A 243,793-nucleotide genomic window follows, 5' to 3' on the forward strand; every position below is an offset into this window, starting at 1 on the left:
AAATAAAATACTCAAAAGTTAATTAATAAGCAAACCTGGACTCCTGCAATTAAATGTAGGTTGCTGTTTACTTTCACTGTTGTTGTATGTGTTGGTTTTTGGCCAATGTTAGCGCAACCGTAATGAATACGAAGCGTGCAATTGGATTTGAGGAGACATACCTCAAAAAAAAGGGCATTTTTATATTAAATTGCTTATAAACACAGACTTAGACTATCAACTACTGAAGAAGTCATGCTGGATACAAATGTTAATTTGTTTATAGCATGGTAGTCTTGTAAATAGACTAAATAAACCCTTAAGCCTCTGCCTTAAAATATTTCATAAGAATGTTTAAAACAAACACCATAAATGTATTTTTCTTTGGTACTTTGGGCAGTTGAGCTATTAAACACATTGATGAAACAGCTGGGTTTTAGCAAGTTGTCACTGATCAAACCTTTTAAATATTGTGCAGTGAATTCTGAGTTCTGTTTGCCATTTTTCCGCACTGGACTGGTAGAAGTGCTTGATCAAATGTTGTATATTGATAGTTCTTAGCTTTGGGTCATAGGGATCAAATACTATTAGCACTGGTAATTGTAGGTAAAAATCTGAGGGGCCACCAAACCATTTGATAAATTCCATTTAACTCCAAGTAAATAGTAAAAAATTTAATTTTTGTCTCAAATTGCATTTAATCTGTTTAACAAAAAAAAGTGATATAGTTCACTTCAGTGCACTGTCCTATTCCAGAAAGATTATTACTTCATTATAGTTAGCGGTTGTGAAAATGGGCTGAAAGATAGTGAATAAACTTCCAAAGCTTTGTTTCCCTATTTGTTGGCAAACTATTACCTAAACCAGGTATGTAATCTATGGGAAATACACTATCCTGCCAGAGACATGCAAGCGACAAGTGATAGATTGGACATGGCTTTACTCGAGTGGCTGATTTTGTGTTAATACCACCTATTACTACTATTTTTACTCTGTGAAACTGTGCCATTGCTGCCCCTTGACTCTTTTGCATATAAATGCTGAATCATATAATAGTTTATGCTAGAAGTGGCCTTAGTGAAGCCATCTGATTCAACCTCTCACTTGAAACACAGCTAACTTAGAAGTTAGTTTGCTCAGAATTGTATCTAGTGGCATGATGCGATAGGTTGTCCGGTAGCTTCCTCTGCAGAAATATTGTAAGACATTGATGAGTCAATTAAGTAATATTCCAGGAGCCATATATATAGACCATGAGTTTGTGTTAGTACAGAAAATGGGCCTTCTAGAAGCCTCCTCTGTATTACTTTACACATTCTGTGTTTTCACATTCTTCTATTCCAGTGACCAAAATTCAAGTTAGGGAAGAGTCTAGTGTTCTGGGCCTCTGGCCAGTATCAGCCTTCTAATACTTTTGACATTGTGATGATGATCAGTTGCTATGTAGTACCTAATAACACAGGACGACATCGATGCGAAAATAAAGTGCAACACACATTCTATATAGCAAGTTTAATATTTGTTCAAAGAAACATGAAAATTGCTTTTATTTCTGAATCTATGGACTCTAATTCTGTAGAGCTCCCAAGCTGAAACTAGGAGCTCACTATTTTCACTGTCCTTGAAAGGAACTCTTGGTTGGGAGGGTGGGGGGACAATGACTGACAGACTCGGGGAAAAAAGGGTGGGGCTTTCTGTTTTACACAGGAAGACTTGGTATGTCCTGTCTTTCCCATGAAAATAGTGAAAGCTGGGTTCTCTGGGCTGTTCCTGTGTTTGAGCAAGGAGAACAAGGATGTCTTCTGCGTGAAGAATTGCCTTGCTTCCAGAATATCTGGTTTGTTAAATGAGTGAAGGGTCCAATTTGTATCTTTTAACTTGATCTAAGGAACTTACATGCCACTGCTCCCAAATTCTGAGGGGAGTCTTGTACTTTAATCTCTTTCTTTTTTTTTTTTTTTTTTTCCTTTTGCCCCTATCTCTTCCCAATTACAGAATCTGATGTGAGTAATACCTTCTTTGTAAGGCAGAGATACAGCTGTGGAGTAGAAGGAGCTCATAATGTTTGTAAGTATGAAAAAAAAACCTAAATTATATAATTTGTCTTGGTGTACTTTATAATTTACATAGGTATGCCAGCACCAATTCAAGACTGGGGTAATTGGTAAGAAGTAAACCTAGAAGTATACTGAGAAGGAATATGCTGCTGAATACAGAGTTCCGTATGATCTTTACAATTTTTTTTGGAACTGAAAGGTGTCTGGCCACAGTTAGTTTTTAGATGACAAGCACAAATAGAAAATTTTCAGATTAAAAGTAAGGATATAATGATGTGCCTGAAATATACATACTCAATATTAGTATACACAGTGATACTCAGAATATTCAGTATGTACAGGCTATTGCCTGGTTTTATGTTCTGAGAATATATTCATTAGATGAAGACTCAGTTTTAATAAAAAGCCATTTTAAACCTTTATTTTCTTCCTCTCACTTTGTTTCAGGCAACTGTGATGTTCATTACATACTAATATCTTTATCCATCTTTACATGAGCAATCTATTTCTTGCTCAGCTTCACTAAAGAAAAAAAAAAAAAGAACACTCTAGGAAAATCCCTACAGCACAGTTTATAATACAAAAGGGTGAAATATGACTGGAATAGCTTTAACGTACATCTTAAATCATAAGTAGTAATGATCTTGCAAAAGGGAAAATGCCTTGAACTTCTGTACCGTGGTTTGAAAAGAGAGTATTCCTGTTTCAAATACTACCAGCCAGTGTTAAATTCTGAAAAAAACAGGTTTAGATTCAAGAACAATGATTTTTTTGCAGTGTCATAAGTTCTTTAACAGGAATATTGTATGAGCTGTCATTGCCAATGAGTTGAATCTATTTTAAAACATTAAGCTGAAATGAATACTGTACCGTAATAGCAAGGTTCCTTTGCAGGTAGAGGAAGTACAGTACTGGGACTTCATAAGTCAGAATTACCTTAAGGTAATCAGATGTTGAAGGACTGCTTCGAAACATACAGAGTAGACTGATTCTTGTAATTTCTGCAGCTGTTTTTTCAGCAGATTTTTCTATATGAAGAATGTTGAAGTCCCTGAGATATACTAAATATATATTTTCCCAGTGGGGAGGATGGGAGAACTTTTTCTACAGACCTTTGTTCTTAGTATTGAGGAACATTAAAGGCTCTAAGGTGATTAAAACTAAATTAAATCTATTTATAGTACAGGTCTCCTGACCTAATGGGAATTTTGTTAAATTGAATGCTTTGTACGTGTGTGTGCTGGATTTGAAGCCAAACAAAACTCATCAAGCCTGATGTGTTCTTCTGACCTCCACAGGTCATAGAAAATTATGATGAAGTGCTTCTCAGTGACAATGTAATAACACTGAGATGTATACAGTAGAAAGAAATCTTACTATTTGCAAAATTATACAGTTACACAGCATTTAGCATCTCTGTCCTGTAGAGGGTTTCTCTGAACATGTGTTTCCTGCTCCAGGAAACTTTGTGAAGTTAAATAATTTTCATAGTGTCAGGCAAATTAATTTTTAATTGGGCAACAACTCAAATTGTGTTGCACCATTTTCTTTGTGTTTTTTTTTTTTGTTTGTTTGTTTGTTTGTTTGTTTGTTTTGTTTTGTTTAACAGCTAGAATGTGGGATAATGCTGGCCTTTTTTTCCAGCTGTCAAGAGGCACTGGAGGCTTGTACGTTAAGTCAGGTCTGATTGGTATTCTCGGAAAGGGGGTGGCTTTTTGATTGACAGTTTTCATATTTAATTCTGTAGTTGTTTACTAGTCTTTTTTTTTCTATCCTGTATCCACTCCAGTGGCCGTTTCAGCCTATAATTTTGTGTGTGTCACTGACATAACTGCTTTGCACTTAGTTCTTCCTCTCCAACTAACAGCATTTACTTTCTTTACGCATAACTTAGTGAATTGCCCTCTATTGGGAAATGCTTGACTATATGACTTCAAAAATAAGACTAACCTTTTATTTTGAAAGATTATTATTAATGCTTTTCACCCTCTGTGTTGTAGGTTAACCTCTGTTTTGTAGAAAAAATGAAATGCAGGTTACCGTAGATACTAAAGTGTTCTTGGAAAGTGGTTAGCAGTTCAGTGTATAGTGAAGCAATATTTCTTATAAAAGTTAAATGTAGTAGATGAAGATGCCTACATAAAGTTGTACACACTATTTAAATACACAGAGATTGAATATGTAGAGTAGGGGACCAAGAGTTAAGAGCAGCATTATCTGGATGGTTAACTGGAGGACGTGCTGGCTTTTCAGAACGGATTACTGCTCAGTTTCATCTGTGAGACTGAATCTGAAACCATTAGTCCATTTTTCTATCCTTAATTGGCTTGCTTGACCTTGATTCATTTGGTCAGATGATGAAAATGTAGCATCAGAAAGAGACAGCATGAATGCTCACAGCAAAAGATACACATTATAGTTACTACATTAACTGTAGTGCTGAGCTATTCAGTAACTATGTCCCAAAGAACTGAATTTATTATTGTCAGTGTTGCAGGCCTACAGAGTTGAGTAATTACCTTCTGCAACTGGAATTGGCTCACTTGGGCTAGAACTCACAGATTTTCAGCTTGTAAAGGCCCCTCCTTTTACAGATTAAAACCTGTAGTAGAAATTTTGATAGTATGATCATTAGCATGGAGGAAAACTGGAGGTAAAACCCCAACAAATCAAACAGTGCAAGTTTGCTACATGGAATGGTTAGAATCAGGAATAATGTGCTCTTTCCGTTGCCTTTGGTATGGCTGAAAATGGTTGGTAAAGCTGTCTTGCTATTCACAGAAGTATTCCATGTTTTGGAAAGCAAGTAATCTTTACTACTGGGCTGTTATGTTATAAGAACTAATAATTTATGTTCATCCCATTCTTATGGACAAAAGATTAGATGAATGAGTTGCATATGTCTGTTCATCCTCATTAAAAGGAAGCCTAGAAAACTAGCTCGAAACTAACTGGACTGGCTATTTTCTCATTTGTGAGATGTCTGATCTAAATTTCCTTATGGTTGTTATAAGGAAACATCTCTGTTCTGTATTTAAGTAACTATTGCATTTGGATATTGGAAAAAGAAACAAAGGGGAAGATAATTTACTATAAACTCTGAATTTCACATAAGTTTATGTGAAGACAGACAGGAGCCTGAATCAGTACTGAATAGCAGAACTATTGGTTGAGTCCCAGCTGCTAATCCTAGTTATATGTAGTTATATGTGCATGTGTATGTATAAATAAAGAAAATTTTGTCTCATATGATATGTGCTCTCTGCTCAGAGTATTGCACTTTATTCATTTTAGTCATCTCAAACAGCTGACTGAATAATATTGTGATCAGTATGGCAGTTGATTAGCTTAAAAAGCTCTAAGAATTAAAGAGTTCTTGGAGAAAGCTGGAAGATATTTTGATTAAAGTAGACTGTGGAATGCAAGGGTACAGCTCTGGTTGATTGCTCTGATTGATGGCAAATTTTGGAATTTTTGCTTTAGCTATGTCTTCAGAATATAAACAGAGTAGTGAGAATGTATGGAACAGCAACAGTTTTTTCCCTTCTTAATGGGGCACAGTTTGGAGTTATTGGTCTCAGGATTTTAAAAACAAAATAATTTTTGTCAGAGCTAAAATGTGTCAGTCATTTGCATGTAAATTAGACTCAGGAGTGTCTGCTATTTAATGGTGGCAGATGGCTCCTCTGCTTTCCTACCAATTTAAGACCAATAAATGCATCAAATTTTGCATCGTATATCTATGTACTCCCCAAGTTGTTTCCCCCTCAGTAATTGTTAAGAAGTAGTACAAGTCTCAGTGAACTGGGTGATACATGGAACTTCCAAAGGATAATCATTTAGTTTCATCTATAGTTCCTGGCAATTAAATGGAATGGGTTTTGTTTGCTTAGAAATGTATTATTCTAAATCTCATGTGTAGTTTAAACTAGTATGATAGGGACCTGTTCAAGATCTACTCTTTGTCTGGTTTTAGTTGTGTTTTTTTTTTTTGTTTGTTTGTTTGTTTTTTGCAGTACGTGTTCCTGCCCCACTCCTCCTCCTCCCTCCCCTTCCCCGCCGCCCTGATTTATAATTTCAGCATAGCTATTTCTTGAACAGTCTCACAACCGTGTCTAAGCTGTGGAGAAAAAAAAATTCTAGTCAGATTTCATGGGAAATCTTTCTAAATTTATCAACTCATCTCTCGTACTGTATCTTGAAAATTTATTTTGGGAAAATTATCAAAAATTGTCCCAAAAGTGTCCAAATTGAAGCAAACAAAGTCTAAGTTTAGAGGTTTTGGGGTACTTTTAAAAATATTAGGAGGTTCTTTCTCTTAAATGACCTCAGAAATACTACCATGCAATTATGAAACCAAGCATGTTTATGTTGTTAATGACCTGAGGGAGAAGCAAATGTGGCCTCCAATGCAATACTTCTTTAAGCAGTTGCTCGTATGCTTCCAGTGTAAAACCACCATGCAGTGTGATAGATTACAGTACTTTTCCTACAACTTTCAGAATTTTATAACATTTTCTTGTCCCTTTGCTATGGGTGTAAAGTTGTATTTTTAACCACACTTAGACTCATTCCTGCCTTTCTTTACTGTAGTTTCTCTAGCTGCCCTGATCATCAAGAAAACCATTAGAAATGCTAGAAAGAAGCCAAGAGAAAGAGCTCACCCTCTAGCCCATGTGTTCAGACAGAACACAGTGGTATTTGAGACTGGCATGGCATAGAGTTATGTTACTGGTGTAGCTGTCTATTCAGTTATTAATCAGGAAGAAATTGGAGACTGCTAGATGTCATTGCAGAGCACACTTGCTGAAAACTAATCAGTGATGGTACAGGATCATTTGTGGTATGCTTTCTTGGATGAAATTTGAAAGATGATCACTTATGTTTATTATCAGCAACGTGATAAGGTCAGTGAAGGCAATTGCAAGATCTAAAAATGATTGTAGAACTGCTAGAATCCCTTCTCTAAATAATACTCAAGACAACATTATCATGGATACATTTAAAGAGCTGAAGCTGGTTTATAATAGTTTTAAAATGGCTCAAAAATGGAAGAATTGATCTAGTCTGGCTTGCAGGGAGGTTTTGTAAGGGCAACATTACAATATTTTCAGTGCTGTCTAGGACAGTTTCTACATTTGGCACTCCATTTTGAGGAAGAGCCAGCAGCAGTGATTCAACTAATGGAAATCTTTGAGAAGTTGATCATGATTTTACTTTTTCTGTCATCTTGCTTCATTGAGTGAAGTAACACAGAAACTGTGCAAATGCAGCTGTTGCTACACTTAAGATGATGTAACATGTTTTCTTCAAGAGTATGGCACAGTGGCAGACCACAATGAGATCCCTTTGACGGCCTTGAATAGATTTTCAATGCCTGCAACATTCTTCCAGGATCTTTAAATGATAAGTAGTGCCTGCAAGAAGCACATCAACAGAAATGCAACATAGTGGCATACCTATGACATGATGAATTTTTTTATGTGAAGAGGTGCTGTTGTGTGATGATGGGAGGATCAGTTTCTGTTGTTCTAGTGACTGTTTAGAGTTTTGACTTATATTTTGCTTTGTAACCTCTTTAGAGAAAATAAATCTTTCTCAGCTTTTTTTTAGCATATTTGATTAAAAAAAAAAAAAGTTGTAAGGATTAATAACAGGAGAGGTGAGGAACACCTAAGGGCACTGCTTGCTTCTATGTTCTAACAACTCTTTCAGCTTATCTGTTGACACACAACATGGCCAATTCAGACAAGAAAGTTTGCGCCAAATACAGAGAACATCTGTTCTCTGGGAAGTAATTTTTGTACAAATATAGTACAGATGATTAATCTAATGTCTTTGGTGTGTCCTAGTTGTTGATAGGGAAGATAGTTAAAGAGCCAAGTCATCTTAAGATTCTTCTTAATGCTTTTGCTGAGCTTTGTCTTGCTTCTGAGAATATCCTGCACATCAGTACCCTCATGGTTTTAATACACTTGAGCTGAATTTACCAGCTGTCTTTTGTAAGAAGGCATTTGGACATCAAAAACTTAACAGCACTGATACCTCTCACCTAAAGATAGTGTATGATGTTTGGGGCAAAATACAAACTGCTGTGAGAAAGGACTCAGTTTTCTCCCTTCTTTCCTTTATTTAATAATCAGTCATTAAATTTACTCCAAATGTAAGCTATGCCTACATTTGGATTCTCTTTTAAACAAACACAACAGCCTGTAAAGCAGTATATTACTGTTGTCTGAGCAAGATGCTGACAAAGCTGAAAGTAAAGAAAGTTCATTTTGTTAATGACTTCTGTCCAGGGTTTAGTACAAAAAGAATGAAGCAAAGGTAGAAGGTTTTTTTGCCTCTTTCTTTAAGAGTTGGTGCCTTTGGCTGGATTTAAATTGTGAAGTCAAACTTATAGAAAAATTATTCTTTTATTGAGTCTGCGTGTTAGTTTAGTTTGTACTTCTGAGGGTGAATTTTGGAACACTTCACTCCACCTCAAGAAGCCCTAACCATTGAACCATGGCTTTCCTGTAATATTTTTGGCTGTAATATATGAATAGTAGAATTGGGGCCATACTGTGGCAGAGAAAATGATGGATGTTAACACTAAAAAACCCAAACCCACATGGGAATGGTAACATTTGCCATGCTTTGTAGATTGGAGTTTTTAATGTGCCGCTCCAAATGGAGTAAGAGGTGACATCTCTTTCTGTTTTCCAACTTACTTTCAAATAGCTTCAAAACCTTTATAGTCAATTTTAGGTAATACTCAATTTTCAGTGAAATTATTGTGTGGTGAAGTACTACGTTTGGAAATACTGTGATATTATGGGTAGGAGAAAGAATTGGTGGAAGAGGGTTTTATGTATATATGATACCTTTTTTGATTTTTGGACACTGCCCTTGTCACCATACCCACTTCTTTTGAGAATTGTCTGAACTAATGAAGAAGTAATTCCATTTGTGTTTGCGTTTGCTTTCTTAATTTTAAATTCTGTCTTTGAGTTTTGTTTTAAAGCTGCATATTCATTTGATTATAAAAGCAGTACTAAAATAACATAGAGGTCTTGTTTCTTTTGGGAAGGACTCAAGGTTCCAAGTCTCGATGGTCGTTTCTTTCTTTGTTCTCTTGACATGCTGAATTGATAGAAAAAAGTCCTGAAGAAATAAATTGCAGCCTTAAGAAAGACGAGAGATTAGCCCAAAGTGGAATGTCTGACTGCTGAGAGTTTTTGGCTCACTACCTAATGGCAAGCTTCCTTTCCCTCTGCTTCTCTCATGACTTGTTCCTTTCTAAGCTGACTTTGTAGCAGCTAGTTTACTCCCCAGATAGAGCTGTTCTGCTTAACTCCTCTGATACAATATAATATGGCGCCAGCAATGGTCAAAACTTCTTGAGTCTTTGAAGACCTCGATGACTTTAATCTTTGAGAGACTTGAAGTTTTCTACAGGCTAACCTGGGCAGTAATCCCTCTTTTCTCCCTTTGTCGTGTAAAAGTTGGGTTATGTATTGTGTTTGTGCGCAAGTGCTTGTGCAGTGCATGTTAAAGTACCTTAATCAACAGTTAATTCATACAGTGTTAACTGCATGTATTTTAATGACAGCAAATAAGATACGATCAATAGATATTGAGAGCACGTTAATTGGAGAATACGGAAATGCACATACAATTAATGGCTGTAAATTAAAAATTTGACTTATGCAATCTCCTTGGTTACTGGTTTATATCTGGTGAACTTCCATAAGTTATCAATGTTTGCTTTACTGTGCCTTGAAGTGTTGAAATCCCATTCATAGTACTTAACATATGTGTAACTCCATGCAAATACTGATTCATATCTAAAACTGCCTACTGATGGTTGTTTCATAGTCTGCGTAATGTCTGTTTGCATCAGTTCCGCCTCCAGTGGGCAGCTTTAAAAACTGCACAAATAACTACTGGTAAAGGTGCAATATCTTCGTTAGCAGCCTTTGCTAAGTAATCAAGAGCTGAATTGGTTTGGGCATCAAACTTGGCTCCCCTGTGAAACATGTAGTGCTGTGATGAGACATTCCGGAAGAATCTGTACTGACACTGTGTTTGTTCTTTATGTATCAGCTTCTCTGCTATATCTCCTTACATGTCCTGTATCTTCATGCACATGTATCTTCTCGCAAATGTCATATTCAGCAAAACATATTAATGGAAAAAGAAGCTAATCCATGTACTCTGATGGATTCCACCAGTCATCTGACAGTCCTGTGTAATGTAAATTCAACAGACCTTTCAAATGAAGGATAAAAACATGGTTGTGCTTGATCTGTCTGTAGTTTATTTATTAAAGTATATTGTTTATTATTTATATTTGCTATCAAGTGGATCAAACCACATATTTACTGTATTCTGAGAATTTTTTTATTCCCGAATCGGGACACTTGTAAGAATTGTGATTCTTTTTGTGGTAAATTGTGCAAAAAGATGGTTTTGGAAAGTCTAGAAGCTCTGTTTTGGCACAGTGGGGTTTTTTGGTTTGGATTTTTTTTTTGTTTGTTTATTAACTGTGTCTGGACTGCTGTCCAAAAGATAATATTTAAATGCTTTACTTTTGTTTATTTTTCTGCAGGGTGATGTGAGTCAAGTAAGATATTTCACCTCTCTGATTCGATAAGTGAAATCTGTTATATAAAAGTATAAATTGTATTGAATTTGTCTACAGGCTTAGCTAATTACATATAATTAAAAATATTTAGCTAATGTGTATGTTCCTGTGTAGGAAGTGAAGTAATCAGCTGTGTAAAAAATAAGTTTAAATTTAGAAGTGAACTGAGTTATCAACATTGTTACCTGTCATTACAGTCTGCCAGGCACCATCCTTTTTTCTCTTTCTTGATAGTTATTTTGTTTATTTTTGTACCGATCAGAATATTTTATGCAGTTACAGCGCTGCTGAACAGATGAACCTCAGTCATAAGTTGAGAAGGCTATTTATTGTTCTCCCCTTGCACTGCCCCAGATTTTGAGGAGGGGGCCAGCAGGCTGTTAACAGATTTTGATATGCAATCCAATTTTTTTTTTTCTTTAGACTAAAGCAACAAGTAATTTTGGTATATGCTTCTAATGTCCGTTAATAAACATGACCTATAAAGATGAAAATTTGTAAAATATTATGGAAAATAATATATTTAGGTGGTTGTTCTAGTTTTCCTTTTTCTGCAATCCCTCCTTAAAAAGCTATTGAAGACTATATATATCATTCTGTACTTTTGAGTTACTAACAGCAACACATTAGATAAAACCAAACTACCAGGAAGTTGAAAAGAAGCAATGTAGTCTGTGTAAATGCTTGGATCAGTGAATTAAACAATATGTTTGGGGATGGGAGAACTTTGAGAGTTGAAAGCCCTATTTTTCTTGTGAATAGACAGGTTTTCTGAGCAGCCTTATTTCTTCTTAAAGATTGTGTCATGCAAAACCCACCTAATAGTGAGAACAATAATATGCTTGTAATTCCAGATTAGGTTAAAATCGTTGGTATCCAGTTTTACCAGTCATTGTGAGTGTTAATGCATAATAGACTCTGATGCATAAGAAAGGTCTGGTTAAATTCTTCCCAGGGAATTTCTGCTGAGTTGATTTGCTGTTTGACTAAGTAAAGTTTTTATCTTAATTTCAAAAAGATGGATGGATGGATGTGTTCTCCTTATTTGATTCAAAAAATAGATGATAATTATTATGGTGTGCTGTTGAGTTTCACATTTTTATTGCTTATCAGTCTGAAACATTTGTGATCCTCATTTTATCAGCATCTGGTTTTGTTGAGATTAATCTGGGTTTTCTTTATACTTAATTTTTCTTTGGGGTGAGGCTTCCTCCATCTTCTGTTTCTCTGTTACTACGTGTGTCAGTTCTAACTTTTCCTTTTCTGGACAGTGCTGTCCACTTTAGTAAGGCCATATGTTATGTTTATAAACACTATTTGTAAAGAAGAAACCTATTTTGGGGCTTAGGTGTTCTGAAATAAAAGCTGGTCTTGATTCATCTACTTAGATTGAATGTATGTTGGAACATCTAGTGAGGAAAAAAATGCAATGGTTATTTGTAGCACTTGTAGATATTCTTTGCAATTAGACTATTATATATATATTTTTTTTTCTTTAAATAATTCATTTCCTTTTAAAATGTGAATGTAAACCACAGCTAGTTTCGCTCTGTCTGACGTAGCTTACTCTATTTTACAACTTTGGCATCCTCCAAGAACTTGTCTTTCGGGTCTTTGCTCCTGGTGTCAGATTGAAAAGGTCTCCAGACTCCTCAGTAATGGATGTTTTACTAAAATAGATCTGTCTCACAGTGTGAAATGACTTGCGCTGGTTTCTTGTCTGCATTCATTTCTAAGCTTAACATCTGGTTTCCAGATGCTAGGAAAGAGTCAGGAGCCACAGGTTACATTGTGGTGTGGGTATCAACTACCTTTTACATTAAAAGCAATATGGCCTTTAGGTTATTAAGATTATTTATTTGGAAGATTGAGTGTATAAAAATATCACTTGTAGGTACAAAAATAATCCACAAAGTAATGTATTCACTTAATCTCTACGGATGCGTACAGGCTGTATTATAAGAATCCTAACATGCAACTTGACTTTTGTGTCTGAGGGTTCTGGACATACTGCAAAAAATATGGCAGTTTTTGCCAGGTGCAAAACTGGTTTAGTGTTTGGTTCCTAAAAATAATGTTGACAATATTATTTTGCTGGATATTGCAGATGGGGAGCAGTGAAGTATGTTTTTCCTTTTTCCTTGTTTTTAAAAGAGTACTGTTTAAATAAAAGTGAGCAGAGATAATTTTCCACATGAAATCTGTTTACAATCACACACTGTTGTCATTTCCTGTTCTCTCTATTTTTATTGGATTGCTGTGAGGTCTGCCTCCTCCCTAGTTTGTGAATGGCTCCTAGGTCCTATAATATGTTTACTTTTTTTTTTTTTTTTTTTTTTTTGAGGGGAGGGAGGATTTTTTCTTCCTTTGACTCTCATATCTGTCTTTTTCTAAAAATGGCTTTCTAATCCATTGTTCTATCCAGATTGTTTTGTAGAATAATCTGGATTGGTTACCAGAATCTGAACAACCATGCATTCCATAGAGGTTTAAAAAAAAAAAAAAAAAAAAAAGATCACTAGTGTGACATTTCCTTAGTTTGATACTGCATGTAGTTAAATGTTCTTCTCATAAGGCTAACTTGATCTTAAGTCTGAATGGAAGAAGAGTTAACTTCAATTTTGATTTACAAATCCTGCTTGTAATGCCTTAAGTATAATGTTATTTGTCACACCTGAATTCCAACCTGAAAGCATGCTTAGGAAGTGGGTAAGGCATTGAACTTGTATGAAAGATGATAAAACACCATTTCACCATTTCTGGTTTTCCTTGTTTATATATGTTATTGCTGCTTACATTTTTAACTTGTCATTTTAGAAACTTAGTTTATTCAACCAGAAGAGTTTCATCATCTTTTGGAAAGAGGAAGTGATTAAGAGGTTCTCTGTCGTCTTGCTTCACCCTGTTCTCTGTCCATGAGCCCTGTTTCCTCCTCACTTCCCATTCAATTGTAACTGTTTAAGAATAATCCATTGTCTTGGTTTGAGCCTTGTTGGCAACCTAACACAACGCAGCCGCTCTCTTCCCCTTCTCTTCCAGCAATAAGAAGGGACAGAGAGACAGGCTTGGGGTTTGAGATAGGACTGGGATGGGGAAAAAAAATCCCCCTTTATGGTCACGAGCAAAAGGCAGACTCGTTAGGGGAAGAGAAAAAAGAACATAGATTTATTACAGACACTAATAACACGTAACAGAGTAGGACAGTGAGAAGCATTGCCACATCTTGAGAACACCTTCCCCCCACCCCTCCCTTCTTCCCTGGTTCACCTCTGCTCCCTATCTCTACCTTCTCCCCCAGCAGCGCAGGGTCAGGCAATGGGGGTGCAGTCAGTGCTGCCACTTTCTTCATCTTCAGTGGGGGGAGCTTCTGGACCTTCTCCCCCTGCTCCAGTGTGGTCCCCCTCTCACAGGAGACAGTCCTCCACAAACTTTCTCCGATGTAAGTCCCTCCCATGGGCTGCAGCATTCCCCACACAGCTCTGTCATGGGACACCAAATTTTTCTGACTGGATTCCCTCCCATGGCTCCAGCCCTTCCCGAGCTGCTCCGGCGTGGGACTCCCCCGCACGCTGCAATCCTCCCAGCACTGAATTACAGCAGCGGGGCTGCCTTTTCCCACAAGACCCTGGCCTTCTTCAGGCACAGCACCTTCATCAACCACGAGAAAAACAGGCCATAAATCAATGTCTGCTCCACCGTAGATCTCCATGGGTGGCAGGGGGGGCCACCCTGCCGTCTCACCACAGGATACAGGGGGGTCTCTGCTCCGGCACACCTCCCCCCTCCTTTCTTCCTCAGTTCCTCCACTGACCTTGGTGTTCACGCAGCTGCAGCAACTCCTCCTCACAAGTCCCACTGCCCATCACCACGTCCCTTCTTAAATACGTTATCGCAGAGGCACAGCCGATTGGCTCAGTTTTGGTGCGGAGGTGGAGCTGACTTGGAGCTGGGGGAGCTTCGAGAAGCTTCTCACAGGGGGCCATCCCTATAGCCCCCTCCCCTGCTACCAAAAAACTCCACCACTCATTCAAACCCAGGACATCCATAAATCCCTTTATTCAGTTTAGCTGTTTCCCAAAACTGGAACCATTTTGATACACAACCATTTTCCTCATCAGGCTGCAATTTCTAGGGTAGAAAAAATTTATGATGTTAAGTTTTGAACTCAAATGTATTTGTACAAATAAGTATTGATCATTGATTAACCCATATATTCTACTTAAATGCATAGATTACTGAGTTCTTGAGGCAAAATAACTTTGGTGCTTCAACTGAGAGTAGGTCATTATTATTCAGGAGGAATATCTGCTTCCCTTTGTCAAAGTGTAAGATGTTGCTTTTTAGAAATTTATAGCTAGAACTCCTTCAGCATAGGGTGGAGAACTTTGCTAGTAATGTGAAAAATATCATCTTAGCAAGCTCTGGTATAACTGTGCTGCTTCTAAAACAGATATGTGAGTGGGAGTAATGCCAGTTAGAAAGAAGTGAAGGAAACGCTTGTTACTGTTGAGCATTGACAAAATTATATTATTACAGGAGGTCTCCACTCTCATGGAGAGATTGCTCTGTTAAGTATGCTGCTGGAGAATGTCCTCTGGAATTAAATTTGTCTTTTAGTCTTTGAATGGGAAGCAGAAAGGAGTGAAGCATTGTTGAATGGTTAAAGTGTGTTAATTAGCACTGATTGTGTGCATGTATTTTGGGGAAATTTTGGAGGTTGATAGGTGGCAAAGGAAAGGCAAATGAGTAGTTGTTCTGAGGTCCTTCTTTCTCTTTCGTTAGCATCTATTGTTTGAGGTTTACCTGCTTGCTTTACTGACTGGCTTGGATTTGCAGCTGACATTTTTGGAAGTGCAGTTGTCTGTTCAACTTCAGTGTTTTCCACTCTAGCATTTACTGCTTTAGTTGTCTTGTTGTTGCTCTTGTACGTGTACATGCAGAAGTGCATGTGGAGTCATCTTCTAGTCAATATGTGTCAGGTGGAAAGGATGCTCCGTCCTTCCACAATCCTCTAGTTAAAGGATGTTCATTCTGCTTTGGAATCATATGCCATTTCCATAGTCAAAATTCCTCTGCTGTGGCCCATCTCTCTTCACCAGCACTCTTCTGTCTTACTTTTACAATCCCATTCTGTTCCCTTTTCTGATTTTCACTTTTGCCTCATTAGAGATTAACTTGATTTGAGTAGTTTTCCAGATTAGGCAGAATGATTAGCATGATTTTTCAGAGATGAAGTGCACTTGTAAAATTGACAGTGTTTCTTGTTGTGTAGGTTCTTCCAGATACATAATAAAGCCCGGGTCCACAGTAATTAATATCAAATAGCACTGCCACAGTCCTCTGTTGTACTAATTCGGCCTAGAAAGTGTGTCAAAATAAAAATGTTGCAGCTGAATATATGTGTCAGTTATGAAATTAGAGATGTGGTAATCTTGCCATTTATGGCGCTCAATCAGAGAGAAGGTTCGTAAGATTGAAGAGAATTCAAGATTTGAGGATGACATTTACATGATTTGTGTAACTTTTTTTTTTTTTTTTTTCCAACTGTCTAGGGAACCTGTGGGTGGGGTGGAAGAAATGCAGTTAAAAACAGTTTTGGAGGAAACAGGGCAACTGTGATTATTTCCTTCAAGAATGATTAGCTGTCAGGAAATAGATTGTCTATAAAAATGTAAGTTATAAATAGTAAACAATATTTAGCAGTAATTGACATACAGAATTGACTTGTACTCAGTAGTTTGATCCATCTAAGGTTGTGCATGTGAAATCTGTTAGTTAACAACTTTGTAGTGGTTGACTATGTATTCTTCTCTAGAATCAAATTCCCTTTATGCAATTAAGAGGACTTTTATGTAAAATTTGGGACAGGAGGTACTGTGTAAGATGGTGGTGGGCATCTCTGAGTTTTTATCCTACTCTTACTTAAGTATCTGCTGCATAGATGCACAGCCTTCAAATGCTAACTTCATGATTCATGAATGAAATAAAGTACAATTATAAAGTGAGATATTTTTGATGAGCTCATAATCTCAGTTTGATTCAAAATTACTTCCATTTGTGATCCACTTTTGGCAAGTGCTTTTGTCACTAGCTTCCAGTAAGTTTTTTCTATGCTTTTAAGTAAAATTGTGATGTCTTCTGAAAATTCTCTGCCATTTATAACAAGCATGTTGTATTCATAAGCAACAACTGGGTATAATGTGTTCTTTTGTTATTGGTGCAAGTTGTTATCCTGGTTATGTAACAGTTTGCTTTTTCATTTTGGGATCAAAGAATTTTCTGTACTTTGGTTTCCCTTCTCTAAAGACCTAAAGTTGCGGGTAAGAGTAGGCTCTGCATTCTATATAAGCTTCCATCACTGCTTTTCTGTGAATCTCCCATAGAAACTACTGCTTTTATTAAAGCTGCTTTCTACCATGCCTTCTTTGATATGTAATGCTCTCATCTTTTACCCAGATTTTCTCAGGAATATTTTAAAATTTCCTTTTCTGTTAAGAATGTGCGTTTGTTAAAACTGAAAATGCTTTTAGGAAAAGATGACATAGATTAATTTATTACCTTAAAAAAAGCAAGGAGCAATTAAAATTATTACAGAAATAATTATTAATGTTTTTCAGTTTTCTAATGAAAATTATACTGAAATCATCAGTATTATTGTTGTTTGATATGGTCACTTTTGTTGTGTTCCAGTTCAGGTGAATGATATACTCTCAGACTTTATTTCCAACTTTCTTTGGATTGGATCCCACTTCCCATCCCCAAAAAGCAAAAGTAAAAACCGACCTTGTATAGTTTTACAGGGCATGATAGCAATCCCCCTCTTTGTTTATACCCTCTAACTCACACCTTTGTGTCTCTCAATCATATTTTCCTTCTCTTGGCTGTATTTTTTTCCGAGTCTTTCTAATTGCAGTCATTTGTTTAGGAGCCATTAAAAGTGTGAACACAGGACAGCTATGTGTGCAAATGGATTCACCCCTATCTACTCTTGTTTCCCTCCCCCCTGGGGATTTTTGATTTAGAACATGACTATTTAATGAGAATTTAATTAGTTCATTTAAGACTATCACTGTCCACAGTGCGCTTGAATTCAAAACAGATGGAGAATGGAGGAAAAGCAGATGATGGAAAGCTGATTTGAAGCTCTCAAGATACCAGAACTGTTTGAGTACCAATGTACCACTTTGATTCTTGAAGGAAATGAAGCTGTTATGATGATATATTTTGCTTACCTGTTGTCCATCAATGGTTTTCTTATGCTTCAGCAATACTAAGTTTGGAATAAATGTGTGGAAAGACTGTAGCGTTACATAAGAAATCCATCATTTGAGGCCCCAAACTTCAGGAAACTCCACAATTGAAGTCCTCATTTCATTAGAGAGCAGGAGATCCTCCTGCCAGGCACATGCCTATGTTTCCTGGTGCATGGTGTATCTGGTGCAGGTGCCCAGGTGCTGGTGGGGGGCTCCAGGGCAGCCCCTGTGAGGAGAGGCCGGGGCTGCCCCATGCTGGACACAGCCGCTTCCAGCTGGCCCTGATGGACCCACCACCAGTCATGGCTGAACCCTGCAGCCATAGGTGGAGTGCTTCTTCGAAAACGTATTGAAAGAAGGACAGAACATGCCAGAAATGTAAAGGAGAGGGAAAAAAACCCAAACCAATAAACCACGAGGGAGCCCTGTGGTCAGACAGTGAGGGGGAGGCATGCTCTGTTGTGGAGGGCTCAGGCAGCAGTGGATGGGTGCTCCTGAAGGAACTGTGGCCCTTGGAGAGCCACGTGCTGCAGCAGTGTTGGTTTGTTTTTTTTTTTTTCCCAAGGAACTGCAGACTTGGAGGAACTCATGCTGGAGCAGAGGAAAAGAGTGAGAAGGAGGGAGTGACAGAGAGAAACTGCTATATATAGGCTATGTCTTTGAATCCCACACATTTTTTTAAAAGAAGTATTTTAGGAGAAAAAAGAAACAAGTGATATGTTCCATTTCTGTCTTTCTTAGTTTAGTACTTTCTGGCCTCACATTTGGGGAAACAGGAAACAATTACTTCCCATTCACCTTTTCTATTCCACTAGTAATTTATATATCTCTAGTGTAAGAATCTTCAGTGGCTGTTTCCCTTGCTGAAAAGTTTTGAGTGTTTTGTGGGGTTTTTTTGTTGTGTTTTTTTTTTTTTTTTTTAACAGTTCATGTAGAATCTACTTCTTAACTTTGTTCACCGTTGCTTTTTTCTTTACCATCTCAGTTCTCCATCTCCTTTTTATTGAGCTTGGGTTGAGGGTAGGGATCTGAACTGTGCACAGTTGTGTCAGTTATATTCTGACTTTATACAGTAACACAATGATATTCTTTGTTTTGTTCACTGTTTCTTTCCTGATGATTTTTACTCATTCAACCCTCTTTTTTGCTGATTTGTGTAACTAGGTCATCAGCACACTTTATTGCATTGCTGTTTGTCTCTTTTTTTCCCAAACTCATGTGTGTTTTGAGCAGGACAAGCTGAAGGACAGGTAGATGCATATGGTAAATTAATTACTTTCTTCCCTTGTGAAAAAACAAACCAACCAACACACATTGTTCCCATTTGTTGCCTTTTTTTAGCAGAATGGTTCTTCTAGTTTCTTTAGACTACTTTGAAGAGACATGCATCTGGATGTTTAACTTGGAAAAAAGATGGGCAGACCTTTTACAAGTAACATTCTCTAAATAGGTGAAAGTAGGTGTTGAGGTATTAAATATTTCTATTTGATATCAGTGGTGTTCAGCTTTATGTATTTAAATTTGTAATCAAGTTAATGTAATTCAAGTTTCTCATACTTCTTGCATTCTGGTTTAATTCAGTATTTTTTCACTCATTAGAAATAGGCAAGACAAAAAGCTTAGTAGTAAATGTGGTTTTTTTGAAAGACAGTTTAAAAGTTCATGTGGGTGTTGGCTTTTTTGGGACTAGCATTTTGGCATGCTCTGAGGGGAAATGGTGTTTGAGGAAGTTGTGAGCCTTTGAACGCAGTGTACTGTGTCAGTAAGGGTGTGGTTTCTGAGACACACATTGCACGTGCCTTTGGGAATTTGTGATTTTTCCATTTGTAGTAATAGTTCTTTGTGAAATTGCACATTGTACTGACTGTGAACCAAGGTGGTGCTGGCTGAAGAGTAATGACTGCAGAGTTATCCCTCGGCTTGGCCAGGGCAGATGATTGGGATATTGTTCCTGGTTGAGTTTGTATGATATGATTTAGGGAAAAACCATGAATGACTTCTTTCAAAATATGTTCAAATTCATTTTAGAAGGGCTGGCACACACTGTGTTGTGGTTTAGAGATGCAATGAAGCCCAAGAAGTTAGTACAAGAGTTTGATTACTGTGTGTCCAACTCAGTGTTGTGTTAGGTGATGTGCCCTCTCCTTGTTCTCCTAGGCAGACACCATGTAGGGCATGCTTCTGATTTCTTTATGAAATAACCTTTTCAGTGCCTGTTTGCAGTTTGGTCAAAAGCTTACTATTTCAAGTTGTCAGTGGATGATAGTAAGGAAATGATGTTATGGCTTGAATAAAGAAATTGTTTGGGATTTGTAGTTTCTCCATCACCACTACCCTGCTTTTCACAACAGAAGGACAGGAAGAAGGTATTCAAAAGCACTCTTGATCAAGACAGTGTGTTTAAGAATGTAAGTTCTGTCATTAACAGGACTTTTACTATACTTTGTCACCAGCAATTTCTGCCATTGATTAGGTTAACACTTTGTCTGATTTGGTAACTTGGAGGTTGCTCCCCTCAAGGCAGTTTCAGCTGCTTTGTGAATAGCAGAGATTTTAGTTCCCAACCTTCTTATGCTATTTCCAGTAAATTGCATTACAATTTCAGTTTAGTCCTTTGCTTCCTAGAATTGTGGTTTATTCTTGTAATAGCCTGCATGTACTAGATGCTGAAAGATGGCTATTTCATATTTGGCCTGCATAGTCCTAGTATCCTAATAGATGAATTAATTCATATGAATGCTCACAATTGACATGTAATATTGTTTATTATTTTTTTCATTCTCTTAAGACTGTGCTAATTCTACTTCACTGCTCTGTGGCTAGAAGATTTCACTCTAGTTGATAGAACAGTTAAAGAGGCTTTGTCTACCAATAATTAACCATTTGCACATATGTCAATTGCTTTTCTTGTGTAAACCACTTAAATATGTTATCTGCTTTTAAACAAAAGTGCATAAATGTACTGAATACTCAAAAGCTCTAAGTGGAAGGCTATGGTGGCTTAAAGAGTCCTCTACATCAGAGAGCAAAGAGCAACACAAGTCCCGATTATCCTCATATCTTTGCTCCCCACTCCAGAAAGAGATGGCCTTAAATGAAACTCCTTATGTTTCTTTTTTTCCATGTTTATTCTTGTAATGTATCTGTCCAAGTCCTAGACAGTGCCGAGTCAGACAAAAATGCAAGTTATTTGTATGAATTTTGGATGCTTTCAGCACTGACTAGCATTTTACCTAAAGACAAAAACTTATCAACAGCCTTGCACCTGTGTTTTACCTTGAAAATATAATGGGAGAATCTGGGGGGAGCAACTTGTTCCTTTTGGAATTTGTCAACACTCATCCACTTAAGGTATTTAGGAATGAAATGAAAAGGTTTCAGGAGTGAAATGTAAACTGTTTCTAATGTAGAAATATGAACTTTATAAGAGGAAATTGATACTGTGTGCCCTAAAATAAAACAATTCTGACACAAAGCTTGAAAGCAGAAATGGAGGCAGACACATTCTGTTAAATAAGGACTCACTCTGTCCTGACATCTCTTTAAGGAAGTGACTTTAAATGGTGTAAATTTAACCTTGGATCTGGGCCTGACTTCAGACTTATTTTCTGTTGCTGAGGGGCATACTTAAAGGACAGCTGGGTTAGGAAAATTGTTGGACTGCTGAAACCTTGTAGCAATGGAAAAAGTATAAATCATTGACAAACTGCTCAGCCTAATTCAGCAAAATGTGACACTAACTGGTATTCTTCTGCCAGTAAAAGCTATGTCCACATTAGGACATTTTGGAACTATAGCTATGCCAAATATTGTGTATCTGAGTCTCTGCCACAGCAGAAAAAGATGTTTATATTTTCTCTTCTAGCCATGCTTCTGGTGGAAGACAGAGAAAAATATTCAATAAGTATAAAGACCTCAAAGAATCAACTGAAGAAACAGGCAATTGTGCTTTATGTAGAAAATAAACTATCACTGTGGTATCACAAGTGGATCTGGATGAGCTTTGAAGCAACCCCTGCTTGCTTCAGGCTGAGTAAACCACCAGGCAATTGTCCAAGCATAGCAGGCTTGGTAACTCTGCCTAGAGTTGAAAAGGGAGAAGTAAATGATGAAACTTTTACTCTGGAAAGTGCTTGGTCTCTGCCAAAAGGTTCTTTCCTTCCCCATGTGGAAGTTGTATAGCAATGGAATTATGCTGTCAGTGTTTTAATCTCTGAATTGTGGGTTTCTTCTAGCAATTGTCCCTTTTTAGCTCAGGACTGAAGCTGTGGGTACTGTCAAGAAATACTAATGGAGATTTGTAGCTTTCTGCTAACAGCGCTGGTGTGAAAAACTTTTGGGTATACTCTGCTGTGATTTGTAGGCCCTGCCAGTGGATGCAGAGGCGATGAGGAAAAAGAACTGGAATCCTGCTACCTGCATTTAAAGAGAGAATAGCCATGTGCAACTAGATACAATTAGCATTAATAATTCAAAGTAAATAAACAAAAGAATTCAAATAATACTCTTATCAGATTGTTGTAATATATATGTGTGGTTTATTACACACAGTTACTGCAGACAAAACTGTTGGAAGTTGAGACAAACTAAAAGGAGGGAACCCCTATTGATGCAGGCCTGGAGTTGGAGACAAATCAGTTTTTCCTAGGAAAGTGGTTATTGTTGGACTTATATTTTTATATGTATATTTATGCTTGGATGAATTTTTGTATTTGGAATTTTTAAACTTGAATCATCAGTCTTGCACAGTGAATCTTTCCAGACTAATGTAATTTTCTGAATAAGCATGTGAAATACACATATTAAAGTAGTGGCCAATTTTTTTGGCAGATGTGATTCCCCCATGGTTTAATTTCTGCCTGAATATTTTCACTTTAACAGAGTACTGGGACCCAGGAGCTTCCCACTTCATTTTAGTTATGCAGTGTGTGCCTACAGATATCTTTATTTGTGAAAACTTTTTCACTAGGTCAGTTTGTTTAAGTAGCTTCCTCCCCTGCCTCCCCCAAACTAGTTGAATCCAGCACTACCTAGGATACAAATGTTACAGCATGGAAATGGCACTCATTTACAGAACTGCTGCTACCTCTGCAAAGGGCAGAACAAAAGTTGTGGTGTTTTGAATTAATGATGCATATAGCTCCACTGCTGTGAACTTCCAATGCAATTTTTCTATTACAGTGCCCTCACTGTTTAGATGAGCCACGCTAGCAAGTTTCCCAAAGCAAAATACATTCCCCCCCCTACAAAAATGATGTAAGTAGATGGTAATAATTGTGAATTTATTATAAGTTGTTTCACGGATGTATTACTTGACCACAGTGAAGGCTGTGGAACTTTGTGACTTAACAATCATTGTAAAAGACAACAGATTCCTAAACTGAGTGGACAAAAGGAGACAAAATGTCTTCTGTGAATCTGCTTGACTCAGAGATCACACAAATTTACTAATTTTACTTTAAAATTATTCTATCAAAACACACGCTTCCCAAATTTGTCATGCAAGGTTATTAAACACAAAATGAATAAACATATTTTTCATACTAACTGAAGATTTTGGCTCTGTATCTTACTGGTTTTGTAAGTACTTGTTTCTAAAATGTTTGTAGTTAGCAGCCCTGAAAGTAAATTTTGAAAGAAGCAACACTGTTATATCTGTGCTTACCAAAAAGGAGCCCAAGCTTCTAAGGCAGAAACACTATCCTCAGTGATCACTTCTATTTAAGGTCATTTTCTTCATCTTCCTTATTTTGCAAGTCTGTCATTCTCTGTGCAAATCTTTGCATGAGTTAAGGTCTTGTAGCACATCAGAATTGCAGTCCACAAAATGCAGTCAAAATATGGGTCCTTGTCAATGACTGGTTCGTTTTCAGCATTTTCTTTAAGGAGTGAAGCTTTTTGTAGGCTTGACCAAGAACAAAATTCCCTTTAATATGTGGGAAGCTACTTGAAGGATATTCAGATGTGAATTTGTGAGATGTTAATTTCTTCTCCATTTCAAGATACCTTTTCTCTCAGAGTTTTGTGTCAGATAGTGGATGCTATTTTTAGGTTGCATTGGGGTCAGCTGCTTGAGGTTGAGGTCTTATTCACTGGCAAGAAGATGAGTTTGGTGCTAGACTAAACAAGACTTTGAATAACCTGGTCTAGTGGAAGGTGTCCCTGCCCATGGCAGGGAGGTTGGAACTAGATGATTTTTAAGGTCCCTTCTAACCCAAACCATTCAATGGTTCTATGATTTGCTGACAGACCAGTCAGATAAGCAAGCAGCGATATCAGCAAAACAAAGTGAATTTTCTTTTTCTTTTCTCATCCTCTGCTTTCCTATCAAGCTTCAGCAGTATTTTAGTCTGTGTAATGAAGATCATTTTGGTGTTTGAACTTTAAAAGTGTATCAGTGAAATGCCTGCACCTTTCATGCAAGTCAGCATGTCCAGTCTTTCCAGCTACACAATTACTTTTGTTTCTTTTTTCAGGATTCATTAAGGTTAACATTACCCAGTGTTCTTCCCCTGGTTTTCATCTGGTGTGGTTTACTTGCAGAAGTGGAAGTAGTGTCAGAGGTATGTGCTTGGAAAAAAAATAAATCCATCTCAGCCCAAGATAGAGGTGTCTTGCCTTTTTTTTTTTTTTTTTTTAACTCTCAACTTTTAGGCAGTGGAGTTGTTATTCATTGGCTTTAAAATGAGTTTCCTTGCTTTTGACAACTCTTCTCTTGCCACTTGATGATGATGGTAATTCTAAATTTCTTGCATTATATGGCGCTGTGCATGAGTAAGCCATAGGTTAAAGGATTGTGCAAGCAGATAAAAGCCTGATGTTTAGCCCTAAGTATGTTCATAAAAAAATAGAATTGCTAGAATAATTTTCAGTAAGCGAAAGTCCCCTGAGTTTTACTGTTGCAATGCCAAATGACTTTAGCTTTAGATAAGAAAAAAGAGCACGTGTAATGAAATGACCATCTAAAAAAAATTCTTGTGGCTTTATACTCTATGATCACAACCAAGGCAATGGTGTTTATTAGCAGGCTGACTAATTCTCTTGTGGTAATACAGCATTCACTGGAAATTTAGGAAAAAGTAAAATTTATTTAAGTAGAATTTATATAACATAATAATGAAAAAAATGTTCATGAGCTTGGACAGGCATCACTTTACTTTCTGACTGCATAACAATAAGGTTTTGATGGTGGTGCTACTTTTTTTTATTGAGCCCATTTTTATCTGGGGAGGACTGACTGCTCTTCTTATATTCTGTGAGAAGAGGAGAAAATCTTTTTGTGATTCCAGCCTAGGAAAACACTGCTTCCTTTCTGTCTATATATGTGGAATATTTAAAGCTGGTTAGAAAATGGATATCTCATTGGAAATATATTTATTTAATGTATTTGAGGGGAGAAGGAAGCGGTGAAGCTGGAACAGACAGTTAAAACCACAGCATTTCTGTGTAGTTTTCTGAAAAAATCTGTAAATATTTGAAATTGAGTTTTTTCGATTGCTTGGCAGCCTGTGGGGGAAGGCCTAATATAATAAGAACCATCTAGTCTTGTTTTTTTGGGTTTGTGTTTTTTTTTTTTTTTTTTTTTTTTTCCCCTGTTTGGCATTCTGCCCAATAGAGAGATGGAGGAGTGGGTGTGTTATGGGACTGGTAAAATTTTCTGATGTAAATTGTATCAGAAAATCAATTAGAGAATTCTTAAACAGCTGTTAATACCATGCCTCAAAGAAATGCCATCTTGCTCATGTGTCTAGCACAGCATTTTAACAGGGCAGGTTCTCCCTTTGACAGCTGGGAGAACCAACTTCTGATGGCTCTCCAGAGGTTTTGTTAACAAGAGTTGGGAAACTCCTATACAGTCTAGGGAGTTATGAGCAGACAGTATCATTTTCTTCCTGAGACTGATTTTAAAACATACAGGTTGTTTTCTTTTATTAAGGGAGGATAGTGTCAAGAAGTTTATTTTGACAAACCTCTAGTTCTTTAGTCAAAAACTCAGTAAGAATTATTTAGTCTCAAAATCATATCAACTGCATTTCATATCAATAGCATAATGTTTTTAAGATGATGAATGAGCTTGTTCTAACAACCTCACTATAAGTATTTTCTTAAACTAAGCGGGAAAAGGATATGTAGCCGAGAGATGTCTTTCTCTCTATCCATGGATTGTTTCTGTCTGCAAGTGAAGGCAACTGTTTCAGGGACCAGATTGTAAGGTTACAGCATATGAACACGTCAAAGCTTTCCTGTGTTTTTCAAATCCACCATATTATTCAAATATTATTTCAAAATTAACATTAAAATCAGATGGTGCTTATACCACTACATAAAAAATAGTTATTTTCCAAGTTCTTTTCCTAGTTCTCTTATTGTTTTTAGCTTACTGTGTCTTGGGTTTTTCAGGGTTCATTGACATATATTCTATTTTCCTGACATTGAGTTTTCATTCAACTGCTATCTTCAGAGAGTGTGAACTATTCTGTACAGTGAATGAGGCAGGACTGTTGCGAGAATAGTAGTATCTGGTCATGAATATCATACAGGTTATATAGATTAAGGGTGCAGACGACTCTTGCTGTTACTACTGATTTCTTGACTTTTCAAGCTAATACTAATTAATTTAGCTTTTTGTGTAATAAGATCCCTGTCTAATTACCTGTCTGTTTATCAGAGATGTGTGTATTCTCTTATTATCTCTGTGTACACAAGAAATTATACTGTACATACATGTATTCTTTCGTTACATGCAAAATTTTTTTCATTTATATCCTGTATTGTCAATCAGTTTCCAAACTGAAATTTTATTTGCTCAAAACGTAGTGCTGGGATCTTACTATACTTCAGAATATATTATGGAGAAGCATGTGTTTCATCTAAGGCAATAGATCAGATGTGATTTCCTGTATTTTATTATTACCATATTTTGTCATGATTGCTTGGCTTCAGGGTGAATAACAGTTTTGATCAAAAATCCCATACTGGCATGTATTTATTGGAGTATACTGAATAAATGATCTCTTCTGTGAAGGGCAAGTTAGTAACTTTTTGCAAACATTTGGTAACTTGCTATAAAATATGAAAATATGGCAATAGTATTGGCAAACGGGAATTTGAAATTCAGTATTTGCCACTGATTGGGCTATCTTGTATGTTATATAAATGATATTACATGATGTAACTACTTTGGGAGTCTTGTAAAATATACTATGTCAACCTAAACATGAGTCAAATGCTCACTTTTTGGGGCTGATTTTGCCCAAGAGGATTTTTTTTTATTTTGACCCTCCCTCCCCTGATAATTAGTTCAAGAAATTATTGGGTGTGGGGTTTTGTCACAGAAGCTCGCTGGACAAGGTTAGGAAGGCTTGAAAAGCTGAGTTCAGCCTGTCTCTGGGGATGTATAAGCCTTTTTTCCCTCCTTTTTTTTGCTTCTGCTAGTCACAGACATAGCTTCTTCAAAAGAAAAGATTCACAGATGATGAATATGGGGATGTTTTGCCTGAAGAAGTAACCGTAGCGCAGGAACTGATGTTTCACAATGTACTAGGAAAGATTGAAGGGGGAAGCACAGACTGCTTGGAGCTGCATGCATCAGATTAATCGGTATTTATGAAATGTTTGTCAAAAATTGTGGATTTTTCCGCCTAAGTCTGTATCCACTTTCTACATATTTGTTGTCTTATATGAAGTGTAATTAAGACATCATGTCTGCTAGCGCTCCTCCCCGCCACGCACACCCCCAAATGGAATTCCCGGCTCTTTTTCTGTATTAGGTTTTTAAACCTCTGTTACCAAGCATTTAGGAAGGATAAAATATTCATATTCCCAGTGAGATTTTTTTTCTGGTTTAGAAGTGATTCATTTACTTAAAAGGCAAGCTGATGTTGAATGGCAAGTTTAGTTAGTTTATTTGACATTCATTCAAGAGGGAATTTGACCATTTACATTTCATACATATGATTTTCCATTTGTAATTATTGTTTGCTAATAAAAATATTTATTACTCTCTGAATAAGTGGTTTATGTGAAAGTAAGCAGTGACTGAGGCAAGAGAAGACTGGTTTAATGCGTTTGCAAAAAGTAGGCACCGGCATGAACTGAGCAATTTACCTGTACTATTTCGCCTGATGCGTAGATACCCAGCACATGTAGTTTGGCAACAGCAACAGAACTGTGCTGCCTTTCACATAGCTGGTTGTAGGGGGGACAAATGAGAGAACTCCAACTTGTTTGAGAAGTTAAGGAGGATGAAGGGATGAATTTGATACTTTTTGGTAGAGGAAGACTTCAGGAAACGAGTGGGTTACAGCAGTGGCAGTGGTGTGGAATGTAGGGTGCAGATTATGCTGAGTTAGTTTTACTGTCATTAGAACAACTTGTTCTGCCCAACCTTGCATTTTATTTTGGGATTTTTCATCTGTTAAAGTCAAAGATCAGTTGTTCTTGCTGGTGTTTTGAAACAAGCAATTATCATAATACTTTATTTTCAAATAACTTGGTTATCACAGAATTATAGAATGGTTTGGGTTGGAAGGGACCTTAAAGACCATCTAGTTCCAACCCCCCCTTGCCCCGGGCAGGGACCCCTTCCACTAGACCAGGTTGCTCCAAGCCCCGTCCAACCTGGCCTTGAACCCTCCCAGGGAGGGGGCAGCCACAGCTGCTCTGGGCACCCTGGGACAGTGCCTCACCACCCTCACAGGAGAGAATTTCTTATATCTAATTTAAATCTGGAGGGGTGAGATGGAGGTTCTGCCTCCATTTGGTAGCTGATCTTCAAACTCTTTTTTGGCCTGACCCACTGTGGTTTTTTACAGCTAAATCTGTTAGATTTTTGTGTTTTCAGAGGGGTTTTCTGTTGTGTATGTTTTTTGTTTGTTTGGGTTTTTCTTTCTCATTTGGACATGATCTCAATATTTTGCAGCATGTTGCTTTGTTTCTAATACTTTTATTTACTGTATAGTTTATGAATGCAGCTTTCTTTTGCTAGGCAGTATATATGGATCCTGTGCTTTTCAGTATACTGTAGCATGCTTAAGTAATTTGCACTCTGCATCTACTTCTCTCAGCCTGCGTCAATGTTTTGAGAGTGTTGAATAAAGTATGTTATTGTTGCTGCTACATGGAAGCTGCTCAGCTGTGAAAATCAGAACGTGTGTGCAACCCAAGTCCAAGAGTCACATCATCTTCTCTTGTGGCTTCCTAAATGATTGTTCCATGAAACAGTCATTGATGTTGTCTAAAAATGTAGTTGCTGTGTTAAATACATGTAGGACATTTGTCCAGTGTAAACAGAAGTAACTAAAACCTGATTGCTATTATATTATTTTCTTAGATTGAGACCATTTTTGTACAGGTATCTGTGCCAGTGTTTTGCCTTGATTCTGTGCTTAAATGACTGTTAGTCAAAGGATACAAATTGATTTTTTATTTCCCATTTTCCATTTTCTTAAAGACATAGAACTTCTGGATCTTAATCTGCAGTTGCATGACACTCTGAACTATGCCATCTTCTGCACCTGATGGTTTTCTCACATTCTTTGATTTAAAGTCTTGTTTGTGACCTTTTTTATTTTTATATGCCACCAGCCTGTTTCTCTTAAAGCTCTAATGAAACCTGTCTCTTACTAGAGGATCTTTGCATTCCAGAAGCATTCTTGGTTTCTGGAATGGATCTCAAACCTTATTCATCAGGTTTCTGGAATGAATCTCAAACCTTGTTCCTGACGTCATCATTTCGGCTAGATGTCAAAATTCTGTGTTCTGTTCATTTGCCAGTCTTGCATTGTATAAGCTATGTAAGATCTCTCAAATCAATTGTTTTACATCTGTGTTGTGATACTCTGGTGGAGGCATTATAAAGGATTTTGTTGCACCAAGATAAGTGAACTGCAATAAAAGATGATGCACACATACTTAGTTTACCCCTACAGAGAACTGTAGAGCACAGTCAAGACCCTCAAACTTTAAAGTATTTCCGTAAGAACATTTTCTTCTACTTGCTTTTTGGCTTAGTACATTCATTGCAAATTAAAATTTTCAGTGTTAATTCTTATGATACAGTTAATACTCACTGAGAATGAAAGGAATTCTGAATGGCATTGGTAGTGGAATTAGAATACATATATAAATATTTACTAAGTAGGTCTTTGAACCAGACTTTTTTCCAACAATTTGATGTTGACAATTACCTGGCCTGTAGCATCCAAAAGAGAAAGTGGAATCTCTGCATCCTGTAGAACTCATTATTTTTGCTGATGATAAAAATTAAATACTCTGAGATCTTGAAATTGATGTTTTACATTTTGGTTGTAAGTGTTCCTTGTTTTAGTAACGTGTTACTAGGTTGCGGCATGAGTTTGTGCCAGTCTTAGTATTTCTGGAATAGTTCAACATGGAGACAGAGGCTTCTTTCTGGTTTCAGGACTTCCAGAATTTTTTAGAGTCCTTCAAGTCCCAATCTGAATTTGCCGAGAAGTTTGCTGCTCATATATTTTTTTCCTTTCTTAGAACAGCTGCTAGTCTTTCTCTGCAGTACCAAGTTTCTGACTACAAAAGCAGGTGTTGATATTTAAAATGTTGGCCTTATAAAATGATGGATTGTTGAATTGCTCTGTGAACTTCCTAAGGTTCCATATTAGTTTTATTACCTCTTGTGACTTAGTATTGATGGTTTTCTTATGTGAGGATTTTTAGAGCTACTGAGTACCAGTTTTAAAATTGAGAAGGCCTTATAAATCTTGGAATCATCTCAGTCAATGACAAAACCACTGTTCTTGAAACTTGTTAATAGTGACTTGCAGCACAACAGCTGATCTAATAATGGGTGGGTATAAATAAATGGCTCATTTCCTGGCAAATATTCTGATACCCCTGTCTTGTCATCTTTGCTGTCAGATTTCCTCAAGATGGTTAAAACCTTTTATTTTTTGTGTTTAAAATTCTCCTTCCATTCTGATTTCTGTATGGAGCCTGCATAAGTCATGTGTCCATGTAATCTCAGAAGTATTTCTGGCAATTGCCTAGCCTAATCACAATATATACTGCATTTCAGAAAATTTATAAACAATATCACAGTTGTTATGGGTAGTCATATGGTCTCTAAGACAACAAGAGACTATTACATCATGTAGTCTCACCTCCTGGGTATTGTAAGCCATTTTCAATTTTCAGTAAAAGCCAGAAAAAGGCCACAGTACAGCTTGTGTGTGACCTTTCCTGTCTGGATTCCAACACCGCAGTAATTATACCATAGTTTACATTTTTTGAAATTGCCTTTAATGAAAGCTTTTTGAGTGGCAGGGTCCTGTCCAGGTACTGCTTGAATCCCAAATGGTGGTGTTTTTTCTTCTTTCATATTTTTTTTTTCCTTACGTTGAAGAGCAGAGTATAGCTATAGGTTTATCTGGGAGCCAAGGAGAACTCTACTGCTTCCACTTTCCCCCCATATTGTGCTTGTTCAGGGTATTTGATCCACAAGTGCGCAGTTGTTCTAGTGTTTCCCTGACATACTGGATTTTGTACTTGTGCTCAATAAGACTGCATAGAAGCCCTGCACCATTGAAAACAGGATCTGGAAATAAGCTGTGGCCAGCAGATGTATTCACACAATCCTCTTTGGTAATTTGAACCTCTGTGTGGGGACAGTCTGTAGATTAGATTGAGACCAGTCTTGCTCTTGGCCACTATTGTCTCCTTAGTATCTCTGTTTGGTAGGAGTATCGTTATCGGTCACCTGTAAAACTTGTCCATCTATTGGGAGCTGTGGCTGCTGCTCAGCTAGTTCATTAGCTTTGACTCTTGCATGCACAGGGGATCATGGGCTGGCAAATTGTCCTGACAGGTAGCCAGCAGCCTGTGATTGATCATGTGTCCCTGAAATTCAATGTGTGGTTAGGCAGCACTTGAGGCAAACTGTTTCAGCTTCCTACTGGAATCCAGATCATCCCATGTTTTAGTGGCTGAAGCCTCCTTTGAATGCCGAAAAGGAGGGATGTAACTCAGAAAAATGTTAGAAGTTAACATCTCCATTAATAAAGGAAGACTATATTGATTTCTGGTGTGAGTCTTATTCGCTCTTTCTTGATCCTGGTGACTACAGTTTGATGTTCCTCCTAAATAGATTTTTGTGAGACTTCTGCTAATTTTTTAAATTGCAAACATATATTCTCTTTTTAGTAGAATTGTAATGGCTAAGCAAATGTCAAGGTCAATTCATTTTCTGTTACTGTCTCAGTATGCTTCTATTGTAATTTTTTTTTTTTTAAAGTCTAAGATCAAGCTAATAAGGATTTGACCAAAACATTGTCATAATAGTCTTTATTACAGTAGTGCCTTTATATCTCGAGATTTTCTGTATAATTAATTACAATAACGTTTTAATAACACAAATCCTATAAAATGCTTCTGAAAATTATGTTTAAATTACCTCTTCAGTAAGTCTTTGCTAAGAAAGCACAAGAGGCTAGAAGAGGTTGCTGAATGCCCATGAACTTTCATATATTTGTATTTTTACATATAAAGAGGAGAGTGGTAATGCTGGTAACATATTTACCAGAAGCACAATGGAACTGATGATAAAATCATGCCTAGATACAAAGAAGAGAGAGACCAAGGAAGACTTGACTTCAATAGAAGAGAATTGGGTTAGGGAACACTTTAAACTGAATGTATGTAAGTCTTTGGAGCCTGACAGAATGAATCCATGAATGCTGAGGAAACTGGCTGAGGAAACTGCAAGACCAGTCCTGAGTATTTTTGAAAGGTCATGGTGATCAGAAGTTCCTGATGATCAGAAGAAAGCAGTTGTCACTCCTGTCTTCCAGAAGGGCAGGAAGGAGGATTTGGGGAAGAGGACACCAGTCAGCCTCCTCTCAGTCCATGAGAAGGTGATGGAGGAACTAATCTTGGAAACCATTTTCAGACACACGTAGGTCAGGAATGTTATTAGTAGTCAACGTGGATTTACAAAGGGGAAGTCATGCTTAACCAGCATAATAGCCTTCTCCGATGAGATGATCAGTTTGGTAGATGAGGGAAGAGCAGTGGATATTTACCTCAACTTTAGTAAGGCTTTTGACACTGTGTCCTGTGAAATCCTCATAGACAACCTGACAAATGATGGGTTAAATATGTGGATAGTGAGGTGGGTTGATAACTAGCTGAACTCCTGTGAATTTTTGTCATCTGGCCTTGAGTGTTTTAAATAATGAATATCCTTGCAGTGTGTGTTTACCCTATATTTTATGAGAGACACGATGAAGCTGAGTGTGGTTGGAGAAGAGTTCTTTTGCAAAAGCCTTAGTTGTTTCAAAGCCAGAACTGCATGTATTTTGATAGTTGTTTGTTGGATGAAGACAGAGGGAATTAAATGTTATATTCTAAACCAGGGACATCTTTTTTGCACTTTGTATCATTTTAACCTTTGGCAACCTGCAAGGTCAATACTCCAAAATGTTTAGTTTGATGACTTTAAGTATTACTTATACAGAAATCCTTTACTTTATTTAAGTATTACTTTACAGAAATTTCTTCATCACAGTGTTAAGAGGAAGATAACAAAAGTTTCACAACTGGACAGACCTGCTGTTGCCATGATGTCAATGAAGAAGAGCAAGCATAAGATGAATCCTGTGAATAAAATACATAGGGCACATGCTGGTGACTACATAGAGTTTTTCTTGTGTTTTTAGATAAGGAAAAGAGAAGGTGAATGTAAAAGAAAGATGAACTTGGTGCTCACCTAACCAGGTGGATAAGAAAGTTCCTTTTGCATTTCTTGTTTATAAACTACTCATTACTGCTGGTTTTCTTGTTGTTGTTGAAAACAAACTTGTTTGTTTGTTTGTTTGTTTTCAGTAGAAAAGGTAGCAGAATAAGTTCCTCATTCAAAAGCTGCAAGCCACTACAGAAATATATCCTTAGCTATGGAAGATTTTTGCTTCCTTTTTACTGGTCCTCCAGCAGAACTGGAGGGGACTACCTCTTGAGGCTGTCAGCCTGTAAACTTTGCAGGAGTGTCTGTTAATTACTGTGTGTGTGTGCAGCCTGTAGTATAATGGGACTCAGACTAATTCAAAAACTTAATTCCTATGTGTCTTTACAAGGATATTTTTCAAAGGTAACCGGGGTTGTGGCTTTTCTGATCTGTGATATACTGTGAATGCTGAACTGTGACAACCAATCTCACGTACAAACTCAGTCCAGGTGATGGCAAATAACACTGGTGCTAAATGTCACTAAGTGATAGAGCTCTTCACTCTCGGCTCTCTACAAGCTGATCATGATAGAAAATTAAAAAAGAAAAAAAAAATCTCATAATCATGAGATTTGCTGAGGAGCATGTGAAGATTTATCTTGGCCTCCTTTTGACTTTGTAGAGTTTAAGTGGAATTTTTGGTGTAGGATGTTATAATCAGCTAGGAGCTGCAAGAAACAATATTCTTCATGCAGGGTCTGCGGTGCTTGCTTCCTATTCATGGTCTTAATTCTCTGGATTCTTTTGGTCTTGCATAGTACCAGGCCTTTCTGTGGAAAGAGATAAAGGGTATCAGTTAACCTTTGGCAGAAAAAATTTTCTTTTTCTTTTTTTTCTTTCTTTTTATTTTTTTTCTCCATTTAAAGTTAATGGGCCATCTGATCATTCATTCTTTTGATGGGAATACATTTTGAAGAAAGCTACCTTAAGCCTTTAATGGCATACATCTGTTTTCATATGTATAAAGGTGTATTCCCATACATGAAAACTTCAGAGAGTAAATGGTATAAATATTTAGAGTGTTCAAGATTATCTGAGAGATATTTTTCAATTAGATTTTTCTTCAGATTAATTTAGAAATTACAGCAAACAGTAATTTGACCAAAACCAGACATCTTGTGTTAATAGCAAAGTGCACATCTCCATTAAATGTATTTCTTGAGGTACTTCTTCCACCATTGGTTGTTTTTAAGGCAGTATATAAATATGCTGATATGAATGGTAGATTACATTGTTCAGCCAGGTATTGTGTTTATTTTGTCTGATTACTAGAAAGTTAAAATACAAACACTCCCTATCTCTCCCCTCATTTATAAACTTTGCAAGATTATGCTAATAAGATCTCAAGGCATTTGTTTCATGCACATTTTTGTGTATTGATTTCAATATTCATCCAGCTGTGCACTGCCCTGCAGGAGAGAGTGCTGGCCTATGCATGATATCTTTACTTTTAACTTCACCATTTTGGTCAGTGGTGTAAAAGATAAAAGCACTCTCTGTCTCTCTCCTCCCCCACACCCCCCTTAGCTTGATGATGCATTGAGTAACAGTTGGCAGCTTTGTTAGTTGTTTTGAAAGCTAGAAAAACCCTTTTTGTACCTTAGAGACTAAATGCTGTTTGGGAAATAAATGATGTTGTATGCTTTGTCAGTTTATTGGCGTCTTTCTCACATGCTCTTTTGGAAAATTGCTGTCGTCCTCTTGCATTTATTCCCACCATTCCCTTCCCCTACTTTCATACTACAGAAGATACCTCCAGTTTTTCTATTGTCATGTTGCTTGAAGAGCTTTTGTCTTTTCACATCCAAATGCCATTCCCAGAGGGCCATCTAGAAATTGTTCACCCTGACTCATGTGAAACTGAGCTAAATCTCATCTGATCAAAAGAGTTTAAAACTGTTTTTCTGAGAAAATAATGTCTGACACTGTAATTTCCATTTGAAAACAGCTAACATCTGTGGAAAGTGCATAACCGATGCCCAAGGAATTTCTGCAAACTAAAGTCCATGTCATGTTTGACTTTAAGTTCTCCTATAGAAGAAAATGAGGGGGGAAAGTGAAGCCTCTGACCCAACATTGGGCTAATTTCATTTTTTGCATACACTGATAGTATCTTTCTCTCTTTCTGCTGTTTTTCCCTTTTTTGGGGACCACTCTACACTTGCAGCACATGTTCCCTTGTCACTGATTCACTGTGAGTGAGCCAACATCTTGAATTGAGTGATTGAGTTATGAATTAGTTGATTCAGTAGATTAACTCCATGCTTGTACTACTCACACATCATTTAATACCACTGGCGCTGTGGAGTTTTCTCCTTAACTATAACTCATTTTTCAAAGTGAAGGCAAATTTTTAGGGGAGGTGACAGATGACAGAACAGTTTGCTGTTACAGGAAAGGCATGTTACAAGACATATGTTTGTGTACATGTGTAGTAGAACACAAGGTTTATTTCCATCTACTAAATTATTTGGTACAGTAGCAAAACTGTTGTGCATAATGTTAGTCTGTAACATGTATATACCATTCCATGAGTTCTGTTTGCTGATATTGGGGTGCTTTTGATGCCATTTTATGTTCCAAATTTTCCAAACCCAATCTCCTGGTATTATCAGAGTTGTTATAAATTGTACAGGGGAATGAAAGCTATTTAGATGTTCTTCTTCTGTTACTATCCAAGGGCCAGACACGTCCCACTAGGAGTTTGAAGTTTTGAGTACTTTCCTGAGTTGGCTCGGGAAACTTGCATCCCCAGGGAAACATGTACACTGCTTTATTGATAAGTGATTTCAGTATGTAGTGAGAACGGGATCCATTCTGCCTGGACAAACCATGATTTCTGTGAATACCAATTGTTTTGCACATCTTTTTCTCTTTTTCATCAAATTAAGCTAAGAAAAATTATAGTACCTCTTTTCTGCCTTTACAGTCTTAGTTTTCTTACCAAACAATATTCTTTTCTTCATAAGTTTTGATGGTTCATCTTATGTCATACTCAAAGTAGGAAATGTCCACTGTTCCTCAATTTATTTTTTTTCTAAAGCTTCTTTTTGCAAAAGCATGTTTAACATCTGCTTATAAAGATAAGAATGGGCTATGAGATACCTGAATAGGTTTCCAATTTCATACAAGTGAAAGGAGGTTTAGCTCTGTTTGAGGACTATTAATGCTCCTGATCTGCAAGTGTGAAACAAAAAAGGCCCAAACAATAGGCCTCAAGACAAAGTTGACTTCTGAGTGAATCCCCTGACCAGCAACCAGCATTGATCAGCAGCATAAAGCAACCAGCATCTCATCAGCATGAAGCAACCAACATCTCATCAGCATGAAATGCAACCCTGGGAACAATCCCTGAAAACTACAAGTAAACAACAGGAAGTAACTATAAATCCCAAATGTAAAGAAAAACAGAAACTCCTCAGATGTGCCTGGATCCTGGCCAGATCCGGACACACCTGAGTGAGGCATGTCAATCCATCAGATATCTACCATGCATTTTGTATAGACTTGTTTGTTAAACTGTATAGAAGCCAGACCCTCTCCCAGCACAGACGCAGACCCCACCTACGAGCGGACGCCCTGCGTGGGACTTCCCAGCTGCCGGGACAGGCTCTGCGACCCTCCGCTGTGACGGGGCTGCCCAGCTGATGCACGGGTCGGGGTGATGGTAAAGTATGAGGGCAATTGGTGATGTATCTTTCTTAATCACTATAGCTAGCTTCACGTAGTAATGACTAGGTGCATTACCTTTCTTATTCTTTCTGCTGCTTTAAACTAAAGTAAAATAAGCCTATTTCTTTAGCTTGGTGTCTGTGTCCTTTTTGTTAACCCCATCAATTGGCAAAACAAAGTGGAATGAACAGCTTTGTAGCTAAGATTCAGAGATTCATTTTCTCACAGTACACCAGTAAGTATGTTCCAACTGAATTAAAAAGGGAGAATTTTATTCCAGGTCTCTGGAGAGGGTATAGCAATCTCTTTGTAAAGTGGAAAGGAAGGAAAAGAGAATGCTTGAATGAATCAAACACCAAAATTGGCTTCATATTCTTTCTTAATTGTGAGAAAAAAATTGAAAATCAGTATAGTGGCAAGTAGGCATATGTTAGTGTTTCGTCCATATGTCTTCAACTAGTATTTCTCATCATTGAATACTTTTTGTGCTCTTTTGTTGGCGTAGCAGATACAGACCTTGTTTAAAAGCAACCGAACAATACCCAGCCTGTATGTTGTTTTTTTTTTTAAATATTAATTGATGCAAATTTATTAATATTACATTTTTTATTTAGAACAAATTTAATTGGGCGTCTATGAATTGTTCCAAATTTCTCTTTTTCTTGTTAGGGGATAATCATATATGCAATTATTATGTGGCTTCTTGTACCTTGGCAATGAGGATTTTATGGTTTTGTGTGGTAGTCATCCAGACGACTTGCTTTTACAGTGTTTTGTATTTTTTTTTTTTAATTGGGAGCAGGTCAGGGTCCTCTGCACACATCTCTGGTGAACTGATAGCAACCGCAGACAGGTGTCAACACAGTAAAATGTACATGATACTCATAGTTCTCATTAACCTCGTCTGCAGTGGTACCAAGGATTAATGGTTTGGAAGAGGAAGTCTTTTATCTTGGAGAATATCCTTGCATTTTATGACTGATGCAAACTGGCAGAATACTGTTATTGAACTAGTAAAGTATTTGTCTTGTGACTAAACAATTTTATAGTTGAGGGTCATCTGGCACTTTGTGCTTAACTCAGGAATGCTCCAAAACTCCAAAACAACTCTGTCCTGTTGACTTCTCTTACCTGAAAATACAGAAATAGTAATTTTGAGGGAAGAGGTTTTGAAATGAGCTCTGAGTTTGGATACATGTTTCTGGATGTTTACTTGTGTTTAGCATAACAGAAACACAGATACTGATATTATTTGATAAATAGTAGTATCAACTCTTAAAAAAACCCAACCTGTACACAACAAAAAGACTTCCAAAATGTACTATTACACCTGGCTGTACTCCACATTGTGTCCATTTCTCTGTAGCAGTTCCCAGCTTTTACAGACTCTGAGTTCTTGAAAACTTGCACTTTGGATGCCACATCTATGTTCCTTGATAGTTTTTCAAGATGCTGAGGCACAAGCAGGTTCAAGATGTTCTACATATCTTACTTCATGAAACAGAATCCAGTGTCATATGAAAAAAAGTTCTTACAAGCCTTTAAAGAAGTAAACAGTTCAGAATTCAGTTTCCATGCACTCCAAATTATGAGACAGTGTTTGAGAGACCTACAGTTTGGGAACTAAAGATTTTTTTGGGGAAAACTGTGGTAAATTCAGTGCATTGGTATTCAAAGTTGACCAATGCTTTGAGATGAATTAGGTACCGTACTTCCTAACATACGGCTTTTCACATCACATCTGGTAATAACAACATTTTTTGGTGAAATCATTGCATAATAAAGGAATAAATAGTGTTACACAGTGAGCAAATCAGAGTTTCTTCTTGAGCAGGTGATCAATCTTGCATTGTGCAATCTATGTGTTACTGTTACATTTAGAGGAAGGGAGGCTTCTGAATTTCCTTACCTGTTAATAGTATTTTAAATTTAGGAATTACAGAAAAGAATGTGTTTTCCAGAATGATATTTACTTTTCACATTGGGTAATACAGTGGTTTCTTTTTTACATGTATACATTTATATCTTATTTGAGATCAGGAGAACGCCTTGAAAGAGAATATCCTTATCGTCCCCACTTATATTTTGTTGATGTCATGGAGGTGTCTTGGATAGCACAAACTGGACTATTTTCAGATGGAACTGAACTGGAAGGTAAGGTCCACATGTGCCACTGGTGGCCATTTGGTCCATGGGACCAGATTAAGACTAGTATTAAGTAAGTCCCCTTCTGTCTTGAAAGACATAAAGCGAGGATGTTGGGCCTGATGCACTGTTTGGCTGTACAAAGCTGTTTCTTTTAGGCTGTACTGTTTTCTAAAGCTAAGCATAGTTCTTGACAATAAAAAAATCTTCCAATAGATATTTGAGGCCTACCTACCGTAAATATGCATTTGATGTTCATTCTTGAAGTGAAATGTCACCCCTTTCCTCTGCAGATAATGTGCCTTGTCATTATATAGTCTATAACATTTTAGAGTTGTTCTGATTAGACTTAGAGTTGTAAAATACTGGCTCTAAGATCGGCATGCTGATAACTTTTAAGGACAGAATATCTGCACTTAAGGTTTTGTATTTAATCTTGGGTTTAGTTTGCTTCAAATAAATTTCATGTGCAGTTATTTTAATCTTCATATAATATACCTTCATTTTTTCTGTCCTTGGGTAGAGAGGCTAATTATGACAACTAAAAGTATGAATATGTACATTCCAAATTATTTTTAATAGTTTTGCTGTGTACTTTAGAATAATGTAGTTCTGTTAATCATTAGCTGCCTTTTTCAGCTTAAAATTAAGTGTACAATTTATAGCATTTTTTGCACGTTCAAATTCTGTGCACAGTAGTGACAAGCAACCACACAAAAGTTATTCACAGTATTCTGAACTAGATTAGCCTGCTGATGTTGATTGTAAAGTAATGCAGCCAAATTCAGCCAAAAAATTTCTGGAAGATGTGTTTTAGGCCAAAATGACTCATAAGGAGAGAGGAACAAACATGAATTATTTCCCTCCTGTCTTTGGATGCATTCATCAAATCTCTGCATCCTAGCCAAAGAAATAATTTTCTTACACCAAGAAAAGAAGCATCATGTATTAAAATGAAGAATCTGGTTGTCTTCCTCCATCTGACTTTGAGACGACTTCACAACTTTTCATAAAAGTTAACAGTGCTTTGCTTTTACTATTTGCTCTAGTTACTTCCAGGGCTTCCCTGGCTTTCTCTCAGAATGTTTGAATGATTGATGTAGGGAAAGGGAGGGGAGAGAGAAATGGGCACAGCTTAAGCCTGCACCTGCTGTCCCTGGAGTGAGCCAGAGTCTGTACTGAGTTGCATTTAATTCGGTGCTACAACTGTAGTAAGGCAAAATTTAAACCTCGATGTATACTCTGATTTTTTTTTTTTATTATTATTATTCTTTTTAATATTTTTTTATTTTGCTGTGATGAATTGAGCTGACAACCATGGAGAGAATAAATTTTTCTATTATAAGTGAAAGAACACAGTCAATAGCCTAGTATACTTTTTTTTTTTTTTTTTTTTTTTTGCATTGCACTGATACAATTGTAACATAGTTACACATTGTAATATACGTACACTTTGTAACATATTTATCCAAAGAGCAGTTTAGTCTTCATCTCTATTGTATCCTAGGAGTTCATGCTGGGAGAACATCGTGAAACAGAGACAAAAAAAAATCCCAACAGAATTTGCAGGTTTTGGTAGTAGCTGCTTGCAGTCTGTGGGTGTACTGGCTGTAGTGCACTGCATGGAGGAGTAATTTGATTAGTAACACCATGTCCAAGCTAGTTAGCCTTTCTGAGAGGCATGGATTATTTTGTGTAGGGCAGCACCTTACAGATACAACCGTACCCCTCTCGAAATCTTGTTCTCTTCCTGGTGCTTCAGTGTACTTACCAGCCTCCTTGGGAGCTCTCCTGCAGCTCTGCAGTGTGCTCTGTGGAGATTTGCTGGCTGGAAACTTGGTGTGAAAAGCTGGAAGATAGTTATCAGTGATTCCTAATTTTGAAGCACGGTCATGTTTGTTGACGTTGAAATAGAATGCCGTATCCCAGTCCCAGCTACTTCACTCACCTGCTCCCTTGCTCTCTCCAAAGACTGTCTGTATAATTAGTTACTCTGTTGGTTAGAGGGGTTGCTGCGGCTCAACAAAGGTTGGAAGGAGCTCGGGTGGTTAAAAGTTGTCTCGAGGGTGCACCCTAGCGTCGAAAAGCGGCATCGCTGATGTGGATTTGTTGGGGTCCATGGGGTAGGAATTGGAAAATTCTGTTAAGAGCAGCTAAGGAATAAGCCAGAGTTACAGGCCTAGGGCACAGAAAAGTTGTGGATGAGTTGAGAAATAAGGAAGCATGTTACACCTCTTTGAGGTGATTTCGAGGAGGAAGTCAGAAGTGCTTGACTAGGATGTGACTGAGCAGTGAGGAAGGGATACCATTCTTCGTGGCATAGTAGTTCGTCCTGTGGTAATAATCTAAAATAAACTAAATCTGTATGAGAGATATGACATGTGGTATTCATTCCTGTACAAACCCACTGTAGTACAACTTGACAAATATCAGAGTAGTCAATCATTAGCACTTCACTCTTACCTTCAGAGGTGAGTGCTCCTGCTGACCTGTGCTAAAGAGAAATATCTCCACAATAAAATTGCCATTGGCATCAACATCTATGTTCTAAATGTAAAAAGAGACATTTGTTATCCTATCCTAGTGTGTAGTAATAGGCTCCAGGCTTCACATCTGAGTTCACTAATCCAGACTGTGATCCTTCATTATCTTCACAAATCAGAGCATACTGTGGAGAGACACTGAAAGAGACCAGGAGACGCTGACTTCTGCAGTGAAAGATTGTAAAGGAATATCGAAAGACTACTTCTCAGTACATCATGGATTATCAAGCCCATCTTCCAAAGCATTCTATCTAAGATCGAACTGGTGCTTAAATTCTTTGCTCACATTTTAAGCATATTTAGAGTAATTAAGTTATAATCCAGAATAATTTAGGCTATCCTAAATTCATTCTAATCACAGGAAAATCGATATATACAAAGCTATTTTTGATACATGCAATTACTGCGTTAGAAACTCATTACTGTCACATGCTTTTCTGTGTTTTGCTCTTTGCTTCTGCCTGCATTTCAACTTAATCAGATTCTGCTTAAGCAGACAGTTATAAGTATTTAGAGATATGATGGCAGAAGAGGCACAGACAGAGCAAATTTGGAAGGAATGTTGCAGAGTAGTCCATAAACAGAAAGGTTGTATTTGTGTTAATCATCTCAAGTGGGACAAATGTGTTGATAGTAGAAAAGGTGAAGATAGTTTTCTTCACGGACAGCAGTGTCTTCAGTACTAAGTACTTACATAGTACTTCAAAGGAAAAGCTAGGTTTTTTCTTATAGGAGCTCTATGAAGTTAGGCAGATTTATTTCTGTTAAGAGGTAACAATGAAGGGGAAGCCTTCAGATAAGGAATCATTCAAAGAAATATTAAAAGTTTTGAGTACTTGCTCAAAGAAGCTGGTTTCTTGATAGTGTTTTAAAATATATATTGTAACATATGCTGTATTTTATGGAGTATAAATCCTATTTCAGTGGTTCATACAGAGTGTGGGCAACTAGCTGGGTAAGTGATTGGATGCTTGGGCTCAGAGGGCAATAGTTAATGCATCATATGCTACCTAGATGATGGTAACAAGTACCACAGATGCTTATTTTAGGACCTATCCTTTTAACATCTTTGTCAGTAACCTGGAATAGGTGACAGAGTGGACTCTTGTCATGTTTCCAGGTGACACAAAGTTGGGATGACACGGTATTCTTGAGGGCAGGGCTGCCGTTCAAAGGGCCCTAAGCAGGCTGGAAGAATGGGCTGAGAGGAGCCTCATGAAATTCAACAAGGACAACTGTGAAGTCCTATATCTGGGTGGGAATAACCCCTGCAGTGATATAGGCTGGAGACTGACTGGTTAGGGAGCAGCTCTGCTGAAAAGGGCTTGGAGATCTTGAGGACAGAAGGCTGTACAGGAGCCAGCAGTGGGCCCTGGCAGTAAGGCAGGCCAACAGTGTCCTGGGCTGTATGAGCAGAGCATGGCCGGTAGATCAAGAGAATCAATTATCCCCCACTACTCACTACTTGTTGGACCACATGTCTACATAGTATCCAAGTGTTGGTCTCTGACCCTGTCCCCAAATACAGGACAAACATCAATAAACTGGAGCAAATTCAGTGAAGGGCAGCCAAGATGGTCAGGGTCTGGAGCACTTGCCCTGTGAAGACAGGCTGAGGGAATGGGACTTGTTCAGTCAGGAGAAGAGGCAGCTTCAGGGGACATAACCAGTGCTTCCAAGGAGGTTTCCAAGAGGACAGAGCTAGGCTCCTCACAGTGTTGCATAGAGGGAGCATGAGAGAAAGTGGGTGCACGTTGGAATAAGGGAGGTTTGAACTGGTTATAAGGGAAAAATATTTTCCCCGTGAGGATGGACAGGCAGTGTGGAGCAGGAGCCTAGTGAGACAACTGAGCAGGCTCCTTCCTTGGAGTCTTTCAAGACCTGACTGTTAAGAAATAATTTAAAAAGGAAAAATAAACCCCAAATAAAGTAATACAAAATACTGAGACTGAGGAGGAGTGGCAGAGTTGAAAACCTGGAATGACACTGCTTCTTCATAGGGTAGGTCATGATAATATTGTTGAAACTGCAGAAGTGAGTGTACTAGGTTGTTTGAGTTACAGAGGTAACAATAAGATAAGTTAATAATTCATGGAGAAGCTAAATAAATGCTTTTGTTACCTCACTCCATGTCATGTAGAACTTTGGTGAAATGCACAGCCTGTTAGTAAAGATGAGTCATTGTCTGAAATTACAAGTGTCAAATGAGTGTGTGCTGGAACAGTTTGATGAACTATGTAACAAAATGTCACAAGAAACAGCTGTTCTGTCCATCTCTTGACTGATTTTCTTCCTTTCACTTTGTCTCCAATCCCATTAATTTGGAGATCTGGAACTCAGTTTGTGATCAGGATACTAGAATGCAGTGACACTGTCTGTTATTTTTATGCTATCAAATGAGATATGTCTTAACTTGACTAATAGATTAGCATGTATTTTTGATAGCATGAGAGTTCAAATGTTTGCTCATCAAAGTAAGAATGGGGGACTAGGAAAGAAGTATTTGCAGGCTCTCAGAAAGTAGAGTTAACATTTCCGTTTTGTTTTTTGTTTTTTTTTCCTTTTTTCTTTTTTAAGCAACACATCTGAAAAAATGTTCTTTGGCATCAATCTTTTCCTGAAGGCCTTCAGAGGAGATCCCGTGACATTTACAAGGAAAAGAGTCCAATAATTGAGTCACACAAAAGAGAATTATAATTATAATTAACATTTATATAGCATATTTTATGGCAAAGGTGCTTCTCAAATAATTGGAAGCACTGGTGAAAGGTACAGTACCAACCAGCAGTGCTGTGAAAAAAGAGACTAAGTGTACTGCAACTAAGTCCTTACTCTTAGAGAGCTCAGTATGGCATTATTGTGCTTTTCAGAGTGAAGATAGGATTTTGTTTTTTTTTCAGGTTATGCTTTATACACTCTTCCTGCTTTAAATTAGAACAGTAAGGAGTTGAGTCACCTTGGCTTTTGCTTGTCAAAATAATCAGGAATGATAGGTGAATTGGAACTGAGCCCAAATCTCAACAAAAGCGTATTCGTATTTGGAAACAAAATATAAAATCCTGTCTCCTGCTCTCCCCCCCTTCTTCCCCCCACCTTTTTCTTTTCCTTCCTCTATTCTTGTTTTCACTGTACTTGCTGGTCTGGGAACTATTAAAACAGAACCAGAAAAGCTCTGTTCTGCTCCCAGACTAGCTGTGATACCATCTTGTTGGAATCTCTGTTTTTGAGATCTACCCCAGAGAGACTCAGTTAAAGTTGAGGTAAGCAAGTAAACTTCTGAGTACTTGACTTTGCTACTTAAGTATTAATTTGGTGCTGAAGAGGAGGAGTCATTAGGGGATCCGAGCTTTTGAATTTTCCTGAACAAATTTGATCTGTTTGAGACTTTTCATAACTGCACTTACCTTGTTTTTCTTGCCTTTTATGCTAAAGGTATAATAAAACAAAACTTGTTAGCTGAATCTTCTTTGTTTAATCTTTTCTTTCTGAGGGGTCAAGGGATGGATAATATAATTTCAGGTTTGTGTGGATGAGAGAAACCTGAAGAACTTCTGGGTTAGATAATTTTTAGTGTGAAGTGTGACATACAGTTTTTATTTCTGTGAACTGAAACCAGATGCTGTCTCTGTTTAAATGGAGATTGTGGAGCAGCCCTCCAACAAGAGGAGAAATCTGATACCTGAACAGCATTACGGAAGCATCCAGTAGTGCAGGATAGTGCTTGAGGTCCCAGGAACTTGTTTCTGTGCCCATGTTTGGTGTTTCACTGCAGTAGTTGGCATCCAGTGAACAGTGGAAGGATTTAGCAAAAAGGAAAGCAGAAGCTGCTATGGATTTAATTTTTTGTATAACAGAGGTTTCCTAGGAAATGTCAGTCCTGTAAGAAAATAAGTGGACAAAATCACTGATCACATAGATGATGCAGATGTGGGGATCACATTGGAAAAGTGTAAGAGAATATGACATTACTTTTTTTTACGTGATTTTTGAACTCCTGGCATATAATTGGCAGAAATTTACTCTTGCACCTGATTATTGAATCATAATTGCCCCTGATGAAGCATATGCTTGGTAGGACAGAAGGAAATGCATCGTGACATTCATTTTTGAACTCTGGGTTGAGAAGAGCTGTTTTCTGCTGGAATGATCAGAGGGAAAGGGACCTGGAGAGTTTGCCAGGGTTTCAAGGGGAAGATGAAATGTCTCTATGGCATACCAAACAGAGAACTGTTTGGACAATGCACAGAAGAAAGAGGAAAGATGTAACTGGCAGCAGAGAAGCCAGTGGTTGTGAGAGCAGGAATGGGAGTATATTTGTCTCAGAGAGAGGATAAAATTCATTTGCTTAGGTAGCCAAATAACTAATACATTTCACTGAGATTTTTCTGATTAGAAGTTGGCCTTTGTATCTTTTGTAGAAAGGTGTTGTGTGGTCTTCAAAAGGAGAGTGAATGTCCTGTAAGATAGAACCAGTAGAATCCACTTTACAGTAATACAAAGGCAGCTGTGTGTGATCAAGAATTAATTTTTCCCATTAATTCTCCTAAGAGACTATTCCATCAAATGACTGATTTCTTATTTTTAATTTTAAAGAGGGAAAAATAGAACGTGCTTTCTGGAGCATTTTTGAAAGTAGAACTTCAACCAGAAAAAAAAAAAAAAAAGACACGTCTGCTCTGTGTGTCTAGCTTCCTGTCATTTGAAACTCTTTTGACATCAGGTATGTTGAGTGTTTTGGGAGACTTCTTTCCAACTGTATGGCCTTTTAAACTTCTTTTCATCTCATCCAAATTATACCTGTTGCATTTAGCTGTTCATAGTGTTCATATTCAGGATCTGAATCCTCACAAAGATCCTTGTGGTAATACTGCTTGGGGCTTTTTTGGGGTCTGTCTATAATATTAAATTCCAACTTGCTATTCCCAGATTTGAGTTAGTGAATCAGAAAAAGGTTTCCTTATGTCAGAATTAAGAGGGTGTGATCAGACTGGAAAACACTACCATTGTCAAACTGGTTTTGTTAAAGCTGTGTGCTGTCCATACTTATTAGAAGAGTTTGAAATTCCTTGGTTTTGCCTCTAGGACCATTACTGTTAGCTTCTACTTTGAAGTTCTTCCTGAAGTATGGAGTACATGGGGACTTTCAAATACAATACTAATCTGTTTTTTATGAAATGCTTCTGTATGCTTTAACATATTACCCTTTTATCTTAAACTACTTTATTTCTACTCAGGCCAGACACCAATGCTGTGATTTTTCTCTGATTGTAGAACATTGTATGAAAGTAGGATGATGTCAGGTCCAAGCAAGTGGGGAGTGGGAACGGACTGAACATACTGAAGAGCTTTACATATTGGAAGTAGTGGATATGTTTGGTTTTGATTGTTGATGGGTGGTTTTTTTTTTTCTTTTTGGGGACCTGTTTGGGGGTTTTGTTTGTTTTTTTTTGTTGTTATTTTGGTTTTTTATTTTTTGGCTTGGGGTTTATTTTGGGGAGATAGAGATGTCACTACTTAGTTGAATAGGTATAATCTCTTTGGGGATGTTTTCCAGATACTGAGGCTAAATTCTTCCTTATTCAGTTGTAACCTTTTCCTTCTGCTTCATACTTTCCTTCCCACCTCAAATGTGAGTAGGACCAAATTCTGTGCCTAGTCAACTTGTAAACATTAAGTGAAACAGCTTTTAATGGAATAATGGAATTTCTTTTTCATTTACAGTTATGTAACTGGTGAGAGGATCTGGCCCCTGAAAGGAGGTACATTGGCTTTTTGCTTTCAATGTGCACTGTGCCCATTGACTCATTGTATGAAAGGGGAAAATATAAAATATTTTTAAATTTCCAAAATCAGATGCAAGTGGGAAAATGACATTTAGTTTTTTCAAAAACAGATCTCTTGCTGAATAAATACTTATCACACCTGTTTATTACGAGCTACCTGGATGAAAGCCATAACTAGTTCAAATTAATCTTAAGCAAAATCTTGAGATTGAACTCGGCATTTTTGCAATAGAGCACACATTTTTCTGAGTACTGTAAATGTTATTTTTGCATTTTAAGTCCAGCTTTATTGGATAAAACAGTGAAAATGTCTCTCAGATCAGTTTTCAGTTAACAGGAGTTTTGATATTCCTGGTTTTATTTGCATGAAATTTAAGCGACCAGAGAGTAATCTCTTATCCTGAGTGGTGGGAAGACCTTGTAATAAACCTCAGAAAAAAAATATCGTGGAGGGAGCCTGATAATTTTATTATTTTTTTTTAATGCTAATTCTCCTTTTCCAGTGGGAGTGAATGATGTCATCCTGTCTCCTCCCACTGTGTAAACTAAGCTTGTGTCAAAGTGTTGCTGCCTCTTGTCACAGAGAGAACAGTTCACTTAAATGCAGCTGCAGTTCTTTTGTGTGATACCTGTCAGAATCATTCTCAGTACGAGGTTGGGTTTGTGACCATGATGTCAAGATTGGTCTTTCTGCTTTTCTGTGGATTTATTGCACTAAACCTGGGAAATGCTCAGAAATTGCCAAGAGGCAAGTAGCTATGACAACTTTCTGGGTTTTTGTTTGTTTTTCTGTTGCGGGGCTTTTTTGTTTTCTAATGCTTGTGTTTTGCCATGGAAATTTGCTTTCAACATGTTAGGAATGATTATAGGTAATAGAAAAGATGAAAGATCAGTTAACAGAGCAAGGTCCAGGTACAAGAGAGTAACTTTAAAGATCTTGAGTAAAACAAGCTCAGATATTTTCATGGTATCTTGTGACTAGTGAGAAGTACCATGAAACAAAGTAACTGTATTTAGTGATTTTATAATGATTTAGACAGCACTGTGAAGGTTTGTGATTTATGATCTTAAAGAAAATGTGCCTTAGAAGCACCCTGTGTTGTTAGTGGAAGATTTCAGTTCTGTCTTGAAAGAACTTTTATGCTTTCCCTTTATATCCATCCTTAACAATTCAAAAGGAATTTACTTTTGTAGGTCAGGTTGTATGCATTTTGAGGGGGAGAAATATGATTTATTAAAATTTCCACAAGAAGGAAAAAAACCCTTCAGACCTGTGTGACTATTTTTTAACTATTCCTTTCTCCTGGAGTCTGGAAGTATAGTAGATTTGCAAAGCTGGCAGGGATCTCCTCCTTGCTATTATGACCCATGTAACATTGGCATTTTACTAGTATTTTATTACTGCAGGAAGAACAGTCATAGCATAAAATGAAAATAATATTTCTATATCTAGATCATAAAACACTTTGTAGCACTTTGGCATTAAAAGAGCATTTTCACAACTGTTTCTGTACTGCACATATTGCTCTGACTTTGTAGAAGTGCTTGCCTGAGTCCACTGCACTTTGTAATGCATTTTACATCTGCAGACTCCTGCAACCAGTAACATTTAGAAAGGAAGCTGTGATTTAGCTCCTTATGAAAACATTTATTATGAATTCAACACTTTGAGGGTTTCCTAGGATACTGTTTCACAGATGGGGAACCTAAAAGTTCTGGGGAGAAGAGGTGATTTTTCACCCCCCACCCCTCCCCAAGAGACTTCTTTTAAAGATTCCTCCCCGCCCCCTGTGATAATATTTTGGAAGTGGCTTTCTTTTAAGCTCATCTTCTGAAGACAATGTGGAGTTTTCTGCATACTGCTGATAGCGGAGCAATGTGTAGTCTGTAAGTAACAGATGCAGTTGTTGTTCAAGTCAAACAGACTATAAAACCTTAGTTTTATCAAAAAAGCAATCTATAAGTAAACTGTTGTAGCAGTTTTCACAGGGGAGGATTATGTTGAACAGAGAAGAACCTTGTATGTATTACCTACTTTGAGGGAAGGAACTTTTCTAGTGCTTGTCTTTTCAAATGGTTTCACTGGACTTTCTGCTCATTACCATAAAATAGTGGCTGTAAATTTATGTTAACTGTGACTTTCAAACAAAGCTACTGATGCACTGCAGTCAGTGGGAGATTAACTCTGGGATGCATTTTTTCCTGTCCTAAAATAACATTGCAGAAGTGAAGTTCTGTTTGCCAAATGCATAAAGCTGCAGGTGGAAACTTTATTTCTTTTCATTAAAATGACTCTTTAAAGATTCCCCCATTGCAGTGTTGAAACATCAGTCTAATTCTTCTGTTTGCAGCTGCCTCTCAAGTTATTATTTACATTAACTGTATTTAAGAAACAAGTGTATTAACACCTAGCTGTTACTTGGAAATGTTCAAAGGTTTGTCTTTTTCCTAAAACACTCTTGTTTGACAGGGAGTACAGATTTTTTTCATAAGCAAAGAATATATTTTGATCTTAAAGTATTTTTAAAATGAGGCTACGTAGTGGTAGCATTCTATTAAGAGGGCTACTCTGCCCTGCTAAGCAAGCTTAAATTCCAGTGAATTCCTGAACTCTTCAAGTCACAAACTACATAACTGAGGCCCCAGAGTCACTCCTGCTCTATGGGGAGCAGTGGAATCAACTTCATAACTCGAGGGAGAACAGTCTAGCCAAACCCTTTTTACTCAGTGGCACAGGTACTCCTATGAACAGGTTCTTAATGTAAATCTTGCCATTCTTGCTACCACTTTGGAATTTTAGTGCTCAAGTCTTCTCTCTAGGAGGTGAAACACAGTGATGCTCACTCTTGTGGACTTGGATTTTCTTTTAGTGATACAAGGTGAAAAGATCATCTTGCCTCCTGCAGCTGCAAACGAACAGCGCCAGTGTACCCTTTGGATGTCAGTGACTTCCAGAGCTATTTGAGAGATTTTGTGCAAATATGCTGTTCAGGAGCTTGCAACACACATGACTCCCTTTTCCTGTATACTTTTATACTTTTACCTCCACAACTGTGTGCTTGATTAGAATGACAAAGAAAATGTCATTGCTGTTCTCAAAAGAGTGTTCTTTATTATCAGATTCTTTCTTTAATTATTTTTAGTTCAAAAATTAAGGCATTGTTGGAGGAATAATTTGGATACACTACCAATATGACTCAATTAGTCCAAATCAGCAAAATACCAGTTAAAATTTCCAGTGGAAGCTTTGTGCTACTTCTTTGTATCCTGCATTATAATAGTCTTGCCTGTATAGAAAATAGGCTTCTACTTATATCTGGTCCTAGTGTAGTGCCCTCAGTACAGGTGAACATCCTTTCTCTTGCAGTTCTTTGTCACATTTGCTGTCGGAAATGACAAGCGAAAAGGCAGTTATAAGCTGTGTCATAATTCAGACTCTTTCTACATTAAGGTGATGCGATTGGAAAGGGAAGGTTGGTGGGTAATGTGTTTTACTGTGGAGGCAATGCCTTTTGTACAATTATGTTTGTGTTGCATGAGTTTCTGTTTGAGGGATCAGCTACTAAGAAAATTCTGTAGCTAGTGCCCACAGAAACTATGTGAGGGGTCACAGAACAGCAGGGCAGGTGATGGTGGTATGATCAGGAGTCATCTGTTATCGAGTATTTGGGCTACTGTCCCTTCAACTATGTTCAGTTTCTAAAGCTTTCTTTTTCATCATAAAGAAGAGAGACTTGGACATTTTCCGCTTATTTTTGTCTATTCCCTTATGCCACTATGCCAGTGCCATCCACCACATAATTCTCCAGCTCAGCACTGTTGTACTTGAAATATTTTAATCATGGGTGGAAACAGTTGCAATGTATAGGTGTCAGAATTATAACTTGTCATACTTTCTCTAATTTTTATGGTATTGCATTGCTGAAACATTCCATCCCTGAAGAATGCAGCATCATCTCTCTAGGCAGGGATTGAGTACAGACAAAAAGTCTTGTCTTTAGAGAAAGAATGGGTAAGTAGAGCATCCTAAATATGAGAGGGAGGTGAAAAAGCAGAGCCACATAACCAAGAATAAACAAGTTACAGGACATAATCCACAAGATTTTACTGCCTTGTAAACCATGTTTCACTGGCATCTTTCCAGCTGGACTTGATACAAATGTTGTTGAAGGCAACAGTTGTGGAACAAGTTCTTAGTGTTTGGTAAAACAGTATTTCATGGTTTTGATTTTGCGAGTTGACTTTCCAATTACAACACAGATGTGCATAGAAATCCACTTTTTCACTATAATCTCTGTTTCTGGTAGTTTTTGTGTATCTTCATGTTCTATTTTTCTTTGGGGTTGATCCCTTCTTATAAACTTACAGTTGTATGAAGGTTTTAAAAAGAAAAGTCTCAATGTTTTTTTCTGTTTTGTTTCTGTGCACATCTCCCCCCCGCCTTTTTTCCAACCTCGGTGGTTTTCCTACTATTTGAATTAGTCATCAGGTAGATTGGAATTCAGTCCCATCCTTGTTCTGCTTTCCAGGATTCAGGCCTCTCCTGTTCTGCTTTCCAGGAAGGGCTCAGGAAACTTTAATTCACCTTCCTCTTGGTTGCTGCTTTCTTAGAGAAAAAAGACTACAGAGTTGACATTTCTCGTGGGACCATATGAAAGAGCCTTCTACAGACTCATGCAGGGAAAACCAGATCCAAAACTTCCTTGTTTCCACAGTTGTCAACTGTGGGGATAAGTTGGAAAAATAATAGTTTTACTCTAAGTTGTGGCCTTTTTTGTTTGGTAAGTATACACGAATGTTAGAAAATATTGTAGATAAGTATTAGATAAGATTTGTATTTATGGTAATTATAACTGACATCTCTTTGAGTGTGAACACTGTATCTACAGTGTATTTCCAAATTTACCATTGACATTTGTGAAAGGAATAGGCTAATTTTATTCATAGCTAAATTTGCTGGCTATGCTGTTATGTAATACTTCTTCCTAACCAGAGGTTAAACTCTGCATGTGTTTTCACTTACTGGTGTCAAGCAGTTAAAACAATGTTGAGTTATTTCAGTGTATTACAGTCACTATACTGCAACAGCCAAACAATTTTAAATTTTTGTGCCACCCTCCCTGCTGCCAACAGTACCCCTTTGGTACTTGTAGGATAGCACATTGTAAGACAGAGAAAAGTCTACTGAAATTTGGTTTTTTTGAACATATAGTAAAGATGACATATCAAAATATCACAAAAGGAGTGAAATGACATGTGGTTTATATGTTACTTCTCCATGGCTTACAAAATATCTTTCTGGGAACTATTTTTCAAAATACACAGTGCATTAACCATAAAAGACATGTCCTAATGAAGAAGGGCCAGTTTGGACTAAACTATTGAATTTTTTAATGTCTGCAAAGAGAATTGCAAAATTAATTTGGTTTATGTGAAATACTTCTATTATGCTTAATGGCACACAAATGACAATGAAGTCCTCTGAGAAATTTCAAAGGAATCCTTTATCTGGTTTAATTGAGTGGCTAGAGTTTTCAGTAAGTAGATATGTCATGGCAAATTTGGCTTATTCTTTGCTGAAAATTAAAACAACTCATAAGAATGTTGCCGTTATAGCAGCTTATTTAATCAAAGTTATTTTATCATGCAGACAGTTGTGTCCTAGGATCGCACAAAAACATATCAAAACTCGGTATTGAGCATCAGGCTTCTGAGCTCAAAGATAAGCTGTAATACCAGAATTCCATTCTTACACGGGCACGGGCAGTGTTGCAACAGTGTGATGATACATATGGGTGGATTCTGCCAGGATTACATTCCATAGCATATGAACGCCTTTAAAATGATCTCACTGCTGGGTAATCTGTATAACCTTCCACCTCTTCATTTTAACATTCCCAAGTATCTCTTTCTGAATATTATTTTCCAGTCCTTCTCCATATAATCTTTTGTATCTAGCCATTCTAGCAGGACAAGCTACATGACTCACCTGATGGGAATGCTATAGGCTAAGTCCTGCTGCTGGTCTTTGGCCAGATCTACTGTATATGGATAGTATAGTCTGTATACCTACTGAGTGGTGGTACTGTGAATCATCAGTGGGTCTGAGGCTTCTTTGCAGTGTTTGGACTTACCAGGTGTGTACTACACATTGCATGTGCAAACAGAAAGCTCTCTCTGCTCCAGGGGGAAAAAGTGGCTAGCAGTGACCTGCCATAGTCAGAACTGTTCATACAGCTTCTAGTGGATTTCTTTTCCTTGGGGAAATTCAAGTGCAGACTTGAAATTGTTGGTAAGCAGGATAAATTTGTTTCTGTGGAGTGTTCTTAACCACTGCCTTTTGCAGGAGATGGTCGGAGACTTACTCACTGGCATGGTTTATGCAGCAATGTCACATTAAATCTTGGTGTGTGAAGAGAGGCACGTATTTGTGTTCTGGAAGGCCAGTGGCCTAACATAGGTGTCATTAGCAAAACAACTCAGTTTTCTCTCAAGTGGAAGATGGCATCCGGAAGCAAGCCAGATGCCACCCAAGCTTGCCTGACAGTCCTTAATTCAAATGCCCTTAGTTAGAAATTGGGTTTTCTACAGTACAGGCCAACATGTATGTAATACAAAAATTGCTTTATGAAATATATATTTGTCTTATTTTGCTGTGAGGACAGTGCTCATGAAAATTACTACTGGCAGCATCATGAATCAAACCTTTGTGTGGTCAAGGCCTAAGCCAAAGTTCCCATCACAGCTGTCCCTCAAAACATACTGATCATATGCCGTTATACTCTGGCTAAATCAACCCTAAGCCTCCCCAGTTGGGCAAACCCGTGTGTGTTATTTTAAGGTAAAGGAAAAAGAGGTCAAGTTTTGAACAACCAAGTGAATTTCTACTGTTGATGAAGTTGTGATTGTAATTATGGTCACCGGAATTTAATGTTTTTGCACTCATTGCTTAACCAAAGGGATGTCATCGGAACATGGAGATATCCAGGTGAGTTTAAATAAGGATGGTCACATTAAGAATATCAACCCAGAGTCTTCACCACTTCAGAGCTGGTGAAGAAAATGCTGTTAAAAAGTTGAGGCACTGGCTACTGCCGATACTGGATCTAAAGGCAGCGAGGTAGGGAATGCTTTTTTATTAGAAGGAAACTAATCTTCTCCCAGTCTGGAGGGGACCATTTGCTGCACTTGTTCAGAGGTTGGTAGACGAAATCTAACCTCTGTTTTACACAATACTTTAGAATTGTTGCTGAGATCCATCAGTCTATAATGATTTAATAATATTTAGAGTGTTTTCTGGAAGAAAAAGAAATGAGGCAAGTGAATCCACAATTTTTTCTTAGGCTAGTTGTAACCACGTTTTTTCCGCAAATCCAGTTTACCTTGAACAAATACATGACAGCAGCAGGGGTCCATGTGAATAACTCCTCTTCAGTAAAACCTAACATAATTAAGTACCTAAACCTCTGTGTGTGATTTGATTTTTATTTCTTTTTTGCGTGTGTGTGTGTGGTGTGCTAACACTAGAGTGTTACTGTCCATAATTAATAAAGGATTGTAATTCAGTGCTGTCATTCAAGCTGCAGAGTCAGTGGCAAAATGGATTCTCAAAGTATGAGGGAATTTCTTTTGTGGGGTTATTTCTGCATTTTTATATAGTTATGTTTTTGCGTTATTCTTGAAATCTCAGGGAAAGCACAATTCAATACAGCAGTAAGAGATTATAATATTTTTTCCTATCACCAGCAGTTGTGTCATTAGTTTATGAATCTATAAATGGCCACAGAGTGCTTGATATGAGTTTACATAATTAATACTTTGGGAAGCTGGCCAATTTTAGAGGACTGGCAGTGTATGTGGGATAACATTATTTTTGAACTTGCGTAGGGAAAAGTCTTTTCTCCTTCTGTCAGCTGCTTGCCTCTGCTTTATATTAATTATTCACTTTAATTTTTCTTTCTATGATGTGAAAGTCTGGAATCATTTTAGAACACATAAAATTGTGGTTGGTTCAAAAATACAAATATGTAAACTTGAAATGTCCCAGAAGGTTGTTTCCTGACTTTGAAGTGAAAACATTTTTTGGCAGTCTCGATTCCCTCATTACCACAGTTCAAGCCTATACATGAACAAGAAAAATGCACAGTGAGAAAAATGCAAGACTTCAGACCTTATCACTTAACACTTTTTAAATCTCAATGTGTCTGTACAACATGCATAAGCATAGGCTGAAAATGAAGGAATGAGTGCAATAGTCTTAAAGTTGGCAAGAAATTGAGCTTTGGGATACAAATAGTAGGAAGAAAGCTTTATTGTCTGACCTGGAAATTTTGTCAGAGTTCCATTATCTCTGGCTCACGCATACACTGAAGTGGTTGGATTAAATGGCAGGGCACAGTTTTTATTTATAGCACAGCATATGCTGAAGCATAGCTTTTTACACAGTTAGGGAAATGGCTGCGGTCAGGTTTGAGAACCATGAATTCTCTTTAGTTTGATGAAGAGATATCTCAGGTAAAAGTGAAGGGGTTGCACATTCAGCTTGAATCAGTAAGTCCCTTTCCTTTGTCATGAAGCTTATTAACAGCTATTTACTGTTGTGAACACAACTATGAAAGTGGCCCTTGTTAGTATCCCGTTACTTGCTTCCTTGCTGATGAGAACCAGCTTTTAGCTGTTCTATGACAACCATAAATACTGCATCTCTTCATCTTCTCTGCCTGCTTTTTGTTTTAATTATGAGGAAGGCAAAATCTGGCAATTCTAATAAAAATGTCTCTCTGCCCCTGTCGATCATTCAGTGCTCCTTAATAGGTAATAAATCTGCTGTGACTCAATTGGTGATGGTATAGCAGTTAATTTATATTGTCTGTTTATTAAGTCTTTGTATAAATAACATAAATGAGGTTTCTGAAAGGATTGAAACACTAATCATGCAAACTTTTTGATCTAAAGAACCTGTTTTGAATTTTGGACAGATTTTGTGATTTTTGCTCCAATGGAAGATTTATACTTAGACTAAACTTGCATGCAAGTAAGCAAGTTGTGAGGGTGATTTCACATGGTCTCTTTAGCAAACAGAGGCATGCACGTGCACAGAGAGACAAAATCATTGTGGGATCTAGATCACTTTTGGTAAACGCTGCACAACAAAAATTACTGGTTTTAATCTTCCAGGTTTTTATCGATCCCCCTGTACTCTTCCAGTTTTAGTAACGTGGTCAAATAGCAGTTGATAAAAACATTAGCATGTTAATAATGTGCAGTAATGAATTCTTAGAAAGTGAAGTTTCGCAATAATGTAACATTTTTATTGTGTTCCCTTTCCAGTTGGAAATACTTACAGAAGTTAGCAGTGGACATCATATGCTATTAGTATATTTATTTGAAGGGAATGTAAGGTTGTTCATAGTATTAAGGCTGAAGAAAAATTACAGATGCTCCACCACACAAAAGAAATGGATGTTATTGTTTATGCCCTATTTCAGTGTAGAAATTTTGGGCATTGTGAATATTTTTTCCAAGACCTGGCTTTTCTAGTTTTTTTTACTTTTTATTTTTTACCATTAATTTGCATTTGTAGTGTTAAAACATTTGTCAGTTGTGAAACAAAACTGGCATAGGAAAGACCATCTCATTTTAGAGCTCAGTGAAGTCATGAAGCAGTATTTATGTACTTAATATACTCATAAATCACACAACATTCCTTGGAAATTAATATAGTCTACTGCACACTGGGTTACAAGATCAGTGATGAGAGAGACATAACTTTCTACATACCATAAATTCTCCGTGAACAATTGGATACATGCCTGAGTAAAGTACAAGTAAAAGTGCAAAGTCAGTCATACACAGATTGCCTACCTGATGGGTCTGTGCATAGCTGTATATGCCCCTATCCTGCCCCAAAATTAGCATAAGACTTCCTTTTGTGTAGCTGATGTTTTCTTTATTGGCATTTTTCTTTTTCTTTCAATAAAACAATAGATGGGGAATTAAAAAAAAAAAAAAAAAAAGTAAATATGGACATAAAAAGATGGGTTAGAAATAGAGATTATTCCCTGCTGCTTTCTTTTGTTTCTGTAAATAAAAGGCAATGTGGTGAAAATGGAGCAGATGATGTAATGGATATACAATTTGGAAATATAGTCAGAGAATGTAAACTGTACTGTCTGCCATATCCTGGGTAGGAAGGGAAATAGGTGGGTGAACAGGTGAAACACTGTGTTAGTAGCAAAAATAAGTATTTGTGAACTTATCTTAGTACTTCCTTAATCATATGCATAGCTTTTATTTAACATGTTGTATACTTACTATGAATATATTTATTTTCCATTTTTTTTTGCTAATACCTTGATTTTATAACAATTTCCTTCAGATTTTTGTTTTCTTAAGATGAGTTAACAATGCCTCTGCTTCACTAGGTGTTCATAGTGCTGAAAAAAAGAATTTCTGCCAAATTTTGGAATTTGGTACTGCTTCCTAAAATCATCAAGTATTTATCTTATTAGTGATTTCCATTTTCACACTCTTTAATTAAAGACTTACTGGAAGTCTGTTGATTCTTTCTGCAGACATTTGCTTGAATTGTAACAGCTTTGCTTTGATTTTGGCAAACTCAGAATGTGGAAAAATATAGAAGATAAAAAGGGTCACCTGTGATTTTTCTTAATCTGTTACTTTTTTTTTATAAGAAGCCAAGTCATCAGTCTTGAGATCTATCTCATCTATTGGTGCAAGATGAGATACATTTTCCAGCTGGAAAAACTATATGCAGTTGGAATCAACACTTACAGGACTCGGCTGTATCCAGCTAGTATCATAGACGTGTGTGAGAATGTTCAGCTTGGAGACCAAGAACATAAGTGAAACCACTTTATTTTGACTGCTCTGTTGGAAACACTGAGCATTTTTTTTTTTGGTTTGTGTCTATAGCTTTCTAAAATGAAGGGGAATAACTGGTTAAAAGTTGCTCATAGACTTGAATGCATTGGCAAGACCAAATGGCAGTTCTCAAAGTGCAACAGCATTTTATATTTGATTACTGGTTTTGTTAACTGATGAAGTTTGTTTATTCTTCCTGATCTTAGCATGTGATACACAGCAACACTTAAGAATTCTTATGTATGCTTCAGATATTTAATTGCTTTATCAGCTGTCTGCCTCAGAAAGGTGGGGAATGTATTCCAAAGTTAAAACACAGAATATTGCAAGCACCATTGCCAAGGGCCCATCCAAATCTATTAATCGTTGCAGTATTTGAAGACCTGTATGTCTTGGATGTTAAAAGAAGGTTTTTGAGCAGAGAATTCAGATACCTTGTGTGATCATATGACGGTTGCAATGTTGGAAGTGAAAAACCATTGTGATTTCAGAGAAGGGGTGATCCCATTTCATTTTCATCTTTTGATGCATATTATTTTAGAGGCCTGTTTCAACTATACCCAGAATAATGGGGGATTTATAAATAGAAATTAAATCCCATTAGACAGTAGTGAGTTACTAAGTACATTTTTACAAGCTTGGATACATTTAAGAATGGTTAAATGTCTTGTGCTGTCATGGGCATGGTCCCCACATATGCAATCTCAATGTGATGGGCAGATTGTACTTTTCTGTTTCTGGAAGTTTCTCCTAGAAATAGATTATTATATTACCTTCTGATTAAATTCTTGTTTCTGTTCAGGGATATCTTACTTTGGATACCTTTTATTTGATCTTTTGAGAACATGTGAACTAAACCACAGACTGGACTGTCGTTCACATGAGATGGACATGGATGTGTTTACTTAAATATGAAATCTTGAGAGAGGAACAAACCATTCAAACTCACTGATGCATCACGTGTGCAGCAGTGCGTCTCACTAATTGCACTGCCATTCTGTAAAGGTGATTTAGGAAGGTAGCTTGATGGGTGCCTATTTCTGAGTGGGTGTCTCAATCTATTTTGTCTCCCTTCAGTCTGAAAGCAGATCATTATGTATAAGTCATCTTTTTTTATTTGCCCAACTCAAGTTCTTTCCCAAGTGTACACAAATCACAAAACATTCTCCCTCATTGAAATGAGTTTAGGAATTAGTGTGGATATTGCTCGAGAACCAGAGAGACTATCAGAGGCGACTCTTGACTTTTAACCACTGACCGCTATTCTTTGAGCCCAGCTTTCCATCTACCTTGTAATCTACCCATCAAGTCTGCATTTCTCTAGTTTGGCTGGAAGGCTACCTGTGGAGATTGTGTCAAAGTTGAAGTAAATGGCATTCACCACTTTCCCCTTGTATACAAAGCCAGTAATAGCATTACAGAAGGCAGCAGGGTTGGTCAGATGCAGTATGGCCATGGTAAATTTGTGCTGGCTGTTCCGAATGACCTTCTTGTTCATCATCTGCATAGATGTAACCATCTGTTCCTGGTGACCAAGGCTAAACAGCTTACAGTTTCCTGGATGCTCTTTCTTGCTCTTAAGAAATTGCACTAAGATATTTTTCTGTTCTCACATGACAAATTAATCTTGCCTCTTTCTGGCAGTTCTCTTATGCTTATCTATATACTGCAGAGGTTATGCTTTATTGGATTTTCAGTATTTACATGGTAGAGAAAGGAAGCAGAATATAGAAATTCAAACATAGCATTGAGGAGGGCAGCCCTTCTCGAGGCTTTATGGTGCTGGAGGAAAACTGGTAGCCTTCAAGTGGAAAAGTATTCATTTCTACAAAAAAATACAGGACTGAAATGGACTTCCTGAAATAATTTTGACCCCTTGTGCTTATTCCTGAGGCAGTTTGTTCCAGAGCTTCACTTCCTTTATCAGTTTTATAGCTATCTTCCTTGCTACAGTTTATGTCACTTCTGTTCTTCGCAGATATGGAGCAGAGCTTATTCATACTGCTTTCCCTCAGGGCTTTGTATATTTTATTTATTTGGGTATTATCTTGATATCTACCTATGTACTTTTCCTCTAAGCTGTATGACTCGTATTTATTCAGGCTTTTTTCCTGGGTAGCATATTCTGTACCTCTAGTCATTGGCTTTGATTTTTTTCCCTGGGTTTTATCAAACTGATCTACTTCATAGTGCTCCACACACTGGCTTCTTAGTGATAAGAGATCTTTTTAGAAGTGAGGACTAGTGCATAGGAGGACTGGATGCCAACTCTTCCAATTTACAGTAGAGAAGGCAACCATCTTGAGAGATACACCTTGGTGATTCTGAGACTCATAGATTAGTTTACAATTTAAAGAATTGGAAGTACCTGCTGGTTTCAAATTTACTGTTAGTATAGCTTGCGAACCCTGCTAGCTGTTTAAATACTACAGTCTTGAAGCAGTTTTATCCTTAAAAAATAACCATGTGCCAAATCAGAGGAGATAAAACAAACTTAGCTATTAAAACAGCTAAAGCAATGTTACAGAATACTGAGCTAAAGGCTTGCTACTTTAACTGATTGGAATATGGCAAGTAAGATAATACTTATCATAGAAGGAGAATTTTAGTATATGACTAGCTATTATGTTCTACAGATATAGAAAAACATGCAAATATCAAATTAATACTGCCTGGGGTTTTTTTAACATTAATTCAAAGCTGCCTTATTCTAACAGAGTAGAAATCATACTCTCTTACTATCAGTTATTTCATACTCTTCTTTTAAATCTAACTCCATTCTTCCAAAGTATTTCAAAAGTTCCCCAGATGAACAGTCACACAGCAAATCAATCCAAAAGGTAGGTACTGAAAAAACCAGAATTATGTATTCTGGTGTAATACATAGTGATCACATGTAAGGAACAGACTTCAAAATGACTGCTACAATGTGAGAACCTCACTGCAATCTGAATGCACATCAATCCATATAGCAGATTATCTGTGCATTCAGTAATGAATGATAACATCATGGATTGTAAATTATAGTATCTTCACTCTTCCTTGGAAGCAAATGCAGTTGTAGTTCCAGATACTGTTTTTCATTATGCCTTTTATTTTTTGATTCTTCAAAAATGCATTGATATTTGTAGATGAGAAGCAGATTAAGGGAATGGTGATGCTAAACACTGCCTGCCGTTGAATAGGTGATGGTAGTGGTAATGCTAAGCACTGCCCACCAATAAACATGTTTTTAAGAAACTTGTTGCATTAAGGTCCACAGTCTCTAACACTGATCACTTCAACCTATAATCTGTGGGCAGAGCCAGACCAACAGCACCTGAATTTCTCACCTGCCTAAGTTCTTAGTATCATGTTGAGCTTTCCTTATTGTGGAGCTGTTGTTAAAGGAAGTCCATGAATTTTACTCAGCCAATCAGCTCTAAAATATGACTAAATTATATCCAGCCATGTCCAAAGACCATATCTCTCTTTTGGTATTTGCATTAGCTGGTACTCTTCAAAGGCTTAAAGGGAGTTAGATCTAGAAAACTTGGGAGACTTTTGTTGTTCCCCAGAGTATTCTACATGCCTTTATTGAATATCTTTATGCAGCCTCTGTCAGGTTCTTTGGCCAAGATACAGTTTTCTTCATAGCCCAGCCTGGGTGGAGTTGCCTTGGACCTGTTTCCCTGGACAGGAGAAGGAGCCAGAATTGGAAAGACCAGCTCTTCTGGGCAAGATGCAGTCACTGTCTCATCAGCTCTGTCCAGGTGGAGTTGCATCAGCTCAGAAAAAGACATGGCAGGCCATTCTGGAAAAAACAACAAACAACTAGCTCTGAGAGTAAAGCTAAGGGAACAGTGCCCTAGAGTTCATGATTACATCAGGTCCAAATCAAGCTTTATCCTAGTGCAAATAAGTGATCCTTAATCTAAATTGAAATAAGGTTTTGAGGTTGTTTTACTAACAAGGAGTTTTTTCATGGACAAATAATGTCCTTTAAAGTTTTGTGGTTTATGTGCTGTTGTTTTGAAAAGTAATATTTATCAGAAATGGTTCAACTTGAAGGAGTTTCAGGAGGCATTATGCATTGAAAATGACAGATAAGTTTTTTTTCTGTCCCTATTCTTCAAAAATCTTGAATTGGTCAATGTTGAATTTTATTTAAATTAAATTTTTAGCACATGTATTTGACCTTTAAACACAACTGATTCTACTAACTGGGCAAAGAAAGGAGTGGAATTTTCTAAGATTTAAAAGAAAAAATAAAGAATATCTTATGACAGGAGCCAGGTACAGGTGTTTCAAACTCTGTCCAAAGAAGTTTTCAGAATTTTAACTTCTGTTCCCTTTTCCATCAGAGCTGCAGACTTGCTTAATCTCAAACACTTTTCTTGCTTGTTTTCAATTTTGTTTGCCATTTTAACAAATAATGGGAAATAAGCTGCAGAATGAAAGCTAGAAATGGGGGTTGAACGACTGAAGTGGCATCCTGAGTTTAAATTCAGGCTCTTTTCAGCTTTATACCCTGAAAATAAGGATAGTTACTGTACTTAGTCCAATATAAATAATTTTAAACCGACTTGTATAAGGCGCCTTGTGAAGGTATAGTAAAAAGGATGAAAGTGAAACTTAAAGAAGGTGCTTGAATGACCTGAAAACAGGTGCGAGAGATATCAGCATATGAATAATAAATTCCTTTTTTTACATTGCTTTATGTAGATACATTGGAATTGCTGATAACTACATCCTTACCTTTGCATTGTCCTTCCTGGTCCTAAAGTAATAGCGAGCTACAGCTCATTAACACAGTTCTGAACTGTAGTGATCACTAGAGATGATTTGGCAAAGGAAATTTAAAAAACTGTATAGTTTTATAATATAAATGCTCTAACAAGTTTCTCTGAGAAGTATGTATTTAGTTTATATCTGTTAAAAACAGAGAGCATATCAGATTAGCATTAGTAAAACTAAATACACATTGCAACTGAAGGAAGATGTCTCAGGAATCCCGAAAGACTGCTGTGGGCAAAGGCACTGGAAGGGTTGGGGCTGACCTTGGGCCCTCACAGTACATTTCTTCCTATGGAGGTCTTAGTGAGTTACTGCCTTCAGCCGAACACCAGGATTGAGGGGTTTTCCTACTAGGTATTTCAGATATTTGTACTCCTTATGTGGTGAATTTCCATTGCAAATGAAATTTCCAAAGTCACCTCATGATACAAAAGAAGTATGGAGGGGAATTATAATTTATGCTATTTCATTTGCTGTGCACAGTCTATTAAGAATGTTGATATGCCTAAAAAAAGTTTCCATCCTTCAAACAAAAATATTTGAAAGGCATAGACAAGAAGGAATTTATTTCAAAATGTCTTGAAAGCATCTTTATTCTGAGTTGAGCAAGTAGTGAAGTTGGAATTCCAACAGATTATTCATGTAGCACAAGACAACTGATGTCAGAATGTCCACCTGACAACTCCAGGTCATTAAATGTAATTTCTGAACACAAGTAAATGGACCTAGTGTTTGTGTTGTGGTTGTACTGGATGAAAAGATTTCTTTCAGGATCAAGAGAAAGTAGAAAATACAGTCTGGAGGGTTACATGAAAATAAGATGTTGGTTGGTTGGTTGGTTGGTTGGTTGTTTTTTTTTTTTTTTCACTTGGCCTTGAATTTAGCTTGCTACAGCTTGTTCTAGTTTATTTCCCAGAGAGACTTGAATGAAATTCTGTATTTCCTGTTGCCTGACGTAAGGTGGCTTCCTCTAACACATAGATCCTCCTCAGAGGCATCCAACTCTCTTACTAGACATCAGAAGTTAGTTGGAATTTAGGTTGTGTGGGTCTTTCTTAGGTGATGTTTTCTCTTTTAAGTCACTGCAAGTCACGGGACAGGTTGTGCTTACCATGCTATCACATCCATTCTTTCAGTTACAGTGAGAGTCAAAAAGAGGTGCTAACTTCAAAACTTAATAAGGTGGAGTCAATTACTAGTTTCTGGTTATTGATAAAGTAATAAGCCTTAATAATAAGGCTTAAAATAATGAGCTTTATTCATTCCATCTATCAAGTGCTACAGTCAACATAAGAGAAATCTATCATTTCTGTATTAAACAGTGTCATTGTAAGTGAAAAAAGGTAGCATTTCAAAACGAAATGATTGCTTCCATGAACCAACAGAGTGGCTTTGAAATGAACAGAATCGATAGCCTGGGGACGGAGAAACTCAGGTTAGGGAGAATGTTAGGACTGGAACAGGAATTGTACGGCTGAAACTTTTCTGATTTCTCACCCCAAAAAATGTCCTAGTGGATCTCAGTGTAATAAATGATGGTCCATAGGTAGGAATAACACTACTTTTGTTCATCTTTTTTGGAAGCTGCCTGAGCAAAGAAGTCCTGTGAGCGTAAGTTGAAAGCTTACAAGTTAGGCTACTTTTATACATAGACGTGCATGTATGTGTTTTGCAAAGTCAACTGCATGTTGACAGCCTATTTTTTCTGAAGTAGTGTTAGACTTGTGTACTTAGTGTAGGCACACTAATATTTTGGAAAAAATACTTCATTAAGGAAATTAAGTTGTAAATGACAAAATTATGTGCAATGCTTTTAGCTTGCCATCTCTTAATAAGGTACTCTTTGTTGCACTTTTTAAGGGTATGGTCTATATGACACCTATTTTCATCAGTCACAGTATTTTTTATTATGGACTTCATAGCTAGGAGTGTTGGTGTTTTATGTAGTCTGTGATGAGAAAGATGATGTAACACTGTCCACAGCTAACTGACCAGAGGATACAAAGAAGACAGACAGATTTTCTGCAGAAGTGCACAGCAATATGACAAGAGGCACTGAGCACAAGTTGGAACATAGAAAATTCCAGTCAGATATTAGGACTTTTTTTTTTTTTTTAAACCACAAGGATGATAAATACTGGAACATGTTACCCAGAGATGTTATGGAATCTATGTGCTTAGAGGTGTTCCAGACTCAACTGGACATGGCCCTGGGCAACATGAACTGATTAGATCTGCTTGGAGCAGGGGCTTGGACTAGATGACTTACAGAAGTTCCTTCCACCCTAAATTATTCCATGATTCTATGGTTGTGGCTGTCTGAGAAGTGTGTCTTATTTATTCTCCTGCATAGAAACAAAACGATTTTTAAATGTTTCCCATTTAAGCTATATTTGGTTTTGAGCCAAACAACCAATAATTCTCCATGTTTGGGAGCCAAAGTAAATACAAAAATATAAAATAGTAAAAATAAAAGTTGCACCATGCTTGATTATCATTGAAATCTTGGCTGGTGCTACTATGGCACCTGATTTGGAAAATGAAAGCACTGCTGTGAACGATTTGAATGTTAAAAGTGAGGTGGTGCTCACAAATAGATGGTGCTAATATATTTTCTTAAAGCACGCTTCATTTGTCTAGCACTCTGGGAGGCAGTGCTAGGTTTTGCCTTAATGCCCTCTAAAATCTTTGGAATGGTGAAAAACAAACAGTTTCAATGTAAGTCAAAAGGAATTCTGATGACAAAGCCAAATTTGCTGTAATACAGTACAGCTGTATTCACCCTCTAGTTTTGTAGGGCAGAGTTCAAGGCTTTTCATTCTATGGATAAAAACATATTTGTATGTTTTTGTATCATCAGAGACCATACACACTTAAAGCACAGCAGTAGAATCATAGAATAAGTGAAAGCAACATCTTGTCCCAGTATTGCTTTTGCTGAGCCTTCAGTGAAGCGGGCAAACAGCTCAAAAGGTAAATTGCCAAGATGAATTTATCTCAAAACAAAAAATTGTTACTTTATTTCATTTGTGCTTCATTCTTGAAGTTTGTTGCTATATCAGCACCTCAGTGTTACTTCTTAATGTGTTAATTGCTAGTTAATAAATTATCAGCCAGCTGTTGACATATCTTAAGTTAAAGACAGAAATAAGAGTGCTCTTCAGCTGAAGCTGCTTTATTTGACAGGGCCAAGATGTATTTTGGGGTTTGGGTAGAAACAGAAAAGAGCCAGTTAATTCACATTCCAGTCACCTCATCACCCAAGTTCTCTCACATTCCTTGAAACAGGGGAAAATCAAACCAGCTGGCAATTTTAACTAACACCACATCTATTGTTACCAGCAGTATTGTAATGATATAGTGGGGCATAGGACACAGAATTCCAAAGGCTTTGGTTCTCTGTTACTGAAACGAAATTACTTCGTTTGTTCTTTTGGGAAGTGAACTCTCAGGTGATCTTATTTGCTTTTATAGATTGGAAACACCACTGTCCCCAACACTGAAATACTGAACAAATACTGCTTTAATTCAAGTAGCCCAGTGAACCAATTCTGTTTATCTCCTTATTTCTCTCCAGTTATTAAAGAGCAAACAAATTATATAAATCTGTTCTTAGTAGTTACTGTTTTACCTTTGCAGACTGCTGAGACCCTGAGGAGCATGTTAGACCTAAACCAAAGGGCTTTGACTGAACTTTTTCTGTGAAAGTAGAAATTGAAAGTTGGATTTCTCTGTTTGTCCTGTAGCTAAATATGAACCATCATTTAGAACTCACTGGTGTGAATAAGAGATGGTAACAGTTCTAATGAATTCTCCTTTCTCTTCCCCTGTTACTCCATGATTAAAGTAATAAGAAAAAGAAGATACTTTGCATAACCCCTGGTGGATCTAAAGATTGAACAAGTGTCAAGCTGAATATTGTGTATATTATTTTCCGTAGCTGCTTTCACATTTAAAGATGTGAATTTCAGTTAGGTAATTTAAATTTTTCTAGATTTTCAGTGTTTATTTGCTCTTGGCTCCTGTTGCCTATATGTGACCACTTATTTTTTACAGCTAGCCAAACTATGGTACTCCCAGCTAGATTCTTCAGACCACTTGTAACTATTTTCTTCTTCCTGAAGAGTTATCAGTGCCTGATTCCCTTGTGATGCAGCTGATTCATTCAGCTGTCTTTAAAAGTCTTTCCTCCTATATGCAAAGAGTCCTTTCCCTATAGTGATTCTAACACTGCAAGTGGTCTGATACACTTAATGCAGTGTGTTTAGTTCAGATATGCTGTGCACGGTTTGTCCTGCTGGTTTTGGCCATTGACTGACTTTTGTTGAAGAGAATACAGTGTGGAATTTCTTTTGGCAAGCATGAAGGGAAAGATTGTTTTTCAGAGGTAGCTATGGGTCCCAGAATCTTCCATTTGGAGATGGCTTCAATGTAAAAGAATTACTCTACAAATGCGAATAGTTAAGACCAGAGTTTCAATAACACATGCCAAAAGCTGATACAAATGAATGTGAGTTAGGAAAATTCAGCATTGTCTTGCTCTGTGCCTGCAAGTGTTCTTTTCTGTTTGTAAGGTCTTTTCAGAAACTCTTTGTATTGGAATTAGAGTGTGGCTAGGTTATCATGTGACTCTTTCATCAAGGAGACGGGGGTAAAAAGATATTCTAAAATCATAATATGATAAAGTTATTTTCTCAAAATCAAGTACATTCTTATCATAGTATCATAGCAGTCAAGTTCCTGTGATGTCCCTTGTCTGTTCAATCACGTTTAATATATGTTTATCTGAGTGGTGGCCAAGATAGAGATGTTACTCAGAATGGGGATGCCGACTTTCCCTGTTGAAAATAGTGTGAGATCAACACAAGTGAAATCTATTTTGCTAATCTGCTCCTGAGAGCAGTCCCCATTTACCAACCTAATTGACATGGAGTCCTTTATACCTGTACTGCTCCAGGCTGGCTCTGTCTTGGCTGGCCTGGCAGTGTCTACGCAGTGTTGAGTTCTCCCCAGCTGGCTGCAGAGGCCCCTCTGTGCTGCTGTGCCCCCCTGTATAGCTCTTGTCCGCTCCAAGGATTCCAAGTGACCACGTGGCCCTTCCTCATAGGAGTTGCATTCTGTTATGCTTCCATGGGAGGCTTTTTTGTTTGTTTATAATTCCGACCAGTGTAGTGGAATTGGGTTTATGGTCTCCTGCACAAAGCTGCCTTTTCCTTTTAGATTCAGGAAGTACTTGAATTTGCTCATAAGGGTCCAGGTCTCCTTTGAACTCATGTGACCTCCTTGAGTCTGGAACATTTTAATTTTTTTTTTTTCTTTTTAATTCTTTAAGAGCTATTTCTTTATAATGTAATATATATATATATATATAAAAAAAAGAGGGTTGATCACAGACTTTTGTGTTTGTATTTTTATAGCGTGATGCTGAGAAGTATACTGTTTGTAAGTGGACACAAAAGTGGGATGTTGGAAGAAGGCAAGGGCTTCTGGAAAGATGTTGGAATACTAATCTGTTGGCAGGCAGGCAGAAAAGCACACTGACCCAGTTTGGGGCAGGATGTCATTTCCTACAAAGAGTCCATACCAATAGTGATCTACCGTGCACTGATAGTTCTAACATGACAGAGAGCACTTTCTGTGCTTGTTGGCTCCCTTCTGTCATCATCATTCTTTTGTTTTGTCTCCTGTGTAGCCTTTCACTGTCTAGGGAGCACTGAAATGCTCTAACTCAACGGTGGTGGTTCCCAGCAAACCCAGACTAACTTCAATTGGGAACCTTTGTTGCTAAGGTAGCACTAGTGGTAGAAAAAAGTACATGGTTCAGTGTAGTGATCTATCCTACCCTGGGGAACATGAGAGCACATCATGATTCTGTTGAGTGCACCTCACTTGAGAGAACATGAATACTGCCAATCAACACATTTAACATGAGCTGAGTGATCTTCAGACAGGAAGTAATTAGATGTTAAAACAAGATTCAAGATCAATAAGATGTAGTAATAGAAATAATAACAAACTAACAAGGAGTCCATTGCTTTTTATTCTCTTTTTTTTGTTTTGATCTGTGAAATAACTGTACACCAAACTTCATCAGTAGGGAGAAGGAGGAAGAAGATGAAACCCCCATGTGTAAACTGATTTTTCTGTAGCATACCAACTTCTACAGATTTCTTGTGAAACTTTCAATTTGTTTTTCAGGTCTGTTTTGACATCTGATAGAAAAACTGGTCAGTGTTGGCCCTGGTTGGTCCACTTCTGTCAGTAGTACACTTCCAGAAACTGGTCAGCCTCTGATGGTTACTGTTTTACCAGTTAAAATTCATCCCTCAATTTCAGTGATTCTGGAATGCACGCAGCCCATGGAAGGGGATGTGGTTTAGTCATATGAAGTGTGGCATCTGTGGTGTTAATTTTAGCAGTTATTTTCCTTTAAAAATGTGCAGCTAAATAGTAGTGAAGAATGCTATTTTTCTGCCTTGCCTTGTGCTGCTTTTTGGGTCAGGCTGCACCTTCAAGAAGAAGGGGAGAAGAGCGCTCTTGTGGAGATGGACTGGGTCCTCTCAGCTAGGGAAACTAATGCTGTGTGGAGGGAAGTAAATAGTAAGCAAGGAGCTTACAGAAGGGGTAGAAGATAGTTACGTTAAGAAGAGCATTGAACAGACCCTGTAGCTAGAGATCCGAGGAAAGGAAGAGAAAGATTATCTTAATCCTTTATTGAATGTGAGGGGAAACACAGTGGAAAAGGCTGAGGTACTTAATGCCTTCTTTGCCTCTGTCTTTAATAGTAAGACCAGTTGTTCTTGGGGTACCTAGCTCCCTGAGCTGTACATCAGGAACAGCAAGCAGAGTGAAGCCCTCATAATCCAAGGGGAAAAGGGTAGCAACTGGGGTATATACCTAAGAGTATACACCACTCAGGCATACACAGGTCTGTAGGGCTGGATGGGATCCACCCAAGGGTACTGAGGGAGCTGGTGGAACTGCTCACCAAGCCACTTTCAATCATTTATCAGCAGTCCTGGCTAAGTGAGGGTGTCCCAGTTGACTGGAGGTTACAAAAGGTGACACCCATCTACAAGAAGGGCCGGAAGGAGGATCTGGAGAACTACAGGCCTGTCAGTCTGACCTCAGTGCCAGGAAAGGTTGTGGAGCAGCTCATCTGGAGTGCCATGACATGGCTTGTACAGGACAACCAGGTGATCAGGCCCACTCAGCATGGGTTTCTGAAAGGCAGGTCCTGCTTGACTGACCTGATCTCCTTCTATGTCAAGGTGACACACTTAATAGATGAGAGAAAGGCTGTGGATGTTGTCTACCTAGACTTTAGTAAAGCCTTTGACACTGTTTCCCTCAGCGTTCTCCTGTAGAAACTGGCTGCTCATGGCTTGGGGAGGTGTACTCTTTGCTGGGAAACAAACTGGCTGATTGACTGGGCCCAAAAAGTGGTGGTGACTAGAGTTAAATCCAGTTGGCAGCTGGTCACAAGTGGTGTTCTTCAGGACTCAGTATTGGGCCCAGTTCTGTTTAATATCTTTACCAATTCTGTGGTTGAGGGGGTTGAGTACACCCTCAATAAGTCTGCTGACGACACCAATTTGGGCAAAAATGTTGATGTGCTGGAGGGTAGGAAGGGTCCACAGAAGGATCTGGACAGGCTGGATCGGTGGACTGAGTCCAACTGTGTGAGATTCAGCAAGGCCAAGTGCCAGGTCTTATACTTGGGTCACAACAATCCAAAACAGCCTGGCGGAAAAGGACCTGGGGCTGTTGATTGACAGCTGGCTGAACATGAGCCAGCAGTGTGCCCAGGTGGACAAGAAAGCCAACAGCATCCTGGCTTGTGTCAGAAATAGTGTGGCCAGCGGGACTAGGGAAGCGATTGTCCCCATGTACTCCATACTGGTGAGGCTGCACCTCAAATACTCTGTTCAGTTTTGGGCCCCTCACTACAAGACAGACACTGAGGTGCTGGAGCATATTGAAAGAAGGGCAACAAAGCTGGTGAAGGGTCTAGAGCACAGGTCTTCTGAGGAGCAGCTGAGGGAACTGGGGTTGTTTAGCCTGGAGGAAAGGAGGCTGAGGGGAGACCTTATTGCTCTCTGCAACTACCTGAGAGGAGGTTGTAGTGAGGTGGGTGTTGGTCTCTTCTCCCAAGTAACAAGCGAGAGGACAAGAGTAAATGGCCTCAAGTTGCACCAAGGGAGGTTTAAATTGGATATCAGGAAAAATTTCTTCGCTGAAAGGGTTGTCAAGCCCTGGAACAGGCTGCTTGGGGAAGTCATTGAGTCACCATCTCTGGAGGTATTTAAAATAAGTGTAGATGTGGCAGTTAGAATACATGGTTTAGTTGTGGACTTGGCAGTATTAGGTTTACAGTTGGACTTGATGATCTTAAAGGTCTTTTCCAACCCCAATGATTCTATGATTATATGATTTTTTTCCTAAACACTGCAGGGACTCTGCAGTATTTGTTGCCATCCAGGCCATCACTGAAAGGATCCTGTACTTAAAAGTGAACTAGAGGAAAAAGGCCTGCCCTATCAAGACAGGGTTGGGAGGGCAAGGATTGAATTTTTTAAATTTTAAATTAATCTCCTTTTTGTTTTCTTCTGTTCTGCCTTATTCTCTATTTTTAAAAATACATGATTCCTGTTTATGTTCTGCTAGAACTGGCTTTGAGTTTAAAAGCTCTCTTGGTGGTCTTGATATGCTTGCTGTGAAGAAAAGCTGTAAGGGTCCTGCCTCAAAGCTGTTGCTGTCTTGGTATCCCATTTAGACTTTCTGTTTTTAGAAGCTTCACTGAGAGTTTTTAAGCTTAAATAAAATTAAGACCCATTGTCACTATAATTGACTACTTATGAATAAAACACTGTATCTATCTAATTGGAATGAAATCAGTTGAATTCAGTCTTGAATTAGAGTCTTCAAATTAATGTGAAATATAACTGAGAGATATATAGAAACAATTGTGTGTAAAAAGAAAAAAAAGTGAAATTATTATAAATTTAAAATCCAGTTTTGTGTTTGAATAAGAATTTTAATACAGAAATCCAATTATCATATTTGAATCAAGTGCTGTAAGTCTTGCTTTCTTCTTAGACTTGAATATTCAGTGGAGATGAGGAAAGCATCCTTTTATTTATGCTCAGCTCTCCAAAGTTAGGTTAGAGTTTTGCATACTACATAGTTTTAACAGGTCTAGTTCACTGCCAGTCAGAGGTAATAATCCTAAACTTTGTTGGCATGGAATGCTTCTTACGAAGCATCTTTATGTGGCACGTTAGTGGGGTTTCAAGTCTGGATGTTCTTCCTGATTTCTGCTACTTGGAGCCTTGTCAATATTCTGAGTTACACACCTGCAGCAGTTTCATATACTGAAAATAAAAGAAGTTAGGATATCTCCCAGGTAAGGAAGCAACCACCACCGCTTCCCCTGTGATGGTAATGTACTGCTGAAAATGTCAGAGTTGAGTTTTCTAGAAGGCTTGCAGTCTTCTGGAACCTGGCAGAGTTGCCTTTGGAAAACTGACTGTTTCCTGGCTGAGTGCTTTTACTTGATCAGTCTTTAGATAAAGGAAGGGTCTCATCGGGGGCACGTGTTTTCCATCAGTTTTACTGGTATGCCTCTTTCTATAAAGAGAAGAGATGTAAAGTGTTTGGCTTAGGTCTTTACGTTCAGTATGCACAAATTGGAGATTGTGGCCTCTCGGCAACTCTAGTCATTAGAATTACTCTCTCTCTCAGGAAAAAAAAAAAAAAAAAAAAGAGACAAGACTGGGGTCATACTAGAGAGATCAGTATGTACTTGTCTAAAGAAACTTCGAATATCAGTCTTCAATTACTGAGAGAGACAGAAAGGAAGAAAGGAAGGGAGTTAGAGTGAGAGAGAGAAAGAAAGAAAAAGAAGTTCAGTATCGCTCTACCTTGTTATTTAATGACAGGTCGTACATCTCTCATTGGTTTTCTCAGGGTTTAGCTCCTGAAGTAAGATGATTTTCTGCAAATCTCTGGTTTCTCTTTCTGTAAAGTTAATTTCAGCCCTCACGATTGGAGAGATACTGAAAATCTCTTGGGAATAAAAATTTGTATTTTGAGAATGAGAAACAGTAACCCAAAATGTACTCTTCTAGTACTAGTGTCATAAGTTTGGGGAAAAGTTTGGGTTGTTTTTTGTTTTTTTTTTTTTTTTTCAAGCATTGACATTCACCAGTTCTGAAAATATGATAAACCTAATAGTGACAAGGGAATATTAAAAATGTAAGTAACAAGGAAGGAAAAGCCAATCCTCCCTCACCCACCAAGAGAAGACAAAACACCTTCTTGTAGCCTAAAAATTGATTATTCTGTTATGAAGTCATTCTCTGTTGTTGTAAGTTGAATTTTTGTAGATAGATACACAAGATGTGTCTTGCTTTATATGCTATTCCCCTAGAAAATGTAAAAATAAACATTTTTAAAAAGTTTGGTAATTTTGAGTAAAGTATATATGCTAGTTAACTGTCTTGGTGTAATTCCAACTAGAAAATTATATTTCCAGCCTAAAATAGGAAGAAAAAAAAAAAAGAGTTGTAGAATTTTGATTTTGATCTAGTTACTATTTATCCTCTACCCTAATTTTGCATCATGATTAACTTAATGCTAAAAATTAGTATTTTTTACTAACAAGCAAAAAAAAAAAAAATCAAACTTGAAAGTTTTTCATCTATGGGTACTATAGATGGCTAATTCTATTGTAACTCTTGCATTTAAGGGAAAAAATACTTGCATTTTTTCCAGCTACTTCATGCACTTTTCTACTACTGCAATTGTAGAAGATGTTGCAGCTAATGATATTACTAAACTAATGGGAAAACAGACATATTGGAAACTACCATTTTACATCAGTTTTAGTTTACTTTTTAAAATACACTTAATTTACAGGAGACTCCACCTTTAAACAACTGTCCAGTTGCTTGCAACTGGCAAATTAAACAGCCTTATATTGGTATATTGTCACATTCTGTAACTGAATATATGATTACAAGATAATACTTTCTCATCTTCTCTTTTTTCACTCTTTCCTCAGTGAAAAGGCAGAATCTGAAAGTTCAGATCAATGCAACAGATGACACCGTTTGCATGAGGTATCTTCGACCAAGTCAAAACACCAAACTGGAAGGTTTTGTCCTGGGTTATGGAAGCAACTTCCTTTCTAATCAGTACATTCCTTTACCTTCGGAAGGAAAAACCTACATAACAGAACTTGGTAAGGCATATTTGCTTTGCATGCTACTGTTGTCATGAATTGTGGGAAGATAATGAGAATATGAACCTTTGTGTTTCTTAACTTTTGTTTTTATTGGGTGGCTGCTCAGGGTTTCTTTGAGTTTGTTTAAGGTTGTCTTGAAGAATTTCAGATGAAAGTGTAATTAGGAGATCCTTCAAGGAGAAGAAATAGTTTTTGCTTGGAAAATTTGCTGCTGGTATTTGTTTTGAGGATTTTCATTGTGCTAATTGTACTGTATGAATCACATCACAGATCCAAATGGGATGATTTGCCTAAAGTTGTTTTTATAAAGTAGAATTCAAGGAAGATGTACATGTTTTTAATGAATAGTATAAGAAACAGTGAAACAATTTTGAGAACTGTGTGGTGGATTCCCTTTGCTAGAAGTGTTCATATAAAAATGATGCCTTTTCTGGCAGGGGCCTATTCCAGTTCTACATGTTATAGAATAACCTATAACTTCTATGTCAGAAGTTACAGATGGAATTCCATGAGCTGTTTTATGGAAGAGATTAAGCTGCATCAAGAATGTTATATCCTGTTGCCTGGGATAGAGAAAGAAAGGAATTTGGTTGTCCCTTTGATTTAGGCTTATGTCAGTGTAGGCATGATAGCAAAATAGTAGAACTGGATTAGTTAGAATTGTCTGCTAAATGATTAAAACATTCACTTATCAGAATTTGACCTTTTAAGAAATCTGTTCAGTTGCTGAAGATTTTCCTGTTGCTTTCTTGAATCTTTTCTATTCTGAAATGAATCTTTTACCCTCATTACTGTAGTGCCAGAGATCTTGGTGTAAAACAAGGAGGAAGAAAGGATGCATAAGTATGGAAGTGGCAATTGCCATCTTTTTGATGTGGTCAGTTAAGATAATTCTGGGAGTCTGGTCCAGTCTGAAAACTGCAGAATAAAAAAGAAAAATTAAGATATTAGACATGGAATAATTAAGATATTAGAGGCTTGCATTAGATCACTGTGGCAAAGGTTGACTTTTTCCTTCTTGTGAGTTGGTACGCCCGGGATCTCTATTACTGATCCAGTGTTTGAGTTCATAACTATCACTTCAGCTCTGTCTGATTTATCTGATTTAACTCCTGTGTAACTTTTTGAATCAGTTCACTAAGAATGGTGTACAAGATTTTCTGTAGAATACTGTGAATTGGGCATAATTAATATCTGCATAGCTGTATCACAGGAGGAATGAGGATTAATATTTTCTGATTACTCTGAGATCCTTGGAAAGAGGAGAAAACACTGTATATAACATCATGTGTAGATCATTTACACTTCCTATATAATAGCAGCTTTAATACCTAGTGCTTTGTGAAACTGTATGAAAACAGAAAGCTGAACATCACCTGGAACATTTGGGATTTTGGTACTCTGTAACTTCAACATTAATAGGTGGAAACTGTAGACACCTTTCTTTAGTTCTGCAGTGCATCAGAGTGCTAGCCACATGCATATTCATCAAAGCTTACTGTTAAGCAACCAAAATCTTGCAGCAGTGAACACAGATGAGAAACCCCACAACACATACAGCCTGTAATGAAATGAACGCTTTTTCTCTGGTGTATATGGAGAGAGAAAAGTGCAAGTGTTGGAGAATACTTTCCTTTTCCTTCTTAATTATCTTAAAGGAGAATAACTTCAAAATCTTAACTCACTCATGCTAATATAAGTTGTCAATCAGTTTCCTAGTGACAATGAATTTATGATTGTGACTTCTGAGTGTCCAGTAACTAAAAATACAATGTGCAACATAATACAGATACAAAGACTAGCATTTTCAACTTCAAGAAAATGTCATCTTTGAAAGGACATCAATAAAGGAAGGTAACAGCAATGTGTACTTAAAGTCGCAAGCATTTATTTAAGGCAATTAACAGTACATTTATTGGAGCTATTTCTTTTAGTTAAGAGACTTAGGGTTAGATTATATGCTTTGTGGACTTTATTGGGAATTTGGAAGCAGAGAGTATATCATCCTTCCCTTTTCATCAATATTAAACACCATATCAGACTGCAGTTTTGACTGCACTTTCCAAGTGTGTACAGAACACAAACTAAAGCAAGAAACACCAGTTGTGCTTTTGTCTCTATTTTAGAGTGCCTTGTGTGGCAGAGGTGAAGAGAAGACAGTGGTGATTGCTATCACCCCCCACAGTTTCAGGTACCTGCTGCTGTCACAAACTGGAGGAAGTGCAGGATGGTTCTTAGTTTTAGGAACAGTGGTTAGGTTTTATTCTAGCAGTCAGAGAACTCAGCTCAACACACACTTTATGTGGATGTTAGAAAAAATAAGGTGTGGTAGAGGGACAATAAAAATACTCTCAAGATACTTTCCAAAGATACAAAACGCCTAGACCCTATTGCTAAAAAATCTTGAATTATGTTTGTACTCCTAGTACATCTCATATGTGATGCAGCTGGCCTAGTCAGCTGTCTTCATATTAAAACAATATAATTTTAAAATTTCACACTAAAAGTTTCCTATTCCATGTTCTAGCTATTCTAGTGATTCAAGCGTCACTGAACACTTTGCAGAAGGTCTTCAGTGGGTTCCACACGTATTTCCATAATCAGAACAACTAGGTTTACACAAAAATAATCAGAACAACTAGGTTTATACAAAAATACTCACATTCACCCTGAGAACTCCTCCATGGTTCTCTCATGCTTTGGCTTATCTGACTTTTACAGAAGGCAGGTGAACTTTACAGGCTGCCTTGAACAGTTGTTGGTTATGGCTTTTACTGAACAGGATGTGGAGGGAGTGATTCCCAAATCTGAAAAAAAATTATAGCCTATTTAGACCGAGACTATTACAATTTAGTGCTTCCTCCTCTCCTGTCAGTTTTAGTGGTTCACTAAAACTTTAGAAAGAGAATACCTTTCCCAATCAGTTTAGGGACTTTGATCACAACGTTAAATTGGTTTAGTAGCTGAAATGCAAAGATTAAAAATGGAGATTTAAGGGCATTTGTTAGTTACTAAAGGGTATGCTTTCTGAATGGATTAAGGAACATTGCTTTAGAATAGAATCTCCTGAGAGAGTGACTAGATCGAAGAGAATGAAATCACTGTATCTAGACAAAAGTGGATCTTGTCCTAGTAGTATTAAAATGTTAATTAAATTGATTATTTAATTAGAATTGTCTATTCTGTGAAGATTTGTAAGTGAAAATGGTACAGATGTGCAATCAACTGTAGACTGTACTCAAAGAAAAAAGTTATTTCATTAATTCAGTAGATAGGCCAATGTAAGAAAACATGCAGACTTTGCATATAAGTCATGATTCCCTCCGTATAAAGCATCAATCCTTTAAAATGTTCTTTGTCCTTTCTAACAAACAGTATAGGTCTACACAGCAGAATTAAATACCTTGCAGACATTTCCTTGATTTAGCTCTCCATGTCTGATTTTGTTAATGGAGCAGCATAATTGCTATTCTGTTGGGAATAATTGTCCTCAGTTGGAAGTGGAGTATGGGGAATGAAGCAATGGCTAACTTATTTTTTTAACAGATCCCACAATATACAAAATAATATATATAAGACCCATGACTTCCATATTTCTAACCCTGTCACTGTTGATTAGGATGAAATTTATTGTCAAGTTTTCTGCTGGATCACACACCTCTTAGGTACCTGTTAACAATAAATCTGAACTCAGCAGATTTATTAATTTATGAATTTATATGTGTATAGGTGCTTATATTTTAAAAGAAATTTATAAGGACATGTTCTTCCCTAGGGTTTCCAGGAGATTCGTATGGCTTAGTAGAAAGTGTGACATCCACCTACATTTCATCTGTTAAAATATTAAGTACCTCACTGCACTGTAGTGATTCTTATCTTAAAATATTTGGTTTTCCTTTCTTTTGCAACTAAAATAATAATCAAGCCAGCAATTTCATAACATTATACATGAATTATTCATGAACTATCTGCAGAAGGCATGTGCAAAGAGAAGAGGGTTCTGCTGGATTTCCTGATGAGCTCATGCTGTCAACAAATGCTTGAGCAGCTACGTACATTGCTGGATAGATGAATTTGAATCACAGTGAAGGGCGAATGACAGTGATGAGGCATCATCAAAGTTTGCTTCAAAGAAGCATGGCGCTCTATCAGAATACAAGATGTGTTCTGTGCTGTGTACTTTGTGAGTTTACATGACGGTAAGCAATGTTGTTATTGGTCATGGAAGCTATTCAGACTGTGTCAAAATATAGCAAAATGTAAATTCAGCTAGACTATTAGATAAGGAGAATAGGTCCATCCAAAAGTTCTGAGCTTGACTTAAACCTTGATCTAAATCTGTTGAGTCTGCATGACTTGAAAAGAAAGATTATTTGGAAAATTTGTGCTAGTTTTTTCTAAAAAAACAAGTTTTTCTTGACATTTAAAAGCTAAAACAAGGTGACTGAATGCTTCTGTCTAATATTTTTGAGAAGTGGGAGGAAAGAGTGTAAGAATATGTATTGAACACATATGCCTGTGTCTACTGTATGTATTGAATGCTATATATACAAATACTATTGCTTTACAAACACTAGTGCCTCAGGTGTGTGACTAGTTTTCCCTTCTGCTTCAAAAATTATTTGGTTAGGTGTACGTGCCCCTGCAGGAGTGTTGTGCTTTGGTTCAGAGAGGCATTACTTTATTCAGCTGTGGATATTTAAACTTGAAAGAGCAATTCCAAAATTGTAGTGATGCCTCTCAACTGAATTGCCAAAACAACCCATGTTTGAGGAATTATAACACCAAGAATTAGTCATGGATTTCTTGCCTAGCACTTTACCAGTACATCTGGGCATTTTCCTGTAGAACTTTGTGGCTAAAGCATTGAAGGCAGTCACTATTTGGACTTTATTTCTGATCTGTATTTTCAAGGGGTTTATAAAGAAATGGTCATGTGCCAGCTGAAAGGAGCTCTTAGCCATGACATTTGTCATTTCAGCCATAATAAAGGGGGCCAGGCAGTAACAGATTCAAACAAGTGGATTTATTATGTTGGTCTTATAGTAACATCCCTTCAAGTATGTGTTAAGCAACAAGGAACAGCTAAGATTTTCATAGAAAATTTGCAAATGCATTTAAAATTGAACTTGTTAAAGTTTTCATGTTTCTGTAGGGATCCTTCCATTTTTAAGATTCTGGATTCTTACAAGATGAGAGACAGCCAGATCTGTATCTTGCATCTGTACCATATATATCTCTGTTATATACTGATGTATGATGAATTGATTTCTGGGGGCAGGTGCCGGATTTGTGGATCTGTGTCCAGATATTTAAACATTGACTTTAATTATATAAATATCATTTTCTTACTAAATGCAATTCATACAAAATAAGAAATACTTGGCTGTAAACAAGATTGTCTATACTCTGTGATTTGATTTGCTTTTACTTGAGGTGATTGTCCTGGGATTGAGTGAGTGGTAGGGCTTTTTGGTAGCAGGGGAGGGGGCTATAGGGATGGCCCCCTGTGAGAAGCTTCTCGAAGCTCCCCCAGCTCCAAGTCAGCTCCACCTCTGCACCAAAACTGAGCCAATCGGCTGCACCTCTGTGATAACGTATTTTAAAAGGGACGTGGTGAGGAGGAGACAGACTTGCAAGGAGGAGTTACTGCAGCTGGGTGAACACCAAGGTCAGTGGAGGAATGGAGGAAGAAAGGAGGGCGGGGGCGGTATGCCGGAGCAGAGAGACCACCCTGTATCCTGTGGTGAGATGGCAGAGCACCCCCCCACCCCGCCACCCATGGGGGCTTACGGTGGAGCAGACACTGATTTATGGCCTGTGTTTTTCACATGGATGATCAAGGTGTCTGTGCCCAAAGAAGGCCGGGGTCTTGTGGGAAAAGGTAAACCCACTGCTGTAATTCAGCACTGGGAGGATTGCAGCATGTGGGGGTGTCCCACACCAGAGCAGCTCGGGAAGGGTCGCAGCTTGTGGGAGGGACTCCAGTTGGAGAAAGTTGGTGTCCCACACTGGAGCAGTGTAAGGGAACGCTGCGGCCCGTGGGAGGGACTCATGTCAGAGAGGGTTTGTGGAGGACTGTCTCCTGTGAGAGGGGGACCACGTTGGGCAGGGGGAACAAGTTCCAGAGGGTCCCCCCACTGAAGATGGAAGAAGCAGCAGCACTGACTGCACCCGCCATTCCCTGCCCCTGCGCTGCTGTGGGGAGGAGGTAGAGATATCGGGAGCAGAGCTGAGCCCGGGAAGAAGGGAGGGGTGGGGGGAAGGTGTTCTCAAGATGTGGTAATGCTTCTCTCTGTCCTACTCTGTTAAGTGTTATTAGTGTCTGTAATAAATGTATGTTGTTTTTTTCTTCCCATAACGAGTCTGCCTTTTGCCTGTGACCATAATGGATGATTTGCCCCTCCCGGTTCTGTCTCAAATCCCAAGCCTGGCTCATTTGTCCCTTCTCATCACTGGAAGAGAAGGGAGGAATGAGCAGCTGTGTGGTGTTTGGCTGCCAACCAGGGTCAAACCACAACCGTCATAATTTTATTTCAGAAATGTACTTCTCTTTAAATGTATTCCAGTGTAAATAGTTGATATATTCTGTGAATCATAATGACGCGCAATCAGAACTCTATATTTTTATGGGTCTGATGGTCACCTTTCTGCTGACTACCTCATGTTTCAGCAGTCAATTTAATTTATTCCTTAAGCATTAAGATGCAGTAGCACAGGCTAAATTAGAGTTTTATTTAGGTTTCAGTATTTCACAGCATTTTATTTTCCTCCTCCTATATTACTTACCTCTCCTCAAGATTCCTGTTTCTTACAGACATACATCTATAGAGTGGATTGTGCATATGTAGCCATCATAGAGGAACACAAATGATCATAAAGAGTTCTTACAACTTCACAGAGTTTAATACATGGGTGAGGCAATATTTTAAGCCCCTGAAAATGAATTGAGGTGAGATGATTTCTGTGTTGTGATGATGTCTGATACATATATTTCTCAGCAAGAGGACTGAATCAGTGTGAAAACTCAGTGGTCTTCTGAGCTTAATAAAAGAAATGCTAAATTGCAGCAGAAGAAAGAACTCCCTTTACTAAAACTGAATCAGGGCTCATTTTACGAGATTAAGCAAGCTGTCTACCTTTCTTAGTTTCAGTTTCCTTGGATATAGAATGTCTCTCTGTAAAGAATAGAAGCATTTCAAGGCCTGTGTTCTTTAGTCCATGCATAATGCTATGATACTGAGCATCAAACAGATGAATTTAAGTTATACTATGGTTGCTGTACTCTTAACACCTGTATTGGAGCGTGGGTGGTTCTCCTCAGGACTAGCAAATCATATTTCTAAATTAAGATATATTTTATTTAAGTTCAGAACAGAATTTTAGTGTTATATCCCAGGTATTATATGTACTCCTCTGATAATTTCAAATTCTGATTTTAGTTGTAATGATCATAATAGTCTTAAATTCAGTGGTTCTGTACCACCAGACAAGGGATACCTTTTAAACCTGCCTGTTCTATAGCAGAGCTCTCTCAACATCTAGTCTTAGCATGTTTTCCTGAATACTTCCTTATATAGGTTGAATTATAATCAGAAGAGCCGTGAGTTCTCTGGGAATTGGGGATGTGTTGTATCCTTTATTAAGGCAACATTTCTAAATCCACAAAAAAGCTTAATGAACAGCATGTAACACAAAATATTCCTTGTTACAGAGCAAAACCACCTGGTAAAACTAATGATTCCTGATAAATACCAGGTTTTGTAGCTTTGAGATGTGCAGGGAGACATTTACAGTCTTTGTTTAATACCACATTTTGTCTAACAGATAATCTATTTCTGTACAGCTACACATGCCATTTCAGACTTCAGACAGAACGCATTTTTCCAGTGATGGAGCAGGGCAAAACTAGCTGTTTCAAACTTTTTGGATAACTTTCTCTCACAAGCTTTGGACATTTTGTTGATGAAAACATAAATTTTTGCAGTTTTGAAGACTGACTTTGTAGTTCCTGGGCTTTTGAGGTGATGCTTGAAACTAATTTTGTTGATGTTAATGTTGCATAATACTTTGTGAGGGTTACAACAATCTCACAAGTGGGCATGAATGCATAGCAGAAAACTGGGATTAAAGTACGGGAAAAACAAATTATTTTAAAGTATCACTTATTTCTGATTTTAGGTCTCAATACAAAAAAATGTCCAGATGATTGCACAGATCCCAAAGGAACTGTGTGCTGTCCTAAATATTAAAAAACATCTTTTGTAAATGAAGAGATAGTTGCACTTTGGGGTTGCTCTTTCTTTTTAACTAATTATTCTTTCCACACTGCCTTGAGCAGCTGTTTGTAATGCTTATCTTAGTTATGTTTATATTGGGTGAGGTTAAAAACCATTTAAAAACAATAATTAAACAATTATAGTACACCTATTGTATGGGTTTCCAGTGTCTTAGATGTATAGAATTAGTGAAGTTCAGTTAGATTTGTTTTCTCTGCACTGGCACAGCCTTTTAAGTAGTGCAGCAAGCTTTTGATTTATTCAGTACTGGTTTTTCTTTCTCCCTCCTTACAGAAATCTGGTTGTGAGAGAAAACGGAATGATTTCTTGGTGGTTCTGTTTAATTGGTAGACTTCAAGGTATCTGTTACACTGAGATATGCAGGAAATTCAGCCTCTCACCTGTAGATACAGATTTAAATAAATATATCTAAACTAGAATAAGAATTGTACATAGACTAATCCTTTTTTTAAAAAAATTGCTAAAATAGTTTCAATCAGTATATGGTGAGCCAAATTCTATCCATGGGTATCTCTTTGGGAGCTCCTATGACTTCTTTTCTAGTGTTGCGTTCAGTGAGGATAGAGCTTGGTTTTAAATAATTAAGGGCAAAAATCTCTTGACATCTTTGTCAAGAAAAAGGAAATATCTTTCTGAAGATGAATTCCCCAAACTAAAATCACTATCTCAACATTATTGTAATCAAAGCATGCACTATTTTAAGCCACGGGGTGAAGTTACCTGCCTTTCACTGCCAGAAACATGAATATAACTGAATGAGTGGCCTTTTACTATGTGTGCTTGTGTCATCCAAACTGCATCAGGTGTCTCTGAAAAGTGTTAGAGTTTGTGTAAAACTTGGTCTGTTGCATTTCATTATTTCCTATGAAGACTAGTATTTCCAGAAGTTTTCCAAGCCAGTTCACAACTGACACCCAGCTAGCAATGACTCTACATCCTTTAGAATGGCTGCAGTTCTTGTGTACTTTAAAAGAAACTTAGGCTGTTCAGGTAGGATTGAATTGAAAGACAAAAATTCTTGCCTTTGGAAAGGATTTTAATTTTTTTTTTTTTGCTATGCAAAATGATCTGCTATGTTAGTTGTTTAAAATGGAGCAGTTGAGCATTTTATGGGAAGTGGTGCAAAAAAGTTTGAACTGGAGTTAAGATGGAAAGAAATTATTTCCTGTAAAGATTTAAAAAAAAAATATTTTGCAAAGGTTTATTTTACCTGTGAGAAAATACATAGGGGTTAAAATTAAAAGAAATACAAATGTCAGCAGGTGTGGAAAAGAGAATTTGTCTCTGAGATTAATTTATTGAATAAAATCACTTAAACTGTTTTCTTTTCTTGCATGCAACATTATTTCTAGTGTAACAGTACCCAGTCAGTCACAGCCCTTTGTGGGTTTTACACTAATATTAGTCACTTGCTGTTAAATGCTAGTAATAACTTTACTTTCATAAAGAGTATTCAAAACTGTTGAAGCTCTTAATAGTTAAATCCCATCAGTCTCTGGAAGAAGTTTGTAAACTTCATTATAAAACAAGCCAGTAACCCACGTGGAGACTGTCCTACGCATGTCTGACACTGTGTTGTTTCCTACAACCAGACAATTATGCAAATCTTGAATAATTTAGTATTAGTCCATTGGGGTATGTACTCCTAAATGACCAATGCATTTGTTTATTCCTTTTAGAGTAGGTCAGCTCTTTATTGAGAAAATGCTTACGACAGGAACACTAAGGTGTATAGCCTGAAACAGAATACAGAAAATATTGTATGAAAAGTTTCTCCAGCTCCTGGCGGGAGTAGATATCTCTGGTTGTACTCTTCAGGCTTTGCCCTCACTACTTTACATGTTTTGCTTTTCTGTTTTGCCATTGCCTCTTCCTCTTCATCTAGATTTTGATTACCCTTCACTTTCCAAGCAGTGTTTGTGTTGAAATGTTACATGTATGCCCTGCCATGTTCACCTATTTGTTGTGTCCCAGGCAAAAAGAATTGCCACATTTTTTGTGTATGACTATATTATTTTTCATAATCGCTAGAATATTTCTGAATGATTGGTGAATAAACCTTAAATCAAACATGCCTAAAGATCACAAAGACTGGATAACATGTCAAGCATTCACTGAATATTGGTCTTTTTCTAATTAATAATAGGTTAATCCCTTTCTCAAATAAATAGCACGTCTGTACTAATTGCTGCTTTCTTCATTTACAGATGCAGAGCCGCGGTATTTGGTTTCAGTAAGACCAGCACGCATTTCAAATAACAAGAAATCTTGTTCAGGTATTTTACCATTACTGCATCTCTTTCTTAAAGTGGTTAATGGAAGACAGAATATTTTACTCGGTTCCTTCATTCATGGACATGTTCATACTCTTTGTTTCTCACATGAAAATGGTAACTTGTGTGTACGTGTGTGTCTGTGACTATATGTAAATCACTACTATACAAAGTTTGCTGGTGCAAGGAGTTAAGGAAAGTGGGATGTTTCTAGCTTAAACTATATATAGCAGAGAGGAAATCTGAATTTGATTCTCATTTGTTCCAAGGACTCTCCATATGACCTTAATCATGTCAGTAATACTGTTAGTTTTTAATCCCTTAGTTTAATGTGGAGATGACTGTCAGGATCACTAGACTTTTGCAAAGAATGAACTGATAGTATAGATGTATATGTTTATAGTTTGAGACAAACTTTTTATTAGGGCCTTTTTAGTAGGATGGTTTTAAACTAAAAGAGGGTAGATTGAGACTAGATATAAGGAAGAATTTTTTTACAGTGAGGGTGGTGGAACACTGTCACAGGTTGCCTGAGAGGTGGTAGATGCACCCTCCCTGGAAGCATTCAACGCCAGGTTGGACGGGGCTCTGAGCAACCTGATCTAGTAGAAGATGTCTTTTTAGTTCTTCAGGCAGAGGTGTAAGAACAGCTGTTGGTTTAATGCTAGTGAGATATATGGCAAGTCTTTTTAGTAGTGAGAATAGTTAAACTGGACAAATTACCAAGAATTGTTGTGGAGTCTGAGTTGCTGCAATTTTAAATTTACAAATGAGGACTGGTTATGTTTCTAGAAGAGTCACTGTAATTCCAACTGCAGTTAATACAGAGGAGTTGTGTGGTTTGTGTTCATACAGTTCAACGCAAATGATCACCAAGGTAATTCCTGGTTTTACAGTGTATAAATCTTTTCAGACTCTAGCTGGGAACTAATGGCATAATAAGTCATAATCAAAATCATATGTAGGTCCTCCTGAAAACCAGTATGATTTCAAGTTATACGAGAGCTTGTTTTTTCTTTTCATTTAAACTCACATGTTTTCCATGTTTCCTCAAAAAGTAGTTAAGAAGGGGATTTTGCATAGCAAAAATAGCAGATTTGCCAGATAGTTTGGTGAATGACGAAGCTGTTTGTTTTAAGTTTTTTTGTTGAATTGGAGAAAGAGTATAGGAAGAGGTCCAGAAAACAAGAAAATTATTCGGATGTTTGCCCTTCTGAAAGTATCATATGTTCCACAGTATTTCAAAGCATCTCATACTTCCTCTTAAGGGTAGAGAGTGGTTTTCTTTATGGGGTGTTTGTGGCAACATATTCATCATCAATATAAAGTAAAAACTCACATGGGTAATGTTTCAAAATGCACACACATGCGTTGGTTGAAAGTACAAATCAGACTTTCACTGGCGCTTGTTAAGTGAAGGGATATTAGGGTTCAAAGGGCATGAAAAGAAAGTTAATCAGATCGGTTTCACAACAGCAGAAAATATAACCCTTAGATCAATGGCTTATGAACTTTTACGGAATTTGTGGTCATCTGTACATTTTGAGGAGATCCTTTAGATTTTTGAAATCCATAATGTGATGTAAAGAATATATGCATTTCCTTTAATTAATCATCTTTCAAACACCAAAGGTTCTCCTTGGGCCTGTAGCAGTCCACAAACTACAGGTTCAAAATAGTTGCTTTAGATCATTTCTTTTTTTTGCAACTATTAGCTTTTAAACTTTATTTAAAGGAAGTTCTTTCTCCACATGAGAGTCGTGTTACTTCATTCAGAGCAAAGCTAAAGTTAAGTATCATGCAAAAGATGAACATTTTCAATGTAGTAGGTGGTTAAAAGAGAAAAATGCCCCCAGATACAGACACCAACTCAGATCTGCCTACAGTTAAAAGCAAAGTAATTTTTGTAGGTTTTATTTCACTCTTGACAAAGAATGCTGTAGAAAGTGTGCCTTATCTATGGACATAATTGCAGTGATACAAAGAATCCTGCCAAGAAGTTACTATTTCTGTCACATGCAAAGAGAGACTTCCTAATGGCCTGAGCTCTGTGTAACACCTTCCGTGGTGCAGTTCAAGACAGCCAGAACTTTGAAGTTAATCTGTGTATAGCTTATTCTTAAAAGAACACCCAAACCACCTACTGTTCATTTTCAAAAGCTAGGTTTAACTGGAACATAGGGTTAAAAAAGAGAAATAGTAAAAACTTGTAATAATACAAAATTGAAACAAAGTTTAGTAAGCAAATCTGCCTCCTACCTACCAAATAATAGCATGAACTCCTTTAGGTTTACCCTGGATCTGCAAGTCTGGAAGTGAAGTCTTCCAGTTTCTTCCGAGGTTGAAATACACACTGTGGAAGTCCAGTGGAGACCTAAAAACCAGTCTTTTTGAAACTTGTGTGTCTGATACCTGTTTTCTAAAGTAGTGTCCTAATCTCTGCTCCTACTGCCTGCCAGCTGCATCCTCCCTTTCTTTATGTCAACTTTGTTCTACACTTCTTTCCTGTGTTCATGCTCAGTTGGCTTCAGAGAAGGAGCAGTCTCCTTTCATTGCAGGTGTTTAACTTGCCTCAGTGAGAAGCCAACAAACATCACAGACACTGTTTCTGCCCCCCTTTTAAAAAAATACATTTGAAATGGTGACTGTGAAAAAGAGAAAGAACCATTGTACCTTTCCCTTCAAGTTTGGAAGAGATGTAGGTCTTCATTTGCTTTCTTATCCAACTGCAGAAACTTTCCCAACATAATGCAGGAGCAAGAAACTAACTTGTAATTATATGTTTCCTATGTAGGTCGGACCAAGACTCAAAAGCCTCTGCAGCTGGTAGTTGGCACTCTCACCCCAACCTCTGTGTTCCTCTCCTGGGGCATCCTAGTCAACCCTCAACATGACTGGACAGCAACAAGTAACTGTGCTAGCGACAGGTAATGTAACAGAAAACCATTTTTTATGATGATCATGATTTAATTCAGTGTAGTTATTTGCTGTGGCTGAAATAAGTTTGACAGTGGAATTAAAAAGTTGGAAGTAATAGTTCTGAATGTGAAGTAAATTTTCTCATTTACTTAATTTAGGAATTCACAAGTTTTAACTTGTGTTGAGTACAAATTATTCAGATGTCTACATGCTGAATTACAAGTCTTGCTATTTCACACTAGGTCCTTTGTTCTTCTTAAACTAATGACCTTGGCTTTACCTCCATTCGTATCTGAATAAATTGAAAGAAACTTTGTAGAAACATAGAAAATATATTGGTTTACTGTTGGCCAAGTAGAAGTAAAGTAAGTCTTTTGCCATGCTGTGGTAGGGGAATGATGCCTTGTTTTAATGCAATTTTATTTTTTTTTCCTGTATTTGATCTTATCACTTCACTTCCTGATATTGATAAGAGTACAGCTTTCATTAATTTTCTGTTGTAAATAAAAGATCTCTTCTACTATAACTTTTTTTTTTTTGCTGTAATTATTTAATGACTGGTACATTAGGTGGGGAGCTCAGGAAGACTCACCAAATAGCAGTTTCAAGAGAAGTCATAGTGATGGGTAGCTTCTCAGTTAAGTGCAGCATTACATTTTAGGCAACTCATGACAGATAAGTAAAATTAATCTGCTGTGATTATTGAAATTGTTAATACAGGTATTTTCCCTGCTCTATCATTTCGATATTCTCTTTGTATTCTTCCTTTTATGACAAGAATTTGTTTATCTTCATTTACATTGCGTGAAACTCCATTCAACTCAGCAGTGTTTTGTAAAACCAAGAAGCTTTGTGCATCCGAGTTTGGGATGCATCTACATCTGGTTTGGAGCTATCATCTTTTGGTTTTCTTAAATGCATCTTTGCATTATTGAGAAGGCTTTTTTTTTTTTCTTTCTCCTATCTGTCTAATTTGTAGCCGTCTAATTTAGACTTGAATCTGCTTACTTTGCTGTTGATAATAAAACTCTCATTGATACCATTAAACTGGATGTCAAACATAGATTATGGTAAAAAACCCCATCCCATGTAGCCAATATGACTTTTTTTTTAACTTCCCAAAGTTTTGGACTAACCCTTTTCAAGCTTCAAAACTTTTTCAAGAACAGATTTGGATCTTCATCACCAACCAGAATTTCAAACACTATTGAAAAAATGTTAATGTTTACTAGGAAATTGTTATGGACTGTTAGATGTCCAAGCATGTAATTTCATTATTTTTTTTTCAGTAGAAGTAAAAGTTGTTTTAGGCTTAAATTTTGCTCTCTCAATCAAGAAAGAAGCAAATAGTTTCCTACAGCTAGAAATCTAAGGAACAAGCTGATCATGGAGGAGCCTGCAAAGTGTTCTGCCCATATAAGAATTTTAGCACCATGTTTACCATGGAACTTATCTTCTCTGCTGTGTCAGCACCAAAGTTACAGCATCTATTGTGCAGTGTGAAGGAAGAACACTTTAGAAGCCTATATCCTATACTAATCCATGTGGACATTCAAGGCATATGGTACCCACCACAGTGCCTTCATCACTCTGGGGTTTCTCCTCAGTATCTGAATATTCTTGTGGGACATTCACTGTCTCAAAGTTTGAACAAATTCTTTAACATAGTATGTAATGTTTTCCACTTAGCTAGACACCAGTAGCACTGCACTATCTTTAGAATATATTTTTGCTATTTTAGGGTGAGAGACTTGTTTTTACCATGTCTTTGTGTCAAGTAATGGTATACATCTTCCAAAATTCTTGTTCTTTCATTAAGTGTTGCGTAGTCCAGTTAGTGTACTCCTCTCAGGTGTTTAATTTTCATGTGCCCTCCATTTTAGTGAAAAGTTTCAGGCTATACTAAAGTACTGCCTAGGTATTTCCCTTTTGTCCCCCCCCCCCCTCCATTTTGTTTGAATATCTCCAAATACTCCAATTCTTAAGATACACTGATACTCATGAATAGCTAGTTAAAAAACACTTAAGGCAAATTAGAAATGGTCACATCAAAGTACGGGTGTATAGCTATTAGCAGATTTCTGTTTTGCAATCAAGCATAGCAATAAAGTTAATGAAGCAAAAAAAAAAAATCACTTAAGTGATGATCTTACTTTGTTTACCTTTAATGGACCAAAATGCTTGCAATCTGTATAAATGATATAAACAGTTCTCCATGAGCCCATGCTGTGTGTTTCTGTCATTCCAAGCAGAGACTGGATTCAAATATATTTCTAGTCAATGCATAAAAGAAAAATTATTAGTTTATGGTAAGAATTTTAATGATAACTGATAATGTGTGACAAGAAAAAATTAGGAACTAGCTCATTCTTAGCAAGTTAGGCTTGCTAAGGTATCTGGTTGATAAGCAAGCCTGATTGATAGTTACCCGACGAATCAGATGATGAGTTCATCAACATTTGTATCTATTCCTGGGACAGTCTGTTTCACACTTGATCCCTTTTCATCTGCCATTTTCTACATACTGTGACATGTTAAAATGTACTGTTAATCATCCTCAAGATTGTTGTATAGTGACTAACATCTGATCTTTAACATTGGCAGTATGTGGCAATTATGACCTCTTAACTCAGTTCTGTCAGTTAATATCCCACCAAGTTTTAGATCTGTAACTCTATATGACCTGAAATGGAGTCACTGTTCTCAGCCTCAGATTTTACCATCTCTGGATGGACATTAGGTTTTTGTACAAATGTTGCATAACATAAGTTAGTTGAATATGTTACTGACTCAGCAGATGAAAACCATATGGAACAGCACAGATCTGCTGGCTAAGGTTTTCTCTAGTGCGAGTCTGACCTCAGTGGGATATTCCTTAGAAGATCTGGTTTTGTGAGCAGATGAGTTTTGAATAAGAGGTGCCATGTTCTCAAAGAGCTCTGGTATCTTTTATTGTTTCAGTGAAATTACTGCTTGCTTACTGAGGGCACATAGTGTTCTTCTATACCTACAAAGTGCTTTTTAAGAAACTCCAATGAAGAAGAGGTTCCCATGCCGTTTTTTGACACACCGTTTTTTGGTTGCTTAGCTCTCTAGAGATTAAGGGCATAAGCTAATAGAGTGCTACATGTTTCCTGCAATATAACCCCGAACCCCGATTCCTTGTGAAAGCAAAGATAATCACTGCCATTTTTGTGGACCAAAGTTCTTTGCAAGGTCAAATTTTAAAGGCTCCTTGAAGTGGCTGTCATCTCTGGTCAGAGCCTTAGCGCTAGAATGCAGAACAGAACAAAACAAAAAGACCCAAACAAAAAAACTCAAGTGATTACTTTTATGTAACTGATGAAAACTGCGAAACACCAGAAAAGTTCCACCGACAATGTGGAGTTAGCTTTCTCAGCATCTTCTATTTTCTGACACCAGTCTGAGGTAGTTGATGAGGGAGGATGACAAAGTCATAATAATCTGCTGCACAGTCATGTTCAGTTCCTCTTTTTATATTTTCAGGAGAGTAGAGAGACTTGTTTCCTCTCTGCCTTTCAATGTTCAAACAACGACTAGTGGACAGAGCTGTCACAATAAACATATTGGAGCTATGTTTACTGTCCATTTAGGTTTGAAAAAGGTAGTACAGGCTATTGTGTAGGCTTCTTGTTGGCCTTTCCTTTGGTTAGAACAACTCCACAGGTTCCAAAACGGAACAGAAGGTCAAAAAAGGTGGAGTTTGACCCTTAGTTCTTTAGGAGGGTGAGTCGGGGGAAGGACCAGAAAATGTTTTTTCTGTGCAAAATAAAAACAGGGTTTGTAGATGGAATACTATATTTTACTGTATCAAGTGGATTGTATAGAAAAACAAACATGCTTTCAGATACATGTGAAATAGAAATTTAAAACCTGAAGGTATGATTTTTTTCATTACATATATCTAAGTTAAGAACTTTGACAAATTCACATTTATATTGTTTACATTTGTTTGCCTGTGATTTAAAAATGTTTTAATGTTGTATTTGCAAACCATACAGATTTTGTGTCTTAATTTGTATCTGATCTGTTTAATTTAAAAAAAAAAATAGAGGAGAAAAAACTGAGACAAATCCATACTTACTCTTCATATTGCACAGCACATAGAAGTAGGGTTTTTAAAACCCTAAATTCAGGAAGATATGTGCATGCTTCTCTGTTTGTGCCTATCTACAAACCTGTGCCACTGCAGCTGCCAACTTAATCATTTGTCAACTTCATGACTTTACATTGCAAATGACATAGAAGATATATTTTAAACTTAGTAGAATTCTTTAAGGACAACATACTGCAGGAAATAAACTTTTTGAGTGTCAGATGCGTTTGAGTTACTGCTGTGGGAGTGTATGCTAAAAGCTTGTTTAAACACAGACGGATTTGTTGGTGGTCAGCCTCTCATTCTTCAGGACCTCTAAGTCTTCAATTCATTTTAGTTGTTTTACTAAAAAATATAAGTGAAAAAAGTGAATTGTTAGTGATCATGTAAAAGTAAAAACTAAATTAGACAGTGCTTTGCAAACTTAACTGGTAGCTATCAGCGATATAATTCTTTCTATCTTTTAATATATGTCAGTGTCTGTTACTTTAAAGCAAACTTGGCAATAAAAAGGAAACAAGATAATCAACTTCATGTGCTGATTTGTGAAACAGTATCTGAAAATTTGCAGTTTAAATCATTTATTTTATTACCTTCTAACACTAAATGGATGATGTGCTTCTAATGAAGTCTAACTATAAACACATAAATAAATATATGTGTATGGTAATAGTCTTTTCTTTTAAAAGTCTAATTCCATTCCTATGCACAAAACTGAAGTAAGTTTTATAATCTTTTATCTATGGCAGTACAAAACCACAGAGCAGGAATGTTCTTATATCTCCAAGGCTTAATTGTTTGTTTAGTGTTATGTGTGACTAAAATAGTCATGATTAAATTGTTTGGAGTTTTGGTTTGGATCTGGTTCCAAATAAACCCATGATATTTATACAAACTGACCTAATCTGGAAATCTCATAAAACCATCTGTCTTACAAGATTTCCAGTATCCAATTGTTTGTGCCCAAGTATTTGACTGTGCAAGCATTTTCTGGGCATCTGGCTGAAAAGAGATTTGGTTAACAATTGGAAAAATAGCACTAGAATTCTTGGCAAGACAGTATCATTCATACTGATATATGAAAACTTAATGTTTTGCCTATCCATCCTCGAATTTTCCTTCTCTTAGCAGCAAATGAGATTTCCTTAATGTCACAAGGAGTAACCCTGTGGGCTGCTTCTTTAAAATGGTCATCATATTTTGATTTCTTGTGTAATGAAAAGGCTAGCTCTAAGCTGAGAAAGAAAAGGTTTTACTGCCTTGTATTGCAGAGTTTAAAAAAAGCCCAGAACTAGTTTATTTTTTAATAATTAAATTATAATACATAAAGTCTCATCCAACCTGGGCTTGAACCCTTCCAGGGAGGGGGCAGCCACAGCTTCTCTGGGCACCCTGTGCCCGTGCCTCACCACTCTCACAGGAAAGAATTTCTTCCTTATAGCTAATCTAAATCTACCCTCTTTCAGCTTAAAACCATTACTCCTTGTCCTATCACTACATCCCTTGATAAAAAGTCCCTCCCCGTCTTCCCTGTAGCCCCCTGTGAGCACTGGCAGGCCGCTATAAGGTCTCCCTGGAGCCTTCTCTTCTCCAGGCTGAACAACCCCAACTCTCTCAGCCTGGCCTCACAGGGGAGCTGCTCCAGCCCCCTGAGCATCTTCGTGGCCTCCTCTGGACCCACTCGAGCAGGTCCATGTCCTTCTGATGTTGGGGACCCAGCACTGCAGGTGGGGTCTCACAAGAGTGGAGTAGAGGGGGAGAATCCCCTCCCTCGACCTGCTGGTCACACTGCTCTTGCTGCAGCCCAGGACACGGTTGGCTTTCTGGGCTGTGAGTGCACATTGCTGGCTCGCAGTCAGTTTTCCATCCACTGATGCTCCCAAGTCCTTCTCCGCAGGGCTGCTCCCAATCCACTCCTCACCCAGCCTGTATTTGTGCCTGGGATTGCCCCGACCCATGTGCAGGACCTTGCACTTGGCCTTGTTGAACTTCATGAGGTTTGCACAGGCCCACCTCTCAAGCCCGTCAACATCCCTCTAGATGGCATCCCTTCCCTCCAGCCTGTGGACTGCACCACACAGCTTGGTGTGGTTTTATTGCTTTCTTGTGTCTTCAGTTATATGTGTTGATTGTTTGATATTGTATTTGTTCTGAAAGGAAGGCTTGAAAAAGGGAGAAATTAAAAGGAGAAATTAAAGGGAGCAATTAAACAAAATTTAATCAATAGATTGTTCTCAAGCAGGCACTGAAATTGTACTGTATGTGACAGATTGTTGTTCTGGTTTAACAATGAATTTTTGTTCTTTGGTGACAAAACTTGGTATTTCTGAATTCATACTCTATAAACAAATGATTGCATTTCCCCAAAAGTGCATGTTGTTTACAATTCAGATATTTTTAATACTCAAATAATTATGACTTGCAAATTGTTGAATGGAGCTTCATTTTGGTTACTTTTTATTGAAATGGTTGAGGAAATTCTGTCATCACAGTCAGTGTTTTTAGTACTCATTGTGGCAAGTTTCCACTGAAATAATTACACCCTTGGTAAAGTTATTACAGGCTTGGAAATCTAGGAGATGAGAGCACATTTCTTCTGTGCTATATGTTTCTAATTCTAATGGCATAGTTTGGCACAACTATAAAAATCTTCTTGCCAGGTTTTTTAATATTCTTGAACTTTAGTCAAAAGATGCTTTTTGACATTCAAGTGGTTTTGGTATTTTAGTCCATGTCAGAGAAAAGGAATTTGCAGGTGTGGAAAGAGTATTCAAAACTAGAACATTTTCTATGGTAGAAGCAAGTGGAAGCAGCCACCTAAAAGTGTATTCGTTATGAACAAGTTTTTGTTGGGGTTTTTCCCTCCTCATTTCTGATGCAGCTATTAATTTAGACTGTTCAATTACTGTTTTCTTTCCATCACATACAATCAGTTTATTTCTACCCCATTCAGCTAAAACAGATAGGAAAAGGTGAGGGTGAAGATGAAAACAAATGAAATTTCCTCTTTCAGACAAACTGTGAAGAAGGTGACTATTTCTACCTGTGATTCATATTTTGACCATAGATCTGTCTATACCTATTCTAAATCCCTTACCAAGAGAAGATGGGGTCCAGCAAGGTGCATTTATGTTGCATATGGGGTTTGTTTATTACTGTTACATTCTTTGCAAGATAGTGACAGATGTTTCAAGTGAGCTTTTCTTTTCTGTTAATGTCTGTGTGACTATGTCTGAAGGGATTCAGAGGAAAAAAGAGGAGAAATCTTTCACATTTTAATCTTGCCAATAATTTTTTGTTAGAAATGTTCTATGTCAGTCCAACTGATAGTTAAATCTATTGCTTGACATATGAAATTTGAGTAGATCACAGTCTACAGAAATAAGAATGCAGATTATTACTTGGTAGTCCAGGAATTGATAAGAAGAGAGAGGATATTCACTACTTATCATATTTCTTTCCTTTCCAAGGTTAAGTTAGACTACGTCTTGTTTTTAACGCAAAGTAGTACAACTAATGAGAGAGTTATGTGAGCCAACATAAATACTAAATTTGTAACCTGGTAGAATACCCGAATTAGCTGTATTGTAGCAACTACAACAGGAGAACCTATATTTTTGCTGCCAAGAAAACAAATTTGACAGTTATGCAATAAGATATGTAAACAGAGTGTATCTTTGTGTATAAAAATACAAATATTTTCCATGATTGGCACTTGCCTTGCCTTAGGTTGTGTTTTAATAATGGAGTAGGAATTTCCCTCTACTCAACAGTCATATTTCACATATGCTCTACTCTGGAAGTGCTTTTCTGTAACTTTGGCAAAAGCCGTTTTATTCATTGACAGTATTATATTTGGTCCATTACATCATTTTGATTTGGACCTTTGATACCTTTTCAGTTGATTAAAGAACTTTTTTTTTGGTTGTTTTCTTAAGGTCCCTTCCTTCCTCTCCATATATTTTCCTATATAATACCTGGCTTAAATCTCACAACCCACATTTCTTACTCTTTTTTGCTTCTGAATAATTCTTCAGCATGTACCTGGGATTGTAGAGATGTGTTTGTTTCATATCCTTATTTTGCTCTACAGAAGCATGGAAAAATACAATTGGATGGAATTCGTCCTTTTTCAGCTGATGTAAATGTGAGGTGGATATGGACAATGGATATGCTTTATTTACATTATGTGTAACAACTTTCAGTAGTACTTGGATTAAAAAATTGTCAGATATCTCTGAGATTTGTTTTTACAAATCAGAAAACCCCATCCGATTCTGGCAGTTACTCAGCATGTATACTGAAAATGAGACTGTAGCAGGCAGCGGAGTTCTTGTGCCGTAACTCTCAACATCTACACTGCGTTGTTTTATACTAGTTAACATTGCAGTCACACTTGTTCAGGGTGGTGCTGCTTGGTTGCATTGGGCAATTTCTGTAGAAATGTTTTTTAATTTCATAATCTGAGCATTAATCACATTGTTGATTTAAACTGCTGAAAGTAATGTCTTGGTTTACTTTCTTGTTTGAAATGTGGGTAATACATAATGTGATCACTGAATGAGGAATGTGTTATATAAATGTCAACTGTTACTGGTTTTCCCTTGAGAATGTTTTTGGACTAATTTTGAGGGGAACACCTTCCCCTGGACGGATATAGAAGATTTTGAGAAATTGGTTGAGGCTTCCTGACAAATAGACTCATGTTTCAATTGACTAGTTCTGGCACACGTAAGAATCACAGGAACTGTCTGCAAAATGAGCTTAGAGTTTGTGGTCAGAGCCATGCACACATGGTTGCTTGTGAATAAGGAGACTTCTTTTGCTCTTTGTATAATACTAATGTTGGGGTCTATATGATGGGGAGCATATATGTATCTAGGAGATGACTGGGCTAGCACTACATTTTCAGGGAAGATATGCTGGCTTCTCTGGTATTTGATAACCATCAGGGGCCAGAAAGAACAAGAACAGTGGTGGGTATGAGTTATTTTAGTAAGTTGTAATGAAAATGGTTGTAGCGAGTTTCTTCATGAATTTTTTTTTTTTTTTTTTTTTTTTTTTGTGGTTGAGCAGGTTCTATACAGTTCGCTACAGAGAAAAGGATAAAGAGAAGAAATGGGTTTTTCAGCTTTGCCCAGTTACAGAGACGGTGGTGGACAATCTGAAGCCAAACACACTTTATGAATTTGGAGTTAAAGACAACATAGAGGATAGTATTTGGAGCAAGACTTTCAATCATAAGATAGTTCTGTCTAGTAAGTATTTGATAATAATTAATCAAATGGCTACTCAGCTTGACAGTATTTTTTCCTCTATTTTAGTATTCCTTAGAGTAAGCTACTGATCAGGTTCTAATTGTTTAAATGCTATCCCTTATGCTTCTAACAAATTATTTTAGGAATTAGTGAAGGTAGAAATAGATTGTGTTTGAAAAACTGCCATCTACCCTTCTGAAATGCGTTCTCTTCTTATTGCAAATAGTAGAAGATCTGTTGCAGGTTGGTAGAACTCTAACAGTGATTAGATACACATAAAGTGTTGAGTATGTATGTTTATATTTCTGACTGGATTCCAAGCTTTTTCCTTGGGCCTTGGATAATAAGATCATTAGTAATTTGAGTTGATGGAAAGTATTATCCTTGTTTGAATCTGCTTTTATATCTACTTTTACAATCAAGCTAGTTAAGAACTAGACAGGGCGTGTTCCATCCAGCATGGTTCACAATGAGCCCTTTATGACTCTGCTGGAAAATGGAATTTGAAGCTAATTTTCAGTCAAGGAATTATATAAAGTCTGTTTGAAGCATAGGCTGTCATGTATGCTTTTGTTTGGCTTTTCATGGAGGCAGTATATGGCATCTCTGGCTGTTCTGTCAGTCATATTTTAAACTTTTTCTTTGTAGTCCCAAGACAATGCAGGCAAAGTGACAAGTTAACCCTTGAAAAAACATGTACTGCTCAAAGAATCATTGCTGTCAATAGATGAAATGGGTAGCAGCAGAATCTTCCTCCTTTTAAAGAGAGGAAGAGAGGACATAGCAGACTTTGTCCAATTTAATTTATTTTCCTCAAGCATTTACGTAAAGGTATTTCTGAGCATGTTGTTGGTCAGATGATGCTACAGACTCCTGACTCCTATGCTCAGTATTTCTAGCTTGACTCGAAATGTGAAGAATGGGAATTCTCATAAGAGAGCCTTATTCATATAACATTTCCAGCTGAAATTTGATTTGGACCTTAGTTTCAACCTGTAGGCAAGTTATACAGCTCAGTATACTTGAGGATAAAGGTAGAGAGCCATAGTGTGGCTTGTAACGCTGCAAAAGCCCCCATGATGCCTAATAAAGAACGTTGCTGGCCTTCACCATAAATTAGAAAGCTGTAACTTTGAAATAACTGCCCAGTGCCTGTAGAGTCATTTCAGCAGTCCAGAATAATGCCATTGTCATACCATGAGCTTAAGATGGAGAATGACGGAAGTCTTTTCCCATATCTGCCTCACAAAAAGAAATTCTGCTTTGCAGCTCTAAAGAGAGCTTACTAAATGGCTGGTTTTCCTACATTTTAAACATTTTAAAGTCATCTGTAGAGTGAGTGCTGGAATGTATTTATGCACTTAAAATAGGAACAAAGCATGCACACTGTCTGTAGTTTAATACTGTGTTCGAGACTGATGGAAATGTCCACTGGCATCACCAAATTTGCTCTTTGTATATAATGTATTTCTAAATGCTGTTTCTTGCAGACACTTTATGTTTTTAATAGGCCGGGAGACTCATTCTTGTTAAGTTACAAAGACAGGTTGAGATTGGTTGAAAAATGCATGTAAGAGTTCATCTTCTATTTAGATGAGCTTTTTTTCTCCTAGAATGTAGTCTTGTGTATTTGGTGGATGCTTCTGCAGCAACTAAATCCAGGGAGCTTGCTATAGACATTCTGGTCAGCAAATGTGTAGCCATCTGTCTGCATAGGATTTTACCAGTGAGCACAAATGGACACTTTTTTCCTTTTTTAACTGGCTTGTAGCAACCCAAGGTCTTTTCATATATTAAGAAGCATCTCAACCTAAACCAAACATCCTTCACTGTAAATTTTGTTTCATCACTGAAGAATATATAAATTACTATAAACCTAAATTCCTGTTGCATTCCTGTTTGTATTTGTTGAATCCACAAGCCAAATTTTTTTTATATGCTAGACATGTTGGGAGGGATTGAAAAGAGAATCTGGTTTTAATTCATGATTTGAGGAAGACATAAAAGGCATGGCAGATGTTCAAAATTTATTTAACCAAAATTTATCAAAAGAGATGAAAGTAGATTATTTCTGACCATCTTAACATGATTTTCTCATGAAGTCAGTGTGAAACTTTTGTCAGTTTTCCCTTGTCTTTAGGCCAATAGTAGGTCCTGTTCCCAAGAAGTATCAAGCACTTTGAAAGATTTTTTTCAGGATAGCATGTCAATTTAAATGCCTCTCAATTGATATTTCTTTATAGTTGAATTTTTTTCTATTGCTTCTCTGTTTTGGATGGAATTGTGAAGAAATATGATAACGATTAGCTTGACTCTTGTTTACATGCCTATTGGTGCAAAGGGAGCAGGAAAATGTAAAGGTGGAAGATGTAGACAGTTTGAAGAATTGTGCTAGAGTGTAAGAGGTGCTGGGAGGGACTGTTTCTTCTCTATACTTAACAGCTGCATCAGAAGAAGCTTCTAGTACTAAGAAACTAAGAGGAAAAACGTAAGAGAAAAAATTCAGAGATTAAATGCATGGATTAACTTTATTCATATGTTGAGATAAAGGAAAACAAGTCAGACCAAAAGAGAAGTGATGTGCTTGCTCTGTATTGCCAGTGCTAAATGTGTATTTCTTTTAGAAGAGTGTACTTAAAAGAAATACTAACTATTGGAGACCTTAAAACATTTTGCTTTTATGCAGACCTTATACCAGCCCAACAGATGGGGTACAGAAATTCCTCTTTCAAGTTTCTTCCTTGCATATTATTGTTGTGGTTATAGTAATGTTATTAAAGAATGCTCTTGGGCACCTCTGACTTCTCCATAGTATGTCCCAAAGACCACTTCAGCTCTCTTACCTGATACATGAAATGAAATGTGTTTCATTACTTCTCTGTCAAAATGTAAAGAGAAGGCTTTGCAAATGAATTAATTAATCTGGAGAAACAGGATCAAACAAAACTCTTACATGGTGTGTTTTTATACCTTGTAATTAAGCCACCAAACTTAGCTATTGAAAAAGGTGAATAAACTTGTTTTGCTTTGCTTTGGACAAAACAAAAAGTAACTATGTGTATTTATGTATCTTTCTGTCAAATCAGATAAAAAAGTAAACGGACAACTCCAGAATATGTACAAGTTGGTACCTAATTCCCAAACACAGGTATGCAAAAGTCTTATTTTTTATACCAGATTTGGATTTTATATGGTCAAATTTTTGCTTCTCTGTTAGAGTAAAGTAAGAAAGACATTATGGCCACAAATTGCCAATATCAAAAAAAAAAAAAAATATCTGTTAAATCTAAATCTAGATAACTGTATGGAGAAGTGTTTATATGTGTGGATTGATGAAGTGATTGAAAACTATAGCTGAGATGATTACATATACTGATATCAGTTTAACAAAGATGAAGCTGATCGTTTCCCATGCAGATTCTAAACATTAAAATTTGCTTATCCCTTTGTAATAGTCAGGGTGTTAACCCGTGATATTTGTGGTGGTCAGTTCATTTTGTGATAAGGTAGTGATATTATTTTATAGACTAATATTTTGTATACTCAGGTCTTCTAAAATCATTACTCATCCCATTGAATTCACTGATAGTTCTCATCTGTGAGGCAAGTGTTTGCAGAACCACAGGAAGCTGAAACGGCAATTTAATTTGCTTACCAAGGTCACTAGGCAATTCCTTAAGTCCTTGCAGGTGTCAAGATAGAATTTTTAACTGTTTCATCAAAGCCTTTCTGTAAGTAAATTAATAGATCTCAATATTTATTAATTTCTTCCTTTGTTTTCTCATCTGGTATTTGCCATAACAGCTATTAAGCAAACATGGGTGGATTTCATATGTTTGTAGATTCACATACACAGATACTTTTTGCTTCCAACAGCTGAAGCAGAAATGAAGGATCAGTAGATTGAATCTGTTAGTAGAGTAATTATAATACAGTGAAAAATATACATTTTATTAATAACTTTGGAGCATTAATTCATCCACTATGAGATTAAATTGGTTTCTTCTTATTTCCTTTCCTTATTTTTTCATCAAAGTGCAAGTTTCAGCAGCTAGTCTTCTGGGGGTTTTTTTGTGTGTTTTGCTTTGCTTTTAAGGTACTATCCCTGAGGTTGACTATGGTATAACTTCCTAAAAAAAAGTTGTAGAAACCCTTGTTACTTTAGGCATTTTAGAGGGCTGACTCATGAGTGACGATTATTAGAAGGGAACAATGTGTTCTTCACAATTCTTTTCCGTCTTTGATTTTCCAAGTGTTTTCATAGTAGGAAATGGTCATGTATGGTTTCTCATTGTTCATTCTTCATATTGGACAATATTGTAAACAGTCTGTAATTATCAGACCTGGAATTCCTTCAGGAATCAAGCCACAGTCCATTACATACATTTTCTTGTAGGAATAACTAGGACAGCAATACTTTAATTATAGCATTACATACGGAGTTAGAGCAGTATAATGCTTAGGTTATCAGAAACACAGTCATGTCTCACATTCAAGAGAAAAAGTTTTATCTGTGAGTAATATGAAGCCAGTTGATTAGATATCCAGGACAGTGCTCATCTCATTATGTTGTTGATGAAATCAACTTTACTGTTCTTCCCATTTGTCCCATGAGCATCTTTAAAGTTACACATGACAGCCCAAGACCAGGTAATTCATTCTGGCATATGGAGTGTGAGCTGAGTTCCTTTATTTCTCTTAGCTAACCCTGTGTGCCAGGACCCTGACTCTGTTATGCTGCTTCTGTGGAAGTAGGGATTCTATTTATGCAAGAGAAGTCCTGAGAAAGTGAGCTAAAACATTTTTCCAAACATTTGCACAGCTTAAGCATGAAAGGAGGACTGGAGCCAGCATCTAGTCCTTTTAGTCAGCTTCACAGGGCTTAGCTCCAGAGCAGTACTGCTTTATCACCCTCCGCAGAAATATCATGAAAACATTCCGTAGATTATTCTAAAAATTCTCTTATCGTTCTCACTTTAGTGGTGCAAAAAAACGTAAGACTAAGGCTGGGAAGCAGATAGTGTCCAGCTCTTAAGTTTACATTATTACTTCAGTTTCCAAGGTATTAGGTGGGATATGTTTCAGTGGTGCAATCACATCATCAGTGCAAAGCCATAATGTTATTTAAACCAAGCTTTGTTTGTGCCTTATTTTGATCCAAAGCCACAACTGGCTTATATAAGCATGGCCCTAACTCTTCTCTGTAAGGAGGCATTTTTAAAGGCTGTTTATTAAAGCAACATTGCCGATCCATCTAGTCATTCTGCCCTTTCAACACTGGTCACATATCAGCTTGTGTTTCTTTTGGCAGGCTCATCCTTTAAGTTTGACTAAGCTCCTGGGGCTGTGTGTGCTAGAACTAATGAGAGAGGGAAAGAAAAGGAGAGTTCTAGAGATGGTCATTCTTTTTCCTTTCATACACAGTGAGTGGTGGTAGGGTGGGGAGAACGGAGTAGAAGTTTATTTCCTTTCTGTCTGATTAGGTTCCTGTAATTTCACAATGTCAGTCTGAAAGGTAGGGTCCTCCTTGATTTTTCCAGCCAAAAAGCAGGACTCCTAGCTTCTATCATTTGTTAAACTCTAGAAGAAAACATGCCTGCTCTTCCAAAACTTATTCAATCCAGGTTGACTGCAGTGCTTCCCTGAGGAGTCTCAGATGTATGCCAGTTATTTGTGGCTTTTTGGAGTATTGGCATATAAGAAAAGCAGAAAGAACAAGTGTTTTTTAAATTAATGTTGCTTGATAGAATGTCTGAGAACTACAGTCCTTTATGCAATATGCCACAGGTATATGGTCAGAAATTAAGATGCCTGACTTATGGTATAACTTACATCTCTAATTTTCCTCTGAAATTAAGAAATACCTTATTTGTCATGTTCCTTCATTCATGGAGATGCCACACTCATTTTAATAACTGTTGTTCCTAATACCTATATGCTTTATATTATGTCTGGAAAATACTGTTAATAGTGCCATTCCTACAGATGATATGCTGATGTTTCTGAAATAGTTTGTCCAAGTGGTAAATTTTGCTAGACATAGAAGTATCTAAGGGTGTCACTTTATGGAGACTGAGAAGAGAGGACTGACAACACAGTGATAGATTTCAAGTGCAGCACTTTCAGATTCATGCAGGTGAGCAATGTAATGACAGCAGCTGTGGAACACAGCTTTCATGTTAATGATTTGTTCCTGAGTGAGTAACTAAATTCTGAATGTATTCTAATGTATTTAACATTTTCATTTTGCTGTCATTCAACAAAGGAAGGATGCTCTTATAAGAAGAACACACTGGAGTTACATGAATGCTCACTACAACTTGAGAGCTGTTTATTTGATTGTAGGGCTCCTGATAAGAAATACAATAAAATGAACACCTTCTTCTGATAAATACATTTCATCCCACTTGTTAGTCACATGAATATCAGGGTTACTTCAAAAGCTCATCATCTGCAACACAATTTTTTCACCAGAAGGCAAAAAAGAAATGTAAACCTTTTTAATTATAAAGGAAAAAGAGGAAAGAGTAAAAAAAGAAAGATTATTTTGTGTCCTTCATTAATGACAATGATTGAAACCTCCACTTAATTTCAAACCATGTTCATGCCAATACAAAACTGTTATGAGGTAGCAGAAAGTAATGGCTTTCAGAGAGTAAGCAGCCTCCATCCTTTTCCCTGAGGAAAGAGCCATCTTATTGAGATTTGCCTTCTTCCAGCTTCTTAGACTTTGGTGGGTGTTTTTAAAGCTTTTTTTTAATATTTAGAATAGAGCAAAAATAGTTATCCTTAGGTAAATAATTAAAGCTTTGTCGTCAAATGCTGGATTTTCATGCAAGATTTCTTTAACATGAAGTAGACTAGATTTCATGAAGTGCAAAATGAACATGAACTGATTCTGACTTTAGCGGTGTGCATTTCACACAGAGAGGTAATTGAGTGAGTTTCTTTCTTGTAACTCAGATATAACTGAAAAAAAAAAATCTACTTTTAATATACTTAGCATTTGTATATTGCTGGCATTACAGTCTACCTCCTCCCATCACCTGAGTGTATAATTAAGCTTTCAGAAGTTATTCCTAGTAACCATGTGTGGTAGTGAATACTGCTTTATAATATTTGGGATCATCTATTTTCTTCCTTTTAATAAATGTGGAGTTCATTCATGTGTACCGTATTTTCATGGTATGAAAATGTTGGAAAAGATTCATACTTAGGCATGAAGTAACCTGGGTCAAAGACAAGTGAACATCCGAAAAGTCCATGTGTTGAGCATAAAAATGTGAGAAGAACATGGGTGGCTGGCCAATTATACTTTGGAAACAATTTCACCAAATAAAATGACTCTTGAGTTAGTCTACTTTAAGTAGACTATGCACTCAAGAGTGCTGATAGTTTACAAATGTACACCTGATTCTGGAATAGTCTGTGTTCTAAGTATACTATTCCTGAGAATATAATTATGTCCTGTGACCAAATTTGTAATAGCATATGTTTCAGATACTTTTTTGTAGTCAAATTTCAGCTTTTCTTAGCTTTCTGGACTACTCCCCAGTGAGTGCTCAAGAGATCCTTAAAAGAGAAAAAGATTGGGGATTCCTAAGCTGTCAAATACTGTGTGTTTATGAAGCAAAACTTCTCAAACTGAAAAAAAGAAATAAAAATGCAGTATTACTATACCAGCCTGTGGGAACTGAAGCAATAGTGTAACCTTCAGTGACTAGGGCCAGAGCCATATCCAGTGTTAACTTGGGGCAGGTGTGGTACTGGATTAGAGCCCTCTTTTTTTTTTGTTAGTAAAAAAGTTCAATTACTATTATGGCAGTTATACCAAGGCTTTTTTTTTTTTTTTTCCCCCCACCCTTCTCTCAGCTTGCACTGCGTGATAATAAGAAGTTGGTCCCTGTCACAATAATCAAACAAGGTAAATTTGTATTTTTTTTTTAATTGATTCTTATGCTCTGCAATAGTAATTTAACATTAAAATTAAAAAAAAATTCTGACTTGGATGTGAATGTCATTAAAGTCTCATTTTGGAATAGGTGAAACCTTACAAACTATCATAACCTGTAATTACAAATACTATTAAGCTGTTATGTATGTGTTAATAAAATGAGCTATTACATTGCATTATAAACAATTACTTAGTTGAGTCATTGGGTAGATACTAATCAGTTCCGATTTCTGGTAGTATGCATTTTCTTTCAACTGGATAGTCCAGGTATGTTGATCTCCCAGTTGTGCATAACTTGATAGTCAGGCATGAAGGACAGTAGTAGGGATAAGTTTCATGCTACCAAACCTTTTTGTGGGTATCTTCAGTTAAGTCACTGACTCAGACTCCTTTCTTCTCCTTTCCCTGCTCAGTGGAGAGAGATGTCCACAGCAGACTTAGCATATTGCCCTTTAGAAATGCCTGTTGCTCTCTAGTAGTGAGAGGTAGTATTGTAGTGTAATCTTTGAAAATTAACTACTTAAAGCTAGCTAACAGAAAATGAACTGCAGATTAAAACTTGTTAACGGAAATTGTATTGTGAATAATTTTAGGTAATGAAATCAAGCAAATTGTCTTTGAGGGTAGTCCACAGTTCAGGGACAGGAAAACACTGGAGGGTGGTGTGAAAGCAAAATATGGTAATTAACATGAAAATATGACTCTATTGGCATTTATTTCACATACATCTTTTTTCGAAGACTTGTGAGTGGGAGGGTAATGAGATGGCCTGGAGATGACCCTATATTAACATAAGCATAGAATGTAATTTTTCACTGAGGATATAAAACTGACATGCTAGGTGAAAGAGAGATGCACAGCTAAGGGATGATGTAGAGAAAACACAGTTTACAGTCTCTTAAAACTGAATGTAAATACAGAAAAGATTAGGATGGTGTCCTCATCTCCAATTATGAAGTTGGAAGGTTTTCAGAATGCTGAGGCTTGTCTCAGGTGTGGTTTTACTTCTTGTTTTGGGTTTTAAAAAATTATTTTCTAATATCTCTGTGTTGTCTCCACAGTTATTCAAAATCGGACGCAGTCAAAAACTTCAGATAGTTCTTCTCTGCCAGGAGCAATACTAGGTGACTAGAAGATATTTCTATTACTTTTCCTCATCTTTGGCTGAAAATTAGAACTGTGTAAATACTGTTTTCATTATCTTGAAAGAAAGAACTATTTTGCAGCTGGTTCAGACTGTATTTGTTATATTCTATGGTGGTATAGATGGTTCAAGGATGATGTAGCCTACAGGAAATAGAATAGTTTTATTGTCATAGTATTTAAAAGAAGATACTGTCACTGTTTAAGCCAAGATGTTCTTTCATATGTCAAGTAAAGTTCTGTGGCAAAGATCTTATTGAGATGAGGGGTTGTTCTTTTTGATTTTTTTAAGGTAGTATGATAGCATACCATCTATAGACAGAAACCTGTACTGATATTGATATATTAAGCTATAGTAGAGTAAATTATAATCTTCCTTGCAACTAGAGCTTGAAGTTAGGTCTTGGAGCATAACTGTATTACTCAAGCCATCCAGTTTCAAGCTTTCTGTTCTTGTTTGACCTTTAAGAATATACAGTATTGGCTTAGAACATAAAAATAGGAAGGAGTCTATCTTACAGTGCTTAGTGTGGTAAACTACTTAGTGTGGTCTGCCTGAAATAGTTAGGAAAGTCTCACTGGATCATGCACCTTGTGACAATTTATTCCGGGATTCAGGAAGGTGTGTAGTCCTTTATATATATGGAAATACTTTCTATAACTGCATAACTTTGGCTTAATTTTGCTTTGTGTGAGTTTTAACATACTGATGTGAATCAAAGAGATACCTACTAACCACATTTGGTGTTGTCTTCTTGGCCCACCAGACAGAATGTCCCAGTGTCTGTGATACTGCAGCACTCCAGGGTTATATGCTCCAGCATTGAATTGTTCTAAATTCTGATTAACTGTGAAATGGTGGTAACACAGTGAATGGTATAAATGGCAGATAACACCAAATGGGAGTGATAATTACTGAATAGAACTAACTCATTTCCCAGATACTCAGACTAAACTCCCAGTGGTTCAGTAGTAGTTGCTCACATATCTCAGAGGGCAGACTGTGTATTTTTCATCTCTTCTGGAATTAATGGCACACGTCTTTCTCTGTAGTGCACCTTATTGTTCCAGGACTCAATGAAACTCAGCAGAAACTTCCTCCTCTCCTGACAATTGATGACATACCTCAAGCATCCAGGAAAAAACTGGGTAAGCAGAAATAAATTAAGCTTGTACTGTTCATGAGCAGTCTCAGAAGCATAGCAATGTGAGATATGTATGCAAGCAGAAAAGTCTTTTTTTTTCCTTTTTTTCCTTCTTTTTTTCTATTTGTCTAATTAATGATTAGCTTGGACTTGTAAGGATTCGTAGAAATTCACTTGTTTTAAAACATCTGAGTAGGTTTTTCATGTATTTCACAGCCATTTAGAGGAACATGTGGTAGCTTTGATCCATAGAGGAAAGGAGGGAAACCAGTCATGTTTATGGAATTTAGGTGTTTGATTTGGTTTTCTTGTATAATATAACATTTTGTTCATAGGTTATATCTTTCAATATATGTATTTAAAAATGGAAGTTTGTTTGTCCATTCGAAAGACTAGATTTTCAGTGAATTTTAATTATATGAGTTCTGGCTTGAGTATATGTGAGAAATAGTTTCATGAAGAGATTTGTATTTATTATCTATAATTAAATCCATGAAAAAATGGGAGCCAGAAATTAAAACATTACTTTATAGGTTTCACGTGTTTTTTGTGAATATGCTTGAAACCTGCAGGAAACAGAATAATTGAGGCTTTTGTTTAAGATCTGTAAACTAGCATATCATGCATGAACAGCATAACTGTGGGAAATACAGCTGTCTTTAAATACTTTAATAATGTCCACAGTGCATCTTTCATAGATCCCTTGAGTAGAGTTCTGGAGCTGATGACTTTTGTCTTGGCTGGTCTTAAGACTTAATTTGAATTCCAAACAACAGATTTTTTTTCCTTTCTTATTTCTGCTTTGCTTAATTTACTCTGTCATTCCATTGCTGGCCACAGCACATTCTCAGACTGGCTTGCTTTACAGTGAGAAAACAAAAATTTAAGCTAAGTAGGAAAACTTAATTTCAGTATTTACATTACAGAGCATTACTGGTTTTCAATCATGATGATAAAATTAATCACATTGTTAACTTGATTACTAATAGTTTCTTTGAACAGCAAATATAGAAAACAAGGTGTTTATCGTTACTAGCTTGCATTTAACATGTATATGACCTGCAGGTAACAAAGGTACCATTAAAACTCAGTAGACCGTATTTTGACAAATCCGTTTTTCATACCCTTTACTTTTAGTAAACCATATTTTAATACCTCCAATATTAGTTTTGGACTACAGTATCTAAAACTTTTATATTTGTTTTCATTTTCCACCAGTAACATTGTGCCTTTTTGCAGGAAAGCAATGTGTTTTCAGATAGGTCCTAAGTTTTAGTAGTGTGCACAGTAAAAATACCAGAATGTAACTATGAGCAAAAAAGAGGAAAAAAGACACGGGTAGCTTCAGTTATCCTAGAGATGTCTAACTTCCTCAGCTGGGTGAGTGTAGAACTTGGACTTGCAAATTTAAATGCTCTGATATGTCTAAAATACATAGCTGTTGTGATGCCAGTTTGGAGCCACTCTTCTGGTAGATTACACAAACACCTTTGTGAAAGTTGCCAGGGCAGACAAGTGATGTTTTGTTCTGTTCTGTTTACTATGTGTTCCTTACCAGAGCACATGAAGTACATGGGTGTACACACAAGGGAATACTGGATTTCACAGGAGTGTAAAACAGGGAAGAGTTATTGCTTAGAAAGCAAGAATACTCTGAGAAATAATTTAAATGCATAAAATATTTGACAAAAAGACACATGGTCAAAATCTATGCAGGTATCCTTCACTGATTCCTGAGAATGATGTACATCTACAATATAATGCAGTAAGACTTATGCTGTGTGTGAAGTTATGACTGATTATGATTTGCTGACAGATAGCAACTATTCTAATTCTATATTATTATAAAAAGTCAAAATAATGCATCAGACAGTATCATATTTATGGTATTCTCAAAGTACTTTTTTTCTGTTTACTTAGTCAAAAACTTACTAGGTTTTTTTTTTTTTTAAAGAGTAGTAGTCCAGAAAAAAAAAAAAAAAAACAAACAAACAACAAAACCAACCAACCAAACAAAAAAAACCACCACAAAATATATTGCCTTAGTTTTCAGTGGAAAAAATCCAACAGATGTATTATTCAAGTTAAAATTAATTAATTTTCCCTATATCTGCTGCTGGAAAATCTTTATATCTGTTGAAATAGAAAGCTATTGTCATACCACTGCAATTGTTAGAAGTAATGTAAATCAAAATAAGGACATGATTAGGGTCATAGTTTCATTGTATTCAAAAATTTATTAGACTGTTCTTGTCTAATGCTTAGAACTGTATTGCATCTTTGAATTTTTAAACCGTTTTTGCTGTTGATGCTCAAATGCTAGACAGATGAAAAACACTGAGGACTATTTTGCACTGTGAAAGTAATGATTTATAAGACATTAAATTCCTTGCTGTAAATTTTATTTTTAAGGAATCTTTTAATGAAAAAAACAATACCAAAAATTCATGTGTTTAATGTAACTAGATACATGCTTCTACTGATTGTGCAGCGGAAGTTCATTGATTCCTAAAGTTATTCAGTTTTCCACATTTATCCATGTCGATTTAATTTGGCAAACCAAAGAGGGACAGGAATAGATCTGTAGTAGAACAGAGCAGATACAACTTTGCAATCACTCTGTAATGTATTTGTCCCTTTAGCTAAGAATGAAACTCGAGTATGGCCTGCTGAATCCAAAACACCAGAAGTTCAAGAAATCACCCCACAGTCCCTGCCAGGTAATGAAAATTCTATTTTTAGAAACTCTGTGGAATATCTTTGCCAAATATATGTATTAAAATTAAATCCATCTTTGTGTTGCTTAATCTGCAGTTAAAGGCAGTTGTTGGAAAACAGGAAGATAACGTAGCTAATTTTAGTAGCCATGAGTGGTAGATGTGGATAAAAATCTGAATGTAGTTTTGGAGGAAAGCTTCAGATGCTACAATTGTTAAGTTTATAAAAACGCTTAGAATTAGAACTGTATCTTTGTGGGTTGCTGGATACCTTGAAATTGTTAAAAATGGCAAAACAAGAACTTCCTTGTTATGTACCTTGAACTTCTGACTTTCATTACATAGATGAAGAAGAAAATTAGGAATAAGAGCATTATTGTGAAAAACACATGTATGAGATTAAGATGGAACAGTCACAGTAACAAGCTGTCTTTCAGAGGTGCAGAGGATGATAGCATGATGTTCCATTAAAGTTCAGTTTTGAACACTTTAATCTTGACCACACTCTCTCTACAGACTTACTGGTCCTATTAAAATAAATGAGAGCTGTTCACATACATGGGAAAGGAATATAAAATCTGATCCTAGACTCATATTCAAGGTTATATGTCTATGAAATGTATGTTAATTTGTACATTTGGAAGACTGAAGTTTTTTATCATCTACTTGTGGCTGAAAAAATATGACTTATTTAAAATGGCGTACTCAGATTCTGATTTCTTAAACTGTTCAAAAACATGACGGGAAATTTTAAAACTCACAAGATTTACTGCCTCCATTTGCTTAAGAAACAAGTTAGTGTAACATAGACTACTTTATCAAGTTGTGTGACAAGTGTAGCCCTGTGTTTCAACATTTGCAATCTGAGGGCAAAAATATTGGGGAGAACCAATTTTTTCAGAGCCAAATGATTTAAGAGTGACTTCCCACACACTTTATTAACCCACATTTTGGATTTTATTTAAGCAGGCATATAACTATTGTAATTTTCTGTAGTTTGGCTTTTATCCTATAACTGAGACTGAAGTCTTGATTCTGCTGTCATTAGAGCCAATAGTTGGCTCCTTTCTTTGCTGAAAAAGAGAAAGGAAGCTTGAACAGTGGCAAGACTTTAAAATGAAAAAAGAATTTGAGGAAAAAGTACAGCAAAGATTTGCTTCAGTTTAGTCATATGTGATCTTGCTGGCATTACTCTATTCCATCTATAAAGTATTTTCTGGCTGTCTGAAATGATGTAGAACTTTACTCCTTTGACATCGCACAATGAACACAGATACCGCCCTTAAATATGACTGCGTTTATTTTATTCCTTAAGTATATCAAAGATACCATACTTTACATCATCAGACCAACTCAGTCTTTAAAACAAAGAAACAAATCCCTCACAAAGAATATGTAGGGAATAAAAAAGCTGTAAGATGAAATAATAGGGGAAAATAAAGTAATGATTGACAACCATCTTTTAGATTAAGCAGTGCATCATATTTTTCTCTGAAAATGTTTGCAGAATTTTATTTTCCACTCTATATATATTTGCCAAATTCTGGTTTTAACTGTCAGTACCTTTCTGCAAAACCTTCATATGGATAGTTCTTTTCTGGTCATCCTAAATACTAAGAGGAAAACAAAGATACTTCTGTGCAGGACTTTACTGTCAGAGGTGGCTCTGAGATTTACAAGTTTAGCATATGTATAATAAACAGCTTGTTTTATTTGGAAATGGGTGGATACTTTTTAAAAACCTGTAAAGAATATTTGTTTCTTTTCTGTTTGTTTTTTTTTCTTAGTTTAAGGTCTCTTGTGGACTTAAATTTTACACTTACTTTACAGAATTATTTATGTATAAGTAACTGCAGAACAAGCAATCTACAAGTACATTTTGTAGAACTTTGCCATTTTATAAAAGTTAGAATTGAATGCATAAATTTATGTAATTGGCTCTCCTGCAAAGTCCTGGTCCTCAGACTTGATTTCATCTAATCAAGCAATCATTCCTGGTGCTGGAATTTAATGGTTAACCAGGTAAACAGTGTGAAATCTGGCAGCGGAGTTTATATATCACCTGGAAAGGAGGGTATCAGTCCATTCCCTTTCCTTTGTGTTCAGTAATTAAATTTATTTTGTTCTGTAATTATGTAATACCTGGCATGCAGTAATTCTAACCATAACCATCGTCATCTCTAGACATAGCACAGAATTATATGACTATGAAGTTGGATAGTGTGTTTCTTTATACATGATAATAATTTGCAAGTAGTGTATTTTTAGTGACAAATGATACATAACCATTTGTTACGACTAAACATATTCTTACTGCTATTGTGCCATTATTTATTTACTGCAGTATTTAGAATCATTTTCATCTCCCACTTCTTGCTTCCTCTGTGGTTTTGCTTCCATATCTTTTTCTGTGGTGACCATTCCTTTCAGTCATCCTTTGTTGATCACAGCACCAGTGTCTCATATGAGTGTGTCGCACTATTTACATTAAAGAATGTATTCATTGTAGTTACAGTATTTCAAGTAAAGAGAAAAAAAAAAAAGTGTCAAGGAACAGAGAAATGAAAGAAAGTAAAAATCAGTTCCTCAAGTGTAATTTCTGTCTAGCCTTTGCATATACAAAACCAACTTGAATACTTAAGGATTTGAGCCAGACTTTCACAAGTAACTTTATCAAGAGCTCTGAGCGCTGGCCTCTTGCAAAGGTTGTGTTTGAGGGACAAGGTAATATATAGTATATATATAGTGTGTATATATATATATACACTATACACTGTGAGTTTAGCAATAGGATGCATGTATTTATATCTCAGAATTCCTTATTTGAAAATCATATTGGATTCTTTGAGTAAGGCATAGTAGTTATTTGCTGTGAAAGGTTTAAGGACTGGTGCCAGAAGTGACAACAGAACACTGATTTAAAAGGAGCTGTGTGCTGTAGCAGCTGTTGTGTCATCAGTCCTGCAAGAGGGGAAGAAAGGAGCTTGAAGTATTTCAGCCAGTGGACTATCTGAAAGGCTCTCTGAGCTAGGCCACTCTTGTATTCCACTGGGTCTTTCTCAGAGGGTGTGTTTTGTGATATGACGTGGTTCCGTAACTTATTTTGGTGTATTTGTCAGCCAGGCATCCCATCATTTTCTGAATTTCAGGCCTCCCCTCCCTTGGCATGCACTTCCATGGAAAGACTGGTTAGTAGGTTGTTTCATGCTTTGTTTTTGCCAGGCTTGTTACAATATTTTCCACGTAGGACTAATTTATTTTTTAACACAACACCACAAATTCAAATGCTTTTTTTTTTTTTTTCTTCAATCTTTAAAATGCTGTCTAATATACTTCAAACTACCTCTACATTTTTTCCTCTCAGCTGAGTGAAGTGTGAGCCTTTTTATTAACTTCACAGGGAAACTGAAGCTAACCAACAGTTATAAATATTTGTCTAGGACATGGAAGAACTAGTTTTTAAAAAAGAGTAAGCTATTTCTTTACATAAAGAATTGTACCAGAAATTTATCAACGTAGATTTGTGAAATAGAGAATAGGCTTGAAATTAAAAGTACCACCTGTGAATCTGAACTAGGGTTAATGTTTAGTAGGAATAACTCCTTTGTTGCCATATTTCCCAAGTCCTGTTCCTCCTGTACTCCAGACCCCTGAAGGCTTCCCCTTATGCTCATGTGGCATGTGAGGAGTGAGATTATTGCTTCCATCAGAATATTTTAATTCCAGTTGTAGAGGAAGAGAGGAACGTGAATGAGAGGGTCAAGAGAAATTAGAGGAAAAACAGTTTTAAAATGTTGCCTAAAGGCATTCTTGCTGGATTCCATGCTGATAGGAGAGTAACTTGCCTTGTTTGGTCATGTTAACCATTTACTTTGGAGCTACCATTGAACCAGCACATTAAGCCTTGTTTAGCTGCTGCCCTGGAAGAGTCAGAGGCATTCCTTTCTTTTTCTCTAATTTAGCTTTTAAAGCCTAAACTTTTTGTTTCCTGTATCTTTTTTTTTCAACAAAAAAATGTCTACTGTTGTATCATGTCACCCCTACAATGTTTTGTGCAAAACAGAAGAGAGCTTGGTTTCTTTTGTCCCAATTCTAGGCATGGCTTTTCTTGTTCAGCTGGCTCAGCTGACTTAGCTGACAAGAGACATGCTTCATGTAAGTGTAGACCATCTGACCTCCAAAAAACCCCAAATCATAATGAGTTTTAAATGTCTGTATTGGCTTTTGGTGTTTTGGGGGTGGTTTATTTTTCGTGATTACATTTCATCAATAAATGTTAGCTTTTGAAGTACTTCTGACATACTTCTGAGGTATAGGTTTGTTAGATGGTTTTTTCTGGGTCTCTTATGGGTAAGTTTTCTCCCACTGGCTTCATAGAGATAAATTGCTTTAACATCTCTGTAGAATGGAATCCTCCTTCCACTGATGACAATAACAACACTGTAACTGACCTCGTAGAAGCTGAATTGGGTCCTAATAAGGCAGAGTCTGTGGAGATTCCAGCTTTTGTGGCACTGAAAAGCACCATGCACCAAAACAGAAAATAGTATAATGGTTGTAACTGTAGTAGCATCTGTGTAACTTCTTAGAATCTGAAAACTGCCATGTTCTCTTTGGGAAATGAAATAAGCTTATAAACCTACACGATCGGTTCTCGCTTGAAGGATGCTCAGCAGATTGTGGAAGAAGCATGAAGAGCATTCTGGAAAAACAAAAGAAAACTCTCTTTTATTGTATCTCAAAAAGAAAATAATCTTATGTTAAACTGAAAGAATACTAAAACTTAGTGCTATATTGATGAAGATCTCCAATATTAAAGATCTCCTCTAAATACCATCATGTGCTAAATACTGTGCAATTTGCTCTGTGGAAGAAATAAACACTCTTATCACATTCAAGCCTGAGACCTTATCATCCTGTGTTCCATATCAATAAAATATGTCACTTAGTCATCTGGGATTGTGTGTATCGTATGACTGATCAAACACTATGGGACCTCCAGCAAGATGGAGAGGAAAGAAGTGATCTTGGCTTACATACCATAGGAATCAAATGTTATGTGAAACAGCTGGAAGAGTATAATTATGCACTAGTTTATTAAAATATGGTCAACAATTCTGTTTAGGTACACTTAATGGTTGATTAATAAACTGTCTGTGCTTTACTCTGAAGATTTAGAATTAGAAGAATGAATGAAAGTTAAAAGCGTATTATATTATTACTAGCAAAATGAAAGAGCTAAGGTATTACAGATGAATATTTATTTTTTTTCCTGATAATTTTATATTAGAAGGATTTAAAAAATCCAGAATAGCAGGGAAAATATTTATAAATGCACTTTATGATGTAACGGATCTTGTTTATAATGTATATCATAGTGAATTTGGCAGGCTGTAACGGAAGTACAGTGTGAGCTTCTGATCTTATCTTTGCTCTTTGTGACATATTTTCCTTTGCTTATGTAAAACTGCAAGAAAATAAATAGAAAACAACATATAGACTTCATATCTGAAAATAAAAATAAATACTAATCATGATAGAGTTGAGCTGCTACATAATAAGGTGTCATAAAATGCTGGTTAGAAAAGCAGTGGGCTTTGGGCAGTAGATAAAGAAAAGTTCAGAGGGATTCTAAATTAAATAAAGCTTCTTTCTTCTAGCTCAGGCTGAGAAAAAACATGGACCTGAGGAATTTAAATCAACGCCTAAACCCGAATTGGTGCAAACTCAAAACATACTGGGTAATTAATTTTGCTGCTTTTTACATTCTTTGTACATTAAAAGCTTTTTTTACCTCCAGCAGAATTTCTCTACTACTTCCTGCATTCCCTTTGTATTGATCCAAAGGAAGTCCTAATTATAAATTTCTTGTTCCCTTTGTGTTTCTAGAGATTCACATGTGAAATATAAAGCAGGATGCATCTAGCTCTGGCTGAACTGTGGCTATTACATATATATGATTATTGCTAACAGATTTAACTGGGTGATTCCATTTTATTTTTCAAAGTAATGCTTTCTCTCTATGTGATCTGCACGATTGACGTCATATAAAATTTCCGTCAGTAAAGTTAACCTCAGTGACAGAACTGAAATAATTACCTCCTTGATTTTCTTCTGATTACAGGTTCATCTAGGTAGCATCAATAGAGATGCAAAAGGAAAATTTTATATTGCTTGTGACATCATATAACTGTATTTGTCCTGGAGGAAAAAAAGAACTCTACTGTTTTTTTCATAAATGTCTCAGAATGAGAGATTTCTCACCAAAGTACTAGTATTGTTAGTTTTGTGATTTGGAGCAGCATCTACTTACTTCTTGCATTCAGAATTCTAAATTCTCCAATGTTGATTTTGTTGCCTGTATTTTAATCTCCAAACAAGGCAAAATTATGAACACAAATCTAAACTTGAGGTTGTTTTTTGGTTTTTTTTTTTTTTTTATATACTTTGATTAGATTTTTCTGAAGCACAGGTGGCATACTTACAGGATGATGTATGATAAAGGAAAAGATCATCAGCACTTTCAGGACTGAAATGCAGATCTTCCCATGAAGAGGACTGCTAATGCTTCTCAGTAAACATATTTTTACATAATCCTATTGATTCATGTTAATGTCATTCTCTCTCTTTTGTCTTTTTTCATTTACAGTTACAAGCAGACTTTCAGAATTTACTGAAGCCAAACCATCAGTCAATCTAATTTTCTTTCTAACTTTTAATCAGTTTTTTTTTTTTTTTAGCATAATCAACCTTGCTTGGTTTTTGCCATGCTTTTAAATATTAAAATATTAAATTTAATCAAGATGGTTCACTGCTTAATTTAAGACTAGGTGCTCATAGTTACTGATGGATGTTCATCATCAATTTCCTGTGATTGATGGATATTTATATTACCATTAGGGAAAAGGTGATTTTGTTTATATTCCACACACCTCTTAAAGTGACAAAGTTATGTGGTTTTTTTCTAGGTTGGAACAACTTTTTTTTTCTTTTTTATTAAATATCATTAATTTCAGGAGTGAGTGATTTATAAGCCAAAATATAGATCCATACTGTGTCTTGTAATAATCAAGTAAAGCCTTGATTATTTCTTTTATCATAGCTTCTAATGAAATACAGCCACTTCCTTCTGGATCCAGAATCTCTGATGCTCCAAAAAGTCCATTGACAGAACTTGGTAATTACTTTCTTTGTAAATTTGAGTAAAATTCAGTGGAAAAATATCTAAATCTTTTGTTGTTTCTGTGACTGGTAGGTTTTAATGCTTCAGCTGCAATAATACCATTCTGTATGTAAAATATGGTAGCCATTAATTTTTTTCTTCACAAAATTTGTGAATTTTTTCTTCCATTCTAAGTCTGGTTTTGCTTTATTGTCTTGATTATGTGTGCAAATTGATGCTTCATTTTAAAAAACAAGCAAACAAGCAAACAAAAACTCATGAGGATATATGGGATAACTTTTATCTATAGAATGATGGTGGCAATTTATACTTTGCTAAAATCTGTACTCTTAGTTTTGTAATTTTCTTGGAAGTACCCCATAAGCTTCTGAGACTATATTTCAAAGTTGGAGTAGTGTTCCAGTCAGCATCAGTTCTGTGGGTTTTCATGTAGTTTGCCGAATACTTGTATGTTTGGTTAAAACAGTGCCATAATTTGTAGATGATGTTGTGATTTAAATATTCATAAATGTTTGCTTATTTCTGGATTCATTAGTTGTTTGGTGATGAACTTCAGGATACTTTGGAAAGGCCTGATATTTGAGAAAGTATGGCACTGCTCACATTTTCAAAACAGTGTTACCTGTGTTAGGGTCAAAATGTTATGGTCAAAATATTCTTATGGGCAGAGAGGAAACGCACCTTTTTTTTTTTTTTAAAGTTATATTTTATATATATATATATATACACACATTTATGTATATATGTGTAGACATATGTATTTCCATACATGTATATACATATAAAGCCAAGAATTTATTGTTAGTGTAGTCTATCTAATTCAAGAAGAGTTCATTAGGGTAGGTAGAGTACTTACAGAAAAAGCCTCAATAATAGCAGTAACAGTTAAATTAGTAACACAAAAACTTCTTAATATTTACCCTTTTTCCTGATGTTTTGCTCACCCTTCCATTACACCTCTGGGTCCTAAGCTCAGTGATTTTATGCTTGTTTTGGCAATGAGTGGGAATGTTTCCAGTTATGAGCATCTGGAGTCCTGTGCTGGGAGGAATATGATGCTCATGTTGATGATTTCTTTCTCCTACTCTTCTTTCTTTCATTAAGAGACACCTTACACCAGAATTGACCATATATGGTTGCATTTGTTTATGTTAGATACTATTTCAGTGTTCTTGTTATTACCTGTGAAGAAAATTTTGTCCTGCTCCAGGTGTGCAGTTTTTATAACTGACCATCTCTGAGCTGTTTATGGCATGGGGTCTCCAGTGCCGAGCCTGGTCCCCAGCTCTTACCATCCCATGCCTGTAGTCCTCTACGCCATGTCCTGGGTCTCCCCTTCTCAAGACTTCTGCTTACATAACAGGCCTGTAGTTCTCTACACTGTGTCATTGTGTTAGTCATAATTATCTCGTTCTACCGAGACAACTGCTTGTTGCTGCTATCTGTATAAACAGCTATTACACTAGTTAAGAGGACCTTGAATCAGTGTGGATTTATATTTCACTAAGCATTAGCTGAGAAGTTATCATATAATAGTGCGGGTTTATTTAGATGGCATACTTTTACTTAATGCAGTCTGCCAAATTTTAAAATAATTTCCAGGAACAGCTCTTACTTCTTGAAATGCATATTTGAACTAAATTCTCAAGAACATGAAAATGATCTTCATAATTTTTTCTTAATTTGCTACAATTTTTGACAGCTCTTTTCCAGATACATTTGCGGGGATAGGGATACATATTTGTTTTCACTGTAGTGAAAGAAATTTGTTTAAATCCAGTTAGAGGCAGCATTGGAGAGAGAGAGAGAGACGTATGAGGATTTAAGAACGCATTTGATATAAATGTGGCTGAAAAACTGAAAATTATTAGAGACACAAAGTGTAATAACCTAATCCTATGTTTGTCTCAGTGGTTAAAGGTAAAATAATAACAACAGTTGAGGCAAAATACATGTTTCATTCAAGTATTTATTCTGGTTTTGTTCTCATGTCATCAATTCCTGCCAGATAGTCCCACTTAGCAAACGTGGGATTTAATTATGTGAAGCTGGGCCCAGCCGCTGGGTCAGCTGCAGCATCTGTGCTCCCCATGAAGTCAATGCTGAAGTCAAAGATATTCCGTGAGAGCGAGGTGGGGGGCTGTACAGAGGAGATTTCTCTGCACTGTGCCTCTGTATGCCTTGATCACCTGCTGTCAGAAAATCAGCAAAGACAGCAAAATTTAATTTCTGAAGTTTAAGTGTCTGTGACCTGTATTCTGACCTAATGACCCTGAAGACTTTTTTCTTTATTTTTCTATCTCAATTGTACCAGAGGGAGACATCTACTTTGTTTTATAAACTTTCTGTGTGGTCGGTAAATTTTGAATTCAATCCTTTCTGAAAAGATAGCTTTGTTAACATGTCTTCAATGTTCTGATGCCTTTGGAAAATCTCTCATAGTTCTTATGGGATGTAAACGGATCAATGGAAGCTTTTGCCAAAAGCTGTGAATCATACTGCTTTTGTTGGTGTTATTTTCCTCTCTATAAATGTAGAATAGAATAGAGTAGTTCCAGTTGGAAGGGACCTACAACAATCATCTGGTCCAACTGCTATCAGGATAGTGACCTGGCATCATATTTGTTAATGTGATAAACTGGATTGAAAGTAAATGGGAAGCAGATCCAATATATGAAATAAAAGCTTGTTTACTTTTTGACTAACATTCATATTGCCTACAATAGGAATGAACCCTATACCTAGTTGATTGAATGTTTTTCTCAATCTCAAGTATTCAGAGAAGTTTAATTCTAAAATTCTGGTATAACTGATTTTCAAAAAACCTCATCTTGATAAAGACCAATTAAAAATACAGAATGAAATTTTCTCTTTCACTTATATTATAACCTAAGTGGACACAAGTGACTGGTGCAGATAAGTTTACTGGAAAGAGTAGCACTTACTGGCCTGTACACACAGTCGAAAAGGATCTGTTTTCTTAGAAGCAGGGCAGCAGTGCAAAACCTACACGTGATGGATACTCTTTCATGATGGCCTTTAGGTAAGACTGCCCAATTCCACCTTGATTCCTTGTTTTCATTAAAGCACACTTCAGGTTATCCATACTTCAAAGTGAAATAACCATAAGGTTTTTGTAATAGTCTTCATTATAGCAGAACTGATAACAGATGTTCTTTACTAACCTTCATGATTATTTCGGTGACCTCATTGTGCTACTCTTTTTTTTAATCTTTTCCCATTATACCTCCTTTTAAAATAGTTGCACGTTATATAATAGTAACCAGTTTATACAGACCTGCAAGTGCTGGGAAGATCAAATGTATTGCGTTTGGTTTGTAGCTGCTTTGCTGTGAAGAAAAATGTCTTAAATAATATGGATTCAGCCTGATGAAATAATGTGTGCTGAAGTTTGAATGGGGTGAAATTTAATAGAAAGAAGAGACCTTCAAACCAGACAAAAACTTGCTAGTTACAGTTGGAATGAGATTTTGTACCATTTGCAAGGAGAGTGTCCGTCTCAGTATCATAAATTTTTTTTTTGTTTGCTCGTAGCTACTCGGAGTCCAGCCTTGAAATCCGTATCTCTACCTTCTGCAGAAACCGGAGAGATAGAGATGGGTAATCAGCAGATTAGTTCCCTGATTTTTTTCCATTATCTTAGCATCATGTAGATCTGCAAATGGTAATTTTAAGATCTGCTTCAGAATCTTGGCTACCAACACTCACAGATAGCTGCTTATTCACCATTCTTGTGTCTGTGTAACCAGCTGAAAAACATACTTGTTACTGGCTTAAAAATTGCTTAAAGACAGTGTTGTCATATCTCATCGTTAGCTGATTTCTTCTCATATAGCTGCAGCTCTTATCCCATAAAATTTAATAAGAGAATTCCTTGCTGATAAGAATTCTTTCAGGCATGTGGAACTCACATTTCAAGGCCAGAAGACTGTATTGCAAGCCATCATCTCCTGTTGTCATGGCACAGTTGTCTCACATCTCACTTTCAGGCCATCTACCATCTTGCTTAGCTTTGCATTAGCATCATCTGGGATTGCACAGCCTTCACTAAGCTATTTGATGTTAATCCATTAAGTCACAGGTCTCTCATCATTTTAAGCTCAGATTTTTTTTCAGCTTTTGAGGAAACACAGCCTGTTTCTTCAGGATCCAAAACATCTGGTACCACAGAAGTGCAACCAACCAGATCTGGTAATGATTTCTCATAAGATTAATTCTCTTGACAGTTAGGAATTTTCAGAAGAGACATAGTGCCTCTCATTAAATAGCTTGTTCAGTTTGACATAAATGAAGAATAACTGCAGTTACAAAAGTGCTGTATCAAATAGCAGTTTCTTTATGACATTTTATATGAAACACTGAACTAGTAATTTGGAGATTTTTCCATATTTGGCTACAGCATGCAATTCTTAGCTTTAAAATTAAATCAGACTTACAGTAAATACTAAATTTAAATAGGTTTGTTCACTCCTGAGTTTTGTAAATGGAATATCCTGATTTACTGAAGTACTCAGAGTCCTAAGGAATGAATGGAAACTGCAGAAATTCCAACATCTTTTGAAAATGTAGCTCTTCTTTTAGCCTTTCTATACAAACATAGACATAATTTGAAGTGCCCAGATTTCAAAACTTGCACTATAAAAACATGTCATTGAAGATTCAGACACTGACTAGTTGGTCCTTAGAAAATTTCTATCATGTGTTTCTCTTATTTTATAGATGAATTTGTAAGCTAGTTACTTACTTGTGGCCACTGACAGTTATCCAAAAGGAAAAAAAAAATAGTAAGATGAAAGCCAGTTGGAAAGATTTCACTTCATTAGTGTGCCAGTAGTGTAATGCCTGATGCATATGTTTTTGAAGAAATTAATTTTTGAAGGAAATTTATTACTAAAGGGGATATTGATTGCAACTGCCAGCCATTCACATCTCTGACAAAAGATAGTTTATGTGTTTTATTTGGTACAGGTCTTGCTTTGTCATCCTTTCTCCTTCTCCAATTTCAGTACCAGGATATCCTCCTCCTTGATCCTTGGAATTCTAGACAAAAATTCCATGCAGTCTCAGTTTGCTAATCTTTATTCATTATTTGTTCTTCTTCTTTGAGCAGCCTTGTATTTCTCTTTTTTAACTCTATAGTTCAACTTCTTTTTTGTGTGGTTCTGCTAAGTTTAGTCATTAGTTGCCTTAGGTATCTCTGCATTAAGGCATGGATTTGGAAATTGTTTTCAAGTCATACTTAATTGGTTATTGTACATTTCAGTCGACCTTTCTGCATAACATAATAGGTTAACCATTACTTAGAAGTTCCTTCAGCTCATAAAATAATATGATGCTGTTGCATGATGGTTCTTGTCACTTCAGAACAATACAGCATGATTTTTGTTTTTATTTTCCAGCTTCACATGACTTTCTTCATGTTACTTCTACTCCTCAAACCCTTACAGCTTCAGAAATACCAGACACTGGTAAATTATAGCAATATTATTTCAGAAACATACCTTTTTGGTTGGTTAGTTGGTGCTGAAAAGTTTATTACTGCTTCCATGTTGGTGATTTCAGATAATTATTCCATACTGCTTGCATTGGGTGTTGCCCTAGGTGTTAGTCTTTCAAATCTTGTAACAGCATCCTCATTCCTGGAATTAGACACAGCACAGGATTAAAGCACAACTGCAGCTAGTTTACAGAGCCTGAATAAGGAAGTAGCAATCAAATGTGTCTGTCAGGAAAAGATCTGAATTTTGCAAGTCTTAAGACTGTTACGGTCAAGTAAGTTATGATACATTTTAGTGATAAGATTGTCTTCTTTCTCTTTCTTTCTCTCTGTTTTTCAATGTCCATATTTATTTTGCTGTGATTTTTCCTATGTATTGTCTTAAAATAAGAAAAAAAACATATCTCAGGCTAAACCTTTCTAAGCTATGCTTTGGGTTACAGCTTCAGAGGTAGGTTGTTTTTACTGTAGCCTTTGATATGTGAGGATGCTTAAGTTTTTCAAGTGATGCTTGAACATGAACAAGTATGTACATAAGAGGTGAGGGCAATGGAGACGGGGTAGGAGGAGGTGGAGGGTAAAGGAAAGCAGTTCGTTACTGAAAACTTTACTCTGAGCAATGCAGCTGTAGTTTATTAGGTTCTCTGCTGTATAACCTGCTCTGGTTCTTGGCATCCCAATACAGTTTTCAAGAGTTCAGTTTTGCTGCACTCCTCTATAAAGCATCCTACTCCCAAGCAATGGTTCTAAATCAAGTTAGTTCATTCTGTTATATGGGTTACCTGAGACCAAATATGACTGAAAAAAATTGGCTGAAATTGAGAAACTGCACAGAGCTAAGTGACTTAATGAAGTGGTACCAAGAGACTTTAATTTCCTGAAATCAAAATTTTTCCTAAATTTGTTGAAGAATTCTTAACTTCATGGAAAGATGTATTATAAGTTGAAAAGCTGTTTGTTCAGGTGCTATTTAAGGCACATGCATGTAAAATTATATATACATTGCTTTTCAAACAATGTGTATACAGTGTTTTCACAAAGAAATTTGTGAGCATTTGCACACATAGGAAAACTAGAATAACATACTCTGCTGAGTACCTAGGGTATCTGAAATACTTAGAAAAAAGGTTAATTTTGTAAATAAATAAATAATAATAATAATAAAAAATACTCTGCAGAGCAGTGGAAGGTAAAATTTCTTTTTCCCAAATTTTCCTTATTTATTTACATGATGTTATTTCTTTATTTACTTTTTTTTTTTTTCTGCAGCTAGAGATACTACTGAGTTGGAAATATCCATGCCCATAACAGCTTCAGAACCTCAGTTGTTAGAAACAGCACTGGGTAAAATTGATAAAATTACTTTATTTAACTATAAAGATTTTTTTTTTTTTCATTCTTACCCTTGCTGCTATTTTTGTAAGCTTTGTGTTGCTTTAGTTGTCACCATCCCAGTAATTCATACCACTTATAGCTGCCATTAACTAGATTCTCATCTGCACTCATCATTCATCTTTGTAGACGGAAGATCAGGGACATAGAGGTGGGTTCCCTTTAGTTGGTTGGGTTTGGTTTTCTCATTATTGAGGTTCCCAGCTGTGGACCTGCCTTTCGCAGTTTGGGTTTTTTTCCCTGTGCTGAGAGAACTTAACTGTGATGGGGAATTAAGCATTTAACATATATGTTTGTGTAATGTTTCTGTGAAAACATTGTTTTGACTAGCTTTATACTGACTAGCCCACTGACTGTTTTCTGGATCAAAAGGTATTTTCTTACTGCCTGAAATTCTTAATGTACTAAGAGTATTAAGTAGTCATAAGAATTCTCATTAGTAAGAATAATTAGGTCACGTGGTTTCCACACTGACTTCCACACCAGCCTTAACAGTTCATGAGACATAATAATGCCTTAGCTGATTTGCAAGCAAATTTCCATGTACTTCCATCTTAACAATGCAACATTTGTCTGCAGATACTACCCATAGTAGCTCTGAGGCAATCAAGCCTTTTAACACATGATTATCTTTTTGGATTTAGGTGAAAGGAAGCCTCTTTCTTCAAGATCCACAACACCTGGCATGCCAGAAATGCCACCAATCTCAGCTGGTAATCATATCTCTCTTCATTGTAGTTTTCCTGACATCTAGGCAGTCTCTCCAAAGACACAGCGATGCTTAGTTAAATGGAGGGTTTATTCTGGCTTGTTCTGTATAAAAGTGTAAATGGAGAGAGACAGACCTGTTATATCTGCTGCAATGTTTGAGAAATTGGGAATTAAATGTTGGAATGATAAGATTAGTTTTTCTGATGTTTATAAAAAATTAGCTAGATTATCCTGTGGGGTTGTCATCCATTTTGTTTTTGTAAAGGATTGTGCATATATGGAGGCCTCTTAGTTGGAATGGTTGAATTAGTGCTAACATGTCAAATTTGGTCCCTTTGTACATTGGATGCAAAGTTTCTCCATACATGGAAAAAACTTTTGCTGCTGTTCTTAAGAATAACCCGTGAGTTTTTAACGATGGGAAAATGCCAGTTACTGATGTGGCTAGTGAGTCATTGAATGTTGCTGGATAAGGTTCATGCAGAAGGGACCTGAACAGGAGGGTTTCAATTTCTAACGGTTGTGAATATCAAAAAACCACAGAGAAATCACTAGGCACCATTTCCTTATTATGGCCAACTTCATCTTTGTGCATATTTGAAAACTGTCACCGGCAGTCTTGCCTCCCTTATGTCTGGAGTCAAGCCCACAGTATGGCAAAGATGTGCAGTGCAAGTGAGTACAAATAGATGAGATTTTACATTGGTTTATGTATTAGGTTGTCCATTTTCTCTGTGCAAAATTAAGATAAGAAACTATGAGGAAGTCACTTCAGTGAAGTTACTTGTTCTTTGGCTGCAATGGGATGATGGATGGTACAAGTGTAAGTGGTTGAAAGATGTGCTAGTTCTGCAGAAAAATTTCCTTTAGTCACTTGTTTGCTGGCATTTTTCTACAAAGTCCCTGTGCTTTATTAGTGTCAGTGAACGAGATTTCTGACCCATAGAATGAAGAATTTGGTTGATTCTAGGGAAGAGTGAGATCAGATCTTGAATTCTAAATACAAAGATAAGTCTCTTGGCTCCCATGTTCCCTCTGCAATGACTGTGGGCATCTTTCAAGGAAATGTAAGGAGTGCTTTGGTGAGGTAGTCATTTAGCCATTTTTCTGCTGACGGAGAGCCATTTAGCTGCTGAGTTTCTAGGAACATTGTGTTAGTTGCAACCCCAGCAAGGCAGTGGCCTGCTGATGTGGTCGCTGAGGCACGAGATACTGCCAGGAGAAGGGACGTTTTTCCCTCAGTACAGACCTGTGGGGTGTTGTGAGCCGGTGCTGCTTGTATAGCGATGGCAAAACGGCGCGGAGCTCTCAAGAGCGTTTTCATGTCTGACCGTAGCAAGCCAGAGACCGGACCTGGAATCCACCTCGTCTGCTTCACCGAAAGCCACAAGGACTGTGATGGGTAAATAGCCAGCGACTCCCTTCCTGTGTTGGTTACGTTGGCAATGCTTTTCTCTGCAGCGATGGGCCCGTTCAGATGTGTTGATGTCCTGAAAAGCGGGTCCCTGATGCAGCTGGTCCCTTATGGTTCCTTACTAGAAACTGCTCCATTTGTAAGCTTTCTGCTTCCTTTTCTGCTGGGGTTCCACTTCTAGGTTTACCCTGCTACCTTGGGCTGCCTATGCCAGTCGAAAGACAGCGTCATGCTGCTACGGGGGGGTGATGCTGTGACACGGAAGCCTGCCCTGAGCAGGGCCACGTCTCCTCGTTTATAGCTCTGTCTTGATACCACCCATGCGACACCAGCCTGTCTGAGGACCTGAAGGTGGTTTTTGTCTTTGATCTTAGCTACTCGAAGACCAAGGCTGAAGTCCACCACTCCTTCCTCCCTGGCCACCCAGAAAACCGTGATGGGTAACTAGCAAAACCCCTTCTTTTTCCATTTTCCCCTTTCTCTCTTGCTCCCCATCACGCCTCCCACCCCAAACCACCCGGCATCTCTGTCATCTCCCATGGGGGGAGTCTGGAGACTCGTTGGTGCAGCTTGTTGGCTTGTCGAAGCACTCGCCACACTTGTTCTGCGATTCTGTTGTTTGATCCCATGCTTTTTCCATTGCTGACGAGCTTTTCTGGCAGGGACCGAGCGGCAGCTTGCACAGAGAACGTATTCTTGCACCTTGCCTTCAGCTGCCATCCCCTTGCTTCTTTGTGTTTTGGTAGCGGGTCTTCCTTTCTCTGGCACGTTCACTTGCAACAGCGTTCTTAAGAGGCAAATCCCAGCTGGGCTGGCACAAGGGGACAGCACTGCCGTTCAGCTGCCCGCCCGGGTCTCTGGTCCAAGGGTGCAGGTATTGGTTGCTTCACCACTGACTTCCAGGGCGGCTGGTTGTCATCTGCCCACAGCCTTACATTGCCATCAGCTACAAGTGGGAGTGCCCTGCTCTGGTGCTGCGTTTGAGGTCACGCTCGGGCTTTAAGAGCAATGCCTCTTTTCAGCTTTTGGTGAATCACAGTGTGTTTCCTCAACGTTCAAAGCACTGGCAGCCTTTGGCGCCCGGCCGTGCTGCCAGCCTAATTGGTAACAGTATTTCTTGCAGATCTGGTAACAGTGCAAACCGGAATTGTCCCAAGAGTTATTGTTGTGCTTTTAGCCGAACTGTTCTTTCTCTTGGGCCCGGGTTGGGGTGAAGCATTAGTGCGTGGCTGAGTCGGCCATATGGGAAAAGCCGTATTTACTGAAGGCGTTGGATACAGCACTTGGTGACGGTGGGTGCAGGTGCTCATGGAGATAGCTTCTTCCACACTGCCAGGTGTGCGAGGCCAGTTCTGTGGCCTGGCAGTATGTTTTGGCCCCCAAGGTGACAAAGCAGTACGTGAGCAGGCTGGTAAGCCTACAGACCTGATGTCAAGTGCGAGTTAAAGGTGTAGGGAACCATATTAAGTGTCTTGCAATGTTATTGTGGCATTTGTCTGTAGCAATCTTGCTTTCATATCAGCTGAGATATGTTACATGATTGCTTGGTCTTTTGTAGGGAAGTTACATTTCTTGGCTTGTATTACTTAAAGGACTTTTCTTAGCTTTTCTTTTTTCTTAGGTTTTACAGTGGAGAAATCAGATTCTTGTAATTATAACAAAACATATAAATTTGGCTGGTCTGAGTATTTTTTTTTCTCTTTCCCTCTCTGGTGATTTTGTCTGGATCACTTTTCACATTTTTTTATTTTTGCCAATTTTTTTAATTGGATTTGTTTCAGTATCATCATCTCATAGATTTGCTTTCTCTTAGCCTCCCTTTGCCCAGTCTTGATATTTTTCAGTTTTAAATTCCTTCTAAATTCACAGGAACTTTTTCCATTCTACTTGTGATGTCTCATTTCATCTTTTGAATCATATTTACATGTTTTTACACATCTTTCCACATTAACCTCTTTTTAAAATTTTGCTTATTTTACAGATCATATTTTTATGTTTCTTCAGTTCCTTATTATTTGGACACTAAACCATCAAGTCCATGGTTGTAGATGATGCCATGGTGTGATGGTTTGTGTATCTTTTAAATAATCAGACACAATTTTTTTTCCAGCCTCACATGAATTTCTTCATATTACTTCCACTCCTCAAACATCTACCTCACCAAAAATTTCAGGGCGAGAGACTGGTAAATGGCATTTGTTTTATTTCCAATTCCTGATCTTTCTTTATTTAAGTACTATTGCAATATTGTTATTTTCCTGGCTTTTTAATGTTGCCTACAGTGGTCTTTCATTTATTTCACTAAGGCTTCATGGTATTTGTAATAGTTGCCATTATCCAGCAGTTCTAGCCACAAGTAAATGATCCTGATCTGATCTGGCTATTTCAGGGTAGTAGATTACTGAAGGGTTGGGGGCGGGGGGGCGCGGAGGAAGGGCCTGGGGCAGAATATAGCAGATGAGAGAAAACTGTCGAGCTTTGAATTTTGGGTTGTCAGTACAACCGTTATCCTTTGGGGAGGGAGGGAGGGAATGTTTTGTCTTTAGCTAATAGGCACTTTTAAAAGAGGTTTCTTGGTTGAACATTTGTTTCCAGTTATAACTTTAAGTAGCCTCTAATACTCAAATTACTGGTACAGTACAGCATTTTAGTATTAAAAATTATTTTTACAGTTATTTCTGCTAATAATGTATTATTTCTCCCTGTGTATTTACAGAGAACATAATTATTTAGGCAGAATATGTGCATTTGTATTTGAAAATGAGTTTTTTCCCAGAATATGGTCATAATGAAAAAAGTAGAGGGTTGCTCAGAGGTTATCATTTGTGTTTCTGTTCATGCTAGGATGATTTAAGCAAATGATATTTTATTACATCATTGTATCAGACATCATTCTCTTTCTGGGGACCAACTTTAAAACCCGTTGTTTTGATTCTGCAGTAAACTATGCTGAGACAACAAAGCAATCATACAGAATGCTGGCTTCTGAGTGGAAAATTAGTTGAAGCTACTTCTTCATCTCCTCTTGATAAGTTTACAAGTGGTGTTCAGTACTGTAAGGGCAGTGAGCATTAATCTTTTTGAATGCACTTACAGAAGTGCTATATAATGCTGTATGTCAAAAATGCACGTCTTATGACCTGATCGAAGTAACTCGCACAGATTATATGGAAACATAGGACTATGGATATTCCACATTTACTAAATGTACAGACAGTATTAGGAGTCTCAGGAAGGATTTGGTCCTTAATTTTAAGTGCACAAGTCTGAAAGTGCCAGGTAGTATGAACTGTAAAATATTTTGAGAATAGTAGGGCTGTGTTTCTCTGGTCAGCATGTTTAAACTAGAATATAAATCTCAAATAATGTAAAATCAATTCAGGCCTGGGTTTTCCACTCATTTGCACTTCTATACTCTTATTTTGTTGGTGTAGAAGAGGTGGCTGAATTGCTCTGAAATCAATTTAGTTGGTTATCCACTGTGTGAGGGATGAATAGCTGCCCAAGGTACAAAGCAGTGGTGAATCAGATCTTGAAGTCTTCAGTGTAAAACAGCTGTTACACATTTCAGCTCAGTGCTGATGATTTTTCATTTTAGTAATTCTAAAACTTACTAACTGGACAGCTTCTTGTGTTTGTTGCTGTACTGGTTAAGTGCAACTTAGTAATCATAGGTACAGAAAAAATGAATTTGTTAGCAATGTATTTGTGAGAGGCAGTGCGATCTAAAATCCTAACACATGAAAACGACATGTTTCTCTATTACAGTAACTATTCAAGCACCTTTCAAACCTGTTACATCTGACAGCACTGAAGTGGAACTGGGTAAATGATCATTAACATTTTTGTCATCTGGAGATTAGCTAATTACACCATATGTACATTATTCATGTTTTCCCTAGTGTTATTTGTTAAACATTCATCAATGTTCTTTTAGTTTCTCATCACAGATAAATTTGGAAAAGTCTTAGCTTTTATCTGTAACAGAATTCACACCGAACACAAACATGATGCAGCTGTGTTAATACTCCATGGGTGGTACTGACAGTTACTCTGCCTCTGTGTGAATGCAGTATTTTTGTTTCCTTTTAAAATTGGGAACTCTATTTTATCCAAGGTCATTCCAGTCAAATCAAACTGTCTTTGTTAGATGGAAAACTTTTAGCAGCTAATAGTGTGACTTTACTGCTCTCTGCAGCATGTTCTTTCAGAACTTCCACAACATTCTCTCTTGATGTAAAGAACTGGGCTACCTAGATTTCATATTACCTGTCCTTCAACTTTAATCAGTTATGAGTGCTCTTAACATCAAGAGGCTGGTTGGACTCAATGATCTTAAAGATCTTTTCCAACCTAAACAGTTCTATAATTCTAAGATCATGCACCTACTCTTAATTTTTTCATACATGAGTGACCATAGAAATAGATGATGTTTTTTGTATGCCAGCTGAATAATTTTCTAACAGAAATAGTGGTCTTAATGATCTGATAGAATCTGATTTTTTGCATTTGTGTTTGCATTAAAATACTGTCATAAAAACATAAAGATGTTTTTAAGCCATTTTCTACCGGAGGAGAGGTCTTTCTCAATAATCCTGTTTATATCAAAGTAACATTGTGGCAGTTGCGAGGAAAATCCAATCCCTGGGCAAAATATTAAATTGTTGACTATGTTTAGGACTTTTTTTCTATTTTGTTAGCTGTTTCATTAGCTTCCCAAAGACCAGCTTTGCTCAATGTCTCTTTCTTACCTGGTAACCAGAGGTATAGCAATAGGTAAATAGCACATACTTGCATTATAGCTTCCACTTTCTCATCACTGCCCTGGGCTGTAGTAAGACCAGAAGTCATTCTCTTTAAACAAAATGTGTCTCTCAGGTTTCTTGTGCAATACTCTCATGTCAACTGTTTCTTTGTACTGGCAAGTAGAATGCATTCTGCTCAGACTGAATAACTGAGGAAAATACTCATATATTACTATAAGCAGTTTTATCTGGGTTTATTACTTGAAATTTTCTCTACCTAAACTCATTGAAAGGATACAAATTCTGTGTCTTGGAAGTGTAATAGATACGACAGTAACACTGATCAAACTCATGTTGTATCTATACCATAGGAGCCATCAGCTTAGTTGTTCTTCTGTCAGTCATCTTACAGCTGACTCTCAGGCCATTTAATGTCTTGATTTCTATTTGTCTCATCATTTACTTTTACCAAACAACTTCTGCCAGCTAGGTAATGTGGTATTTTAGTGGCTTTGATGCCACTGCAACTTTTAAAACTCAGATTCTCTTTTCAGCTTCTGATGAAACACAGCCTATTTCTTCAAGATCCACAACCTCTGCTATTCCAGAAATGCCATCAGCAAAATCTGGTAATGACATTTCTTGAAAATGCAATTTTATTAGTGTTAAGAATTCTCGAAAAAAAAGTCCTTATGCTTTTGATTGTAGTGTTAATTTTTATTTCTTTACCTTGGGGTTAATATTATTACAGGGAAAAGGTAGTATATTGCTGCGTTTGGCATAACTATTTAGAAATAGTAGGCTTTTAGGATTATCAGGACACAGAATACTGGAGTATTATGGTTACCTTTTTTGGGGGTTATATACAGTTATATCTCTTCTTTTGGGTAATTTCATACTACTCATACTATAATTTTTTTGGAAGTTTGAACGACAGAGATGACTCAGATTATCATTGTTTATTTGTACTTTTGTTGAACATTAATTTACTTATACTGTAATTTCTGATTTACACCAATATTGAGCCCTGCCCCAATTCAGCTGTCCTGATATTGCAAAAGTGCCATATCAGCAGATTCCCTGAAATCAGTAGAACGAGCGGCAGCCACCAGTGGTTAGTTATTCTGAATAAATAAATAAATAGCAGTACTTTTGTCAGTCATAATACTCTATTCGTGCAGTGTACTTTCACTAAAATCTTTTCCTTCAAAATTATGATTACAAAACTATTTTGATAAAGGGTGATTTGACAGATTCAAGCTGAACACAGTATTTGTTTTCTTTTGTATTTTTTACAGTAACTGTTCACATACTTTTGCAATCTGTTACATTTGACTCAAGTGGAACTGGGTAGATGCCCCTTCCAACCTCAATTATGCCTTGTTTCACTGATTCCATGATACTGCTTTAGGTTGATACCACATGCTTTTGTTACTCAGAGAACCATTCCCGCATGACTTTTAAAAATGCAGGCTAGCTGGATTTCATGTATATCCCATATTACATTAGGTTCGTTTATAAACTAAATGGTAAAATTTCTAACTTTGATGTTTAGTAGTGAGCTTTTCTGTGCAGACAAAACAATGCTTCTTGTAACCTGAGCTATTCATTTACTCTGCCTCTTTGTCTAAAGGGGTCATCTGAAGGGTTTTTTCCATGTTCTATGTATAAATTTACTAACTTGTATGCATACAGTGATGTTTTTAGGTTGAATTAAGCACCGATTCATAACTTTATGCCTAATGTCTAATGTGAAGGCATGATGTATCAAAATAACATTAGGCATTTGCAGGTACTTATTTAAAAGATTTATCTGGAACATCCAAACTGAAGTTTAGAGGAGAAGGGGTTTGCTCTCAGCTGTAGCTATTCAATAGAATTTTGGAATCAGATGCAGACAGCTGGCTTTGTAGTAAATGCATCAAAATTAGATATTATGTATCCAAAATCAAAAAACAACCCTCCCCACAAGACCAAGAATAGAGTAGGCTACCGCAAATATCAATTAGAAGTGTGTATACAAGAAATCTAAAATAAATTTAGATATTTCAGACCTGTTAATAAATGGCCAAAGATCACCTTATCTAAAGACTGATCTCATTCATGGTTTCAAGATTGTTTTCATATTTGATCTTAGCTACCCAGGAACCAGACTTGAAATTCACATCTCATCCCTCCATGGAAACCAGAGGTAGTGTGATGGGTAAATAACATACAACTCCATTAGCTTTTCCATCCCTTGCCTTCACTTCCATTGGCTGTGGCCAGTGCTCAGATTCATTCAGATACATTGCTTTGAAGACTACTTGATGCTAGGCTTTTTTTTTTTTTTTTTCCTTTTTTTTCCCCCTTCTTAACTCAGCCATTTCCATATAATCGAAGCTGGAAAATAATTTACCACACTGACTAAATAACAGTCTACAACAGACCTCTGCTAACATACATTGCCTTTAATTTTCTTCTGGTAGTTGCAATTTTCTTTCAGAGAATAGGTACTTAAAAAAAAGGCCAGTGAGAAGAATTCTACCTATCCTGCGATACCAGATTTGACCCTACTTTATCTCACACCAGCTTCAGTGTTTATGTAACACCTCATTTCACAGCTGATCTTTAAAGCTGCTGCCATCTTGCTTGATCTCACATCAGTGTTGTCTTGAACTTCCCAACAGCTGCTGTCCAAACATGGTGGCTCTGAAGTCACTTCTCATTTTAACTCCAGATTTTCTTTCAGCTTTTGATGAAAAGCAGCACATTTCTTCAACATCTGAAACATCTGGCACCCAAGAAATGCCACCAGCTGTACCTGGTAATACTTGAAAATGTGATTTTAAATAGAAATACTCACAGAGATTTCATCATACTTTTGGTATATTGTAAGTTAAGTTTAACATGAAATCAGAATAACTCCAGAAATGTAATAATTGATGTGCTCTCTCAAATACCATAATAACTTCAGAAATTTTGTACGATGCTCTGAAGCAGTAAATACTCTCATCTAATTTTGGTCTACATTCCTAATATATTTACAAGTCTGTATTGCTGTACATGATTATAACAGGCTTTGGCATGTCTTATTACACATAGTAGCATTCTCTTTTTAAGTTGCAATACTGCAGATGGGTAAGAGTGAAAGCTAGTATAAGTTTAGTTTAAATAACTGACTGAAACTATTCTAATGGTTGAAAGTGTTGAGCAAGTCCCATAGAAATAACAGGATCAATAGCAGTGAATACGTAGGCTTCAAAATAGTGGAGAATGGACCCTTAAGTCTTTTTATATTTAAAGCAGTTATCTACGTTAGATGTTTTGCTGCCAGTGAGTGAGACAAAATAGGTCCAAGACTAATAGAAATAAAAGCATGCTTATCACATATATTGCTGTATTGCTTGAGTACTTTTTAAACAAAACTGCAAAACATTGTAATTAAAGAAAATGCAACAAGCATTTGAGCTGGCACTTCTGTGGTAGATGTGAAGCTTTCAAACAACCTTGAAACCTGTTATACCAGACTCCAGTAAAATTAAACTGGTTGGATGATGGTATTTTCTTGACATTTAAATTACTTACACTTATATAATAATATAAAGTATATATTTTTCCTGTTCTTCCATGCCAACATTTATTCTTTAGAATTCTTCTACTTCCTGTGTTCAGAAAAGAAACTAAAACTTACCCATGCCTTACAAAATGACACTGAACAAATGCAGTTTTATCAGTGCTCAGCGTTCTGGTTGTTTTACTGTCCCAGCATAAAGAAACATTTAATTTCCCTTCAGTAATGACAATTCCATCCAAAGTCTGTTTCAAGTAGTTGCTAGAACTCTCTTGCTGTAAAAAGTAAACTAAATGGGTATTTGACAGGAAATTTTTAGTAGCTGTCCAACTGCCTGTAATTGCAGGTTAATGGCAAAGCCTGCAGATTCCAACTAAACATTCGTAAAATCAAGAAATGGAGATGAGTTCAGTTTTACGCACTTATTCTTCAGAGGTATTAGTCAGTGTTTATCATTAATGCATTTTCCGTACTGAGCAATAACTTACAGTCAAATGCCTTAACAGAAAGTTTCAGTAATGGTTTTCCATATATATTGATATAATAACACGTCCAAATTCAATTCTTCATTCTGCATGCTTTGCTTATAAAGAAAGTTATACTGCACTCTCTTCAAACCAAAGAGATAATTTCCCAGTGCTTACAGTGTTTGGGAAAATCAAGAAAATCACGTCTGAGCTAGACTGGAATTCAGCATAAACATTTCCATGGAAAGATAAGTCTGAGATTTGAAGGATAATTTAAAAATGTGAATACATAAGATAGTCGTATTTAATTAGCATATTCTAGGCATAGGCTTGGTACGAGATAGGAACCATAGGCACGTACAGTTGTTTGAATTTAAAGGACTTCCTTGGAATAACCTGAGGAATTCTGGTGCTGTGTGTGTGTCTGTGTGTCTGTGTCTGTGTTGGGGAAGCAAGGGTGAGAGAAGAGAGAGAACTGAAGAATCTTTCAACTGAAAAAGAAGGTTAGGAAGTCCAGCCACACAATGAGGACTGACATGAAATACTTGTTTACATGTTATTTCTCCTGGAATGGGTCTCAGTGATCATAATAATCTCTTTTTAAAACCTATTGCTTTGTTGGTCACTTGTTTATTAGTGTTTATAGTAAATGACTATTGGTTGAGGTTGTTCAAGCCTGTTTAAACTCTTCCTTATTTCTTGAAAATTGATTAATGATTTCACGTTTATTCTGCTCTACAGAGCTACATAACTCAAAAAACTAATGTGGTTATTCAGGCCATGAACAATACTTTCAATCTAGACTTACTTTTTTCCTTTAAAACCGCAATGTTGTCATTTGTGCAGAGACTGCCTATTTCAACATGACTTTCATATTTGATTTAGCTACATAGAGACTAGTCCTCAAGTCTACATCTCATCCTTTTTGGAAACTAGACAAACAGTGATGAGTAAGCAATGTGGGATTCCATTTTAGTTTTCATCACATTGCCACTTGCTTCCTTTTTTCTGCTGTGAACATGTTTGCTTCTAAGTCTAAATGACAAGCTTGTTAAAGAACAGTTTTGTGTCAATCACTTGTTGATCAGCAGCTATAAAGTACAGAGTGCTAAAGGACTGGTCTTTTATACCAGCTTGTAACAATTTCATTTTTCTGTTGATGTGATTTTAAACTCTAGAATGTGTAAAAGAAGATTCTTAGGAGTTCTGTCTAGCATCAGATATTGGATCACGTTGCCACCATATTTTTCTCTTTATTCACATAATACAGAGAGGACCTTTAAGCATTCAGTGTCTTGCTTGTGTTTGCATTTACATCACCTCGCACAACACAACTTGTGCTGGGTAGTGTGTTGTGCTGTCCCAGCAACAGTGAGATTCCTCTGCATTTAAATCCAGATTTTATTTTCAGCTCTTAATGAAATACAGATAGTTTCACAATTCATGTCTAAAGCATCTGGAGTCCCAGAAATACCATCACTCCAATCTGGTAATGACATTTCTTGGAAACTGAGTGTTCTTAACAGTGAGGAATTATTAGAAGAATTCCCAGTGTGCTTTTGGTGAAATGTTAGTTTAATTTTCTTTACTTTGGGGATAAGAACAACTGCAAGATGAAAATTCTGCATTGGGTACTACTTTCATTTAAGGCACTGTATATGTTTACAATGCTGGACTTTTTTTTTTTTTTTTTTAATTCTTAGTTCACTTTTGCAATATTAATTGGTACTATTACCCATAATTTCCATTAACCAATTATATATTACTTAATGTAAAAAAAATTTTACAGTACAGTATTCTGGACACTTCTGTGCCTGCGAAATACTATGAGGCTAGCAATCAAATGTTAACTTCTTGTTTATATGCACAGTATTCTGATACAGAAAACTACTGTATTTTCCAAGTATATATTCTTACACAAGTAAAGGGATTTTTATCATGGTCTTTGCTTTTTACTGTTGTCATTTCCATATATGTCCACTAATTTCTGGAAAATAATATGTGACTCTTCTTTTAGCTCATGCTTGTCTAACAGCATGGATATGAGAATCTGTCTGTCTGAACGCCTCTTCAGGATGAAAACCTGCTCCTGTAAATTAAGGAGATATGCTCTTCCATTAGAGATTCATACAGATTTTGGTTAAGAAAACACAAGTTGTTTTTCTTCTAGTAGTTGGCTCAATTCTTGATGGAAATCCTTATGAAGGTCACCTGTATGCATTTTTCCACAGAAAAGCTACTCTTTCATATTTTCCCAGACATATATTATTTTAGCCCCAAAGCTCAGATTTTTAAGGGTGGTGAAGAATATAGCAATCTGACCTAGTTAATTGTTTTTCAGTTTAAACATAAAGTGGTCATTTCCAAAACTTGACCATGTCTTTGATGCAGGCTGAAGTTCTGGCTACATATTCATTGGCTAGTTCTCAATTTACAGTTTGAAAATATTTGTTTGATGCTAGAAAACAGATTTTGGGATCTGTCATTTGTTGCAGTTACAAGGTAGCTCTGGAACATCGTGACTGCCATTATTGTCTAGTAGGAGCAGTGTTCAGCAAGTTTGGATGTTTTGGTAATACAGAGTGTCAAAAAATCGTTGTATGATTATTCGATAGGAAAAGTATACCTGAGAAACCACAATTTAAATACTCATTTGTTTGGATGTGATTGAAGTGATGCTTTCATATGCATAGAGATACTGCCATAACATTTCAAGATAGTTTCCGTCTCTGATCTTAGCTCTCCCAAGACCAGTCCTGGAGCCCACATTTTTTCCTTCTCTGGAAACCACAAGGACAGTGATGGGTAAAGATTTATTCCATTATAATTTCTATCATTTTGTCAATACTTAAATACAAAAAGCATATTTTAAAATTTAGGTCAAACTTTTGATAGTTTTTTCCTGTTAGTGGCATTGCCAAATATGTCAGTGACATCATCAGTCATTTATATAAATGATAGCAAGATGATACTTAATTGCTGAGCTTCTCAATCTCTCATCATCGTTTTCTGCTCCATAGGCCTAGTTCACTGAAATGTTAACTGTTTATGTTCTACATTAACACAGCTAGGGCATCATGATTTAAAAATGGAGTAATACTATAATGAATAAAAATATTTGTGTAAGAAAGCTGAATGTAATATGAGTTTCATTCATTTAAAACACCCTGCTGACACTGCTTTGAAAAAAAAAAATCATCTTAAATATCTGAAGGCAGTTTTCTGGTTTAATCTTAGTTACTCAGAGACCAAAGCTGAAATCTACTTCTCCTTACCTTGCAAGCCAAGGAACAGTGGAGGGTAAATATGACACTTTAATTTTTAATTTTTCCCTGCCATCCCTTGATGTAATTTTAATCTGCTTTGAACAATACCTACGTTTGTTAATGCACTTTGGCTTCTGCAAACACTTGCCATACTAATGACATGATTCTGATGTTTGAATTTATGCTTTTTCCATCAATTGAAAAACTGCTTTTTGCAGGGACAGCTTGCAAAAAGAATTTGTCATGCAATGCCTGTGTTTCTAGATGCAGTTTTTATTTTGAAAATTCTTTCTAGAATGAAACATTCCACTGTGCCTGAAACATAATTTTAATTCTAACCTAAATGGAGAATTGGAATTTTCAGATGTTATGGGGGATGGTAAGGACATTCATGGGAATGGTAAAGCCTTATATAGTCTGTTCTTTGTAAAAAAATTATAGTGACAGAAACAGTAAGAAAATACCTTTATGCAGAAATTATAGAACTTCTAAGGATAGTTGGACTTATGACTGAATATTGATAGGATAATATGCAGTTTATTCCTTCATGATGGAATAGGGAAGTATTAATATTTGTAGTTGCTTGCATTTGAGAGGTAGCCACCACCTGTCACCTTGAATTCTAAATACAAAGATAAGTCTCTTGGCTCCCATGTTCCCTCTGCAATGACTGTGGGCATCTTTCAAGGAAATGTAAGGAGTGCTTTGGTGAGGTAGTCATTTAGCCATTTTTCTGCTGACGGAGAGCCATTTAGCTGCTGAGTTTCTAGGAACATTGTGTTAGTTGCAACCCCAGCAAGGCAGTGGCCTGCTGATGTGGTCGCTGAGGCACGAGATACTGCCAGGAGAAGGGACGTTTTTCCCTCAGTACAGACCTGTGGGGTGTTGTGAGCCGGTGCTGCTTGTATAGCGATGGCAAAACGGCGCGGAGCTCTCAAGAGCGTTTTCATGTCTGACCGTAGCAAGCCAGAGACCGGACCTGGAATCCACCTCGTCTGCTTCACCGAAAGCCACAAGGACTGTGATGGGTAAATAGCCAGCGACTCCCTTCCTGTGTTGGTTACGTTGGCAATGCTTTTCTCTGCAGCGATGGGCCCGTTCAGATGTGTTGATGTCCTGAAAAGCGGGTCCCTGATGCAGCTGGTCCCTTATGGTTCCTTACTAGAAACTGCTCCGTTTGTAAGCTTTCTGCTTCTTTTTCTGCTGGGGTTCCACTTCTAGGTTTACCCTGCTACCTTGGGCTGCCTATGCCAGTCGAAAGACAGCGTCATGCTGCTACGGGGGGGTGATGCTGTGACACGGAAGCCTGCCCTGAGCAGGGCCACGTCTCCTCGTTTATAGCTCTGTCTTGATACCGCCCGTGCGACACCAGCCTGTCTGAGGACCTGAAGGTGGTTTTTGTCTTTGATCTTAGCTACTCGAAGACCAAGGCTGAAGTCCACCACTCCTTCCTCCCTGGCCACCCAGAAAACCGTGATGGGTAACTAGCAAAACCCCTTCTTTTTCCATTTTCCCCTTTCTCTCTTGCTCCCCATCACGCCTCCCACCCCAAACCACCCGGCATCTCTGTCATCTTCCATGGGGGGAGTCTGGAGACTCGTTGGTGCAGCTCGTTGGCTTGTCGAAGCACTCGCCACACTTGTTCTGCGATTCTGTTGTTTGATCCCATGCTTTTTCCATTGCTGACGAGCTTTTTTGGCAGGGACCGAGCGGCAGCTTGCACAGAGAACGTATTCTTGCACCTTGCCTTCAGCTGCCATCCCCTTGCTTCTTTGTGTTTTGGTAGCGGGTCTTCCTTTCTCTGGCACGTTCACTTGCAACAGCGTTCTTAAGAGGCAAATCCCAGCTGGGCTGGCACAAGGGGACAGCACTGCCGTTCAGCTGCCCGCCCGGGTCTCTGGTCCAAGGGTGCAGGTATTGGTTGCTTCACCACTGACTTCCAGGGCGGCTGGTTGTCATCTGCCCACAGCCTTACATTGCCATCAGCTACAAGTGGGAGTGCCCTGCTCTGGTGCTGCGTTTGAGGTCACGCTCGGGCTTTAAGAGCAATGCCTCTTTTCAGCTTTTGGTGAATCACAGTGTGTTTCCGCAACGTTCAAAGCACTGGCAGCCTTTGGCGCCCGGCCGTGCTGCCAGCCTAATTGATAACAGTATTTCTTGCAGATCTGGTAACAGTGCAAACTGGAATTGTCCCGAGAGTTATTGTGCTTTTAGCTGAACTGTTCTTTCTCTTGGGCCCGGGTTGGGGTGAAGCATTAGTGCGTGGCTGAGTCGGCCATATGGGAAAAGCCGTATTTACTGAAGGCGTTGGATACGGCACTTGGTGACGGTGGGTGCAGGTGCTCATGGAGATAGCTTCTTCCACACTGCCAGGTGTGCGAGGCCAGTTCTGTGGCCTGGCAGTATGTTTTGGCCCCCAAGGTGACAAAGCAGTACGTGAGCAGGCTGGTAAGCCTACAGACCTGATGTCAAGTGCGAGTTAAAGGTGTACGGAACCATGCTAACATATCCTTCCCATTGAGGTGCAGTTCAGTTGTGGGTTCTGAGATGTGCTGACCGTGTTTCTTGATGTCCAAGTTGCAGAAACTAATTCTTCAGTGTGTTCTTCTGGCAGTTGATATATCTTGTATTTTTGTCAGCTGAGCGCCATGTACTTCATTATATTTTCCAATGATGCTGCAATTCTTGCTTATATTAATCCTTTTAGGATCCTTCTACCTTGTCTTTTGCAAGAAAATGCTTTCTGTGTATCAGAAATTGTACATTTCCTCTTTTACATCTATTTTTAAGTCGTGTTTTCAAACTGAATTATTTTATGTCACATCTTGTCCTTTGTGGCATACATAAGTCTTTCTTTGCCCTTCATCTCTTTTTAGTTAATTTTTATGTTCTTTTTTTTCATTTGTCTGTCATATTGTCTGATGTCTTTGAATATTTCTTTGTATTACTTGCAACAGCTTCTTCATCATTTGCATCACCAGTGTATCTTCACACATTCATAATTAGAAATTCCATTCCATGTGCATTTGAGATTTTTTTCCTGCCTGAATTCCCTAGTTCCTTAGTAATGGGTTGAAACCTCTTCATTCTATACGTTCACATGATGCCAAAAGGAATGTTTTGTTCTGTTCTGTTTTCCAGCTCCACTGGACTCTCATCATATTACTTTCCCATCCCAAATATCTGCATCTGCAGACATATCAAAAATAGAGACTGGTAAATTGTGTTTATGATATTTCCATATCTTAGGATTTGTTTTTGCATCAAGGATGTTACAGTTACAGGTTGTTTGCTCTGATTGCTTGGTGTTTTGTCTGCAGTGTTTTGTAGTTAGGCTGTATAACTACATGATGATATTCTATGGCATAGGATCAAATAAAAAAACCACAGGAATCAATATTAGTTTTGGTGATTTTAATCTGTCAGATATAAGGACCACAACTAGATGGAGTCATTATCAGTTACAAAGATATATTCTCGATTGTGACACTTTACATCAGGCAATTTTTTGTTAGTAATACCATACACACCTTTTTCCAGTTTTCTCCATTACTAACCATTTTTTTCAGGTTATATTATGTTGGAACATTTCTTACTGGGGTTATAGCTATCCAAGATTAAATTTGTACTCATAGCAAAGATACAAATGTGTGAGAATTATTAATATGAGGAAAATTATCCTTAACCTGACAGTCAATATTTCAACAGTATTGTTTTGAATTTTCTGCCTCACATTCTGACTCTTCAGTATATCACAAAAGTGTTAATTTATGTTATGTCAATTATACAAAATATCACAATTTAAATGACAAATTACATGATTTTTACTATAAACCAATAACTCAAAATACTGGCATCTGTTAAACTGAAACACACAAAGCATTGGTAATAGAAATACCTGGTTGTAGAAATTCATATTAGCATATATTTTAAGTATGTAGGTCTCTTTCTACAGCTGCAGGTGAAGTCAGAAGCACAGGTTTTTTGATGTTACATGTGTACAGATCAATTGACTCCTGTTGATAAGTCTGCTTTTAGGGGGACTTCAGTTTCTGTCAAGGTGTGTCTGTTAGGCACGTGACTTTTTCAAAACTTTGGGGTTTTGTTACTTTCTTTTCAAGCTGGAAATCTGGTGAAACTGTATTGCAGTGGTGTTGGCATCTTGCAAATCATTGTAAAGCAATCTTTTTTGGATTTCCCCTCCATCCCCTTCCCTCTCTCTGCACCAATATGAATGTATCTCTCAGGGTTACTCTACATTTTTCTGCAGTTACAAGTTCAACTGACCTGGAAAAATCTGTGCCTCCACTTCCCAGAACACCTCATGTGCTAACAACAACTATGGGTAATAGTAATGCAAAAACTTTTCAGTTAAACTACTTTAGGTGTTTTGATAGCAATTTTGGATATCCTATTCATCCCAGGTATTTTGGTCATCTGCCACACTTGCCTTCTGCTTGAGTCATGATCATCAGTGTAGACAAAGTACCCTTTTTCACATGAGCCAAGACAACTTGTACTTGCTGCTGAGAAACTCACCTGATAGTGTTTCTGATCTTATATTTGTCTCTCAGAAAGCTTCTAGGGCTATTTTGAGATATACTTAAATGAAGTAAGCTTGGTTTAATAATAACAACAACAACAACAATAGTAGTGCCTAAAGCTTAGTAAGAATCTTAAAATTACTTGGGTTTTTTTTTCCAACATAATTGTTATACTCTCCGATAGATGGATACACACGTTTATATAATCTATATTCTTTATGCCAGCATACTAATCTTTCTTATTCTTTGTTACTGGTCGGTGATTTTTTAACTTTATTTTAACCTTGGTTTATATGCATATATATATATATATAGAGAGAGAGACAGATTATATGACATTAAAATTAAAATCTTGACAGGAAACAGAGCACTGAAGAGAATGAAGACAGTCTTTTTACAGAAATATATTTGCAGTGTTTCTTAATTTTGTAGATTTTATTCTTTCTGTCTTTTTTTGGAGTGCTTCATGCTTATAACCATGGTGTTAGAAGTCCTTTTATCTTTATAATTTCTGGGTTGCTTTAAACTACAGGGACCATGCCATCTAAAGTAGTATTAGGTTTGGCTGGCACTTCAGTTTCACTTGTCATTTTAACCACTAGCTTTAGCTCCCACTCTAAACCATCACTGCTCCATTGTCAAGGTAAGACATGCGTATTGTGGGTGCACTTCTGCATTGCAAATTAGGTATGTTATAACCTGTAGCATTTTTTGTTTGTTCTTATAAAACAAATATGTGTAGAATTAATAATCATAGATACTGTGACCTGTTTTTTTATAGCTTTCAGTGGTATTCAGCCTATTCTTTCAAGCCCTGTGACACCTAGTAAGCCTGAAATAGCAGATGCTGGATCACGTACAACAATCTCTACCTAGTTCTCAATTCAGTAGCTCAAATCATGCTCTAAAACTCACTGAAATGAGTACCCTGGTAACCTTCACTTTCGGTGCACATTTGAATTAGACACTAACAACTGAATTTTGAATATAGATTGCTGTTAATGGTTGAAATAGGTGCTTTTTCACACTTAAAATGCATATGGCAACTCCTAGTCACAAGATTCTCCTTCAGTATTTTGAAAAATATGCCACATAGATAATGAGAAAACAGTATTTATTGTTCAGTAGTGCTGATGAAAATACTGTGATACATGCCAAAGACCGCATTCTACTGCTGTAGCCTTGTTAGAAATACTAAGGAGAGTGTATCCTTAGTGGCATGAAATTGGTTAACCGTCACAGACACTCAGTGCTTTTGGACTGAAACCATAGTTACATCAGTTGTCAGTTTTCTACTCCAAATTTTATATATGGCTTTAATGTCCGACTAATTGTTTGTTCAATATTTCTTTGTTAAATTCCTACATTTTACACCATACCATCTTTCTTAAATAATGGACCAAAACTCAAAATGTTCAAATGCTTAACTTAAAATCTTGTCAGTGCTTGAGATCCAGACCAGTTGCAATGAAGGCAGGAGGAAATGAACATCCAGAATTTCTGCACATCACAAATGTGGTGCTTTATAGTCACTGAAGCAAGCTCTCTGCAGTTCAAAAGACTGAATTTCTCTCCAATGCATACTATACTGATAAGTGTCCAAGAATTAGTGAATTATTTGTTGTTCTTGTAAAAACAAATTTGGTTTTGCTTATAAAGAGCTTCTTCCATTAGCTCTTTGTTCTCTTATGACTGTCACCCTTTCTTCCAACAGCAACAAGTGAATCCATTCTGGAATCTTTCACACCTAAAACTTCTCGTCCTTTTCAATGGCCAAGGGTAACATTAGGTAATGTTGTTTTCACCCAGTGAAAAACTCTGTGTTTGTTTTGAGCACTTCATCCCATATTAATACATTTCTTCCAGCATATCATTTCACCTGCATAATCATTCTTTTTCCTGGTTATAGAGTCTTGTTCTTCTGTTGTCCTCAGACTGATTCTTCTCGATATATCTCTGTATGAGAACATAGTTCAGGATGGTTTTACTGTCCTCGGAGAAGTAAAACTTGCCTCTTGCATGAAAAACTCCATCATCCTTTTATTAGAGTCTTCTGTCTACCTCTTTCACTCTCATGCATACGCATGTGTTGTCTTTGTCTCTGATATGTAGAGCTTTCATACTGAATATTTTAGTTGTTTTGGAGACATAGAATCTATTTCTGATCAAGACACAGCATTTCAATATCATCTCCATTCCACACTTTAAACTGATTTCATCAGATGGCTTTGACATTCCATACTAAGTTGTCTTTTCTTCAATATAAACTTGTGGCATGTGCTGTTTGTTGTGGGAAACCCTTGTTAAACAATTTTTGATTGCAAACTGAGCTCTTTCTTTCAGCTCCAAAAGAAATACCACTTATTCCTTCTAAACTGAAACCATCTGCTACCCCAGAAGTACAGCATCTGAAACCTGGTAATTTTGCACGCCTTTTTTATAAGTCGATATGCAGAGACATATGTTCACTAAAAATATCTAAGCAAAACTTCCTAAAAAGGATAGAAGCTATGCAATACATGAGTGTCTTGACTAATTCCTCATTCTAAAATCAGTCATTTGGTGTTGCCTAACAAAAGGAAGGAGAGTTAAGCTCATCAATTTTACATATTTGAGTACAGTGATAAAAAATATAAACAAGTTCTTTAGTTTTGTAATCTTTTTAAAGGACTGGAAGGGAAAAAACTTCTGGGTGGCACAGGAATTTTTTATATCACTTGTATAAACAACATATATAATTATTATTTCTATAATCTCTTTGCCAGTTCCCATCTCCAAATTTCATGCTATGGCAAACATGTCATTTTTGCTGGTCACAGTAGTTTGTTGACTGAAAGTAAAGTACTACTCTTGTGAGTACTTCTCTTCCTCCTGCAGAGAACTCAGTGGAAAGGAGTACCATTTTAGTGGAAATAGGAGAGCTTTCTCAAAGTAGAAGGGGAAACTTTCATATCCACATGAGGATCATTGTTTGACCGTGGGAACCTTAGCATCGTGTTGTGTCTTTTTTATTTTTCTGCTTTTTGATCAAAAATATATCTCTGTACTCATTTTCTTCAGATTTGGGAGTAAGGGAGATGAATTTGCCTTCTTTAGTGATTCCGGTAGTGGACCAATAAATATTATGGTGTGCGTTACTAGAGCCCTAAAATGTTTCTGTTCTCGTATCTTATAAACAGGCAGGTCAGTGAAATGCAGGAGTTGCCCTTGATATCTTATACATGTCTTACAGTTGACTGCAGGATCTGATTTAAGATTTTCAGCAAGATTTTGGCATTTAGAAGTTTCCTTTTTGGCATAGATTCTTGTCGTGGTTTGAGCTGAGAGGGCAACTGAGCATCACACTGCTGCTCACTCTTCCCTTTCCCTGCAGCAATAAGAAAAAAATAAGCCAGGTTTGGGATACAATACAGGACTGGGAGGGGCAAATCACCCATTATGGTCACAGGCAAAAGGCAGACTCGTTAGGGGAAGGAAAAAAGAACATAAATTTATTACAGACACTAACAACACTTAACAGAGTAGGACAGTGAGAAGCATTACCACATCCTGAGAACACCTTCCCCCCACCCATCCCTTCTTCCTGGGCTCAGCTCTGCTCCTGATATCTCTACCTCCTCCCCACAGAGGTGCAGGGTCAGGGAATGGGGGGTTCAGTCAGTGCTGCTGCTTCTTCCATCTTCAGTGGGGGGAGCTTCTGGAACTTCTTCCCCCTGCTCCATCATGGTTCCTCGCTCACAGGAGAGAGTCCTACACAAACCTTCTCCAACATGAGTCCCTCCCACGGGCCACAGTGTTTCCTTACACTGCTCCAGTGTGGGACACCAACTTTCTCCAACTGGATTCCCTCCCACGGCTGCAGCCCTTCCCGAGCTGCTTCAGCATGGGACACCCCCGCATGCTGCAATCCTCCCAGCACTGAATTACAGCAGCAGGGCTACCTTTTCCCACAAGACCCCGGCCTTCTTCGGGCACAGTCACCTTAGTCATCCAGATGAGGTCCCACAGAGGCCCCAGAGTCAGTGTCTGCTCCACCATAGACCCCCATGGGTGGCAGGGGGGGGCCGCCCTGCCATTTCACCACAGGATCCAGGGGGGTCTCTGCTCCAGCACACCTCCCCCCTCCTTTCTTCCTCCGTTCCTCCACTGACCTTGGCGTTTACACAGCTGCTGCAACTCCTCCTCACCAGTCTGACTCATGCTACCGTGTCCCTTCTTAAATACATTATCGCAGAGGCACAGCAAATTGGCTCAGTTTTGGTGCAGAGGTGCAGCTGACTTGGAGCTGGGGGAGCTTCAAGAAGCTTCTCACAGGGGGCCATCCCTATAGCCCCCTCCCCTGCTACTGAAAAAAAAACCCACCACTCATTCAAACCCAGGACAATTCTCTGGTATTTGTTATGGACTGCCGTCTTTTCTTCAGTCAGAGACCTCATCTGTCCTTTCTCACTATCCTCCCATAACATAAAAGAAAAATATTTGTTGACTGAATCAAACAATTAGTTCAAAATGACCTGAGAACATAGATATGGGGAAGGAGCCTTAGAAGGAGACTCTCATACATAGCCACAAGCATACAGTGTATATTTTCAAAGGTAACAAAACTAAAAGGAGTGTAGGGTGTTATATATAAGATTAGGACTCAGTTGCATGCTTCTCTAGTCTGTTTAAAAACAAACACACCCCTTGAACTATTGGAATGATAACACTTTTGGCTTACTCCTGGTATGTCAATTACACTTGAATTTTTCTTTTCTAGCCCATAAACCACCACTTTTGGAGCCTAAAACTTCACAGACTGTTGAACAACCAAAAACAACACTAGGTAATACATGTTTCTGTAGCTGTTAGTCACTCTTCTTTGTAGTCCAACCCACGGTTTGTACTCTGCTAGTTTATCTCATAGCTTTTACTATATTTAATCCATTTCTCTGAAAGAGGAAAAAAGTTAGGAAATAAGTATTCAGAAATATATTTTTCTAAACTTAGGAGAAAAAGAATCTTGAAGGTTTTTTCATACAGTTTTACTAGTTCTATAGTACAGTAAAATTTTGGATATCAGAATTGTTCTCCATTTTGTTGGGAGTTTTTCTACACCAACACGCTTGACCCTCAGAAAATCTTAAGAAACGAACTGAAAATAATATTAAAAGATCAAGTGGAAGGCTAGTGTTGTGGACGTTAATCCCAGAACTCTCACTGAAGGATTCCTGTGGCACTAGATGGACATGTTAATTCTAACTGTTCTTTTATGAATCCTTCTGAATGTCATTTTGACTTGAAAAACAGTTTTCAGTCACTTCATATGTCTTATTCTACTCTGTTCTTTCTATCAATGTCATGTGCTTTTCCACAGTGTCTATTGCTATGAAACATATTCTTGGAAAGCAGTGTCATAGCCCTCCTCTATAAAAATGAACAAAATTACTGACTATACTACCTAAAACTCACATTAAGATTTATCTGATGTCAGATTAACAGTCACATTTAGCTAATTACAGTTTCAGCCCATGTGTGTTCAGGGGGAAAAATGTTTCTAGCACTGTTTGCTCTTAATTTTTACTATTTAGATTACATGATGTCTATTTTATTAACAGAATTCAGTTACTGCAGGTATGAAGCAATTCCCTTTTTTATTACCGATTCCATGTTTTTCCAGCTCCCTACCAGTAATTCACAGTATTGAAAATTGAGGACATATTTGCATGTTTTGTCTATGCATATCCTTTGGTGGCTTAAAATCAACCTGGAGTTCAAAAAGATAAAAAGCACTACCATTTTACCTCTTAGGTATCTTGCAAAAATTAATTTGCTGACTTAATGAGAGGAACATTTTGATGTAAGATACAGTTAGATATTTTAAATTTACTTACTGGCTTTTACAGTGAAAAACAAGCTGGGGTAGTCAAGTCTTAGGAAGATTTTTGAGAAGTCTTCTTAGCAAATCTGATTTTGCCACTTGCTTTTCTTCCCAGTAGCCATTTGTTGCTTCATTTCAGGCTTGAGAAATGTGATTTTTGTCTGATACAGTGGAAATGATAATTTTTGTAATCCAGTATATTTCTTTCAGCTCCTAAAGAAGCAAAATTTACACCTTCTGCATCTAAACCTAGACCACCTGCCAGAACAAAAAAGCCACGAACTAAACCTGGTAACTAACTTGCATAGCAACAATTGGTTATAATGTATCACTTTAGTATACTTTAGTTTAAATTTATTCTTCCTGAAACTTGGCACTTAATCATTGGAAAGATGGGCAGTGAGGGAAGCTGTACTCTTTGAGGAATATTACTTTGTACTGAACCAAAAAGACTTGAAACAAAGCAAGAAAACTTGTAACTTTCCTATCCCAAATCACCAAGATGCATGGCCTGGCATTGTAACAAATTTTTTTTCTGCTTTTCATTTCAAAATAACAAGTTTTCCAACTTAGCTCAGCACAGGGTCCAGAAAATGCAAATTCTCCTGCTTTGCTGATGGTTATAGCATCCTACATAGATTCATAGGATTTGTATTGATTCAGTGATCCTTAGTGCATATGTAGACTTACCTGTAAGCGTTGGAAATAAGAGTGAAATTCTGCTCTGGAATTTAGTAAAGGCATATTTTTTGATGGTAAATGAAATTGCACCTTCACACCGGGATTGAATTTGGTCTGTGATGTATGTCAGAGAATAAAAGGCATCTGGCATTTTCTGGAGCTGAAGAATAAGTGAATACTGTTAAAAAAATATTACTAGTATTCCATGGTTTATAATGATGTTAGAAAGCTTAAAATTGCATAATTGCTTTTTGTAAGAATATATTACTTAATCCTGGAATTGATCAGGCAATATTATTAAATTCTTTCCAGATTCTCTGTGAATTATTTTTTTGCTCATAAAAAGAATTGCTCACTTCAGACCAAATAATTCTTTGTGAAGCTCGTTAACTAAATGGCATTTATGGCTTGGAACTGTCTCAAAATAGTGTGCATAAAGAGTTTTTCATGGTGATTACAACTCCTACAACATTTTTAGTGTAGGAAATCCAGTATTGTATTACTAAAATAATTACATTTGTCTCTGCTGTAGATGCCTAGATCTGAATATAGATCTGAATCCTGCATAGTATTTTGAAATGACAGAGGAAATAAAAAGCCAACTCATTTGGAAACTGTTGCATAAAATTGTTCTACACCCTTGGACTGCCAAGATCAACACTGTATATTGATGTTTCCACAATGAATGGATATATAACAAGTTTCTATATAACTACAAAGACAGTGGCATGTTTCTTTATTTGTACACATGCCTCTTGTTTGTCCTTTCCCTGTCAGTGGCTTCACTGATCAATCAGGTAGAATCCTAAGAAACATTTTTTAGTCATAATTAAGCTTGTAATGATCGTCATGTGAGTAGGAATTTGGCATTTGTTCTGATGGGACAAATTATTATATTCTTGTTCGGAAATTATTATTTGAAGTATAGTATATGCAGTGTATGGGAAAAATCTGGCTTTTCCGTAGGTGGAAAAATGGCCAAAGAGCAGGATCTCCTCTGTATTCCAGCATCACTTTGGAGTTCAGCTTAAATTAGAAGCTTGTGTCATGACCATGATTGTCACCTTTTCTTAACAGTGGATCAGAATAATGAAAAATATATGCCAAATTAGTACTTGATCACTGACTTACTAATGACTACTTTGGGTCAAACAGAATTCCTGAAGTTAATTTTGGCTCTCATTCTTAATAAGGATTTTGTACTGTTTCCGGTAAAATATTTATCTTTTTGCAGTAGAGTAAAAAACTCAATTAAACAAACAAACAAACCCAATACAATGTAGAAACAACTTTCCATTTTTCCAACAAGCCAGCTGTACATTCTAGTGAAAATTTGCATCTTCATTCTTCTTGATATTTTGGTAACTGAATCTGTTGCTTGCATGAAAAAACAGTTCTTGTTGCCAATGTTATCATGCCCAAGCACTGTGCCCAGTTGTATTATTGTTAGCATTAATCTAGCTAAACATTTCTTCAAGTTCTCCATTTTTCAGGAAAGGAAATTATAAGGAATTTTCTATCATGCATCCAACTGCACTGCAACATTTTATTTCCAGAAGAGTGCAAGAATAGCTCTTTATAATGAACCCTTGCCGAGTCCCTGTAGAAGCATTCTAAATTTGCACTCTCTTGTGCCTCTAGTACTAAATAGTTGTTCTTCATATGTGTCCATGCATTTCCACTTGTATGATATGAGACTTTTGCAAGACAACTGGAGAACTGTTTTAACAACAAATAAGCAGGACTTATCTGTTGTAGAGGAGGATTTCAACCACCTACTATTTGTAAATTTCTGTAGTCTAGATACAGTACTGAAGTTAAGATAGAATCATGTTATATAGATGGATGCATGCATGTAATTATTCCTTTTACAGTCTTCTCTCCCTTACCAGGACTATGAAGGTCCTGGAAGGACTTCCAAACCTGCATCCTCTGAAGTGTAGTCGTACCAGAGAACTGTGCTTTTTCAGCCTATGAAAACTCTGCTTGATAACTTGGTGCATGTCTGTCTTACTATTTTCTGTCCTTCAAAGTATCAGGTTACCTGGCTGCTCAGTGCTTACAATCCAAAAATCTGGTAAATTATTCAATAATATCAAGAGTAACTTTTATGTCAAAGTCCTCTTATATTATCTGGGAGTTTTATTTAGGTGTTCTGCTTTCAGAAAGCTTAGGGGAAATGAAAGGCATTTTATTTCCTCCCAATCTTATTCTCCTCTCAGCATCATTCTGAGAAATTCATCTCCCAGCTTAAACTTTTCTGTTTATCTAGAAAAGTCTACATGAAATGTGAATTATATATCTATTAATGAACTTTTTATAAATCAGCTGAGAACAAATCATTATCAGAGACTTTCAGAATTTCTTTAGGACTGGGAAGAGGATGGCATTGTTGAGTTTTATGTTTGAAAAAACAAAGAAATTAAAAAGATAAACCAGATATGCATGATTTAAGATTCATCAGAAAAACATGGTGCAATGAATATATAGGTTACTTCTGGAAGAATGTGCAAAGTACCTGATTTGTAGGTTAGTATGCTTCTTACTGCATTTCTTTTCTTGGATGTAGAGCAAAGTGTAGTGCTGAGTCACGGATATGTTACGCAGTACTCAGTGCTGCCAGGTGTAGGAAAGTAGTCTCCAGTTCTTAAATAGGTACGAATTCCCTGCTGATCTGTTACGACAGAGTAGTAATTCCACTTGCAGCAGTTCAGAGAATAACTTGGCAAAGAACAAATTGATCCTACTAGAGAATAATTTTTCTATCGTTGCTTCTGTATATTCTCATTCTTCACATTTTGACCCCAGTTAGTACCAGAGCCCTGTGGTTGGGAACAAGAGCTGTGATTGCACCAGCTGGGTTAGATTTTTTTTTTTTCTTTTTAAAAAGAATAGTGCTGTCACTTCATGTGATCCACTTCATGCATTATCATTTTCAATGACATGGCTTTAAAGGGGATTATCTTAAGGAGAGATTTACCAACCCAGCAAATCTTAGTTTAGAGAACTGAGTCCCAGAGAACATAGGAAAACTTCATAACTGCTCTCTGTCAGAATTTTCTTGCAAGTTCTCAGTTCCCAGTAGAGCTTCTGCCAAATCTAAAGTGGTTTTGCATCCAAAATAACTTGTCACAATGACAGGTTATTGCTGTGTCCTTTCACAGAATCACAGAATGGTTAAGGTTGGAAGGGACCTCTGGAGTTTATCTGGTCCAAACACCTGCTCAGGCAGGGTCACCTAGAGCCGGTCACCCAGGACTATGTCCAGAAGTGTTTTTTAATATCTCCAGGGACTGAGACTCCACAACCTCTCTGGGCAACCAGTTTACTTAACTGCCCAAATTATTTGTCCTGAAGACATTTTGGAGTATTTCACTTTCTTAGAATAGTTGCAGTAATATCAAATACATCAGTCATTAACTATAAAAAAATGACAGTAAGTAAATGAAGGAAGATTTAAAATTCTGAATGAAATATGCCAGTTCCTTTATTCAGTCTTTTAAACTTAAAAACAGTCCCCCAAATATAATCCCCTCACCATAAACCTTCATGCAAGGAAATGGAGTCTTTTAAATTAATAAAGTAATTTTATATCTAAGCTGACAGAGTTTTGGAAGTTTTAGGTGTTAAAGTTTATTGTATATAAAAGTTTTGAGGTGACTTCCTCAAAATGAGTGTACTTGTGATTCTTAAAATGTTTATAAACTTCAACATGACAATTTGACCGTATGTCTGAAAATGAAGTTTGAGGCACATTATACAATATTCATCAATCATTTTTAATTTCCTAATTAAAATCTGTATCATGATAGAGAGAGAGAGAGCACCAGGAGGGTTACATAATAAAAAATAGGCTCAGAAGAGTCAAAATGGAGTAAACAAGTGAAGTTTGAAGGTTTGAATAATCACATGGGTTTTTAAATGATTTTAGATTTATTCAGGAATGAAAATGGACTCCAATTGTAGAGTCATGCTAATACTAAACAATTCTACCAAATTTGTCTTCAAAGTTCTTTATATATTTCAGAGACTTTGGATTTCTTTCCTTTCAAACTGAGAAGCTTTTTAACTTGTTTATCTAATGTGCTGTAGCACTAGGTAACCTACTGGGATCTTCAGCCTTACTTTCTGTGATTGCAGTTATTTACTGCAATGTGAAAGATTACCTGAAGTCTTTCACATCTAACCTTTGCATCACTGTGGAAGAAACTCGGTAAAATTAATGGAAAGGTTTATGAAAGAAAAAAGATTTCCCTGGAACTGTTTGTTTTCAGTGGTCTACACCCATAAAGAGAAAAAAAAAATGTTACGAAAACAGGAAGATGAAGACTCAGAGAGCTCCTTTGTCAGTGTTGTTCCTGTAGTATAAATGCAGCTTTTATTTTCAAAAACAGCAAGAGATGCAGAGGGTGGTTACTGTTGCTTAACCTTTAGTAAATTTATTACTTAGTGTTTCCATTTGAATAGCGGGGAGGAGGTGGATTTTAACTGGGAAGCAAGAGCAACTGAGCCATACCAGGAGTTGAAAAATAGATATAGATGCACCTATATTTCTCTCAAGAAAATTCTCTTTATTCCAGCAGCAACCATTCCAGTATCAGTCACTACTCGGAGTCCCTACACATATGAACTTCCAAAGACTGCAGAGGGTAATGATGACCAGCCATCTTTAGTCATTCCTCTTTTCATTGCTCTGATATGTGCAGCTGAAAACACCGTTTCCTGTAGGCTTCTTGCTTATTCATATGTGGTCCAAACCCAACAAATGGAAATTTACTCTTGGTATTGTATTATTTCTCCATGTTTCTAGCATGGAGATATTATCTTCTAAAAGACAGGATATTGCTTCAAAGGTATCTGATTAGAACCTTCACTTACATTAGAAGAAGAAAGAATAACAATTATTGCAATAATAAGGATTTTATTAAATAAGAAAATAATATACTTAATCTAAAAATCTTATTTAAAACTACAAACTGCTAAACAATTTCTGCAGAAGGGGGACTTTTGTTGCACATAACCAAGCATTGCTTGATAATTTCTCAAAGCTATGGAATATATTGCATCTTTTCAATTAATCCATGGAAATTTGTGTTCAATTTAAGAAAAAAAAAAGTAATTCTAGTTTTAGTGAGGAGGAAAGTTTGTCTAAAGTAATATGTGATAGTTACCTTTTTAGTTATGAAAATATATATTTAGCAATGTGTTTAATAAATATGTTTTTAACAGAGACTAAGAACAAGGGTGTTCTTTGCAGTGAGCCTTGAAATGTAGTATCCAATTTAAAGGAAGATTTAAGTCACTGTTTTCATTTACTGTGCAGACTGTGTTCTGAGAAGCACTTCAAGTTGTCTTCAGAGGTATAGCTTTGCTCTTTAAAACCTGGATGAAGCCAACTACATATATAATACTTTACTGGACAAGGATGTCATAAGTTATTTGATAAAATAGAATCAATTTGTTTTGGTTAATTAGCAACAGATCGCTTAGATTAGCTGTTTCCAACTGCAGTAAGTTCTACTTCATAAAGTACTCTAAAGACTCTTTTAATGACCTTGATTTGCCAAGGTGAACATTGGATAACAGTGTTTTCTGAACATCATTTCTTAGCTCTCCTTTCTTTGGCTTTTGGCTAAACACCTAGAAGCTACTTTTGCTGCAGAAGAACATGCAATTCTTTGATCATCCCTTTCTTCAGAGGCTCTGTCTGCTTGTTTTGCCCATATCTAAATATATTTCATACATTAAACCCATAGCACCATATTTTTCTGTGTTTATTCACCAATACAAACTAAAGGTCTTTTCCTGGACTTCACTTCTTCATTGCTGAATGTAAATGTGATTATTCTATGGGGCAACATTTGCTTTCAGCTTTAATACTGGTTTTACAAACCAAGTTTTTTCCAGTATCCAAAATCACAATCCACACATTTGAAGCCCAAATCATCTGCTAAGAGCGAAGTACCTCAAGCTAAATCTGATATGGCACTTCTTTTGAAATTGTGTACTCTGAGGCTTGCTATTCATGCAGAAAGTAAAAAGGTGAAAAACTTCAACTTTTCTTTTTACTAGAAGAGGGGAGAAGGAAGTTGCTCATTACTTTGGGATAATATTTACACAATAAGGAACCAAATTACTTCAGACAACAATTTGCAGACCTAAAAAAGTATTTAATTTTGTTCTGAATATCTGAAGGGTTTTTTTATTTTTAAAAACTGTTTTTTTCAAAGGCAACCTGAAAACAGTAATGAGTGTTTTATAGAAAAAGAGTTTGAGTTTGAATTTTTAAGGTAATTGATGAACTTGGATAATAACAAAATCATTGCAAACTGGGGCTATGTAGTGAGCTCATTAGAAAGATTAGTACCTAATTTGAGTTTTCTATATAGTATCTGGCCATTGTCGACAGAAAAAAGTTAATGCTGGTTGTTTTGGCTTGTTTTCTCATTTGTGGCAATAGCAATACTAGGCTATATTCTACTGCTAGTAGAAGTGTAAGAAATACTGTAGTATAAAAAAATCAATTGCAAACAAAGATTAATAGCTTTATTTATTGTAAATCCCATTTTTAAAATAGCTAGATATATAAGAGAGCTTGGATGATAAGTGAGTATAGGTTGTAGAAAAGGTTCTGTCTTAAGGTGCGTATGTTTGCATGTTATATGTTACTTCAGTTGTTACTGCCTTGAGAGAGGAGAGTTTATCAATTAATGTTATTTTAATATATTTTCCGTACTGCCAGGAAATTTTTATAGATTTTGCCATTTCATAATTTAGGATTGTGATTATTTTTCCTTTTTTTTTATTTTTTTCAATTTGGCATTATTTGTGAAGAGGAAAAGGACATGATATATTGATTTTGTGATCCAGATTATAAGAGGTTATGTTGAGAAAAAACTAAGAGAGTTTATCAAAAGAAGTTTTTTCAGATATTTGTATAGCTGTAACAATAGAAGCCTTTTAGTCCACTGCTTGACTGCTCACCTTAGAGGAAAAATTCAAGTGTTTTGTCATGGTCAGCACGCCACTTTCAAGTAGTAGCAGACTTCAGCTTTGGGGTACCTGACATTTTTGTATATCAAGAGTCCCTTGCTGTCTCTGACTTAAGCTATGTGATATCTTCCCCTGTTTGTTCTAGGATTTACTGATTTCTATTAACATATTTTTGTTTCTGTTGCCATCAAATTTGTGCAATTATATTTTTCTTATGCAACTTGTATTATTAGGAAGTCTAATTGTCCGTGGTTTTAAAAAGTAAAAGTTCATTTGAAGATCTGCATTACTGTGGTGTAGTATTAGCACCTGCTTTTATAATTACCAGGGAAGTAATTTTTAGTTTTTTGGAGTACGTTCCATGCTTACCTTGTCACACTGTTTCTGTTGCAGTCTTGGAACCTATTACACGTAGAACTGAACCACCAAAGTCAACGATAGGTAATGATATTTCCTTGGGAAGCTGTCCTGTTTGCTTTTTTCATCACAGAAAGCATCACTGAAGTTAATCACCTTACACCTTAGGACTGTTTCATTAAACTTCATTTCTTCTTCTAGGAAATCCTCTTGCTTGGCATTTGTGACAGTTGGACGTATTGCTCTCTTCACAGTTGGAATGTCTCCTTTGTTTAAGAAACCGATGCTGGCAGCTCTTCATCACCTTTCTCATAATTATGCTTGACCGTGCTTGTCCCAGCTTTTTATTTTAAAAAATAAAACCCGACCTTCAAAAATTACTAAAATTCCATTCTCTTAGATTGTTGTAAACACATGGAAAGTTTTACGTGATTTTCTTTCCTACTTCCTATAAATATTTTTTTTTCTCTGTTACAGGTGTGAACTTTATATTTGTCTGTTCAACTTGATATCAGATACTAATTGCTGTGCAATTTAACCAACTTTTTGCCCACATTTTCTCTTCCAGCTCCAAAGGAGACTCGACGTATTCCTTCTAAACCTAAAACTTCACCCAAACCTCATATCCCACAAGCCAAAGATGGTAAACTGCTTTGTGTGATTATTTCTAATACAGTTTATATTGGGTTGAAACATATTTCTGAGCAACTGTTTAGTTATATGAGCCAGTTAAAACATAATGAGGTTCTGCTGTGCTGTGTGTTCAATGATTTATTTGCAGTTTTCAGGAGTAGTAACATTTGCTAGATATTTTTCATCATGCAGAAGAATAAATCTCTGCTACGTCATGGCAGCAGGATGAAAATGTTGTTGTTAAACTCAGATTACAGTAGTAACTAAAGCAAATACCTAGCAATTAAAATATGTATTATGGATACTTAGATGGTACAACTCTTTCCCACATTGCATTGCACTGTTAGAATAAATATGTTACCCATTTAAGTCAACATTACTTAATTTCATGATGTTATTGTTGTCTGCATTAATAGTAAATTACCCGGTGCATAGTTACGTTTATTAATATTTATTAGCATTAATGATCATTTGTGCCATATTCCAAAATACTGCATTATTATATTATGTTATTAAATGGGAGTGCGGTTGAATCCCACGATAGGCCAAAAAAATTACTCTGTCCTCTGATATCTAGTTGGTAATATCAACAGAAAATTACAAGGGTATCAACTATCAACATATTTATCTTTTGGTAAATGTGAAAAATCTCATGATAATCACTTTACTGAAGATCTTTAAATTGTAGACATGGAGCAGTATTTTTAAAATCTGGTGTTATCTATTAGATATTATTTCCTTATGTAGAAAACGGTCAAAATCCTGTTCTCTCATAATTTTTTAACCATAGCAGATGATTGTAAAACATTGTTTCCAAATTACAGCTTAAAATGCAACTTCTCATAAACTCAGTTTTTAATTCTGTGGCCATTTTTTATTATTATGGTAGTCTGGCCTTCTCAAAAAATGGTTTTGTCACACAAGTGTTACAGGTTTGTACTGTTCTGTGTTTTTAAAAAAAGACTGTTTCTTCAAGGATCTATAATATACAGATCTTTTTTTACAGCATCATCCGCTTATCTTGGGATTTTCTTAAAAGTTCCAAATAATTTTTTATTTATTGTCACGCATACAGAAGAATTGACACAGAGAGGGATACCATTTCCATTGTGACTCTGTTTCTAATGTGGGAAATGCAAGAAAATAGCATCAATTTTACATCCTTATGCCCCTTAAACACCCAGTTTTATTTTAGATCCACAACAGTTTAGAGCTGAAGTATGTGATCATGCAATGCAATACACCATAATGCTCTTTAATAATATAGCATCCAGGAAACAAGCAAGTGGTCTCTGATTCCAATTGTATATATAAACTGCATTTGAAATGCACCACAAAGGGGAGAGATTTGTGTCCCTAAAAAGCCATTTTCTGAATAAGGGAATGATACATATTTGTATATCTCCTTGAAGCCCACAGGAGAACTAAGCTCACGTTATGTTTCAGCTTACACTGCTTTCTCAGATACTTCATTCAATGTAACAGTTTTTTGTATGAGTCAGTATTCATAGATATATAATTCAAAATCCAGTTACTAGATAAGTAATACTAACTGTAAGTGGAATTGTTCTCTTCAATTTTCCTAACAGCTTTTATGTTTTTTTCTGATACAGTCCTGGAATCTGTAACACATAGAACTAACTGGTTAACTAAACCCAAAAGTAGGTAACAGTTTTATCTACAGGGACAATTGCATTTTCCTTTTTTCTCAGTATATACCAAGCATCACAAGTACATCTTCATTGTACTCCACTGCCATAATCTTTCACTACTAAGTTTAGTCCTTTTGTAAGTTTTTTTTGTGATTTTACACTAACAGTTCGTAATCATCTTGTTTGGTTTTTCTTCTACAAATGTGTTCCATAAAGTGGATGGAAGCACCACAATCTACCTTTTACTATGTGTCTCTATACTCAATTTCTGTCATGTGCTGCTTCATCTTTTATACTAGTCCATCCACACTGGCCTTGCTTTATATTATCCTGTTACAGAGGTTCTCCATCAGCACTGTTTCTTTGTGAACCAGACATTCATTCTTCTCCATTACTCATACAAGCTTTTTGTGTTTCCAGAGGGTCCCAAAGGCATGTGTTCTTTTTTAATATTATACCCCCCATCAGTCTCAGCTCTTGAAAGATTTTAATAGTTGCATTTTTTTTTTTTTTAATTGCAGTTCCAAAAGAAACACAGCGTGTTCCCTCCAAGCCTAGAACATCACCGAGCTCAGAGGTGCCACAAACCAAACCTGGTAAGTACATTGGTTTTTTATCTTACCGTACTGATATGTGTGTCATGAATTCTGCTGTGATGAGTGGTGCTTCAGATCTATGTGTTTTCCTTGGGCGTATAAGTTGGAGAGTCCCTTGAGAGATAAAATCCAGTATTACATGTCATGACACGTGGAATTTATAAGCAACCCGGTCAGTTTAAAATCTTTATCTTCAGTTCTTTTTTTAAGTCACTGCAACAGTGAGCATTTTATGTGCAGTTGTCAGTGAAACTGGGTCTTTTCTGTGTGAGTTTTCTTGGGTTTTGGGAAAATGAAATCGAAAACGAGGGGTCTCATTGAAAAGAGGTTTTTTCTTTATTTCTCAAATTGTGTACTTATTTCTTCTTTCTCAGGCACAATCATTCGCTTATACTTTTCAGTTCACTTTTGTGCAGCCCTTATGTTGTTCAGAGATTTAAGAATGTGTAATACTTTTTATAATGTTGTTTACACAGCATGATATAGGGCAATATACAACACCGGGTAATTAAGGATGGAGGAAGAAAGTTATACAACTCACAGTAGCAATTGCATGAAGTACTGTGGTGAGTTGACCCCCTCCAGCAACTAAGTACCCACTAGCCACTTGGTCATTCCACCCTGAAGTGGGTTGGGGGAGAGACTCAGAATAGCAAAAGAGAGAAAAAAACCCCTATAGTTCAAGATAAAGACAGTTTAACAAGTGAAGGATAAAAAGTGGAGAGGGGGGAAAAAACAAGTGATGCAAAGGCAACCACTCACCACATCCCACTGGCAGATCAATACCAGTCTAGGAGCAGTGGATCCTTTGGAAAGACTACCCCCCAGTTTTGTTGCTAAGCGTGACATACGAGGTGGAATATCCCTTTGGTCAGTGACCAGCTGGAGTGCATGGAGCTCTGCCTGGGGACGGATGAGGATCCGACTGAGAGCTGATGGGTCAGAAATAAAGGGAAGCCAAGGACATGGGATGTTATAGTGGGGGTCTGCTACAGGCCACCCAACCAGGAAGACCAAGCAGATGAGGCCCTCTCTAGGCAGATAGGAGCAACCTCATGTTCACAGCCCTGGTGCTCAGGGAGAACTTCAACCACTCTGATAACTGTTGTAGGGACAGCACTGCAGCACATAAGCCATCTAGGAGGTTCCTGGAATGTACTGATGATAACTTCCTTCTCCAAGTGATAGAGGAGCCAATGAGAAGAGGTTCTCTGCTGGGCCTTGTTCTCACCAACAAGGAGGGGCCGGTGTGGAGTGTGAAGCTCAAAGGCAGCCTTGTCTGCAGTGACCATGAAATGGTGGAGTTCAAGATCCTTAGGGCAGCGAGGAGGTTGCACAGCAAGCTTGCTACCCCAGACCTCAGGAGAGCAGACTTTGGCCTTTTCAGGGATCTGCTTGGCTGAGTAGCATGGGATAAAGCCCTGGAGGGAAGAGCAGCCAGAGAAAGTAGTTAATATTCAAGGATCACCTCCGAGCTCAGGAGCGATGCATCCCAACAAAGAGGAAGTAAGGTAAGAATGCCAGGAGGCCTTCATAGATGAACAAGGAGCACTGGACAAGCTCAAATACAAAAAGGAAAACTACAGAGTGTAGAAGCAAGGACAGATAGCTTGGGAGGAGTACAGAGAAAGCCAGGGATCATGTTAAGAAGGCCAAAGCCATGCTAGAATTAAATCCGACCAGGGACATCCAGGGCAACAGAAAAAGCTTCTACAGGTACATGGGTGATAAAAGGAAGACTAAGGAATATGTGGGCCATCTCTGAAAGGAAACAGGACACGTGGTTAACCTGGGATATGGAGAAGGCTGAGATACTCAATGAATTTTTTGCCTCAGTCTTCACTGGCAAGTGTTCCAGCCACACCACCCAAGATGCAGAAGGCAAAAGGCGGGGACTGGGAGGATGAAGACCTGCCCACTGTAGGAGAAGATCAGGTTTGAGATCATCTAAGGAACCTGAAGGTGAAAAAGTCCATGGGACCTGATGAGATACATCCATGGGTCCGGAGTGAACTGGTGGATAAAGTGGCTAAGCCACTATCAATCATATTTGAGAAGTTGTCACAGTCTGGTGACGTTTCTGCTGACTGGAGAAGGAGAAACATAATCCCCATTTTTAAAAAGGGAAAAAAAGAAGACCCAGGGAACTACAGTCCAGTCAGTCTCACTTCTGTCACCAGCAAGATCATGGAGCAGATCCTCCTGGAAACTGTGCCGGGGCACATGGAAAATAATGTGATTGGTGACAGCCAACATGGCTTCAATAAGGGAAAACCATGCCTGAAAAATTTGGTGGCCTTCTACAACAGGGTTACAGTGTGGGTGGATAAGGGAAGAGCAACTGACATCTTCTACCTGGACTCATGCAAAATATTTGACACTGTCCCACATGCCATTGTCTCTAAATTGGAGAGACGGGTTTGATGGTTGGACCAGTCATTGAATAAGGAATTGGCTGGATGATCGCACTCAAAGAGTTGCAATCAGTGACTCGGTGTCCAAGTACAGAGCAGTAATGAGTAATGTTCCTCCGGGGTCAGTATTGGGAGCAATACTCTTTAACATCTTTAACAGCAAGGACAAGTACAAGGTACTGCCCATGGGTTGGGGCAATCCGAAACACAAATACAGGCTGGATGGGGAGTGGATGGAGATCAGCCCTGCGGAGAAGGACTTGGTGGGTAGGAAACTGACTGTGAGCCAGCAATGTGCGCTCGCAGCCCAGAAAGCCAACTGTGTCCTGGGCTGCATCAAGAGAAGTGTGGCCAGCAGGTCAAAGTAGAGGGGGAGAATCCCCTCCCCTGCTCTCGTGAGACCCCACCTGCAGTGCTGTGTCCAGCTCTGGGGCCCCCAACAGCAGAAGGACACGGACATGCTCGAGTGGGTCCAGAGGAGGCCACGAAGATGCTCAGGGGGCTGGAGCAGCTCCCCTGTGAGGCCAGGCTGAGAGAGTTGGGGTTGTTCAGCCTGGAGAAGAGAAGGCTCCAGGGAGACCTTATAGCGGCCTGCCAGTGCTCACAGGGGGCTACAGGGAAGGTGGGGAGGGACTCTTTGTCAGGGAGTGTTGTGATAGGATGAGGGGTAACGGTTTTAAACTGAAAGAGGGTAGATTTAGATTAGACATAAGGAAGAAATTCTTCCCTGTGAGGGTGGTGAGGCACGGGCACAGGGTGCCCAGAGCAGCTGTGGCTGCCCCCTCCCTGGAAGGGTTCAAGGCCAGGTTGGACGGGGCTGGGAGCAACCTGGGCTGGTGGAAGGTGTCCCTGCCTGTGGCAGGGGGGTTGGAACTAGGTGATCTTTAAGGTCCCTTCCAACCCAATCCATTTTATGATTCTGTGATGATTCTATGAATTTGGTTTAGTTGTTCTAGCTGTGTTCCTTCCTAGCATCTTGCCCACTCGCAGCCTACTTGCTTGAGAGGCAGAGTGAAAAACAAATAGGTCCTTGATGCTGTCATAAGTATTGTTCAGTAATAGCTAAAACATTGGTGTGTTATCAACACTGTCTTGGTCGCAAATCTAAAACAGAGTACCACAGGGCCTGCTATGAGGAAAACAAACCTCATCCCAGCCAGACCCAGTATGGGTATCTACAGTATATGCAGTATTAGATGATGTTGCTGGAGAAATGAGCAGAAAGATGACAACTAAGGTTTCTTTTTCTCCCAGTAAGTCTGTTCCTATTGTTTGATTCAAAAGTTGGAAATAAGTCATGAAAGTGTACAAAGTTGAAGGTCAAAAACCACCCACAATTTCTTCATGGCTTATTACAAAATCTTCAGATTTATATTTGGGCTCTGTTCTGTATTAGAGCTATTGCCTTGAACTGGAGGCAATTCTGAGCAGCATAGTACTCTGACATGTATTGAGTTTCAAGGAGGAGTGACCATCTGTCATTGGCTGTTGCAGGGATGGTATGATCATTGTGGAGGTAGTGATTGTAATGTTTTGATTGTTCTTCGTAATACTTGTTTTTGTTTTTTATCATGCTAATGAAGTTCTGGAACCAATTACATTTAGAACTGAGAAACCAAAGTCAACAGTAGGTAATGATACTTTCTTACTTGAATAGTCATGTTGTCTTTCCTCTTCAACACAAATCATTAAGAGTAGACCTGCAAAAAGTTGCCACATTTCTTTGTATGTACCTTAGTAATTTAACAATCAAGATTCTCTGTCTCTTTTCTTATTTTCTACAAAGCAGTTGAGGAGGATCCTTGTGCCTTTCAAGTTGTTACGCACATAACATAGGGCAGTTTTCCTTCAATATCAGATCAGATCAATATCAGAGCAGATCAGAACAAGATCCTAACTTACACGTTCTCAGTCATACTGTAGAGGTGTCACTGTTCTAGTTAGTCATGTCGTTTGGGTGATCAGAGATGTATGCTGCAAATGTTCTTTCTCTGCTTCCCTTCCCCTCTAGTTTCACTAAATGAAGTTCATTCCTTCACAGAGGTCTGAAAAATAGCTGTGTTTCACTCAAACCTAAATTCCACTGTCAGAACAGAGTCACTTCAATGATCTTTGGGTCCTATGATTCCGTTAGGTAGATCCATTTAAGTAAGCGTTCTTATGATTTGAATTTGGTACTGTGAATCGTTCCAGTACAACCTCCATTACAGGGCAGTGGTGTCTTTGTATTTGAAGCTACTTTGTTTTCTTCCTATTTTATTTTTTAAGTCCTCTTCTTAAATAGAACCAGCAATTCTGTCATGTGCTTAGTTGATGATATGTCACAGATTATTTCTTTTTTCTATAGCCTGATTTTGTTCCAAAAAAACCCCTTCTCTTTTGCATCACTTCCATAGAATATCTTTAGTTCAAATCTTTGCTCTGTTTTTGTTGACTGTTATGGGTGGTAGTGGACACTGATACCTTGGAAGGTTTTCGTATGGTGTAACCCTGTTTGTTTCTTTCAGGTCCTAAAGATACACGTCATGGGCCTTCCAAACCTAAAACATCACCCAGTCCACGTGTTCCTCCAACTAGAACAAGTAAGCTTATCAATATTTTGCCTTTTAGTGCATGAAAGATTCATCAGTGTGAAAATTGTCAAAATTGATGAGTTCTCTGAAGGTACACAGATACTTTTTGAATAGGCTGTGTTTTGCTGTTATAATCAAATTTTACTATATAGCTGTCAGGCACAAGATAATGAGATAGGTATTTAAACATGTCAATAACTTATATAATGGTAGGGATGTGGGATTTAACACTCATCTTAAGCTCTTGCAGATAGGGAAATTTGTGTCTTAATTTCCATGGAATGTGACAGAGGTGTTTGTATTCTCTGGTTACTCATTTACAAGCATAAAATTACAGTATTTTCCTGTTCCCAAAACTTTGGAAATAGTTCTGTCCATTTGAAAATTAGTGGTAAATTTCCACATTTCTTCTGCTCTGACTGCCTCATTGGAGATTTTTTTTAAATGCGAAGTTGGTTTAAATGAGCAGCAGATTTTTGGAATAAGAAACACTTGAAAAGCACAACTAGGGCAGCTGTTAGAACTACAGAAGTTTACTCTGTAGAAAGATCTGTTTGATAGAGCTGAGACGAGTGGAGTTAATCCAACACTGTCACTGCAGCAATCACTTTGTCTTCAGTCTGCACTAACATAATATTGATGGCATTGACAGGAGATCTCTTTATGATTATTTTCAAGTAGAGGAAATACTTCCTAAAAATTTTAATTGCAGAAAATTAATCTCCTCGTAGGAAAATCAAAAGACTTATATTGAATCATTATCCTCAATAACATGTTCAAAACTTTGCTCATCTTCACAGGTCCAAAAGAAAGTCGGCGAGTCTCTTCCAAGCCCAGAGCATCACCAAGTCCAGATGTACCACACACAAAACCTGGTAAATATGTTGGTTTTTTGTTGTGCTTGAATATTCAGGGTTTCTTTTGGGTTCTCTTTCCTCAGTGAATCAAGTGTTGATTAACTTCTCTTCATATTAGAAACAAATAGATTTTCTAATGATTGTTAAAATACATGTTTAAAGGAAGATAGAGCTGATTTGTATTTTTAATGGCTGAGTTTTGATGAGTTGCATGTGCTTTTCAGCCATGTGATAGCTGGCACTGATGAATAATCTGCCTAGCAGGGTAGACAACATACAAACATTATGAGAATGTTCTTGGACAAAAATGCATATCTTCTGTGCCTATCAAAAGATGCTTAGAGAAGAACATATCTGAGGGTCTTCATGTATGACTCTAAATATCTATAACTCAAACCACTCATATGTTTGTGTGCCCTGGTAATGGAATTTGACCCTTAAAAATATACTTAATAGGGTTTTACATACTAGTGAACTGCCAAACCTCTGTAACTCCTGATGGTTCTGAAAGCATCAGTTGAACCTTCCTTTTGAGTGAGTGTATATTCCACTCATTCCACCAATAAATAATTAAAAAAGAATAAAAGAACAAATTAAGTATGTGTTCCAAATTGAAAATAAATCAGTCATGTGAAAGGGAGTATTTTTACCCTTTTGCTTGTACTTATCACTAATTCTATGTGCGTTCTTGTTTTTATGAAGTTTTGGCACCTGCTACATTTACAGTTGAACAACCAAAGACAGCAACAGGTAAAGATGTTACCTTGGGCTGGTCATTATTATTTTTTCCCTGCTGCTCCTTGTATGAAAGATTATATATCATTAGGCTGTTTTTCGCATGTCATCTGTTTGTGGTTTTGATTTGTTTTCTACTTATTGAACCTAATTCTACTCTGTTCCAGGTATTGAAAGATTCCTAGCTATTTTATTGTCTTCACAGAAAATTTCTTTCACTCTCACACACTTTGTAGTTCCTTTGACACTTGTAGGAGACAAGCATGCCATGGGTATTGCAGTTATGAGTTCTAAAATACAGATGGAAACATGTCCACAAAATTGTCTATGTTCTTTCAGGTTTTGTTGCTTGACTCCAGATTTCACTTACTTGATCAATTTTCCACCTCTGTTTTCATCCATGACTTTCTTTTCTGTTTAAATTCCTGTATGTATCAGACAATTTTTCAGTCTCTCATGTAGGGATCTTGTTTTTCTTTGCAAGCACAAGGCATGCATTGTCTGTGCAGTAAACCTGTCTAATTTCCGAAGAGTATAAACCCTTAAAACAGGCCTTTTCTTTCAGCTCCTAAAGAACCACAACAAACTCCCTTTAAACCCAAAGCAGCTCCCGGCCCAGATGCTCCACACAGCAAGCCTGGTAAATTATCTGGTCTTTGGTCAAGCAGTGGTTGGTAACTGAGCGTGTGGGCAGTGGGGGGAGTTGTCAACATTACATTTGCTGCTACCTGAGTATCATTCTAGCTTAAGAAACCTCTGCAGTGCTGCATTTATGTCATATCACTGATGGGAACTACAACAGTTCAATGGGTTTTTTTTTAATATTATCTGGATATTACCAGAAGAAGAAATAGTAGTGACCTGTAAGTTTAAATCAATGATAAAAAGTTATTCACAGCTTGTATCTGTGCAACACACTTCAGTTGTTTGCACAATGTTTTTGAAGCTCTTATGAGAGAAGCCCCTTAAAGCCATTGCAGTGCTTTTCCTTTATATACACATTTTCATCCAGATTAGACTGGGTATTCCCTTCAGTTGTATTTCAATTAGGAGACTCCCCATCATAAATCTGACTGACCTGTATAAGTGATTTCAGTGAAGTGTTGGTTTTGTTGTTTTTTAACTATCTAGATGTTAAAAACAAACAAAACTTTGAACTCTTTGTAATCATAAATCTCTGAGGGTAAAAGCCCATTGCTGTTTTAAAATCTCTCTTTCTTGGTGTATCTAGTATAGTGCTGAAGGGGTTTTTTTAAGGGGGCAGGAGGGAAAGGGAGAGTCTGTTCACTATTCTGAGCATTTATTGACATTTTTTCCAACAGAAATCTTTGCAACCTTCCATGAACCAGATACTACTGTGATTCCTCATATTCCTGAAAGAACAAAGGCAACATTGGGTAATCATGTGTATTTCATGAATAATTACTATATTTTCTATTCTTGTTAGAGAAGACATTGTTAGAGCTCAATACATGATATTAAATACTAATAATGAAGTTTTGAGCTGCTTCTAGATACTTGCTTGCTCTTTGGTCTTGATAAGAGTAATAATGCATGAGCTCACTTACTTTTGAAGGTTCTTTTCCTCCTCTTCTAGCCTTTCCAGTCAGGATGATGTAATTCCTTCTGATACTAAATATTTTCCAGTAAAAGGGAACTTTATTTAAAGGGCAGCAGGTAGTGACTCCTGTAATTTCTGCATCTGAGGTATGGATACTGTCATACTAAAATACTCTTCTGCTTCACTTCTCATGGTATAATTTTACAGAAGAAAATTGCAAGAAAATCATAAGATATAAATGATAGCATAATATATACCAAAATAGACCAGTTATGTGACACTCCAAATCAAATACTGGTTCTTATAGTCATCTTCTTTGCTAACTTCTAGTCATCCAAGTTGGGAAAACTTGCTTAAATATATGAAACATTAGTTGAGAATTCTTTCTTCTCATCTTAAATGTCAGATGTAGACCAAATAAAGGTCAATGAATGCAAACAGTACTGCCCAACAGGAGTATTGCTTGAGCGATCTTTGTTAATAATCAGTTCTTTGTTCCCAGTTTCAGAGACATTGACCATGATGTTCTGAGAATGAAATAGTATCACTAATGAAGTGTTAGTAGCCATTTCATAATCTTTGAAGTATGTTTTCTCTTTTTGATGAATAGGAAGTGAAAAATGTTTTTCACCACATTTCTATTTTTATATATATTCCCTGTACACATTCATACTTAGGTTAGTATTCATTTGGTATCTCTTTATATAGCTTTCTACCCGTTGCAATATTCATATGCAGAAAATGGTTCTTCAGTGCAAGGGGGATGAAGAATGCACAGATTAAGGCAGATATTTCGAGGACCTCTCACATCAGTGTAGATCACAGGCTAGCAAGTGCTAAGATAACCTTTTGCAGTAAATGATTCCTACATGGCAAGAATTTTTAACTGAACAGGATGAAGATAACAAGATTGAATACTTCCCTCATAAGAACAAAGAATTTATTTATAAATCAAGTCTGATATGAAGAGCCCACTGAAAAATAGATCCTGTCCTCAGATACTCATGTATGGCAGATGTGCAAGATGTAGTCTACTACTGTCTGTTTTTTCCCCATTACTTTGCTGTATGCTGTTTGTGACTATGGTCTTCACTGCTTCATCCAAAGCTACGGATTTGTATAGAATTTTGGGGAAGTCTGTTCGTGTCAGCAGCCATTTAACTTGTTTTCCTTTCTTTGCAGGAATTCCAACTGATTGATTTTCATCTTTGCCCTTGCATAATTTGCCTTATTACAGATCAGATAGTACTTGTGTTCCTTGTGTACTATGAAAGCAGTGTGTTTTTTCAATTATTGTTCCGGGTGCTGTTTGTTTTTATTTCAGCTCCAACTGAAAAACAGTTTATTCATACCAAAACAAAAACATCTGAAAAACCAAGAGTGCCACACACCAAACCTGGTAATGGAGTCATTCTTTTAATTGTATGTGTTTGTGTTCAGTCATTCTTTCCCTTAGCCTTGGGCTTTATGCTTTTTAACTGAGTTATTCGTAGCTGGTTTTGTGCTGAAACAAATGCATTACACTTCTGTCAGTCAATCCAAAATATGCTAAAACTACACTGAAAATAATAGTAGGATTTGTAGTATAACATCTAAAACGTTCTTTCTCCTTCATGTTGCATATAGCAAATGATGACTAAAATGTAGTAATGTGGATGTTGATGAATTTCAGTGGCTAGATTGACTGAGTTCTATCTGATTACTTCCTGGTAAACTAAAAACTTATCTGTGAGCAGTTTTTTTTTAATCAATAAAATGCAACAGAACTCCTTTGCAGTGTGCTTCTACAGTTAGCAACTGACATTGCGCGCTATACTGAAACAAAAGTGGTCTTAAAAACAGTTACAGTGGGCAGTGTCAATTCCCATTTTTGTTACAAAAGGAATGTATACAAGAAATGAATAGAAAGATAATCATATCTCTCAGCAGTTGATTTTTAAGTTATTCTGCTACTCTTTAGTTTGGGGCATTTTCAAAGTTTTAGAAATAGTGCAGATGATACTTTGTTTCTATTACAGTTTAAGATTCTTTAAGTTTAAGATTCTTAAGACAGTCTAAGATTCTTCGCATTTTCTCCTTAACAGCAATACATCAGACAACTCCACAACCAATTATTACAAAATCTTCTACTACCACTGAGCATTCAAGGGCAACAATGGGTAAATAAGTTTCCTTAAAGTTAAGATGCAGATATTTTTAATTTTTCAATGGAGAAATTTCTAGAGAACATGATCTGATGCAGTATTTTGTATAACCTCATTCCACTGTCCTTCATTCTGCTTACACACATGCATGTTTCTTAATACAGATGAGACTCAGTTTTGTCCTAGAAGTAAAGCAGAAATAGCCTACAGCTTATGTCTGGTCAGAAGCCTGTGTTTGTCAGATCTTCAACCGAATTCAGTAGTCTAGTTTTTCTTTTAGAGCAAGAATTTTAGTCACTAACTCAACTTACTCTACAGCACAGTACTAGAACTTTCCTGTGTTTTGGATACTCATTTTGTTTCAGGTTCCAGAAAGCCATGGAATTGTTACTGTCTTTTTTTCAGGCATTTGAGGCATGCATTTTCTGTGGGCTAAATATGGCATTGGATCATGACTTCAGAAGAATACAATAATAATATTTTTCCTTTTCTTTCAGCTCCAAAAGAAACAATGATCATTCCTTCCAAACCCAAAACATCTGTCGGGCCAGAAGTGCCACAGACTAAACCTGGTAAATTAAAGTTTGTAACTTTATAAGTGTTGTTGTGGCACTACCTTAGTTACACTTTCTGCTGTCATTCAGTACTGCAGTCATGTGACATGCATGATATATAGACAGAAATTAGTATCATTGTTCAGCTCAGAGTATGTTAATATGTTATATCAAAGAGAATGACCAAGAATTTAATCAGTTTCTGTGGAGAGCAGGTTAAGATGGTTGGGGTTTTTAACATTTGTTTGTTGAATGGGTGGGTAGTAGCCATTAAAAATGTGAGGAATTCTATTAATTTTAATAAAAATATACTGCTGTAGCCAATTTCACTAAGTTCTTTTCTTTTGGGGGATTTTATTATCCTACATACATTTGCTTCAATTTCTCAAGTACTTTTGAATCTGTCCGAGATAGTTAGATGCTAAGAGTATAGGTACCTTCTCCAGATCAGTGATTTTTGCAGGAAATACAGTAGATTTAGAGATGCATAGTTAAGGATGGTGGTACCTCAGCTTTACCCCAGGTGTGAACTATTTCCATAAAAATAGGAAGGTTATTGGAGGAAAAAAAGAATTGTTAGGGGAGGAGTGACAATGTGACAACATGAAAGAGCAGCTCTTAATCTTTCTTTCTGATCTAACCTCCAAACTGATAATATTTTAGTTTTAGGTAAATAGGTTAATAAGTAGTTTTATTATTCCTGCCTTTTTTTTCCCGTAGACTTCTAGCCCTTTTTATATAGCCAAAAAGAATTTAAGCAGAGACCCTATTCATTCAAGAAGTGTACATATATATTACTATATTACTATGAAACCGAACAGTCCAGGAAAAAGACTAAAGGCCTTATTTTGAAAGAGTTTCTATTAAATGATCAATTTAGATTCTAAGTCTCAGCTGAATAAGAGCATTTTCCAATCATGTCATTGTTAACAAGTGCCTTCTTTTGGTACCACTACAAGGTTAGTTTTAGTCAAAGAATTTTAGAAAACAGAATTTATAGGTTTATTCTTTTCCTGTTATATTTGAAGTCATTATAGTGATGTATATGCCAAATAAACTACTGTTAGGAAAGTTGTTAAAAGTAAATGGCACTATTTAGCCATTACTCTTTATGCTAGTAAGTAGGTTACTTTCCAGCTTCCATATTTTAACCTTATTTCTGAAAGACAGAGACATGTAGTGTGTGCCTCTGCCTGTCAGTCTCTCCTTTTTCATCCAGTAACTTAAGATATCTTTCACTAAATTCAATCAAATTAGAGTGAGGGAAGAATGTGTGAAAGATAAGTACATTATTACAAGCTCTTAGAAATATTTTAGGGAAGTACAAATTAATATACCCAGTGCAAGAAAGACCAAAGACTGTCAGAACTCCACCTTTAAGGTATTTGTTCTGAAGTTGGCGGGAGCCTGGCAGAGTAGTTGCACTGTTTGGCTATCAGCATGAAAATACATCCAGACTAATCAGAACACATGTCTGTGTCATATCTGTTAAAATTGTCTGGGCAGATGTGTAGATAGTTTTTTTTAGGAAACAAAGGACACAGATACTTAATGAAATTCAACTTCTTCATTTTTGCTTCTCACAGAACAATGTTTTATTTCTTGTAGTTCCAAGGGCAACACACCTGGGATCAATTAATCTTATAACAGTTCATGTTGTTGATGGGTCCAAAATGACTTTGGGTAATGAGAATATTATGTCAGTTTATTTTTCATAAAACTTTACTTTCTCTGCTTTTGCTAGATGGCTAAACTTTAATCAACAGAAATACCTTAATATGTCTTTATGTCATGTTCATTTGTTAGTCACATTCCAATGCATGTACAGAATGTTGCTGGTCTTAATTTCCCATCCAATTTTTCTTTCATGTAATTCATTCTAGAAAGAAGTACTTCATGTATAAGGCTGAAGAATTGTATAAAAAGGCATTACCTAATCATTTCTTCTTTTGTCTGATTTACTAATGACATATCTTCGCAGTCTTGTAAAGTCTTATCTGTATAAAAGCATGATTTTCAGCCAGATTTCTAGCACTGACTCTTTTTGTTTATTGTCTGCGCAAAGACAGTTTGAATTTCCTTTCTACCTGTGGTGTTTTATGTTTAAAAGGAAGTCATTTGCATTTGATAAGCAATAATATCTCCACTTTCAGTTCCCAATGAAACGTACCAGATTTCACCCAAGCCCAGAACTGCTCTAGCAACTGAAATTCCACGGTTCAATACAGGTAATTTTTAGGATTTTCTTAAATTGTATTCAGAGCCTGTAGATCTTAAATAAAATCAGCATAGTTTAAGTTTTAATGGTCTGTTCATTATTACCTTTAAAACTATTTCAAGTATATAACATGAAAATCCATTTTTTTTGCCTTATCAAACGTTTTTTAGTTCATTATTCTGAAAATCAAGGCTTAATCAGTGTTGTCTCAAAGATGATATGAAGCTTTTAAACATTATTAGTGCTGTGTATTGGAACTTCAGATGTATAGTGTTGCACATACAAATGTAACTGACTTCCACCTTTTCCTTACAAAATATTAAATCTAAATCTGTAAAACTTTTCCAAAATGTAAATGTCAAAAATGACTAATATGTTCTTTCTTGTATAAGTATTTTCTCTGACACTTCAAAGAGACTGGATTAAGTGTTGTGGATAGAATGGTAATTAGATTTGAATATCAAATAGTTTGCTCTATTTATTTAAAAATTTGAGTTAGAAGTTAATAATTTGGCACAAGATGACAGTGACTACTGCTTAGGCTTTCAGCCTTCAGTGTGATTCACACAGATTCTGTAACAACTAAAATATCAAAACTATTTGGCAAATGAAAGGTGACAGTAAGAAAAGGTTGAAGGCTTCTGATTTGAACCTTGATAATGACACTGTAATTCAGCAGCCCTACACAGTGTCTGCACTGAATGCTTCCAGTTGTTTTCTCGGCAATATTTTAATGTTTCATGTTTTTATCTGAATATTTGATTTGGGAGGGGTTCAGTTTGGTGTTTTATTTTGAGGTTTTTTGTTTGTTTTGTTTTTTACAGAACCTAATTAAATGTCTTAAGGCCATGGATACCTTGCAGAGCTAACTCTGTATCCATATACAGTTGGGTAACTGGCTGTAAATATTTTATATCTTTTCCTAAACCTAAACATGAATGTAACTGGTCAGACTGCATGATGGAGTCATCTGACCACTAAAGAAACTAGCATTTTCAGTGTGCATTTTGGATTGGAACTCATAGAATTCTCATATGTCCATTTTGCTGTATCACATTGATGCATGGACCTTTTTTCCTGGCAAATTACATTGTACTATCGGTGTTCCTTTTACATATAACATTTAAACTGAACCTTATTTCTTTTAGCACCTTATAAAACACGTCTCACTTCTGCAAGACCAAAGCCATCTGATAAATCACAGACCAGACCTGGTAATAATTGTTTATTCAGTTTGGGATGGGGAGGAGATTCTTTAATTAATTATCTTCACTTATTCACATTGGAATTTTAAGTGTTGTTGGGAAAAAAAAAAAAAAGTATCTTTCTTTCAATTAATCGGTCTAGAAGTAAAGCTTTTCCAAATCAGAAAAACAGAAACCAAAACTGTGTGTATCATCACAGCAAGTGTTACTTTTTCTTCTCTAATGTGGAATTGTTGGCATCACATAAAAGTCTCTGGGATTTTCTTCTCATGAAACTTTTTTTCTTTTTTCTTCTTTTTCTTTTTTCTTATTAATCTCTCTCACAGCTCTTAGTAAAACCACACTAGCACCAGCTAGGACAAAAGCACCTGGACTGCCAAAGTGGATTGTGCCAACAACAGGTAGAGCTGCAGTTCTGGGGTTTTTTTAACTTACCAGTAAAAGATAGGAATGTGACTTCCCCAAATCATCTTGAGCCCTGCAGAATACTTCATTGTGTTTGATTATAGAAGTAAATTCCTCATAGTAATGTATTTAATTGCTGCTGCTGGTCATGTTATATAATTACAGAGTGAAATGATACTGACAGTCAGTGTAAACTTATAGATAGATTATTATGTGGCTCCTGTTTACTGATGTTTTCTAGATGATAGGTCCAGAATAATTACTGGAAAACACTTTGTTGAGAAGGATTACCCAGTTGTTTAAATCCAAGTCAGAAGGCTTGGAAAGAAAGCCTTAAAGCCAGGTATATTGCTAGCTACTAGCTATGCACGTTGTGTGTTCATGTTGGACTTATTCATATTCAGACTGTGCAGTTACCTACATTTTGTGTCCTGCCAAGTGAGCCCTTTAAGTTAAACTTCGTGTACAAAGTACTAAAGAAGAGCTGGCATTTATGTGTGTATATATATATATATATATATATATATATATATATATATACTGTCCATTTCTTTGTGCTTCCAGCCCTGCTGACATAACTCATTGATATCTTTCTGTGAGTCTGCACCTTTCTTCTCAGAAGTGTAGAGATCATGAATGGATTTTCTGCGTTCATGACATGTTGAGAGAAGACTGCACCTTTTCACAACTTTTCAGTCTGTATTTTCCTTGATGATCAATAAGTGAAATCCCATCTTGTGTAAAGCAGGTACATCACAGTGTTGTGGCAAATGGAGTGTCTGAGCCTACAAGGCTGTCTGTGCTCATAAAAGACATTTCACACAACAGGAGAGTTCAGGTATTCAATTAAAGATATCTTCTGTATCAATCCCAATTACGTATTGCAAGCAGTTTGTAAGTCTGCAGAAGAGACTTAGAAAAGACAACTGTGTTAAACTGGAACCCTACATCTTACCAACTGAGCAAAAACAGAAAAGTTTATTTTTTGGTAGGTGATATCTTAGAGAAATTATAACATTTTAAAGTATCCAGATGATTTTGGGGTGTGGGGAAGTTTATTTCTTCCATTATGCAAATAGTATATTGTTTTTTGTGGTTAGCTTATTGGAACCCTTAACTTCTGATCTAAACTGATCAAAATCCATAACTGGACTGTAAGGAGCAATATGTTTTCAGGCTTACCTTTAGACATTACATCATTTTTTGTTTCTCTGAAGAAGAGCACATTTACTGAAGAGCCATGGATACTCTGTTGTCTGAAGACCAGTATGGATCTTTTCATTCCTTTCTGGGCTGGCCCTGCTGTTGAATGTACTCCGGTTCTTATTCCTGATTGTGCTCATTAGCATCAGTGCAAGATGTTTCACCCCATGCAGAGTGCTTGGCAGCTGCAGGGCCCAGATGATAAGCAGTGGAATTTGTTTTTTTGCAGCAGCAGCACATGGGATTGTGGCTGGTTTCGTGGCAGGCTTTTCAGTCTCCTGGCTAGCTGTAGTGCCAGCTGGTAAACTTGACTGTGGGAAAGAGGCATGGATTTGTCTCCTCATGACTAACATTCCTTTTAGTTTTCTACCATGTTTTTTCCATTTTCTCTAGAATTTCATTTTAAGATAGCTTTTTGTATTTGTCTTACTGTATGTAATTTACCTTACTAGGTTTTTTTAATTATTATTTAATCCTAACCACTGAAAAACTGCTCCTGATTTATTAAGCCTCCAGACAACCTTCAGCAAACCAACTCTGAGCAACATTTCCATTTCCCTTGTGAAAGAGAGAGATAGTTGGTTTTCATTATAATAGCCATTAACTTTGTGTTCTACTTTAATTTTATTTTGAAACTGGGTATTTAGCCAAGTTCTAGAGGAACTCAAGTATTAAGGTATTTCAGTTTGTTTTATCAAGGGCGCTATTTCCAGTTCTTCTCTTAAAGTGATCTGCCCTTCTAATGGTATTCCTGCTATTAAAGATGCAGTCGTTAGTTTTAAGGTCTTCTAAATCCCATGAATATTTCTAGGAAAAAAACAGAGGAGGACACAAGCACACATGCGAGCAGTACATCTATTCTCAGTTCTGTTAAAAGTTTGGATGAATGTGGTAAGCTGAAACGCTTACAATAAGCAAGTTATGTTAGCTAGCATAAGACAAATGCTATGATAAATACAGCAAGCTGTTTGATAATGCAGGTCACTTGTGTGAAAACACAAACTTTTATGTAACTTTAAGTGCATTGAAATGTTCAAAAATGAAATTTTGCTAACAGGGAAGTGTTGTGGTTTGATTAGCTTTTTCCCCGAAACTTTGACTTATTTTTTATTAGTACTTTACTAATGGCAGAACAGCAGTGCAAGTTTCTGAAAAAAAATTAATTACTTCTTCCATCTAGAATGTATACAGTACTTTGTTCATTCCTAGCTGGTACAACTCAGAGAAGAATGTGATTCTAAATTAGATTGAAAGGAGCAGGATAGATGCAGGCTTTTCTGTAGACACTGTAAGATGCAAAACTAAATTAGACTTGTAATGGATACTTGGGTGATATAGTGTGATTTAGTTCATATGCTACTACATTTTGTTGATGTGTTTATTGTGAGATGAAGCTAAGAAACTAAATATACTCTGACTATGACACATGGTGCACAAGATTATTTTTCTTTTTAAAGCTGGTGCTGGTCTTTTCATGCCTCTTCTTCCTTGAACACCATCAACATGAAACATCAATTACCATTCTGGCGCTTTGTGTATCTGAAGATCTAATTAACCACTTTAGTAACCTGAAGAGAAATTGCAGTTACATAAAACCATATGATGTGTTCAGAAATTTTAGTCATAAGGACAAGGTGACCTGCATCCTGTTCCCAGCATACTGCAAATCTCATTACTTTAATCTTAAATCAATCATTTAATGCATCCACACTATGGATTGTGGACTCCTAAGGTATGCTTAGCAAGAATGGCTAAATAGTGAAGTAATTGAAAAATAATCTGCTTCATGCTGTTAAAATACTAGTTTAATCTCAAAACAAACTGAGCACCAGATTATAAACCTATGAAATCTTCAGTTGAAGTGTTTAGATCATGTTAGAATAGCGTTGGAATCTGATAATTTAATTTTGAGATTATTTTTTTTATACATTAACTTTCAGGGATTTTTTGCTTATGTCATGAGAAAGATTGATTTGGTTTTTTTTTACAAGCATGATGAAATTGCAATACATCATCTCACTCTACCATATATAGAGTTTTTATAAAGTAAATATGCTTATTTTATATAGAGAAAGAGTATTAATTTAACAGTCTCGCTGTCCTATAAATATCAGCATGTGAAAGAGTTGTTCTGTACCAGGAGTAGTTGTGTTGATCTTTTTAATGCCACTTACTTAAGGTTTTTTTTAAATGTGTTTATATAACTTTTAAGTAGGACTTTCTTTTATATACAAACTGAATTTTATGTACACTTTAGCTCCAGTACTCCAAATACAGCATATGTTTGGTTCAGAATTGCATTAGCCATTCAGTATGGAGGACAACCGTTATTTTGGGGAGATGAAGAACTTTGCCCTCTGCAAGAATCAATGGACATTTTATTCTGTATACTGAAAAACTAAAATGTTCACTGTACTCATCTTTCTACATATAGTCTTGGTTTAACTCATCTGTTATCTCTTAATCTTACTCATTCTCACTTTCCAAATATACTTTTTTCAAGGAATGTTTAAAATTAAATTGCAGACTCTCTAGACCCAGATCACCTTCTTGAATAAGGAAGATAACGGATATCACTAAGTTATCAGTAAAAACATAGGTGGGCCATATATGCCAGTTTCACACTTAAAGTTAGCTAGAGTTTGAACATATGCAATATACAAGTATTCCATGACTTGGTACTGTACTGCAGATACTTATTTAATTTCCTTTATTTCACAGGTGATGTATATATACCTGAGGATATTGCCAGACAAATTGGCGTGGATGTGGAAAAACCTTTGGAATATAGTAATACCTGGGAAAAAACAATTTCTGGTAAGATTAATAAAAGACAACATAGCAATTTTTAACAGTTATGAAAAATAAATCCATCACCTTTCCTACACAAAAAGCACCTCCACTAAGAAGAGAAAATAATTCTTAGTCAGCCTCATCAATACACCTTGTCTTGGCCTCAGGATGCTAGTAAGAGATATAAGAATATTTCATGGTCACTACTTAGTCACTAACATATGCCATTAAAAATTACCACCACCGGTGTTGTATCCTTATGATCAAACAGCCACAATACTGTAAGCGCTGATTATTTTCATACTAATTATTTCTGCATAGCAAGAGAGAATAACGTGAATGCATAACTAGATTGTCCTCCCATTTATGAGAAAATTTCGTTGAAAATTAGGATTGTTGAGAAAATCAGAATGTTAGGCTTAAAGCAAAATAACAGTGTAGAGTAAATAAGGTTACGGGGTTTTTTATATGTGCTATAACAGGCTTGTCAGTTTCACTTTTCTTGCAAGTGTTGCAATCATATTTTCAAAACAATCAAAGTATTTTTACTGAAAAACAGTTTCCCAAAACAGACCTTTAAAAATAGACATCTTGTATTTCACTTCTTTCTAGTCAGCTTAGAAATTTTCTGTTTCAGCTGAAAAATTGTAGTGTAGAGTGTGTTTGTATGCCACATGTACATACACACAAACATGTAAACACCCTTAAATCTAAAAAATTTCTTTGTTTCACAAACATAACCAAGAATAGAGCTTGTTTTTAGCTATGCTTTGTTACTGGTATAACAACAGACTGAAAATAAAATCTTTTTGGTTTTACCCTTGGATTCACTATTCAGCTGCAGCTGCTCTTTTTATTTAGGTTTTCCATCGAAAACATTTTACTACATTTAAAAACACAGATACAAACACATGCCTCTAACTAATTTATAAACTGCTGTTTGCTTCTAATCCCTGCTGAATTTCCTTTGCACCTAATTTACCTGCACAAAGAGAAGGGCCTTTCTTGACAGCTGAGTTCTGATGCTTTATCTTTTTAAAGTTTATTCAATCTTAAGATTGTACTTTGCAAAGATTAAGTCCAGTGTGATATACTATTAGTAGTAGCTGGATGCAGACTGTGGACTGAAAACAAGGATGAGGCCCTGCATTTTTTGTTACTGAATGTTGGGCAGTGGTGTGTACTTAAGTAAATCCAGCCTGTGATTTGTAGACACTGGAAGTTTTTTTATGCACATAGATTTGAAGGAACATCTACATCTGCTTTTACTCATCTTATGACATTAAATGCTTGAAGTTAAGCTTTTAGAGCTTTGAAGTAAGCCAATACCTTGAACTGTAGTCATAAAAGACAGTTGGATATGGTTGTGGAATTAGCTACTACTGTTTTGTAATTTTCTTCTATACTTCTGTGATCTTAGCTCTCTGATGAGGCCTTAATATGTATATAAAAATTTAGAATTGGAGAATCATAGAATGATGTGGGTTGGAAGGTACCTTTTAAGATCACCTAGTTCCACCCCCCCTGCCACGGGCAGGGACACCTTCCACCAGCCCAGGTTGCTCAAAGCCCCGTCCAGCCTGGCCTTGAGCCCTTCCAGGGAGGGGGCAGCCACAGCTGCTCTGGGCACCCTGTGCCAGAGCCTCACCACCCTCACAGGAAAGAATTTCTTTCTTATGTCTAATCTAAATCTACCCTCTTTCAGTTTAAAACTGTTACCCCTTGTCCTATCACTATAGGCCCTGGTAAAAAGTCTCTCTCCATTCTTTTATGAGCCCCCTTTTAAGTACCGAATGTTGCAATACAGTCTCCCTGGAGCTTTCTCTTCTCCAGGCTAAACAACTTGAACTCTCTCAGACTTTCTTCATAGGAGAGGTGTTCCAGCCCTCTAATGATTTCTGTGACCCCTCCTCTAGACCCACTCTAACATTTCCATGTCTTTCTTGTACCAGGGACCCTAGAACTTGATACAGTACTCCAAGGGAGGTCTCAACAGAGCATAGCAGAGGGGCAGAATCCCCTCCCTCAACCTTCTGGCCACACTTTTTTTTTTTTTTTTTTTTGATGATGCTGCCCAGAAAGCTGATTGTAAGCTCATATCTAATTTTTCATCGACCAATATCCCAAGTCCTTCTCTGCAGGATTGTTCCGAATCTGTCACCTAGCCTGTACTGAGACTGGTGATTGCCCCAACCCATGTTCAGGACCATGCACTTAGCCTTGTTGAATTTCATGAGGTCTATATTGACCCACTTCTCCAGCCTGTCAGGGTTCCTCTTGATGGCACCTCTTCCCTTAGGCATATCAATTGCACCACACAGCTTGGTGTCATCCACAGACTTACTTAGGGTGCACTCAGTCCCACTGTCTGTGTCATCAGTAAAGATATTGAACAGTACTGGTCCCAGTACAGACCCCTGAGGGACACCACTTGTTACTGATCTACATTTGGATATGGAGCCATTGATGACAAGTCTATGGGCTGTCTAGCCAGTTCATTTTCTATTGAATTCATATTGAATTCATATTTCTCCAATTTAGTGACAAGGATGTTATGTCGGACTATATCAAAGGCCTTGCAGAAGTCAAGAGAGGTGACATCAGTTGCTCTTCCCTTATCCACCAACACAGTCACTCCATCGTAAAAGGCCACCAACAGATTAGTCAGGCATGGTTTGCCCTTGTGAAGCCATGTTGTCTGTCTCTAATCACCTCCCTGATTAATCAGATATTGCTGTAAGCTAGCTAGTATTTGACTTTGCTTTTAAATACTTTGACTTTTTCTGAACACTTAGTGTCTGTTAACTGAAAAATTTACACTTATTCTACTTATGAGAAAGTAAAAAGATAGGTTGCAGTACACAAGAATTAAGCTTAATGTGTTAAGAGTCTGTCATACAAGGCTGCACACCCTCCTTTTTGAAGAAGAGTGATAGAGTCAAGGAAATACATTACTGGTCCACAAAGATCCCCTGAAATTAAATAAATCCTAATAGTTCACCATGCTGCTGTCCTTGCAAGAATCTGTTCTGTCACAAAATCCCTGAATCTATTGTGTGTCCTAGTTTATAAGCTCAGTCTCCACACATTGTTAATTAGATTTGGTAGCATCGTAGACCATCACCCAAATCATTGTGGAAGTAGTAGAAGGGAAGAGTCGGGATTTTTGTTTTTCCAGAGTGCAGTATAGTAGATTCAACTGTGGCACAGTCCACTGAATGTGATGTTTTGGCTTGCATGTAACTGTTGCAGTTGTGTTGTTCAGAAGATACAACAGTAACCATTGACAAGTCAATACTTGCACATTTTTACCCCATAAATATCTCAGACAATCCCATTCCCTAAATATGAGCAGGGGGAAAAATTAATTATGGATACTACCATGTAGTAGAATCTAAGGCATGGTGACTCATATATACAGAAATTTATTATCCTTTTTCAGGTCTTTAGGCACATTTTTTCCATCTCCATCTGGGGATTAGGAATGAATGTGAAACCTACAGATGTTATTTTCAAATTCATTACGTCTTCCTGAATAAGATAGAACATTATTTCCTGTCTTGATCTGAGGGATTTTTAAAAAAATGTGTTTTATAAGTCACTGCGCAAATCCAAAAGGAAAAGAGAACAATGAAAGATGAAGATGTTCCTGTTTGTAAACTGTATTTCTAAAAAGGCTTTCCCAAGTGAATCTTTGGATCTGCTCCCTTCTCGCCCACAGTCACTCCATTAGGGTAAACTAAGGTCTGATATGTGGGGCCTGAGGTACTCTGTGTAGCCAGTAACTCAGTATCAGGCAACTTACATGTTTGTTGACATTGGCAGCTTTACTAGAATTATATTACTCTTGAGGATTTTCCCATTAGGTACAAAAAGTCTTTTGTTACATAAATGCGTTGCACATATCTCCTGTTTGTTTCTTAAGAAAAGAAGTGCAAAGGTGAATAGTGGAAGAAAAAACTTTGCCTTTGCCTTTCCTTTGCATAATAAAATCCTTTAGAGTTGCCTGGAAAATATAGTAGAATGTTTTGTAAGTATGAATTAAGAGTCTTTGGTTTTCCTTTCAGATCTCACTGCCAAAGGGCCTTACCAGATAAATGTAATAGATACTGCCTGGAACTGCACATGGAAGCAACCTAATCGGGTGCTTCAGGAGTTTCTAACACAACTGTCTCTAGCCATGTCAGCACATGAAGTGAAAGTGACTTCTTTCATTTTTTACTTTAAAACAGCATAAGATAGTGTCCCTAATTACAATTGCCTTTTTGCTACCTCTTTTGCTTCAGGCTGAGGGTGGCCAGTTTTATCAGTTAGAAAATACAAAAGATGAGAAATTTTGAGTACGATACTGAAGGTGTTTCCAGGTACGCTGAGGTGGTGTTTACTGTGGGAAGAAGTTTCTGGCTGGTTGCCAGAAAATTACCATTGACAGAAATGAGTAACTACACAGAAAATGAATTGCTAAAACACTTGTAGAAAATCGTGAAGTAGCTACATTTTTTCAGTGTAAACTTAGTTTAAAACTCCATGGCACGCACTTCCCAAAGACTTTAAGGCTGAAAATAAAATTCATTTCAGCTCTTAACCTCGCCTCTCCACTTTTGATACTAAATCAAACATGAAACATTGTTTGAGGAGTCAGACTATAACTTGTAATGTGTTTCTGACTTTATGGAATTTGAAGTTAAATAATTAATAACATGGTCTTTTAATGTCATTCAGTAACTATATCACCTGGCCCTCAGCATCCTCCTGTACCTCCTGCCAAGCCTACACAAATGCGAAGAAAACCTCTGCCTCCTAACACCGTGACTGGTAAACCAGGGAGTCCAGGTATCTCAACCTTTTTAGCATAAATATTTATTATGTGTGAGATAATACTGAACTGACTAGCAGGGTATAGAATAATTTTATAGGATAAATTCTTTTTCTTTAATCTGTGATATCTGTAGAAACTAGACTTCTGGAACATACAGGCTTTGTGTCTTTTGTCTTCATACATAAACTCTGTTTTCCTTTTGTTTTTCTAACCTAGTTATGTCAAAATCATCCCTAGTAAGGGACCTGAAAGCAAAATAGCATAATAAAAGTCATCCTTTAAGAAGATCAACCTTAAGAACATTTCATGTCTACTAATAGCATTTTCAGTTACTTAATATGTGTGTCAGATGGGAGATATTGAACATTAAACTTCAGTGCATACTCCCAACTGGTTATTTGTAAATAACTTCTGTCCCACATATATGGCACATCCATTAACCACTGCAAATAACAAGCTAAAAGGCACCCAGAAAACTAACTGCACTGGGAGGTCGAGCATGCTGAGTTATTTCACGTGCAGAGCTTAGCTTCATTCCTGTGCTCCGTATCAGTGTAAGAGCACTCAGAAACTTTCACATTTCCTATTTTATTTTAATGTTATCTTGAAGCTGATATTCAATATCCTTATGTATGTTTTGTCTGTGGATACTATATAAGAATCCTTTGGCTAATGTTATTCTAGGTAGTCAGAAACTATCATCTCACTATGCTTAGCATCATGAGAAACGCTTCCCCCTTCATATTGCTCTCTGTAGTTCACTGGAAATATGAAGGTCTTGCTCTGCTGTATTTCCTTTTGGCTTTTTTTGGTTTGTTTCATTTGGAGCTTTGTGTGCTATTAAAACACTAAAGACCTAAATAATTCTTTAGTATTTTGTACAGCAGATTTAGAAGCAAGAATCTCCAAGCTGGATGAAACAAGCTGTATATTTACTCAACAGCAGAGCCAAGATAGAAATGTTGTGTCTCTACTTGTTGACAGGTGGTGTTTCCTTAGTAATAGCTACAACAGAACATCAGACATTGTCAGTCTTAAGCTGTAGCATAAAAAAAATGTTGACCTGATACATTTTCTTTTGCTTGTAATGGGCTCTATGTTAATTTTCTCCATTAAGTATCTAATTAATTTACCAGTGCTTTGAAATTTCACCCTTTTTCCGTATGCTAGAGGCCAGGTTATGTGGTAGTCAGTAGTTGCCATACCCTCCTAGGCATTCAAGATGGAATAAATCAGTTAGACGATCTGGTTCTTCCTTGTGGGGCCAGTAGCAGATTTTCCTTTTTCTGTGTTTCCCAGTGTTTTATCCAGCTTAGTTTTAAGCGTCATATTTGAGTTTCTTCTGGTTCCCTGGAGAGACTGTTCCACAGTACTAACAGGAAAAATTTGCCTCAATGTTGTTCTTGGATTTTCCCTTTCATCATTCTGTCCTGTTTCTCTTTCTCATTAACACCGTGATTAATTCCTTACTTGCATCTTTCTTACTCATCCAGTGGGTAAGTATTATGAGGAGGTTTCTATGCAGACATTAGAAATCTCCTGAATGGGAAAAAAAGGAAACAAGAGAGTTCCAGAACCTTTGTGAAACTGGACTGTAGTGAGAATCTTAATAAATTTCCACTGTATTAGGAAAGTTAGTGGAAAGTGGGGAGAGAATCTTTATTATGAGAATCTTAATAAATTTTCATTTTTTAAGGAAATTAATGGAAGGTAGGCATTTTTGTTGTTTTAAACTTGGTTCACCAGAGTTCTACCTTCAGTCACCATGTTCTGCTGTATTATATATGCAGGGAAAGTAACCACATTATGTAGTTCTTGACTTTTAGTGGGTTGATTTCACAGACATGAAGTGGCTATCTTGGGAGTATCTGCATGTTTTGTGAATGTACTTCTTGTCTTTCACAGCTCTTTTGAAAGCAATCAAGACATCCTTTACCATGGGTTGTTTGCCTCTTAGAAACTGTTTTCTTTATTAGGTGATAACAGCTGAAGACTAAAAGCAATGTCACATAATCTCAAATAATTTTTTAAATAGCTATTTAATTGTGAGAGATAATGTTGCCTCTATCAATCAGTTTCTGTCAAAACTTACAGTGCCTGCTACAGAATAGATCAGCTCAGAAAGAATGCTTTTTCGGTTGGGTCATGTAGTGTTATAGATGTTGAAAATGTTGGACTTGTTTGCATTTTTCTTACCTTCATTTGTAGTGCATCTTAATTTCATTTAGTGGAAGCTCTAGTAGTGTTCTGTGGTTAAACTCTTAATGCAGACCATAGCTAAGAACTCAGTGTTTATTGTTGCACATTCCAGCTCCAGCCTTGCTAATATATATGCTGTATTGAGAGTAGAAATTAAAGGACTTTATGTATATTTGAGGGAATAATCCAAGTTTCAATTGCTGACTTCAGCTATTCAATCTTACCACTCATGAAGAAATGTGCTTTTTTATCTGAGAAACAGAAATGTCAGTGCTGGTCATTTTGCATCCTTTTACCAGTCTGTGTCGATGGTTCTGTGCATTAAACCAGCTCATATTCTAGCTGACCTAAGTCCTCCAAGACAATCTCCAAGTAGCAAAGAATTTTCTTACTGGGTTTCAGGAGTAGGTTATATTGTCAATAAGGAAAACTCTGAACTTTCCTGAATCCAACTGGAAACTTGTATAAATTTTGAGGGAATATCATAGTTTAAATGAAAGTACTTGTTTCATGAAGCACTTGTCACAAATCTGAGTTCTGTTAGAAAATCTGTTAGCAAGCTGTTTCACACTTCTAAATAGTGAATGGCTTGTTGCCACAAGTTCCTCCTTCTGTCACTATAGCTAAATCTGCTGGACCAACACCACCAGTGAGGACAGGAACGTCATATAAGACACCAACAGCTTTTGCAACTCCAGAGTATTATGGTAAGCATATTACAGACAGTTCTGGTTTCTTTTTTTTTTTTTTTTTTTTTTTTCATGAACATAAAGGTTTCCTTTTTTTCTTTTTCTTCACTTCCCTAAACTATATTGATACATTGTATATTTAATAGAAGAAATATTCTATCTGGAGTGATTCTGATTTCCTTCATGCCATTTTGCTACTTTCCTAACTTGACTGAGTTCATCTGGCTGTCTGCTGATACACACCTTGGTAAATGAGAACATGACGGCCCTTGCATCTTCCCAGAAATCAATACATGCTTAGTAGGCTTTCAGTACTATTCAGTGGCTACTTTAAATCTGTGAAGGGAGTAAATAAGGCACTTCTTTTTCTGAACATACATTTTTGCACAGGACATAAATTCAGATTATTATTTGACCATGACTGATTGTGCTCAACATGGTTGTGATATCCTCCTAGCTATCTGATCAAACTGCCACTGTTTAAATAGAAAAAGAATGTAATAGGGTAAACATAGTGGTTAGTTGGTAATTTTGCCGTCATAAAATTAGGAGTTAACTACAAGTTCAGACCTAAATCTCCTTATACAAGAATGGGTTTGGAGGAAGGTGTGCTTAGAATTTTTGAGCCAAAATATGCAGCTCTAGGAATATTGTCATAAAATATGCTGTTTCTAATTTTCCTAGATTTATAGTAATACTGAAATTCTTGTCTCCTTATAATGATCATGAACTCACTGTGACCCTTAGAGCTCAGTAAAGCAAGCTGGATGCTAGATTTATTAAAAAATGCTTATTGTGAATATATTGTGTTTTGTCTGTTGAGGTCCATTGTAGTATTTGCATCTAAGAGAAGATTTTGTTCAGTATAATGGCTATTTAACACAACACTGGTGTCATGAATCCTGACTGCTATAGCACATTCCTGTTCACCAATGTGTTTGCCTTCAATTTCCTTCAAATTTTTGGGGGGTTGTACACTCTGGAGACAGCAATTGTGATTTCCTTTTTGCTATTTTTAGAGAAGGTCATGAGACAACATAGTAGTCCTATATATTCTATGAACATGAAGGAAGCTCCAAGCTAAACAGCCAGTACAGTGCAAAAAGATAATTTTTAAAGGGTCTAAAGAGAGTTTTGCATATATTGCAACTGAATCCAGCAGCAGCCATGAAGTCAGTCATTTGATTATAGCTATCTTTACATTAGCAGGTAAGTATGGGGCTTACTCAGCATCACAGACAAAATGGAGTCCTTAAAAGGAAAAGACAGATCTGGCAGCAAACGTCTACCATGGAAGAGCTCTACCATGATTTAAGATGACAAATGAACTGTGAAATGCTGCAGTTTTAAGACTAAAACTTTGTATTTATTGCAAATTAAATTATAACTGTGTTTCCCACAGTTGATGCAACTGTCTTCAGCTCAATTCCTACATCAGAAACAGATTCTTCAGGCAAACCAAGGTACCAAGGTAGGATTTAAATAGTTGTAGTATTTTTTATTTGGGGGAATATATGAAGACTGACCTACCTTGCATCAAAATTATCCTCTTTGGTCATTCAAAGGCCAAAATTTCATTTGATTCTGTTTCATTTTAGTGTCAGATGAAAGGGCAGTAGTGCAGACTATCAGCTTATTCTTAACTAAATTCTACTTTTGCTTTCTTCCCTCCTACCACCTCCTAGTTTATAGGCTCACCCACAAACATGTTGTGACTCTTCCTGTGAGCCAGCAGTAGTACAACTGCGCACTGTTCGCGTTCCACCAAACCAGATTAAGATCTTCCCGTGGGCTTGCAAGCATACCTGGAAAGGTATTGCCCCCATATCAGCACACCTTACCATAAGGGATATTTACCCATCATATATGCCTCACCTTTCATTCCAGGCTGTGCACATTTAGATAATCTAGTAACATGGTAACATATATTAGACTAGATGATAAAGTAATCAAGTTATTGTTGTTGCAGTAATCTAGAGAGTGTAACCAGGTGAGATGACAGGAAGAACTGCTTTTGTACCAAAAGATTTTTCAGGTTTTTTTCCTTGGTCTGGTACATTTCTTGGCCTGGTACACTACATTTCTTAAGACACTTTCTTGCAAGAGTTTATTGTTTACATCCAGTAGTTTTCATTTTAGAACTAATGTGTTTGTCTTCAGTAATCTTCCTAATTTTGATTGAGTAGATGTTTGCCTCAGAATGTTTGTTTCAAGGTTTGGTCCTGTACCACTGAAAATGGTTCAGATTTTGACAGTCACTTTAGAAACTGCAAGTTTGATGATGGAAAGACTCTGGACTGAAACTGTTACTTTTTCTGGTGAAACAAAGTGGTGATGGGCATTATGTCTTTGTATTAGCATGGCACTCAAAAGCTGCAAATGAAATTGTAGTGTCATTTTACAGTAGAAGGACTGAAGTCAACTTTCCTATTTTATGACAGAAGTGAAGTCTTTCAAACAGTGTGTATCACCCACTAATACCTTCAGAGGGATGGTTCATCAGTGGTGCCAATGGGAAGGGGGTGAAGGCAGTGCTGATTCCAGCTCTAACAACAATAAAAAACCCAACAAGCAGCTTAATATTGAATATATGTTTTTTATTGTTAAACATTTATGTTTGACTTGTTGTGCAGATTTTTACTTGGTGCCCTAAGATGGAAGTTGTGCACTAGGTAAAATGGCATTGACATATTGTAAAACCACTCTGTATTGAATAGCAGCTCTTTCCTATTGCTTTTAGCCCCACATGTCAAGTACATGAAGAAAGATGATGATGTGCCTTGCTCTATCACAAGCTCTCTTGAACATTTTCCTCAAGAAGAAGCGGGAAGCAAGGAAGAACCTACTCGTCCTCCACAAAATCCTCCAACCAATCTCACAGTGGTGACTGTTGAGGGCTGTCCAACTTTTGTCATATTGGACTGGGAAAAACCAGACAATGACACTGTTACAGGTTGGTTTGATTTCTTTCCTCCATTGTATCAGAATACAGTATTTCCAGCTTAATTTTACTGTCACACTGGTTTTATGCCTTTTAAAGAATATTTTATTTCCAAGGGAGTCTTACACCCTAGTGCTTTTATGTTGTGCTACTGTCAACGCCAGTGTGGATAAGAAAATGCTAGTAGATTAGAACGAGATTTTCAGAACTATAACATGGGTGTCAGCGATGACACAAAAGGATACTTAAGAAGTATGACTCTCTATCTTCTCATAATTTCTGGCTTCTCTGTGTACAGGATCTAGAAAGAACTAGTCAAGAAGTTCCAGCAATATGAAGGTAGTCTTTCTGGTATAGATGCATACATGTAAAATGGACATTTTTCTTGACTTGAGGATGTTATTGATCAGTGGGCCAGACACAGTGAAACCTTACATCCACCTAATAAATCAGTAGAACTCTGCCAGCATAATACTTGCTGTACCCACCATAGGATCACCAAGCTCTCTATGTTAAAAGAATCTACTTGCTTTTTTCATTTCCACATGAAAGTTTTTGTATTGAGAATAAATCCTCATGCGTCATGCAGGAATCAGTACATAGACACATAAGCATGCAAGACAACCATTCATAATTTTTCTGTCATTTTCTGTATATCAACACAAGCTTACCAAACCTGAACGTTTAAATTAATTAACAACTGAAAATTATGGTTCTTACATACTGTCAGGAAAATGGCCTTTGTTTTTACCATAGACATAAAACTTTGCTTTGAAAAATCACTGGCTCATGACAGCCATGGCCAAATGGACTTGGCTGTGTTGCACTGCAGGTGAATAGAACAGCTAAAACTAGGATCTGTGAGGACTAAGACTTGATCATTAGCCATTGACTTTAGCATGTAAGTGGGATGTTTTCAGATATTGTTGCATATGCATGTCATGAGAGATTTCAATGCAGGGGTATAATTAGATGACTCACAAGAAAGGCCACTTTCTTGCCCAAATTAGTCCTTCCTTGATTTTCTAGAAATAATTACTAGGTTTACCCTCTGTTCTTTCTTGCTTTCCCCACTGTTTTGAAAAATAATAAATGCAAAACCAAAGGGACACTCAAAACAAAAATTAGCCTGCACTTTTTTCTTCTGGGAAAGAGGAAGAAATTTAGTCCTTCTACTGGATTAAGAGGGGAATAGAAAGAGACTGTAGGCTAATAAAAAGTACCAACAAGAGAAAAGAATGATTACCTGGCTTGCATTCCATGATAATGCTTCATCCTGGAAGAAGAGGAAGTGTGAGCTTATGGCTAACCCTAGAATTAGGCTGAGGATAGGCTCTCTCTGAACACTCCCCATTCTGGGCAGTTCTTCAATGCTTCTTTTTGTTGCAGTTGTTGTTTGGAAGCCTCCTCCACAGACCAGTCCTTCATTTGATTAGATCAGATAACGTCATTTAATCTGCATGTTTTCTTGGAAGTAAACCTGTTGTTTTTCATGAGTATTTTAATGAACCCACTGCAGTACAATCATTTGTATTGCAAAAATAGAAAAGCATTTCCACTATAGCTGGTAAAACTGTCAGAGCACATCATCTAATGATGAGAGCAAGGCCTAACTGCCTTCTGATACTATTTCCTTTCTTTTTCAATGCGTGTTGTGAAATACAGAACAAGCAACACTCACTGTTTCTGCTAAGGCTTTAGGTGGAAACCCTTTCCCTGTTCAGTTGTAGTCAGCACTTGTAAAAGTGAAGTTTCTTCTCTTCTATAAGACTGTTCTGTGATAACTGAGACACCTAGCATACCCTTCCACATTCCAGAAAAGATTACGACCTTCTGCAGAATGTGTGACTAATACTCATTCTGCTTCACTGAGAGAAACTTTAGTTTTCAATCTAGCTATCTTCCTATCTAGATGTAACTTCTTTCCCATAAATACCATCTTAATTCTTTTTAACTTCAGTGTGTAATACAAAATGTTTGAATTCTGTGGCTTACAAATACTGTCATTGAGCTTGTCTCCTTCGTCTTAACTTCAAAAAATTCCTCAGTTAATGACTCATCCAAGGACACTTTTTGAATTCAAGAGAAGGCATTGAATTCCATTTTATGAAATCAGTGATCATTTCATATTGGCGCCAGTATGTCTTAAATCAAGTTTTCTGTCATCTCTTTTTATTTTTGTAGTTTATACATGTTTTTTCAATCATCTGATTTAGGCATCACATCTTTTTTTTAATGCACTGTTTCAGACACAACTGTGGAAACAGAAAATGTAATTTGTTGAGCCATTTTTCTGAAATGGTTACTTTGCTTGACTTTTAGCTATGCAAAAGGGGTTTCATAGTATTGGGTATTCCAAAAAAAATGTACTTTAGTAATGGAAAGATCTGACAAATAATAATCAAAACAGTGATCAAGCTTACCTTGTCATTTTCATAAAGGCTGCAAATGTCAGGGACCAAGACCATTTTGCTGGTGCTCTGCTACTCCTGTTGTGTTGCCACAGAAATGTAGGGCAGTTTGTTTTCTTGTGTGCTGAGACTCATGCACTGAGTAACAGGCAGGTTACTGGATACACTCTGTAGTTCTTTGTGTGTGTGCGTGCACATGTTTGTATGCCCGTTCACATGTGCTATGTTTTCTTTTCCAATTTGAATGAATTAACAAGTTCAAATCACATATTGATTGGTGCTGGCAGAAGGCAAAAAGTTTGAATTCCTGTCAAGTTACCTACTCATTCTCTATCTGGATGTACCTAAGGCAGTGGATATCCACTCTCTCTCCCATGCTTTCTAATAGACATAATTTCTCTTATGAGGCTTAATTAGGGTGAGTAAGGGCTTTTGTGTGTTTTTTATCTCCATGGTTCACTCAGCCCTTGGTGGCTATACAGGAAAAGGTCTTTTTCTATCTTTAAAAGACAAAAAAGAAATTCATAGAGAGAAAACACAGATATGTTCTACACAGATACATACAAACTGTAAATTCTCATGTCTTTGATTGTTGCATCATGGTCCCAGTTGAACAAATGATCTAAAGTAAAAGCCCTCTACCTACTTTTTTTTTTTTCCTTTCCCACCCCCACCCACCATCTGAGACACCCATTCCTGCACAGGTCCATGAGTTTGTTTTTAAAAGGCAGTGGTTGGTCTTTTGCTGTTCATGGGTGACCGTTGTGGAAGAAGACTTCTGAACATGGAAATTTTGAAATGTTCAGTATTAGCAGTAATTCCTTCCTTCGTGATGACTTTCTGACATACTATTAAACCTATTGGAAAGTTTTATGTTGCTCTGTATATGTTCTAAATAACAGAGTCTATTAAAAGGTAAAGATAAAAAGTTGCTGTGTGGAGGTTCCTTTTGAAACTGTTGCAGTAAATCTGAAATTCGCATGTGCATACATGTATATAATTGCTCAGATTGAATTGCTGTGATTTAGAAGCTTGGAATTTTAGAACATAATTTTTTAGGTCTGCTCTGCACTTCCACATAATTGCATTGTCTTACGTAATTTGCCCCAGCAGTTTTGATAGCTGCTTTTTTCATAGAAGAGTGCAAAGGAAGCCGCAGTTGCTCAGCTGAGGTCAAAATTGGGTCAATTTGCGTGTGTATACTCATTTACATATACATCTCCTACCTTTACTAGGAGTGAGGATCTGAGAGTCCAGCAACAATTAAGAGAGTTTTAACACTGAAATCCTTTTGCAGATGTTTGATCTTTCTGTGTTGACAATGAACGAGCCTCCTTGTATTGAGAACTAAAAAGTTTAGAAAAAAAAAAAAAGCCCTACAGCTTGCTAGCATTTAGTTAAGAACTCAAAAATGAATAGTATCATTAGGGAAAAAAAAAAAAAAAAAAAAAACAGGGAAAAAAGTAGTTTTCTAAAGGTTTTGCAGCTGTTGATAGGTAGTCTCTGTCCTCATGGTATAATACCTGCTTTATTTATTGTGCTATAGATCTAAATGCTCATTGCAAATATTCTTTGAAAATATTCTCCTTTGCTAGCTTACAATTACTGAAGCTGCACTTGGTATTATAGACAGGTTTTAGGAAGGGGAAAGGAAGGGGCTGGGGAGGTTGTGAATTGCTTTGCAAGGAGAGGACAATTAGCAATATATGTATGCAGTGTGTTTATTAAAGAGGCTGTTACGAATCAGGACAGAGGTTGCCTGCTAGAGAGAGACAAGATCTTGGACAGGAGTATGGCTGAAGGGGTGTCTTCTTCCCAAACATCTGTTGTTAATTCCCTGTTCAGAGCATGGCTTCCGCGTGATGACACATCCCAGTGAGATGAAAAGTAGGTAGTAAGACTCTATCAATCATATAAATACAGAAATAAATTTATGCAAAATTATTTCATTCTAAACTGTCAGATTCCGTAAGTGTACAGTCCAAGTTAGTTGGGCAGCTTCCTTTGGAAATCTTAAAAATACAGGTCTTATTTTAAGTTAATCAAGGTATAAGCATTTAGAAACTGTACTTTCATCTTTGATGCTTTTTCATTCAAACTGCAGAATGCTTATACTTATTTGTGTTTGGAATTTTGTCACTGGTGTGCTTTTGGGCAGAGGTGAGATGTCGAGTACCCTCTATCCCATAACTGAAGTACGAGAAAGGATGAGAGGCTAGGCACTCGGCAATCTGGAATTTGACCTCTCTTTCCTAACTATTTTAGCATACTAATGTCAATACTGGTTCACACAAGATGTCGTTACAGCCTATTAGACAGTAGGAGTGGAAATCAGATGAGAAAAGAGAGAGTAAGGAAGAAGCTTAAGTAAGAGCTGTTATTTAAGCAAATTTCTCTTTACTGTAATTTTCCAGAGTATGAGGTTGTGTCCACTGAAAATGGAGTAAGTGATGGTGAAAAGGAGAAATCGATTATCACTACAAATCAAACCCATTCTACTGTGGAAAACCTAAAACCTGACACAAGGTAATTAAATAATTAATTTTCTGAGTTAATCCAACTAATTTACACTCTCAGTTGTCTGCCACTTCAAATGAAAATACATATCTATAAAAGACCAAAAAGAATGCTTTAGTTTTGCATCCTTCTAAGCTAACAGATAAGACACATCTGAGGAATCTGTAGGAAATTTCCAAGAGTATTTATGGTCTGGACAAACTGCAGTAGTGACCTGTTCTGTCAGGAAGATTAACAGTCAAATGTAAGAAAATTTACTGCTTTTTATCAGATTATCTCTTGAATTTAGCAGATAAAGAAAAAATATGAACACAAGAAACATTAACCTGATATATGGGATCAAGATTTATATGTGCGGTTGTCTCTCTCTGGGGTTCAAGGATACTGGGCACAACTGACATAGGCTGCTTTCTTATTTAGATGCATGTTCATTCAAATACTGGAATGCAAGTTGGGCCACTGTATGAAGCTTGACTATAGCATTGCACCATGGAGAGGAAAGATAACATTTGTCCTGTGTATGTAGTTTTCTTTTAGTGTCTCAAAACAGCTGACAAGTTAAAAATGTGTCAGTGAATTCCAGTTGATGGAACTACTACAAATAAGCATTATCATTCTTCTAAAAAAAAAAATCTCATCAAAAATTGTTCTTTTTGTGGTAAAATTCAGAGCAGGAAAGAAAACCACTTGACTTCTGTTTCTGTTGGTTATTGATTGCATCAGAAAGTTAATGAATGACATGTTTTTTTCCTGTAAGACCATCCATTTGGCTTTGGTAACTGGATTTTTCTGTTTCATATAAACTGCCCTTTTCTATTATTATCTTTAAATTGGCAACACAGAACAAAATTCGGCATAGAACCCATCTTGAACCTTTACTTTTAGGCAATGTGTGGTTTAATCTGGGGTGTTGGTTCTTAGCTCATGTACGTGTGACCTGCAGCTCCTAGAGGAAGAACGAGGAACTATTGCAGAAAATGGAAGGGAAGAGAAATGGAAAATAAAAGCTAGGAGAAATTGTAATACCCAAAAAGAGCTTCTTTGAGAGACTCCAAAACTGTTAAGATGGGCTCGAATTGGTGTGTATTGCATCAAGATTATCTGTTATTTCTTAAAGGCTTGTGGCTTGTCAAAGGGTGAACTTGCAGCTATGTTGTTCTGTCTTGTTAAGAGACAATTAGGATATGTTACCAATACAACTGGAGACCAAGCATGAGTTTCCTCAATCAGTTCCTCAATCAGTTGAGAAGGCTTAAAAGTGACAGAAAAACAGTGTATTTCTGGAGCAGTGACTAAGGCAGTAAGTGCCGCTAAACTTGTCAGGCTGTGCTGTTTGTGTTTTCATTTCAGTTCTGATTTTGAAATAATACAGTTGCATCCTTGAAAAGAACTGTATGTTCTTTATGAGTTTCTCCTCCATTACCCGCTTGAATTCTTTGAGTCACATATGGTGGCAGAAATAGGATGGATTTGGTTAAGCGTAGAAGAGACGTGGAAGCAAAGTCCTTGATACTAAGAGCAATGTCCAGATGGCCAAAAGAGAAATGCATTTTTAGACTGCTCTTTCTTCAGAAAAGAAGCAAGATGGAGGCAGGCAAGACCCAGCTAGAACCACTGGAAAGGTCGTAAGGAAGGCAGGAGCTATGCAGAAGCAGATAAGTTGATTTTTAACTTTAATTAGTAACAATTCTGTCAATCCTGTGAGGGGATTTTCAGGTTTTGGTAAGCAAGAGCAGACCAAAGACCATGGAGAAAAGCTGTATTTTGGAGTGTGAGTTTTGTTACGAGAAGCTAGATACGAGATCAGTACTCACCAATGGAGGCTGACTGGAAACATTAAAGGGTAACTTCTCACTGATGGGGTCATGGCTACTGTCCCCTTCCCCAGCCCCCAACCTCAAAAGGGAAAGACAGTGGAAGTCTTTCTGGACTCATAAGGTCATTGCCAGCAATTGAGAAACGTTGATACAAATTGCAGTGCTGCACGTCCCTCAAGTCTCACAGGATTTAAAGGATGTAAAGTCCTTCTTAGAGTGGCTCTGATTTATTACTCTCATTTCAAAATGTGTGTTTCCTAATTTTGAGGACACCTTCAGAGCTTTGTCAGAAGCACAAGAATTTGTTACTGTTACCATTTGAATCCAGGCTTGTTGGCACACTAAATTCAGGGAAAATAGGTGATTTAGACAGCTGGCATCGTGTAGACAGTATCAGTGTTGCAAGGAATGGCGTATGTCCGTAATAAAAGTCTCATGTCTGTCAGGAGATGATTGCTCACTAAATGAAGAAAACGGACCTGTGGACAAAGCTGACTGAAAATAGGACGAAGAGAGACAATGAAACCCAGTTCAATAAATTAATTAACAGGTTCCCTGAAATGTCTGCAAATTCATCAAGTAATACATTAAAACTGGGAAGCAGACTTTTCCATAACTAGACTTAAAGCTGCAGGAGAGGTGGAGCTGGGAAAGAAACTTGGAAGAGAAAAAGAAATCCCTCTCGCAAATGATCAACATTTACAAAACTACCAGCAAGTATATGGAAAGAGATATGCTTAGTAGCAGAAGGTGGATTAACAGGGCAAGAACCTCTTGGCCTTGAAACACTTTGGCGAAGCTGACAAGCTGAATTCAAGAGTGTATTTTTTCCAGCTTTCCTGAAGCCATCAGTGAGGCTGTGTGAATCCCCTATGCTGCTGTGAAGGTTCAGTGTGTTCAGAGCTGAAGACAGATGAGGACAGATCTAAACCAGACAGACCTAAGCAAAGACTTTCCAAAAGGAATAAAAATGTTTGTGAATGTGGTATCTCAGTCTCCACGGGTAAATTAACCAGAAAGATCCCCTAGCAGCAAGACAGTTCAAGCCTGTAATTCTCCAGATGTGTGCTCCTGAGGAGCAGTACATGACAAAGATAGCCTGCAATCACGTTGCCCAAGGTCTGTCATCCTGTTGAGGTAAATCAGGTAGGATATGTTAGTGCCTGGCCCAGAAGCTAATGAGTTAACTGCTCACGTCCAGCAAGAGGGAGGCAAGACAAACAACTCTTCAGTGTGAAGAGGGCAGAACAAGCAGCAGGGAAAAACTGATCACGCTGTTTGTTTGCTTTTCTCTTTTACATTCTTCTTTCAAATAGGTCATACTGCTGCACCTCTGGGAAGCTCTGCAGTAAGCCAGACACCCGTCTTTCTTTGAGCTGGCCTTTTGACAAGGCAGCTTTTAAAGATTAGGAGTTAATGGCCAGACTTTGGATATTTAAGAAACTTGGACAGTGTTAGGGAGGCAGCAATGAGAGACTCTTAGTCTCACATGAAAAATTGCATGTGTGACTGCAACTGTCAGTAAGTACAAACATAGAAGTTAAATGGGATACAAATTTCTCTGAATCAGAGGGTTACCATGTAGTATTCTGTGTGTCCACTTAGCTGTCTGAAAAGTGACTAGATCCAGAAAAAAATGAACTGGCTGAAAAAGAAAGGAGTTCTGACTTCAGTACAGTTATCAAGTATTTGATTTTAACAGACTTATACCGTGCTAGTATTGAAATGAAAACGGACTTTCATAGGCATACAACAACTTGTGAGGGTTACTTTTAAACAAATGAAGTTGTATATATTATGACAGTTTGTCATATCTCATTTGTCTTACAAGCTCTATGCCAGCTTTGTGTGTTCTTGGTGACTTGATTGCAAGACATCAAGACTCTGCAATGAAAGTAAAAGAGTGATTCGAAAATCTGTCTAACTGTGAGGACATACACCCTTTAAATAAATGTGGGGCTCAGTCAGCTGCTTGCCAACACAACTGCTTGATTTCTTTTTTAAAAAGGGGTTCTAATGGCTCCTGTACAATGTGATTTTGTTGGAGTGCTCAGATCCCTGTTTTTTGCCCAAGAAAAGGCACGTTGTATCCATGCCATTCTCTTGCAGTAAAGCATGCCTGACAGTTAACAGCGTCACATTCATTTAAAGGATTTTTCCTTGTAGGATGAGTACATTGGCCTCTTTTTCACCTGGAGAATTGCCAAGCGTGATGCTTGCAATATTTCACTATCACATCTTAGAAAACTTCTGATAGTTTAAGTAATCTGGAAAGTTCAAATCTTGATATCCATTATTTGGTTGGTCAGAGTTCTTGAAACTGCTGTTGTTCCTGGCACTAAGGTGCTGTCTGAGTCCAATCTAGAAATCTGCTTAATTTCATTTGATTGTAACTTGTACCTGAAGTCTCTCAAAGCATGTAGTGTGGTTATGCTTTGTGAGCTAGATAACTATTTACATATACAGATAGCTAATTGGGTATAACTGATGTCTGAAGAGGAAAATGTTCTCTTGTTTTATGAATGTCTTCTGCTTAAACGTTTCTATTATATATGTGCTTCTGTGATCTAATAATCACATATACACAGCTGTGGATTACAACTTTGTACTGCAGTTAGCTTTTGTTACTCTTTATGTTATTTCCAAGAATTTTAGAGTAGATCCAGGTCACATTTCTCAGCCCTCTTTTCAGTATCACACTTAAACCCACACCAAATATTTTGCAGTTTTTGCCACCTTTATGCTTCAATTAGTCCTTCACTCATTAAATGAGTGAAACAGCCAAATTCCATTCATCCTTCTTCTAGTTAGTCTGAACCAAGTACTGAGCTGCTCAGTTTTTACTCTCTTGTTCAGGCAGTGGGAGTCTGTAGCTACTGTGCTTGTTGATCGACCCTGAGCAACCTAATGTAACTTTTAAGTCATCCCTGTCATGAAAAGGGGCCTGGATCAGATGACCTTTGTAGGTACTCTCCAAGCTAAATTACTGTATGATTGTATCTTGGGGGTAGCTTCTGATCTTGTAAATCTCAGTTTTGCCCATTTTCATTAATGCATGCTGAAGTGGTTTTGTGTGTTAGTGCAAATGTCGTTCATTTCTTATCAAATCAAAATGAGAGAAAGAGATGTGCTAGTATGAAGTAATCTGTCAGTTTAATTTTTCATCCTCCACATGGAAATTCTGCAATTTTTACACTGAGAAAACTGTCACATTTTTGTTTCAGAAATATACCATTTATTCTGCTTGGAAAACAGTCAAAGCGGAACTACAGGACTGATCGTTTTGGTTACAGCAGTTACAGTCCAGCTTCCAAGGGGTCATTTGATGAGTGAGACCTGTAATATTCCATCTAACTAGTCATACAGGCCCCTTGGTTTTGAGTTTCCTCACAAGGCTGCTCAAACTGGAACTCCTAGTTTCATTGGCATTCCCAGGACTCTGTGCTCTTTAATTATTCTTAGTTTTACATTAAAAACTGCCCTTAAAAAGAAAGTATTGCAGTACCTTTTCCTACAATGATAGTCAAACAAGATCTCCCATGTGTGAGCCAAGGTAAGGTTATTATCCACCATTTTCAGTATTTCACTCCTTGAAGTGCTTGTTTGTAATAAACCTTAAGAGGCCTGAGGTAGAAATGGTCTTACTGTGGTTTTTGTTTTCGTGTGTAGTGATGATGGTGCTTATCTGCATCTTCTGCTCTGTTAAAATTGGTTTCACTGACCTGCAGTTTTTTCACGGACCTTTTCTAGCCTAGCATATTAAATGCAGATGTTGTTATTTTTTCACTTCCAATTCTATTTTCCCATTTCCAAGGGAATTTTCGAGTTGGGTTTTTTTACTAGTTTTGGAGTTTTCTAACTCCAAAAATTTATTTATTTTTTTAAGTCTTCCAGTCATCTGATATAGTATCATTTTGTCTTTTTCTGCTATTTCTGCTGGTTACTCTGCCAAAATATGTAGTTCTTATTTCTGTATTCCTGCCCTATCTTGAAATATTTTTTTTAATTAGGTGTACATTTCCTCTTTCATTCTGGTGGTTTGTTTAAGGTCAGTCAAGTTCATAGCACATACCACTAGTGTCCAGGAAATTTTGCTGCTAATTTCTATACAAGCCTTCAAAAAAGAGCCTGAATATTGTTGAAAACAGTTCTCATGCATGTTTGTGTTGGCAGTAATTGGAAGGTAGTAAAGAAAGCTATTAAGACTGCAGGCAGAGATGTGCCAAATAGCTCTGGGGAAGTTCAGGTAGCCATTAGAGGATGTATCCCACCAGCCTGCTGGTGTAGATTTTTAATAAATAGAAAAAAGGTATTAATAAGAATAATGAGAAACAAAAATCCTGCAATGTTTGCATTCCACAGCTTTTTAAAACTTCCCTTTAAGTACTGATCCTTTGCCTGGTTAAGTAGTTTGGTGATTTTTAAAAACATTTTGAGTGGTCTCTCTTGGACTTCTGGGTTAGATTGTGTCCCAAGGCAAAGTATATTTTGAGCCATGAAGTCTCTTGAGGAATACAAATAATAGGAAATGTTAAACATAAATAAATAAATAACCAACTATCAATCTAAATAAATTAATAAATCCAAGGCCCCCCCAAAAAAACAAAACCAAAAATCCCAACCAACCAGCCAACCAAAACTGTGAAGTAAATGTGAAACGTGCAAGATATATGCACGTACCAAACTGTTTTTAGAATGTGTGTAGATGATGGCCTTCAAAAGTTTTTTCATGTGACTTACAAAAGGTATGAAACAAAAAAAGAGAGAATGTTACTATAATTTACTCAAAGGCCATACCAAGTAAGTCTTCAACCCTTGACTGAATAAGCTTTTGGTGCATTTATACAGAATAATTGATACCTACCTGCTCATGCTGTTATTACCATTAACTAGTACTGTTTTGTATTACAGTTAGCACCCAAAATGTGTTAATCACATACAAGGAAAAATATCTTTGGATGCAGAGAGCTTAGCTTTTAACAGCAAGGGTCAAGGGATGAGAACTGCAGCGAAAGTTACAATGCAGAAAGTGGCAGAAAAATGCTGGAGTTTTTGTACTCTTTATTACAAAAGTAACAGGTTTTTGTACTAAATTGCATGTTGATGTCAGGGTTCATGGGTAAGTATTTCCCATTTCTCTCAGCCCTTCTTCCAACTTGATTAGGAGAAAAACTCCTCAAACAAGCCCAGCGCTATTTTTTTCTTTCTTTTTTCATCCCTTTCTCTTAAGCCTAGTTTTATTTGCTATGTCTGATTATACTGCTATCGAAGCACAATATGCAGAGACAGAGAAGCTCTATACATCGAGGCGGTCCTGCGTGATTGTCATCTAACCACCAGCATCTCCCCAGCAATTGACCTGAAGTCCCAGGGCTGTACTCAGCTGCCTCAGTCCTCCTATTATGGTGAAAATCTCTCTTCACCTATTTTCAGTTCTGCAATCTTCAGTCTTCTCTTTTTGCATGATTTGAAAAATGCAGGAGCAGCTGTGTCTGCCAAAGTTCCATGTGGAATAGCGATTTCCTATGATGGAAAAATACACTCTGCACAGTAATTACTATAAGTCAAGTCCATTTAATCTGCACAAGGACTTTTATTGTCTTATGCAGTTTGGGAGGATTTGGGAGGCCTAGTCTCCAAACTTTATAGGATAACAATCTTATAGATGCTGGAGGTGTGACACATGTTGGACTGCTGCACGTACTGGGTAGCAGAGTTTTTGGCAGTATAGGCACACAGACATGAAGATGGAATATAGACTCCAGTTTCTCTTGAAGAAGTCTAGCTAAGAGGTAGACATGGGATAATCATCATGTAGCTTTCCTGTTTCCCTTCATTAACTTTGCCCTACATACTTTCTTGAACCCCTAAGCATTTTTTGCCCTTCCTTGTGGTATGTATAGAAGTGCATAAGATTACAGCAGGTACCCTTTTTTCTTACATTTGCTTTGGTGTTGTTTTTTTTTTTTTCACCTGACACACAAAAAAGGAGATTTTAAATGGTTTTCTATGAAGAGAGCCACACCATGGCTTTAAATTTAGTTAGATCTGTAAACTCTATTAATAAACTGTGAGCCCAGTCTAACTTCTCCTTTCTTTCCCTTTCAGTTTTCAGTCAGGTAGTTACTTCTCTTCATCTCCAAAAGTGGTTAGTAGTTGTTCTTGTGCTGTTGCAGCCACTGCTATTGTTTCAGGATTGAATTTGGCAGAGGAAAAGGAGCCTGTGATGCTCAGGCACCTGTAAAAACACCTACCACAAAACTGTAAAATTGTATATATTTTAGTTTTTAAAATTTGCTCTTTATCATTATTAATAGGAGGCTCCCCTAATTGACTAAGCTAAACTTTGGACATTTCTGTATTACTTTCCTTTTTTCCGATTTTGGTTATATGCTTCCATGAGCTGAAATCTCTATGTGTAGATTTTAGTTCTTTGTTTTATTCTTGCTGTAATTTTTCCAACTGTGGTTTGATCTTTTGAAGAAATCCTAGTGGTCCCTAGACCACAATTTGAAAAATACTGCTTGGAAAATATTTAGTCTTCAGTTCTTGCGTTAGTCTTTTTATGGAGTTAGAGAACTGATGGGCCTAAGTTTATCGACTTAAGTTTTTTGGGAAGAGGACTGTTTCCTATGAAGAATGTTGCCTAATACAACTCAAAGTAGGGCATATCAGCTCTGGAGGGCTATATTTGTACAAAAAGCAGAAAAGTACTTAAATTTGTTTCAAAATCTTCCGCCATCTTGTCCAGCTTGTGATTTTCTGCCTGACAGAGGCATGTAAATCCAGTTTGCAAAATCCGTGAAACTCTTACATGCATACAAAGAGGCATAAGCAGATTATTATTGTCCATAAGGTTGAACCATAAACTCCCAGAAAAGTAATAAAACATGCCATGTTGAACTATCAATGATCAAAAATTGCAATAATAGCTCTAGATAAGGTGTTCCTGCTGTGAAGGAAGCAGGAAAATTTCTTTGGAGCCTTTTATGTCTAAGCATGCATTAATTTCTACATTGTCCACAATGTATCTTCTAGCTATTACTTTAAAACACCCAACGTATTAGCAAATCTTCATTTACGCTTCAGTGATTCATCAGAAGGAATATTCCAAATGCTGAGCTACAGATCTCTGCATAATGACCTTTCCTACCAGATGAGAATACTTCTTGACCAAAAAAGTTACTGTGCCACATATCTAGTGCGAATATTAACTGCTCAGATCCAATTTTTAAAAGCATGGATTTCGTTAAACAGTTTGAAGTTGATCATGAAGAAGATTTTGTGTCTAGAACTTATTATTTCATTTATTGTTTTAATGTCTCTTTCCTACAGCAGGGTAATAGGAGTTGCCCAAAAAGGTTTTGCAGCATGTTTGAATAAATGTTCAGATTACTCCTAATAGACATTTTAAAGCTCAAAATAGATGTATGTTTCACTTAGAAGTATTCACAAATTATCCACAATGCATCTGTTGAGCATACCAATCTTTGTCAGCATTTCCTTTAAAAATGAAAAGAAAACCCTAGAAATAAAGGCAATTGAATATGTAAGCAATTTCAAGGTTAAATATTGTCATGGAAGTACTGCGGATGGAAAACAGTTGCTCGGTACTGCACGATTAGTCCACTGAGGTTAATTAGTGAGCTGCTCAGGTTTTTCAGGAGCCAGGAAGCAACGAGAGGTAATCCAAAGCTTGGACTGAATTATTCCGTCTCTTGTAGGGACTTGCAAATGGGGTTTACAAATTTCCAACTGTGCAGAGAGTAGTATGTGTTTTTTTTTTCTTTTGAAAATTGCTGTTTGGGAACGATTTCAGCAATACATTACAATGCCGTGTTACAGTCATGAGCTACCAAGTTATCACTGGTAGGTGATCCTCCTCGAGTCAAGAGCTGGATGTTTAATTGCCCATTCCTGGGATTCTCATTTTGCTCTGTGTTTGGTCTCTAAATATTAGGGCCCCTTTTCCAGGCCTGCAGTCCTTATGACTTGTGTCCTATGGATCTGTCTGGCTGATGAAAAAAAAACGCCCTGTGTTGAGATTCACGCAGTGTATGCCCTCAGGACACACGTAAAGCCTCTCTGTAGGCGGCATGCGTGGGACAGATTATTGCTCATAGCCCACGGGGAAGGCACGAAGAGGGTGCTGTTGTCGGGGTGCGTACATGCCACTTGTGGGGGCGCCTCGGCAGGCAGGGCGTGCGGGTGCCCCGGGGAGGCACTGAGCTGTCGCTGAGCTGTGCGGAGATCCCGGGTGCCGCCAGCCTGGAGCCAGGAGGGCTGAGAAGCGGCTGGCAAGGGTGGCGTGTGCTGGGGGGAAGGACATGCAGAGTCTGTCCCTGGCTCTGCCCTGGATGTAAGATCTTAACTGCGGCCTGTGTCCGCTGTCCGCCCTTGTAACTCTCTCCTGCCTCATCTGTCTGGCGTCTTCTGTGCAACATTTGTAGGTTTGCAGCTGTCTTTCAAGAGCTGTTTACCTAGAGCTTCTAATCGAAAGGGTAAGTTTCAGCTGAGCTGCAGTGTTAGAAGCAACCTTGTCTGGCCCGCCCACCACTGTTAATCAAGTATTGCGGGGTGGGAGAGGCTTAAGCAGAGGAACTTGGCTTGGATTTTTTTCTTCCATCTTGTTGCATTTTCGTAGCACTGTGTTTGGTTCCCAGCACAGCTGTGATGAAAAGAGATCACGAGGTAACTCCGGTACAGACCGGTGGTGTGTGACATAACTGTGAAAAGATAAGAAAGAGACGCTGCGCATCTTTTCATTACTTCATGTATTTACTGTTAACATATATTCAAGCCATTGGTTCTTTGCCTTCGCTGAGCTCCTCTCCTGGAAGACAGGCCCTGTGTTTCACCCCTGGCCCTTGTCTGTCACTGTCGGTGGGCCTGAGAGGCACTGAATTGGAGGTTTGTGTTCTTATGAATGAAAAATGTGCAAATAAATAGCGATGCGCTTTACTCAGTCTCTGCTCATCAGATTGCTTATGACCTCTCCTGAACGGCTCCCTTTGCCAGAATTGAAACTGTGTGTGTGAGAGGAGACAGACTTAAACCAGCAGTGCACTAAATCAAACGTTAATAGGATGTGTGCGAAGAATTATCAAAAGGACTGGGAAATTATGTGTTCAGAGGGGCCTTGGACAGTTAGGGCAAAGAATGTCTCAGTGTCTTCAGATCAAGAAATTAGGCCTCTTTGTTCTTCTCCAGGAGGCAAGTAGCACCAAGGTGTGTGTTGGCAGTCTGCTTGCTCCAGAATCTGAAAGAATGCTTGGTTTGAAAAATCTTCAGCTCTTCTATTTTATTCCCCAGTTATGAATTCCACGTGAAACCTAGAAACCCTCTTGGTGAAGGTCCAAGTAGCAACGTTGTGGCATTCAATACTGAATCAGGTAAGAACTTCCAAAGGCCTGACCATCATTTACAGTGGTTCTAGTATCCATGGATGTGTGAAAGGCTCTCTTGCTGCATTTTGCATGTTGCTTGGTCTTGCTCTTTACTGTCTCCAGATTGGCTTTTTGCTGCTGAGCATGTTACAGTAGTGCCTGGAAGGTCAGCCTCAGACCAGGGCTATGCTCTGTGAGGATGTAAGATGGCCAGACTGCAGGAGAAAAAAAGATGACCCCAGAGAGTTTGTCTGGTGTTCGTTATGAAGAAACTAACTTTATCCTTAGAGATGGCTCAGTCATTTAAGATTAATATTCCTGACCTTTTTGTGCCTGTCAACTCATTAATGACTTCTGGATGGGGAACATAAGGTTTTTCTTTGAGCTGGTGTGTTTACAGGCATTTTTTCTACCTGTTCAATAAGGCTGCTGTATAATAGTGTGATGTCTTTTGGCTGAAATAAGAATTGAGAAATAGCAGTTGGGAAAAGTCGATGTCCCAGTATGTCCTCTTCCATCCTGTTTACTCTCCTGTGAGACTGTTAAGGAGGTATATACAAACCTATTTTGCTCATTGGTTGGTTCCCAAGTTAAGTCCTATCTGACGCAGAGGTGAGAATCAGAGAGTGCCTTGGCTTTCCCTATTCCAGTTCCCCATGAGGCTGACTACAGTTGACTTGTTGGCTTTATACAAGCAAGATACCATCTTTTGTGCAGAAGTGTTTATTGCTTGATAGTACTTAAGGACCATGTAAAACACAAAATGGATTTAGCCTTTTTAAAAGGACTTTCTCAGTCTGCATTTTGAGCTGGGTTTAATAATGTAATAGTCCTCATCTAGTGCTGTCAGTGATGGATGAGAGCTTTGGCTGAGCAAGGGATTAGTCAGGGAGTTCAGACTATGCCACACGTATTTAAAAACTGTGAATAAACTCTTTGTAATCCTAGATTGTTAAAACTGAAAAATGTTTATGCCAAGTGCAGTTTTCATGAATGACAAGGCTTGTGTTCTGTCTCCTATTTAGCCTGGACAAATCGAGTGGTCAGTTTTATTTTTTCTTAATTGTGCACATCCATTTTTCACTTTTGGGCTTTCACAGCCAAGTTTTGTGTGGCAAGTATTACAGAAGGGTCCTTTTTATTGTTTGTGTTTTGAAAGTGAAATTTTTAAAAAGATGCAGTAGAGTTAGGTTTTGCTGGTTACAGGTGTAAGCTCTTTACTGGAACTGTGTTTGACTGGTATCATCTCACAAATAAAATTTTTTAAAGGTCATTGATACTGCAGTTTCACATAAGAAATGTATGTCTTTGAATTGAATTGAATTGAATACAAAAGTGAACTTTGCTTCCAGAACTCTTTGTTTCACCAATTACAGCTTATATCGACTGTAGAAAATCACTTACCAATGCTTTTCCATTGAAATATTGGGAAAGTCCGTTTTACAGTGTCTGACTGAATGTTTGTTTTCTTCCCCCAGCGGACCCAAGAGTGAGTGAGCCAATTTCAAGTAAGTGTTTTATGTATAGTATAGTGTCTTCAGATGAGGAATTTTTTTCAGAAATGAGATAGCATAATTTTACAAGGCGGGGGTGGCTGTGCTGCACCAAATGAACTATGGAATTCACACATGATTTCACTCCTTCCACCCGTACCCCTGGTAAGGAATCCGTGCCAGGCTGCTTGTTTACCTGAGTGGAACGCAACCAGCGTGGTGCGGGGCTCCCACGGCAGCTGGGATGGCTTCAAACCAGTGTACACAAACGAGCCAAGGACGGCCTCGTGTTTTCTCAGTCTTGTCATTAAAGCAAAAGACAGCTCTGCAAAATGAATAAGCTACTCCACACCTTTTAAGTGAGTTAACAGAGCACAACTCGGACGATACTATTTATCTGCCATTGTGTTTTAGAGACATTTTCTGCTTCCGAAGGCTTGATCAAGCTCTGCTTTATTAGGCCACTTGCTGTCTTCGGCGGGAGGTGGACTGAGCCTCTGAAGTACAGCTGAGACCGCTCAGGCAAATTGCCTGAGCTTTTGGCGTTTGTCACGGCATCGCTCTGACAAACACGGAGACACCATTTCTTTCCACACAATTCACAACACTTAATTTCGAGGTGTATTTTTGTTAAATCACATGCAATTTACTGCAAGTTGACTGTCCTGGCTCGAACCCACTGAAAAACGGTGACTGCATCACACCCTTGGTAAATGAGAGTTTTGCCCAACGCACAGACATTGCCCCCCTAACGAGGTCCTAGAATGAGCTTGTTGCAGACTGGTGCCACACACAGAGAGCAGCAGTTCACTGCATCGGTCACATCTGCACCCTATGGTGCTTCCCTGAAGTATCTTTCATGTTCAAAACGCAGGTGACTGGTGCCATGGTGCACTCTGCTCCATCAGGGTTTCTAATTCTATTTGCTTGACTGCATTTGTTGTACATAATTTTGTATGCAGCGTCACACTTCAGCCTCTTTCTTCCTCTCCTGCAGTCGGAAAGGATGCTATCTGGACTGAAATCCCATTCAATTCGGACACCTATTCTGAATGCAAAGGGAAACAATACGTAAAGAGGACTTGGTATAAGAAGTTCGTTGGTGTGCAGCTGTGTAATTCTTTGAGATACAAGATATACCTCAGTGATTCACTTACAGGTAAGAGACGTTCAAATCAGTGTTGTCCGCATTATCCACTCCTTAAAGATATCGTGGTTCCAGGACTAAGGTGTTTAACAAGACAAGCTCTGCTGAAGTGTGATCAGGTATGTTTAATCTACTCCACAGACAGATTAAACATCAACAGTAATCTGCCTGTGCTCGGAAATCATTGATGTGTTTGACACTGAGTTTCCAGACTCGAGGGTGAGTTCTCTGTGGTGATCATCCGATCTTAAGTACCTGTTAGTAGCCAGGGGGTCATACAGAAAAATGATAAAGATCAAGGCTCTGCCAGTGAATAGCATATATTTGTAAAGGTGCCAAATTTGTATTTAAAGGGTAGCCTGGACTAGCTCCTAATTAGAGGATTAGGACCTAATTTTAGACCAGGATTAGACACAGTCATTCCCATCCCATTTGGTAACCATCTGGTCACTTCATTACTGTGAGATCTATAAATACATGACTTCAACTCTAGTCAACAGGTTTTGCTCACCTGCTTTGACATTTTTGCTTTGTTTCCACTTCCCCATTTTTGCTTATCATTTTTGGCCCCCCCTTCCCACTTCCCTTCTTTTTCTTTCATTACATTTTATTACAGCAGCCTCCTGGCCTTATCTTCTCAAGTTTTTTTCAATGTCTTAAGGTCATTAGGGTGTGATGTATTTAAGACCTGAAGCAAGTGACACAGGCTGTGTGTGAGCTGGGAAACAGCCTGTAAGAAGTGTTTTCCAGTTAGCTGATAGCTAAGCAGAACTTTGTGTCTCACGTAGATTGTGCAAGCTATATTTAGAAATACGTCGACTTCTTACAATCCATCCCAAGCTCCCGGCTTTCTTCTGCACGAATTCTTTTATCAGAGCTGGATGGACACCTCCACCGCAGTGGCGCCAGTACGGCACCCAGAGCACAGCGAGCATAGTAGAGCCCTGCGTGGGAGATGTCTTTTGAGGGCAAGTCAGGCGGTGTGTTCTTCACACCAGATCGAATGAGCTAGCAGAGGCAGTGGCTGAAAGAAGAACCAACGTTCGGAACGCAGAGTTGCCCCACCTCCCAGGCGCAGGGCTCTGGGCCCGGCGTGCAGGAGCAGGGGGAGGGAGGAGCCGGGCAGTGCCGGGCAGCCCGTGCCGCTGGGATGTTAAGCTGCCCGGCCTTGCACCCGGCGCCGCTCTCCCGCGAGCAGACCAGGCAGAATAGTAAGTACAATGCCTCATATGAAAATAGTATCTTGGCAATTATGTGAAAGAAAGAGACTGTTTTGAACGGAGGTACCGTTCACTGAACTGTGCTGTCCTAACCAGCTGTGGTCAGACGACAAACACTGGCAGTGAGGCATGGTGTGTCACCAAACCAGCCAGTGGAGGAAATAGCACTGCTAATCTGGCAGGACTAGGCTGCAGCCCTAAATCAAGGGAATTAAGACTGCAGGGAAAGCTACTTCAGGCTTAGAAGGAAAGCTTAATGTATCAGGAGCCCATTTTCCTCTTTTCATTAGATTGTTTTTGTTCTTGCTGGAAGGGTGGCGATTTAACTTTGCTGGAGAAAGATGATGGTGGCCACACTGTATTCATTGTTACAACCAGTGCTGCCCAGTTGTCAATATATTTCAAAGAATTTAAATATTTGCGGAGAAGGAAAGCTGCTTTTCCCCCCTTCCCTAAGACAGGCTGCCACGGCGCGGGCCTCTAAACGTGGGTGAGAAAGTTTCTGATGCGAAGGCGAACTCCGTTCCGATGCGTTTCCCTGCCAGGCCTTGGCCCCTGGCGCCCCGAGGCCAGCGGAAGCCCCAGCCGGGCCAGCGAAGGGCTGCGCCGAGCTCCCACTTCCACCTTACCCCGGAAAGATCTTCCAGAGCTTTGCTGTTTAAGCAGCGTAATGTTCTTGCCATTTGGGTGCCTCGTACAAATGCTGTTGTGTAAGGCAGCCAACGAGCGTTATCTTTGCGCGCTGGTTTCTGGCGTGAATCTATACTTCTAGTGTTGCGGAGTTCATAATGTATAAACCAAAAAGGGTATCTAATTTTTTTTTTTAAGACCACCCATAAGGGAACACTGGAAAGAAAAAAAAAAAAAAAATCATTTACTTTGTGCTAGAGTTGCTATCCCCAAAAGAGAAAGATTAATCTAGTCATTTGTTAATTAAATGTTTTTAAGTGTGTTCCTTTATTATGGAAAGAATTGGGCAGTCAGAATTTAATAGTCACTGAGAAAGCTGTTAATTTATGTATAGCAATTGTTTGAGTTACGCATAGGTTACGCTGTGGGCCAGAAGGGTATGTGTGTATCTGAAAGTGACTGTTCTTGTGCTAGCTATAAAAATATCTGCTTTATTCTGTCTCTCATGAAGAAAAAACGATCTACTATACACATGCCAGGACTGTTCTATAAACCAGCATCTACTGCTGACCTCATTTAACAGTCCTCCAGAGCAGTCACTGCAGGAATTCCAGAAAAGCAGGCCACCTAAAAAAAAAGTATTTATGGAGGGGAGGAAAAAAATAATTCTAAGTGTGACCTTCAAGAGCCATGGAAAAAAAAAAAAAAAAAAAAAAAGCTGTTTTGGGCAGCCTGAACGTTCTTAATTTCAGACCAAAAAATTGCTGAGAGGAACTCCCTCTGACCAGTTCTCCTATGGAAAAAACATGCCTGCAGCCAAAACTAGATAGTAATAAATAATTTTCTAAAGCTAGAGAAGAACTGCATGCACAGAAACCATCAAGTGGAGGTGAGAATTTCTGGCAGAGTATCGATCAGGTCACAGAAATATGAGAAAGAGAGAGTTTGTTGGTAGGCAGCTCTTTTGCTAATGGCCCTTTGGGGAGCAGTGTTACAAGCCACCTCACCATCCCACAAATGGCCAGCCTGGCGCACGTGCAAGGCCACAGGACACCCAACGTCTCATGAGGCACCAGACTTTCTGCTTAGCTTACACCTGAGTACTGAGCCTGTTGCTAAATGTTCTCACCTTTCCTTTCGACCTCACAACCGGAGGCTGAGCACGTTAAGAATAAGTGCTGTGCAAGGGGTTTAGGAAAAACGGTGAGTGTATCTGAAAATGTTTCCTGCCAGGGCTTGGGAAGGGAAGGCAGCGTGCTCTCTTCCACCTTCTGAACTGAATTTTACTGACGTTTTGCAAATCAAATCAGTAAGTAAAAAACATCTCTCTGTCAGAACTCCTTCACTGCGAGTCCTGTTGTTAGCAGGATAAACCCAGCCTGTAACGTCAGCACAGGCTGCATGGGGAGCTTGAGACCTTGTTTTCTACTCAGTTGAAGTCGAGCGTCCTGGTAAGCAGTTCTGCAAATAAATACACGGGCGCACTTCATGCTCTGGGTAAGCAGTTACTGTACCGAGGTCATCTGTTTGTTAAGGGATATCACTTGCACATACATGTTGTAAAAATATGATGATTTATAAAACAGGCCTTGGCTGTGTTAAGAGGTGGTCTATAAAAACATCTTTGAAGGCACTGGGGGGCTTCCTGACAGGCAACCAAACCCCCCTTCCATTCAGAGCACCACCAAAACTGACCGCGGCTTTGATACAATCAGGATGAGGTTCTAGGTGGTAACAGAATTCCACTTACTGCGTGAAGCGTAGGGAGGAGAAAAAAAAATACATTCAAGCACAGATTGTGGCCAGGAATGGGGCACTTCTGTCTACAGCCATGAGTGCTGTACTCGGAGCGTGCACATGATGTTCAAATTACAGCGACAGACCCCGAGGGGGAAAGAATCGCAGCAGTCGCCTTGGCTTCCCCACAGAGCGGAGAGCACGGCCCGTTGCCTCTGGTGGGTCTGGGAAGTTGGAAATAGCTCTCGCTAAACTGGATATGGATTTTCAACTGCGCTGCTTCTTTGCTTTCAGGAAAATTTTATAACATAGGAGACCAGAGGGGCCATGGAGAAGATCACTGCCAATTTGTGGACTCGTTCTTGGATGGAAGGACAGGACAGCAAGAAGATCTACCAGTCAAAGATGGTAATTCCTTACGCCCGTCTCTGTAGCAGACCGTGGCAACTCCTTTCTTCATGTGTTTCTTTTTCCTGCCAGCGGATTCAGCGCCCGCTGCTGGGGTGGGCGATGGAAGGGGCTTTGCGGGCAGGAGGGAGCCCAGAAGTTTTTGGAGATGAACGATGACTTACTAAAGGAAGGTTATGACTCGGGTTCTGTTAGGTGGTAAACAGCCTCTCTCCTGTTTAAAACATTCCAACGGATTATTCACAGTTGGTATTACATATTTAAACCCAACCACAAATTTGAGTTTGCAGGGAGGCATGAAGTGCTACGTTCAAACTAGCAAGGTTGATTTGAAGTGCACTAAATCATCGGTTGGGCACTAAACAGCTTTGTTTAGTGCTAATGAGAAACGAAGAAGTTATTCCTGGAAAATATAATTCATGCGGCAGTAATTCTGCCTGCCCTCATTTGCGCCGGGTGCCTGGAGTCCCCGGTCTGGTCTAAGCGGACGCGGGACCGGGCGCCGCGAGCGCGGCCGGGACCTGCCCGGCGCCTTGTCAGGGGTGCTGAGGCTGGAGCCGCCAGCTGTGCCCCTGCCTGCCCTGGGGGCAGCAGCGCCAGCGTGAGGCTCCCCCTTCCCCTGCGGGGCCCACCCGGGCTGGCGTGGGCTGGCGTGGGGTGCGTCACGGGGGAAAGTACCAGAGCGGTTTCCAGGGCGCTACCAGCGCGTTGGCCAAACCTGCCTGCGTGTCGTGCTGCGTTTGTAAAGCACCTGGCAGAGGGGCAGAAACGTGCTGAGGTAGGTGTGGGGGATTAAAGCAAAGTGCCCAACTCTCTCACAAGTTTTTCCAAAGTAGGTGAACGATCTGAAAGGTCTTTGCTTCTGTGATATGTTTCTTTATTTTTTTTTTTGAAGAGGGCTTTGCTTTTCCTTTTCCAGTTGGTGTTGCCCGTCGGTGAAGGTATTTTGTTTCTGTAAGGGATTGTCTGAATCCAATTTGGCATCGCCAGGACAGCAGCCCTCTCGGTTGTACCAGATTCACTTCTTTTTGAAAGATTTTATAAATGAAAAAAACCAAAAAAAAACAAAAAAAAACCCTCTTACATAAAAAGCTTGCTACCCCAGCTTAAAAGACATTTAAAACCAGTTTGTTTTCAGCAACTGGATTTAATTGAGTGGATTCACGGGCTACATTCATTTTTAGGAAAAAAAAAAAAAAACAACCAAACAAGCAGTCAAGCTAAAAAGCCCCCACCTTTTCTGTAGCTTGTATTTCTAGCAAATGAACTGAAGAGAGGCAGGGCCGGACACTGGCCGTGGCTGCTCAGTTGCCCCCTGGCTGCGGCCGCCGAGTGCGGCTCAAACCGGAATGAGCCACGTTCCTTTGACCTGAGGCGCAGGGAGGGAATTGTTGTTGCTGCTCCTTGTGGAACTGTATTGGTTGGGGGGTGGGGGGGTGTGTCCGTGGGTGTGTGGGTGTGTGTGAGATAGATACATTTCTGATGATCAGCACCAATTGCTGGCTTAGATCTTTCACTTAACGTTCATTGTCTGAAGGAGAAGCCCAACAGCCTGGAACCTTTTGCATGGGGAGGGGGAGCTGGTGTGAAATAGCCCCAACGGTCAAGTTTTACAAGTTTTATTTCGGTTCATGGGTGTGTTAAGGCTACTGCAGCGGGGGGGGGGGTGGGGGGAGGGTGGGGGTGGGGGGGTGGTGTGTGTGTGGTGTGTGTGTGTGGGGGGGGGGTGTCTGTCTGTGCGTCTGTGTCTCTGTGTGTGTGTGTGTGTCTGTCTGTGTGTGTCTGTCTGTGTGTGTCTGTCTCTGTGTCTTTGTGTGTGTGTCTGTGTCTGTCTGTGTCTCTGTGTGTGTCTGTGTGTTTGTGTCTGTGTGTGTGTGTGTCTCTGTGTGTGTCTCTGTGTGTGTCTGTGTGTCTGTGTGTTTGTGTCTGTGTCTGTGTGTGTCTGTGTCTCTGTGTGTGTGTGTGTCTCTGTGTGTCTCTGTGTGTGTCTGTGTGTCTGTGTGTCTGCCTGTCTGCCTGTCTGTCTGTCTGTGTGTGTGTGTGTGTGTGTGCTGCTGCTTCTTCATTGCAGGGGTGGGGAGGGGGCACCGGCTCTGTCCCCGGGGCAGCCGCCCCCCCCTCGCCAGCCCGGGGCTGCTGCAGCCCCCAGCGATTCAGCTTTTGCTGGGAGTGGGGAGCCCAACCGCCCGCTGCCCCACAGCGCGAACCGGGGGGGTGTGGGGTGTGTGCAACGGCGGGGGGGGGCTCGTTCCGCCCGTAACTGTGGGGTGCGGGGGCGTCCCGGGCCGGCGCTGCCCGGGGGCTCCACGCAAACCGCGCTGCCCCCGCCCTCTCTGTTCCAGGCTTTTTCAGGGCAGTCCGTCAGGAGCCTGTCAAATTCGGGAAGATAGGCGGGGAGACTCACATCAACTACGTTCGCTGGTACGAGTGCGGCACTTCAATACCCGGGAAGTGGTAGATGCGACATGAACTTGGCGAAAAGGCCCAGCACTCGCTGCCCCCCCCCCCCCCCCCCCCCGCCTGCCCAACGCCGGCTCGAAGACGGAAATGTTTATGGTGTGCCTGGCACTTAAATTTAAGTTTGCTGATGTGCAAGGGTTTATGCAAGTCTAATGCCAATTACCGCATTAATTGTGTAATAGCGTAGGCTGCTTACTGTAGTTATCCAGTTTTACGAATCTGTGCTTAGACTTAAAAAAATCCCCAACAGGCTAGGGAAATGTTGTAGGATAATGTATAGGGAAGCTGGCTCCCTATTCCTGAGGTATGGTTTATATGGTATTTTAAAAGATCCGGTGTGTATATTATTTATCACAATGTTGTAATAAATGTTTAAGGCACAGTTATGGCAGAGTTGGTCACGGAACGCAATGTGCATTGGTTCTTAAATATTCACTGGTCTTCTTACAACGTAAGTAAGTGCCATAAGCTACCTGTCCAGATCGATCTGTAACGTCTCCCCAGCCATAAATTACAGAAAAGACCCTACAACTGTTAATATCCTGCAACCAGCAAACTTGAAGCGCTCTCTCCTTACACGTTACAAACAGTTTATGCTCCTGTCAAAACGCTGAGGTAGGTTGCTATACGTGCAGCTTAAGACGATCGGGTTGGTGGGGTTTTTTTCCGCGTTTGTTTTCAAATGCTACAGCTCCAGCAGAAGAGCACGTTCAGCCTGTTGCGCCGCAGTTAGAGCCGCTGCCCAGGAGCTTGGCAGGTTTGGTTTCCTCCAATTAAAGCAGACGGGCACCTCTGTGCACGGAATGAAAAAACGCAACCAGCCTCCCCAGCCCTGGCTTTTCATGAAAATGTAGTTTTCAGAGACTGAGACTTTCTGGTTCAAAAGCCAGATGCACATAGGGTGCAGGGGGACTTGGAGAGGTGAATGAAACGGGGAAAAAATAAGCTACTTCTAACAGCATTATCGGATTTATTTTATTTAAATAAAAAAAAGGGGGGGGGGGGAAAGTGGTTTAAAACATGGGGGACAAAGGGGAAATAGTGATAACTGAACTTTAAAACTGCTTTACAGTAATTTTGATTAAAACCTCGCCCAAAGCTACTTGTTGTACTGCTTGAACATTTATGAACTAAATAAAGAGATGTAGTTTTTTTTTAAAGGTGTTATTCATTACATTACTAATGTATTGGAAAAATATGAACAGGAACACCCAGATATATATATAGTAGAAATAGTCATGTATAGAAAATGCCTTATAAAGTACATTGCAGGTACACTGTACTCCTAATAAAGTATTTTTTAATCAAGTGTTTTTCTTCCGTGTTTTACATGAAAAGAAGTACGAGTTTCTGTGGCCAGTGCTGTCATTTCCAGCAGCAGTTAGTGCTGAAGCGATGCCACCCGCGGTGTAGGGCTGACAGGAGCACAGGGCGGCTCGGGGGGGAGCAGCAGGTCCAAGGATGCTGAAGGTAGGAATGTTTTCACTGACTTTATTTCCTAATTTGTCTTTAGGAGAGTTCAGGCAGCTTGCTCCATTTTTTTTTTTTTTTTTTTTTTATTATTACTATTCCCTACTTAGTTTTATGTATTCCTAGAATCCAAAGATGGAAAATGTTAACTGGGAGAATGGTTTGCCCTCTGCTGTTATATGGTCTATTGAATTTGTTACAGCTCTCGATCTGCTTTTTCTTGGCTCAAAACTGAGGCACTAGAGTTGCACTCCCAAGTTTTTCTGGGTGGCAAAGAACCTGTGGAAAGTTGTTCCTTTTTAAGAGTTCTTCTGAAAAAATTAAAACCCCCAACAATGTATTTGGCCTAAATTTTAAAGTCATAAACCAGTTCTCCCCCTGCCCTTGTTAAAGTGAAATTGGTAGGGGGCTCTAAGATTTAATGCATTGATTCCTTCTTGGTCGTTTGGTAAAAGGGTTACTTGGCAATTAGTAACAGCAGGCGGGGCCAAACCCTCGAGACTGCAGCATAACCTCTGCAAAAGCGATCTGCAGGGGCAACATTTTGCCATTTACACACCTCAAAATCTGTTTCGTCTACAAACCTGATCGGGCGCCGCTGATCTTTACCCTGGGATCTGCCCAGCCGGCTGCCAGGCCTGCCCGACCCCTCCGTCCCCTTCAGTGTTACCTCAATTCGAAAATCAAGATCAGGCATTTAATAGATTCAGGGGTTTTTATTAGTTTTCCATGTGAGCATTACAATTTATAATACACGGTATCTAGTTTTACCTCCAGAACGAATCTAATTTAGTACATCATGGTATTAGTAAAAACAAGCCTGAGAAGTGGGCTAAACTTCCAACTACCGTCCTCGCACCCTCCAAACAAGGCAAGCTCGAAAGTGAGTCACTTTACAGACCTTTAGGTAGCGTTGCCCCAAACCACCCCAGCCCCAACTTAAACTAGGAAGCAGATACAACTGAAAGCAGGAAAGATCCGTTGGGTCGCTGCCCTCCCCCCCCCCCGCGGAGTTTAATCAACAGCTCTGGTTTTGCCTCATTCCGGGTTCGGGTTCGGAACCTCCGCTGAACAACCCCGGAGTCCGTGGGGGGGCAGCCCCGCCGGCGGGTGCCCGGCGGGCCCCCCCCTTACCGGTAGCCGGGTCCGGGCTGGGTGTAGCCCTGGGCGCCGAAGGGGGGCCGGCTGCGGGCGTAGGGGTTGGGCCCGCTGGGCGGGGGGGTGATGGTGCTGCCGGGCGGGGGGGTGAAGCCGGGCCGCGGCTGGAAGGTGCCGGGAGCCGCCTGGGAGCCGGGGGGGCCGCTGTAGGGCCCGGCCTGGGAGGCCTGCGTGGTGTAGGGCTGCGGCGGGTAGCTGCCCCCCGCGTACTGCGGCGCCGGCAGCTGCGGGGGCTGCCCCGGGAAGGCGGCGGCCGGGGCCGGGGCCGGGGCCGGGGCCGGGGCCGGGGCGGCCGGCTGGCTGTAGGCCGGGAACTGCTGGGCTTGCTGCGAGGGGGTTTGCTGCTGGCTGTAGCCTGCTGGAAAGGCAAAGAGCGAGGCGGGGTGAGGGGCGCCGGCGGAGCTCGGCTTTCCTCACACGGCCAGGCCGGCGAGCGCCGAAAAGGCGAGAGGCCAGGGCCGGGGCTCCGGCCCCCCGGCGCCCCCCGGCGCGCCGCCCAGCCCCATCGAAAACAGGCGCTGGAGAAGAGTCTCCCCGCGACTGGCAAGGCATTCAAAAATGACAGCTAGTATTTTACCATCGGGACCCAGGAGAAATGAAAAGCGCTCACTGGCAAACGAGGCAAGATGCAACCTTCTTCCCAAATAAAAACTCAAAACTGAACCGTCACAAAAATACGGCTAGGGCTTAATGGAAGGCATACCTTTGGTTAAACCACAGGTGGTTTCAGCTCTTTGGGGTTAAATACGAAAAAGTTGTGCGGACCAGAATACTTTAGTACAAAACGTCCAGTTTAACGTGTCCCAACCGCGACTGGTCTGTATAAAACCAGCCTCCAAAAGGAATCTCTCTTACTGAAGACTTTAAAATGACACAAAGTCCATAGCTACTTTTATCCATCATGAAACACACCTGCAGCTACTTGCAATGAAACCTCTCCAGTGACTGGAATCCTGTCAGCATTAAACACCAGACACACAAATTATTAAAAGTGCACAGCCCTAAACGGAAAGAGTAAGGATTGAAGGATGCACTGGAGTAAACTCACCTTGAAACTGGGATCAAAATTTACTCAACGAGACAAACCTCTGAAGGCTCCGTTTTTACTACCGTGAATCAATAGCCCCACGGTTGCCTAGCAGAGCTACAAGAGTGGGACTGGCTCCTGCTCTGGGGGGAGAGGGGTTTGAAAGGAGACAAGAGTCTTGGGGACAGCAGCAAAACAAACAAAAAAAAATCCTGTGAGTCAGGATCTTCAAAGGCTGCTGTCACTGGTCCTCAAAAAAGACTGTTGCTGAAAGATCAGGTTAACCGTGAAAAGTTATGAGAAACAGAGGAGCCCCAGATTAGTTCTGGGGGTGATTTGTTCTTACTTGAGGACGAGGTTGATTAGAATGCAGAACTCCCATTGCACTACAGCTTTCACAGGAGCTTCTCCAGTAAAATAACGGATTGGATGTTGGTAGGGTATGACTAGAAAGCAGAGGGGAACGCCTTTCTTTTCCCCCACTCAGTTTTTAAGCCTAAAGTCAGATAGACCCTTCTACTTCCAACGGGCACATTACTTCTTCTGAAATCAGACTTCAGAAAGTCTGTCACTGTCTTCTAATTACAAATGTGGGGGTGAGACATCTGCAGAGAACAAGATACCATTTAGAGACCCAAATCGACCAGCTCTCGCACAGTGCACAGGAAGAAGGGCCGAGGCACAAACCTTCAGTTCCAGGTTTTCTCGGGTTCTTAGCCAAAACAAACACGGTATTTCTTCATAAGCTCTGCAAGTGTTCTCCTCTGCATCAAAACTGACGCACTCCCACTGTATGTACTGCACACCAAAAGCAGGCTCCATTCCGAGTCACTTAATGGTATGGCAGTCTCTTGTTTAGTTTGAGGAAGGTTGTGTAAAACAAGGAATGACAAATGCTTTATGTCATCTTCTAGAAGTATTAAGCAACTCGCAATTTGTTACGGAATCTGCTGTTACAGGTTCATCCCTGTACTTTAGCTGGATCATGACCCTTAGCATATACTATGCATTATTAGATGCCAGCTGCTTTGAAATGACTAAGAGTTCTCAAGTCAGGTTTATTTTGGGTATGTGCAAAAGCCAGCTTTTCATATCTGACTGCACATAAACCACTACTGCACTAAAATATTCTTCTGCTAAAGGTCTACTGGCACCTTTACTTGAGGCATCAGCGAAGTCAACAACTAAAAAAAAAAAACTATCCCTTGAAAGTTTCTCCAAAATTACAGTATTTCTAATAGCTAAGGATATACTAAATGACAACTCTAATCAGTGTTCACACCACTAAGTTTTGTAGATGGAGTTCGTTATAGATGCAAGAAATAGGGGCCATCTTCCTATACCTCCGATACTTAAGGAAACTAAACTGGGATGTTGGAATCACTTGCTAGAAGCCCAAGGCTGCAGAAGTGAAGCCCCAAGATTGCTCCTACTTCACGGGATTCGTTTTGCCTACCTCTCTACCAACGCGTTCCGCTGATCAGTGACGAAGTCTGCTTTCGGTCACAACCAAGCAGGACTGAGATACCAGGACTCCCAGCTACGCGTTACAGATACAGGCAGCTGCAGGCTTCTCCCCCCAGCAGCCCCTGAGGTGCGCTGCCTCGGGCCCTGCGGGAGAAGGGCCGCGGCTCGGCAGCGGCCGGAGCGCTGCTTACCTGGGTACTGCATCCCGTACTGCTGCTGCGCCTGCGCCGCCGGCGGCTGGGCCCCGTACCCGGGCTGCTGGTACTGTTGGTACATCTGACCTGTGGATTGGAAACACGTCGAGTTGAAGCTCGGTGCCCTGGCTGCAGCTATAAACACAGAGCGAACAACGTCCTAACGGTCCGAACATGGCAGAAACAAACCCGCTCACGGCGCCTAAACACGTTTTTTTAAAAACCACCTGAACACAGTGAAGTTTGGATGTGTGTTCCGCCTGATCACCAACTGGAATCAATCTACAGATTTCTGTTTCTGAACCATGCCCTTCTGAACACTAAATGACGTTTATCTATTGCCAGCAGAATCAAGAGTTCTAAACTTGGTACGTGAGGCGTACCAGCTCCCATTTTCAGAGGATGCCAGGAGCCATGCACCTTAATCAGTGCTACTCTGCTGGGCAGCAGAGCAGAAATCCTCAAATACCTTGACAACAGCTCCAGAATTTACACTGTAAACGAAAGTACTTCAGAAGTTAAACATGTCCTCAGATTGTCGGTTTACAGTAGGTTTTTAAGACCATTTCTGCACCAAAGTACTGTAAGCAGAGTGGTACATTATTTACTCTGACCACATTTTCCAAAGTCATCCATCTCTTAGTATCTGACTTGTCGCAAGACAAGTTTCCTTAGGAGACCCAGAGGTATACACCCTAAAGCAAAAATAAAACCATACGTTCTTAAGGTAAGGTATCCTAATTTGATGCTAGTTTTTCCTAAATTCACTGTTTCCAATTTATTGGCAGAATATTTGTTTAGACTTAACCTAGGCTTTAGGCTTCTGCTGTTTTTCAGTTTAGTAAGAGGCACAGTCAAAGAACAAAACCAATTATCTGCCAAAACTAAAGCTTTGCTGAACTGGAACAGACATGGAAACTTTACTATTATAAAGTGTTACTGTACTATTATTCATTCTGCAAAGATCAGCAGGCTATATAAATACACTGTAAGCTGTATCTTCTGAACTGTACTGAGAAAAAGGCAACTCGGCTCTGCTCCCAGTCCTCCCAGACCCCTGCTCACACTGCTCTAAAAATCACTCCTTATTTCTTCTTTTCTCTGCATTACTCGCAGCTGAAAGCAACAGTATTTTACATTCACACCAAGGCGTTCAAAATACTATTTGGTATGCAACTACTGTGGGATGGAGAACGTGCTAAACACAAGGCTTGAAGAGAATTTAAGCCTGTTAGCCTGATAATTAAGAATCAGAAACTCAGAATGTCTGGTTTCTGTTCCTTTAGCTCAGTTGCTACAGGGAAGTTCTGGGACAACCACCGGGGGGGGGGGCAGCTGCCTCAGGATAATTACCTACAGGCTAACCCAGGGAGCACACTGGCACCTGCTGGAGAGCCCGGGTAAAGGGCAAGGAAAGAAACAGCATGGAGTTTTCCCAGAGCTTTCTGAGGCAGCTCGCTGTTGTCACAAGGGATGGAGCGTTAGCGAGGAGCAGAGAGGTGTTCCAGTGCCCTTCAAGAAAACATTCTTAATTTACAGCCATGAACGCAGTCAGGGATCCTATGGGTCCTTAAACACACAGAGTTTTCCCTCTCACTAGAATTTTACTCTGAAAACTTGATGAGCTACACCATCAGTGTCTGGTTTTGTACTTAGCAGTGCTTATTGCAAAGATCTGCCAGCATTCACCATTGTTCCTGTGCACCGAAACAACCATTTTAGCTTGACTTGGAAAAAAGACCAAACAGGCATATTCACACAACATTCCTCTCCCTCGAAGGTCATGAAGTGCTGACGTGAATGAACTTTTACATCTATTGCAGCAAGAGTAAAAAAGTGTCCACATCTGTATGTAATTGGTTCTCGTGTGTGTTCAGTGACTAGATTTAGTGGTACGCCAGCACAGGCGTGCTGCAAGAGACAGCGCTACACTGAACCGTCGTTGTTGTGGAGTTAATTCAACTACTGAACGCTTACAACTTTATCAGGGGAGGCAAGCCACCATTGGTATCCACACATGGAGGTGAGGTGACTTGGTATTCACAAATAACACCAACTAATAAACAAGTATAATCACCATATCATTTACTGGCAAAGAATGCCATTAAAAAATAATCCCTGATATACCAAAACGATTGACGCTTGCTTGGCATCACCATTTTATTTGTATCCTCAAAATACTGGGAAGGTGGGGGCAGAGCACAGCTTGGGGTGGTTTGTTTTTTTTAAGAAGTGAACTTTCAAACTAGGTTTAAAACTAGTTTCTACCAAGAACGTGCTCTGCCCCAGCAGCGCCCTGTGTGTCAGCCAGTCCTGCTGAACACAGGACCAGCGGCACGTACCCACAGTTCTGGCTGGGCCATGGCCCCGCGCTGGTTCCCGTCGCGGCTGCACGAGGGGCAGCAGGACGGGGCAGGGCAGGCCCCCAGGTTACCTGGGACTGAGGTGCTGTCGAACATTCCAGTACAGAAAGCTACCCCGTGTTTCAAAGGAAAGTCTCTGAACACTTCGGATAAAAGCAACTTAGTTTCTGAAAAAGCGAATCTCAGAGGTCGATAACCACACGTACATGACCCAGCTCTGGTAAGAGACTGCTATTTACCGTACGCATGCAGTGCGCAGCGTAAGCGCTCTCACTAGTATTTCTGGTGAACCAAGTGCAATAATGACTTCTGATCTCTTCCCAGACACTGAACCATCCTATTTCATCCATAAAATGAAGAAAATATAATCAATACTTAACATATTTCAGTGGCGATAATAGAAACTGCATAAACTACAGACCAAAACCTTCATAATTAGTGCTGTTGTACTTTTACATGCAAGAAAAGGACTTGGGCAAATGTAGAGCACAATTCAGTGTTTAAATTACAAAAAAAAAAAAAAAAAAAAAAAGAGGCACTATACTTTCCTTGACCCAAGTTTAGAAGAATCATTACATCTACTCTGATATGTGAGCCTAGACAACTTCTTTCCAAGTAAGATGAGTTTTGCTGAAAAAAGTACTTTTCCCCTTCCGTAGTGTTAGCAGCCATTCAGGATTCCAACCTAGTGCTGGTAGGGAAACCAGGGATGTGTTTTACTTTTTTGTTTAAGTTCTAGTTTAACATCAACATTTTAACACAACACAGCATGAGGTTTAAAGTAAAGTAAAAAGACTAAATTTATAAAATTCAAGTTCAGTAGCTGAGAGTGTATTTTTTTTAATACTAATTTTTCTGGCTGCTGACAAAAGAACCTGAAGCACTTTCTCCCAAAAGTAACTTCCACACAGAAATGCTAAACAGTTGTACCTTTAAGCTACAAAGATGTCTCTTGCTGTCTCTTTATATCACTTGACTAATTCTTAGGGATGCAAGGGGGAGAAAAAAAAAAAAACCTGAAAGCGGCAAAACAAGTGTTTTATAAGCTCTGCTACAACCAGCAGCATTTGTCCCTGCTTAAATATTATAGCTAACTACAAGTTGCTCAAATACTCTGCTCAATCAAAATGTTACTGATGCCCCTCAGGCAAGGCATTCCAAGCCACTGTGGATACCCTGACCCCCTCAGTAATGTCTCTCCCATGGATCTCAGCATTATGTCAGCACAGAAAGCAGCAGAGGGTTGTCACTTGTTTCTACACTAACAGAGACACAACTTTCCATTGTGCTTCGTATAGAGGTAGTAATATCAATGCAAGTCACCCCACAGTCAGTTTCATCCAGAACTATGCGGGTCTGAAGGCTCAGTGCTCTTAGGAAATATCAACAGAAAAATGATGCCCAAATGTAGCAAACCTCTGAATAAGGCTCTTCTTGAAGTCAAATAACATGTAAAAGGGCATAGTACAAAGGAATTTGAATACCAGCGTTAAGAACTTAAGCTTTAAAGGAGAGCCAGCTGAGGCTCTCGAGTGTTACACAGGAAAACTACAGAGCACATGTTACAAGGTTTAACCTGACCAGCACAGAGCAGTACACAGCAAAGCAGCAGTGCAATAATGGCTTTGTTTTGTTAGATAGAAATGATGAGTAAACCACATTTTTAATTCAGAGTACACAAGCCAATAAACTGTTAGCTGAATGAAAGCTTGACACAATACACAGGGTATGATATGAACTAAGGTCTTTAGATAGGTGCAGTGTGTGTAAGTCTGCCTTATAGTAAAGTGAGCATGGATGCAAGCAGAAAACAGTACCATGAAAATCCTCCTCATCTTACATCACCCACCCTTTTAAATAAAGCTACTGCTCCATCTGCCGTTTCTATATTGAACAGCATGCAAGGAAAAAAGTTCTGCTCAGTGGCACAGATTTGGTAGGTTGGTATCGACTTTGAGTCTGCTAATTGGAAGTCATAGCTACTGATCACTCAAATTCAGACACCACCACTCATGGCTTAAATAGCAGCAAACCACGCTGCTCACCTTCCACTTGACCAGTCTGGGGCTGCGTGCCAGGGTACGGTGACTGCTGTGTCTGAACACCAGGAGGGTGGGCTGCAGAAGAGGAGGAAGCGATGCTGTCTGGCGTTCCTGATCGCTCTTCTGCAGGGGCACTGGGTGGTCCTAGAGGAGCAAGAACAAAATGTGAAACTTATGTGAAACAAACGGAGAGTTTGAAAAAAAAAAAAAAAAAAAAGTCTAATACAAGACCATTCCCTTGCAAAGGTTTTAATATTTTTTTCAGTTCTCCATAGATTTACATCTGAGTGTGTCACACCCCAAGTGAAAACGAAATATATTTGCACTTCTGAACTCCTTTGGGGAATGATCCACCTGTCTCTAGGTCACTCTAATTTCATCCTTCCAAGGAACCTGACCCAATTGTGAGATAAAACTCTCCATGACATGTTTTCCCTACAGCTTCAAGCATTAGCCTTGCACATGTACACTGAAGGCTTGCTATGTTTGGACAGAACATGCACCTACGTACCTACATATTCTTTCTCAGCCAGGGCAAAGGCGAAAGGCTGCGTGAAACCGTTCAAACGCGCTAATGTCTTCCTGTGGCCCACTTGGGCCCAGGCAACAGAGTTTTACCAACAGCCATGCAGCATGGGAACAGAAAGCCTCCAAGGAAGGTGTCGAAATCACACACCCGGACAGGGTATGGCAGGCTTCAGTCTAAAAGCAATTGTCTGCTTTGACAATTCTGACAATATTCCACCTAGTGCCCAAAGCAAGCATAGAAATGGAGAATTCGGATTTTCTCTACATTAGTAAGAAGTTCTGAAATATGCACGTGTACATGTATAATATACAACTAAATGCAAGATACCTTGTTAGAAACAAGGGAGCTTAAACCTGGATCTTTCCAGCTCTTAGCTATGTGAATGCTACCTATGAGACACTACTATCAAGGCCGTGCTTAAAGATAAGCACAAGTATTAGAATTGCTGCAAATTCAATTTTAAGAACGTTATATTTACACAGTATAAATATGCATCCAATAAACCTTTTATTATGTTTGCACTTTGCCCTTCTTAGGGGAAAAATTAAATCAAATCTGCCTACTTTTGGGTTTGCCTCTATATACATAGCTGCAGGATTATAGCTTTAGAAATGGGATTTCTTATATCCTGCTTAAATGGCCCTCTGTGAAGCTCTTTGTATATTCAAAGCACGGTTGAGTCAGTTCACTCTATCAGAAGAATTATGAAGACACAGACACTGAAGTATCACTGGTGCTATGATCGAAGCTCTGACTGACACTGCAGCTTTGTACCAAGAGACAAAACCACTCCTTCAAAACTTAGCTCCAATTTCTCACTAGCTGTACTTCATACTCTATCACTTCATTGTTCAGAGATAGCCCATTGTAAGTTTTCAAGTACCACCAAACCTTTATCTAGTTCATGAATTAACCGTGCTGCGGCAATACCCAAAAGGGGCCACGGAAGAAAAGATCACTCAATAGGCCTGATCCATGGAGCTGTGCCCCTCTGAAGACAACCACTCTGTCTGCGGGTACAACTCTGGATCCTGCACAGGCGTGACCACGCAGTGCAGACCGACTCCTCTCACTCCACACTTTTGCCAAGGCAGCCGTACTGTAGAAACAAGCTCCAGTTGCTATTAGTTAGCCCATCCATATCATTACTTCACACATCAGATAAAGTTTACTTGCTCTGCAGTTGAGAGTACACAGCAAATCCTGTTAGCTAACAGCAGTTCTAGTTTCAGGTTTCAATGCTACATTAAACCTTGCCAGAGCCATGCAGATTCTGTGCAAAATCACTTCGCTATATTCTGCACCACACCCCCTATTACATTCTACGTTGCTTTTATAATTTGAGTTATCCTGTTTTAAGTTGACTCCACTCAGTTTAATATAATCGGTTTTTATATGTTTAGCATTCTACTACCAGGTAGGGCCAAAAGTCACAGAGCTCTTCAAGAATAAATATAATTCAGACAACTGTGTTACTCCTTTCTGTTAACAGTAAAGAAGTTGACACTCTTTACTTTTGAAGTGAAACAGAGAAAAGGCGGGGCCATACAGAACATTTTGACAGACCCAAACAGTAGAAACACAAGCCAAGAACATGAACTGCAAGATCAAACCCTAGGGCAGAGCAGTGGATACTGTTTTTCTATCATTGGCAGATACCAATTAATTTAGTCTACAAAATAGCTTTAAATAATTCAAATAAAAAATTTTAAGCCATTTTCTACTCCAAGCTAAAACACAGTGCTAAAAACAACAGCAACATTTCAACAGTTTGTATACAAAAGTTAGCTAACTGTGACAACACCTTAACATATCAAGTTTTAGAATTCTGAAAAGAAATAGTGAATACAGAACACAGCTCGATACATCCAAAATACAAATGTTTTGTTACAAATCAAGATTTGATTTGTAACAAGATTTGTAACAGATTACAAACAGGTTTTGCTTTTCTTCTCATAAGGTGTGGTCTCACCTGACACCTGATCATCTGTCAAGCCAAATGCTGACATGACATTCTTGCTGATTTCATCCTGGTTCTTTAGTGGATCGAATGCGGACATGCTCGCTGCTATAACTTGCGTGGATGGCTTAACATTAGAGTCAGCAGCAGCAGCCTTTTCCTCCCTGCCATCTACAGCATCTACAAAACAAAATGCCCAGTTATTCATTCTTAAGACCCGAAACACCATGATACATATATATTGTACTACAGCAACTTCATAACTGTCTAGTTGTGGTTTTTTTTTTTTTTTTAATTTTTTAACTTTGGTTTCATTGGAGTTATTTAAAGATACACTATCACTGTGGAGTATCAGTATCAAGCATCACTTTGTCTTAAATTCAAAGGTAAAAGGCTCCTGCTTCAAACAAACTGTTCGGGTATAACTTGCCTACAGAGAATTCAAAATTAAGAAAACTTACAGGACAGGTTCCAGTTGATTACAGTGTTTTATCAACTGCAGTTCTTGTTTTGTTCCATCCCCTTCTCCCAGACTTCTTCCTAAACTGACAGGTGAAGTTCACCTCTTTGCAGTTATACAAGTAACACTGAATCACTCGGAAACCCCTTACCTAGTAAAAACCTACATTTTCTCTTAAAAACAAACAAGTGCAGATAGGGTTTAAACTGGCTAATTTTGTTTACACTCTAAGATCACCACCCTAACTTCCCTCCAAATGGTTTACAGCCAGAATCCACAGTATTCCACTGAAATTAGTAATTGCTTATATTGTAGGAACAGAGGCTGGGATTTTTTAAACAAAACCGATAAAACCTTGAAGCGTAAAATACAAAAGCAGCGTTTCCTAAAAGAACAGCTGGAGTTCTCAGTTCACCTCTTTACTCAGAACATGACTTCGTGTCATTATTTTCTGTGTCCAGCTCACCCAAGATCTGTAGTTAAGCACACTGAGGTATAATTTTTACAGTACCACAGCCCTAAACTACAAGATCAATGCCTCAAAACCGGGATAAGAAGACTTCCTTCCCTGTTTTGCCCTCCCTCGGTAACCTTTCCCACCCCTACCTGCACCCTTATGCTGCTTACCCTGAGACAGCTCTGATGCTGGTCTGAGCTCAAAACGTGTGGATTCAATTTCCTAACCTGGCAAAAAAAGTGAATATAATTTTTTGCTGAATCCGCTTTTTACTGTTTTAGCGAATCGAACTTGCTTAGCAACATGACAAGATAAGCACCAGAGCTAGCCCAAAGTAAGCAGTGGGAGTGCTCAGCTGGGGTCAGGAACTCTTCAGCAACAACAAACTATTAATTCAGCTCAAAGCCCTCTCAAAACGTTGTTGTGACTCACAAGTGTTAGTTAGAGCATTTTCACACATTGCAACAAAACCTCAGACTTCGAATTTTTATGCTTAAGCTAACTTAGTGCTTCACTCTGGATAATTTCCATAAAAATTCTGCCTCTGAAATAACTGAAGCATTAAAAATTAAGTTCTGAGCCATCAAGCAGCATTTAAGAACGATCACAACCAGTATTCACACGTCCATTTTTAACTTTGCTAAACTGCACACAACTCTGCAAATCAAACCAAAAAATTCTTTGCCAGGCTGCCTACCACTTTCAGGCAGATTAGTGGAAAGCCCTGGTTCAGCTGGTGGTTCTAAACAGTCCAGTAAACGATTGACTTTATTGCGAAGTTCTATCAGCTCTCGGCGCAGGTATTTCACCTGATTAGATTCTAGGGGTCTTGGTTGTCCATTCACTGCAAAACAGCAATTAGATACATTTAAGAGTGTAGTAACATTTTGACATCCAGTTTAAAATTGGGAAGAAAAAAACCAAAAGTCCCAACTTTTACTTGCTTGTAGCATCATCATCATCCTCTGTGGAGTTTAAAGTGACAAAGTTTAGTCAACACAGACTGAACTCGTTCTTGAGCTTTCTGTTCCTTTAACACAATCTCAGTTCAGCACAATCCACAGTACCAGAACTGCAGAGTAAAGTCTGCAGCAAATTTCTGCTCTGCATTGTTTACTCATTTCTGTGAATATACTCTGAAAAATACAATTACCACACTCCTTTAGAACTAACGCAGCATACACAACACTGCTGCAATTCACGAATAAGGTCAGCATCCAAGTTAAAGGCCGCTTGTTATTCCTCAGAACTATGTGCTAATTTACCAATAGCAGCTTGACAACAAAGAACTATTTTATACAAAGGCCAAAATCTATTCAACTTTAAGCAACTAATGTTAGTTTTCAGCAGTGTACTAGTAACACTGCAAGATAATTATCATCTTCATTTTCTTACGCACCTGTGGAAAAAAACCACAAATGCTAGAGTGGAAGATAACATGGAAAATAACATTAAGAAAAAAACATTGACCGCATATATAAGTATGCCAAATACTTTAAGCAATCTTATACAAAGAAATAGTTTCCATTTCTGTAAATTCAGATGTCACATGAAACATCCAGAGAGAAAACAGATATCATGTATTAATCCAGTATTTTCGGTTTACTGATTTCCTCGTTCTGAGGTAACAAACTGAAAGCTTTTAGTATCTTTCAGTGAAGCTCACTGCCTGAATTTTAATAAATATCATTAAAAAGATGAAAAAGAAAAACAATCTTCTATACTTACCAAACAATGTCAGTTTAAGTATCCTACTGCACTGAATTGCAAAGGAAAGATCTGAGCTATCAAAAATTGTTATAAGATCTCCGTCTGAAAAGAACACAAAAAAGTTACATTAAAGGCAAAGCCTATTAACTACAGAAATTCACGCTAGGGCAGAAGTATTACCTCATTACTCAAAAATAACTTTCCCTATTTGATTCTGAAGTTACTGGGAAAAAAGGTTATTAATTTAGTGCAAAAGTCAGCGAGCAGGAAAATGATGCACAGAAGGTAAGACAGAAGCATGACTGGCTCCAAAAGGGAACCTTCTGGCATTAATCTTTTGAAAGTTCCATAAAGCTCATCATTCTTTTATGTTTACACACAGGATGAACCACTAGAGCTAAGAGTTCAAAGTCCAATGCCAGAAAGAATGATGCTGCCAGTTAAAGTTACATGAGTTACATGCCTACTCCAAGTGGCTCCAAAACTGTGCTGTTCATGAACAGACAAGAGAGTCAAAATAGATGGCACAAGACAATCCCAGTTCAGTTTTTAAAAAACAAAACACACACAGTAACAAAGGAAAATTTTAAGTGACTAGAACACTTTCTCAGGTTTTAATCAGAACACTGAGGTACAAAACTGATTTTCAACAGTGGAGTGATTTAATAAAGTTCCTGCGTAAAAGTGAACAGTGAGAATATCTACCAGCCTTAATACATAAATAAGAATGAAAACAAAGATGTCAAGGTAGTCAGAAGAGACCTTTTCTCTCAAACCAGGAATTTGACATGAAGCCTCAACACCATTTATTTTTGTGTTAGATTTCAGAGGAACACCCATCCCAATGCATCCTAATGAATTTGAACATTACTGTCAGTCATAGAAACTACATTAGAACCATATGAGATCCTTCATTCTTAAAATACAAAGGGCTATGCATAAAGCACTGAACACCTTTAATCCTACTAATATCCAAAAGAGATACCACATTTCCATTAAGTCTGGTCTGTCACAACTCTTAAACTGAGTCAAGGCAATCCACATTAACATCTTTGCTTACATGACAAGATCACAGATAAAACAAGACTATTCTCTTTGGCAGGATGGATTTTTCTGCTGTTTTAACACAGTCAACAGATTATCAATAGATTAAACGAGCACAAATTAAGCAGGGCAAAGAGTGGGAATGCATTATCAGGAAAACCTGTGTACTGGCAGAAGGAAAGAGAAGGGATAGCAGGACCCCCTCCTTCCAGAACAGCTTGATAGCTGGGAACTGAGATGAAACACCATCTAGTGAAGCTTCACCTTCAGTAGCAACAGTGTTAGACAAATGACACACAGCTTGGAACAAACCCAACTCGAGGCTACAAATGTTCCTCCCTAGATCACTGGTACAAGGAGGCTCTGCGGACAGATACAGAAACGGTATTTTTAATTACAGATGACTGCCTAAAGATTCTGAGCTATTCCTTATGCATCGGTGACAAAGTTCCAACTGTATAAAAGTTATGATTAAAATTTTCAAATAAATGGTCATAAAACACATGATGGCAAGTTGAAAAAAAGCACAAAACCTGATGAATTACATTTTCTAATTTTGTCATACCCGACTAGAATTAACACCTCTGCAACTGAAGGTTTTCTTAGTATAGTATCATTAATAACACCTAACAATGCCTGTCAGCCTTCAGAGAAGTTGCTTTCTAACAAAATAAACATCAGCAACAACAACAACAAAAAAATCTTACAAATACTAACAAGCCGATAACAAATAAAATAATTTTCACATTTTCTTGAAAGAAATATTGTGTCCAAAGATTATTTTTTTTTTTTAATCCTATGTCCTGTGTGCTCTTTCACAGTCTCAGAATACACTGGTTGACAGAAGTATCAGTCGTGGATTTACTAAGCATAGATTGGAAAACCTCCAAGAATGGAGTCTCAAAACCCCACTAGGCAGCCTGCTCCAGTGACATACTGCCCTCCTGGTGAAAACTCAGGCTCAATCTCTCAAACTCCAGTTTATGACTGCTGCCATCTGGTGCTACCAAACCCAGTTTGGATTCCGTGGTCTTTGCACCTCCAGCTCAGTTAGCTGGAGGCTGCTCTTAGCTCTGCCCTCAGCCTCCTCTGCCACCTCCCCCAAATGCTCCCTGCAGGCCACCTGCCCTAGGCCCTCATCACATCCTGCTGGACCCTCTTGGGCTTCTCCAAGTCTTCCTAGCCTGGGGTGCAGATGTCAAAACTGAGCACAGACTTCCCAGTGGGGCCTCACCAGTGCCAAGAACGGGAGGGGTAATAGGTCCCCATTTGCCATTATGTTTCCTAACAACTTATACAATCAGACTCTAAACAAATAACTTTCAGAAGTTAAACAGTCCTTTCTCTTTGGCCTCTCTGAGGCATCCCTCCAACTCAAACACTTCCTCCAGCCTTTCAGTACCCCTTCCTAAATGCTGATACCAAAACCCACTGGTGTCTTAACACAAAGTCCTTCTATTCCATATGTTCTGGGTTGAGTGAGTGGTGGAGTTTTTTGGTGGCAGGGGAGGGGGCTATTGGGGCGGCCCCTGTGAGAAGCTTCTCGAAGCTCCCCCAGCTCCACGTCAGCTCCACTTCTGTTTGGGAAATTGAGCCCATCAGCTGAGCCTCTGCGATAACGTATTTAAGAAGGGACGTGGTGACGGGCAGTGGGACTGGTGAGGAGGAGTTGCTGCAGCTGCATGAACACCAAGGTCAGGGGAGGAACGGAGGAAGAAAGGAGGGGGGAGGTGTGCCGGAGCAGAGACCCCCCTGGATCCTGTGGGGAGACGGCAGGGCGGCCCCCCACCACCACCCATGGAGATCTACGGTGGAGCAGACATTGATTTATGGCCTGTTGCTCCTGCTCAGATGATCAAGGTGCTGTGCCTGAAGAAGGCCGGGGTCTCATGGGAAAAGGTAGTCCCGCTGCTGTAATTCAGCACTGGGAGGATTGCAGCATGTGGGGAGTCCCACGCCGGAGCAGCTCGGGAAGGGCTGCAGCCGTGGGAGAGAATCTAGTCGGAGGAAGTTAGTGACCCATGACGGAGCAGTGTGGGGAACGCTGCGGCCCATGGGAGGGACTTACATCGGAGAAAGTTTGTGGAGGACTGTCTCCTGTGAGAGGGGGACCACGATGGAGCAGGAGGAACAAGTTCCAGACACTCCCCTCACCGAAGATAAGAGAAGTGGCAGCACTGACTGCACCCCCCATTCCCTGCCCCTGCGCCACTGGGGGAGAAGGTAGAGATATCGGGAGCAGAGCTGAGCCCGGGAAGAAGGGAGGGGTGGGGGGAAGGTGTTCTCAAGATGTGGCAATGCTTCTCACTGTCCTGCTCTGTTATGTGTTGTTAGTGTCTGTAATAAATGTATGGGTTTTTTTTCTTCCCCTAACGAGTCTGCCTTTTGCTCGTGATCATAAAGGGGAATTTTTCCCCATCCCAGTCCTATCTTGAGCCCCAAGCCTGGCTCTCTGTCCCTTCTCATTGCCGGAGGGGAAGGGAGAGAGAGCTGCTGCACTGTGGTTGGCTGCCAACCAGGCCCAAACCACGACACCATAGAATACCAGTCTGCTGGTAACACAAGAAGTGATAATTCACAACATCAGCAGACCATCTTATGATGCTTTTCTGTCATACCAGTCAATACCCAAATTCACTGCCCGAACAAAGGTGTGTGTTCTAAACAGTTTATCCCATGTAGCCAAATGAAAATATGTAAATATACATGGTTTACATGGATTAGTGTCACCCAAAAGAATCCAGATCATTCCATCTTATTCTCCCTCATCTACTTTAACATTTATGTTGAAGGTATTAAGAATAATCATTAAAGTTTCTGTTTTAAATTGTGAGCAGAAAAATAGTCTGAAAAGCACCAAGTACAGAATCTCGTTAGATGTATAAAGTCAGTTCTATGATTCGTATTGACAGCCATCAAACTATCACCCAAGTAGAACATATGCTAGGATTCATAAGGTGTATGTATACATCAAGCAATACGGAAGTCTGACAAGTATATTAGATTTATCAAACAAACTTCTCATTTTAAGGAATGTCAATGAAGCTTAATTCCTGTTACCATGATGCAGATATGAATATACAATGTTAATTATTTTCTATTGAAAAGTAAAACAGACATTCCTTTATTTTCTCTACTAATCTTGTTATTTCAGGAACTTACCTTTCTCGTTTTTACAAGAGACATGGCTCTCACTCTCTACAATTTCCCTGGTACCCTAAATATTCCCTGCTAGAGTAATTACATTTTTTTTAATCTTTAGTATAAGCTAGTAACTCCCTTAATTTACCAATTGACTGGAAGTATTTTACCATGAATTCTGCATTACCATGACGCCTTCCAAATTTTATGACATTAGAAATTAGAAATATTTAAGACGTTAAAAATCTGCCTCATTATCCTTGAGCCTGCCAGCTATGCCTCATCTCCCAGCTTTACCTACGCATACTTTTTTTTTTTTTTCCTATTTCATTTTGGGAAAAAAAAAAAAAACACCAAACCACAAAACAAAAAGACACAAACGAAGAAAAAAAAAAAAAAAACACCACACCCCAAAAACGTAGTTTTCCTTCACTTTGGTAAATTTACCAAAGGTAGAGACATTGCTGACTAGCATACCACCTTGATTACATGCAGTATGAGTTAATAACTCTTTATTGGCTCTGACACAAAGACACCAACTTCTACTGAAAGGTAATGAGGAACAAGAACATGAAAAGGTCAATCTCACAGTAGGCACTCTACTTTTAAATTCAAGCCTAACTTAAAAAATAAAAAAAAAAAAAAATAAAATGTAAGTTTCTACTATTGGCTCCACAGGGGCTTTAGCATATATAACTCAGTAACATCAGGTGCTTAAAATGCAATTCTACTCTTTGGTTCATATAAATTCACTGCTAGAAGTCCTCACTGGTTGGTTTGGGTTTTTTGCATACATTGAGTTTTACTACATATTCAAGAACCTCAAGTAGGACATGAAAATGGTTTCCTACCTAGTAGCACAATTTCCTTGGTTCAGAAGTTTGAAAGACGCCCAGCTTGAATATAAAACCTAACTCCACAAAGCAGTAATCAAACAGAAACTTCTTTTCCTTGGTAATTAATAAAAGCATCACACAACATAAATATAATTTAGGAATATGCTTCTGATGATCTTAGTCCACAAATCCAGACAGAAGGATTGGGATTTAAAGTTTCCTAGCCTCTCCAATTAAGCACACAAGTTTGGGGGGGGAAAAAAAAAAAATGGTTAAGATTCAAGGATCATGACAGTCTGATGAAGATACAAAGCCACAGTATTTTGAAGAAATTTTAAGTAGAAAATCCCCTATCCAGGACTGAAGATAACTAGCTTCATGTGTTACAGCAATAAGAATCTAAACCAGGAGGGGGTAGATGAAGCATTCTTCTAAACGCTCAAGGTATGTGCACATGAATTCTGAGAAGACCCAGATTGAGGTTGCAGAAGTAGTGGAAAACCTGAGACCAACTTAAGATACCTCCTCGTAACAGCTGAAGACAAGCATTCCTCCAGGTCTGGAGGGATAAATAACAAAACAGAAATAACTAGAATGTATATTCCAATGCTTCTAATTACTGAAACAGATTTGAAGAAGAATCTTCGCTTAGTTGAAGCAAAGTCAATACCACGGTCCTCATATGATAATCAAACTGAAACCTAGTTCTGTTAACTTTTTCCTTAATCACTTGCAACTTCCTCTGATATTAACAATGTTTAAACATTCTTACTAGTGATGATCAGCTTCGATAACATATACTGAAATTTCACATCACAGTGGAGAAGTAGTACATTCTGAGACAAAGCAGAAATTAAAAGTTGGAGGTCTCTAGGCTGTGGAAGATAAACAAAGAATGAAACTGTAATTACAGTCTCTATCATACACCATTATCACCTTCAAAAAAAGACAAGAGATAGAAGCATATAGAAAACCAGAGAACTATACTTAAAGAACAGGTAAGAATGCAATAAAAAAGGGGACTAGAAGCTTTAACCTAATTAAAAAGCATCCATCAAATTCCTTTCACCTTTCTCATTCCAGAAAGAAAAAAGAAATTGATTATGTGATAAGAGGAGAAACAGAACCATCATAAATCCACTGAGGTCTCTCCCACTAGAGATCAAGACCCAAAATACTAGCCCTTCACTGCATATCAATTTTGATAAGCAGTGTCTCAAAAGCTTCATGAACCTGAAAAAACTGTCTCAGGGTTATTCAAAGTGAAATTTTATTGCCTAGATGTATGAACAAAAGTTATTTGACATTTGAGGTACCACAGACAGTGCTAAAGTTTCAGAGTGACATTAAGAAAAATGAACCTGAATGCGTCAGTAATGTAGCCCTTTTACTGTACACCAGCATAATTATCAATCTTTCATCTAAGAGACTTGGGATTTTATCACTTCATTATGAATTTCATTTTATGAATACCACCCCTGTCCCAAATTAACTAACTTATCTATGCTCCACAGTGACATTCAAAGAGGAAAAACACTCTGAACCACAACTCTCCATGCATCTCAGCCAAGGGGCTTTTCCTTCTGTGGAGCCTTTCTTTCTTAAGGTTGCATCTGTTTAGCACTAACAATCGAGATCTTCTTTGAAACAACCAATGTCAAAAAGATTCACACTGTCACACAGAAGAAAGATCACTTTTAATAAATATTTCAGGTTAATTTAAAAGTTTCTTCTAATCTTTACTGATGGAGGAAAACATAATCAAGAATTACTACTACATAAATTGAGTTTTCAAAGTCTTAAAGGAGCTTGCATGAAGCCACGCGTTTATTCGCTCCTCACCTTCAAACCCACTTTATCACTGAAAACAGAAAAATGGTTAAATGAGTGGACAGAAGAGAAACCTGTAATAGCATCAGTTTCCTGCAATAGCAACAAATCAATGTTCAGATAGTCAACATTTCAGAAAAACTGGAGGAAATACTATGTCGAGACACCATAACCACAAGAGATACAGCTTCTACTGTCTCATTCAAAGGATTTCACAAGAAATCCTGTGCATTTACCACTGAATTTGGACAGTTTCTGTCCATAGATAAATCGTATCAGAACAACAGTAGTAATGAAACCTTACCTTCATCTTTATATTTTATTGTAACTTCATCATTGCTCAGAAGTTTTCCTCTAAAGACTCTTTGCATCATCAGCACCAATTCATCATAGGTGATATCTTCATTATGAATAGGAATTCTCCTAATATCTTCCCCAAGCTGAGCTTTGATGATCAGCTTCCCACTTAAGTCCAGCTGCCCATTCATGGTGGATTCCTTAATTGTCTGCAGACCTGTTAATGACAAAACATTATAAACATTTTAGAACACTAAACTGTTAGTTATTTAAGCCTATCTGATGACAGTTCTGAAACCATCCGTTAGACAGCTCTCCGGAGAACCTCTCGGACACATTCTATGATGCACTAATTTCTCAAACAATGAAGTACACGAGACATTAACTGAGCTCATGGGCAAAGAAGAACTTTAAGATCCAACACTTAAAAAATTAAGAGTTATCACAGTTACCAGTGCTCAGAATTTAAAAGCAAAGATTTTTTTTTTTTAGAAGTCAGACAGCCTTTAAATATGTGTGACATTTAGAAATTCCAAACTTGGGTGTTTTTTTTTTTTTTGTAAACTATCAGCTACAAACTGTCACAGAAAAAAGCTACAGAGGAACTAATATTCCCCAGGATTTGCTTTTGAGATACATGCATACATCTCTCTCAGGGAAAGTGAAACTGCAGCAAAAGTCAGCCTTACATCATTATATTGGTTACGTTATCACCCTACTAGATCATTTTTACATCCCCCCATAATTATGATAACCAGCAAAGGGCTTTTTTTTTTTTTTTAAAGACTGCCAGAACAAAGTATCTTACTTAAAGATTTTAGGTGGTAGGGTGGCTTTCCTAGGGGGATCAAGTTGAATCATGCATTATTTCATGAATAAATGAAGAGCTAAACACTGATTTTATTATATGCATGATCAGAATACATTGAGGGTTTCTCTTCAGAAACCAAGACACAAAATTTTTCCTTTTTTTAAATTTTGACTGAGATGTTTCAGCCAAGATTTCAGAATTTTAAAAGCTGTGCAACAGACCACACATTAGCTACTCATTAGGCTCAGAGCCACAAGTTTGTTATGCAGTGTGCATGGTCAGAACAGTCAGTTACACTCAGTGCTTTAAGAGAGGTGGACAACTGCTCCAACTTAAAAGGAAGTGCAACAAAGCCATCTTGTGATATACTTCAGAGTTCTATCTTTAACACTTTGCATAAGACAATTTTAAAACTATCACTTCGTATGAGGCATCTCTCATTAAAGTACACAAAGGCCTTATGTTTGAAACTGAAACTACAGAATAGTTACTGAGCAGAGGAACAGAAAAAAAAAATATCTAGATTGTTAGTCAAATGTCCCTTTCTCTCTTCACTGTTTTGGACAGGGCTAAAACAATAAATGTGGAATGAGGAACAATTAAAGAATCAGTTATCTTAACATCTGAAGTACAAATACTGGAGATCTTAAAAGTAGGCAGCCCTACCCATCAAAATTGACATTTCCAAAGCCACATGCAGGCAAGCATACTGTTTGTTCTCTTGTGCGAAAAGAACTCTTGGTAGGGATACGCAGGTGTTTCTGCCTTCCCTTTAAGGATGTTATAACACAGTGCTTTATGACAAAACTGAATTTTGCTTTGGTCAGTCTACTTTTAAAGTACTACATTGAAAATTACTTCTCTCCTACCAGAGAAACAAGACACTCAACTAAAGCCTTTGATATATCATACTCTGATGCATCTACATGTATTTAACTCTATTGTTTCAATGGCAATGTTCTGCATGAAAAATATATAGTATGATGCTATCTCTAGATTGTAATGCAATTTCTGGGCTTTTTTGGTAATTAACTTAATATAAAGCAAACATTTCATGCAAATCCCTTTGTTTAGCCCAATGACGTCCAAAAAAAGAGACAAGCAACTACTGAACAAAACTCAGTCCCCAAATCAGGCATAAGAGGAGGTAGGTGGATACAATCTAATTGCAGAGAAAAGGGACTTGCAATTAACACAGTCAGATTGCTGCTGAGACACTATGATGAAACAGTGACGTTTATAATATCGTTAATGCTTACTAATGCATTATTTGTGTTTTGCAACATAAGAGTCTTGCCTGCAGTCACATCAACTCAGCCTAACACCTTAAGTTGGTTGTAAAAGCATAGGGTCTTACAGAATTTGTTTGTCTGTTTTTTTTTTTTTTTTTTTAATTTAAAGCATTAAAAAAATAAAACAGCATCCATCCACAGGTTTTCTTTCACCTCCTTTCCAAAAACATACATTTATAATTACCTTGTCTGACTCACTGATGTTGGATTAGTAGACAGATTTCCCACTTCACTTCAGGACAGAGTTAGGATAAGCCTCCATGCACTGTCAGTGTCAGAAAACTGGAAGCTGCATCAGAAAAGAAATCCAAGAAATATTTATTTACAGTCATGCTTCCTTAGAATTATACACTTCACATGATTCTTTCACTTTAGAACATCTTAATGACTATACCCAACTAAAAAAAGTCACCATTTTATCTATAATGTAACAATCAGATTTACATTTCTGAGTCTTGTAGAGTTTGAAGCTCTGCTAAAACAGATCTTGAACAAGGGTTTTAATTTCATAACAGGAGGAGTTCATTTTTTCTAAAGTTTGTAACTGCACGTAGGAATTCCTAACAGTAATGCGTTCCTTTCCAGGACAGTGATCTTCCCCAACAGTTTCAAAATATTCATTTGTATGGCCTCTATCTTAAAACCCCAGGTTAAGTTAAAGAAAATAAAGTTTGATTGTTTTAGCAGTACAAAAACCTAGAAGTCCATTTCTTATCTTAAGGCTGAACTCTCTGTGGCATTAAGTAGCATGTCTTCAAGGACAGACTGCACAGCATTAGGACAGACTACCAAGAGGAGAGGAGCCTTTCCTACAGGATGAGCCACCAAAGTGGGCAAGAAGGAAACGCAGTCAGAAATATACAACCACTTAAAAAATACAATCTGCCACCCTCAATCAGCTTAAGATTGTGCTTTTTCTGCTGGAAAGCCCAGGTGACAAGCTGTGTGAAGTTCATGCAGTCCACCTGTTTATTACCCAAGTGCTTAATGACCAGAGCTACAAGACAATGATTTAGCACACAGACCAGTCAATGGAGAACATAACTGTGCTCCTCCCTCCCACCCCATGGGCGTACCCTACTTGGCACTCTCCTCCTTGTCTCTCTTTCACACACACATGGTTAATCTCAAACATCCATATTCTGATTTTTAGATGATTCACTGCTAAACAGAGAGAAAAAGGAGGTTCTTCTCATTCATGTGAAATTGGGCTTCGCTGCTCTCCTCTTTCAACTCAACTGGAAGTAAACTGGAACGGACAGGCACAAGACATACAGGACAGAAGCAGAAAGCAAGAAAAGCCCAGAGAAGGGACAAAGCCCCTCTCTGCTTCTCAGAGGCTGGCAGCTGCTTCCCTCCTCCTGAGTATGAAACATTCACCTTTAAAAAAGGGTGTACTCGCTCCTGACAGGAAGAGGGTAAGACTGTTGTGACATATTAAGCAGGTGAACAGGAAGGCACTGCTTTTCTGATTCCTCACTCACATTTTATGAAAGGAGTAATGCATGAAGATGGTGCCCCTTGCACCCCGATCTTGCTACAGCTCCAGGTAAAATTTACTGCAGTAGACAAATACAGGACACAGATAATGCATCTAAGAGTGGTCTAACTTAGAGAGCTCATTTAGCTACTATCTCATGTTGTTTAAACTTTAGAGCTGGGCACTGGTTTTGCTTCTTTAGCATCACAATGTAAGCTACTTAGAAACTGACAACAGTAAGAATCGAACCTTATCTGTAGTTCCTAAAGATACACATTTGGGGACACACACCTGAGCTCCCGTGGCCTTTCAACAGACCAAATGCATCATTTATATCTTTGTGCAAGGAAACCAGCTACTGTAATATACTCACAGAACTATGTCTTATTTCCCAATATTACTCACAGAAATAGTCCGTGTGTCTATCAACAATTATGAAAAGGTAACAGGAAAGCATTTAAGTGCACTTTTTTTTATCCACCTGTTCTCCATTCTGCTTGAAGGTGTCCAGGTTTTGAGACATTCTAAACACTATATCTGCTTGCAACTGTTACAGAAAACTATGTGAAATATTCCAATCATTGAATTACACAGCATTCAAGCTTTTCTGCCCTCACTGTGACATAGCTGAACGGATAACTCCCTTCAGAGTTTTTCAGAGAAGACATCCAGAATGCACACTAATGATCTTTTTAACAGAATCAATCACAGTATCTACTTTGTTGGGAGGGTAAAACAACAACCAAAGGAAAAAACATTAATGTCTTTCCTGGTACACCACACGCATTTTGGAGGTACTGATTTTTTCCTCCCCTCTTGGTTCACTTTCTATTCATATTATGCACCAATCTAAATGGTGCATGTGGACAGTGACTGTCCAACTTAAGTCAGGCACTTTAGGATCCCTTCTAAAGCCATGATGTCACAGCCATGCTGGATTTCACTACCCTTTTTGCAATGCAGCAAAGAAAAACAGCCTTGCCTAAGCAAGGGAAAAACTGACATTCCTGCTTCACATTTCCCTCTGTCAAAGCAGAGGCAAAGAACATGGTGAAGCATACAGAAACAGGGCCGAGCAGCACTGCCTCCCAAACCCCACTCGACGGAGCCATGAGAGTTTTCCCTAGATAGCTGGGAGGTGAGGGGGGAGCAGAAAGAAGAGCTCTCTTCAGTTCTCTCCAGTTCCGATAAGGGCAGGGCCGACCCAATGAGGAGCAGAAACCATGGCCATTCCCTGCCGAGCCTGCCGTTCCTCTGGCTCCCCGGGGGAAAAGAGGCTCGGTGGGCAAGGGAACGCCGCCCCCACCCCGCCCTTGCCAAGGGAGGGAGGGAAGGCTTCTGCTCAGCCCTCACCCCCGATTCCCCAGGCCGAAGAGCCGTCCCAGCCCCCTCAGGCGCGGCCGGGGACAGGCAAGGGGTCTCCCCGCCCCTCCGCCAGGGGCCGCGTCGCCCCTGGAGCCGGGGGGGCGGTGTGTGTGTGCGCTCACCCCCAGCCCTCAGCCACCCCTCCCGCCACCTCCCCACACGCAGCAGCCGCTCCCCCCGCGTACGGCGCGGGAAGGGGGGGAGGGGGGGAAGGAACGAGCAGCCCCGCCCTCTTACTCTGGCTCCTCCGCGGATCCTGCCGGTGGAGCCCCCTGCTCTGCTCTGCTCTGCTCCGTCCCGTCCCGTCCCGTCCCGTCCCGTCCCGTCCGAGCCCGGGCACGGCCGCCGCCGCCGCCGCCGCCGCCCGTACGTGGCAGCGGAGAGAAGGGGCCGGAGTGACGGCTGCCACTGCCGGGCCTGCGCGAGCCGCCCGCATGCGCACTCCAGCAGCCGGCCCGGCCAGCGCCGCAGCGCGCATGCGCCGCCCGGGCTGCCCTCACGCCCCCTCCCTCCCTCCCTCCTTGCGCCGCCCGGGCCCCTCCCCCCCCCGCGCGCGGGCGCGGCAGCGCGAGCCGCGGCCGTTGGTGGGCGTCAGGGCGGACCCGGCCCGAGCACGAGCGGTGGGCGCAGGCAATGCGCGGTAACGGAGGGTTCGTCCCGAAATGCCAGCTTCGACCCTCGGAGTCTGGCGGTGCTGGGGTGAAAAACCGGCCGGGAGTGTCTGACGGTGTTGCGGGACGCTGCCGGCCTCGCCCGGAGCGGGCGGGTCACCCTCGGGCAGTCCTTGCCCCGGTGAGACTGTCCTTGCGGGCGTTCACTGCTGTGCCCCCGCCCTCCCGCCTTGCGTTCGGAGCTTGCCCACCTGAGAGAGAAAAACACGGACCTGAAGCCGATTTCCTGAGTTTTCGAGTTGCAAGGATGGACTCCCTAAGGGTGCCTCTCACAGAGCTGCTGGATCTTCTGTTACTGCAGAAAACTGGAGATCGCTGCTGCCTTTCTTCATTTATAAGTGAAGCTGCACATGGTAGTACACAGCCGTAGTTAGATGTTTCCTGGAGTTAGAGATGTCTCTAAAAAGACACCTTTTTCTTTCGTGTCTTGAAGACCAAGACTTTCAAATGGCAAACTCCACTGGGACAAGAAAAAAAGTCATAGGAGTTTGATTTTTGTACTATTTGTCTTTGCTTAGAGCTTTGTCTCTGATTAGAGGAGTGTAACAGCGAGACCAGCTAGCAATAGGCAGGTGTTAGTCACACTGAAATGGAGGTTAAAAAAGCTGAATACGATACATATTTTTAAGTCTAAATATTTCGAGGAGGAGGAGGGGTGTGGTTCAGGAGGCTTCCTTGATAAGTATTATAAAATATTTAGAAATAATTCCAGCATTTTAAGTGGGGGAAGAAGAAAATTCTTCATTTTTAAAGATATGGAAAAGATCTGGAAAATGGGATTTCTCCATCCGTTACGCTCTCTGCTGCTCGTATTTCATACCTTTGTACTGATGATTCAGTCCTCCTCCAATCCATTTCTTTATCAAAGCAGTGTTTCCAAAGTATTAACAAGAAGAAACTTAATGATCCTTGCAGCCCACATATCACAAAGAATAACAAAGTTCACTACATTATTCAGATCAATATATTCCACGTGTAGATAAGAGCTGAACTGTTGTTCCTGTCACAATTAAGCATATAACCTGAAAAGATCATTTTGCTTTGTCCCATTTTTTAAATTAGGTTTCCCTGGATGGAAAAAGAAAAACCATAAAATGTATAATTTTCTGGGGGGTTTTATGCTGAAAAATGTATTATGTTAGGTGAGATGTGGTCAGTGTTGGCTATAAGAGCATTTCATTAACATCTGAAATACTTAGATACAGGTTGTTTAATTTAATTAGTAAAAAGTCAACACTTTTCCAATCCAATACTTCAAATTATTGGCGGTTTTGCTTTTTTTTTGGTATATGTTACATGATTTGGTATAATATGGAGACAATTATTAGTTTTTTTAAGAGCTGTATTCAAAATTAAATGGGATGTGCTTCCAATAGTATCTTTCTTTGTGGGGGAAAACCATCAAAGACTAGAAAATATTACCACTCATTAAAGGAGCCATCCTCACAGTGCCTAGCTGTGTTTTACAACACAATCAAATATTGTCCTTCCTAAACCACTGTAATTTCTAAAATACTCCTTTGGTGAAACTGAAGGAAT

At 38.1% G+C, this 243,793-nt stretch overlaps 2 protein-coding genes across 4 annotated transcripts; one reads left to right on the forward strand and one right to left on the reverse strand.

Annotated features, from left to right (window-relative positions):
• Window positions 1-48,412: 48,412 nt before the first annotated feature.
• On the forward strand, window positions 48,413-215,958 carry LOC104356765 (ABI family member 3 binding protein). Its single transcript, XM_042788519.1, has 63 exons — window positions 48,413-48,563; window positions 74,541-74,720; window positions 85,231-85,299; window positions 88,091-88,223; window positions 97,409-97,590; window positions 100,677-100,738; window positions 105,463-105,514; window positions 106,606-106,668; window positions 107,741-107,836; window positions 110,475-110,552; window positions 116,210-116,290; window positions 117,652-117,726; window positions 121,288-121,353; window positions 121,870-121,944; window positions 123,153-123,221; window positions 124,520-124,594; window positions 125,287-125,355; window positions 126,690-126,755; window positions 127,142-127,207; window positions 128,878-128,952; window positions 130,536-130,592; window positions 132,067-132,141; window positions 133,650-133,715; window positions 134,244-134,318; window positions 138,272-138,337; window positions 138,770-138,832; window positions 139,761-139,826; window positions 140,213-140,278; window positions 141,940-142,014; window positions 143,069-143,143; window positions 144,124-144,198; window positions 145,057-145,131; window positions 145,686-145,760; window positions 148,102-148,167; window positions 149,413-149,493; window positions 154,464-154,532; window positions 157,270-157,317; window positions 157,802-157,876; window positions 159,480-159,527; window positions 160,040-160,114; window positions 165,036-165,110; window positions 165,902-165,976; window positions 166,661-166,708; window positions 167,259-167,333; window positions 168,016-168,090; window positions 169,579-169,653; window positions 170,339-170,413; window positions 170,896-170,970; window positions 172,561-172,635; window positions 173,106-173,180; window positions 174,319-174,384; window positions 174,702-174,776; window positions 178,705-178,800; window positions 183,499-183,609; window positions 186,418-186,501; window positions 187,886-187,954; window positions 189,224-189,436; window positions 194,250-194,361; window positions 205,482-205,561; window positions 207,034-207,063; window positions 208,046-208,207; window positions 212,077-212,190; window positions 214,533-215,958. Exons 1-63 carry the CDS (start codon window positions 48,485-48,487, stop codon window positions 214,646-214,648), a joined length of 5,133 nt encoding a protein of 1,710 aa, XP_042644453.1. The 5' UTR covers window positions 48,413-48,484; the 3' UTR covers window positions 214,649-215,958.
• An 863-nt stretch (window positions 215,959-216,821) lies between these two features.
• TFG (trafficking from ER to golgi regulator) lies at window positions 216,822-242,038 on the reverse strand. Of its 3 annotated transcripts, XM_042788521.1 has the most exons (10): window positions 241,821-242,036; window positions 238,923-239,027; window positions 236,643-236,852; window positions 229,506-229,589; window positions 228,475-228,621; window positions 226,873-227,040; window positions 224,375-224,515; window positions 219,964-220,053; window positions 217,244-217,636; window positions 216,822-217,213 (listed from the first exon to the last, which is right to left on the reverse strand). In XM_042788521.1, exons 3-9 carry the CDS (start codon window positions 236,824-236,826, stop codon window positions 217,251-217,253), a joined length of 1,200 nt encoding a protein of 399 aa, XP_042644455.1. In that variant the 5' UTR covers window positions 236,827-236,852; window positions 238,923-239,027; window positions 241,821-242,036; the 3' UTR covers window positions 216,822-217,213; window positions 217,244-217,250. The 3 variants fall into 3 exon arrangements, with proteins under 3 accessions (XP_042644455.1, XP_042644456.1, XP_042644454.1); XM_042788522.1 differs by having other exon boundaries at window positions 216,822-217,633; window positions 241,821-242,038; XM_042788520.1 differs by having other exon boundaries at window positions 216,822-217,636.
• Between the last annotated feature and the right edge of the window lie 1,755 nt (window positions 242,039-243,793).

The sequence above is a fragment of the Tyto alba genome, unplaced genomic scaffold, assembly GCF_018691265.1.
Source record: "Tyto alba isolate M040663 unplaced genomic scaffold, T.alba_DEE_v4.0 Super-Scaffold_14, whole genome shotgun sequence".
NCBI lineage: Eukaryota > Metazoa > Chordata > Aves > Strigiformes > Tytonidae > Tyto > Tyto alba.

Excerpts from the sequence above, each read along its gene's own strand:
- LOC104356765 (XM_042788519.1), top strand. The coding sequence starts at position 48,485 with ATGATGTCAAGATTGGTCTTTCTGCTTTTCTGTGGATTTATTGCACTA. Across the intron at positions 165,977-166,660 it reads TGTACCACACACAAAACCTG|TTTTGGCACCTGCTACATTT; the intron begins GTAAATATGTTG and ends GTTTTTATGAAG. Across the intron at positions 207,064-208,045 it reads AGTGAGTGAGCCAATTTCAA|TCGGAAAGGATGCTATCTGG; the intron begins GTAAGTGTTTTA and ends CCTCTCCTGCAG.
- TFG (XM_042788521.1), bottom strand. The coding sequence starts at position 236,826 with ATGAATGGGCAGCTGGACTTAAGTGGGAAGCTGATCATCAAAGCTCAG. Across the intron at positions 229,590-236,642 it reads AATAAAATATAAAGATGAAG|ACGGAGATCTTATAACAATT; the intron begins GTAAGGTTTCAT and ends TGTTCTTTTCAG. Across the intron at positions 227,041-228,474 it reads CACTAATCTGCCTGAAAGTG|ATGCTGTAGATGGCAGGGAG; the intron begins GTAGGCAGCCTG and ends TTTGTTTTGTAG.